The 288,358-nt window shown below is 41.5% G+C and overlaps 1 protein-coding gene across 5 annotated transcripts; it reads left to right on the top strand.

Annotated features, from left to right (window-relative positions):
* The first annotated feature begins 80,501 nt into the window (after window positions 1–80,501).
* OSBPL3 (oxysterol binding protein like 3) lies at window positions 80,502–258,866 on the top strand. 5 transcript variants are annotated; one of them, XM_019443627.2, is made up of 24 exons: window positions 80,502–80,814; window positions 127,009–127,130; window positions 167,786–168,024; window positions 190,008–190,124; window positions 190,306–190,359; window positions 191,336–191,449; window positions 194,746–194,913; window positions 195,469–195,592; window positions 197,445–197,548; window positions 197,737–197,829; window positions 198,875–199,031; window positions 209,082–209,212; window positions 212,501–212,608; window positions 219,966–220,100; window positions 221,012–221,105; window positions 224,703–224,953; window positions 227,873–228,010; window positions 238,731–238,794; window positions 242,954–243,032; window positions 244,447–244,591; window positions 247,481–247,625; window positions 249,315–249,441; window positions 251,047–251,169; window positions 255,090–258,866. In XM_019443627.2, the coding sequence occupies exons 3-24, from the start codon at window positions 167,932–167,934 to the stop codon at window positions 255,184–255,186; spliced, it is 2,661 nt and encodes an 886-aa protein (XP_019299172.2). In that variant the 5' UTR covers window positions 80,502–80,814; window positions 127,009–127,130; window positions 167,786–167,931; the 3' UTR covers window positions 255,187–258,866. The 5 variants fall into 5 exon arrangements, with proteins under 5 accessions (XP_019299172.2, XP_019299171.2, XP_019299173.2 ...); XM_019443626.2 differs by lacking the exon at window positions 127,009–127,130; XM_019443628.2 differs by lacking the exons at window positions 127,009–127,130; window positions 197,737–197,829.
* Window positions 258,867–288,358: the final 29,492 nt, after the last annotated feature.

Raw genomic sequence — 288,358 nt, 5'->3', positions numbered from 1 at the left:
TAATTGTCACTCAAATCAATACCTAATTTGCATTATCTTCCATCTGTACTGTTAGAGTAGTACAATGGTTCTCAGCTGGGGGTGAATTTGCCACCTTGGGCAGGGGAGGAAGACATTTTTGTCTCCAAAAATGGAGACATCTTTGATTGTTACTACTGTGTAGGGGTGCTGTTGGCTGGCATCTAGTGGGTGCAGGCCAACGATGCTACTGAACACCTACAATACACAGAACAGAAGCCAAGATTGAAAAAGCCTGCTGTAGTCTTAAAACTAGTCTCCCTGCTTCACATATTAAACCACTCCAGTCATGGTCATTATAATTTCCAATTCCCTAGGGAAATGTACAGGTGTATCTTATTGCACTTTGGAAATACTACATTTTTTTTTTACAAATTGAAGGTTTGTGGGGCGCCTGGGTGGCTCAGTCAGTTGAGCCATAGACTTCAGCTCAGGTCATCATCTCAGGGTCCATGAGTTTGAGCCCCATGTCGAGCTCTGTGCTGACAGCTCAGAGCCTGGAGCCTGCTTGGGATTCTGTGTCTCCCTCTCTCTCTGCCCCTCCCCCACTTGTGCTCTCTCTCCCTCCCTCCCTCCCTCTCTCTCTCTCAAAAATAAACATTAAAAAAAAGAATTGAAGGTTTGTGGCATCACAAGCGAGCCTATTGGCACAATCTTTGCAACAGCATTTGCTCACTTTGTGTCTCTGTATCACATTTTGGTATATCACGCAATATTGCAAATTCTTACTATATTATTACATTTGTTACAGTGATCTGTGATCAGTGATCTTTGATGTGTAATTGTTTTGGGGTCCCAGAAACCACACCCATATAAGAGAGAACTTAACTGATCCATGAGTGTATTCTGACTGCTCCACACGTTGTTCCCCTGCCTCTCTCCCTCTTCGGCCCCTTATTCCTTGATACAACAATATTGAAATTAGGCCAATTAATAACCCTACAATGGACTCTTAAGCTTTCAAGTGAAAGGAAGCAGCTTATGTCTCTCACTTTAAGTCAGAAGCTAGAAATGACTGAGCTTAGTGAGGAAGGCGAGTCTCAAGAACTGAGCTAGGCCGGAAGCTAGGTCTCGTACACCAAATAGCCAAGTTGTGAATGCAAAGGAAAAGACAAGGAGTTGGTTCTTAAGGATTAGCAAAGAAAGTAGTTACTTGAGATGGAATCTACTCCTGGTGAAGAAGCTGTGAAGATTGTTGAAATGACAACAAAGGGTTTAGAATGTTACATGAACTTAAGTTGATAAGCAGTGGGAGGTTTTGAGAGGATTGACTCCAATTTTGAAAGTTCTACAATTTTACAGTGGGTAAAATGCCATCAAGCAGCATCGAATGCTACAGAGAAATCATTCCTGAAAGGAAGAGTCTGTGCAGCAAACCTCACTGTTGTCTTATTTTAAGAAATTGACATAGTGGGGCACCTGGGTCGCTCAATTGGTTAAGCATCCGACTTTTGATTTTGGCTCAGGTCATGGTCTCACTGTTCCCGGATTCAAGCCCCACATCAGGCCCTGTGCTGACAGCGCAGCACCTGCTTTGGATTCTCTCCCTCTCTCTCTGCCCCTCCCCTGCTCATGCTCGCTCTCTCTTTCTCTCCCTCTCTCAAAATAAATTTTTTTTAAAAAATAAAAAGAAATTGCCACAGCCATCTGACCTTCAGCAACCACTACCCCATCAGACAGCAGCCATCAGCAGCAAAAGGATTATGACTCACTGAGAGCTCAGATGATGGTTAAGTGTTTTTTAGCAATAAACTATTTTTTAAGATTTTTTAAAATTTTGTAATGTTTATTTTTGAGAGAGAGAGACAGTGCAAGCAGGGAAGGGGCATAGAGAAAGGGAGACAGAATCCAAAGCAGGCTCCAGGCTCTGAGCTGTCAGCACAGTGCACAATGCAGGGCTCGAACACACGGACTGCGACATCATGACCTGAGCTGAAGTCAGACACTTAACCAACTGAGCCATCCAGGCACCCCAGCAATAAAGTATTTTTAATTAAAGAGTGCACATATTTTTTAGACCTACTGCTATTTCACACTTGATAGACTACAGTATAATGTAAACATAACTTTATATGTACTGGGAAACCAAAACACTCATTTGACTTGCTTTATTGTAAATTGCACTTTATTGGGATGTTCACTTTATATTTTCAAGTTATGCCTTTTTGTTGTTGTTAATTGTGAGACTTACAGAGTCCTTGACCAATAGTGTCAATATCTGGGTCACTTATAGATCTATTGTTTTTTTTCTCCTCTCAGTTTTCAATCCTTTTGACCTTTCTCTTGGCATGCCAAGTAATTTTTAATTGAATACTAACATGGAGTATTAAAAATTATAGTGGCTCTGGATAATATCTTCCTCCAGAAGAAGTTCACCTTTTCTTTGCAAGGAGGCTGATTATCTCAAGCCATTTAGAAACTGAGCTGATTCGAGGCTAGGTTGAAACTCTGGAAAGGCTTTATCTACATTTGGTTCAACCCTGCTGTTAAAGTGTAGCCTTTTAGGGTTCCAGGAGATCACATCTCAGCCTTTTGGCTAAGACTGAGAGTAGAGTTGGTTCCAGCAGAGCCTGGGGAGTTGACTGGGCTCATCCCAAGGTGAGTCTTGAACTGACACAAACTCCATCATGCTCTTTGTTGTCTGCTTGGCTTCTTAGCTTTGGTCAGCTTGAAAACTTGGAAGATGTCTTAAGGGCAGGATGTTGGGTACACATTTTGCCCCTTCTTGCTGAGATATTCACCCTTCTGTTCTCTACTTTTTATTTCTTCATCCCTGCAGAGTTTCTTTTCCTTTTAGTAGAGACCCTCTGCCCAAGCCCTTCCCCTGGATTCTTTCGCTTTTGACCCAAAATGAGTAAGTGCCCAGAAGGAAAATACAGCTACACCCTGTGGTTTTACCTCTGTCTCAAATTTTCCTTTCTCCCAGATTTTATCTTTCCAAGACCTGATTGCTTCTGCATTATCTTTAAACAGTAACTGCAATCTACTTAATTGCAGCTCTACCTGTGAGAGAGAGGTGACTCCCAGGCTTCCTCAGCTGCTTCCCCAGGCTCTATTCTGTGACCTGCCCCTGTAAAGAACTTGCCTGGCATCCAAGCCCTGCTTTAATGACAGAGGCTGACATTCTTTTTCTTTCCCAACAATCTAACGGTATCTCTCCCGGGTTTAGTTCCCTACCCCAAGCCCCAGGTGCTTCAAGCTGCATCCCAGGCCAGAGTGAATAACACTAGGGCTTTCGTTGTTTTTTTCTGAAAAGCAGGATTGCCTGCTTTCTAAATCCTCCTCTCTCCTTGTTGATAATTCTGGAGTAAGTGCATTGCCAGCTCCAAATCAGGCATGAAAGAAGGCTCACTTTGACATTCATAGATATGTTGCCTTCTGTTCTTCAAATTATTCCTGAAATAAAAACTTTAGTAATAGCCCTCTTGTAGGTTGTATTCTCTTCTATTAAGTTATAAATGAGTCAATATGTGACTATTTTGGTAAGCAAGGTCAGAGATATTTATTAAAAATAATAACTAGCTATTTTATAGTTCTGATATTTTGTTCTCAGGTTGCAAGGGTGTGGGTGTTTTCTATGCCTGGTCTCATTTAACACAACAATCCTATGCAGGGTGGGGGATTAGTGAGTACTCTTTATCAGGAAATGAAGCTGAGAGATGTTACATTGCTCATCAGTAAATGGTAGAACTAAGATTCAAAGTCAAGTCTCTCTGAGTCCAAAGCCCTTACTCTTTCCAATACATTCTGCTCCTGCCCCCTAATTCTCACTGTCTGATGCCACATGCAATTTGTAACCTCAACCCAGTCTAGTAATCATGATCACCCCCCCAGTGAGACTGTGGGTGACTCAGAACAGTCCATCACCTTGACTGAACAGTTAAAATGCAATGACACACAGAACACTTTTAGATACTGATAACAAAATTGAAGAATATTACGCCTAAGTACTAGTCAGTGGCTGAGAACACACAAAGAAGATAGAAAGCTTTTAAATACCTTGTTATATCTGAAAAAAAAAAAAATCCAGATTCTTGGCACAACCATTGGTGACTTGCCCCTCCCCATGCCGTTTGTGTGCTGGGTATCCCCTGCACACCGTCCCTTTCCTGCCAGAGTCTCAGCCTCTGGAGCAGAGGGTCTCTGTTCTACTTATCTTTTTTTCCCTAGCACTTAATATACTACTCGACAGGGGCACCTTGGTGGCTCAGTCAGTTAAGCGTCTGACTTCGGCTCAGGTCATGATCTCACTGTTTGTGGGTTGGCACCCCGGGTCCGGCTCTATCTGGCTCTGTGCTGACAGTTCAGAGCCCAGACCCCGCTTCGTATTCTGTGTCTCCCTCTCCTCTGCCCCTCCCTCACTCTCTCACTCTCTCTCTCTCACATTGAATAAACAACAACAATATATATATATATACACACCACTTGACAGTAGGAAACGAATGTTCCATGAATTAATATGCATGATCTTCCCAACTACAATTTAAGTTCTGTGACGGCAGAAACCATCTCCTCTAATTTTCATCCCCATGCTACTGTTAATTACTCTTATTTGATTGCATGAACCAGAGGTCTCACGCTATTTCAGGTAATGGGGGGTTATTGGAAACAAACTCACTGTGACAAGGGAGGCCGCGATCATACAGGCTTCTAAGAACAGCACCGTTCACAGTCTAAGGCAGCTCTAGGGGCCAGATTAACATGTTTTCTCCTCCAGCAGGAGTTGTTGTATTTTTAACCCAGCATGCTGCCATTAATATGACTCCTGTTTTCGACTGCTTCTCTTTTATGTCTTGTCTACACCTGTTATCAACCAGCTGACTCCCATTCAACTACCTGAGGGAGAAAATCCAATTACTTTATTAATTATCCCTGATAAGAAGAGCTTTTTAAACCAAGCCACTTAATAGGTTTCCAGGTGCCCACTTCTATCCTAATTGGTGGTCTTTTCTTAATCCAAAAACAGCCTAGCAAGGACCCCCTTTAGTTAGCTTGAGATTCTCGAGGTGGACGGGGCTAATGGGCCTGTCAGGCCCTGTGACTGGCTTGTCCGTTAAGGGCCTTACACAGGGTTCAAAATAAATGCTTTTTTAAGTTATCTGAAGGGAGAACCAGAAGAATTCCATGACTGTGTATAATTTAATCCTGTTTAGTGTATCCTGGATATTTTGGGGGGCCTTAACATTGAGCTACGGTATGAATGTCCATTGATTTGTAGCTGTCATTGCCATTTTGAGATTCTGGAAGAGTTGTGAATCTTTCCCATTCTTCACAGTTAGTTCCATGCCTTTGACTAAAAAGCCAGCTCATTTCTGAGGTTAAGTGCTTTTCCCATTGGAGCCTAGAGCTATGGCACTTAATTTTTAAATAATCACTTATCTCTTTGGTTCCATCTATCCATCTATACAACATAGTTTGATGCCCAATATAAGAAAATATTTCTTGGAAGCATGAAAAAAATATATAAATTTAGATGACTTAATAAGTTACAGGATCAGATATGATCTGGGAGCTCTGGAGGCTATAAAATGGGGGAAAGGAAAGTGTTGGAGAGAGAATAGGATGAACGAGAAAATAAAGGAGCTAAAGAATTTTACGTCCTCAGTTTTTCCTACAGCTGGCTCTGTGCACATATGCTTCTCAGGGCGACAGATCCTTTTCACAACCGATAGGGATGTCTGGGTGACTATCCAGCGTCCGTTCAGCGTCTGACTCTTGATCTCAGTCAAGTAGTGATCTCAGGGTTGTGAGTTCAAGCCCCGCATTAAAAAAAAAAAAATTTAAAAACCAACAAACAAAAAAACTGATAGCCAAATTCACACATTCCCCATGAACTTAAGAGATGCGGTTCAAAATATGATTGGCAAATCCTGGAGAGCCACTGTGCTTGGCTTCGTAGTGAACACAAGAGGGCGCTGAACTCCACAATGATGCACAGGCCACTAAGGTCCATATCATGGCATACGTACAACTAGTAATTTTCAAGTGATATTTCTTAGAGGTTATACCAAATGTTACACAGAGACTTACAGCTATGGCGACTTCTAGTTTAGTAGGTACCCATCTCAGTTAATTTTGTGATTTTTATATGCCTGAAAGATTTGTCTGCCACCAAACTGAAGACACCAGTATTTCTAAGGAAATCAAAAGAAGGTTGGTCAGGCATGGGGTATAGAAAGGATGCAGAAGCATCGGCAGAGATCCCCTAAGCTTTTTCAGTGAAGAGGGATGCTTAGCAAAGACTTCAAATGTTGTGATTCCATGATAAGACCCACATTACTCACACCATTGTAGCTGGACACCATTAACTCTTCAAACCATCCAATCCCTGTGCTCTAGTTCCCTGCTCACAAAGCAATCTCTGATGGTTATTTGGATTCTCATGGGGGGAGGGAGGAGGGTCTTTGTCCATAAACAGACACTCAAGGACAAAATAAACTTTAAAAATTCTTATTTCTTATGGCATAACAAAACAAAAGTGAAAATATTATAATTAGTTGGCGGTAGTTCTATTTCTAATTTTAGGAGGGTCGTAGGACAAGGAAGATTTTAAAATAGCACCCTGAGGTTGAATCTGAGTGCCAGAGAGAACCATTAGCAGAAATAGAAAAGAGATGGCAGGCAATGATAGTAAAGGTTTTGCCATGAATTTGAGGTGCCAGCTGTTTGTATAGGTGACTGCTATCAACAACAAGCAGTTGGAAATGAGGTCCTGTATTGGTACCAGGAGAGATGAGGTAGAGAAATACAGTTTTAGGACCCACTGGCTTGGGGGGGGTGGGGGCGGGGAGGGTGTAGGCAGAGATTGCTGTATGGATGAGATTACTAAGCACCAGTGTGGAGAAAGAAGAAATGAGGCCTGAGGACAGCCTTAGGGAGTTAGGAAGTAAGACCCAAAAAGAGCTTGGAACAAGATTCTGTGGTGATATCATAGGGGAGGATAGATGTCTTTTGGAAAGAAATGAATAGTGTCAAGTTCTGCAGAGAAGACACGAATGGTAAGGACTGGATTTTCCTATTGAAAACCCCTGATTACAGTCAAGGGAACACGATAAATTTAAATAGAAGTCAAATTCCAAGAGCTTACCAGTAGGTGGGCCAATGACATCTTGTCATACCAGAAAGCAAGAAAACTCAAGGATTTAGAAGCCAGTTTGAAAAGGATCACACTGGCCAAAGATGAATCAATATGAACATCAGTAAGGATGGTAACTGTACTAGTTCTCTATTGTCCCTATAACAATTTACCACAACTTAGTGGCTTAAAACAACATAAAGTTGCGGTTCCGTAGGTTAGAAGGCCAACATGGTCTCACTGAGCTAAAATCAAGGTGTCAGCAGGTCTGCACTCCTCTCTGGAAGCTTTGGGGGAAAATCTATTTCTTGCCTTTTCCAGCATGACTTCCCAAGGAATGCAAGGGGACTGACTGCAGGCAGTCCTTGACTCATGACCACCTTCCTCCATCTGCAAAACTAGCAACAGTCCTCACATCCCATGACCCTTAACCTCCTCTTTCTGCCTCCCTCTTCTGCTTTTAAGTACCCTTGTGAGTACATTGGGCCCACCCAAGTCATCCAGGATATCTCCCTATTTTGAGGTCAACTGGTTAGCGTCCTTGATTCTATTTGCTACTTTAACTTATCTTTGCCATGTAATGGAACATGTTCACAGGTTCCTGGGATAGGGACGTGGACATGGGACATGGCCTACCACGGTAACTACAACAGATTGAAAAACATCAAATATGTTTAAGTACATAAGCTCAAAGTAATATGCAGACAAAGCTCACTGTCAGGAAACTGACACTGGAAAGCTGGAGCCAGCTTCAGATCCTGTGTCCCCTTCCCTCTCTGCCCCTCCCCTGCTCTCTCTCAAAAATAAATAAACATTTAAAAAAAGAATTCAAATTAAATAAAATTTGAAATTAAAAAATAAATAAATAACATCAAAATAACATCAAATAAAATTAGGACTGGGAGTGGGAGGGGGAACAGAGCAAACAAGATTGGCCATAAGCCAATAACAGGAAAGAGAGAGAGAGCAAGCACATGAGCAGGGAGGGGCAGAGAGAGAATTTCAGGTATGGTCCACACAACCCCATAGCTCGAACCCATGAACTGTGAGATCATGACCTGCCTGAGCCAAAATCAAGAGTCAGACACTTAACCGACTGAGCCACCCAGGCTCTCTAGTAATTGTTTTTAAGATTTTATTTTTAAGTAACCTCCACACTCAACGTGGGGCTTGAACTCTCAAACCCCGAGATCAAGAATCATATGTTCTACAGACTGAGCCAGCCAGGCGCCCCTACCTAGTAATTATTGTTACAGGAAAAATATTAAAAGAAAATACACCAACATTTTAACCATATTTGTTTTAGCGTGGAGGGATTCTGTTTTCTTCTCTTTTTTCTATATATTTTGCACTTCTTGGTAATGTGGTTTGATCATTGAAGATTGTGGTAAATATACATATGTACACTTCAGCTACTTTTTATTCTCTCTCCATCTTTTTACTAAACTATTTTTAAAACGTGTATACATGTTGCCTCAACCTCTTTCTTTAATGGTCTTTCTTAAAAGCATAGACTATTGTCCAGTTTGGTCTGAGAAAGTGCTGCATTACATTCTTTGCCCAGCTGGTGGCAGTATCAACACTTGATCCTTCCTGCCACCTGTATCCTCATAAACATAGCCCGGATTAACATACGCTCCGATTTGTTACAATCTTAGAAATGTAGGCGGTAGTTATCTACTTTTTACAGACAGCATTCTATACTGCCAACATCAAAGACTCCAGCGCCAGATTACATCTGTGCCTGTGAATTTGCACCTTTCCTGGCTCTCTCCTCAGTTGTCTCCCCGGCCTCCCAGCCCTGTCACCCATGGAGTTGCCAGAGTCATCCTGGCGCCTGGAAAAGAGGGAAGCAGAAAGTATGGGCAAGGAAAGAGAGAAGCTGATTTTTCCTTTCTTTCTTCACCTAGGGTGGAGGAAAGTCTTTAACATTAAAATGAAATTTAGCATTATGGCTAATATATGAGATAAAATTTTTGGTTGTTTGTTTGGTCTTTGTTTTAATTAAGTAGGCCCCATGCCCAACGTGGGGCTTGGGCTTATGACCCGTAGATCAAGAGTCACATGCTCTACCAACTGAGCCAGCCAGGGACCCCTAATAAAATTTTAATCAGGGACTTGGCATTGGACATGACTAGTTGATTTTTTATTACTTAAGAATAAGGCTGAGTCCGAGCCAATCTACACCAGTAGGGCTGAACCAATCATCAAAATACGTAAGTAGTCCTATACCAGAAGGTAAATGTTCCAGCCTATTCTCCCTGATGTGTGTGCGCACGCACACACACACACACACACACACACACACAGAAAACATGACCCTTCTGGGACTTTCCATCAGCTGCAAGATGCAGAAATTAAAGAAGTCTCACCTGGCCCAACAGAGGGGCCTCCAGAAGCCTGCTCTGGCACTTGGACCAGCCTGAGTTTTGATAGATTTGGAGCCAAACCCAAACAACTGTTAAGGACTTTTCGTATTGAAGGGTTTTTAAAAACTGAAGACTGAGCTGAGAAATCATGAGACCTACCACAGATTTTGTCCAGAGGCAGAAAGAAAGAGTGATTTAACAGGTAGTGGGAGAAAGAATAAAGTCGTTTTCTGATTGTGCTTGTTTTCAGCTAATGTACCTGTTACACAACTATTTGTATACTTAAGCAAGTCAACAAACACAATGACAAAATGAAGGAAATGAAAATTAGTGAGAGTTGCAGAATATAAGAGAAAACCACGCAAGTCAATTGCATTGCTACATGAAGAAATGCAAATTATAAAATTTTTAAAAATTCCACTCATAACAGAGGGGAAAAAACCTTAATAACTGAAGACAGGAGATTTTGTCAAGGAAGTACTTTTAAAATTTTGGTAGTGATAGAAAAATAAAAGCAAGAGCCATCATTGTGAATAAGTTTATGTCCTGTTTAAGGAAACACAATACAGTAAGATGATAGTACGCACTAGGCTCTGGTTCTCAAAGTGTGTTCCGCGGACCAGCCACTCCACCAAGAACTTGAATATGGTATCACTTTCACTCCTCCGTAGCTGGGTAGCATCTCCCATATTTTCTAATGAGGAACAGAGGTTAGAGGGGTAAAGTGTTCCCCTCTGGAGGTCCCAGAGTTGCTGAGTAGGAGCCCCAGAGTTAAAATACAGCTGTGCTTTACTCAAAAACATGTCTTCCCCACCAAGCTGCCTGCAAATTAATAGGATGCTGGTAAAAATTATTTAACATATGTACGGCCAAAGCAAGCACACACACAAAGAACAACAACGTTGTAAATAGTGCAGAGCTACATAATAACAACCTGATGATGAAGTACGGTATGACTTGCTCCTCTGCTTCTGAATGCCAGGAAGTCCTAGAGACTCACATGTTCTATTAGCATAACCTTACATCACAGTATTTTTGGAGCAGGTAAATGGGCTGATTTGCCTGCATTTGAGCAGTAATGCAGAATGAATAGCTACCCCGTGGCCAGTTGGATGGCTCTCACTGGAGAAAGGGAGAAAACCAAGATGCATCCCTGGATGTCCGGGAGCTGAGGAGGAAGACAAGCCTAATAAGTAACTCAGAGGAGGCTTCTGTGTGAGTTCACATGCTGGCTCCATGCAGACAAGCCCTTTCACGCATAGCTCCTGCCACGGCCCTAACACAGGTATCTCCCGCTGTGTTAGGTACAGAAGTACAGGTTTTCGCTAACCGAAAGTAATCTCAAGAGGATTTTTGCTTTTAGGAAAAAAGGGTGAAAGTGAAAATAGTATTTGGCATTGGTTTTGCAGTGAGGCTTGTAGAGGCAGTGAGAGTGACCCCACCAAACTCCTTCCCTGGGAGCTACATTTCATCAGCAAGCCGCCTGGCTTTGAACTGTGTCCAGTGAGTATCTGTGCTTTATCATGATTTATGCTGTGCATCTGTTAGCAAGATGCATCCTAAGGTATTAGAGAAACCTAAGAGAGGTTCTGGTTTTGGTCTGGGGATGCTCAGTAAAGTTTCCATATAGATTAGTGGTAATTGCTTCAATTTATGCCATTCCCGCTTTCAGAAGTTTTCGTAAGAACACTCCAATTTCAGATAACTGGGGAAAACTACTCTTATTGGGTCTTCTCTGCCCCTGTGAAGCACAGAGGTAGTACAAGTTTCTCTGGTGGCTACACTTGGTGATAGTAAGCATTTAATCCCCTGGGGAAAATCCTGGAGACCAATGTGGCCAGTTCACTGACAACACTGAATACCTCACCCTTGAATTTTTCTCATTGATCAGGCATTAATCAGCATGATGTGGACCAGTGACATGTGGCTCTGGCAATTTCCAGAATAAAAGTTCATGCCTACCAATATATATATATGTATTTTAAGGGGAATTTTCTCTTACAACATTATAACATTTATTTTTAAAAATTACCTTAAGTAGAACCCTATGAGTTTAGCAACTAATGTATGACATTCTGTATTTCAACTCTCTAAATTCCTGTGTCTTTTGCAAAATTTATCAAGATTTGTCACAGGTAGGGCGCCTACATGGCTCAGTTGGTCAAGCGTCTGACTCGATCTCCGCTCAGGTTTACTCTTGATCTCAGCTCAGGTCTTGATCTCATGGTCGTGAGTTGAAGCCCCACATTGGGCTCCACGCTGGGTGTGAAGCCTATTTTTAAAAAAAGAAAAAAAGGTTTGCCACTCTTGCCTTTGTTCAGGACTGATATTCCCCAAAGCTCCTGTTTTCACTACCACTAATTATAAATGGGCTTTTCATGATTCTGCTCTTCCACATGGAGTGAAGACAGAAAGGGCTTCCAGGGAGAAAGCACATCTTCTCAGATTCTTCATCCTTTTATCCTTTGTCTTCTCTCTCAAATGTTTTTGCCTGACATCTCAAGAGTTGGAGACTGATAACCAGTAGTAAAAGTAACACCCACCACCAGACTAACCATTCAGAACCACCCACTGAGTGAATCATAGGATTCCTAGCAGTTTTGCTCAATAGGGTCTCACCTCTGGCTTTAGCTAATAGCTGGAAGGGAGTCCAGGAACAGAATGAAGAAAGGAAAGGAGGTCTTCCTTGCAAGGACTGTCAAGCAGGTTAAATGCATCCTTAAAATTACACGTTTAAAATGATTCATGTTGGAAGAGAAAAATGTCTGATTCTTCCCCTTCTTTACAATTCTGAAATTTTTAGTCTACGCTTTTTATTCTTTTCCATTTAGATCCACGAAAAACCACACATTTATCCAGAGAAGCCTGGGACACGGGTCAAAGGCTGATGGCCCGCTTTGGGGATACAAAATAGCAGCTCACGGTCAGATATGTCATCAGCAGGAGCAGCTTAAGCTTAAGTGACAGGCGCATCTTCCAAATCAGGACTTCCCTAGGGCCCGTAAGAAATCAAGGGTAAAGATAGTCCATGTCTCAGGGCCTCTTTCTGAGCACATTAGAAATGTTGAAAATGGGGACAGGCTCTGATTCTATTAGATTTAAGGCCCGGGTGCCATCTCTGGTCTCCAGGAGATCCTTAAAAATAGGCCATTAGCGGAGAGCACTTGCAAGGCTCCAGGGGAAAAGGCACTCCAAGTAAAAAGGATTATGATACTTAACAGGCACATTTTGCACATTCCAAGAGGCTGGGGGTGAGGAGGGAGCATTGCTGAGTGCATCGGTTGCGTATATTATAGCATATAAATGTCACTGTAGTCGGGTTTCAGCCAGCAAATCCTGAATTAGACCCACAAGCATTAGCCATTGGAAATGTCTGGAGTCTCTTCACAGAAAATAAAGTGCTGTCTGTGCATATGGATGTTGGAAATGGTGATGGGTGAAATCCATCAAAGCTAGGGAGTTGGTGGGTGCAAAGGGTCCTTGAACACTGTGGCAGGTACAGTTAGGCTACAGGGCCCACTTGGGAGGTTGTGTTATCTCACCCCATGAAAGGTAAGGGCTGACTATTGTATTTATAGTCAACTCTAGGATCTCTTCCCTTCCTATTGCTGCAATTTTCTGTACATGGTGTCTGGAGCTAGACTGCCTGTGTTTGAACGGAGATTTCATTATTACAGCTTTTCTATCTCTGATAATGGAACAATCTCGCTTCTTCGTGTTGGTTTTGATAGTGTGCTACTTGAACTTGTTCTGGACTCATTCAGAAGCTTGCTTGCTGTCCTCTAGAAGCACACCGAAATGCAACATTCACCTTAATAGCTTTGCCAAAGACTTGATCAAAAAGACGCAATGCTCTGTGAACTTGGCAAGTCTTCCGGCCTGTATAAGAACCGTATTCATAATACTGTGGTTATTGTGAGAATACAACACGACTGTATTTTTTTAAGCTAGAAAAAAAATGTCTTCTAAAAGTTCCTGGAAGTCTACTGTCTAGAAGGAGAAGAGCCATCAATTCACCTTTGGAGGAGATTCCCTTTGTTTGGAGAAAAACACCAGAATGGACAACTTGAGTAATAAAAGGTAAGTATCCGGTATAAATGCATATAAACATTACATATACCAATGCATTTAATCTTCCTAACATTTGGAATGTAAGTTCTATTCAACAAATATTTATATGGTACTTACTATGTACCAGGTATTGATCTACGTGCTTTGCAAATATTAACCCATTTCAAACTGTAACAACTCAGGACAGGCGTACACTAAAATTACTCGCTCAAAGTCATGCAGCTAATAAAGAGTAGAGCAAGGATTCATAGTCAGGTAGTCTGGCATCACAGTCTGTGCACTTAATCCCTACGCCAGGCCCCAGACCCTGAGTGTGGCATCTGCACCATAGCCTAGCATCTAGGAAAGTGCCTGGACCACAGCAGGCACTCAGATATACCAAAAGGATGGATGGATATGATCCTGACTGCCTGCACCATTCTAAAACGCTATGCATCATTACAAACTCAATCCTCTCAACAACTCGGTGATATATAGGTACTATTATTATAGTGAGCATATAATTTACTCCCAACACCAGGACATTGTTACTAATTATAACCAAATAACAAACATAAGGGAACTGTCCCAGACAAACCAGGACATGCACTGACCTGAATTATTATTATTATTGTTATTATTATTGCACAGATGGTGAAAATGAAGCACAGGGAAGGTTAATTAATTTGCCCAAGATCACACATGAGTAAGTGATGACCTCAGGACTGGAAGCCCAATATTCACACTCGAGTTCCATAGTGACTCTGCTATAGGGAAGCGAGACAGAGGTAGAGTGTTTTTCCTGATGTCACACAATTAGCCCCAGACGCCATGCTATTTCTATTAATATACTCCCTCTTCTAACGTGTTTGTACCAGAGATTAGTCCTGAATCTTATTTGTCCTCTAAACCACCTTTGAAGAAAGAAGTTCTCTCCAGGGAACAAACACTCTCATACATGGGGATTTGCTTTGCTAAAACCTTGGGAAAATATTCAGCCGATATTTATTAAATTTTAATTTATAGATATTTGGACTCCCAGACATCTTTCTGTTATTGATTTCTAGTTTAATTCCATTTTGCTCAGAGACCACACTTTGTATGATTTCAGCTGTTTTAAAAGTTTATTTATTTATTTATTTATTTTGAGAGGGCAGGGAGGGACAGAGAGAGGGAAAGAGAGAATCCTAAGCAGGCTCCACACATCAGTGCAGATGCCAACACTGGGCTTGATGTCACAAACTGTGAGATCACGACCTGAGCTGAAATCAAGAGTTGGAAGCTTAACCTACTGAGCCACCCAGGTGCCCCCACAGTTTTTTCAGAGTAGGGCTGCTAGAGACAAATTCCATTCCTTCTCCTCTTTCAAGAATGTCTTTTATTTCATCTTCATTCTGGAAGGTAATTTTGTCAGGCTATGCAATTCTAGGTTGACAATTCTTTTCTGTTATCACTTTAAATATGTTCCTCTATTATTGTCTGTGGTTTCTGATGAGAAAAACTTTGTGGTTTCTGATGAGAATTCCATAGTGATCCCCAAACCACACCGCCCCCCCATCCCCATAAATAATGTATACTTTTTCTCTAGCTGCTCTTAAGATTTTTTTTTTCTTTTTTTGTGGCAATTTGACTATGAAGTATCTAGGAATGGTCCTGTTTGGGGATGGCTGAACTTGTTGAACTTCTAAATTTATGTCTTTCACCAATTCTGAGAAGTTTTCAGCCATGTTTTTACTTAAAATTTTTGTCTAATCCAAATTTTTTACCTCTTCTTCTGGGACTTCAATGAAATATATTGTTCAAACTTTTGACAGGTTTCTGAACCTGTTTTATTTTTCCCCATCTTTTTTTTCTTTGCTCTTTAGAGTAGATAATTTCTATTGATGTACTTTCAAGTTCACTGGTTCTTTTCTCCATCCTGACATGAAACATATCCAGTAAATTTTTCATTTCAGATACTATATTTTTTTAGTTCTAAAGTTTATATAGCTTATATATCTTTGCTGAGGACTTTTACCATTCCATTCATTTCAAATGTGTTTACCTTTACCTCATGTTTATGCTTATGGAGCATAGTTATAATAGCTGTGTTAGCCCAGTCAGATTGATACATAAAATTAACCATCACAGATATATAAACCTTTGTCTCATTTAAGTTTCTGTACTTTGTGATTCGTTTGATATAATAAGTAAACTTATATGCAAATATAACCGTTGACCTGGAGAGATATATATGAAATATTATTATTAAGTAAAAAAACAAATTGCTGAACAACATGTACACTATAATCCAATATTTGTAAATATCAAACCATGAAGTCACCTATACTTGTTTGTGGGTATTTATAAGGCTATACATAAGCTATTAACTTCAGTTACCTCAGATATGAAGAATGGAGAAAAGTTGGAGAGGATTTATATGTGTTTTTATACATTTGGCTTGTGCACTTTTTTTTAAAGCTATTTTTTAAATTTTATTTTTAAAAATTTTTTAATTTAATTTTTTTTAAATTTACATCCAAATTAGTTAGCATATAGTGCAACAATGATTTCAGGAGTAGATTCCTTAGTGCCCCTTACCCATTTAGCCCATTCCCCCTTCCCACAACCCCTCCTGTAACCCTCAGTTTGTTCTCCATATTTATGAGTCTATTCTGTTTTGTCCCCCTCCCTTTTTTATATTATTTGTTTCCCTTCCTTTATGTTCATCTGTTTTGTCTCTTAAATTCCTTATATGAGTTGAAGTCATATGATTTTTGTCTTTCTCTGACTCATTTCACTTAGCATAATACCCTCCAGTTCCATCTACGTAGTTGCAAATGGCAAGATTTCATTCTTTTTGATTGACAAGTAATATTCCATTATATCTATCTATCTATATCTATCTATATCTATATCTATATATATAGATATTCCATTATATCTATCTATCTATATCTATATATAGATAGATATAGATAGATAGATAGATATAGATATATATATATATACCACCTCTTCTTTATCCATTCATCTATCTATATATAGATATATATCTATCTAGATATAGATATATAGATATATATCTATCTAGATATAGATATATAGATATAGATATATCTATATCTATCTAGATATAGATATAGATAGATAGATATAGATAGATATATAGATAGATATATATATATACCACCTCTTCTTTATCCATTCATCCATCGATGGACATTTGGGCTCTTTCCATACTTTGGCTATTGTTGATAATGCTGCTACAAACATGGGGGTGCATGTATGCCTTCAAAACAGCATACTGTATCCCTTGGATAAATACCTAGTAGTGTAATTGCTGGGTCATAGGGTAGTTGTATTTTTAGTTTTTTGAGGAACCTCCATATTGTTTTCCAGAGTGGCTACACCAGTTTGCATTCCCACCAACAATGCCAAAGAGATCCTCTTTCTTCATATCCTCACCAACATCTCTTGTTGCCTGAGTTCTTAATGTTAGCGATTCTGACAGGTGTCAGGTGGTATCTCATTGTGGTTTTGATTTCCCTGATGAGGAGTGAGGTTGAGCATTTTTTCATGTGTCAGTTGGTCATCTGGATGTCTTCTTTGGAGAAGTGTCTATTCATGTCTTTTGCCCACTTCTTCACTGGATTATTTGTTTTTTGGATGTTGAGTTTGGTAAGTTCTTTATAGATTTTGGATACTTACCCTTTACCTGATATGTCATTTGCAAATGTCTTCTCCCATTCTGTAAGTTGCCTTTTAGTCTCATTGATTATTTACTTCTCTGTGCAGAAGCTTTTTATTCTGATGAAGGTCCCAGTAGTTCACTTTTACTTTTGTTTCCCTTGCTTCCGGAGACATGTTGAGTAAGGAGTTGCTATGGCCAAGATCAAAGAGGTTTTTGCCTGCTTTCTCATTGAGGATTTTGATGGCTTCCTGTCTTACATTTAGGTCTTTCATCCATTTTGACTTTATTTTTGTATATGGTGTAAGAAAGTGGGTAAGGGTCATTCTTCTGCATGTCGCTGTCCAGTTTTCCCAGCACCACTTGCTGAAGAGACTATCTTTATTCAATTGGAATAAATCTTTGTCAAAGATGAGTTGCCCATACGTTTGTGCGTCCATTTCTGGGTTCTCTATTCTGTTGCATTGATCTGAGTGTCTGTTCTTGTGCCAGTACCATACTGTCCTGATGATTACAGCTTTGTAGTATAGCTTGAAGACCAGGACTGTGATGCCTCCTGCTTTGATTTTCTTTTTCAAGATTGCTTTGGCTATTCGGGGTCTTTTCTGGTTCCATAAAAATTTTAGGATTATTTGTTCTAGCTCTGTGAAGAATGCTGGTGTTATGTTGATAGGGATTGCACTGAATATGTAGATTGCTTTGGGTAGTATCAACATTTTCACAACATTTGTTCTTCCTATCCAGAAGCATGGAATCTTTTTCTATTTTTTTTTGTGTGTGTGTCTTCTTCAATTTATGTCATTAGCTTTCTATAGTTTTCAGTGGATAGATTTTTCACCTTTTTGGTTAGATTTATTCCTAGGTATTTTATGGTTTTTGGTGCAATTGTAAATGGGGTTGATTCCTTGATTTTTCTTTCTGTCGCTTCATTGTTGGTGTGTAGGAACGCAACTGATTTCTGTGCATTGATTTTATATCCTGCCACTTTGCTGAATTCATGAATCAGTTCTAGCAGTTTTTTGGTGGAATCTTTAGGGTTTTCCATATAGAGTATTATGTCATCTGTGAAGAGTGAAAATTTGACCTCCTTCTGGCCGATTTGAGTGCCTTTTATTTCTTTGTGTTGTCTGATTGCAAAGGCTAAGACTTCCAATACCATGTTGCATAACAGTGGCAAGAGTAGACATCCTGTCTTGTTCCTGACCTTAGGGGGGAAGGTCTCAGTTTTTCCCCATTGAGGATTATATTAACATTGGGTCATTCACATATGGCTTTTATGATCTTGAGGTATGATCCTTCTATCCCTACTTTCTTGAGGGTTTTTATCAAGAAAGGATGCTGTCTTTTGTCAAATGCTTTCTCTGCATCTATTGAGAGGATCATATGGTTCTTATCCTTTTATTGATATGATGAATCATGTTAATTGTTTTGCATATATTGAACCAGCCCTGCATCCCAGGTATAAATCTCACTTGGTCGTGGTGAATAATTTTTTTTATGTATTGTTGGAGCCAGTTGGCTAATATCTTGTTGAGAATTTTCGCATCCATGTTCAGCAGGGAAATTGGTCCATAGTTCTCCTTTTTAGTGGGGTCTCTGTCTGGTTTTGGAATCAAGGTAATGCTGGGTTCATAGAGTGAGTTTGGAAGTTTTCCTTCCATTTCTATTTTTTGGTTCAGCTTCAAGAGAATAGGTGTTAACTCTTCCTTGAATGTTTGGTAGAATTCCCCTGGAAAGCCATCCAGCCTTGGAATCTTGTTTTTTTGGGAGATTTTTGATTACTAATTCGATTTCCTTACTGGTTATGGGTGTGTTCAAATTTTCTATTTCTTCCTGTTTCAGTTTTGGTAGTGTATATGTTTCTAGGAATTTGTCCATTTCTTCCAGACCACCCATTTTATTGACATATAATTGTTCATAATATTCTCTTATTATTATTTTTATTTCTGCTGTGTTGGTTGTCATCTCTCCTCTTTCATTCTTGATTTTATTTATTTGGGTCCTTTCCTTTTTCTTTTTGATCAAACTGGCTAGTGGTTTATCAATTTTGTTAATTCTTTCAAAGAACCAGCTTCTGGTTTCATTGATCTGTTCTACTGGTTTTTTTGTTTGTTTCTTTGTTTGTTTTTTGTTTTGGTTTTGATAGCATTAATTTCTGCTCTAATCTTTATTATTTCCTGTCTTCTGCTGGTTTGGGGTTTTATTTGATGTTCTTTTTCCAGCTCCTTAAGGCGTAAGGTTAGGTTGTGTATCTGAGATCTTTCTTCCTTCTTTAGGAAGGCCTGGATTGCTATATATTTTCCTCTTATGACCGCCTTTGCTGCATCCCAAAGGTTTTGGGTTGTGGTGTTATCATTTTCATTGGCTCCCATATACTTTTTCATTTCCTCTTTAACTTCTTGGTTAGCCCATTCATTCTTTAGTAGGATGTTCTTCAGTCTCTAAGTATTTGTTACCTTTCCAAATTTCTTCTTGTGGTTGATTTCAAGTTTCATAGCATTGTGGTCTGAAAATATGCACGGTATGATCTCGATCTTTTTGTACTTGCTAGGGGTTGATTTGTGTCCCAGTGTGTGGTCTATTCTGGAGAACGTTCCCTGTGTACTAGAGAAGAATGTACATTCTGCTGCTTTAGAATGAAATGTTCTGAATGTATCTGTTAAGTCCATCCGGTCCAGCGTGTCATTTAAAGCCACTGTTTCCTTGTTGATTTTTTGATTAGATGATCTGTCCATTGCTGTGAGTGGGGTGTTGAAGTCTCCTACTATTATGGTATTACTATCGATGAGTTTCTTCATGTTTGTGATTAATTGATTTATATATTTGGGTGCTTCCACATTTGGCACATAAATGTTTACAATTGTTAGGTCTTCTTGGTGGATAGACCCCTTGATTATGATATAATGCCCTTCTGCATCTCTTGATACAGTCTTTATTTTAAAGTCTAGATTGTCTGATATAAGTATGGCTACTCTGGCTTTCTTTTTTTGGCCATTAGCATGATAGATAGTTTTCCATCCCCTTACTTTCAATCTGAAGGTGTCTTTAGGTCTAAAGTGGGTCTCTTGTAAATAGCATATAGATGGATTTGGGTTTCTTATCCATTCTGTTACCCTATGTCTTTTGACTGGAGCACTGAGTCCATTGACGTTTAGAGTGAGTACTGAAAGATATGAATTTATTGCCATTATGTTGCTTGTAGAGTTGGAGTTTCTTGTGGTGTTCTTTGGTCCCTTCTAATCTTTGTTGCTTTTTGTCCTTATTTATTTGTTTATTTATTTATATTTTCATCTTTTCTCCCCTCAGAGAGTCCCCCTTAAAATTTCTTGCAGGGCTGGTTTAGTGGTCACAAACTCCTTTAATTTTTGTTTGTCTGGGAAACTTTTTATCTCTCCTTCTATTTTGTTTTTTTTTTTTAAAGAGGATTTTTTTTTAAATGTTTATTTATTTTTGAAGGAGAGAGAGACCGAGTGTGAGTAAGGGAGGGGCAGAGAGAGAGGGAGACACAGAATCCAAAGTAGGCTCCAGGCTCTGAGATGTCAGCACAGAGCCTGATGCAGGGCTCGAACCCACGAGCTGTGAGATCACGACCTGAGCCAAAGTCAGACGCTTAACCAACTGTGCCACTCAGGCGCCCCTCTCTCCTTCTATTTTGAATGACAGACTTGTGGGATAAAGAATTCTTGGCTGCATATTTTTCTGATTCAGCACATCGGCTATATCCTGCCACTCCTTTCTGGCCTGCCAAGGTTCTGTGGATAGGTCTGCTGCAAACCTCATCTGTCTTCCCTTGTAGGTTAAGGACTTTTTTCCCCTTGCTGCTTTCATGATTCTCTCCTGAGTATTTTGTGAATTTGACTATGATATACCTTGTTGAAGGTCAGTTTTTGTGGAATCTAATGGGGTCCTCTGTGCTTCCTGGATTTTGATGTCTGTGTCTTTCCCTAGGTTAGGAAGATTGTCCGCTATGATTTGCTCACAAAACCCTTCTACCCTTATTTCTCTCTCTTCCTCTTCTGGGACCCCTATGATTCTGATGTTCTTCTTTTTTAATGAGTCACTGATTTCTCTAATTCTTAAATCATGCTCTTTTGCTTTAATCTCCCTCTTTTTTTCTGCCTCATTATTCTCCATAAGTTTGTCCTCTATGTCACTGATTCTCTGTTCTCTTCATCTATTCTTGCCACTGCGGCATCCATTCGTGATTGCAGCTCAGTTATAGCATTTTTTTATTTCATCTTGACTAGTTTTTACTTCTTTTATCTCCACAGAAAGGGATTCTAATCTATTTTCGACTCCAGCTAGTATTCTTATTATTGTGATTCTAAATTCTGGTTCAGACATCTTGCTTGTATCTGTGTTGGTTAAATCCCTGGCTGTCATTTCTTCCTGCTCTTTCTTTTGGGGTGAATTCCTCCATTTCGTCGTTTTGAAGGGAGAAAAGGAATTAATGAGGTAGAAAAAATTAAAATTAAAAAATATTAAAATTAAAAAATTATTAAAATTAAAAAATTAAACACACACACACACACAAATCGAATAAGTGATGCTAGATCCTAGGTGTGTTTGGTCTGGGTTGTGAAAGTGGCTTGATAGAATAGAGAAAAAAGGGCGGGGGGAAGAGAATAGTTTGAAAATTTGAAGACATGAATACACTTAAGGAGACTATAATGAAATGATGGAAGTAAAATAGAATTTGTTAAAGTGTACACAAAAGTAAAGAATATAGTAAAAAAATTTAAAGAAAAATATTTTTAATAAAAATGGAAAATAAAAATTAATTTTTTCTTTCTATATTCAAGAAAAAGAAAACAAATGAACAAGAGAAAGAAGGACAAAAAGGAAATCGTTTGAAAATTTGAAAAAGTGAATACACTGAAGTAGACTAAAATAAGATGATGGAAGTAAAATAGAATTTGAAAAAATTTACTTTTTTTTAATGTTTATTTATGCCATACAGAGAGACAGAGCATGAGTGGGGGAGGGGCAGAGAGAGAGGGATACACAGAATCAGAAGTGGGCTCCAGGATCTGAGCTGTCAGCACAGAGCCTGATGCGGGGCTTGAACTCACAAACCATGAGATCATGACCTGAGCCGATGTCGGTCGCTCAACCGACTGAGCCACCCAGGCACTCCTGAAAAAATTTACTTTTACAAAAGTAAAAAATACGGTAAAAAAAATTAAATAAAAATATTTTTAATAAAAATTGAAAATAAAAATGACTTTTTTTCTTTCTGTATTCAAGAAAAAGAAAAGAAATGAAAAAGAGAAAAAAAGAAAATTGAATAGATGGACCTGCTAACAGCCTGTAATATGACTGAAATTACTTCGTTTTCCCCTAGAAGTCAGAATATGAAGCACTTTATAGTCCATAAACTAACCAGGTGGTGAGACTTCTGTTCTTGAAGAGCAAGGTTGGCCCAGTTGGGTGGGGCTCAGTGTAACAGCGCTGTTCTCCACTAGATGGTGCTGCTAACCTACTGGGGTGGAGTGTTGCCCTCGTAGGTGGGTATGTGCATGCGCGGGAGCAGTGAAAATGGCGTCACCCAGCTACCCAGTCTCTGGTATCGGAACTCTGTTCTCCCCGATCAGCAATTGCACATTTGTCCTCTGTCTTCAGCTTTCATCCATTCCCTGCTTGTTCATTGTCCGCAACCAGGCCCCAGGCAGTACCTCTCTCCCTAGTTTTGTCTCTGATATGGCTGTTTTCCCCAACCCCTTACTTCTGAGGGACTGAGGCTTTGACCCGATCCGCCCCTCTGCAGAGGCTCTCATCGAGCAATGGCTGGGTGCTGCACCCAGGAAAGTTCATGGGACTGTGCTGTAGCCGGTGCCCTGAGACTGTGGCCAGGTGCCAGCCCACCCCAGATAAAGTTCACGAGACAGTGTAGCAGCAGCGTTTCAGGGATTATGGAAAATCACAACACATGTGGCACCAGGCTTCACCCTTAATGACCTTGTTCCAGCACCAGTGAATGTCGCCATTCTCTTGGATCTGCTGGGCCCAGGTTGCCTCACAGCCTCTTACAAATGTCTTTCCAGCAGTGGACCCGCCTCTCCCTGTGTGACCTGAAGAACCCCGGACTCCACTCTGCTCCTGGAAATTTGCCCTTCCCACCAGAGCACCACCAGGTATCAAGCTGTGGAGTTGCAGACTCTGCACTCCCCCTATTTACAGTCTTAATGGAATTTAAACTGTCTCCTTTCTCCTTTCTCCCTTTTTTAGTTTAGTCCCTGTGGCTGTTTCCAATTTTCCACTTTCTCTCCAGCTGATTTTGGGGGGGAGGGGTGCTTTTCCTGAAACCTACCCCCCCACCCTGTCTCCATCCTCTCTGCATGTAAAAGTGACTCCCTGCCCTCCGCGTCTTCTCTCTCCCCAAGTTCATCTCTCTGCGCCGTGTACCTGCTGAATTCTGTGGTTCAGGTTGTGCAGATTGTTGTGTTAATCCTCGGATTAGTTTTCTAGGTGTGCAGGATGGTTTAGTGTTGGTCTGGCTGTATTTCACGGACGCAAGACACACAAAAAACTTCCATGCTGTTCCGCCATCTTGGCTCCCTCTCGGCTTGTGCACTTTTAATGAGCAAATATTAGTTTTTGTAACTAAATTACACTTTGCTATTTTGTATTCAATTACAAATTAGTAATTAGCAATGATTCTTTATTATTTATTACTACTTAGTAATTTTTTAATAATTAAAACATATTAAAAATTCTTTTTTTTAAGTCTTGATATGCTCTAGAAGTGAGGCCCTCAGTGGAGAAGGTCATGGATAGTAAAGAGATAATGAGTAGATTCTCTAAAGGGCCTGGTAGCATGAGAAAGGCTGTAGCAGTTCTTGGAGTCACTAGTTCAGGTCCTCAAGCCCCGCCCCAAAGAGGTCAGCAGGAAATGCTAGTCACACTCTTCTCAGTCTGTATTTTCCCAGTGTCAGAACCATCCTGGGCACTGAGTCCACCTTAGTGATATGGGGAATCATCCTTAGTAGAAAGCAATAAAGCTGGATAATGGAAAGCCACATGCTAGTACTTTGGAAGAAGAGAGGAGAGGATATGTTATATTATTTTTCAAAATACGGTATGTTTTAAAAATAATTTTAATCATACTCCATTTATAATTGTATATCCTTTTCACTTGTTTTATCATAAGCATTTCTATGACATTATATATACTTGTAAAATTTTCTAATAAGATTTTAGTATTTTCTTGGATAGGCAAATGCTACTTTTTATTTAGGCTACATTAATTCTTCTTTCATTAATACAGATGGTGACAGAGAGATCACCTTAGTGCATACACTTTCTCATTTTTTAAAATTATTTCTTTGGGATAGAATTCTTATCCTACAGTGATAAAACTGAGCCACTAAAAAATATCATATTGGCCATGTTACAGAGCCTGCTCAGCTCGGCCCCTATTTCAAGAAAGGAAACCCAAAATCACAAATAATGCTTTATAGAAGTGATTTATGTACGAAAAATGAAAGTATACAAATACATTATGTACATATTATTTTATAATAGGTCAAATGAGAAGTGTCTTCAGTATTACCTATTTTTCTCAAGGGAAGTATAGTCAACATCTGTGTGTACCTTCCCAAAACACAGAGTATGACTTTGTTCTTCAGAAGGGTATTTGTGATGTTTGCAATTTTCCTATGAAGAACATCTCTATAAAAATATTATGCTGGTTATTTAAAAAATATTTCCATTAAGGGAAAAATTTTTCATCCATCATTGTCTCTGAGAGTTATGACTGAGTGTCTCTTCTAGTTCACATTTTATGTCCCAAAGAAAGAAATGAAAGCCTTCAGGACACCTCTTTTTGGAACAGTCTCCTGCTCACCTTGGCAGAGATTCAATGGCCTGGGGTGGGGACAGCCACAGCCCTGCATGACCCACCCCATTTTCCGGGGTCCTGGTGCTCTGGACTATTTGGATAATTAAGACATGCTCCTTCAGGCAGAGGTGCAATAACAGTGCAGGTGAGCTCAGGGTAATAACGTCTGGTCTCGTATTTCATCAAGGACAAGAGGGATAGTAGCATCCTTTTGTCCATCCTGTGTCTTCAGTTTCTTCATCAATAATAATGCCAATGATGACAACAATGATGAAAGTTCTGTCCCAGGCAATGAAAGCACCTTCAGTTTTGACAGATCATAAAATGGAGTCTTTTCTAAAACCACTAAGACATTTTTTTCTGTCTTGAGCTATACAGATGATTAAAAACCCTGGCCAATTGCAAACTAGTCCTTCCCTCATTTTTTCCAACTTCCTGAAGCAAAACCAACAGTCAGCATATATCACAAGTGTCCTGAATGAAGTTGAGTACTCTGATTGCTTTTTCCCTGCCTAACTATTGTCACAGGTAGCGTGGTCATTACAAGAAACTTCATAGCTGAACTTTGTCTTCAAAAACTTATTTAAATCAAGCATTTGTGGTTTCCAACAGTGACAGTAGGAAGTGGGGTAACCCACACTCTGTCTACCCAACCACAAACATGTTATTAATGCCCTTTGTTCTAAATCATGAAAATGGACTGGTGGAGCACCCCAATGGCAGATTGGGGGGGGTGTCAAATTTTGAACTTGGGACATGGCTAAGACATCGCTGTTTCCTGGATTAATTGTATATTCTCAGGGAACTCTCATACCCTCCTTTTTTTTTTAAAGCATATGACTTAAGGGGTGCCTGAGTGGATTGGTTGGTTAAGCAGCTGACTCTTAGTTTCCAAGCAGGTCATGATCTCATGATCTTGAGATCAAACCCTGCCCCAGGCTCTGCACTATGCTTGGAGTCTGCTTAAGATTCTCTCTCCTCTCCCTCTGCCCCTCCCCAGCGCTCGCTGGCTCTCTCTCTCAAAAGCATATGGCTTAAAAGATGATTAAAATGGTAAATTGTATGTTATACATATATTTTACCACAACAAAAGAAAAGTTGTATCAGAAAAAAAAGGTTTACTCTGAACTTCCTGTTCCCAGATGAATGGACTATCAAAGAAGGAACTTTAGAGATCACCTAAACATTTTGATTGTCAAGTGCTTACTCTTTATTCATTTATGCCCCAACTTATTTCAGAAAGGATTTAAGGCAACTTAAAAACTATATAAAATATAGCAAGGCAATAGAAAATCAAAGTAACATAAGATTTTTTTAGAAAAAGATGGAAACAATGACAATTTTCAAAAATATTGTTTTCAAAATAATTTCATAACTTCAAAAGTGATCATTTCAAAATATAATTTTCAAAATAAGGCAGAACCATGACATAAAATATAGATATACAGTGAAAATGTGTTAAAAGATTTTTTTCATGAGACTGGTAAAGGTCTTACAATGAGTTTAAGGAAGAAGTTAAAAAAATTAAATATTTAGGAATGTCTTGATGGCTCAGTCAGTTAAGTGTTGGACTTTGGCTTGGGTCATGATCTCACAGTTTGTGAGTTTGAGACCCATGTCAGGCTCTGCTTCAGATTCTGTGTCTCCCTCTCTCTCTGCCCCTCCCCTGTTCATGCTCTATCTCTGTCTCTCTCTGAAAAATAAATAAACATTAAAAAGATTTTTTTAATGAAATATTTAAAGAGCAGGAATATTGAATGTACAAATAGAGGCAAAACTGACCCCTTTCACTGTAGGAGTAGGAAGTCCATTGAGCCTCTCCTAGACAGGACAGGATTTGCATGTCTATTCACAAGAATTACTCTGCATCCCTCCTGCATTATTACTATCAATAATCTACAGTTTGCAAAGTTACAAAATGGCTTCCATGTCATCAGAATCCTGTAACAGCCAGAGGGGTATCCTCTAGAGTATAAACAGCATACAATTTCCAACGAAACACAAATTTTTCCCTACATATTAAAAGTGCCAAGAATGAAGCTAATATAAAAATACACACCAGGCTGGAATAGAATGGCAAGCAACCTGTTTTCACAAAGTACTTGAAAACCAAACTACTGCAAATCTAGAGAGTTACCAGCACTTTGCCTTGTGTTTTTCTTTTGCCTCAGAATCCAAATGAGAAGTTGATTTCCAAGCTCATCCGGTGAATTTTATTCATCTCCTAATCCCTGTAATACTCCCATATGTGTCATGATCTTTTATGGTATTATTATGGTAAATACTTCAGGGTAGAAACATTTTTTCAGCTGTGTGAGTTTCTTCCTTTATCATTTTGGATGTTTTCATTTATTTGCACAATTTATTCGTTTCATTATTTAAAATAAAGACTCAGAATATGATGTGCCTGTGACACTAATAAAATTGCAGGAGCTCTCGCATCTGGGGAATCGTAGACTGTTGAGGACATTCTGCAGCGTCAAGCGAATGGCAAAAAAGACGAAATTTAACCCTGCCTTTAAAATTGACTGTGGTGCTCCTCTTGTTCTTGAGAGAAGCTGTAAATGAAGAGCCAACCAAAATTCATCGGAAACGAACACCTGCTATGCCCCTACTCCATAGTTCGAAGTCGTAAATTGAGACTTTCTGTAGACCAGTCTATTCCAACCCTCCGCTCAGTTTATTTAGCATACAAATTGTAGGTAACAGCCCAAATTATTTCTCAGAAAATTCAGGTCAGGGGAGAACCTAACCCCCAAAATTACTCAAAGAGCATTTAAGCTCAGAAGAATTTTTTCCTATTACTCAAATTAAATTATGACTCTCAACCGCACCCCCTCCCCCCCCCCCCCCCCCCACCGCACCCCCGCCCCGGTCCTATCCACCAAGTAAGTGGCTTTTTCCCTTCTCTGGGGACTTCCCTCCTCAGACGACTTCAAGAAACTTTATGGATGTTTATTCAATACAAAGGGTCGGTCTCAGTTACTATTACCTGAGGAAGAAAAAAAATGGAAAATTGGCTCAGTCAGGAATTCAATTCTTTTCAGCTAGAGCTACTTACTGCCACTAGGTGTCGCTATTGAAACCTGAGTTATCCGCCCTACAAGGGTCCAATTAACTCTTTTTCTTGTTTTAAGAGATTTTTTTTTTTTAAAGGAACAGATTGAAGAATGTAAACATAAATGTATAATCTTGTTATTAAATGTCAAGATATAATAAGATTATAATTTACAAGAGAAATTTGAACATTTGAGTGCATGTGTTACCTATGATTACCATCTACCTGCTCTAGATCTGGGACCCTTACCAATTTATACTCTTGATGTTAGTGAAGCAGGTGGGGAAGGAAGGGAGCATACATCCTGGGATCCAAAAGCTTTGAGTAACTGGGTTATTTGTTTTGGGATTCATTTGGACTCTTGCATCATCACATTTTTTCTGTTCTACTGAATCATTCCAATCAGCAAACAAACATGCTACAATATCTCCCATTTTAAAAAAAGTCCTCCCTTGGCCCCACACCACCTCCAGTTCCTGTCTGATTTCTCTGCTCCGATTCAGAGGAAAATTCAAGAGTTTATTACACTCAGGGTGTCTACTTCCTCTTCTCCCATTTTCTTCCCCCATCAGGTTTTATGCCCACTATGTACCTTGAAAACCCCTCTTTTCTCTCTGTTGCCCAATCCAATGGTCAGTTGACTCATAGTCCTCATCGATCGTGATTGTAATTGTCAGGGTTGATCACACTTCAGTTCCTACTGAAACCCTCTCATCTCCAGGTTGCACTCTCCTGACTTGCCTATGACTTCCCTGGCTTCTCCTTCTTAGTCTTGGCTAACTCCCCCTCACCTTCATGATCCCTCACTGAGGAGTGCTGGGCCATGGACATCTTCTCTAGCTGTGCCTCTCCCTAGGTGATCTCATCCAGCCCAGCGACTTTGGATATCATCTATACTCTATAATTCCCAAATTAATATGTTATTCCTGACCTCTCCCTCTGCCCCAGCCTCCATATCTAGCTGCCTGTTTGACATCTCCACTTTGTCACTGAACAGGTGTTGCAAGCTTAGCCTATCAATAACTAACTCTTACCTTTCCCTTCAAAGCCTTTTCTTCCTCAAGTCTTACCCATTTCAGTGAAGAGCATCTCTATTTACCCAGGTGCTCAGGTCAAACGGCGGAGTCATCCTATGCTCTTTTCTCTCAGATTCCATCATCCAATCCAATCCAACCCAACAGAAACTCCTACTGGCTTCAGCTTCAAAACAGATCACTTCTCACCATCTCCGCCATCACACCTCCACAAGGCACGTCACCACTGTCTTACAACTAGGACTGGCCCAGCTGTCTGACCTTACCTACCACCTGCAAGCCAATTTTTGCATGGCAAACAGGGAACTTCTTCCCAAAAACTGATTTAACAAGGTAGATTCGATCAGGTCGCTCCCCTGATCAAAATGTCCCAGTGGCTTCCATTCCACTGAAGACAACATCCAAATGTCTTACCAGGGCCTGCCTAAGTCTACCTGACCTCACTCCTGGTTCTCTCTTCCACTGTAGCTCCTAGGGCTCTTTCATGTACTCACCTCCCTCATGTCACGGGAGTTTTCTGACAGCCTCAGGAGCCACTACGGGGCCTTTCACTGGCCACGTATGTTCAGAGTCCTCTTCCCCCTTCAGGACCTGGCTCCCAGGTGGCCTCATGAGGGAGGCCTCCCCTGATCATACTATCTAAGATGACATACCCCTCCCCACTGCCCTGCTTTATTTCTCGTCAGAGCACCCATCACCTCCTGACATTAGGCTATATGTTAACATATTTGTTTATTGTTTGTTTTCTTCTGCTACAAATGGAAGGTACATGAGGTCAGGACTTTGCTGAGTGCTCTCTCTCCAGCACCCAGACTAATAGCTGAGATAGAAAGGCCAATCAGTAGATATTTACTACAACAATGGATGGAAAGGAAGCCGGCTATAAGTGGGGGCAGTCTGCTGGAATTGGCTCTGCCAGGATATATTGATCTGGGGCGTTAACCAGAACATTACCTGGTGCTGACCTGTATTGTGCCTGGGCCTCAGGAGCCAGCCAGTCAAATTATGTATTCCCCACATACTGTCAGTGCCACACATAAATGCTTCCAACTATTTATTTGTTTGTTTGTTTTCAATGTTTGTTTTTTTTTTAAGTAATCTCTATACCCAACACGGAGCTCAAACTCACAATCCCTAAATCAAGAGTCACATGCTCTACTGACTGAGCCCGCCAGGCACCCCTAATGCTTCCAACATTTAAATCCTCTCACACGCTGACACTTCGAACAGCCAATCAGCCATCCACAGTTCTGACATCATCTTACCAAACATCCTCACAAAATCAATGAAATTTATTGCATTTAAATATTTAGTTATTGTTAATAGTCAATAGAAAACAATTGTAATTGATTTTCTTATAAATTCACAACCGTTTTTGGTATGATTTACAAACTCACTAATAATATCCCTAAACTGTCACTGCAAACATTTTCAAAGCGTCCTGTCCAGGGTAAAAATGATCCCTATAAATGAGCCAGCCGGGGATGCCTGGGTGGCTCAGCTGGGTAAGCGTCAACTTTGGCTCAGGTCATGATCTCACAGTTCATGAGTCCAAGCCCCACATCGGCCATCAGGCTCTGTGCTGACAGCTCAGAGCCTGGAGCCTGCTTCAGATTCTGTGTCTCCCTCTCTCTGCCCCTCTCCCACTCACGCTCTGTCTCTCTCTCTTCTCAAAAATAAATAAAGATTTAAAAAAGCAAAAAAAATAAACGGGGCCAGCCAGTCACCTGATACCCTCTTTCCAGTCACCGTATGATCATCTGTGGTGATTTAGGCAGATTTCACCACCGATAACTGTTGATAGTATAGTCTGATATGATCTCTGTTCACCCAAGTGAAGGCTTTGATGAGTTAGAACCACTGATGAGCTCATGATTGCTGGCCTACCATCATGCCTCTGAGTCCTGGGTCACTATGGGCACTTCAGGCCAACACTATAGCCCTTTAATGACATATCTCTTTAGGTGCAAACACACACATTTTTCCCCAGAGACATCCCATCAGCACCAAGGTGGCTGGGTCCACAGAAGGTTACCGACTGCAGCCCAAGAATGTCCTGGAGAATCCCCTCTACCCTGACCTGTGCATCTTGGGGTCCACAGTCGGGGGAATCCTTTCTCTCTTTTCATCCTCAAGCCTCAGACCATTTCATATATGTAACATTCCTGGGGGGTAAGGGAATTTGCCCATTATTATGTAATCATCAGTGGTTTTTAGGCAAATATCAAATAAGCCAAAAAAGCAGAATGACAAAAAGTACAAACTACCTTTACTTGTTTAAAGACAGGGGGTCACCATTAACCTGCAAATGTGTAACTTTGAAGTAAGGTAGTATTACCTCAGAGCCAGAAAGCAAGCAACAAAAATTAACTATTATACCTGGCTGGTTCTTTTGGAAAACAAGTAAATCAAAATGTAGGTGGTTCTTAACCTTTTAGATTATATGCTAATTACACCGTTGTTAAAAGGGTAATGGAAAAAAATATCTCCTGGGTAACGTTTCCTACCAGGGGGTGAGGGTCTGAGGTGGGGTGGGGGTGGGTCCCCCCAGGAGAAGCATGACTCTGTGTATTGGCTAAAAGGTCAAGAAAAAAAAAGTCATAAAATGACTTTGTGAAGGGGTTGGTGCAATTAAATGTTAATCTTGCACTCTGTTCCTGGCTAAGGAGCCTGTTTGAAGCCATTCTATCCACTTGCTTTGAAACCTTTGCTCTCCTCCTTTTGGTTTAGCACAGCAACATTTTTAAAAGACAGAAGGACAATTTAAAGGGGGGACTCCTGTTAACAGATTTTATGGTGGCTTATTTATGGTGAAAGCTCCTAACATGGCCTCAGGCTCTTTTGCCCTTCGGGATGAAATGCACTCGCCCAGAAAAGCACAATCTCCAGAACTGTAGCCTGACATTATGGCTTCAAATCAGAACATCTGAGTTCTTCAACCTTTTTTTTTTTTTTTTTTTTCAAAGTTGTTTCTTTGCTTTTCTAGATCCTGTGCAGTTTCATATAACTTTTGGAATCAATTTGTAGATTTTGCTTGGGATTCAATTGAAACTCTTGATTGATGCGTAGATAAATGGTATGTTCGGGTTGATGAGTATTCCAGGGCACAGATATGACATCTTCGTTTATGTAGCTTTTATCAGTTTATCTTAACAATATTATAATTTTCGGAGTATAAGTCTCGCACGTAATTTGTGAGATTTACACCTAAGCATTCCATGGTATTTTTTTAAATGTAAAAAGTATTGTTAAAAAAGAATACTACCAGGATGAAGGACAGATATTTAATTATTTACAAAGTACTTTGCAACACTTTTATTTACTTTTCTTCACAGCACCCTAATACTGATAGCTTCAGATGGGGTAATGCATAGGAAAGATTTTAAAGTAGAGTCAGATGATATTATTATATCGTTATTACTACTATTATACTTCATTATATCACTGTTAGAACTATTCATCTTTCCAGAAAGCAGTGGTTGGAAAGCGGCGGCTAGCTGAGACTTGCTCCATTTCAGAGAAGCAGCTCGGAAATGGAGAACACAGCTATCTTCCTAAAACTGCTCTCTGACCACAGTGTAGATGACATAAGGAGACTGAAGAATCCCCTCCCCACCAACCCTCACCTTCACTGAGCATGCTTATGCATGTGCATTGTGTGCACATGTGCCCCTTCATCCGCTCCTAATCTTTCCACTCCTAGTCTTGGGAAGAAAGGACAAAGAGGGTCTGGAAAGTTTTTCCATTGTAGAAATCTCTTTGCTGATGTTTGCTGACTTGCCACTCATGGCCAGTTCATCATTAATTTCACCCTTAACTTCATCACTATTTCTTTATCAGTCTCTAACCAGCTCATTCCCCACACAGACTGGGTCCTTCGCAGAAATCATCTTCCTCTGGTGTCACCTGTTCCACCAACCCACGCAAACCACTAATTGACATAATGGGCAACTGACAACTTGTTTTCTCTGTGGTGACAGTCTGCTTGGCCCTGGTCACCTAAGCCTCAGTGTCTGCGACTTCCTGCCACCCCATGCAGCGCAGCCCTGCTTCCTGGGGCAGTGACAGGCATTTAAACTATCAGAGTGCTCTGGGCTGAACTGTTTAATATTTCACGCCCTCTGCTCAGTGTGACTCATTCTATCCAAACAGACAGCCTGAGCTTTCTCACGCCTCTGGTTTCACTCTGAGCACATTCAAGACCACCTAAGGGACTCTTGAATGTCACTCTTTAAGACGTGTACAGGCACCCCCTCATTTGCAATGCCTTATGGAGTCACGGAGCAGGAAAGGAGAAACTTTTGCTACCCAGCAAAGGAAACCAAACCCCCCCCCCCCCCCCCCCCCCCCCCCCCCCCGCCCATTGCATCTGAGAGGTAGCACCTGCAGCAGTTGGGGGCAGGGCAGAAAGGGAGAGTACTAGGCTTCATCCTGCCTGCATTTCAGACAGGAGGCCTTCTTCTCCAGGGACAGAAAGGGGTTGAAGGTCCTTGGGGGGGCAGCACAGCAGGGGCACTCCTCTCCTTTAACCTGGGTGGGAGGGCATGCTGGGCACCTTCGTGCTTAGTGATGCTAGCACTTGCTCTCCCGATCCTTTGGGCTGATATCAGCAATTGAAAGCACAGATCCACAGGGCTGAATCTGCCTCACATGTTTCAGGAGGGGGATAGTAAGCTCTCGAGGCCCCTCTGTGTCAGGGACACTGCGGCTAGTCCTTCTGGTACCTTTTTGTGAAATAGAAAGGATGTCCCTAGTTGATGGTATTGTAATAGAGCTGTATGGTGATAGATGGTAGCTACACTCGTAAGCATAGTGTGATGTATAAAGTTGAGTCAGTACCGGGGCGCCTGGGTGGTTCAGTCGGTTAAGCGTCCGACTTCGACTCAGGTCATGATCTCACGGTCCGTGAGTTCGAGCCCCGCGTCGGGCTCTGTGCTGACAGCTCAGAGCCTGGAGCCTGCTTCGGATTCTGTGTCTCCCTCTCTCTCTGACCCTCCCCTGTTCGTGCTCTGTCTCTCTCTCTCTCAAAAATAAATAAACATTAAAAAAAAAATTTTTTAAGTTGAGTCAGTATGTTGTACCCCTGCAACTATACTCAAAAACAAAAAGCATCCCTTCCTGAAGGCTCCAGACTGCCATCTGTTGGAGTGTTTTTATAATTGACATGCATATGTACAGCCTCCGGGGTGTGAATGGTGCTGTAGAGATTTACGCTGTGTGGTCAGAGGAGTGGGTGAGGGGACGGTAATGAGGCCTGGCTTCGGGGACCTCATTGGACAGGCCTGGGTGGCACACAGTCCTGCAGAACTGGCATGTGGGTGGTAACAGCAACAGTGTAAACCCCTGTCATGGGGCCCCCACCAGGTAACAGGTGGAGACCTGGAGAAGGTAGGTGTTCATGGGTCCGGCTGTGACTTGGCTCAGGACATGGCCCTAATCTCACCAGTTTCGCTGAGGCTGCCGGAACATTAGCAGAGGATGGAGGGAGGTGCTGCGTACAAGGGAGCACAGGCAGGGTCACTGCTAGAGAGTAGTGGTTAGAAATGTAATCTGCAAGAGGGATAGCTTTTGCATTGCCCCACATCTCCATTGGGACTGAAAGGCTCTTGTGGGGATGGGAGCATAGTTTGGGAGGTCCTATAATTCTGCAGCCGGGGCTTCCCCAGAAAAACGCCCTTTGGTTGCTATTATGGTAGCCAGTTTTGCTCCCAGGACCCTGACCTGGGAAAACACGTGTTAAGCCATGAGTGAAAATGGAAAAGGCCACCAGCCAAGGAGTGTAGGCAGCCTCTAGAAGCTGGAAAAGGCAAGGAGACACAGGGGGATGGCAGCCGTGCTGCCATCTTGATTTTAACTCAGTGAGACCCACTCACGACTTCCGCCCTCCAGATACGTACATTTGTTTAAGCCACCACATTTGTGTAAGTTGTTAGAGCATCAGTAAAAAACTAATATGGTAGGTATTCTTGTCTCCATTTTACAGGTGAGAAAAACAAAACCTGGGTCAGGATCAAAATCTAGTTCTCTATGACTTCACAGGCCACACGTTCCCTATACTCCTCTGATGCCTTCTTAAATTTTTGTAACTAATTTCCTTACTGAAATCATCAAATATTTAATTGCTAGAACAACCACTTTAGAAAGAATCACTAATGGCATACCCCCTGAATATATCTGCTTGCTACAAATAATTTGTTCGACAGCAAAGAAACCGTCAGTTGAATCTTGCCTGGAGAGTTCATGCGAAGAAAACCAGAATATCCACATTTTCCTGCGGAAGCCCTTAAGTCTAAGGATACTAACAAAATTATCACTCTTTAGCTTGTTTGTTCATTTGGTTGGATTTATAAATTATTCTGTATATGCTTAATAGTACATTGGTCATAATAAGATGGATTTTATTAATCATCAGCTAAATATAAATTAAAACTGTAATAAGAGAGCACTATACAGTCGCTAGATTGGTTAAAATTTAGAATACCGAGCATACAAGTGTTGGTGAGGATGTGGAGAAGCTGGAGCTCTCCAAGTTATGTATCTACCCTATTACCCATTATTTGACTCCAAGATACAACTTTTAAGGTGATTTTATTTGTCAAGATTCATCAATCTATTTGCTTAAAACCTCTGTGTATAATTTATATCTCAAGATTCGAAAAAAGAACCAGGAATTGAAACAAGAACCCCACCCCCACCCCTCACACAGGGATTTTTCGAATTATCAGTGCGGCAAAATTAGGGCTTTTAAAAGGGAGACCGCTAAGTGGAGTGGTAGAAAGAGCACCAGGTAAGAACCAGAAGCTTCCTTCTGGTCTCAGTCCCTTCCCTGACTTAGATATATACATGACCTTGTGGGGTTCATTTTGCCTCTCTGGGTCTCAGGGTCCTTATCTGCAAAATAAATGAACTGCGTTAGATGACCTCACAGTTCCTTCTAACTCTAAAATTCTATTATTTGCCACTTTAAGCGGTAAATCAGATAGCTTTAGAAGTTTCTACTTGATATAAAACACTGCTTTTCCAACACACTCTGATTCTAATCTGTGATTCAGTTGATACTGGGTCATTGGCAACGTAATTCTCAGAGATTACATTTTTCTACGGGAAACTTGGATTGGCTTTATCAGATAGTTTCCAGGAATATATCTTTGAGCAAAGCAACCATGGACAACATACATTCAGATTATGGACATTTTCCATATTTAGATATAGCACATACGTGTATATTAATAGAGATATGGGGATTACTAAAGAACACGTTTTTTTTTTAAAGCTTTAAGCAAAAGGGTAATGTGACCACAGTAATGATAACACTGGACTGAAAGGCTCTGTGGCCTCAGACGAGACATTTTCATGTTCAGAGGACATGTCAATATCTGCACTGTCTGCTTCCCCAGGGTTGTTTAAAGATGAAGTGACGCTTTGTCAGATAGGTAAAGCACGTTTTAACTTGCAAAATGTTGTACAATTATAAAGTGATTTTTTCTTATAGAGAATGAGAGGACACTAACCTAAAAAGTGTCCAGGAGAGACCACTCTATTAACAAGCTGAGGTCTGGTCAGTACCAATCACTGCTCTGATGTGATGCAGGAGATAATGAGAGAGGTGAGCTTTTTAAATTTTCCTAATGTTTATTCATTGCTGAGAAGGGGGTGAGGGGCAGAGAGAGAGGGAGACAGAGGGTCCAAAGCAGGCTCTGCACTGACAACGGTGAGCCTGATGCAGGGCTCAAACTGACGAACAGTAAGATCATGACCTGAGCCGAAGTTGGCTCCTCAGCCGACTGAGCTACCCAGGCACCCAGAGAGAGGCGGACTTTTTAAGGACACAGAGATAAAGGTATTTTAGGTAGTTTAGGATTCCCTTGGTTTCATGAACTCATGGTGATTTCAGCTGCTTCCTGCAGTCTCTCAGTTCATCCCTCAGATTGTGTCTGAAGAAAACCCAGCCTCGCGTCATCTGCAAGATGACCAGTCTTTGGTTTGCCAGGCTAGATTGGGAAGACTCACGAGAGCCGAGTGACCATAGCTGGAGGTAGAGGAAGGAAAATAGAGCGTCTTGGGGAAACTGACTGCATAAGCCTGCTGAGGCTCTGCCCAGGGTGGAGTGAGGATGGAGGCGGACAGGTTGGATGGGAGGGTGGATTGGTGGAGGGATGACCCAAAGAAAGCTTTATGGCACAGTGGGGAGGTTGTAAGGAAGAGGGAAGAGAAGGGAGGGATGGCGAATAAGTCTCCCACAGAGCACAAACTCTCCCAACAAACTGTTGATATTTGATGGTGTTATTTCCCTCCTGCTGTAGTCCCAAGACCTAAAACAGTGTTAGCCATGCAGGAAGTGCTTAATAAATACCGGTTGAATGGGTTGAATGGATGCACAGTGAAAGAGGATCAGAAGGCAGCACTAGGCAGTGCCCCATCACCTCTCCTGTGCCTGGAGAATGACAGTCTTGGCTCATCTCTCTGGTCTTGGAGGCAGGCAAAAAGAAGAATTCAGAAGGATAATACGGCCAGATATCAAAACATGCACCATTAAAACCCTTTGTCTGACTATCCAAACCCAGGAGGCTTATTTGATTCTTTCCTTTCCTACACATCCAGTCAAGGAGCCCCATCAGCAGCACCCCCAAAATGTTTTTCGAATCTTCCGGTCTTCACTGTGGCTCTTTCCCAAACCCATCATCTCCCACTGGGACCGCTACAGTGGCCTCCTAACTGGTCTCCCTGCTTCTTCTCTGCCCTCTCATCTGTTGTCCACCCAGCTGCCCTACAGTCATTTATAAAGTTAGTCCTCTGCCTGAAGTCATCTAGTTGCTTCCAACGGCACAAAGAACAGTGCTCTAACTCCTCATCGTAGCCCTTGAAGCCCTGTGAGGACTGACCTCCACTTTCCTTCTCTCCTTGGTCACCCACCACTCTGCTCCTCGCTCACTTTCCTATAGCCACACTGGCCTTCCCTCTGTTCCTCAAATTTGCCAACTCTGTCTGCGTCAGGACCTTCGCACTTATTTCCCTGGCCCCAGCTCATGTGGCTGGCTTTTTCTTGTCATACTTTCCCAACTAACACGCCTTCCCCTCGTCACCCAGTACACCTTATCTCCTCGTCTTGTTTTATTTTCTTTATAGGACTTATCTCTATCTGGAGATAGTTTTAATTGTTGTTTACTTGTTTCTTGGCTCCTCATCCTTAGGAATGTGCCCCCTCCATGGGCAGGGATTTGTAAATATTGTTGCCGGTTGTAACCTCTGTTCCCAAAGGTTTCTGGTACCCCTAATAGGCACTAAGTAAATTTTTCAGAATGAATGCTTGCTCACCAAGTGACCTTCTGACTCCAGTATTGTTTTCCAAATAGACTGCTTATAGAGAATGTGCCAGCCAGAGGACACGGATATCTCCTGTTCCCTGCATTTTTCATATAAATAAATACAGGCATGCTTGTGTTTGTGTACTTTAGCTTCTGTGAGTTTAGTTAATGTGAGCCTGTTCCTAAAAGATGGATTCTCTTTTGAGGCACTAACAAATCAGGTATCTGAGCTTGTGGACCTGAGAACGGTGTTCCACAGTGAGAGAGGCGTTAACAGGAAAGGCACACTGCCTGAATGAGCCCTGACCTTCCACTCATGACCTTTATGGCCTTACCATGAGTGTTCCCTGGGCTTCTTTTTGGAACTCCTCTAGGAACAAGAGAAGAGCTCCTGATAGAGAAAAACCTCCAAAAAGGAAAGGAAGGCTGTATAGATATTCAACAGGTCTTCATGTCGAGCGTTTGTATTTGTGAAATCTTTCAACTCTATCCCACATGCCACTGCCACATGGTGCCCTCTCCTGTTTTCCATCAGCATAACTGAGACAAGCCTACGCATCTGAAGAACAAGAAAGAGGATAAACTAGTATTGAATGCTGTACTATGTATCAGGCACAAGGGTTTTACAAATATCTCACCTAAAGCGATATTTCTAAAAAAATAAGGGAAATAAAGAAATATAAACTATGTATAAGACTTGGATATTCAAGATAAGATAGCACAAAGGGTCAGATTGTCAAATCAGACTCACAGGAGATACGATCTTGCCCAGTAATAAGAGTTACTAATAATTTCAAGAGTAAAGGTAATTATGGGGTACAGGTGAATTCTGGAAACCCTGGGTCTGTGAAAACTGCCCTATGGGTCCTTTCTTGCTATGTTAGAATTTGCTCTGGCCCAGATTTAACATAGGAGATCTTCAAGTGATACATGTTGTCATTACTAAAGCAAAAAGAACGACATGGGTCATGAAATACCTCAGTGTTATACTCACATAGTTACATAGTTTCCATGCCATTTTCCAGAGAGCTCTGCCCCATAAATCCTTAGATTCCAGGCGTGTTTATCATAAGCCACCCTAGATTGACCAGGTACATCCTGCTAAAAAGTTTTCATAGATAAGGGCTCTCTCATTAATAAGTACCTATTAGTTTCCTTTCCAGGAGGCATATCGTTAGAATTTCACAAGGAGATTTGATAGAGTCAACTGCCTTTATTTTCCTTCTTTCCTTCGTTTCTTTCCCGTGGCTTCTCAAGGAAAAAGGGAATAGCCAGCTGCTAATCCTTTCCTTTCCCCAAAGAATAGATCTCTGATCCTAAGAATTCCGTTGAAAGCAGTGCAGTGATTATTTTCCTATGCCCCTAAAGCCTTTCACCCCAAATTAACTCTGCCCCCGTCTTCTTAACCAGCCTCTTGTCCTCTGTGGCTTCCAGACCTTTGCTGCTGCAGGGTTTCTATGTCTCATCACTAACTATATTTCTACCACTAAGTTCACATTTGGTTATTTTTCCACATAGTTATTAGTTTTTTGTTGTTTTTTGGTTTTGGGTTTTTTTGTTTTGTTTTGTTTTGTTTTTGAGTAAGGCTTCATCTCATGCAGAGCCAACAGCACGGCTTGGACTCATGACCCTGAGATCAAGACTTGAGCTGCAATCAAGAGTCAGACACTTCACTGACTGAGCCACCCAGGCGCCCCTGAAGAGCTCTTAATAGTAATGTTTTGTTTCTGTTGTTCCACTGATGGACATATACCACCACCAACCAGTAGGACCGGGGTGATGGAAGCAGTGTTAGCACGCTGAGTCCAAGTTCTAGTAAAATGTTACCGAAAGCTCACCACGTGCCTACTAGCGGATAAGAAAGACGCGATCCCTGTCTTCGGGAAACTAACAGTCCCCTGGGAAATGAAAATGCGTCTATCCCCAAAGCTTCCAATGTTATGGAGTCACCTTGCTTTTAATATCTAAGTAAAAATGGCTTGTGCCCTCAAAGAGGACACAAAGACAATTCTGTCCCCAATGGTATTCTGAAACCAATTTAAAGCGAACATTTGTTCTTAATACACCGATAAATAAATAGTAGCAATGGAGTGTGTTTGACAGGAGGAAGCAAATAGTAAATCCTAATTGGAGATGTAAAAGAAGGCTCAGAGAGGTGATGGTTCAGCTGGGGCGGATGAATGACTAGGAATTTATCAAGTGGGAGAAGAGCCTTCCAAGCAGCAGGCTTAACATATACACCAGACAGAGGTATGAAAAGGCGAAGAGTATTTGGGACCTTCCGAGGGTTTAGTAGGACGAAAGCATTCTGTAAAAGAGGAGACTGAAGAGTGGCAAGGTTGGTGTCATAGACAAAAGACAGCTTGCTGTCCTCAGCTAAACCTAAAAGCAAGTTGGCGATAGTATCTTAAACAATCCAGGAGTATCCCAGCCAGGGCCAGGGCTAGGGTAAGGCAGGTGAGGGCAAGGCAGAATTTAAGGGGGTGCCAAAGCCTCAGTCATCAAGATAATATTTTAACACAAAATTTTTAAAATAAAGATAGGATCAGAGTTACTGAGTTTTCCTTTTGCCTCAGGCTCTAATATGGCTCTGCAAGGCACTTCTTTATTTAAAACTTTGGCATTTGCTCATCATTTCGCACTGATTTTTATTTTTAAAAGATATTGCATTAGGAGCACCTGGGTGGCTCAGTCAGTTAAGTGTCTGACTTTGGCTCAGGTCAGGATCTCATGGTTCCTGGGTTCGGGTACCCGTCGTGTTCCCCGCATCGGGTTCTGTGCTGACAGCTCAGAGCCTGGAGCCTGCTTCAGATCCTGTGTCTCCCTCTCTCTCTCTCTGCCCCTCCCCCCCTCACACTCTGTCTCTCTCTCTCAAAAATAAGTAAACATTAAAAACAATAAAAGAATTGCTGAATCACTGTGTCGCATACCCGAAACTAACATAGCCATTATATGTCAACTATACTTCAGTAAAAAATTAAAAACAAAAACACCTTAGCACTCAGATGTCAGTTTCTGGATAATGATTTTCCAGTACAAGGAATCAAGGCTTCTTGGAGAAGTGGTTGATTCCAGAGTTTGGGTAGGAAAAATTCAAAATGAGCTTGGAACATTTTATGGTACCAAAAAATAAAGAAGTGCCTGAAAAAGTTTGGGGGCTTCTCAAAAAAACTATAAAACCAACTGAAAGTGGGCTCCCAGAGGGCAAAGATGGAACAATTTAACCAACAAAGTAAATGATGCCACATTGATTATAATCCATAAAATAAAATGAATCCGTGATTTTAATTAATTAACTTTTAAAAGGAAAAGCAGGGATGAGTCTTTCTTATAGAAAAATTCTCATTTAAAAATGTTGAACAAAGGAAGAAAAGAGCAAATCACCATTGCAGGAAAGATCAACCTGGATGTTAATATCAGTGGGTGAAAGCTTGAAAAAAACAGTACGTAAGCATAGTCTCAAAGCCTCTCCTCTAGGATATTGGGTAACTTTACAGTAAAAAAAAAAAAAAAAAAAAAAATTCCAGCAGACATCCCCTTAACCAAGCAATCAAAGGTTTAATATCACTAGTTGCGAGACATCTGGACATCATGTGCCCCCAATACTATGCACTCAGAAAGTCCCAACATCATTTCTGGGGGATTCCTCCCCCAAGTGTAGGATCTCAATCTATTAAACATCAGACAAACCCCAAATGAGGACCATTCCACAAAATCACTGACCAGTACTCTTCAAAAGTGTAAAGGTCATGAAAGTCTCTGGAATGATCACAGATCAGAGGAAAGTCAGGAAACATGACAACTAAATATGACGTGGATCATGGATTGGGTCCTGGGACAGAAAGAAGACATTAGGGAGGAAATGGGTGGAATTCAAACACTGTGCTAATTTAATTAACAGTACTATACTAATGATAATTTCCTGATTTTTATACAAGTACTAAGGTTATGTAAGATGGTAATGTTGGGGGAAGCAGTTTGAATGCTATACGTAAACTCTGTACTTTTGGGAGCATCTTTGTATTTTTTTTTCTTAATGTTTATTTCTGAGAGAGTGAGAGAGCGTGAGCAGGGAAGGGGCAGAGAGAGAGGGAGACACAGAATCTGAAACAGGCTCCAGGCCCTGAGCTGTCAGCACAGAGCCCAACATGGGGCTCAAACCCACAAACTGTGGGATCATGACCTGAGCCAAAGTCAGACCCTTAACCGACTGAGCCACCCAGGTGCCCCCTTGTTGAGCAACTTTGTGTGTTTAAAGTTATTCAAGAAAAAGTGTTTTTTCTTTTTTCTTTTTTTTTAAGTTTACTTATTTTGAAAGAGAGTGAGCAGGGAAGAGGGAGAGAGAGATAGGGAAACAGAATTCCAAGCAGACTCCACGCTGTCAGCACAGAGCCTGACATAGAACTCCAACTCACAAACCGTGAGATCACAGCCTAAGCCAAAACCAAGAGTCAGGGCCTTTAACTGACTGAGCCACCCAGGTCCTCCTCAAAAGAAAAAAAGTTTTTAAAATTCCTAATGGACATAACTTTATGAGGGAAACCTCCACAATACATTTCATTATTTTATGAATTAACTACAAATGCTCTTCTGATATTTTGCTAAAGACACGTTTCTCAATATATAGTTATAGGCAATGTTTACATACTGGTGTGGTTTTTTTTTCTCCTCTTAAATACATTTCACACATTCTTTAAATAATTTGACTAAACAGTGGTATTTTGTCACTATAAGTGGCCCTGTGCTAGGCACTGGGAACATAAGGATGCTCTTGGAAAATGTACAGAATAGTGGGGATGATAAACATGAAAAGAAGAGAACTAGGTATCATGTGTTAAGCTTTATAAAGGGTAGGTAAGCAACAGACCATGAGATATAGAGAAGCTACTGTCTTTCCCTTTTTAAAAAGAATTCAGAGTTGAGGCACCTGGCTGCCTCAGTTGGAAGAGCATGTGACTCTTAATCCCGAGGTCGTGAGTCTGAGCCCCATGCTGGGCGTAGAGATTACTTCAAAAATAAAATCTTTAAAAAAAAATTTCAGGGTCTAACATGTTGATAGCATCTGCATAATTATGCGTGAAGAACATATAATCGTCTGCAATGTAATATACTAACGTTGGCAGAGCTGTTCTTTCCTGGGAACAGAAGTGTTGGGGATCTGGTTCTCTTCCCACTGTTTGAAGAAAGAGAACATCACCGCAGGCCGTCCTTGGGATCAGAGGGTAGAGGAGGTAGAAAGACTGTCTTCTGCAGCGGGGAGAGCATTCCCCACCTCCCAGCTCTGTACCTATGGGCTGTGCCTATGCTATTGAGAGCCATCAACTGCAACCAAAATCAATTTTCCTAAAAGGAGACAAGAGATGGCCAGAGCTCCACTAAATGAAGGGAGAGGTCAAAGAGATTCTCATCAAGGAGCTCAGCTAATCTATCTCAGTTTTGAATTACAGCTTCCCCTGAGCTGCCTCTTGCAGGCACCAACTATCATGCCAATTTTTATAAGTGCAGGTAATTGAATAATTGGCACAATTCATTTCTGTGAGAAGACTTTCCCACCAATTCTGTCCCTAGGAGCCTGTAAGGACCTGAGGCATCACTGAGGATTGCTGCTCTCAGTCTCCCATCCAGCAGACGCCCCCGTGACTCCCCTCGCTCCTGTGTCTGCAGCATCCTCCTCTTTTCTGGTTCCTCTCCTCCTACTGGAAACATGCTGTCTCTATCTCCCTGCTTCCAGGCACCCATCTGAGTTTGCACTCTCCTTGGACAAAAGTCAGGTGGCTGGGAGCAGAAAGGAAATACAGGAAAACCTTGGTTAGCGAGCATAATTCATTCTGGAAACATGCTTGTAATCCAAAGCACTTGCATATCAAAGCCAATTTCCCCGTAAGAGATAATGGAAACCCAGATGATTCGTTCCACAATCAAAAAATATTCATATAGGGGCACCTGGGTGGCTCAGTCGGTTAAGCAGCCGACTTCGGCTCAGGTCACGATCTCGCACTCTGTGAGTTCGAGCCCCGCGTCAGGCTCTGTGCTGACAGCTCAGAGCCTGGAGCCTGTTTCAGATTCTGTGTCTCCCTCTCTCTCTGACCCTCCCCCGTTCATGCTCTGTCTCTCCCTGTCTCAAAAATAAATAAACGTTAAAAAAAATTTAAAAAAAAAAATATTCATATAAAAATGATGATAATACTGTAATATAATATGAAATAAAGAAAATACAAAATGCAAAGAAAAATAAATTAACCTGCACTTACCTTTGAAAACCTTCGTGGCTGGTGTGAGGGAGACAAGAGAGAGGAGAATTATTGTGTAGGATGATTTCACTATCACTAACGGAATCACTGCAATCTTTTAGCTCAATGGAATCTTTTTCTGGATGGGGGCCATTGGATATGCTCACACAGATGTTGACTACATACAGTATTCGTAAACTTTTGTCATTTACTGTATGTAATGTAACTGGCAATAAGGCAGCAGAGAAAAATGGTCTATATCTGCAGGCAGCCTGACCTAGAAGGAAGCAAAGCATTCCTAAGCTTACTCTTGTATGGAAAAACAAAGGACCGTCCATAGGTGCTTTGAAGTGACAAAAAATACACTAGTGCCAGCTGTGGGCACCTTCCAACGTTCTGAAACATCACTGATTTCTGCTAAACACCGTGGCCTGAGACCGAGCATCCGAGTGTGGGAGATGATCACCCACAATCCCACAGGGAGAGAGAAAGGAGAGAGACAGAGAAGAACCATTGGCTCAGTTGTGATCACATGACGTTTGGCATCACAAACTATGTGTATTGTAAGACATTGCTCGTTTATCAAGTTAGAATTTATTAGAAATGCTTGTTCATCTTGTGGGACACTCGCAGAACAAGTTACTTACAATCCATGGTTTTGCTGTATCTTGCTCCACTCGAGTAAATAAATAAAGGTAGCAAATAAATGTACAAATATAAAAATTCCTTCCTTGATCCTTTACCCATCTATAGCCACTCCCCTATCTCTTTCCCATCTCATAGGTAGCATTTGGTGCCTCTAAGTCGTTGGGTCAAACACTCAATCTGTGGTTTATCTCCACGTTGGCAAACAATCTCACCAAACTGCTCTGCCCTGGCTTCACCAGGCTTTTGGTTGCAGGACTCAATGCCTTTCTCTTCCTTGAGAACTATGCCCATGCGGGTCTTCTACCCAGAACGCTCACCCTGTCCCTGCTGCCCGCTGTGCCCCGTTGCCTCCTGCTTGCTCTTTGGGTTATAGCTTAAATCTTTGATCCTTCAGGGGATCTTTCCTGGCTCTTCAGGCTTTCAGTGCCCCCTGACTGCACTTCTGTGCCACATTGAACTCATCCGTGAGGATTTGTTCAATATCCGGCATCCCCTCTAAATAGTATGCTTCATGAGCATGGGGCCGTGACTGGCTGTTCACTGCTATCTCCCCACCACTTAGCCCAGTGCCTGGTTTGGGAAGGGATTAACAAATATTTGTTTAATACTTGTTTGTTAAAACCCACCTAAGGATTTTAAGTAGGTTTAAGAGAGATGATCTTATGTAGGTTTTAACAGAGGTTCTCAACGCTGATGTCCGAACATGTCTGGGGGCATTTCCTTTCTCACAGTGACTGAGGGGTGCCTCTGCTAACAGTGGTGCAAGGCCAGGCCTGCCAGACATCCTCGATGCTCAGGACAGCTCCCTGGAGAAACACTGTTTACAAAAATCACTCTACCTGTGCCGGGGAAACATGTCAAGTGTGGAGGGAGAGGAAGTGGAGGAAGTCAGAGCGACTGGTAGGAACACTATTGCAATCATCCCAAATCAGGAGCTGGCCAGGTGGCTGGGGAGGAAGCCTGAACTGACTTGAAAGAAGGCAGGTGGAGAGGTAACTGAAAAATAGAAGCAACAAACTCTGTCATCAGTGGGATGAATCAACCTTCAAGGAGTGAGAAGGGATGTAAACACAAAGGAAGGTAGACAGATAGATAGGAATTGTGTGACCTTGGGCAAATGACTTAATCTCTCTGTGTCTAATTTCCTCATCTGTAAAATGGAGATAAAAACAATGCATCACAGGGTCGCCTGGGTGGCTCAGTTGGCTAAGCAACCGACTCCTGATGTCGGCTCAGGTCATGATCTCATGGTTTGTGAGTTCAAGCCCCGCATCAGGCTCTGCACTGACAGCGCAAAGCCTGCTTAGAAATGTCTCTCTCTCTCTCTCTCTCTCTCTCTCTGCCCTTCCCCAACTCATTGTCTCTCAAAATAAGTAAATTTATAAAAAAACAATACATCACAGGGATGTGAAGATTACAGGAACTGAGTTCATTCACATAAAGTGCACTGCCTGACATAGGGGAAGCACTAGGTGAGGATTTGACATTTTATAGCTGTAGATACATGAATAAATAGATACACAGAAATATTAGCAGATAAGTGGTGAGAAGGATAGGTGGGTGGATAAATGAAGGGATGGAAGGATGGACAGTTGGACAGATGGATGGGTGGATGGATGGATGTTGAAGAGACTGATAAATGATTTTTGGATGTGGAGGATGAAGGGGAGAGTATAATCCCCACAATTTTTTCCAAAAGCAGCTTTGAGCACAGATCTGAGTGATTCTACCGACTGAGAGTCTCTCTCGTCTTCTTCCTTTATGTCCAGTGATCAGGATACCAAGGCGTCTTTGGTTTACAGAACAGCTGTGACGACTGACCTACATGGACCACTGGAAGCATACATTAGGCAAAGGGCTGATGGACAGGAATGTGCCACAGGAGTCTCCTGCTACACGGAAGAGCGAAGTCAGAGAGTTCTTGCCACTCTGGCTCAGGGTACTCACAGGGGCTCCTAAACAGCCTCGCCCTTCTCAGCTCTTTGAACATTTTGTCACTCACCCACTTTCTCTATTCTGTTGTTTATAACATTCACCACTGCACGATACATTTAGGAATCAACACATAATACCTAGAAGGACACTGACCTGGGAGTCAGAAGATCTGTGCTCTAGCATGGACATGGAAGCTAGTTTTTTGGTCTTGACCTGGTCAATGTCACCTCTCTGGCTTCAGTTTTTGGATATGTAAGATAAATGGATTGTGCGAGAACAGATCCAAACTTTCTTGTAGCTCTAACACACACACACCTGCAACCTGACCAGCCTCTTCTCTCGTTGTCCTTGCCCCTCAACTCAACTCTCTAACTCGACCCTCTCATCTGTATCTTTGCCATTTCCTTGGTGCGCAATGCCCTCCTTTTCTTGCGCTTCTGCTAACCTCCTCAGTGTTTCAGATTTCAGTGCTGCCTTCAGTGAATCATTCCTTTGCACCCTCAAGTTTAGATATTTGCTCTTCTTTGCGTCCAGGGTACTCTGTATGCACCTGAATTACAGCAACATCCTCAGGGACGTGTTCACATGCCTCTCTTCCCAAAAGGCTGCAATGCCTTTAACGCAGAAATTACATTTCTATCAGTCAGGGCTCAATTTCAGAGAACAGAATCCACTCCAACCAGTTCAAGCAGGAAAGGATTTACTGCGGATATATTACGTGGCTTATCAAGTCATTGGGAGGGGAAAAGTACGCTCAAGACTAGGCTTTCAGGAACCACTCACAAAGCCACACTGCAGATAGTAAGCCACTGAGAGAATTGCTACCTCTCCTGGCATCAGGAAATCTCCACCTTCACAACAGTACCACCACTAGAACAATCGGAAACTAAATTCTCTCCACATATACCTCATAGTCAAATTCTCAAAAAGAACGAGAGGCCGCGGAGCCATCGCCATCCGTTGTTTAGACAATGTTTCTTGCACCAGGGCCGACCCTGAACTTCTGACCAACTTGCACACTGATTACACAGGGGTCAAGTGATGCATGTGGTCCAAAGAACTGCAGCTAAAGGAAGTTATGTTCATCTGACACAAACATGGTGAAGGGGTCTGCAGGGGATGAGGGTGTGGCCGCTACGTTTCCTCTTTCCTTTGAGGAGAGCAATTTTCCTGCTGCCAATAGTGGTGATGGATGGCGAGTGAATCACCTGGCAAGATATCAATTAAATATAAATCTGCTCTTAACTCTAGGAATCTGTTCAGCTTGTGCCTTCTACAGAAAACAAGCTGTGTTAACAAAATAGGGCAGGATCATAGAATCTCGGGAATAGGAAGAGGTTCAGGGGTCATAAAATCCGGTAGTTACCAAACAGCTTTGTAGCAAAAGGAGAAAAATCAGACAACATAGTGTTATTTTATCTAAATGTATTCAATCTAAAGGCCTGGCCTTATTCTAAGATTTTTCTTATCTTACTATTTTTTAGTGATATACAGTATTTGTAGTTTTCATAGGTTGTTTGTTTGTTTGTTTGTTTAGGCTTTTCTTGGCCAAATAACAATTAGGTGATCACTGTTAGTCCTCCCTTTGAGTTGCCTGCCGATTTTTAATCATTCTGATCACATCCCTAGAGGTCTATACCCCAACTTCATCATGACCCCTTGTGTTACTGTCGCTTTGTCCATTTCATCCTTTATTTCTGATCATTTATCAGGATATAAAGTACAGAGTCTCCGGATACTGAACATGTGCCTGGACATGCAGTTAAGACTTCAAGATAGAGAATCATACCTTCTATGATTCTTTGTCACTGGCCCCACTCACGTCATAATGCAGGGAATTACTTTGACACTCTACTGTTATGAGTAAGGCCCAGCTCATTTGTGAGAAAGTAAACCGTAGTGTGTAGTTTGCCTTGGCTTGTTTTCTCTGTTTCGGCCAGGGTTATTCCCCTCTCTGTCTCTTATTACTTACAAATATGTATTCTACTTTCATCTATCTGAACTCTAGCTTTTATTCCACATATATTTGTTACATTTCCGGGACCTCTTATCCTGGAGTGCTTCTGATGATCTCGTTTCTCTTAAATCTAAACTCTTTGTAAGAAGGGACAGGCATCTATGACCTCACCTACCTATTTGCAAGCAATTTACTTATCAAAATACATATTGTTTCACTCTAGGTTGCTTTCCTGGGCCTGTGAGCCCTCAGAGCCACTTCTTGCCCTCCCTGAGGACTCTGTGTCCCTGGCAGTGGGAAGACCCTGCAGGCTGGCCTCCTCAGATTCCTGTGTCCATCCATTTCCAGGGGGACTTGTCCGGTGGGAGGTAAGAATGGGAGAGGGTGGAGGGGCCTTGGGCTCCTGCACTGAGTCTTTCTCTCCTCAGTAGTCCCACCACTGCCTGGCAAGTGCATTGAGGTCCTCGCTTCCATCAGGTGACTCTAGACCCTGGTCCTCTCACCTGCTTCCTCTCCGGCTAGGGAGCTGGAGAGGCTTCTTGATGGTGCTCTGCTCTGGACAGCCCTGCTGTAACCCCTCAGAGAGATTGCTCTTTTTCAGGTTAGACCCCCACTGATGGAAGGATAAATTCTCAGAAGTGGAATTGCTGGGTACAAGACTAGGATTTTTAGAGTGAAGTTTAGGGGGCCTGGGTGGTTCGGTCAGTTGATCATCTAACTCTTGATCTCTGTTCAGGTCATGATCCCAGGATTGTGGGATCGAGCCCCATATTGGGCTCTGCTCTGAGCACGAAGCCTGCTTAAGATCCTCTCTCCTTTCTCTTTCTCTCTAAACTAGAAAAAAAAAATTGAAAAAAATTGAAAAAAATAAAGGCAAAGTGTAAGGACATTTATTCCTGCTGTCTTTCTTTCGTGTAAGTCCTGTCTCCCACCTATAGATCTCCATATACAGTCAGGGCCCTTCTCCTTTTTCCATCCCAATCTGTTTACATGTCTCAGCCTCTGGGCACTGGAACTATCCGTCTGATCACATTACACTTTTAAAAAAATGATAAAACAAAGACGTAAGGGGGAAAACCACTTCCTGGTGGTAATTGATATCTATGCTTTTAGAACATGCTCAGGCAAGTGGAAAGAATAAGCAATTATCTGGATAGTTCAAACAAACATTGACTCCCCTTTGTCTGGCATGAGTGAGTGGTGGAAGGGAGGGAAAATTGGAATTAATTATTAACATCTTTAAAGTTGCTGGAATTAGGTAGAGAGTTACTGAATTCACCACTTTATTTTCTATGAGGAGTCTGGTAAAAGAAAGACATCTGCTCGGCCATTCCAACGCCAGGTTTTTAATTTTGGTAGGACTCAGTTAAGGAGCGAAGTGTCCTTTGCTATCTGTGGAACTGAACCAGTTGGTGACTTTGACTCCACGCTGCTAGTTAGGAAGTCTCCAGGCACTGCGTCCGGGGCAGTGGTGATGGGTGCTGTAAATCTTTTCATTGCATCAGTCTCGGCTCTCAGGAGAAATGAGTCTATCACCCAAACTTGGGGAAATGTCTGATTTAGTGTTGTAATTTACCAAATAAAAGCTACCAAGTGTCTTTTACAGGCTGCTGATTTATCTTTAGCTTTCCCTGAAGTTGTGGCCCTCAAAGACTCTGCATATTTAGCAACACAACATAGTTATGAAAAATAATTATTATAGCAAAACCATCCTTTGAATGTAAAGATAGAGAGTCAGGTGCAGTGGGAAGAGCCCTGATCTTGGAGCCTAGAGGTCTGAGTTTCAATTCTGGCCTTGCCACACTAACTAGCTGAAGAACCCAATCCAGCCATGTATTTCATCATGGTGAGTTTCTTACTTACTAGGTGCTGTGAAAGTGAAGACATTAGGGTCATTAAGAGTAATGTGCAGGCACGAACTAATCAATAGATGAAACAACACATGTGTTAGGGTAACAAGTTAGGAGCCATCATTAACATTGGTATATGCGTTAGGGGTGGGGGACAGGATCTACAAGCCATAACCAAAGTGACTCCCTGTTTGATAGTGCGGTTTCAGAATTACACAGTGAAAGAGCCTGGAGAGGCTCCGATGAGAGCATGGGCTATTTTGTCTGCCTCCTCCCTCAGCTTCCAAGTGAGTCTCCAGGAGGTTTCCTCCTGGAGGGACGGGGTACCCTCAGCAAGCCAGAACCTGCCTCAGGCTGACACGTGAGCTCAGGGACAGTGAGAATGACAAACGTGAGCATCCTTATGGAACGGACCCAGAAAATAATATTAACCCAAGAGCAAAGTAGACGTCGTTTGCAATTTAACGTGTGGCACCATGGGAACAAGAGTACTTTTACTGTCATTGGAGCTCTGTTTGCCCAGGCCAGGAAACTAACTAGGAGACAACAGCTAGAGATGAATTTACCAACTTTCAGTTCGGTTCATATAAATGCTGGGCCACAGCATGCTGCCTCAACTTCCCTCATGCCTTCAGTCCCTGTGAATAGCCAGCACTTCCCTTTGTGAAGATGAGCCAACTTTCCCCATGCCCTTCAGATATGAATTTCATCCTTAATCCAGTGGTTCTAGAATTGTATCATGCACTGTGAGACCATGAAAATAGCATGGAAGTCAGAAGCAGATCAGAGTTGTTGTTGTTTTTTTCAATGTTTATTTATTTATTTTTGAGAGAGAGAGTGGGGTGGGGGAGGGGCAGAGAGAGAGAGAGAGAGAGAGAGACAGAGAGACAGAGAATCCCAAGCAGGCTCCACACTGTCAGCGCAGAGCCCAACATGGGTCTTGATCCCATGAACCGTGAGGTCATGACCTTAGCTGAAATCAAGAGTTGGACACTTAACTGATACCCAGGTGCCCCAAACAGATTGGACTTTAATGAAGTGGTTAAACAAATATCTGTTGGGTGCCTTCTGTAAGTCAAATACTATTCCAGCCAGCATACTGAAAATATGACGATGAACAAGAGATGATCCCAGCCCCCAAGGAGCTTATATTCTGGTGGGAGCAGATAGAGAAATAACTATGTAACATAAATTCAGGTAGTGATAAGCGTTGGGGAAAAAAATCATAATAAAACAGAAAGAGGCTGGAGAGTGACTATTTTAGGTGAGGTTGTTAGGGTAGGTATCTCTGAGCGACAATTGAATTGAGACCTAAATGTGATGAAGGAATGGCCTTTAAGCCTGTTCTGGGCAGGGGGAAGGGACCCCACTAGGCTGGGCATTAGCTTGTGTTTGTGGGATAAACAGTCTGGCCAGTGTCACTCAGCAGAGCGTGAGGGGGAGAGTGCACCAGGGTCTGAACCCCATCTCCTACCACTAAGTAGCCACAGAACTTTTCTCAACCAATTTAATCTCTAGCAACCATAGATTCCTTGTAATTATGAAGATTTTCAGCCACAACCATACCCAACTTTGAGCTAGGCTGAACTAAAAAAGAGAATTTATAGTAAGTACACAGTATGTCATCCAGAAAGCAGGGGCAGGAAAGAACTTGAACCAAGACCTGGGAATAACAAAACACCACCCACAAAACAAGACTTTTACTCTGTTACTCACCTTTTCTTCTTTTTTCATGTCAGATTTCCTCACTCTCTGTTATCCAGCTTTACCCATTCCCTCTCCACATGGACCTTCCACAGCCCCTGAGTTTACCCACTCAGCCCAAATAATGCAGGTTGTCCCCATGTTCACTCCCTGTTCTTGTCCCACCCCTGACACCTGACTCAGCACCACTCTGGAAACAACCTGCTCTCTGGAGTCTCTCATGAGCAACTCAGCCACTTGTACTGTGGAGTTCAAGGGAAGGACAGAGAAGGGGTCACCCTGTACACTGCCCAGGGTATTTTCCAAATCTCTCCAGTGTTCCCAAAGTTTCCCAGCAACGCGCCAATCAAGGGCTCCTCTCTTTTGTCCCTACACATCATCAAGTTTGCCCCGGAGTTTCCCCTTCCCCACCCACTTCACCTCCACCAGACTTACCCATCTCTCACCCATTGTAAACAGGGGCATGAACTTCTCCCAGCTTCTAGAGTTGACTGAATTCTCAACACACAACCCGACCCACCATGGCAATCCTCCAACAATGATTCTCTAGACATGAGGACCCACTCTTGGAGAGGGTTAATTGTCTTACAAGTTCTGGTTCCCTCTCTGAATCGCAATTCCAAATTTCTGCGAGAGAATATCTGATTGGCCCACTTTGTGTCACATGCTTACACCAGTCAGAGCTGGCCAGAGAAGCCAGTCCCTTTGTGGACCAGGAATTTGACAGGACAATCCCTGGAGAACGCAGGGCTCTTTAGGAGATGGATGGACAGATACACCAAAGGTGTCTGTTACATTTCTCACATATAAAATGTTCTTCTCAGGGTTGTTGTGCCAGTTGAACAAAATCACATGTGAATGGGTCATTCCACAGTATCTTACACTCAATACATGTCACTTTCTTTCTCTTCTTAAGAAACAAACAGACCACAAAAAACCTCTCCCTTGATTTTCCAAAATAATCTGAGCTTCAATATGTTGCCCTGTTGTCGACTGTGCATATAAATTGTTCATCTGAAAAATATAGTCATGGTAGGTTTAGTTAACATGCACAAAAAATATATTAAGCAGAACTATCTAGATTTTGTCCCATCTCTCATGCCTTCTCCCCTCCTGCTAGGTTTATTTTGGTGTTGTCTGATGGGATTGTGCCCTTCCTTGTCTGCCCCCTACTCCAGGGTTCCAAAGAATGCATCGGGGACAATTCATTGGGAAGAACAGAGAAGTGAGGATGGGGATTGGCTTTGGAAAGGGAGACACTAGAGAGAGCTACAGGAAGAAAGGCATTTAGCCAGACTTTTGAGAAAGATAGGTAATGCAGATGACTAGGGAAAGAGCATTTGGAGAACTGTCACCATAGGCTATGATTTGGATCCACTTTAATGATATTTGAGAGATGCCAGTAAGATTGGAATTACTCCTAATTACTCTTGACTGCTGGAATCAGTCTGCAACTCCCTGTTGAGACAGAGCCAGGTGGGTGCCTGGGTTTTATTTTGTCTACATAGAGATTCAAGAATCCTTTTCTCCAAGAAATTACCATATTCGGGGGATTCAGGGCTTAAATATTTAAATGAAATGATTGGAATATATAATATAAGACAGTATGCAGAAATGTATGGAACTGAGTATAATCAAAGATTTAAGCTACATCTAGAATGACAGAGGCAATTGTGAATCACAAAATACTCAACCAACTGTTTTCTGGGCATGAGAAATATTTACAAAAATTATAGAGTCCTTTGACATTTAGACAAATAATCCATTCTGTGCAAAAAGCAAGTTTCCTCAAGGGAGTTTCTAAATAATAATTTGGCTTTTCCACTGTGCAAACAGGAGTCTTTCTTGATGTAGCATTCAGTATAAGAATGCCTTCCAGATCACTGATGCACCCTTTCACTAACCATCTTTGATGAAAAATTAAACAGGCACTAAAAGACTTCCTGCTTCATACCTAATGAGCTATGTGAGACAAGAACACATTCTGGAAACTTGAATCAAATTGAAAATTTGCATCTAAACTCCTTTAAAATAAAATATGTGCTTTCCAAAATCTTGATTATAAAAATAATGGGTACTATGGAATGCTAAGTGGAAAAGAATGAGGCAGATATACTGATATGCAAACATATTTATTATTTGGTGTTTTGTGGGGTTTTTTTGTGTTGTTTTTTTTTTTTTAATTTTACAAAGCAATATGTTAAAGAGATGAGGGTGACAAAGACAAAAACCTAGGTAGGTCAGGCACGTATTAAAACTGTGAAGGGCCAGGTACATGACAACAGGTGCCAAGCTGTTTATGTTGTAGAAGAGTACTATTTGTGTAGCTATGCAACCTTTTAAATCATTATGTCTGTCAAACAAAACACTATACTGGGAGTAGCCAGTTTCCTGAAGGCTGTTTGTAAGTAATAATTTAAAAAACACTAACTAAAGAGGTAAAAGATCTATACTCTGAAAACTGTAGAGCACTTACAAAAGAAATTGAAAAGCATTCCATGCTCCTGGATTGGAAGAACACATTTTGTTAAAACGTCCATACTGTCCAAAGCAATTTACACATTTTATGCAATCTCTATCAAAATAGCACCAGAATTTTTCACAGAGCTAGAACAAACAATCCTGAAATTTGTGTGGAACCACAAAAGACCCCAAAGAGCCAAAACAATCCTGAAAAAGAAAAACCAAACTGGAGGCATCACCATTCTGGATTTCAAGCTATATTACAAAGCTGTAATGATCAAGACAGCATGGTACTGTGCAAAAACAGACACAGAGATCGATGGAACAGAATAGAAAATCCAGAAATGGACCCACAACTATATGGTCAACCAATCTTCAACGAAGCAGGAGAGAATAGCCAACGAGAAAAAGACAGTCTTCAACAAATGGCGTTGGGAACACTGGACAGCAACATGCAGAAGAATGAAGCTGGACCACTTTCTTACACTACACAAAAATGAATTCAATATGAATGAAAGACCTAAACGTGAGACAGGAAACCACCAAAATCCTAGAGGAGAACACAGGCAGAAACCTCTTTGACCTTGGCTGCCTCAAGTTCTTACTAACCACGTTGCTGAAGGCAAGGGAAACAAAAGCAAAAATGAATTAATGGGACCTCATTAAGATAAAAAGCTTCTGCACAGGGAAGTAAATAATCAACAAGACTAAAAGGCAGCCTACAGACTGGGAGAAGATATTTGCAAATGACATATCTGATAAAGGGTTAGTATCCAAAATCTATAAAGGACTTCTCAAACTCAACACCCAAAAAACAAACAACCTGGTTAAGAAATGGGCAGAAGGCAGGAATAGACACCTTTCTAAAGAAGACATCCAGATGGCTAAAAGACACATGAAAAGATGCACAACATCACTCATCAGCAGGGAAATACAAATCAAAACCACGATGAGATACTACCTCACACCTGTCAGAATGGCTAAAATTAACAATTTGGGAAACAACACATGTTGGTGAGGATGCAGGGAAAGGGGAACCCTCTTGCACTGCTGGTGGGAATGCAGACTGGTACAGCCACTCTGGAAAACAATATGGAGGTTCCTCAAAAAACTAAAAATATAATTACCCTGTGATCCAGCAATTGCATGACTGGGTATTTATCCAAAGGATACAAAAATGCAGATTCGAAGGGGTACATGCACCCCGCTGTTTATAGCAGCATTATCAACAATAGCCAAACTATGGAGATAGCCCAAGTGTCCATTGACTGATGAATGGATAAAGATGTGGTATGTATACACACACACACACACACACACACACACACACACACACACACACACACACTTTGGAATATTACTTAGCCATCAAAAAGAATGAAATCTTGCTATTTGCAATAACACGGATGGAGCTAGAATGTATTATGCTAAGCGAAATAAATCAGGGAAAGACAATTACCATATGATTTCACTCATATGTGGAATTTAAGAGAACAAAATCGATGAATATATGCTAAGTAGAGGGAAAACAAGAAGAGAGGGCAACAAACCACAGAGACTCTTGACAGAGAACAAACTGAAAGTTGATGGAGGGAGGGAGGTGGGTGAGAGTTGGCTAGATGGCTGATGGGTATTAAGGAGGGCACTTGTGATGAGCACTGGGTGTTGTATGTGAGTGATTAATCACTGAATTCTACTCCTGTATGCTAACTAAAATTTAAATAAAAGTAAATAAATAAAATAAAAAACTCTGATATGCATATTTACTTATATATGTACGCATGTTTACAAATACAAAATAAAATACCTGGAAAGATACATATAAATTTTTCTTGGTCCTTATCTTTAAGAAACCAAACTTGGGGAAGGGGGATTGGTGAGAATATGTTAAAGGGGACTTATTATGTTTTACTTTATCTTTCTCTTGTTTGACTTGTGCAATGGGGTTTAGTCACTCATGTGTGAATGAATAATTATGCTTTATAGAAATAAAAACTTAGGGGCGCCTGGCTGGCTCAGTCAGTGGAGCATGTGACTCTTGATCTCAGGGTTCTGAGTTTGACCCCCACTTAAATGTATAGATTACTTAAATAAAGAAATGTATCTTAAAAAGAAATTAAAAAGTAATTCATAAAGATTGCAGACATTTTGAAAAAAATGAAAAGAATAGATAAAAAAAATATTCATAATCTCATAAACCCAAATCTGACTATTGATCACTGCCCTAATTTGCTCTGTTAATTTGGCTGTTATAACAAAATACCATAGACTGGGGTGGCTCCAAGAACAAATATTTATTTCTCACCGTTCTAGAAGCCAGGAGGTCCAAGATCAGGGTACCCACATGGTCTGGTTCTGGTGAGATCTCTCTTCTTGGCTTGTCGATGGCTGTTTTCTTACTGTATCCTCACATGATGGAGAGAGTGAGAGAGAGAGAGCGAGAGTGAGTGAGCGAGTGAGAGAGCAAATGAGCAAATGAGTGAACAAGCTCACACATCTCTTCTTAAAAGGGTACTCTTGGGGCACTTGGGTGGCTCAGTCAGTTAAGCATCTGACTTCAGCTCAGGTTATGATCTTATGGTTTGTGAGTTCAGGAGTTGCTTTGGGTCCTCTGTCCCCCTCTTTCTCTGCCCCTCCTTTGTTCATTCTCTCTCAAAACAAATAAACTTTAAAAAAAGGGGGGGGGTACTACTTTCATCATGAGAGCCTCACCCTCATGATCTCATCTTAACCTAAATACCTCCCAAAGGCCCCACCTCCAAATACCATGACATTGGGGATTAGGATTTGACACGTGAATGTGTGTGTGCAGGTGGGGGACACAAACATTCAACACATAACAATCATATTTGGGCATGGTTCCTTCCAGTGTTTTCTTTTTGTTCTAAATGTATTTAAAATAGTTGGGATTAAAAAAAAATAAAAAAAATAAAATAAAATAAAATAGTTGGGATTATATTGTGTGTACGTCGTTTTAGGCATAGTTTTACATCCTGTCAATCTTTTGAGTGGATAATCACCTTAAGATAGATTCATGTAGATGGAATTAATCGGTCAAAGAGCATAGACTTTAGAAAAATTTATGCATATTTTTAATGTGTTTTCCAGGAAGGTAGAATCAATTTGTAGTTCTGCCAACAGTATATGAAAGTACCCATTTTCTGTTCCCTTGCCAACCTTGAGAATTATCAATTTAGAAATAACAAAAAATGCGATTTGATTATTATTTTTAACCCTTTTATTGAAGCATAAAGATATATATAGAAAAGTGTCTGATTATCACAAGGCAAACACATCTAAGTAATCAGCATCCACAACACTCAACATCTTCAGAAGCCCCCTCATCCCCCAATCCTGTTATTACTGACAAAGGGATGACCGCCATTCCCATTTCTAACAACAGATTAGTCCCATTTGGTTTCTCATTCAGGTGTAGCATTCCATTTTATAACTACAATGTATCACAATGTACATAACTGTTCTGCTGTTAATGGACATCTGGGAGTTTTCAGTTTGGGATTAAGAACAATTCTGTACATTTCCTTTGGTGACTATATGTATGCATTTTTGATAGGCATGACCCGGGGAGTAGAATTCCTGGGCCATAGATTATGCCTATATTCTGTTTCAATACATACCACCAGAAAGCAATTTCCAGAATGGTTGTGTCAATTTATATTTCTACCAGGAGTATATAAGAGCTCTAGCTTCTCCAAATTTTGGTTAACACTTAATACTATTAATCTTGGGGCACCTGGGTGGCTCAGTGGGTTAAGCAACAGACTCTGGATTTTGGCTCAGGTCATGATCTCACAGTCATGAGATTGAGCCCCATGCAGGGTGAGAGTGGAGCCTGCTTGGGATCCTCTCTCTCTCTCTCTCTCTCTCTATCAAAATAAGTAAATAAATTTAAATAAAAGAAACAGTATCAGTTTCTGACTGCTGTATCTGACTGATAGAGCATCTGACTCTTGATCTTGGCTCATGGTCTTATGGTTCCTGGGTTTGAGCCCCATATCAGGCTCTGCGCTGACACTGGAGCCTGCTTGGGATTCTCTCTCTCTCTCTCTCTCTCTCTCTCTCTCTCTACCCCTCCCCTGCTTGCACACATTCTCTCTCTCTCAAAATAAACAAACATTTTAAAAGTAATATCAGTCTTTTTTCACTTTAGCTTCTTGGCTGGGCTATGTAGGGATTTATCATTGTGGCTTTAATTTGAATTTCTTGGTGATTTGTAAAGTTGAACTATTTTTCATGTGTTTAGTGACCATTTGGAAATACCCTCTTTTGTAAATAGTCTATTTGAGTATTTTGTCCTTTTAAAAAACATGTTTTTTTTTTAAGTAGCCTTCATGCCCAGTGTGGAGCTCAATGGCTCAACTCAGAACACTGAGATCAACACCTGAGTGAGATCTAGGGCCAGATGCTCAACTGGCTGAGCGACCCAGGTGCCACCCAGGAGCCCTTATCTTGCCCATTTTTAAATTAAATTGTCTCATCGACTTGTATAAGCAATTTTAATATTTTATTTATTTTAAATGTTCATTTATTTTTCAGAGAGAGAGAGAGAGAGAGCATGACCTGGGGAGGGGAAGAGAGAGGGGGAGACAGGATAAGCAATTTTAATATTTTATTTATTTTAAATGTTCATTTATTTTTCAGAGAGAGAGAGAGAATGACCTGGGGAGGGGAAGAGAGAGGGGGAGACAGGATCTGAAGCAGGCTCTGCACTGAGAGAGGAGAGCCTGATGTGGAGCTCGAACTCATGAACTGTGAGATCATGACCTGAGCAGAAGTCGAACACTTAACTGACTGAGCCACCCCACAATTTTAATATTTTAGATTAAAATCCTTTGTAAGGTATCAAGTATCTTCTACCTTTTGGGTTGCTGCCTTCTTCTTTAAGTGGTATTTTGATGAACAAAAGATACACTTTTTTTTCTTTTTTTTAATTAAAATTTTTTTTCCTTTTCTGCGATTGGGCAGCAGCATGTATTCAGTGTTGTTTTTTAATTCTCATATAGGTAACATATAACATAATTCTGGTGCACAAACAGTTCTATACATCATTACTTAGTGCCCATCATGGTAAGTGTACTCTTAATCCCCTCGATTTATTTTACCCTGTCCCTCACCCACCTCCCCTCTGTTCTCTACAGTTAAGAGTCTGGTTTTGGTTACTTTTTTTTTTTTTTCCTCTGTCAATTTTTTCTTTTTTTAATTGAAATATATTTGACATATGAAATTGTGTGAATTTAAGGTGTGCAATATATTGATTTGAAACATTTATATATTGTACTATGATTGCAATTGTAGTGATAATTAGCACCCCTATAGTGTCACATAATTATCCTTTCTATCCATATCTATCCTTAATGGTTGGAATAAGTACGGTCTAGTTTCTTAACATGTTTGATGATTACAATACAGTATTGTTATCTATATTCACTATACTTTGCATTAGCAAAAGATGCCCATTTCAATAGACTCGTTTATCCATGTTTTCCCTTTATAGTTAATACTTGTGTCTTTTTAAAGAAAATTTGTACACCTCAAGGTCCTGAACATATTCTCCTCTTATTAAATTTGCATCCTCTGATGCTCAATGAGACTGAACTTTTTTTTTTTAATTTTTAAAGAATGTTTGTTTATTTTTGACAGAGAGACAGAGCATGAGTGGGGAGGGGCAGAGAGAGAGGGAGACACAGAATCTGAAACAGCCTCCACGCTCTGAGCTGTCAGCACAGGGCCGATGCGGGCCTCGAACGCACGGACCATGAGATCATGACCTGAGCCGAAGTCGGAGGCTCAACCGACTGAGCCACCCAGGCGCCCCTGCCTTGTAATTATTTTTAAAAGATTTTAATATAATCATATCATTTCTTCTTTTGTGACTATTTTCCATTTACTTTAGGTTTAAAAAGTCTTAGGAGGGGCACCTGGGTGGCTCAGTTGGTTAGGCATCCGCCTTCGGCTCAGGTCATGATCTCACGGTCCGTGAGTTCAAGCCCCGCATTGGGCTCTGTGCTGACAGCTCGGAGCCTGGAGCCTGCTTCTGATTCTGTGTCTCCCTCTCTCTGTTTCTCCCCTGTTCTCACTCTGTCTCTCTCTCTCTCAAAAATAAATAAGGATTAAAAACAAAAATTAAAAAAATAAATAAATAAAAAGTCTTAGGACAAATATTTTTCCTCTAATTTTGTGGTGATTTTTTAATCTTATTTTTTTTTTTTATTTAGCTCTTAGACTCATGTAGGATTTATTTGGATGATATTGTGAGGTGAGAATCTAAATAGATTTATTTCCCACTAATACCTAAGTCAATTTCCCTTTTATTAATGGCATGATTCTTCTTTTTCTAATTGATTTATAAGGCTTCCTTTATAATAAATTGAGTCATTTTGTATACTTTGGTTTGCTTTTTAGCTATCTATCCTGATCCACTGGTTTGTATGCCAGTTCTAGTATATATAGATATAAATTAAAATTAAAATTAAAATTATGTATATAAATAATATATATTTAAATTTAAAAAAATGTGTGGGCTTTTTGTGGGCAGGGCTAGGTATGTTTTCCAATCATTTTCATCTTTTTCACACACGATTTTGACTATACTAGTCTGTTTACCCTTATGAATAAACTTTGGAATCTTCTTTCTCTTTTGAGTTCCAAAACAGTCTTTTGAGATTCTAGATTCTAATACTTTAAAATTATAAGTTAACTTGTGAAGAGCTGTTTCTTTTTTGAAACATACCTTTTTTGAAGCATACCTTCAACATTCAGTCTTCTAAATACATAATTTGAGAAGTTGGTAAAATTATTATTTAAAAAAATTTTAATGTTTATTTATTTGAGAGAGAGAGAGAGAGAGAGAGAGAGAGAGAACGCATGAGCAGAGGAGGGTAGAGAGAGAGAGGGAGACACAGAATCCAAAGCAGGCTCCAGACTCCCAGCTGATAGCACAGAGCCTGATGCGGAGCTCAAACTCAGGAACTGTGAGATCATGACCTGAGCCAAAGTTAGTCGCTTAACTAACTGAGCCACCCAGGCACCCTGAAGTTGGTAAAATTATTAAAGAGACTGCATCTACAAAATGTAATAAAGGGTCTGCAGGCAAAGTTAAGGTGCACAGAGATAGTGCATACCTCATGGCTGGAAACAGTGGTCATTTCCACCCCTACATGTAAGAAGAGAGGATCAGTTACCAGAACACAGAGGAAGCACATCTTGTAGAGGCCAACCCGACAGGAGCTACACCTTTTGTGGAGACTGATGGGACCGTACGGGTGAGCAGCTGGGGAAACAAGTAACCTATGCTCAGACACCTCCTCCCTCTCACCTGCCACACGTGCTTCCTGGTTGATGAACCTAACCTGAATCCAGAGGGCAAGAGGACCTTCTGATGAAGTCTAGTGGTTCGGGCACTTGAGCCAGCATCAGAATCACCTGCAGGTCTTGTTGAAAAACAAACTTTGATTCAATGGGGGCAGATGGGGGATGGATTTTACAGTTCTAACATGTTCCCAGGTGATGCTGATCCAGCTCATCAGGGAATCACACTTGGAGAACCATTGATGATGTCCGGGTGCAAAGGTGGAGAACGGTAAGGAGTGGCTCTGAAGGCATAGGCAGAATATGCCAGGCATAATTTTGCTAGTGTCGTTAGTGGATTAAGGAGGATGTGTGTTTAGAGTGCTTGTCATGCTGTAGGTGATCCATAAATATCCCCTTCCCCTGACTTTGCGCCCCAAAACTGGGTCCAGAATGCTCTTAGACTTCTCCTGACCCTTTTGTCTTCTACCAACTGCTTTGCTCAGATCTCCAAGAACTGAAATAGAGGTTCACCAGCAACCTGACTCTGAAGTTAGCCTCACCATCTAGTTTCTGCAACTTTCAAGCTCAGACCCCTCCTGTGCCTGCCTCAAGTTTGCTCAAATTCTGACCCTGGGACATGTTCTTCTCTGCAAGTATCACTCTGGGCCCAATGTGCCAACACTCTCGTTAGTGTCTGAGTTTGATGCTAACTCTCTTTGGTTGTGTGAAAATGAGTAGAGGAAACCTTGTTTAAAATAGAAATGGGAGGGGCGCCTGGGTAGCTCAGTTAGTTAAGCATCCGACTTTGACTCAGGACTGCAGTTGGTGAGTTCCAGTTGCTATTTTGCAACTCTTTGTAAATTGTAGGTAACCAGTATTATGTAAATTCCATCTTGTCAGGTAGTGATTGTAACTGACTTCCTCTCCTCTGTGGAAAAACTAGTTTGTCTTTATTTGCAATTGTTATGTGAGATAATAAGTGTTTCTTATTATGTAAAGTGGGTTTTCCATTACTTGCTGCTGAAGTTCTCCTGACAGGTGCCTCCTAAATTGGGGTCAGTAATACTTCCTGCCTGTCCCAAGAGATTGTTCTTTGAAAGCACTTTGAAAGGTGTTTGACGATACATGTTCTAAAGGATGATATACGGTAGGTGGGAGGTATGATATATAGACCCTGAGGGTTCTGGATGCTTAAATATCCACTTCTCTGCTTCGAAAGATTAGAAAAGAAATTTGTTCACACGCACTCCCTCTAGGCTTTAACATAGCTGCAGTGCTTGCTTTTGATAATAAACTACAAAACCAGATCCCACGTATTTGCAGTAAATTGGAAAGTGCCTGTTGGAATTCAAGGACAAATGGTCAAGTAGGAAGGCCACCATGAGAACCACAGTGATCAATATTCAAGATTTAATTAGCTGCCACTGCCTTTCATTACCAGTGTGTCATCTGTGTTTGATCATTTGTCTCAGTCCTGCAGGTGGTTGAGTTTCTAGCTCATTGTAGAACTGAGTGCTGGTTCCTAGCAAAATATGTAAGACCCTTCTGTCATCTCTCAAGGGTGTTAGTTTGGGCAAGTTTTAGCACATAAACAAGTGACTGTTTATGAAATCCCCTTCAATGGTTAGAGTTACTACAGAACTCCTCTCCACTGTTCCCTCCCTCCAAAATAGTTGCAAACACTTGGACATTAGAGTCTAAATTTTTTTTTTCTGTTTGGCTCAGCATGTTTGGAAAATTGGGTCAGAGTTAGGGTTTATGAACATTTGGTCTTCAGACTACAAATCCCTTCATCCCCAATGTCCTCAGTCTTCCAGCAGCATCCATTGAATGGACAGAGAGGAGGAGACACCATCAAGAACATTTTTTTTTTTTTCTACAGGGTTTGAAATCTTGTGGTCAAAGTCACAAAGTCTTGTGATTGTTAGAGTCAGTAGGGGCCAGGCTTAGGCTAGCTAATCTTTGCTATGGTTTAGAATTTAATATTAAATCATTTTAAAAAGCCATTTCAGACTCCTCATATCTTCTATTTCTAAGCACAAAACTCTGGCCAACCAACCCACATATCTGTGAATCTATTGTGTTGTGTTTTTTTAATGTCTGCTTTAAAAGGGTGTGTGTATATGTGTGCATTCACTAGTTTGTTCTGATTTTCAGATAATGTAGGTATGTTTGCTATTGATAAGAGGTTCTCATTTCCTCTTCCTCTTCCACTGTTGTGTATTTTAAAGCCAGTAGTGATTCTCAACCCTGACTGCACACCAGAGTCAGAAATATAATCAAAATATAATCAGTATAAAAATTATTCACGGCGTATTTTACTTTTTTTTTCCATACTAAGTCTTGGAAATCCAGTGTGTATTTTATACTCAAAGTGCATCTCAATTCAGACCAGCCACATTTTAATGCTCAATAGCCCCATGTGTCTAGGGTTACCATATGGGACAGCACACATCTAGACCTAAGAGTGTAAATGACTTTAAGAAAATAAAGAAGTAGATGGGGAGTAAAAGCATCCTAAGAGCCTTGTCTTATTAGGTAGGTAGTAAGATACAGATCCTGAACAAAAATATCAATTAGTCAACACGAATGCCATGTATAAGTTCCAAAACACTGGAGAAAAAAGTAGAACCAATCAAACAAAAAGCAGGATGTGAAAAGAAAATTCAAGAAAATAAACAAGAAATCATGGCTAATAGTTAAGAAATTATAGTCTGTCCAAACTTTGGAATACTGTGTTATAACTTAAAGGAATAAGGTAGGCAGTCTCTGGTGGCCCCCCAAAATCCCTGCCTACTAGCATTCATGTCCCTGTGTCATCCCTTCTTCCTGAGTGTGGCTGGACTTATTGATTCTCTCCTAATGAACAGAATAGGACAGACGTGATGAGATGTCACTTCCAAGATTAGGTTATAAACAGGATTTGGTTTCTGTCTTGAACACACTGTCTGTCACTCTCTTAGATCACTTACTCACCGTGGGGAAAGCCAGCTGCCATGTCCTGAGGCAACCTTGTAGAGAGGCCTGTGTGGCAAAGGACTGAGGTCTGCAAGCATACGCATGAGTCTGAGGCTCAAGAAAGTTTTGTGATGTAGTGTACCAGAGATCCCAGAGGAGCTTGAAAAGTATAGGATGTGCTGTGAATTATAGTATGTGCCCTGAAGTGCTTTAGGGCAACTTGAAGGCTTTTCATGAGGTGGGTACAAGGATTGGAAATGCTTCTTAATTAATATTTTGTGGATGAACTACATTTCTTTGAAATCAACACTATTCAGAGACTGAACTATGTGGAAAACAGACTCATCACATTGTCCAGCATCAACCCAAGGAGGTAATTTGGGCATTTGTAAAAAGGTTACTGAGGGGAGAAGAATTAAGGGACTTACTCAGAATCAAACAGTGACCTTTTCCCCTCCCTCTCTCCCTCTCTTCATTCCTACCTAGCAAATGTTTATTGAGCACTTACTATGTGCCAAGCTCTATACTAGGTTCAGGGAATAAAAAAGTTAAAAAAACCCTGGCCTTCAGGGGCACCTGGGTGGCTCAGTTAGTTTAGCGTCTGACTCTTGATTTTGGCTCGAGTCATGATCTCACGGTTTGTGGGTTCGAGTCTTGAATCAGGCTTCCCACGGGTGGTGCAGAGCCTGCTTGGGATTCTCTCTCTGTTTCTCTTTCTGCCCCTCCTGCATACTCTCTCTCTCTCAGGATAAATAAATAAACTTTTAAAACAAATCCAAAAAAACCAGGCCTTCAAATTTCTTGGAGCATGTAGGGGAGAAATTCCATATAATTACACAAATAAATATAAAATTATAATTTTGGTAAAGTTACAAAGGAAAACTATATCACTATGAGATTATGTCACATCATTAAGTGGGATTTAAGTCTAGTTCGACTCCAAATTCCCTACTTCTCCTACTAACCACCTTTGCCTTTTGCAAAGTAGACAAAATCCCATTCTAAAGACATATGACTAATCCTACTTGTGGAATTTCCATTTCTTCTTTGAGGCTGTCATGGTAGGTCACTGTGCTTGCATCATACTTGTCATTGCTGGGGTGTCCAGCATGATGTCAGGTTTCAGATTCAGAGAGCCCCAGTTTTAAATGCTGAGTTTGTCATTTCCTGTGACATGGGGCAAGCCATTGTCAGGAAACAGTCTCAGTTTCCTCAACTGTAAAATGGGAATAATAGTACATGTCAAGCACGTGGGATATGATATACATGCAATAATTGGCTGTTATTATTACTTACAACTGAGAATGTATTTTCTTTAAATCTGGACTTCTAAACCCAGGAAAATTGGGTAATATGTCCAGAGTTAGAGCCATATCTGATATCTACATTAGAATTTTGTAAGCTATGTTCACAAAATCTTTCTCAGGATAAAAAATAAATGTTGCAGGTTTGAAGACAGAAAAGCAGTGGAAATATATATCCACAAGAGGAAAAGAGAAGACCTTTATTACTTATGTTTATGGAGCCATCATTGTCTGTTAAAGAAACCCATTTGAGTAAGAAGCTTCTAGCTAAAGCACTTTAGCTGTTGGTTTGGCAGCAGTAAAGGGCATAGTGTTGGAAATTTTAAATACCCTAAGATTCTGAAAAGCTAGAGTCAGGGGTTTTTGTTCCTAAAAAAGTGACGTTAGATTGTTTGTCCATTTACATTCAGCAAGACTATTATTCACTGATTGCAATGCATCACCACCCTCTGGAGATACTCGGACGTCAGTTCTGTTCCATTCTTGGCTTCTGGCTACAACTTTTTGTTTTGTTTTGTTTTGACACCTCAGCTTTTCCAGATGAACAAATTGTTGCCAATGGACGTACAACATTGTGATTAGAGCTCAGGGAGGAGGCCAGCCGTGCAACTGGAGCTGGTCACCAACCTCTCTGAACGTCAGCTTCTATGACTTGGTTTCCTGTGCCTGGCCCATAGTAAGCTCTTCTTAAGAGTTTTAGGTATTACTCCTGTGCCATAGGTTTTATTTGCCCGATTTTTCATAGGGGAAGATGGAGTGAGGTTCAGCGGGGTTAAGCTCAAGGCCATGATAGTGTTTAAACCAGGGTTTCTCAACCTCAGTACTACTGACCAAATAATTTTGGACCAGATAATTCTCTGCTGTAGAAGTTGTCCTGTGCATTTTGGATATTGAAACAGCATTTCCAGAAGTCAATTTAAGGCTAATTGTGAAGTCAGAACGTCTTGTCCTAAATTCCCCCCTTTTGCTCTTTGGCCTTTTATCTATTAGTGTTCCGCCTTTGACTTCAGTCTACTCCCTCCTCAGGTGCCCACTGATTTCATGGTCTTCTTTTCTCCATCAGAATCGTCTTTCTACCTTCAGATGGCTTAAACCTTTAGCTATTAAAAGTTTGTTTGGGGGGGCGGGCGCCTGGGTGGCTCAGTTGGTAAAGCATCTGACTTTGGCTCAGGTCATGATCTTGTGACTCACAAGTTTGAGTGTTCGAGCCCCACGTGGGGCTCTGTGCTGACAGCTCAGAGCCTGGAGCTTGCTTCGGATTCTGTGTCTCCCTCTCTCTCTATGCCCCTCCCCCGCTCACACTCTGTCTCTCAAAAATAAATAAACATTAAAAAAAATTTTGGGGTTCCTGGGTGGCTTGGTCAGTTAAGCGTCCAACTTCGGCTCAGGTCATGATCTCACGGTCCGTGAGTTCAAGCCCCGCGTCAGGCTCTGTGCTGACAGCTCAGAGCCTGGAGCCTGTTTCAGATTCTGTGTCTCCGTCTCTCTCTGCCCCTCCCCTGTTCATGCTGTGTCTCTCTCTGTCTCAAAAATAAATAAACGTTAAAAAAAATATATTAAAAAAAATTTAAAAAACACAAAGTTTGTTTGGTTGTTGTTTAGATTTGCCTTTTGGTTTTTAATGTGGAGTCCAACATTTTGAATTAAAAGCATGGATGCCCCACTAGCAGTTCTCAGTAGAGGTTGTTCATTCAAATCACCTGGGGCATGTTTAGAGCTCATTCCCTAGACCACTGATGGGGGCTCTGCTTCAGGTGGACAGGAGAGGTTGGGAGTTTTAAAAGCTACTCAGTTGATTCTAAAGGGATAAGTGCAGGAAAGTTCTCCAAAGGTAGCAGAGTTCATTTCCTGCATTACTAGTGCCGGTCAAGGGGCTCCTGGCTGGCTCAGTCAGTGGAGCATGGGACTCTTGATCTTGGGGTTGTGGGTTTGAGCTCCATGTTGGGTGTTGAGACTATTATTTTTCTTAATCTTAAAAAAAAAAAAAAAAGACCTAGTGCCTGTCAATCAGAGGCACCAGGAGACTTTGTGTTGACAAACAAACAAAAAAAGATTTCTCAGGAGCAGGGATGAAGTAATTCAATAATTCTGGGATTGGGTCCCAAACTCTTTATCCTCTCAAGTGACTAGAATGATCCTGATGTGGCGGGCCACTGACCAAATGCGTTGAAACACTGTCCGGAGTTGAGTGTGTTGGAGCCATACTGGGTTCTGTCACATGAGAAATGTGTAACCTGGGATAAGAGGTGAAGCTTCTGAACCCCAGTTTCCTAGTCTGAGAAATGAGGATAAATTGAGAGCCATCTTGCAGAGTTTGTGTGAGATTAAATGAGATGTTACATAGGTGTAAAGCCTCAAGAAGGCTTTGTGGTCATCAATATTATTAATGGATTAGAACCTTAAGCAATCTTTTTTTTTAAATTTTTTTTTTTAAGGTTTATTTATTTTTGAGACAGAGAGAGACAGAGCATGAACAGGGGAGGGGCAGAGAGAGAGGGAGACACAGAATCGGAAGCAGGCTCCAGGCTCTGAGCCATCAGCCCAGAGCCCGACGCGGGGCTCGAACTCACTGACCGCGAGATCGTGACCTGAGCTGAAGTCGGACGCTTAACTGACTGAGCCACCCAGGCGCCCCAAGCAATCTTGATTAGTACTAAGTTTTTTTGTTTTTTGTTTTTTATTATTTAGTTAAACCTAACAGTATAAACTACTTATAGATACTTTTTGGGGAGAAAGGGATCCTCCTGAAAAACAGACAAAACAAAGCTGGGAGTTTGCAGGGGTGCCCGGCAGCCCGCAGTGTGTCCGCCTGGGTGTCTGTCTGTCTCTCCCCCTCCCCCTGCAGCATGCCACAGCGTGTTTTCACCCCCATGGCACCTAATTGTCTTCTCTGCCCTTTCTGGGCTCTGTTGACTTTTGTTGAATTGAATGACTCATCCTCTTAGTTTCCTAGAGCTGGTGTAACAAAGGACCACAAACACAGTGGCTTAAACAACAGAAACGTATCCTCTCGTGGTTCTGCAGACCGGAAGTCTGAGAGCAATTTGTCAGTAGGATTGGTCCTGCTGGGACTGGTGAAGAAGAACCTGCTTCACGTCTTTCTCCACCTTTTGGTAGTTTGCTGGCAATCTCTGCCATTCCTTGGTTTGTAGACATGCCATCCCAATCTCTGCCTCGCTTTCCACATTGTGTTCTCCCTGTGTGTGTATCTGTGTTTGGATTTCCCCTTTTTACGAGAACACTGGTAATGCTGAACCAGGACCAATCATAATTACCTCAATTTACTTTGGTAAAGATCCTATCTCCAAACAAGGCCACAGTCTGAGGTACTGGGGGTTAGGACTTAAACACACGAGTTTTCGGGGACATGATTCAATCCATAGCAGTGGTCCACTCAGTTGCAAATTAAAGGCACTACGAAAAGCCAAGATACCGATTTTTCACTGCAGAATGAAGAACATTCTATTCTTGCCACTCCCAACCAACAGCTTGAGCAACACAAATCCATCATCATACTTGGGAAAATAAATCAAACCTGCAACTACTTTGAAGGAAAGGCTCCATAGGATTGCTAGTGATCATCCTCTTCCTACACCAGGGGCAACACCTGCTGCACAGACTTGGCTACTATGTCCCTACCATGACACTGTGGGATGTCCCTGACATGTTGGCTGACATTATGAGGCCTTCGTTTCTCTATTATGAGCATCATTTGAAAATGTGACTTCCCTTCCATTAGCGAAGGCAACGATGGACTTATTTTCTTGCTCATTATTAAAATAAGGGCAAGTGCTTAGAAACAGATGACTACTTGGTTTGTATCTCATGATGACCAATGACACTGATGGCAGACAAGAGAACGGACAAGATGGACGTGAAGATTATATATGCCACTGAAGAGTAAGGCCCTTTAAAAAAATGAGAGTGAATACGTGTACTCATTATTTTCTCATGTGGCCAAGGCCTCACTGACATGTCTTGGCTGTTCTGTGAACAGCCCTAGAAGGGCTTCCACACTAGCTCCCGCAGTCTAACTTTACACATTTCCCAGGAAAACGTTGCTTCATTTCGCTGAAAGCAGTTGTGTGGGTCCTGCTGTGAACACACAGCCAAGACAGAAAAGAGGTCCTTGAAAATGCACCTGCTCCGCCCACTCTTGAGAAGCAAAGAAAGTTCATGATCTTAAGGAAGTTTGTGGGTAGGTAAGACACGCTTCAAGTGTAGAGAAGATGTGCGGAAAAGAGTTAATGACAGGCCTCACACTACTATCCTGTGAAAGGCTTGCTTGCGAGGTTGACTGTTGGCTGGCATCAGGAACTTAGATGTGGGGAAGTTCCCACAATTCCCTAACTGCAGAGTGGCTTGCTGTGCCTGAAGTATTGGTACAAACCATGCGGCTTATGCTCAATACCTGCTCTCCTTTTGGGCATCTGGAGTTGCGGCATATGCTAGGCAGGGGGTACCTACGGGACCAGCCCCCAGTAAAAACCCTGACACTTAGCTTTCCTTGTTGGTGGCCCTTCACTGGCTTGTCACAACACTCATTGCTGGAGAAATTAAGCATGTCCTGTCCTGTGTGACTCTATGGGGCGAGGATTCTTAGTTGTGCCTTGTGGCTGGTTTCCTCCAGACTTCACCCCATGTGCCTTTTCTTTTTGCTGGCTTTGCTTTGCATCCTTTTGCTGGAATAAATCATAGCCATGAGTATGGCTGGGTGCTGGGTCCTGTGCATCCTCATAACGAATCCTCCAACGTGGAGGTGGTCTCGGGGCTCCTTGACACAGAGAAGCAGTTGTTAGCAGAAATAAAAGACTCTTTAAGCCAAATGCTTACAAAACTGATTGCTTGACCTCATTGGAACTTTTACATCATTCAACTGATAGTACTCCCATTGAGGTAACTATAGAATATAGTCTACTATACAAAAAATAATTTTCTGGGTTACAAGCAGGAAAAGTCAATCAAACAAATGGGAGACTATTTTTACCTTTCGTGGAAAACACACTAAGAAAACCACGAGGGTGCTGGAAAACAGGGACTGGCCAGCTGACGTTAATTAAGCCAGTTTTGTTTTCTCCTTAACCGTTAAGTGGCACCCGATCTCAGGTCATAACTCATTTGGAAAATTCAATTTTTTTCGTAGAGTTAGGCCAAGCTTTGTTTTTACTAAAGTGATAGGTGCTGTAGAAATATATACAAACGCTACCCAAAGCTTGAAGAGAACAAAACTTCAGAGGCGTGACATTTTAGAGAATGACCTAAAGCTCTTTAAGAAAGGGAAACAAAAATGAATAATGAACAAGGAGTATACAGGAAGCTGAGGTTGACTGTCCTCAGGGAGTTATTGGCTGAAGCTTGGACTTCCATTATGTGCTTCTCAGAGATTTCTTTGAAGTGAGTCTCTCATCCAGACTAGGTGTTTCAGAAGCTGGAACTCTGTGCCACACCCTGGAATTTCTCAGTGCACTTTTTTACCAGTTGGATCATTCTCAGGGTGCTCAGGACAGATTCAGGAACCAAAAGATATGCTAATGAACAGTCCATGATTCACCCATTTCCCCTCATCTATGGTGGAGCCCACATGGCCCAGAACCTGGCAGCCCCAGGCATCGAGGGCAATTTTCTGCTGTCCAACTTTGGGAACGACAACTCCAGAATGCTTCTGACTTTTGTGTGACTCATTTGTTTTGACTAAGGAATGGGCAGAGAGGTGACTGCAGCTGTGTTAGCCAGGAGGGCAGATCCAGCTACAATAAACAGACATGCATTGCTGATAGCCTTTGGTATACATAGCATGGTCTGAGGAAGCAGGGAGCAGTAGAGGTAGAGAAACCATTCTTGGCCTTCAAACTGTGTACAATTGAAATGTATGTAGAATAAATGTAGCCAGAAGAGAGAAGGGTGTTTTGAAAGTGTTTTGAAGGATTGATTATCTAGTAATCCCAGCTTTCTGAAACCCAGAAAAAACTTAAAAATTAAAAACAAAGGTCCCTGTACAGTCCCTGTATGCTTCCCTCATGGCCTAGAGTACATTTATTTTTTATATGAATCATAAGTGAAATCATAAGTGAAAGTTTAACAGTGAAACTATGGTCAGTATATATTAAAATATTATATATATATATATATATATATATATATATATATATATATGTCTTTAACCTCTAAAACTGCTCTCAATAGACATCAAAGCCTTCCTTGGGAAAGTAACACTCCTTATTTTATGATTTGTTTCTCTAGGCAGCATTTTTTAAATGTTGACTCTTTCCCTGTCCCCTGACTTTTTAAAAATTACTTTATTGAGGTGAAATTCACATAACATAAAACTAGCCATTTTAAGGTGAGCAGTTCAGTGGCATTTAGAATATTCAGTGTTGTGCAACTACTACCTCTATGTACTAGTAAAACATTCCTATCAGTCCGAAGTCATACCTCATACTCATTAAACAGTTACTCCCCATTCTCCCCTCCCCCTAGTCCCTGACAACCACAAATCTGCATTCCATGGATTTCTATGGATTTCTGTATTCTGGGTATTCCATATTAATGGAATCTTACAATTCTTTTGGTGGTCTTTTGTAAAAAGCTCCATTCCCTCAGCATAAGTTTTCCTCAAATTTGAACCACACTAGACATCTTATCAGTACTCCACTCGATTTCATGGTTAAATAATATTCCATTGGATAGATATTCCAAATTTTGCTTGTCTATTCATCAGTGTAAAGATGTTTGGGTCGTCTTTACTTTTTGACTACTATGAATAATGCTGCTAGAAACATTCATGTGTTCCCTGACTTTTGCCACTCTCTACAATGGTGGTGAGAATAGTACCTATCTTTTGGGACCCTAATGATTAAATGAGAATTAACCATTTAGAATAGTGCCTGGAACATGGTCAGAGTTCAACAAATTCTTATTATTGTTTTATTATTATTTTTTAATATATAAGAACTCAAAAAGCACCAGGAATCAGTGTGCATCAGGGTGGATAACCTTATATATCCCAGTAATTCTTGAGGCCATCATTGTATCACTTCAACAATCAATGTAAGAAATAGAGACTCTGAATCATAAGTGAAAGTTTAACAGTGAAACTATGGTCAGTATTTTCTGGGTAAAAAGGCAGGGATGATTATGATACCACATTGATGCATTTCCATCAAAACTTAGTGTTAGGTATGGGAAACAAACATGGCTTTACAGAGACCTGCAACAGAATGTCTTTATTATTATCATTATTTTAAAGACAGAGAGTGAGTGTGTGAGTGGGGGAGAGGGGCAGAAGGAGAGAGAATCTTTTGTGTGTGTGTGTGTGTGTGAGAGAGAGAGAGAGAGAGAGAGAGCCAGCAAGCACGAGGTGGGGGGGCAGGACCTGGGGGGGGGGGGAGGGCGCAGAGGCGGGGAGGCAGAGAGACAGAATCTTAAGCAGGCTCCATGTTCAGCACAGAGCCCGGCATGGAGCTTGATCCCACGACCCTGGGACCATGACCTGAGCTGAAATCAAGAGTCGGATGCTCAACTGGTTGAGCCACCCAAGTGCCTTTGAGGGCTATTTCTTGAGAAGTAGAATTGTGTGTGGGGAGAAAACTGTAAATGAAGAAGAGCGTGCCAACATTTCTGAGCCCAGTGGATTTGAGTGTAAGCAGGAAGACCAGCATGGATACTTGTGCAGGAATTACGGAGTTATCCTTGACAGGTGGCTGGGCTTAGAAGCAGCAATGTGCCTGTGAGTCACCTTTATGACAAATTGACAGCAAATGGGAGGAGACTGGCAAGAGAAGGGAAAATTCAGAACAAGTGCCATGAACTCCGGTGAAGGGAAGGGCGGTGATGCCGTGACTGGTGACTGGAGAGTTGGGAAAGCACAACTAAGGCAGCTGCTGTGCGCAAGGGACTGCTTTGTGTCATGTCACTTCTATGTTCATACAGGTGATACTTTCTATTAGGAATGAAAGGAAACACAGCAACCTCTGGGTTGCATTTCAGTGTCTAGCTCCCACTTTTTCCTGCTATCACAGTAGGAAGGGGTTAAGATATGCTACAGTAACAATTCCAAAATTTCAACGACGTAACAACAAAAGTTTATTTCTCATTTGTGCTGAGAGAGCATTTCAGCTCACTTGGGTCCGACTCCTGCCGCTTTATCTTGCCAGGCAGATGGAGGCCCTCACTGGAATAGTGCTGGTGCCTATGGTAAGGGGACGTTTGCATAGCAAAGCAAGGACTGGCTCTTAAAGCTTCTACTGTCATTTTATTGGCCGAAGTAGGTCATGTGGCCAAGAGTGAGCCTTCTTCAGTGGGTGGTAGGGATGGGGTTGTGGGTGGGAGGAAGGGGATCATAATTCTGTTTTAGTGAAAGAGGATATTGGTGAAATGTGACACATTCTACAACATTTGCTGATTGAACTCCAGCTTTTTGTTTTGTTTCATTGTTCTGGTATGAGCCTGTGGTCTAAATCAATCATGGCTGACACTTGGCCAGTGACTGCTGTAAGTGTCAATGGGCGTGTGCCCCAATTCTGGCCAATGAAACATGAAGATCACCTGGCTGGGGGACTTGTAGCAGAGGCTTCTTATAGAATGTGACTCAAGGAAGGGATCTTCTTTCTGCCTCTGAACATGATGTTGGTAACTGCTGCATCTGCTTCACATCCAGCCTGAGGAAGAAGCCCTCAGGGCGAACCTGGCAGAGCAGAAAGACAGAAAGAACCTGGGTCTATTGCTGACATGTTTGAGCTACTGAATAAACCGACACTGAAGTCACTATGTGTACAGACTTCCTGTTATGGGAGGTAAAACATCTCCTTCTTGTTTAAGTGATTTTGAATTGGTTTTCTCTTGAAAAAAGAGAACTTTCTATTGAAGCCAAAGTGTTCTAGCAGACAAAAGGAATATAACTTTACTACCTTGCTCAGTGAATTTAGATTATAGTTTTGAGGAAAATAGGTCTATACAATTGTTCAATAAACAATTGTAACACATCTTTTGTGGGAGGAACACTGTGCTATGAGAAGGGAATACATCCTGGAAGAATAAAAAAAAAGGGTTTATAACCCAGAGGGGAATATAAGATGTGCACCCAATGAAATATAGGCAAGAAATGATGGTGGTTTGGACAACAGTGGTGTTGTTGGTGGAGACAGAGATGGATATTTAGGGGGATCGGTAAAGGAGTAGGCCTTCTGGGTTACTCTGTAACAACTGAAACACATCAAAGAAGGTATAACATGTAAATCTTTTTTCTGCTAACACTCTTGGAGTTTTGAAGGAAAAGGCATGGTGGATGCTGTGGTTTGGTTCACTCCAAGTCTTACCCAACTTCCTCCTGATGTGCCTTACTGCAGAGGCTGGAAAGCCAAAAATCACATTTGCCAGCCTTCCTTGCAGCTACTTTTGTGACTGGGATTTGGAGTGTACCAACCAGCTACCTTTAAGCAAGGCATGAACTGGGAAATGAGGTAACAAAGGAGAAGCAGGATTCGAGGCATGGGGTTTGTTGGTGTGGCTTGTAGTGGGAGGGGTATGGTTCCAACAGTTCTGCCGAGCCTTTCTGGTTTGACAGGCAGCCTCCTGGCGGTGGCAGGAGTGACAGTCATCTTAGCAGCTTAACTGCGGCAATGGCTGCTACATAAATGCTTAATACGTGTGGGCTGTTATTATACTTAGTATGTACCAAAAAAGAATACTTACTGTTGGATGTCTGTGTGCTGTGAAGATAGTACTTAATGGATAATGGAACGCTCAGCCTGACTTCTGAGGTAGTTCAGTCCTGAAGGAAATACTGGCTTAATGTATATGACGTTGATGTCCCTTCACTCCTTTTATGTTCCTTTTTACAAGTAGCCTATGCTCCCAAGGTATCAGGTGAAAAACTTGTTCTGTCAGATGCTTGGGAGAAAGCTAGACTGTTGTCATTAAAGATGAGCAGTCTTCCTCTAGAACATCCCAGAAATTTTAAACATCTGATGACAAATGCTATGAGAGTCAGAAGGAACTGTGCCTTTCAGCTGCACTGATAGTATCCACTTAAACTAAGCAGAAACTGTGTCTAAACCAGGAAGCCTAACAACATCGCAACTTCCTCTACGGGGGATAACTCGGCTGTGATACATAAGAATTTTTGGTCAAAAAGTTAAAAATGTCAACAAAGACATGCAGGAAGTGACTCTTTGCTCCCAATTCCCAAAATAATTTCTTCCTTCTCTAAACATATTTTTGGTACATTTTTCAGCCTGTATCAGAGCTATATATATCCATTTCTGATCTGTCCAATAGACAAAACTATAAAAACATGGAGGGCAGGTCACCCACTGATTCATCTTTGGATCTCTTAAAGTGCCTGCTAAGAATGGATCCTTTTACAAAGGAAGCTGTCAATCTATAGTTAATGGAGGAATTGGTGAATTCTTGTGCCTTAGTCATGAGGACTAACACCTTTGAAAGAATGCTTAGAATGTGTTGTAACTATTCCACTAAATACTTTGATTCATACTCCAGATTAAAGTGAAGGAGAAGAAAAAATGGGTACAGGATGGGGGGGGTTGCCATACTGCTTCGGACTAGTGTTTCTTCCACCTTCCATTGACGGGGACAGTAGTAAAAAGAGGACAGACACTTTAAGAGGGTAGGGACCCAACCTCTAACCACTCACGGGCTGTATGATTTTAGTCAAGATGCTGAAACTCTTCCTCTCCCTCATAAAAGGGATTGATGAGGTGATGGCCTATCATTCCTCTCATCACATTGGTCTCGTAGAGTCACCATTCTAGAAGATCGAAGCTCTCATCTTATGATGATTTAAGATCTTAATCTTAAAAAAACTTAAAGATCATACGACCCCAGCATGATAAATCTGCATCACCTACATGCTGACACTGATCTATCAGTCGTAGCTTCTGAAAGCACAGTGTTGAGAAGGATTCTGAGGCCCTTTTTGGACTCAGTGGGAAAGACAGCCTTGACTCCATAGTGATGTCTGGCTTGAGGCATGGACAGGAGTGGCAGCAAACAAGCCAAAATATGTCACCCCTGATCTAGTCCAATGCCTTTATTTCACAGGAGGAAAATGAGAAAATGAAGAAAGGTGCTCTCAGGGTCAGGAAGTGGCCATGCAGGACAGGAACCCAGGTCGTCTTGATTCGGTCTCTGGAGTTCCCCACCATGAGCCTCTATTATCACCAGCTTCCTTTACCATCAAAATATGTATGCTCAAGACATGTCTGCTTACCTATTATGAATTTCAGAAGCTTAGAACATTCAGCCAGCTCTGCAAAATTCCCACCGTGGTGGGTATGTCTCCAAAGATAACAAGTATTTGTTCAGCAGTTCAAAGGAGAAGGTCTTTAGAAGCTCTTACTATGGCACCATTGATCTCTACCAGAGTAGACATTCAGATCCTTGCTTTAAAATAAAACTCTGAGGAGAAAGCTAATTTAGGACATTAATGAGCTTTTTCAAGAATAATTAGCTCCGCGTGGTATTCAACTTCAATTTTTTTTTTTTTTCTTTTTGTGTTTTAGGAGCTGGTAAGCCTGGAAGCTTGTTTAGGAGAAGAGGAAATGAAACCATGAAAAGGCACAGTACTATTCCTTTTTTTTCTTGGAGGCAGGGGACAATATGAATATGAATAATTCTCTCATCCTGTCCAATTAACTGCCTCAAGTACGGATAGAAAAAAACAAATAGACACACTTGGTGAATTTGGAAGAAATTGAAGAAAAAGCCAAGAACAGTAAGCTAGTTTCAACAATGACGCCCTATGCAAATCACTTCCTTTAGGATTTAAGGCTTCTCTCCCGCAGGGAAAAAAACAATGCTAATGAAACAGGGCGAAGAGTGGGAGGTGGAGAGAGGAAATGAAAAAAGAAAAAAAAAAAGAAAAAAGAAAAAAGAAAAAGAGCTTGGAGGAGGAGGAAAGAGCGAGCTTCTCGGTCGAAGAGGAATCACCGAAAAATGGAGGAAGGACTGGGAAAACAAAGTCTGGGCTTCTCAGACATTCCGGGAGGGGCGTGGGCCTGGTGCCTCCTTGAATTCGGAATGAATGGTCCGGGTACCTGCCAGACAAGTTCATCCACCTGGCGTTCCTCGGGTGCCGGTGGGGGAGGGGGGTGACTTAAGAATTCCCGAGTCACTAAGATTTGAGATCTCCGCTAGGGTTCTCCGTGTGTCCGACGAGGGCAGCAGCACAGTCAGTTCGTTCTGCCGCGTGTCCGGCCTCCCAACCTCGCTCGCCGCCTGCCACATCGAAAACTGACAGTCCCAGACATTCCGCGACGGGGACGGTTCCAGAGAGCGGAAAAACCGCGAGCTACGAATGACATGTGAATAGTGGGGCTCCGGCAAGAGACTTAAAAATTTCAGTTTGGGGTAGTTGGGAGACTGGAAATACGTCGAGGGCCACAGGTCATGTGTGGCGCTGGAATTTAACATTTTGGAGCCTGTAGTCTGTGCCAAGCACGGAGCCTAGGGAGCCACACTCCTTGTTCAGCTCGGTCAGGTAGGTTAGTTACATGGGTCTTCAGGGAAGTTAAACAGCTTACGTTTTCCATTTCCTTTGCCTGGAACGCTCTTCCCGGAGACTGGGGTGTGGCACCTCTTACCCGGAAAAAAAAAAAAAAAAAGCCACCTCCTCCAAGAGGCCCTCAGGGCATTTCACAGCTCCCTGTCTCATACATCAACACTTTAGGAAAACTCTGCTTAGCAATTGCGTCAGTGTTCATAGTTCATCAGTACTTTCCCGTTTATATTTGTGTATGTTCTTGGTTTATGGTATGTCTCCCCACCAAGACGTAAGCTCCTTGAGAGCAGGAACCTGGTGTGCCGCTATCCCTGAAGCAAGGCCACATCTGCTTCAGGCGCACATAGTCAGGCACCCCGTAACTGGTCATTCCTTTTCCACCCCGCCACCTGCGGCACTCGCACATCTTGCAGGCTCCAAACTGACCCCAGGTGAGCAGTTGCTGCATTCACGCTAGGATCAAAGGAGGCCGAGGAGCGACTGGGCAGTTAAGTCGGGTGGACTTCCTTGTCTACCAAGGGGCTCTGGCATTTTAATTGTAACGATGATGCTCTCTCTTCCTTCCCCTTTGCACAGGAACAGCATAAAACAAAACAACTACACTCCCCTCAGGTCTTCTCTTGGGGCCCTGGCACCAAACTGCGCCACTGCCTCTGGATGTTAGGGTCACTGTCTTGGGCGGGGTCCCACACCGATTCTGCTCTTCGTCGTCCAATGCCTGCAAGCCTCCCTTCACCACGTTTTTTCTCCGTTCTCAATCCCTTTGCCTCTGACTTCCTCAAGAGATGGAGTCCTCTTTGCCTGTTCGCACGTGTATCCCCAGGAACATTCTCCTTAAGCCCCTCCCACACCGCCCTCTCTTCTCCCTCCTTCCCGGTCCTGGAAATGCCACTCGACCAACATTTATTGAGCTCCTACAGCACGCAGTTGCACGCTGAGCTGCCAGTAGCCCCTCTTTGACGCTGCTGCAGCTCTCCCCTCCTTCCGCCCTTCCCACCTGCGGAAAACCAGGGGTCCCAACTGCCCCGACTGCGTCATGGAAACCGCTCGCTTTTTACGAGACCATCGCCCCACCTCCTTCCTCGGGTCGACTCCCGATTGGTGGGAGTGTGGCCACTTTGCCACGCCTCCCGCGGCCCTCCTCTGTGTGGCTCCGCCCCCGAAGGCTCCTCCTCCTCGCTCCCGCCCCTGGCGGTGCTCCTCCCGCTAATCTACTGGCGGCGCGGAGAAGTTCTGGGCAAAGTACTGGGAACCGGCTGCGCGTCCGCAGCGCCAGCAATCGTGGCATCGCCGGGGACCCCAGCGCACGGCGGCCAGTACGCGGCGCGAACTCCGGCCCGGCTGTCCATCCGCTAGTGGCCGTCCCCGCCACCGCCTATTGCTGCTGGCACGGGAACTGTCAGCTGCGCGTTGCAGGGGGACCGGAGAAGCCGGCTTTGCCTCCTCCCGGGTCTGCGGGCGAAGCCGGGAGACGGGCACCGGAGAACTAGGCGGAGTCCCCGACGGCGGAGCGTGCAGGTAAGCGCCGGGAAGCTCGCCAGAAGGGTTCTGGGGTGGTGAGGGCCAGAGGCGGTGCTGGCTCGCAAGGACTCCGGTTTGACGGGCGCCAACAGTCTCGGTGGGACCAGAGTCTGCCTCCTGTCGCTCCTGGCTGGTGGGGCAGCCCCGAGCAGGAGAGATTGCTGTCGGGGCCGGCGCCAGCTTCCGGGGAGGTAGGGCCGGGGTGCTGCCCACCCTGGAGCTCCGTCCTGGGAGGGACGGTTTGGCCAGGATCGACGGCGAGAAGGCTCGGAGCGCCGGGGCCTGGGTCCGGGCGCCGGGGGGTTCGGCACGGAGAGGCTGTCCTGGGCAGCCGAGAGGCGCGGCGCCGGGGCGAGAGGCACAGGAAACCTGTTTAAGTGTGCCGAGCGCGCGGCCTTACCACATCCGCGGGATGGGGCGTGCTGGGGGGACGCGGGCGACGCTGGCCTTGCAGCGCCCGGCTCGCCTGGGTCCCCTGGCTCGGCCCGCCCCACTCCCGGTTTTCCCGGCTGAGGGCATCCGCCCCTTCGGGCCTTCCAGCGTCCTGGGAAGCGTTTGCAGCCTCTAGAGTCATCGGAGGGCATAATGGTAGATCGTTCAGATACTTCTTAACAGGGTTAATGAACTTGCCAGCCACCTTCTGCACACTTGTACTCTTCCAACCCCGTTTCACAAACTACCAGGCTCAGTCGGAACCCCTTAGCCGAGGGGTCTGTAAAGTTTGTGCATCTGAAGGGGTCTGTGCTGAAGTGCATCCGAAGCCTCCACCGCCTCCCCCTCCCCCGCTGATGTTGCACTGAGCCTCAGATTTTGAGAACTGGGTTGAGTCGTTTAGAAATATTTTAAGCTGCAGCTGCAAAAGAGATCCTCACACAGACAGGAAAAAATGTAGGTCTGACTTCTGATGTCCACATTCTACCCCTAAGCATCATACAAGATGAAGTTCCCCCTTCTGGCCAAAGGAGACCACTCACGCAGGCCTGGGCAGAAATGCACCTAGCTAAATGAAGATTCCCCCTCGCCAACCCCCCCCCCCCCCCCCCCCCCCCCGCAGCTTGCTAGCATCCACCCCCCTTCCCAGTTTGGTGTTCCTCTTAGCTCTGAAACGATCGCCTTGGGCTGTTTACTGTCTGGCTTCCCCTACCAGAATGGAAGTTCCAGGAAAGCAAAGACTTTGTCCTGTTCATCGCTGCATCCCCAAAGTCAACAACAGTGCCTGCAAGAAACGAATAAAAACTTCTCTGTAAAATATGAAGAATGGTGATTACATAGCTGGTTTTGATTTTCATCCTTTTTTATCCTTTTTTTTTTTTTTTTCTATTCAGAAAATTAACAAATACCAGTAACTACTATTGTTTGAGTACCTACTAAGAACTGGATATGTGCTGGGAACTTATATTGATTACCTCATTAAACATTACTGTAATGTTATTATTAGGTATTTCTAAGCAGATAGGACCTTAGGCTCTAGCAGGTTAACCAATTTCCCCAGGATTATCCTGGCAGAACTAGAATTCCATTCCGTTTTCTGTTGTGCTGGACCACTTCCAAGAAATTAAAATGTATTTTTCACCATTAAAACCAATAGATGTTTAGCTTTATTTGTTTTTTTAAATTTTTTTTATTAAATTTTTTTTTTACATTTATTTATTTTTGAGAGACAGAGTGAGACAAAGTGAGAGTGGGGGAGGGGCAGAGAGAGAGAGGGAGACACAGAATCCGAAGCAGGCTCCAGGGTCTGAGCTGTCAGCACAGAACCCGACCCCGGGGTTGAACCCACAAACCATGAGATCATGACCTGATCTGGAGTCAGACGCTCAACGGACTGAGCCACCCAGGTGCCTCTGTTTAACTTTATTTGTGACAAAACTGTATTGCTTAGCCAAAAGAATATTTGTTGCTTTATCATTGAGGTAACAGTTTCAATAATAGCTAATAGTTATGTTGTAGGACAGATACTACCAGGCTGCAGTAGGTTGTATTATCTCATTTAATTTTTACCATCTTATAGGCAATGTTGTGAGGTTGTCTCCGTTTTTTTCAGATCAAAAAACCACAGCCTAGGTTCAGGAACATGCCCAGGGTCAATAGTAAATTGCTGAGCTCGGTTTTGTCAATGGTTTTTCTGACTCTAAATCTTTAGATCGTTCTACTACATAGAAATCTCTCCTGTTCCCACTGTTTGATTAGTTGTTAACTTATGATAGGGTCCAATGATACAATATATTAAAACCATGTGAGGTTGGGCTATAAAGTTATCACTGACGATGTCAAGTGTCTAGTTGTACTATTTTCTGAATTGTTGAGACTCTTACTGCCATTGATTTTTGTGGTTGAGTTTATGGTTTTGTGGGCTTGGTAGATGGGGGACTTTTAATAATATAAAAGGGAAGGAAATTCTTCTTCCACATAAATCTAAATTGAAACTTTCACTTAAATCTGAAGAGAAATCTGATGGGTTTTATTCACTGTGGTAAATGAACTTTGAACGCAGTAATGCTTTATGCTTCTTAAGGAAAGTGCTGGAAAGACAGCTAGTTCCTCTGTTCCCATATGTAGAACAGAGGAGAGTCAGAAATCACTACTAATTCTAAAAGCTTCTGCAGCAACCTTTTAGTAAAATAACTACATTTCAGCTCTGTACTCTTGTAATAAAACCGAGGGCAAGAAGTTAGATAAGAGTTTTAAGGTTACCATGCCTAAAGGGCTAATGGCAGAATAGGGTGGAAAGGAATTTGCGATCATTTGTTTTTCTTCTTCCATTCCCATTTTAGGGGGTAATATAACATTTTTCCCTGCATGAGAGTCTGGATAATCCAGTTTTATAATGTGCCTCTTGGCAGTACTATATTTTCTTAATGGTTAATTCCATTTTAGGAGTACTCCAGCGAGGGTTGGGGAACCCTCCAACCCAGAATGTCCACAGAAGTGATGGGCGGGTGCACAGGAAGGAAGATAGAGCCTTCCAGGCATAATTGAGAGCTGTCTAGTTCTCTGTGAATTTCTTTTCTGTCTACATCTTGCTCATCCGCTTTTTAACCCCCTTCTTCTGGAAAATTCCCTCTTGACTTTCCAGTCACTACTGTTCAGGCCACGTTTAAGCTCACCCCAACTCTCGTCCCTCTCTTCCTCAGCATCTTTCACACGGATCCATTCCCATTCCCCCTGCACCATCTCAGTTCGGGGTCTTAGGGACTGCTGCACTGTCCTACCATTACTTACAGGCAGATTTTCCTCCTACAGTGTCTCCTTCATATCACATTCAGGTCAATGCTTTAAGTGCTGTCCTTATGTGGCTAAAACTTCCTGAGTGGCTTCTAGAGTTAATAGTAATAACATTAATAACAGCAGCAGTAGTTGCCAAACGTCTTGTGCCCTATTGTCATGCGTGCCGTATATGAGTTACTACCTTTAATCCTCAGAGCAACACCAGAGCAGGCACTGTTATTATAATTCCGGGTCAGGGTTGGAAAAGTTGTGCTCCAGATGAGGCTGCTTCACAGCTAGTACAGGTGGATCTGAGCCTGAAATGCCAAGTCCTTTCTCTTCCCATTTAAGTGTAGAGTCCCCAGCCTATAGTCAGGATTCTGCAGCCTGGGCTCAGGGCCGCCTTCCCCCTTCATTCCCCAACTCTGTGCACCGGCAGCAACTGAGCACTTTATTCAGCAACTGAGCATTTTGCCTTGGCCCATACACTCTCTCATTGCCTAGAAAGCTCTTTCATTGTCTCTAGCTGTGAAAAACCAACTCTTTAAAGGCTGAACTCATAAGCCACTTCTGCCACAATAATGTCTTTGAACTTAATCTCTCACAGCATTTAAAAAAAAAATGAGCCCTCAGTTTAGTTTCTGACCACTGAATATGTTGGCTTCTTTCTTTCCTTTAGTACTTTGTTCCTTTCCTACCTCCGCCCACCCAAGCAATCCCCCTACCCCTCTGCCTCCTGGCCTAGTTATTTATTCAAATGTATTGCTTCCCTTACTAGATTGTAAATGCCTTAAAAGCACAGCTAGTACACTTTCCTCATATTTCTGTTCCTCAGATCACTAAGTGTGGTATCCTGTCCACAGCAGGTGCTCAATTAAAAAGAGAATATGAAAGGATTGTATTTGGTTATATTCTGTTAGAATATTCTGTGAAAAATGTAATTGGAATGTGGCATTTTGTTTCCTACTTTTTGATCCACAATATTGTAATGCCTTCATCAACTTATGATGAAGTAAAAGAAATCCTAGTTATTTAAATCCCTGGGGAAGTACCTATTCTGATTGTTTTCACCTTGGAGATATTGTAAGGAGATCTCAGACCCATTCACAAATAAACATTGTAGAATAAATGCCTTTGATATGCACTATTTTTTCATATATATGGTGGTGTTATTAAAAATGAATTAAAACTTATGGAATTTGAACTATATTTTGGTCAATTTTTTATCGATAAATGAGCATTTCACATTTGTAACCTGATTTACCAGAACCTTTGTGAATCACCTCTGGCTCACAGTTCATCATTCATCACTTTGCTCTGTGGTTTCCAGTCACATTGAACTGAATGCAGCACCTTGCCTGTATCCCCAGGGCTATGCATAATGTGCTCTGGCCTCCCCGTTTTGCACAAACTCACGTCTTCTTTGTAATCTCTTCTTTCTCACCCATATTCACCTGGTTAATTCCCACTCGTCCATCACATTTCAGCGTGGATGTCACTTGCAAGAAGTCTTCCTCTCCCACCTCCAAGTTAAAGTTGGAGAACACTCTTGCCACTCTGCCTACCCATTTTATAGAGAGCCATTATCATACCGTTTTGTAACTGTTGATCACTTGACTGAATCTTCCTTGAAACCGCTGACTCTTGTTTGACTTACATTAGAATCCCTTAGGGATCTTTTAAAAAATTTTCCCTACCCAGGCCCCACTCCCTAAGCTTCTGGATCAGGTGGCTGGGGGTAAGGAGGGTTGGTCACTGGAATTATTTTGTTTTAAAGGACTTTTCTCATTCTGTATTATAGCTGGATAGTATTCCATTGTGTGTAACATGCTTTATCTAGTTACTTATTTTTAAATAACAGCTTTATGGAGATTTTCATATTTTATACAATTCACCCACTTAAAGTATACAAATCAATGATTTTTTAGTATATTCACAGGTGTGTAACTATCACCATAATTAATTTCAAAACATTTTGTCACCCCCCCAAAAAAATCCGCCCCTATCTGCAGTCTCTTCTTTCACCCTGAAACCACTAACCTACTTTATGTCTGTATGGATTCACCTATCCAGGACATTTCATGTAATTGGAATCATACTCTGTGGTCTTGTGTGTAGCTTCTATCAGCAAACATATTGTATTCAAAGTTCATCTCTGTTACAGCATGAATCAGTACTTGATTCGGTTTTATTGCCTAATAACGCCCCCATTGTATGTAATACCATGTTTTATTTATCCATTTGCCCATTGATGGAACTGTTATTGTTTATTAAAGCTTCCTTGAGTGGTCCTATTGTGCAGGCAGGAACTAAGCCACAAGTTCCTTTGAGTCTTGTTTGTGGTTGTGTCTTGGGACTAGACCAGTGTTTGACGCAAGATAGATGTGGAATAAACATCTGAATGAAGGAAGCATTTTACTAAAAGTACAACTCCTGTTATGTTGGTGTCATCAAAAATGTCATTAAAAAGAGATCCTCATAGTTGATTGTTTAGATTCCAATTTGAACAAATGTACAACTGTTAAAAAAAAAGATGAAGGAAATTTGAACATGGATGAAATGCTATGATTTTTAGCATTTGCTTCAAAATAATCTGAGGTTGGGGAGAGAGTTTAGAGGAAACAAGGCTGTCTATGAGTTAATGATTATGGAAGTTGGGTGATGAATTCATGGGATTTTTAAAAAAATATTAATTAATTAATTTATTAATTTACATCCTAGTTAGTTATCATATAGTGCAACAGTGATTTCAGGAGTAGATTCCAGTGATTTATCCTCTATGTATAACACCCAGTGCTCATCCCAACAAGTGTCTTCCTAATGCCCCTTACCCGTTTAGCCCACCCCCCTTCCCAAACTCCTCCAGTAACCCTCTGTTTGTTCTCTATATTTAAGAGTCTCTTATGTTTTGTCCCCCTCCTTGTTTTTATATTATTTTTGCTTCCCTTCCCTTATGTTCATCTATTTTGTATCTTAAATTCCTCGTATGAGTGAAGTCATATGATTGTCTTTCTCTGACTAATTTTTCTTAGCATAATACCCTCTAGTTCCATCCATGTAGTTGCAAATGGCAAGATTTCATTCTTTTTTGATTGCCGAGTAATACTCCATTGTATATGTATACCACATCTTCTTTATCCATTCATCCATCGATGGACGTTTGGGCTCTTTCCATACTTTGGCTATTGTCAATAGTGCTTCTATAAACATGGGGTTGCACGTGCCCCTTTCAAACAGCACACCTTTATCCCTTGGATAAATACCTAGTAGTGCAATTGCTGGGTCGTAGGATAGTTGTATTTTTAATTTTTTTGAGGAACCTCCATACTGTTTTCCAGAGTGGCTGCACCAGCTTGCATTCCCACCAACAATGCAAAAGAGATCCTCTTTCTCCACATCCTCGCCAACATCTCTTGTTGCCTGACTCGGTAATGTTAGCCATTCTGACTGGTGTGAGGTGGTATCTCATTGTGGTTTTAATTTGTATTTCCCTGATGATGAGTGATGTCGAGAATTTTTTCATGTGTCTGTTAGCTGTCTGGAGAATTCATGAGATTTTTAGCACTATTGTCTATATTAGCTGTTTACTAGGGCAGCCGTGGGCCACAAATGGCTATTGAGCGCTTGAAATGTGGCTAATCCTTATTGAGATATACAGTATGGGTAATATACAAAGAGTGCAAAAAAGAATAAGATTATCTCAATATTTTTTGTTTATATGTTCAAATGATAATATTTTGGATATATTATGATAATATATAATTAAAACAAATTTTACTTATTTTCTTTTACCTTTTTTAACTGGTTTCTTAAAAATTAGAATTCATATATGGGTCATATTACATTTCTTTTGAGACAGTGTTGCTGTATACTTTTGCATATGTTGGAGATTTTTCGTAAGTTAAAATCAAAGACATTTGAATTTTTTTAAAAGTCTGTAGTAGGGGCGCCTGGGTGGCTCAGTTGGTTAAGCGTCCGACTTTGGCTCAGGTCATGATCTCACGGTTCATGGGTTCGAGCCCCACGTCGGGCTCTGTGCTGACAGCCCAGAGCCCAGAGCCTGCTTCAGATTCTGTGTCTCCCTCTCTCTCTGCTCCTCCCCCACTCAGGTTCTGTTTCTCTGTCTCTCAAAACTAAATAAACATTAAAAAAAAAATTTAAAAAAAAGTCTGAAGTAAAATATTTTTCGGAAATGATTCCTCTTATGTGAAAAGATTGATAAATATGGATTTATTCAAAGATCATTCTTTGTAGAAGCTTACAATAGGCAGACTGTAGCCTTGTACAGCCCTTCCTGGGCTGCTTGTATGTGAAAATTTAAAAATTCTTTTATAATAGATGGAATAGCAGCATGAGGGAGTTGTTCCTTTAGTTATTTATCTGATTCTTTTGTTTTAAAGTTGATTAAATATTTCCTTCATCTTGGAGAAATACAGAAAATGCAATGGTAACTTCATTGTTCTTAGTCATAGTGTTTATAGCCTGAAGTTGAATTTTTCTGGACTTGATTTATAATCACTTTGCCTAAATTTGTTTGTGAGTCAGAATGTGATTGTTTCTAGGCTCCCCAAGACCCCTGAAATATGAGTGGAATATAATTCTTAAATAGCAATACATGTATTTACAGCTGAGAAACACATTGCCTTCATATAAAATTTTTTAGATGATTATCATGTTGCTCTCTGAATGTCTGTGTTTACTCCTAGAGAGTGGACCTGAATTGAAAAATAGCTTTACTGTAAGCAGAACAGAATTAAATCACCATGAACAGCCCAAGAGATCATCAAGGGATTTGTGACTGTCAGTATAAAATCAAGTTTATTATTTTGTTTACTCTCTACAGTTAACATATTAAAACCTGATTTTTCAAAAATGTGTGGGTCACTTTTCTCAATATAACATTTCTCCACATATGTATTAAAATATAGTGCCATTAAAGATTCCCACACTTATTTTCTTTCTTGGTATCAAATGTTATAATACAGGAAATGTAAAGTTACAGTGTAAGTCTAATAAAACAAATTTCTTTCCCCAAATCATTTGTGAGTGGGCAGTGATCTTACATGTTTCGAAGCAAGAGTTATTTTTTAAATCTCACTAAATAATATTATGTTTTTAGTCTCACAGACATTGTTAAACTTGAAGTAAATGCCTCCCTGGAATGAAAACATGGAATATGATTTCTGCTCAGACACGTAAGAACTATTTATTGAGGACACACGCTATGTCGGGTACCACATTGTGTACATAGGATATGGTGATGAACTGTCCAAACGTGGAACCTCCCCTTGAGGAGCTTACAGTTTCAAAGGGGACAGAGATATTAAACAATCACAGAGAATTTGTTTGTTACAGTGGGGATATGTGGCTCAAAGGGAATGAGTCTGGATTTTAATTGGGGCCCTGGGGAGGAAAGTTCTATTTTTCTGTAGGTCATGATTCAGGCTGCTGATTGTCTGAAGAAGGAGGAGGGGAGAGAATGGGGTTCGGGATCCTCCGAGGATGATGGTCCAAGCAAAATCTTACCCTTTTTGTGTCTTTGTACTGCTTGCCGGAGGCCAGGTGGAACTGACTAGAAGGAGGGGTTTAATCCCTGTCCTGAGCTTTTGAATTGCTTTCTTTGTTGCTACACAAGGTTTGTTTATTTGCTGCTGGGAATTGAATCCAAAGTTGAGTTTTTACCACCTTTGTAACTGAAACTGAATGAGATATAACAATCTGTTCTCTAGCATAGCCATGAAAGTAGCTTAAAGTCATTTGCTGGCTCAAATTCTAGAGTTGCTCCGTTGTCTAGCATCTGAGATGCAGTGAGTGTGGGGTATTTGAAAGCCTCAAAGAATATGGGGAAGACCCATGTGGGTTTTTTCCTCACAGGTTCAGGACTGCTTCAATAAGATTTCTGCTGTCTATAGAATTAACTGAGGTGTCCTTTGGAGTCATTGGGGAATTTGGAGCCATGCTGCCTTTAAAGGCATGTAATTACAAAGAATAATGAAAATAGCAATGGCACCTAGTAACTGTGAAGCACTTAACCGCGTGCCAGCCCAAGCGCTTTGCTTATACTATCTTGTTAGATTTTCAATAACTTGTAAGGTGGCTATCATCATCTTAGTTTACCAATGACTGAACAGAGGCTCAGGAGCGATTACTTGCTCTTTAGTTGTCCAACATCCACTTACCCTTCCTGATTTCCATTTGAGGAATCACTTCTTTGCCTATAGTTTGCTGAGTCCAGAACCAGGGCTCCATTCTCCTTGGCCATGGGTGGCCCTGTGAGCCAGGCCAGTCACATGCCTCTTGCTGGACTCTGGGTGAGTGCCAAGGGCCATGGAGATTCTGCTGCTGAGGGTGTGTCCTGACGGGTCCATTCCTGTCTGTACCACATTGTTGTGGCCTGGCTTCCATTCCCAGGAAGCTATGCCAGTGCTTGCCTCTCCAGCCTCCTCTTAAATTCCTTTAAGAGGTTGTAGAGAGCAAAATGGAGTCTCACATGTCAAGCAGGGGCCTTAGTCAAGCAATGACGCAAAGAGTTAAAGGTACTGCAGCTATGAGGTAACTCCGGGACCAGCATCAGCTGACACCCCAGAACTGATAACAAACAGAAACAGAGGAGGTCTGCAGGGGCCCATGACCGATTCAGTCCCTTTAAAAAGGGGAGGATTTTTGCAGCAAACTGTCAGATCCTTCAGTCCTAACCCCTTAAAAAAAGACAACTGCTGCTGAAAAGAACCGAGATCCTTCCTGCTTGAACATAATAAGCAGTTAGTGCCCAGAGCTGACCTGGGCCTGCCCAAGGCCTTATCTCAACTACATGCTCGCAGATTGACTTCACATTTGGTTCGTTAACTTCCTACACCCTTCTGTTGTCGGTTGTGTGGTTTGTCTTAGGTTCTGCTCTGTGTGCTGCGTAAGAAGGCAGGTTTAATCACATGGTGAAATGTCACTGAGTTTGGAATCCTGAACCTGCTTTATAATTATGATTAACTTTGCTTTAGGATTGAATAAAACCGACATGGTGGAAAGACACAACTTGTATGTGCGCCTGCATAGCGTGCTCATGACACTGGTAGTTTTCCAAGATACTGTGTTCGGTTTCATTTGCCAGGCTGGTTTCTTTTGCTTCCACTCAACCCCTGACCATCACAGGCCTAGAGTGGCTTAAGTAGTTTACTCACATTCCCTAAGGGAACAGTCTGGTCATTCTGCTTCTAATGCCAGGCCCTTGACCAGAGGGCCCCTCAATGCGGGGAGAGCACTGGACTGGGAGCCAGAGAATGGATCTAATTATAGCAGTGTCTCTACCTTGGTGGTCATGGGCCATTCACTACCTTTTTAGGATGAACTGGATGGACAAGAAAAAATCTACCCATATCTAAATGACACCCAGCCTGAGAAGATTTCCTTCTCCATGAGATTTTTGGACATACTGTGTCCTAGTTTCTAAAGGCTTTCAATTTGAGGTTTGTGATGTGGTTTGAGGCAGTGGTTTTCAAAGTGGGTTCTAGCAGTTGCTGTATCAGCATCACCCAGGAGCTTGTTAGAAATGTGGATTCTTGGGCCTCCCCCCCAACACCTCCTGAATCAGAAGTTCTGCAGGTGGGCCCAGCAATCTGTGTTTTTACAAGCCCCTCGGGTGATTCTGATATACACTAAAGGCATTTTCATTTCATTAAAAACAATTTCTTGTGCATGAGGTGCTACGTAGAAGCAGGGAGCATGAAAAAATTAATTGGTCACAGCCACTGCTCTTAAGGAACATTGTGAGAGACAAGGAGGGGTGGTCCTTGCTGTGAACAAGGTATTGCCATGCTAGAGAAGCGCAGAAAGAGCAATGTGAGGTGTTTTTGCAGAGAAGTGGGCATTTGAGCCAGGCTTCAAAGGACACATAGTATTGGGACAAAGGAAGGGAACAGAGGACTATGTAGAAAGCACAGCCTGCCGAGAATGCTGGATGAGTCAGGGTGTAGCGTTTTTAAGGAGTGAGGAACCCTCTAGTATGATGATAAGGACTGTTTTAAGGAAAAGTAGACTGTTTTTTATGGGAAAAGTGACAGGATATGAGAATGGAGAGGTAGGTTGGGGCCCAACTGGAGTGGATCCTGGTCTCATTCTGTAGACAGTGAACAAGGAGGTGACATGGTGGGAGCTATCTTTGAGGAAGTATTCTATAGCTGGTGGAGAACGTCAGAGGCTAGGAGTGCTGGCACGGTGAGCCCGAACTGGGCTGGTAATAATGGAGAAGAAACGAAAGATCACTCAGAAACGCTGGAAGGTTAGGATGACGGCCCCTTGGAACTCCAGGGATCTGAGGAACGGGGTTGAGGGAGAAGGCAAATAGGATCCAATGGGAGATCATAAGCAGAGTTGGTACAATCAGGTAAAAATGTTAGAGCCTTACCTCGTAACTTCCACTAAAATAAATTCCACATGGATGCAAACCTTAGCATTGAAATAACTCGGAAAAAAACCAAAATGTCATCTTAATAATAATGGCGTTAAAAAATTCTTTCAAGATATGACACAAAATCTAGACCTTATAAAACAAAAGATTGAATCATTTGACTACATATAATGTTTGCAGGGCCAGATTTTTTTTTTTTTTTAAACTATGTCAAGAGGTGCCTGGGTGGCTCAGTCGGCTTAGTGTCTGACTTTTGATTTTGGCTCAAGTCATGATCTCATGGTTTATGAGATTGAGCCCTGTGTCCAGGTCCACACTGGACAGCACGGAACCTGCTTGGGATTCTCTCTTCCTCTCTCTTTGCCCCTCCCCACCCCTTAAAATAAATAAAGTAAACTTAAAAAAAAAAAACAGAACAAACAACTACGTCCAAAGGCATACATGATACGCTATGTAGAAAACCTGAAAGACTCCACCAAAAAAATTACTAGAATTGATACACAAATTCAGCCAAGTTGGAGGTTATAAAATCAATGTACCGATATCGATTGCATTTCTGTTTAATTAATTAATTTATTTGGAGAGAGAGACACACACAGTGATGCAGTGGCAGAGGAAGAGGGAGAGAGAGAGAGAGAGAGAGAGAGAGGGAGAGAGAATCTTAAGTAGGCTCCATGCGCAGCGTGGAGCCAGCTGGGGGCTCAATCTGACGTCCCTGAGATGATCACTGGAGCTGAAATCAAGAGTTGGTCGCTTAACTGACTGAACCACCCAGGCACCCCAAGAAATCTATTACATTTCTACACACCAATAATGAAGCAGTAGAAAGAGAAATCAAGAAATCAGTCCCATTTACAATTGCACCAAAACCATAAGATACCTAGGAATAAACCCAACCAAAGAGGTAAAAGATATATACTCTGAAAACTATAGAACACTTAAGAAAGAAACCGAAGAAGACCCAAAGGAAAGGAAAAACATTCCATGCTCATGGATTGGAAGAACAAATATTGTTAAAAGGTCTATACTACCCTAAGCAATCTACACATTTAATGCAATCCCTATCAAAATACCACCAGCATTTTTCACAGAGCTAGAACAAACAATCCTAAAATTTGTATGAAACCACAAAAGACTCTGAATAGGCAAAGCAGTCTTGAAAAAGTAAAGCAAAGCTGGAGGCATCACAATTTTTGACTTCAAGCTGTATTGCAAAGTTGTAGTAATCAAGATAGTATGGTACTGGCACGAAAACAGACACTTAGATCAATGGAACAGAATAGAAAATCCAAAAATGGATCCACAATTATATGGTCAATTAATCTTTGACAAGGCATGAAAACAGACACTTTGATCAATGGAACAGAATAGAAAATCCAGAAATGGATCCACAACTATATGGTCAATTAATCTTTGACAAAGCAGGAAAGAATATCCAATGGAAAAAAGACCATCACTTCAACAAATGATGCTGGGAAAACTGGACAGCTACGTGCAGAAGAATGAAACTGGACCACTTTCTTACATCATACACAAAAATAAATTCAAAGTGAAAGACCTAAATGTGAAACAAGAAAGAATCAAAATCCTAGAGGCAAACACAGGCAGCAACCTCTTTGACCTCGGCTGCGGCAACTTCTTACTGGTCTCTGGCAGTAAAGAAAACAAAAGCAAAAATTAATTATTGGGACTTCATCAAGATAAAAAGCTTCTGCACATAGAAGGAAACAATCAACAAAACTAAAAGGCAGCCAACGGAATGGGAGAAGATATTTGCAAATGACATATCTGATAAAGGGTTACTATCCAAAACCTATAAAGAACTTCTCAAACTCAACACCCAAAAAACAAACAAGCTGGTTAAGAATGGATAGAAGGCATGAATGGACACTTTTCTAAAGAAGACATCCAGATGGCTAACAGACACATGAAAAGATGCTCAAAATCACTCTTCATCAAGGAAACACAAATCAAAACCACAATGAGATATCATCTCACACCAGTCAGAATGGCTAAAATTAACAACACAAGAAACAACAGGTGTTGGTGAGGATGTGAAGAAAGGGGAATCCTCTTGTGCTGCTGGTGAGAATACGGACACAGGGCTCAATCTCATAAACCATGAGATCAGATGCAGTGAGAATACCGTATTCTGAGAATACCAGAGTGCAGCCACTCTGGAGAAGAGTATGGAGGTTCCTCAAAAAACTAAAAATAGAGCTACCATACCATCCAGCAATTGCACTACTAGGTATTTACCCAAAAGATACAAAAATACACATTCAGAGCAGTACCTGCACCCGATGTTTATAACAGCATTTTCAACAATAGCTAAACTATGGAAAGAGCCCAAATGTCCATTGACTGATGAATGGATAAAGAAGATGTGATATTTATATACAATGGAATATTACTTCACCATCACAAAGAATGAAATCTTGCCATTTGCAATGACATGGGTGGAGCTAGAGTGTATTATGCCAAGTGAAATAAATCAGAGAAAGACAAATACCATATGATTTCACTTGTATGTGGAATTTAAGAAACAAAAGAGATGAACATAGGGGAAGGGGAAAAAAAGAGGGAAGCAAAGCATAAGAGACTCTTAACTATAAAGAACAAACTGAGAATTGATGGAGAGAGGTGGGCAGGGGATGGGCTAAATGGGTGATGTGTGTTCAGGAGGGCACTTGTGATTAGCACTGGGTCTTACATGTAGGTGATGAATCACTAACTTCTACACCTGAAGCCAGTTTTACCATATATGTTAACCTGAATTTAAATAAAATCTTGAAATGAAAAAAAGAAAACTATGTCAAAGGCAATCAATAAACTTAGAAATATAATTTCAATACATGTCACAAAGATGTAATTTCATCAGTATATAGAGAACTACAGGGGCATCTGGGTGGCTCAGTTTAAGTGTCCTGCTTGATCTTGGCTCGGGTCATGATCTCAAAGTTTGTGGGTTTGAGAGTTGTGTCGGACTCTGTGCTGATGGCGAGGAGCCTGCTTGGGATCCTGTCTCTCCCTCTCTTTGCCCTTCACTGGTGTGCACGCATGCACGCTTTCTCAAAGTAAGTAAATAAAAAAAAAATTTTTTTTAAGTATATAGAGAATTACAACAAATCAGTAAGAGAAAGAAGAGTTACTATAGAGACAAAGAATATGAACAGTTTACAAAAGAGCACACAATTACTCTTAAACATATGAGAACCTTAACCTCATAAATAAAAAGAGAAATGCCCATTAAAACTTTCATAAGATGCTGTTTCCCACCTATCAGATTGACAAATATAATGAGATGTGTTAACACTGTTGGCAGTAACCTATTTGAGGACTCACTATTTAGGGTGGATGGAAGTGAAAATGGCCCTGTGTAGCGCTGTTGGCAGGATCTATCAAAATTGCAAATGCATGCACCCTTTGAACCCGCCGTAACAATTCTATGAATTTTATCCTACAGATATGTGTATGTGCACAATGACCTATGTGGAAAGTTATTTATTGCAGCATTGTTCAAATAAATAAAACATTGCAAATAATCCAATTGTCCATCAGTAGGGACTGGTTAATAAATGATGGAGCAGTTAAAAAAGAGGCAGCTCTACAGTTGCTGATTAGGAACAATCTCTGAGAATATATTTTGTATCTATCTATACATAGACATGTACATATTTATGCTTTTGTACACACAGTCCTAAACTGGTGGGCTGAAGTCAGCTTTTACCAGCTTGTGAGAACCAATTGTGTGCATCTCTTTTTAATTCCTTGGTCAATGACTTTGCATTGGTTGTTTTGACATTGGCCATGGTGGGAGTCTTTAGACCATGGAAATCAGCAAAGGCAATAAATCAGGGCTTTTGTTTTTGTTTTTCCAGAGAACTGGTTGGTAAGCAGGTATTCTGATACACATACCCACGGTGTATCAGAAGTATAAATATCTTTTGAAGGATCAGCAAGAGGTTGGTAACATCAGATTCCCCAAGAAAGGGAGAATAGGTGGCAAAGGACAAGTGTGAGACTGAAATTGTATCTCTCAAATTTGGTTCCACATAAATGTATTATTCTGCAGTAAATATTAAAGCAAACAAAAAAAGTAACTCTAGAATTTCAGGCCTATATGACTATTTTATTTAAGGTGCTATGAACACTATAAGGGAAAATAGAAAGATGAATAGATTTTAGGGAAAAAGAATGCTTTTGGTTTTGAACAGACTAAGCTTGAAGTATATGGGTGACATCAGTGGAGATATCCAGCAGGTAACTCCGAAGAGAGGGTAAAGCTGGCGATCACCTCTGTGAGCCTGCGGTTTTAGTTGAAATTACGGCAGTTGAGGTTTCCAAGGGAGGCCCCAGCTGTACAACCTTTTGGGCAGGTGTCCGGAGAGAATGGGGGATGGATGCATGTGGTCCCTTGGGGAAAGCCAGCTAAGAGGTAGGTAGGTTGGGGAAGGGTAACTAGTCATAAGGTAGGAGGTATATAATGATAATAACAGTAGCTTTCTTTAATGGATTATCTACAAAAAGTGAGACACTATTCTCAGTACTTTTTGAAAAAATGTTACCTGATTTAATTCCTGGAACCAATCAATGGCGGGGGGAGGGGAGTGTTACTTCCATGATTGCCAGTGAAGGCAGGAGAGTAATTCAAAAGAGTAAACTTGGAGAGAGCTCCTGGGGGGGATGTTAATAGAGCAGGTGGTAAGATTTTAAAGGTCAAGACATTTCAGGCAGAGGGAGTATTGAGCAATGGCCGAAGGAGATGCTGTCTGATGTAGCTGGAGGATAGAGATGCAGGGAAGCTTGAGGGCAGTGCAAGGCTACCCGTTTTCTGCATTCGGAGAGCCACAGAGTGTTTCTGAGCTAGGGAATATGCTTTCACTAGTCTGGCTGGTATTCAAATGCTGTGTTACCAATGGAATACTACGTGGCAATGAGAAAAAATGAAATATGGCCTTTTGTAGCAACATGGATGGAACTGGAGAGTGTGATGCTAAGTGAAATAAGCCATACAGAGAAAGACAGATACCATTTGGTTTCACTCTTATGTGGATCCTGAGAAACATAACAGAAACCCATGGGGGAGGGGAAGGAGAAAAAAAAAAAAAAAAAAAGAGGTTAGAGTGGGAGAGAGCCAAAGCATTAGAGACTGTTAAAAACTGAGAACAAACTGAGGGTTGATGGGGGGGGGGGGGAGGGAGGGCAGGGTGGGAGGGAGGGCAGGGTGGGTGATGGGTATTGAGGAGGGCACCTTTTGGGATGAGCACTGGGTGTTGTATGGAAACCAATTTGACAGTAAATTTCATATATTAAAAAAAAAAAACACATTAATCAAAATAGGCAAGAAGTTAGATGTATCGGCAAATTGTTTGCAATAAAAAAGTTAGCAACATTTATAGAAAAAAAAAAAAAAACAAATGCTGTGTTACTGTGTGTTCATTGGTGGGGAGGAGGGATGGTGGGAAACAGGAGAAGCTAGCTCATGTAGATGGCCTATGAATACAGGTATTCCGAGTATCTGCAGGCAGGAGCTGTGATGGTTCAGTCGGGGTGAATTTACCTATGTGATAGGCATGTCATTTATCTTGTTTCTTTTCCTCTGTCAGTAAATTATGGGATACGGTCTATATTTTCCAGAAGACTGTCAATGAGGAATAAGGAAAGTGGAGGTGAATGAAGGAATGATTATTGGATGACATATATGTTTAAGCATATGTTTTCTTTGTCAGTTGTGCTGAGACATAATATTTCTGTCTCCAGACACAAGCAAGTCCTGTGTCTGTTCTTCTGAGAGACACTGTTCGTGCCTGCAGCTCTCCTATCTTGTAAAATATACCTGTGCACAAGCAGCGTGAAATTCACCCTAATTAGGTGTTTAACTCCATCTTTTTCTAGCCCAGTATTGTCTTACGTTTACTGTATGTGTATCCTTGGGAATAATATCAATAATGAGTTAACAAGGAAAAGGGTAATAGCTGTGGCCTAAACGTGGTTCCGGAAAGGACTGTATGGACTTCATGCAAACATGCTAACATGGGGCTCTCTTGACTGGTAATTCCTGTTTTTCTAGTAGTATTCTAGTTTGTTTATTACTTTTCATTCTGCATTTTTTGTGCCTTGCTTAAGGGCCTGGAAGTCTCTTTTGTTTTCTGGCATTTAAAGGTTTTGTTTTCATAGGTGCGTATAGATAGGGCGGATGGATGTTTATCTACCTTTTCTGATCCACAGATTAAGACACCTTGTTTGACAAATTTGCCTGGGACCAGAAGGACAGAATGTTGGAATTTGGGTGTTTGTAAACTGGTGTATGGTCCCGAGAGGTGCCCTGATTTTCCTTTATCGCTAAGAATTTCACAGATTACTTGGGAAAAATAACTATGTACTTGTGTCTTGCTCTAGCTAGTTAACTCACACGTTAGCATATCACGGACTTCCCTACATCCCTGTGGATAATACTGTTTCTCCTCCACTCTCTCAGGAGTTATGAGAATTAGCCAAGTGTTAGTAGATGTGAGGGAGTTTCTGGAGAGTCGCATGGTTGCTAGTTGGGCAGGAAGCCAGCTAGAGGAATGTGGCCCATGTGAATGGGCCTCACAGTTATCACGATTATCTGTCATTTTCTCTGGGGAGGTGGGTCCAAGCTTCAGCAGCTCCAAAATGACCTTCAGGGCCTGTCAAAACACAGGTTACTGGCCACCACCCCCAGAGTTTCTGATTCAGTGGATCTGTGGTAGAGCCCGAGATACTGTGTTTCCAAGTTCTCAGGTGATACTACTGCTGTTGGTCTGGAGACCCCTTTGAAAACCCAAATACTGGTTCAGTAGGCAGAAGACTGAGTTTCAGTAACCCTGAGTCTGCTCTGATTTGGGAAGGGACCAGAGAATTCTGGTTAACATCATGGTTAGGTTATCATAACCCCCATATCTTATATGGTATTTCCACATTTGTAACTCACATATATACTTTGCTTCTCACAACAAAACAACCCTGTGAGGTAGGCTGGACAGGTATGAAACCCTGTTGCATAGTTGGGGAAAATCAGACTGAGCACCTTGGTAAGTTGAGTGCGAATTGCAGAGCTGAGACTGCGTCTAGATTTTCTCACCGTAGCTTTAGAGTTCCTTCTAGTTTCACTAGCCTTTAAAGCCACTGAAAAGCTTAGAGATTAGCTGCTCTGATAATGCTCAGAGTTTGTTTTAGTCACCCTCCAACTCCAAAATAGCTTTTTATTTTAGAACAGTTTCAGATCTCCAGAAAAGTTGTGAGTTCCCTTATGCCTCACACTCAATTTCCTCTGTCAATTCTGTTGGACATTTTGAAGGTCCATTTGTCACAGTGAATGAACTAACACTAATACATTATTCTTTTTTTTTTTTTAATTTTTTTTTTAACGTTTATTTATTTTTGAGACAGAGAGAGACAGAGCATGAACGGGGGAGGGGCAGAGAGAGAGAGGGAGACACAGAATCGGAAGCAGGCTCCAGGCTCTGAGCCATCAGCCCAGAGCCCGATGCGGGGCTCGAACTCACGGACCGCAAGATCGTGACCTGAGCTGAAGTCGGACGCTTAACCGACTGAGCCACCCAGGCGCCCCACTAATACATTATTCTTAACCCAAGTCTCTACTTTGTCCAGATTTCCTTGGTTTTTACCTGCTATCCTATTTCTGTTCCAGGATTCCTTGTTTTTTATGCTCTTGACAGTTTTGAGGCATGCTGGCCAGGCATTTTATAGAAGGTCCCTCACTCGGGATTTGTCTCTTGGTTTTCTCATGATTAGATTAGTGTTAATGGGTTTCTGGGAGAAAGATTACAGAGGTGAGGTGCCATTCTTCCCTCATCATATTGAGGGTACATACTGTCAACATGATTTATCGCTGTTCGTGTTGACCTTGATCACCTGGTTGAGGTAGTGTTTGCCAGGTTTCTCTACTGTCCTGTCACTCTTTCCCCAACCCACTATGTGCAGTCCACATGGAAGGAGTGGGGGGTTATGTTCACCTCCTTGAAGGTGGAATATCTACATACATTGTTAGGTATTTTCTGCATGTGAGGTTTGTCTGTCTTCCATTTATTGATTTATTCAGTTAAGCAGTATTTATATCCGTGTGGATTCATGGATATTTATTTTACACTTTGGGCTATAATCCAATAGTGCTTTATTTATTTTGTCACTATAATTGTACCAGCTTTGACTAGTAGGTGCACTTTCAGTTGGCTCTTGTGTTGTTTTTTTTTTAACATTATTATTTTTTTAATTTTTAGAAAGTGAGAGAGTGGAGGAGGGGGCAGAGCAAGAGAGAGAGAGAGAAAAAGAGAGAGAATGAATCTTGAGCAAGCTCCAGGCTAAGCATGGAACTCGACACAAGTCTCAATCCCCAGACACTGGGATCATGACCTGGGTCGAAATCAAGAGTTAGATGCTCAACCGACTGAGCTACGCAGCCACCCTTCCTGTGTTCTTTGACATAAACCCATCGTTGTCGATTTTTTTTTTTAACATGTTCTTACTTTTTGGAACTACAAGATGCTCTAGACTCATCTTGTGTGATTCCTGCCTCAGCCCTAGAATAGTGTTTTTAATGTTGGTCTTGATCCACTAAATTGATTTCATCATCTGCTACCTGAGTCACCATCCGCAGTGAAAACACTGATCCATTTCTACCCATCACGTGTGAAAAGTAAGGAAATCAGCATCTTAAACAGTGAAATGGCTTATCCAGGGTCATGCATAGTTGGAAGCAAAGCTGGTGCCAGGACCAGGTCCAGGTCCTCTAGACTTCCAGTCCTGGGTCTTTTCTATCATTTTATGTTGGCAGATTTTCCACTCAGAACCTAGTTCAGCACAGTCCCACCTCACCCACATTGTGTGTAGATAGTCAGATGTGAACTCAACCGGATGTCCTGCTGTCTACTCACAATAGATATAAGAGAGTACTGGCCAGATTCTTTGTGGAATCTGCCATGGCAAGTGTGTGTTTTCCAATTAGAATGGGATTTTGTAATGGTGGACAACTTACAAACCAATAGTATGTTACTGCTGACATTAGCACTTAGCAACTGAGGTTCAACCACACGACTGGCTTCTGTTCTCTGGGGAAGTGGAGACAGAAGGGAGGTTCGTAGAATTCATGCACTCTTCAGTGGAGTTCTCCCCTTTCAATGGAGGGGGCAGAAAGAATTGAATTCAAGCAGCAAAAACCTTCAAATTTTACTTCATCCTGTGAACTCCTGGGATGCACAAAGACAGAGCTGAACAAAAAGGTTTTCAGTGTTCTAAAGGCCCAAACAACCTGTTATTAGGAGCTGGTGTGAATAATCAATTACCCTGAGAAGCTTATTTTCCTCTGTGGGAGGAAATAATCCAGTCACCAAAAGGTTCCTAAAATGTAGGGAATGATAAGGGACAAACTTATTTCATATCCATTTCTCAGAATGTTTCATTTCAAAAGGTGTTTTTAAAAAATTTAATAATTGAGGGGTGCCTGGGTGGCTCAGTCAGTTAAGTGTCCGATTCGGCTCAGGTCATGATCTTGTGATCTGTGAGTTCAAGCCCCACGTCGGGCTCTGTGCTGACAGCTCGGAGCCTGGAGCCTGTTTCGGATTCTGTGTCTCCCTCTCTCTGACCCTCCCTCGTTCATGCTCTGTCTCTCTCTGTCTCAAAAATAAATAAATGTTAAAAAAAATTAAAAAAAATTTAGTAATTGAGGGTGAGTTCTCTGGCTGAAACATTATTCCTACAAAGGGGTTTAAAGGACTAGGGTAGTAGTGATACATTAGGGCATTTTGTTTGTAAGTAATGAAACCCATTGAGCTTAAAGACAATTTAAAAGAAAATGTGCTGGCTTATGTTGCAAAAAGTCCAAGAGTAGGTCTACCTTCAGGCATGGCTGGATCTAGGGGCTCAAACCATGTCATCATGGCCCTGTTTCTTGCCAGCTTCCACCCTGTTCTTATCTGGCCTCATTCTCAGGCAGAATTTTTGCACCTGAGTAGCTCTTAACAGCTACTGGCTTATTTCCTACATGCCAAGCACCTGTATTCTGCAGATGTTTATCGCCCCCGATTGCCCCTGCCTTTCGTCATGCTCCTAGTTCTGAGCCAGTGACTGGAACCAGAGTTATCAGGGCTGTCATTGGCCAGGTGCGTGTCTGGTGTTTCCTGTGGAACAGGGAAGGGGAAGTTTAGGTGCTGGTACCAGACAGATGAATTGGCTGGACAAGCAAAAATAATGGATGTCCATTCTTCATAGTGTTTTTAACCCTAGAGTAAATGCTTGGTGGGTGAGTAAATGCTCAGCTCTCATGCTCTCTATACATTTGTTGATTTAGTCCCTTCTCAAGCTACTCATTTATTTTGTGGACTTGTGAGTTCTTTTAGGGAGACTGCCTAGTCATTCCTTGATTAATGTACTAACTTGACTGCCAGCCCTTGTTAGGCCTTCAGCAAATACTCTTCTTGCTGTTTTTGCTCATTTCAAGGCCAGTTTCAGTTGGTCTTGGCTAGATGATGGTGATCCTCTCTTTGAACCTATGTTAAAGCTAAACAATTTATGATTGGTTTTGGCAGAATAGTCAGCATAGATGCCTGTAATAAATCTGCTTTGCTATTGGGGGAAGCGAGGTAACTTCTGATCTTTTTTTCCTTACTGCTATTTCTAGCTCAGATCAATGTAGTTACTTCTAGTCCTTCTTTCTATAAAGGGAGACCAGTTTTTATTTTTTATCATTACATGAGCCAAGAATTATAATAAAAATTTTTTTTTAAATGTTTATTTACTTTTGAGAGAGAGAGAGAGAGACAGACAGACAGACCGAGCACGAGTGGGGGAGGGCAGAGAGAGAGGGAGACACAGAATCCTAAGCAGGCTCCAGGCTCCGAGCTGTCAGCACAGAGCCCCACGAACTGCTAGATCATGACCTGAGCTGAAGTCGGACGCTTAACTGACTGAGCCACCCAGGCGCCCCTCCATGAGCCAAGAATTATTAGTTCCAGGTTTAAGAAAAAACTTACCTGAAAGTTTGATTATGCAAATCTCTTGCTTGTTTTCCTTGTTGCTACCTGCCTTCTGCAAATTTCACTGCTTATTAGCACCTTTGCCTGAAGGTAGATAAGATCAAGGAATCTATGTAATTAAAACTTTGACAGCATCCCATCTTTTTTCTTTTCTTTTTTCCTGGAGGGCTACCTCCTTGGCGAAGTTTCTGTGCAAAACCAGTTTGTACGTTGACCAACATGAACTGTGATGGATTATGTGAATTCTACTTAATCATCTTTCTCATGTCTAGTTTTACAACAGGAGTTTGAATGTTGACTGCAAAGTCACCTCCCTCTACTAGTTGCCTGGACTTCAGCTCTTTCTCTTTGCTTTCTTGAGTCCTGTTGAGGTCAAGTTAAACATGAAGTAATGTCAAATTCAGAAGAGGATAAGGGTTTGTGTCTGTTCATCAGTCTTGGAGTGTGTGTTATTTTTATATTTCACAGCCAAATAGAAAAGATTTTTCTTTTAAATTTTATTTATTTTTGAGAGAGACAGAAACAGCGCAAGTTGGGGAGGGGCAGAGAGAGAGGGGGAAAGAAAGACTCCCCAGTAGGCTCCACGCTGCCAGCACAGAGCCCAATGCAGGACTCGAACTCATGAACTGTGAGATCATGACCTGAGTTGAAACCAAGAGTCAGATGCTTAATCGACTGAGCCACCCAGGCACCTCCAAATAAAAAAGATTTTTAAAAATCTGCCTTCATTAGCACAGACAATTGAGTTTACATTTATTTTGTCTATTTCTGTGTTTACTTGAAGCACTGCTTGACTGGCTCAGTGCCATTAATTTTTTAATTTCCATTTTGAATCTCTAAAGTATTTGTATCTGGGCTATGGTCGAGATTCACAAAAACCATTTTGATTAGGTTTCTCATTCATGTATATATACTACATATGCAGGGCATGCCTTTGTATTACGAGAATATTTTTAGAACACTAATGAAGTGGAAGGGTTTGTGTTTCATTTCCCTTGGTTTTCCTCTACTCAGACACCTGCATTTGCCATTAATTACTACTCCCATGGCACTCTCTCTTTCTTTGTCTGTTGTGCAGTGTTTTAAAATAATACTGGGACAGAAGCAGGGTTCTGAGGCACATATCTGCATTGGAATAAATAGTTGGTTTTTTCTTAGTAGCTCAACAGAAGTCTCATTTAGGAGTAATTGCTATTTTTGTGCATTTTAAGGAGCTTCTGTTTCTTTTCATCTTTTCTGCAATCTTTGCTCATTCCCTATAGCTGATCTCCTTTGGTCATCTCATTTTTTTTTTCCTTAATCAAACAATTCTGAATAGCATTTGCAGCTCCTGCCTTGTTTCAGAAATAGAAAATTGCTTTTTCTGGGTTCTCTTCTTAGCAGTAGGCTCTTGGGTCAAACCAATGCACATCATGTAGGTTTCCAAGTGGCTGGTAATCACCATGACATTAAAAAGAACCCATTTATTCATGAAAGATATTTTGGGAGAAATATATTCTCTTTTGGAGGGTTAGCCTATTGCTTGTATTTTAGGTAAACTTTTTACCGAGGTAGAATGAATACATGTGCAGAAAAGTATACAAAGCACCAATGTATAGTTTAATGAATTTTCATAAGGTAAACACATCTGTGTAACCAGCATCCAGATCTGGAAAACCAGAATATTATTTGCTCCTCAAAAGCTCCCTCATATATCTCCCAGTCCCTATGCCTACTCCAAAGGGCTTTCTTTCTTGATTTGTAGCACCACCAGATTAGCTTTGCCTATTTCTGTAATTTATATAAATAGGATCGTATAGACTCTTTGAGTGTGTGAGGTTCACTGATATTCTGGTGTGAAATTGTGGTTTGTTCATTTCCATTGCTGTTAGAATTCCATTGTATGAACGTACCGAAATTTCTCAATTCTGTTGATAGAATTTGGGTTTTTCCCATTTTAGACTGTTACGATGAATGCTGCTGTACAGCTTTTGGTGAGCAGCATGTGTGCTTTTGTGGAGTATATACCTAGAGTAGAATTTCTGGGTTACAGGGCTGGCATATATGTAGCTTAAATTGATTTCCCCCAACAGTTTTCTAAAATGGCTGTACTCATTTACATTTCCTCTAGTGGTATATGAGAGTTCTAGTTGATCTATATTCATACTCGACATTTTTTGTCTTTTTCATTCCAGCCATTCTGTTCGTTGTTTAATGGTATCTTGTGATTTTTAGTTTGCATTTCCTTGATTAATAAAGAAGTCAATTCCCTTTCCTTGAGCTTATTGGGAATTAATATATTGCTTTACAAAAATACTTTGATCTTACTTATGTTCTTTAGTCATTTAAGTCACAGCCAGGATTTTGGTGTTCAAACAAACATTAAACAAAAAACTTAGAAGAAGGCTTTACTAGCATTTATTAAGTTGTGATGTGATGTTCTAGGCCAAAGAACAAGTCTCTAGATCTTTATTTTATTATCCCCATCATTAGATTTACAATGTTGTTTTGGAAGGTTAAGGATACACATACAATTAGAAATTCATGGTTTCTATTTCTTTCTTTTTTTTTCTTTAAGTTTGTTTATTTAAGTGATCTCTGTACCCAACATGGAGCTTGAACTCATGACCCTGAGATCAAGAGTCGCATGCCCCTCGGCCCAAGCCAGTCAGGCACTCCCACAGTTTCTATTTCTAATTCAATCTTTCATCTCATATTAGTTGAGCAAATGTGTTGGACATCATAGGGGATGCTAAGGTGGAGAATTTGGTGTTAAACTTTAAGAAGCTCCTATATGTACATAGCAGAGTGAAATGATGCTATATAAAGTTCTAACACTGCGCCCTGGGCTCCTTAAGGAAGGAGGAATTAAGTCCTGTGGGAGGAATAACCAATGAAATGCCTTTAAACTTGACTGTCAAAACATTTTGTGAGTGGAACTGGAAGGAATGGGCATTTCCCAAAATGTGGCCCATTTAGGGGTAGCAAGCAGCACAGAGTGCCTGAGTCTTAGAATGTGCAGAGGGATATAGAGGAGGAAAGTTAAATAAATTTTCTTAATATTCATAGAGCGACTATCAATCAATAAAGGACCAAAACAACTCATTAGAAAAAGCAAATTAAAACACACAGAGATACCATTGTTTACTCTCCTATTGGCTGAGACTTAACAACAGTATTTGACAAGAGATTGTATTGACAAGTATGTGGAGAAATTGTTTCCATTTATGGCTGGAAGGAGAATAAATTGCTATGAGCTCTTATGGAAGGCAGTCTGGCAGTCTTTTTCAAAGTTGAAAATGTGTATACATTTTGACCCAGCAATTCCCTTTTGGAAATGTATCTTACAAATATGTTTATATATGAGCAAAAGGCTATAACAGTAAAAGATTGGAAATAACCTAAATGTGGGAGACGGGGAAATAAGTCATGGTTCCTCCACTCAATGGCTTGTTGTGCAGCCAGTGAAAAGAATGGCTGTCTCTCTCTCTCAATGGATATATGGAAACGAAACAATTCCCAAGATGTATTGTTAAGTTGGAAGAAAGGTGTGAAATGGTGAATAGTACAATAGCCTTTATTTAAAAATTGGAGGAAAATGCCCATATATCTGAAAAAATAAATAAGAAGTTGATTACATTAGTTGCTCCCTGACAAGAGAATTAGGTGGGAGACTTTTTGCTATACACCCTTTGGCAACTTTTAAATTTTGAACCGAGCGAATGTATTACTCATTCAAAATAAGAAAAATTATCCCCTGCCCCCCCCAATAGGAAATGAGATCACAGAGTACTTTGAAGTGTAGTCTCAAAACTATGCTTATGTGTATTCTGTTAGGGTTTATAAACTTCTTTCTCATGTGTTCCCTCTTTTAATCTTTACAATAGCCAAGTGAAGAAGCAGAATTTATTTTTGTTTTACAAATGAGCAACCTGAGACTTAGATCTTTAAGCGATTTGCACAAAATCTTTCAGTGGCTGATATTAGATTTGAGGCCATCAAGTATATTATTTAAGAAATGACTTCTTTTACTAGAATTTTAATAAAAGGGCAAAAGGTGAAATGTGAAGGTAGTTTTAGGCAGAAAGAATATGTTCTGAATAATAGTAGTTGAAGCTGTGATTTGAGAAGTTTTTTTAGCAATTTTTATCTGCATCCACTGTTAGTGCTGTGATCAGATCTCAGCTGTTCAATTTGGATTAGAGCTGGGTTTCAAACTATCTCTGGGTGAAAAAGTTGAAATTCATTAAGAAGGAGGTGGTTGAAGGCTTGATAACACTTTGCTTAATGCAACCTGTGGATTTGTTTGTTTTGGGGGTCTGGAAGTATAGTATTGTTGTATCGATGGGAAGCATTTGTTTCTCACAAATCTTAGTTGATGAGGGTGAATTGTGTGTGTGTGTGTGTGTGTGTGTGTGTGTTCTGCCATGATCTCAACAAAGACCACATGAGTGAATTATGTTGCTTCAGTAGGATTGGACCCCTTCCTTTCAGAGTATTAAATTACTCTTTTGTCAGAAGCAAAGGGCCTATTCAAGTATAAAGACAAACTTTCTAGAATGGTTTGAGAAACCATTCCTATCCAGTTGGTCTTATTTGACCAAGTACCAGGTGCCAGGTGAGACAGATAGGACATGATTTATTCCAGTTACACTGATATGCAGTTAGAACATTCTGTTGAGTATTTAACATTGGAGCTTTGGATTGGGGGAGGCATTGATGAGGAGGAAAAAAAAATGTGAAAGGACATGCCCAAGATCTCACTACTTCAATTGGTTGAGCCAGCTAGAAATTCAGTAGAGCAGAGGGAATCTATCGTAAAAAGAAATTTCAATACCAGAGGAACTCCATGAGAAGAGAGTAATAGCTGAGAGTAAAAGAGTTTTTAAAAAGTAGAGGAACAAAACAGTATGTACTCACTGAAAAATAAAATTTGATTATTAAAATGAAATTACGCAGGTAGCCTAAAAACAGTTGGGAAAACCAAAAAATTTAGCAAAAGGGCCAGATTCACAAGGAGGAATACACAAAATCCAGAAGTTTTAAGTAGAACAATAAGACCAGCTTTATAAACAAAAACACCTTCTGTGAGAAAGACACGCATCCTGTGCACAAGACGAAGACCAAAGAAGATGCTGATTTGGTAGTTAAGAGAAGGAAGACAGGAAGAAGGCAACAGGTATTCTAGTCTTTGCTCTTCAGTTCTTCATAACAAGTACATGGAATAGGCAGGTGGGCAATAAAGCCAGAGTAGAGAAAAGCTCCCAGCACATTGCAGGTGCTCAGTGTATCTCTGTTGCAGGGATAAATGAATCCCTGAATGACCTGGCGGCACCCAGTCTTACGGGAAAGGTTTAAGTGTTTTTTGCCTTATTATTGGGGAGCTAATTGGTAAATTCATGTGCTGTTGTCTTTAAGCAAATTCATGAGTACCTGCACTGTAACAATTCAGAAGTAGTTTTTTTGGGGAGCCTCTTATGGGCCCGACACTGTTCAAGTGCTGGCATTATGTATAGCAGTAAACAAAATAAAATCCCTATTCTCATGAAACTTCTGGTGATCAGAGGATATCATATATTGAAGTCCTGATTATGGAGGGCATAATAACATTTTCCTTATTTGCCCAATTGCTTTATCCTTGACTCCATCCCCTTTAGTACCATTGGCAAGAACCCTTGGCCAGAGTGACCACTTACCAGACTCAGTATGATATTTCTTATGCTTAAAAAAAAAATCCTTTTGATGTGTCTTCTACCCTTACTATTTCTAGGTAACATGGTCTGGCCACCATAGTCCTGCCAAAAATTTTTCTAGGTTTGAATGCAAAGAGAATGTGTCAATGCAGAATGATTTTTTGTTTTGTTTTATTTTTGTTTTTGTTTAGGGGTGAAGTTTTAAATTCTTTTTACTATGCTATTTGGACAGAACCTAAGTTTATCTACAGGAGGTGGGGTGAGAAGGATTGTAGGACTTCCCTTTTTGCAAATCCCCTCCTCTCCTTTTCCTGATCTGTATGAGAAAATTATCCAGGCAGCACTGAATGATATGGTTGGAATGGTGAGAGTGCTGTTTGTCTAAATACTGTCTTCGGAGTGGAAATGCTCAGGTTAAATGGGTCTCCAGGGAATGTGTTTATATGAATTCAAGTGGTGTAACATGATTCTTGGCATAAGAGTAGCTGTAACAACATTTATAATTGTATGGGACTTTTTTTTTTAATTATATGGGACTTTTAAAGCCATTTTGGTTTGAGGCTTTACCTTGAGGCTGAAAGATTTTGACATCCATATGGAGAAAGGATTAAAAAATAACGGTCTGTCTTGGTACAGACAATAAATAATAAATTCATAAAAATAGAACAACCCAAAATGTTTGACTCGAAAGACTTTTTGTAACTTAATAAAGCAGCTAGTTTATTCCTGGGATTCAGGACAGTATTTTGGGTTGAGTGACTGTATATTTGGACCTCATAGCTCCTTTGCTTGCCTACATGAAAAGTGTAATTTTTGGGGAAGGTAGTAGAGCGGAATACAATGAAAGAGGAAGAATGGTCTTGAGTGGAAAAAAGCATCATGTGATTTAGTTGGGGCTGCTCTCCCTGGTGTTACCCAGACCCTTTCTCTGAGTGTGTTTCTAAAGCCTGTCCCAACAATGGAGGATGTGTTTCCGACTATCACTGTTGCCACGTTGATTAGCATGAAGATTATTTTCTTTGTGAACTGTTGTATCTAACAGTTTAGCAAGGGGTATCCTGGGCTACATGCAGCATCCTTCTAGTTCATGCCATTGAGCATGTAATGCAGTGCCAGATGGCGTTGACCGTCTATAAAATGGAGCCTTGGCTGTGACTTGGTGTGAAGTGATGTGGGGTTTTATCTTCATTCATTCATGCAGCATTTACTGAGGATCTGTTGTGCCAGGTCCTGAAATGGGAAGTGGATATAAATCTGCAGCTTCTGTGTAAAGCAAGCTTCTGGCCATGGCCACAAAGTACTTAATCAGTGATACCATCTGACTGTTTTTTAATTCACTAAATCCTTTTTCTGTTAATCTATTTGGCTGTCATACTGAGAATAATAACAGGTGCTCAGTTAATAAACTCCTATTTAAGGTGATGATTGAAAATTTGGTCGTAAATCAGCAGGCAGGCTATACTTCAATAAGGGGCATTAAAACTCAAGCTCTGAGCAACCTTTCCTTCAGGGATGGGAAATTAGAACTTGCTGGTGTAATTCTCCCTGAAAAAAACAAAAACAAACAAACAAAAAAAAACCCAGGGAAGAGTTGCCTGCTTTGGAGAGATACGGACTGATTCCCTGGCAAAGCTGACAAATGGTTGGGTATTGGGAATCGAGCTGTCAATGGGTCACCAGAACAGTTAGATTGATGAAGCCACACTACTCAAGTGAGTTAAGGTTTTCACCTTTTAGGGTGGTATTGCGTTTGAAAAAGCGCAGAGTTATTTTGGGTGAGATGGAGGAGGGGAAAGGGAATTTGTTGGGGGGATGTTTAGATCTGGGAACTCTGACAGTAATCTTAATGGTACTCTTATTTATAGATGTAGATGGTGGTTTGCAGATTGTTAGGGTGGGGGAATCCTGGAAATTACCTAAGCATAATCTCTTTAGGGTTGAATTAAGAATAGAATTAAGAACATAGAAGTAAGAATGTTGTAAAATTTTGTCTATAAATATATGTCTGCCTGGCATGAATTACGTTGAACTAGGTGAAAAATTTTAACACCTAGTCGCTTGAGATGGCTCAGGGAGGCTTTCCTTAATTAGTAGAATGACACCAAAAATGTCACCCAATTGTATGTACTGTTTAAGGATGTTAAAAATAGGGGCACCTGTCTGGCTCAGTTGGTAGAACATGCGACTCTTGTTCTCAAGGTTGTGAGTTCAAGTCCCACTTTGGGCCTAGAACTTGCTTAAAACAAACAAACAAACAAACAAACAAAAACAGCAACAAAAACCAAAAAACAAAAACCACACACAAAGTGAAAGGATGTTAAAAATAATTTTTCAGACAGGGAACATTAGAGCTTATCTTCTGAGGTTTCTATCTGCTATAGTGCATTATACTGACTGTCAAAGCAGTCACAAGATAGACCTAGATAAACAGCTATATGGCTGCTGTCACATCTATGGGCCTCAGTTTCCCTGCCCCTAAGATAAAAGGCGGACCTACTTATGTTTTAATTAGCTTCTTAAATTCTTTTCCTTAATTTTGTTTAGATTATTGATCCTAACCCAATCAAATACTAGCCTTATTCATAGAATTTTGTGTGTCATTTTGGTATCTGGGTAGTTCAAGTGCCTCTTGATTGTTGCATTCTAAAGCTATCCATGCCTGAGCTCTGTTTTCAAAGCATTCAAAGAATGGCTGGGAGGAGGCCCCTCCACATTCACTAATGTTCTTCCTTTTAGTTATTCGGAGATATAATCCAGTTAATAGTATCTCCAAGAATTGCTGCTATCAACAATATAAAAGCTCTCTACAGTCCCATTCATGCTTAACTAACATGACTCCCTTTTATGTTTTAAGAAAATGAAAACATTTGAGGTCTTGCTAGAAGTGTTTATTCATTCAAGCTGAAAGATGTACTGTGGCTGTTATGTCTGATTTCTGAGAGCTTTTGCAGCAGGTAGTGTCTAGAGTGTTTTGTCTCTGTTTACTCGTCTTTGTTTAGACAGAAATTAATAAAGAGCTTTTCTTGCAAACCATGAGGATGATTAATACAGGTTTCTCCCCTGTGGTGTTTTTTGTCAGCCCTTACATGGGAGAAGAAAGTGAAAGAATATTGTTTCTTTAAGCTCAACTCTTATGTCTTTACCAGTAAACTAGGGAACTTGGGGGAAAAGAAAAAAAAAAACAAAAACAGAACATGTACAATAATAAGATTTAGGTCATAAGCACTAATAATCTTCTGGCTTTTGTAATCAAATTTTTTTTCCTGCCTCTGGGAGTGTTTTTTGTTTTGGTATCCACATTTTTAGCCATGGGCTGTATATATATATAGTTAATATCTCTTTGTGATGGTTTTGGTTTGCATTTACCTTTCATTTTTCTCTTCTTTTGACTGGAAGGGATATGAAATTAAATACAAATCCTCTGTGCACAATTGAAAAAATAATTATGGTTTACTTTTTACTTGATCAAGGAGTTGTTTTCCTTTAAAAGCATTTTTATTTTTAAGAAACTTGAAAAAAGATCACCTAAGGATCCACTTATGTTAGGGCATTAAAAAAGATTTTTACATAAGATTATGAGTAATTTATTTGACAATTTCCATAATCCCAGATTTCTTCATTTTTCTCCTATCCACTTTCTATTCCCTGATGCCCCAGTTATCAGTTAATTGGTGTTAGGAAAGTCAGTCTCCCTCCCTCCTCCTCTTCCTTCCTAGAACTTTCAAGGTTTACTCTCAGCAACTCTTAAATATGCAATACAGTATTATGAACTGTAGTCACCATGCTGTATGTTACATCCCCAGGACTTATTTATTTTATAACTGGAGGATTTTATCTTTTGATCACCTTTACTCATTTTGCCCACCCTCCAATCCCCACCTCTGACAACCACCTATCTGTTCTCTGTACCTATGAGTTCATTGTTTTTCTTTCTTCCTTCCTTCCTTCCTTCCTTCCTTCCTTCCTTCCTCCCTCCCTCCCTCCCTCCCTCCCTCCTTCCCTTCCTTCCTTCCTTCCTTCCTTCCTTCCTTCCTTCCTTCCTTCCTTTCTTCTTTTTAGATTTCACCTGTAAGTGAGATCATATAGTGTTTGTCTTTCTTTGTCTGACTTACTTCACTCAGGTCCATCTATGTTGTCATCACAAATGGCAAGATTTCCTTCTTTTATGGCTGAATGATATTCCATTGTATACAAATACCACAACTTTTTTTATCCATTCATCCAACAATGGACACTTGGGTTGTTTCCATATCTTGGCTATTGTAAATAATGCAGCAATCACCATGCAGGTAAAGATAGCGTTTTGAGGTTGTGTTTTCATTTTCAGATAAATCCCAGAAGTGGAATTGCTGGATCATGTGGTAGTTCTATTTGTAATTTTTTGAGGAGCCTCCACACTACTATCCACAGTGGCACCAATTGACATTCCCACCACCAGTGCACAAGGTTCCCTTTTTTCCATATCCGTGCTAGTATTTGTTTCTTGTCGTTTTGATGATAGCCATTCTTACAGGGATGAGGTGCTATCTCATAGTGGTTTTGATTTGCATTTCCCTGATGAATAGTGACATTGAGTATCTTTTCATGTACCTGTTGGCCATCTGTATGTTTTCTTTGGAAAAATGTCTATTCAGATCCTCTGCCCATTTTTAATCAGATTGGTGTTTTTGCTGTTGAGTTGCATGAGTTCTTACTATATTTTGGATATTGACTCCTTGTGAGATATGTGATTTGCAAGTATCAGGAGAGTCTTTTTATGAGGGTGGGTGGTGGTGGTTGGTGGTTGATTTAAATGTTAAGTGAACAAATATTATTTGTATGGTTTTTATAGAATTTCATATAGATGCAATTTTGATCTATTAATTAAGATTTAAGGCTTAACCTTATATAAATATGAAACTGTTTTTTTTTTTTTAAACTCAGATTTGGTCTCTTGTGATTTTTGTAACTTGGTTTTCAGCTGTTGGGCATTGACTTTAAACAGTCCTTTGTGGTGATCTGAGTTCCATATTATATAACCACTTTAATTCTGAGCACACTTGTTCTGAATGGCCCTTTTTCTTTCCTTTTACTCTTATCTTTGGCCAAGAAGTTTTACATGTTTTATTGAACTTAATTGTCTCTGTTTTCACCTTTGAGAGCTCTGGTGAGAGTAAGGTTTTTTTCTTGATTTACCTTCACTTCAACACCAATTATAAGGACTTAAATGAACGTGGTATAGGCACTTTGATTCTTGAGAAATCATCTTTCACCAGAATGTGTGTTTGTAGTCTTTGTGTTGGGGTGGGGTGAATATTTGTTCTGGGAGTCTTGGTTGCATAACTAAATACTTTCTGCGGTTAAGAAATGAAGCGTGGTAAAACTATGTGTTTCCTTAGGAACTTTTTTGCTGGTGCTTTTGCAGAATAAATACTTTCAATGGCTTGGCTTGGGAGCCTAATCATTTATAGCATTTCTGAGGGAAAAGTAAATTGCAAATGCTGAGCAGTTGATTTACAAACATACTTTTGAAACATAAAACGTTGGAAAATTGGAGGCTGTTTAAGTAGTCAGTAAGGTCGGCTTTCCTGTTAGGCTTATATTTCTCTGTGTTAATGATTTGTCGAGTGAGTTCGTTAATGGGATTATCACCATTTTGAAGCAGATCACTCATCAACTATGGCATCTAAGAGTGGTTCATGCTTCCTCTTTGTCCTACTTCAAAGGCCTGGTCCTATATTTACCAAAAAGTTTCATGATTAAGTTTCGGAATATCAGAGCTTATTGGTGTGATGACGGGTTACCAAGCTTCAGAAGAAAGTAAGAAGCAGTTTGCTCCTCTAGGTTGAAGAGGTCACCCTCATTATGATATAAAGAAGGAGATCCCTTAGAGTCTAAGAATGTGAGAGTTGGAAGGGATTTTAGTACCATTTTCTCATTTTATAGATAAAGAAACAGACCTAGAGATAACCGAAATGACTTAGAGATAACTGAAATGACTTAGCTGCCTTAGTTTTGATTTCCCCCAAAACACTGCCTAAGGAAGAAGTTGTGTGCGTGGTAGTTTATTTGGGAGACAATCTCAAGAAGCAGTATTGAGGGAACAGGGGAAGGGGTAGGGTGGCAGGAAAAGCCAAAATTAGAATGTGTAATGATGCTGATACTATAGGCAATTGGGGCTTGATCCTACCCCCCGATTCCTCCTTTGGAAAGGAAGGAGGCTAGTGCATTTACACAGCTTCTCTGCAGCCTCCTGGTTGAGGTTGTAATCTAGGCTATGAATGCCTTCATACTTCTGTCGTCAGACTTAGTTGGTGTTTAGCTTCAGAGATGGCCCTGGAAAACAAAGGAGGTCCTTGTATTGCCTGTGGTGGGAGTCGTCAGCCTGTATCTTCCCCACTTGGAATTCCCTACCGTGGCTATGGCCAAAATCAGAACTAGGCTGGGGGAATGTGATAAGGGGCATCAAGAGTATCTGTTGTCAACACCAACACCAAAAGTAGATTGGTTATGTAAAGTACGTGTGAAGTACAGCTGACTATATCATTGAATCAAAGGCTGTTAATAGTAAGATCCACCATTAATTTATGTGTCACTAAGAAAGAAAATGTACCACTAAAGAAGAAAAATATGCTGCCAAGTAAACTATGGTGGCCATTAAATGTGAGGCACACCTAATATCAGAGATGTTAAAATGTAGGAAAAAGCATTTCCTAAAATTGGTGAAACACAGTATATAATGAATACTATGAAGCTGTGCTTTGGTCTGTATGTATCATGGAAGGATACCCAGAATGTGTTGTTAAATGAAATCTGCAGTATACATTACATACAACAATATGTAAAACATGATTCCATTAATGTAAATAAATAGATCCGTAAATTCTAGGTGGATTCCCACCGAGCTGCTAACATTAATTCTTCCCGGTGTGAGATTGCCTAATGATATTTCACAGTGAGAATGTATATGGTGCCAAGAAATTGACAAGGAAGAAATGGAGCCCCAGAGAAATCATGACTGTGGTGTCTTTCGGTAACTCAATGGCAGATCATGACAGTCACGTCTAAAACTTTCTCCTGAATATTGTTCAGTTAATTACTGCTCTGTTGACTAAGTGGCGATACCGCCACTAAGAACAACTGGTTTCCTTTGCTGAATCATATGCAACCGTATACTCTCCATACACATCTTAGAAAAGCTGTTTTCCAGAGAGTTCCCCCCATGCCCTCCCAACTAAGATGCTTTATTCAGAGTTTCCTAGCCATCTTTTTCTCTATTTTTAATACATTTTTGGAAGGATAGTGAAGTTAATTTGTAACACATTTATCGGAATTCAATTTTGCTTTTATTTTATAAATCCTATATTATGGAGTTATGGAGCTCTTGCTCAGAAAGGCCCTTGAGAGTCTTTGAGTCCAATCTCCCTGTGGTGTTTTACTCCTCTTTACACACCTTGACTTGACCATTGTCAGCAATGGGCAACTCCCCATCTTTGCTTTAGACAGCTCTAAGCCTCTCTAGAACTCAGTAGTCCAGCCTCTGTCATCCAGATTGTCTTCTTTGTTTCAGTTATTTAAAGGTATGAATGGGGCAAGAATAATGAACACTAAGACTTTGAACACAGGTGAAAAAGCAGACCTTTTTTGGGTGGCTGCTAGATGCTGTGGGATAGAAAGAATTCAGATAGTTCTTATCCTTACAAAACTAATCACAAAGATGGAGTCTCTTCTCTGTCTCTCTCTCACTGCCTCTGCTCCCACCTGCTTCTGTAGCTCATCAATTCCAAGTACATGATGAGAAGTGAAGGGAGCAGAGAAGAGGAGGGAGAAATCATTGCTACTTGGAGCTGGTAAGGTGGGCCTGGAGCCTGTCCTTAAGAAGTCCTTACGAGCAGGACTTCCGTGCTCTTGTGGCCTTTTGTTGCTTAGGAGTACCAAAGTTTGAAAGCTGTTCTGTGACTCTCTTGTTAGCAAATCAATTGGGTAAGCTTAACTCATTTAACAAAAGAAGACATTTGGACTGAGCAAAGTAACAGATAATATTTCCCTCATAATGACTCATATCTAGAATGCAGTATTTTACCTAGCCACATTTTATTTTATTTTATTTTATTTTATTTTATTTTATTTTATTATTTTTTTTAATTTTTTTTAACGTTTATTTATTTTTGAGACAGAGAGAGACACAGCATGAACGGGGGAGGGGCAGAGAGAGAGGGAAACACAGAATCGGAAGCAGGCTCCAGGCTCTGAGCCATCAGCCGAGAGCCCAACGCGGAGCTCGAACTCGCGGACCGCGAGATTGTGACCTGAGCCGAAGTCGGATGCTTAACCGACTGAGCCACCCAGGCGCCCCCCTAGCCACATTTTAAAAATAATTGAAACTTATCCCTTAAGAACCGTGGCAGTTTTTAAAAAGTGGCCAGGATTCTCCTGACATTGATAGGTGGGGCCTGTGTACCCTTCTTCTTAAATATGAGTTGGCTTGTGGCTGCTTCAACCAATAGAATATGGCAGAAATGACACTATTTGACTTATAATACTAGGTCATAAAAGGCCATCAAACTTCTGCCTGCTTCTATTGGGATATTAGTTCTGGGGAAGCTAAGTGTGGTATAGAAATAGGACTACTCTGAGGTTTCCATGCTGGAAAAGCGATGTGAAGGAGCTCCCAGCCAACAGCCACCATTAGTTCCCAGCCTTGTGAGGGAGCCATCTTGACATCCACCCAATTGGGCCTTCAGATGACATCTGCCCCATCTAGCATCTGAGACCCTGAACTAGAACTGTCCAGCCAAGCCTTTCCTAAGTTCTTGATCCTTCTGAATTATGAGCCATATAAAATAGTTGTTCAAAGTTGCTAATGTAAATAGCAATAGTAATTGGAACAAGTACAAAGAAATAAAATTTTTCAAATCATCTGTGTCTTGCAACTCTCTAAAATGTATTATCTGCACTTTTGAACAGAGTGCAGACATAATTTAAACCTCTTATGAACCATGAACATCTTATATCTTACACTGTGACTAACGTAGTTATGTCCTTGAGCTATACAGTGAGTTGCAAAGAAAGTCTAGACAGGTAAGCTTTTCAAAGTCTTGTACCTACTACTAGTTTTTTCTTTTCCCTAGCTGTCAGTAATCATGTCACTATAACACATATAAAAGTATGCCACTTTTAATACAAACTTTATATTTGGAATCATCGTGTTCAAATGCAGGTACTACATTTCATGAGAGATATTTAAAAAAAAATTTTTTTAACGTTTATTTATTTTTGAGACAGAGAGAGACAGAGCATGAATGGGGGAGGGACAGAGAGAGGGAGACAGAATCTGAAACAGGCTCTAGGCTCTGAGCTGTCAGCACAGAGCCCGATGCGGGGCTTGAACTCATGGACCGCGAGATCATGACCTGAGCCAAAGTCGGACGCTTAACCGACTGAGCCACCCAGGCGCCCCTCATGAGAGATATTTTTAAAAATAATTAGTGAGTGCTTACTTTGTGTCAAGCATTGTTCTAGGTGCTCCATGAGATGCTAAGCTTGGAGAGGGCAGTGACTTTGCCAGGGGTGTATCCCCCATTCCTAGAGTAACACTTGATGCTCACTAAGCGTTTGTTGAGTGAGTAGATACAGGACACTATGTCAGGTGGTCAGAACATGTACTCACAACAGACTCTGTCCTTAGGGGAGTGGCAGGGATGGAGAAGAGACAGGAAACTGTTGTGGGAAATGAGTGAATGAAATGGAGATGCTCAGCCTGGAAAAAGAAGACTTGCTTGAAGGGAGGAAAGCTTGTCATGTGGAAGAGAAATGGTGCTTGATTTGAAATAAAGTAGATTTTCTTTTGTCTCTTTATTATCAAACAGTGCCTTCAGTGGAATTTATCAAGTAACTTGGCGGTGGCTGTTTTGGCTTATGGATGTTGCTTGCTCAAATATAAGAAATAAGCTAACCATGGAATACTTCGGGGAAAAAAATTAGATGTTGACTCACTGGGCCAGAGTTATTGCTGGTTATTTGTGGTTTCTAAAGTATTTTTGATGACAGTGTAGATGTAGGTTGCTCATTAATTATAAGAAAATAAGAATGGCCTCACAGAGGAGTTACATACCTTGCCCAGATGAGAAAAATACAAATACCATTTTGTGGTACAAACCTTTGGATAAAATAGAGCCTACAGAAGAGTCCTTGGCATTCCTTGTCTTTTGGGAGGGAGTGAGGGGTCAGGTTTATTGACACTTTTAATTCTTTTTTTTTTATATTAAAAAGATGTTTATTTATTTTGAGAGAGAGAGCATGCGAAAGAATGCCTGTGTGCAAGTGGGAGAGGGGCAGAGAGAGAAGGAGAGAGAGAATCCCAATCTCATGAACCCTGAGATCATGACCTGAGCCAAAATCAAGACTCAGATGCTCAACCGACTGAGCCAACCAGGTGCCTTGAGATTTTTGATTCTTAAAGACATTGTTAACACATGAAATTTCTTTTTCTTAGCATCACTGTTGTAATCTAAGTAACTGAGTCAGGTAAGTTTAATGCAAATAAGAAAATAAAAGCTCTTGCTCAAAGTTTCGTCATAAGTGTAAGTAAGATGTTACAGCCACATTTGTAACCAGAAAGTGGTATTTTAGAATATAAAGAATGTGATCACCCCATTATCCCTCCAAGTCAAATAGCTTTTTAATCTTTGGTTTCTCCCCAATAAAATTATTTTTATTTATTTATTTATTTATTTATTTATTTATTTATAACGTTTATTCATTTTTGAGACAGAGAGAGACAGAGCATGAATGGGGGAAGGTCAGAGAGAGAGGGAGACACAGAATCCGAAACAGGCTCCAGGCTCTGGGCTGTCAGCACAGAGCCCGACGCGGGGCTTGAACTCACGGACCGCAAGATCATGACCTGAGCCGAAGTCGGACGCCCAACCGACTGAGCCACCTAGGCACCCCAAAATTATTTTCTTGAATTATTCTTGACTTCAGATTGACAAACTTTAATTTCTTCCTTTTTTTTTTTTTTTTTTTTTTTTTTTTTTTGCATTTTAAAGGAAATTATTGACTACTTATAGTTTCGTATTCGTGTGGGGAAGACTGGTTGAGTAAAGGATTCTTAATTTGACTGTTATTGCCTCTTCTAGTTTGTGCTTAACCTGAAACACAAGGTAAACATCAGACACAGATTACCCCAGAGTACAATGATGAGTGTCAAGGAAGATTCAGAATGGACCAGCCGAAGTCATATCTGTTTATAATACTGACTCTGGTTAGTGACATTTTCAGTAGTTCATCCCAATTTAGTTGTGTCATAGTGAGGATACAGTCAGCATCAGGGAACATGAAAGCTCTTCTTAGAGTCACATTTCCATTTTATTAAATTCTACTTGCCTGGTTTCTTTCAAAATTGAATCTGTTTCTTAGCATGGCTCTAATATTAGATGGGTTTCCTTGGAGATATGCATAGATATAGATTTATGGTGTTAACCCTGATCTTCTTTAATGGCCCTCTTAGAAAAGTATGTTCTTATTTAGGTCATTAAAATGTCTAGAAAAGCAAATATAGAAGCTATGAAGATGAGATTTGAGGTGCTACATTTCTCATTGTGAGTTTGGTATTTTGTTGTAGGGGTGATTTTGAAGGTGGAGATATGGATGGGGGGAAATAATGGCATTTTTAGGTGTCACTACAAATAGGTCTTCCAAAAGGAGCAGATAATGTGGATCCATGTATCTGGCAAATCCCAAGCCCCATCCCAGCAACTTATGCAATTCATTGGACTATTGAAAGAGAGTGAGCATTTCCTATTTATTGATATGAGAAAAAGGATTCTCCTTTCTCAGTTGTAAGCTTTGAAGACTTTAGAGAAATATAGAGAATATAGAGAAATATAGGTTTTGGTTTTGGTTTTAATATTGGGCTATGTTTCCTCCAATCTATGTCAAATACAGGTGTGCCTTTATGCCAAAACCTAATCTGTGGAAATGCAAACTGACATCACACATAAATAATGAGACAAATTGACATAAACACTTTTATTTACATCCCTGGGTATGCATGTGCCCATTTTTTTCTGGCTCATTTTTGTTTATTTCCTGTTTAAACTTTATGCTGATGAACTTGCTGATTACTAAATACCAGGAAGCTGGGTCCTAGAAAGTTGTAAATGGGCGTGTCCTCATGCTCAATAATCTTTGGTGGAGAGGGGCCAGTTGAGAAGCTGGAGTCCTTTTTTGTGATTTTTGTTTTGGAATGAAATGACTGAATGAATGAACAGACTGACTTATTTCCTCTCTGTTCCTTGAACTTGTAGGAGTAACAAGCAGATATGTAAAGCTGCCTCTGTGACATAAGCATTCTTGCGTGGCTCACTGTGTCATGACTTGCTATGATCTGAACCAGAGCACTGTGGAATGAGTCAGATTCTTGGGTGTGAATATTGCCATACAGCACTGTGCCTAGTGCAATTATGAAAGTGGCATAAATCGGTTAAATCCTAACACCCTGCACTGCCACAGTCAGGATACATATTAGTGATATATGGCGCTTAAAATAACTACTAAATTGAGGAAATTTGTAAGTTATGGGGGAGCCCTCTGAGCATCCATCTGACCTGGAAATTTCTTGTGGTCCCTGAATCCGAGTTCTCTTCTGAGCCACAGAGGATGGCCTTTCCAGGCAGGCATTGCCATAACAGCCTGCTGACTTTGCAGAAGGGACAATAGCAATGGTCACCTCCTTAAGCTCAGCATTGCACAGTTATAGCTCGGTCTCTTCCCACAATTGTGAATCTGAATAGCAACAGGTTTTGATTTTGTTTTATTTTGTTTTGTTTTGTTTTGTTTTGTTTTATAGCTCATTTGATGGCCAAGTCTGGCCTGAAGCTATTTATGTATGGTCTTTGTTCGAGTTAATAGGAGCGTTCACACATTTTGCTATAAAAATATTAATGTGTTGGACCATGAGATGCCATTCCAGGTCCTGCTGGAGCTGTTCTTATATGACATACATGCCATATTACCTTTCTAAAATTAAAAACAAAACTAATTCTATATATTTCTGGCCTCAAAGATTTCAGCAAAGGGACTGAAGACTTGCACCCAACAGGAAGAAGAATGGCCACGATCCTAGAAGCACAGAAACATTTGTATTTCGCATTTGTCCTAATTTCCCATTTCGGGACTTTGAATTTTCTCTCGCTTAGTAAATGAGACCTGCTACCAGGACGTTCCTATTCCGATGACCAGCAGCATGGCATATGTGGATTGTCATGTGGCAGAGTAGAGGCCTGTGAAGGATCTAAATCCAGGGAACAAAGCAGCAAAGTGTCTGGATAGGAGCTGGACGGTCATGAGTTTAGTCACCCACGGCTTCTAGTGAACTTAATGCTGTGTAAGGAGGGGCGGCTCTTCTCTTTATTTTGATCTCTGCACTCATTATTATCGTGGTATATGGGAACGTCTATACTTACCAGGACTATTTAATAAATTTGGCATAGAGTATTCCATACTCTGCAAGTTCTGTTATTTTCAGGTAATCCATTATTTTCTTTCTAAAGTTTCATAAAATAAATTCCTGAGATTTTTAAGGTAAGGTTACTTGAGTCAGGTGGACTCAACATTCATTTATGGTTGTGGCCAAAGTATGTGAAGCAGATAAGCAGCGGGCCTGCAGAGCAAAGCTTTTTCCTTCCTGTTGTGTTATATGTGACATAGATAAGTGTGAGCAATACGCAGCTTGTGTCCTTAGGGAGATCAGTGTGGATATAAATAACTAGGAAGCCGGTCCAGCTTGCTTCGCATTTTAGGGTAAGTGGACTAAAGTGTGAGAGATAAGATTGGAAAGGGAGGTTGGTTGGGTCAGAACTGGGGAGGGCCTCAAATACCACCTGTACATAGATAGACTTTATTTTGTGTATCATTTGTTTGCAAGATTTGCACACAGAAGAATTCTATGAAATGATGTACTCATGCTTCAAGTAACTAAATCCATTACGTTACGTTAGGTATCTCTTCTATTAGATGGTAATGCGGACAAGAGGGAGTTGGTGAAAAAGAGAGAACCTTAAAATGGAAGAAAAGTATCTGTTACATCTATTATTTTTTTTCTTCTTTCAGTTTGAGAAAAGATTGCCTCATTTGATTTCCATGGTGGGAGCACGTGGAACCCTCTCCGGGAATGTAGTGGCTGTAAGAGCTCAACCTTGAAAGCCAGTGCCCTGGGCCATGATGAGTCACTGCAGATATTTGCAGGGAGGAGAGATGTGATCACAGAACTACTCTAAGAGGACTGGTTTGGTTTGAGCGAGGAGCGCCCAGCGGTTGGCAAGCTAGGCAGGAGCTTATTATAGTCATCTAGGCAAGGAGCAGTAATTTGTACCTGAGCCTGTCAGGTGGCAGTGGGAAAAGAAAAAAGGGAAATGCTGGAAGCAGAAACTTTAAGAAACATCTTAAATGCAGTTTTCCCACTTCATTCCTCAAGGGCATTTTAAATTGGTAGGAAGGAAGACCCAATTAGGAGGACTTATCTGGTAATACACTGGGTTTTCTAGGATTTACCTAGGGTTCATGGTCACATTTTGTATACATCTGTAAAAAGCTACCTGCCTGAAACCGTTGCCTAGGCTAGAAGAGTTCTCCTTCTTAAAAGAATCTTTGGATTTCGTAAGTGTCCAGAAATGAGAAGAAACATGAGAAGAATTGTTTGGGGCGGGTATCAGCTCTCAGTTTGTAACTGTCTCCTGATTTGCTTTGGGCTCCTGGCCTGGGCTGCACTGTTTTGGGGACTAATCTGATATCCTCATTCACTGTGCCCCATCTCCTTGGTGTCAGTGCCCTTCCTCTCCACACCACCTTGACAACCCACTCAGTGGCCTAGGACTCTCGCTTCTGAGATACCTTTCCCTCCATCAGAGCCTCTACCTTTCCTGTCTGCGTTCTCTCACTAAACCTGTTCTTCAGACTGTCTGTGTATTTATTCCCTTGATCCCCACCCTGTTTTCTGTGTTTGGCCTTTACTTTCCCCACTCCTTCACTTTTTCCCTGGTGTACCTGGACGGCATAGTCAATAGTTTTGATTATCTGTCACTGGCAGATGACTGTCACTGTCAATAGCAGTTTCTTCACAATTGGCCTTCTACAGAAGTACTCACTTCTCTTTCCATCTCTGAATTGAAACCACAGACTCTTCTAACTCTGAACTCTCTATAACTGGCCGCTGGCTTCCTTACCCCAGTGTATGATTTTAAGGTTAACAGAAGTTAAGAGATTACTTGGAAATCTTTTAGCTGGTCCAAAGTTGCACCCCTTCCCATTTTCTGTAGCAGCTGTTCTAAACCTTTATTATTTTCTTTAAGGATGCAACTTTTGGGACGCCTGGGTGGCTCAGTCAGTTAAGGGGCCCACTTCAGCTCAGGTCATGATGTCACTGTTCCTGGGTTTGAGCCCTGCCTCAGGCCCCACGTAGGGCTCTGCACTCACAGAGCCTGCTTGGGATTCTGTCTCTCTCTCTTTCTCTCTCTGTCCCTCTCCCACTTGCATGCATTCTCTCTCTCTCTCTCTCTCTCAAAATAAATAGACTTAAAAAAAAAAAAAAGATGCAACTTTCTTCCACCTCGTTCTCAGCATTTGAACTTACCCTCATTTTATCTAGAAATAGGTCACTAAGGAGCAATTTTCCCAACTTTATATGCAGCCCCCAGAGTTATTGATACTTTCCCCCCTCAGTGACAGAACTGTGTTATTCCATTCTAAATCCCATGTCCCAGGGCCTCCCAATGACATCTTGCCCGTCTGTAAGTTTGATACTGTTGACTATTCCATCATTTGGAGTGATTTTGGCCTAAATTACAGGAAACCCAAACACAAGAGGCATAAATTAGAGGCTACATAAAAGAAATCTAGAAGTAGGGCAGTTTCAGATTAGCTTATTGTAATGGTTTGACAGCATCATTAGGATCTCATTTCTTTAGTCTTTCCTCCTTGCCATTCATATAGCATGGTAGATGTATTTCCTCTTCAAACTGGCCCTGGGCTCCCATTGACCAGGATTGTATCACGTGCCCTTGCCTAAGCCAGTCGATGGAAGGGGAATGGGACTCACGAACTGCGAGATCATGATCTGAGCCAAAGTCGGAGGCTTAATCGACTGAGCCACCCAGGCGCCCATCCCATGACTTTATTCTTGCTGGTGGTATAGAACTTGGCTTATTGAATTGCAATTTTGACCTTGTTAAGAGCAGGATATTTGTCTTCTGCATTTTGAGGTCCGTGGAACCCTTTTGTGTAAGTTAGCCCATGGTCTGTGGTCATTGAAGTTTGTATCTAAAGAATGTAGTGGTTTTGTTTTGTATTTGTAAATTGTGAGAGGAAAAGTTAGCCCTAAATACAGTCTGTATTTAGTGTGTCAGGTTCCTTTGAAAAATCACGACATATTCTAACACACTGAGCTTCAGGAAGAAGGCCTTTTCAAGTTCATCTTTTACTAGAACTGATAGCCTGAGGCCCATTCATTGTAAAGTTGACTTACATTGCATTTTAGAGGAGTGATAAAGGATTGTATTGGAGGTATAAAAGTTAACTTTTCAACCAGGAGAAACCTAAGAATGAATTAGGTGGTGATAAAAAAAAAAAAGATTCCCTCCTTGAAAATATATGCATTTGGGGGGGGGCGGGTCTTTCCCTCTGTTTTATTAAAGTAATTCTTATACATTACAAAATAAATATTCAGAAACATAAAACATAATTTTTAGAAGATAATTAAATTTTAGCATTTTGGGATTTCTTTTTCTGGGTACATAGAGACATATAATTATATGAAAACGGGATCCTCTCATAAAGACTGTTTTATAACTTGTTTTAACCTAATCTGAAATATTTGTCCATGTCAATCAATAAAGCTTTATCATCATTCTTAAAAAAATTTTTTTTAGTGTTTATTTTTGAGAGTGACAGAGAAAGCATGAGCAGGGGAAGGGGTAGAGAGAGAGGGAGACAGAATCTGAAGCAGGCTCTAGGCTCTGAGCTGTCAGCACAGAGCCCGATGCAGGACTTGAACCCACAAACTGTTGAGATCGTGACCTGAGCCGAAGTCAGGCGCTTAACCAACTGAGCCACCCAGGCACCCATCATCATTCTTTTTAAATTCAGGCATAACTTACATTCTAAAACACATAAATGTTAAATCACCCATATCACCAGATGGTGTTAACCATCACCCAGATCAAGACATGTTAACACTTAGTGGTACTTCCAAAGGCTCTCTGTTTTAGTTCCTTTGTGGTGATGGAACAATTCTGTAGGTTAGTTGTGATGGGTACATGAATACACACGTGATAAAATTTTATAGAAAACCGTGTACATGCGTACAAAATAAATGCATGTAAAAACTGGTGAAATCAGAGTAGGCTCTAGTCTAGCTAATTGTGTTGTACCAATGTTAATTTCCTGATTTTGACTAGTTATACATAACTAGTCCCATTGGTGGGAGCTGGGTGAAGGGTACACTGAACACTCTGCATTGTTTTGGCAACTTCTTGTGATCCTATAATACTTTTTTTTTAAGTTAAAGAAATCTTCCTCATTCTTGTTTTACTATTTTAATGGGTGTCTTACAGGTTACTGTATGGATATACAATAGTTTATATAACCAATTCTCCATTCATTTTCTGGAGGTTTTATTTGTACAAATAACTTTGTGATGAGCGAACTTGTACGTATTTTTCGAAAGGGATCTTATCTCAAAAAAGAAAAAGCTACTACTATGTTCTTAAAAATCACTTTTCAATGACTACATACACTTTTCAAGATCATGCATTACATAAAGTGAGTCAGCCCTGTGTGGTGGGGATGCTTAACTCTCTCAGGAAGAAGGCATTTCAGCAAAATTGTAACTTCTGTTTTTTCCATCTGCCCAAAGCCCAGGGATATTGAACTCTGCACCAAGGAATAGAAGATATAAATGAAAGTACATCCTGTCTAAAACATAGGTCATTACATTGCTTCTCCAGGGTGAAATTTTTCTAGAAGATTCATTCAAAGGTGAGTTGCATGGCAAACTCAGTTTTATAGTCTTTAAAGGATAAAACCATCTGAGTAGTTATACTAAGTTTTTCTGGTGGTGTTCATCCTGATTTATTTATTTTATTTTTTATTTTTTATTAAATAAAATTTTTTTTTAATGTTTATTTATTTTTGAGACAGAGAGAGACAGAGCGCAAGTGGGGGAGGGGCAGAGAGAGAGGGAGACACAGAATCTGAAACAGGCTCCAGGCTCTGAGCTGTCAGCACAGAGTCCGATGCGGGGCTCGAACCCACGAACCGTGAGATCATGACCTGAGCCGAAGTCGGACGCTTAACCGACTGAGCCACCCAGGCGCCCCCATCCTGATTTTTTTAAAAGTAAGCTCTACCTACCCCATCGTGAGGCTTGAACTCATGACCCCAAGATCAAGAGTGGCATACTGTACCAACTGAGCCAACCAGGCACCTCTGTTCATCCTGATTTTTAATCTGATTTTAAGAAGACCAGCCTGGACACAGGTTTCTGAAAACATAATGTACTTCTTACTCCTCAGTGCTTAGGGAAAACAAAGATATATTTTTTGGCAAAGTACCTGTTAAATGAGGGTTGTTTTCCATTTTGGCTCAGCAGGTACCTTATACTCTAATATTTGCTGTAGGTATTTTTTTCTTGTTGTTGTCTTTTGACAGTTGTTTTCATTTTACTTCTATTACTGGGCAATTTTGTCTTTGATCTCAGGAACTCAGTCATTTGTCATTAAAGCTTCTAACTCAGACACAGGAGAGGAATATAATGAAAAGATTATTGCTTCTCACATGTCCAACAAAGAAGACTTCTACTTGTCCATGAGATCAGTGTTGAGCATGCTGTGGTTATCTGTTAGCATTTGAATAAAAATGTGTTGAGGTCATGGATGTTGGTGTTTTATACCGGAGGCAGGCAGAAAAACTCATTGAAGTGGTGAGATTTACCTTTTCACATGTAAAAAACTGCTCTCACATGACCTTTTTCCTCCATCACTTCCAGACTCTTTACTTTTGACTCCAGCTGAGAAAATTGACTTTCTCTCAGAGTCCCATTTTAGAGCAATTACACATATGGCCTGCTTTTTCTCATCCGCTTCATCACATTCTGTCTCTTCCTTCTTTTAAACTTTGCTTTTCTCGTCTTATCCATGCTGCTATTTCTAGATTAAACCACTGTAATGCCAATGAATTTTAGTGTTTATTCTTTTACCCTTTCCATTTGTGCTGTATGTAACTCTTATATGTTATCTTTGCATAGGTATGTTTGACTCTCTTTGGCTGAAGTACCAAATTCGGATAGCAAAAGCAGATAGTGATTAATTTTGTGAATTACCCATCTGTGTACTTGTCTAATAGCTAATTATGTAAACATTGACTTCAGATCAGAACTGGAAGCATGTGCAAATACTTGCCTCAACTGGAATTTAAGATAGATTAATTATCGAAAAGCCAATTTTCTTTCTTTCTTTCTTTCTTTCTTTTTTTTTTCTTTTTTTTCTTTTCTTTTCTTTCTTTCTTTTTTTTTTTTTTTTCGCATAGCATGCTTAAACTTTTGCTCAACTGTTAGTTTTCTTTGGGAACAGAAATATAATCAGAAATATCATTAATGACCTAAGTGTTCTGTATTGGGACATTATTCAAGTTTGGTTTTTAGACTGGCCTATTATTGTTGGTATCTTTATGATATTCTGAGTAGTTTTGTTCTCCTTTACATCTTCTGTTTCTTTTCAACTATTCATAAACAGAAGATAAATTTTGAGACTAAATCAGAGAGCCTTTGAGAGAGAAGACATGCTAAAGGCTTTTGTTTGCATGGTTGCTTTTGACCTTTATGAGTCTATTGCTTTTAGAATCTAGGACAGCATTGGGGCACCTGGGTGGCTCAGTTGGTTAAGCATCTGACTTCAGCTCAGGTGATGATCTCACGGTTTGTGAGTTCAAGCCCCGCGTTGGACTCTGTGCTGAAAGCGTGGAGCCTGGAGCCTGCTTCGGATTCTGTGTCTCCCTCTCTCTCTGCCCTTCTCATGCTCTCTCTCTCTCTCTCTCTCTCTCTCAAAACAAACAAACAAAGCCATTAAACTCTAGGACGGCATTAATAAATTGTCAAGGTGAATTACCTCATATTTGATTTCCTTTTTGGGATTTTGCAGGTGGTACTAATGATCTTTCCCTCCTTGAACATGTGTAATGAATGTCCTCTTTGTTCTCTGTTGTAACCTTGAGCCATGAACCCCCCTCTCAGCTGGGCCCCAGTTCTGCAGGCATCTGCCTGCTTGGCCTGTTATTACTCCATGAATCATTGCTGGCCTTATTAAACTATTTTGGGCAGCAGCCTTTCCATTCTCCTCCTGTGAACCGTGAAGACTGGAGTGGCTGCAGCAGTGTAGGCCCAGTGTGGAATTTGAATGTGAAGGAAAGACGTTTCACTGGCTTGTGACATAGCATTTTACTCTATAGAACAGTTGGGTGTCTGCCCTCTGAGGCCACCTTGTGTCTTGAAAGGTTTCTTTTGTTTTAAAAAGTCATCCCAGAAAGTTCATTCTTGAATGTCTGGCATTTAAAATGCTTGGATAGGGGCGCCTGGGTGGCTCAGTCGGTTAAGCGTCTGAGTTCAGCTCAGGTCACGATCTTGCGGTCCGTGAGTTCGAGCCCCGCATCGGGCTCTGGGCTGATGGCTCAGAGCCTGGAGCCTGCTTCCGATTCTGTGTCTCCCTCTCTCTCTGCCCCTCCCCCGTTCATGCTCTGTCTGTCTCTGTCTCAAAATTAAAATAAACGTTAAAAAAATAAATAAATAAATAAAAATAAAATGCTTGGATATGAGGCAGTTTAGTCTTCCCACTGCCCTACAATGTTCTCCAGCATAACCATGCTCCTGGTTTGTGTTGGTGGCCATCAAAGACAGCACAAAACAATGAATAAGAAGGTGGCCTCCAGTCAGATAGACCTATATCCAAATCCCAAAGATGATGAGGAAATGACATCACTTCTTTCAGGTGAGAACAGGAAATGTGTGGCCAGCCTCACAGGGTGGTAAAAGGATTCAGAAAAGACATGTAAGAAGTAGGTAATGCGAAAACTTGCCACTGGTTAGAACTAATCAGTAGAGAAAGTCCTCTGGCCTTTGTTAAGGAGACGTTAGAATTCGTGTAGTCTGTGTTTCATTTTAAAAGTCAGTCACTGGGGCGCCTGGGTGGCTCAGTCGGTTAAGTGTCCGACTTCAGCTCAGGTCACGATCTCGCGGTCCGCGAGTTCGAGCCCCGCGTCGGGCTCTGGGCTGATGGCTCAGAGCCTGGAGCCTGCTTCTGATAATGTGTCTCCCTCTCTCTCTGCCCCTCCCCCGTTCATGCTGTGTCTTTCTCTGTCTCAAAAATAAACAAACGTTAAAAAAAAAAAAAATTAAAAAAAAAAAAAAAAGTCAATCACTGAGACCCAGAGTTTGTGCTTGCCTGATGACACATAGCTGTACTTAGAGCGAGGATGAGAATCCATATTTTCTAACTCCTAGTTCAGTGTCTTTCACATAACTTTCTCATGTGTTGCTAGCTCAGAGCCACATCTGAACTATTCTTAGCCTTGTCAATGGAGGTATTTGTTGTTCATCAGAAAATACTTTTTTCATATGCAGTTTCATACTTCCCTTTGCTTCCTTACCATCTAAAAAAAAAGATGGAAAATGTATTAGTTTCCTATTGCTGCTATAACAGAACTAAATTGTTTAGTTTCGTGGCTTCCAACAATACACATTTGTTCCCTTACAGTTCTGGAGGTCAGAAGTCTAAAATCAGTTTGTCAGCAGGGCTGTGTTCTTCTGGAGGCTTTTGTGGAAAATGTACTTCTTTGCTTTCTCCAACTTTTATAGACTACCTGCGTTCTTTGGCTCGTGGCCCCACATCAATCACATCTCATTTTCCATCCTCGCATCTCAATACATTGCTGTCTACTAACTGATCTCTTGCCTTTCTCTTGTAAGGACCCTGTGCTTGCATGGGCCCTGCATGGATAATCTTGAATAATCTCCCCGTCTCCAGGGCCTTACTTTAATCACATCTCTAAAGTCCATTTTGCCATATAAAGTAACATTCACTGGTACCAGAGATTAGACTGTGGATATATTTGGGGGTTGTTATTCCACTTACCACAGACACTTGCCTTATGAGCCAGAATTCTCAAATTATCTTTTTTTTCACCCAGATTTCTGAATGTCTCAACATTAAATCATATCAGTTTGTTCACATACATTTTTCTAGCCATTTACTCTCCTTCCTCTGTGCCCCATAATGAATTCCTCCTTTTAGAATAAACCTATTCTAGAAACAGAAGGCACTGACATCACCCACTCAAATGACTATGCATACTTGTTGGCTTACTCTGATGTTGGAGGGGCCATGATTGGGGAATGGATGTCCAGGAGCATCCCCAATACTCACTTTCTACCTCTGAACATATACTTCTTGAGAGAATATTCAATACTTTTTGGAATTAACAAAAAAATCTTCAGCTTATACCATGTATATATTGGGGATTTGGGTTAGGAGAGGTTTGTTGCCTTCTTTTTGGATATATAGGCTATGTTTGAATTATTGTCAGCAGAAATCACACTGACGAATTTATTTAATCGTGCCCTTCTTCTAAGCCCGGGGTCCTTGAGCCTTTAAGGCTCCACAGAAGGCCTTCATGGTGCTGAACCTCTTGGGGCTATGCAAAGCCATAGGATTGTTTTTCTGGAATGTCTAATTTTCATTAGACTTTTAAAGATGTTAGTGACCCAGGAAAGGCTAATGATCAACTGAATTGATGGCAGGTGGGTTATTTTCCTTTTCCCCTTGATAGATAAAAGGCTTTGGAAGTACACTGCATACACACACACACACACACACACACACACACACACACACACACTCTCACACACACACACACACACACACACACACGAGCGAGCAGGGGAGGGGCAGAGAGAGAGGGAGACACAGAATCCGAACCAGGCTCCAGGCTCTGAGCAGTCAGCACAGAGCCCGACGCGGGGCTCGAACTCACGGACTGAGAGATCATGACCTGAGCTGCAGTCTGACGCTCAACCGACTGAGCCACCCAGGCGCCCTGATACAAATTCTCTTTGATAACTATGGGACATTATGTAAAAATAATGCATAACTATTTTGAAAGGAATTTGTTGCTTTTGATAAAACTCACTTATGTTCATTTTTATTTAGAGCAAGAATTTAAGACTCATTTGGGCTGACTTAACCGTTTTATGGAGAGGGGGAAAAATGAGGTCAGGATGGATGGGTTTTACAGCATTATGCAACTGTTTAGGGACAAAGTTGGTGATAAAATTCAAGACTCCAGAAACTGACCCAGTGATCTTTTATTATACCATATTGCCATGTAAGGTAACATTCAGTTCCAGGACTGAATGCTGAAGGAAACAGGATTCATACCTTGTAAATCAAACCACAATGAGGTACACCTATATCCACCAGCATGGCTAAAATGTAAAAGACTGACAATATCAAGTGTTGACTAGGATATAGAGCAACTGGAGAGGTCAGGAGGCATGGCTGGTAGGAGTAGAGAAAGACACAGCTACTTTGGAAGGCAGTTTGGCAGTTTCTAATGTTAAACACACTTTCCCTGTGGCCTAACAGCTCTGCTCCTATGCATTTACCCAAGAGAAAGGCCCATATACGAATATTCAATGCAGCTTTATTATAACAACTAAAAGCTGGAAACAGTTCATATGTTCATCAGCTGGTGAACAGATAACTTGCGGTATATATTTATACAATGGAATACTAGTTCGGCAAAGAAGGGGAAGGGATTGCTGATATACCGTAGCTGGAACCCAAAACCATGTGGAAAAAAGCAGACACAAGAAGCAAATTCTGCATGATTCCATTTATATGAAGCTCTAGAACAGACAAAACTAACTGAAAGTGACAGAAATCCGAGGGGTGAGTGAGTGTGGGAGTTGATTGCATAAGGGCACTTTTTGGTGAGGGAGGTGTTCTGTAGTTGGCATAGGTGTATACCTGTGTCCAAATCATCAAATTATACACTTAACAGGGGTGGATTTTGTTGTATATAAATCATACCTCAATGTAGTTGAATTTTTTACAAAATAAGAAATAGGATCATGAGAAGCCAGGGTGTCAAACAGCAAAGCACACTTGGTATAAAGCATACAATATTTTGACTATGCCATTGAATTTTCTGTGGTCCCATTTTCTCTCTCAAAATATCTGTGGTCCTTGTGTGATGGTCCCTGTGGCACTCGTCTGAGAACACAGATGTAACTACAAGCAAGCCTACCATGGTGAAAAAAACTGAACAATCCACCCATGTACATTTCCATGAGCAAGTTTCTTCTGTGCTTGAGGATATTTTGCCAACTTAAGCAGTAATCATGGGAATCATTTAGAGCTTCAGTTATTAATTCTTCTTTAGTTACCAAAATTTTACCAGCATAACTACATATGCAAATAAAATAATACCCGGAGAAATGCCAAGTGCTTTTCTGTTCTCTAGGAGGAAGTTTAGAGGATTTGTAGACTGAGTAGATTGAATTTATAGCCATATTCTCTGCTAAAAAGTCTAAAAATAGAAATGTTGGCATCACAGTCGATGTTCTGAGTCCTATTTTAAATTCTGTAAGCCTGTAGCTTAGCAAAATGCTATTCAGAAAAGTCTCTACTGCATATACAATATATCTTTGTCTTGCCAATTCTCCTGCAAGCTTCTTTCAGAGACTTCTTTCAGCAATATCTGAGACTAGAAATGAAGTCATAGGAGTCCCCTTGAAATGAGTTCTAGACATAAGATGAAAGCCGCATTGCTTCTAGCAGAGTCTGAGATTCCCAAGAGCTTTCCCTTTAGTGTGCTTGAGGATATTTAAGTAACTTTTAGAACCCAAGGCACCTGATGGAGAATCTAATTGAATAAAAATGTGATTTTTATTTATTGAAGTTTTCTTTTCCTCAACTGAAACAAAAGAATGCCAACAGGATCCTTTGTTACACTTTTGGTTATGTTACTTTCACAGGGGTGCGTTTATTAGTTCATTCACCAAAAATTGATTGAGTACCTATCATATGACAGGTATTTTTCCTGACAGCAGGATATAAAGAAGAAAAAGAGTAATGTGGGTTCTCCAGGAGCTCACAGTTCAGTAAGGAGGCATGCAAATAAATACTGCATCGTGACAAATGTGATTGCTAGCATAAGTTATGTGCACGGGCGGGCTGTCTGGTTGGTGTATGCCAGCCTGGGGATGTTAAGTCCATCTAGTCTAACTTGTCATTTAAGGCCAATGTTTTCTTACTGATTTTCTGTCTGCATGATCTATTCATTGACAGAAGTGGGGCATTAAAACCCCCTGCCATTGTTGTATTGCTACCTATTTCTTCTTTTAGATCTGTTAACCTTTGCTCTATGCATCTAGGTGCTCCTATGCTGGGTGCATAATAAATATTTACACACATTACACCTTTTGTTGGATTGACCTCTTTATCATTATATAATGACCTTCCTTGTCTCTAATTATAGTCTTTGCCTGAAAGTCTATTTTGTCTGGTAGAAGTATAGCTATCCAAGTTTTCATTTCTATTTGCATGGAATATCTTTTTCTAATTCCTTCACTTTCAGTCGATGTGTCTTTACTTCTGTCATTTTTTTTTTTACCCGTTCAGACACTCCATCTTTGATTGGAGAATTTAGTTCATTTACATCTAAGGTGATTTTTGATAGGTATGTACTTATTGCCATTTTTGTTAATGATTTTCTGGCTCTTTTGTAATTCCCTTGTTCCTCTATTCTTTTCTCGTTCTCTTCCTTTGTGATCTGATGATTTCTGTAGTGGTATGTTTACATTCCTTTGTATCTATTGTGTATCTGAAAATGTTAGGGAGGGATGGTCAGAAAGCCTCATTTGAGCTGCAACCTGGATGGTGGCTAATCTTTCATACTCACAATGGGGGCAGGGGTGGCTCCTGCAAAGGCTCAGGGACAGTTTGTGCAGAACTGCACATGGTTTGGTGTCCTTGGAAGGTGAAGTTGGAGGTGGCTAATTATGGGAATTGAGGCTTGTGTGTAGCACATAAGGCTTGAGACCTCTTTCAGTAAACCGGTAGCCCTCGATCCAGTGTGTTTTAATCATCTGGAAAACTTGTTTTTAAAATGTTCACAGGGGCGCCTGGGTGGCTCAGTCGGTTGAGCGGCCGACTTCGGCTCAGGTCATGATCTCACGGTCCGTGAGTTCGAGCCCTGCGTCGGGCTCTGTGCTGACAGCTCAGAGCCTGGAGCCTGTTTCGGATTCTGTGTCTCCCTCTCTCTGACCCTCCCCCGTTCATGCCCTGTCTCTCTCTCAAAAATAAATAAACGTTAAAAAATTAAAAAATAAATAAATAAATAAATAAAATGTTCATACCTAGATCCCAAGACTGTTGAATTAGCATCTTCAGGAAGAGGACTTGAGCATGTTTGGTTTTCTTAAATGTGCACAGATGATTCTGATTTACAGCCAGATTGTCAGTTATTTGTAGGTCATGAGTATCCACTGAAGACGTTTGAACAGGGGCATGACACGTCCTGACATGTTCAAACCAAGTACCGCAGAGCTTTATATGAAGGGTGTCCATCTTGTAAACACTGTTTCCATAGCTGCGAATAGTTACTATCATTTCCCTCAACTCAGAACCCTCAGAGGGTCATTGTTCTAGTCGTAAAGATTTAACAGTTTCCAGTGGCCACTCGTCCCAAATGAGAGGGGTCCACCTAGCAATCTTGTCTGCCTCTTCACCACACGGGTGCGACCCTGAAGGCTGACAAGGTTTTACTCTAGAGCTATTTAAGGATCATTTTAATGTACCAGAGTAAGTTTTATATCTTAAAACTCTGTCTTAAAAGTGATCCACGGAAGCCGAAACAGCTGTTCCACTCAACCTTTTTCGTGTCACAGATACGGGGAAGATCATGGCTGCGGGCTTGTCCATGTCAAACCAGCCAGCTCTCTGGCCTCTAGCCACACTGAAGCGTAAAGGAGAAAACCTGACTTCAACACACTGTTAGTAGAACCTGCTCTCTTCCTGTTTTCTCCTCTTCTGTGCAAACCAGCAATACTGTTTGCCACAGTTGACAGAGAAGGGCAGTGGAACATTCCCATGGGAGTAGGAACTGCCGAACGCATTTGTAGAACGCATTTGTAGCCCCGAGAAGTTAGCGATTGCTCCTGCGGTGAAGTTTTCCATCCTCAGGAATTGAATCTGAAAGAAAAGCCGTCCTTGTAGAAATCATCTGATACCTTTCGGTACTACTCGCTTCAAGCAGGCCTGCCTCCTGGCCGCTTGGAAGGAAGAAAGTTTTTGTTATTAATTGAGAGGCCCAGCAAGGAGAGGTGTAGGAAATGCCTTGGGCCTTGGAGTATTTATTTGGGCCGGAATTAGGATATTACTTACAGTCTTGAAAAGGCATCCGGCCACGTTATGACAATAGGTAGGCATCCTTTCTAGGGTTCCAAGGCCTGGATGACAAGAAAGTCAGGTAAATACACCGACCTTACTACCTTCCATCTACCCATGCTTCTGGGCTGCATGTTAAAAGGGGTGACCTACCAGGGTGATATGTTTCATCTGTTGGCTCCTTTTACTCAGACCCCATGCTCACCTATGTGGGATTTGAAATCTTGAATTCTGTGGCACTTAGTAATCTTTATTTACTTACTTGTTTTTTGCCATTTAGTAATCGTTAATAACACTTTTGAATGTCTATTATATGTATAGGTCTCCTGTGCTCTTACGTTGTAAAGACCCGAAGGCATATGTAAAAACAGTAAATTACTATATGCCTCCTCCCTTGTCCCCTTTGCATGTAGGCACGTATGTACGTAAAAAAGAAATGAAAAAGGGGACACGAGTGACAACTGTATGTAGCTACTTTGAATTATCCCTAAAGAAGGGAAAATCAACGACCAGCCTGAGCCAGGACAAGTCTGATTCCCTGGGCAGAACTTTGAGCAGCACAGCTATAAGTCTCAGTATCTGGGGGGAGAGGGGACCTTGTGGGACACGGGATAGTCTCCTGACTTCCGGGAGGTTGACAGGCCTCTCCCATAAACCTCGGGAATGCAGATTAAGCTGGACATCATTGACATCATCAAAACATTTAAAAGTGGAATGGCTGCCTTGGAAGGTAAGAAGTCGCCCCATCAGTGTATCTGCACCAGTTAAACTCAGTTTCATACAAGGTGGGCAGGCATGTGTAGTAAATAAATGTCCACGTAACAGTATTGGCAAGAAGGTTAACTGGGCGACCCCGGTTCTTGGAGTAGCGGTTCTTTGCACGAATCCATACCGAGACCGTAGTAATAGGGGTGAGTCACAGCCTGAGAAAATCAAGTGCAAAAGTGGAAGGGAATAGATTCTCACTATTTCCTCCGCCTCATTTTAAGTGATCAGATATATCATCCTGAATATATTCTTTTATTTTTTTAATTTTTTTTTAACGTTTATTTATTTTTGAGACAGAGAGAGACAGAGCATGAATGGGGGAGGGGCAGAGAGAGTGGGAGACACAGAATCTGAAACAGGCTCCAGGCTCTGAGCAGTCAGCACAGAGCCCGACGCGAGGCTCGAACTCACGGACCACGAGATCATGACCTGAGCCGAAGTCGACCGCCCAACCGACTGAGCCACCCAGGCACCCCCTGAATATATTCTTATTAAAATGTTGAAAGTACATTAATAAGAAGGAGAAAGGGAAAAACCCCTTCAGTTTGCCATCCAAGTGTAGTCTCCCATTATCTCTTTGAATGTTAAGTGTATGATCTTTATAACTTATATTTTTAGTTTTCTGCACTTTTATATTTAGCATGTTTCTTTTAACATGAACGATTTACAGATTACATTCCTCACAGATGATTTTAGAGGCAGTATTACTCCTGACATGAAATAATATATTCTAGTGTTAATTTGCTTAACTTTCCCCCTACTGTTGGGCCTTAAGATTGTATCTACTTTTTTCCCTATTATAAATATTGAGTGAGAATATTTTATAACATTTTGATAAACAATTGCTCAATAGGTTTCCCAAATATTTTTACTTATTTATACTGCTATCAGTAATAGGTGTCAAAATTTTCCAGTCCTTCCCATCATTGGGTATTGACATTTTAAATTACTTTTCTAATTTTCCATGTGGAAATAGAACATACAACTGGGTCAGGTAAGGAGGGTTTTGTTGCATGACTGGGGGGGTGGCGGGTCATGCCCAGGGCAGGCCATAGGAAGCACAGCTGGAACTTGGCAGCAATCCACCAAAGTCTGCATTCTCCCGCCAGGTCTCCCACCCCGCTCGGCCTCTCCATCTAATTTGTCTCTTCTGTTCTCTTACTTTGCCCCTGGCTGCGTCTTGTTGCCTGTGTGTGTTGTCTGTCTGTCTTTCTGTGAGCCTCGTTCTGCATTCCTCTGTGTTTCTGGTCGGCCTGTCTCTCTTCGTCTTTCAGTCCCTCTCTGTCTGCCTACCCTGCCCTGCGATTCTCTCATGTTTGCTTGGTGCCTATCGTAAGACTGTGTATAGTCATCTCTCTCTCTCTCTCTCTCTTTTTAATGTTTATTTATTTTTGAGAGAGCGAAAAAGAGAGAGAGAGAGAGAGCGAGCACAAGCAGGGGAGGGACACAGAGAAAGGGAGACACAGAATCCTAAGTAGGCTTCAGGCTCTGAGCTGTCAGCACAGAGCCCGACACGGGGCTTGAATTCACAAACCGAAAGATCGTAACCTGAGCCGGTCAGACACTTAACCGACTGAGCCACAGTCACCCCAGACTCTGTATAGTCCTGACACCACCTTCCCCCATTACCCCCGTTGTGATGAGCTCCTCTCTGCAAAGACAACTCAAAAACGTGTCTTGTGTTCTTTGTGGGCCTATCCAAGAAAGATTACTGCACACCCTCTCTTGAAAGGTAATCTATGACAGTTGATGGAAACTATCTCTTAGGATGAGATTTGCTGTCCCTGAAGTGGAGAAGAATTTGCTCGGCTGGCCCATCTTTGACCCCATGTGTGCAGGATGGGCAGATGGGGTATACTGCAGAGTATCTCTGATGGTCCTACTTAAACAGGTTTGCTTTTCTCTTTTTCTTTTTTTTCTGCTCCTAGAAGTGTTAACTCATCCCTGCCATTTCTTTTTTCTTTCCTTTTTTTTTTCCTCTTTCTGTATTGACCCTAAGGTAATAAGCTCACTTTGTATTCAGAATCGACCCTGTGGCTTTCTATAAGGAGGGCAATTTGTCACTTTTACCCAAGAAGCTCCAGGTTAGTGCACGCATGGCAGGTTGTGGTTAGTGTGGCGGAGACAAAGATCCTTGACCTGAAAACCTGAAGCGGGGCTGGGGGATTAGCCAGGAGGGTGAACGGCAAGGCTGTGAGTCAGAACCAGGTGGTCAGACTAGAATGAGGTCAGACTAAACTGGGGGCTGAGCCGGCAGCTCAGGGTACATCAGAGGAGAGCCAGGAGGTGGTGAGAGAAGGGCTTCGGACAGGTGGCCTCAGCTGTTCCACACTTCCCAGTTCTCATGTGGGGTTGTTGTAACGGTCAGTCTCCTGATGCATCCTGTTTCTTCAGTTGTTCAATGAGTGGTTCAAATTTGTGAAACCACATTCTGAAGTCACCAAGGGTATCCACTGAAAATTTAATTTCCCTCCCACCTTGGCCACTCAGCCACACAATTCCCTGAGTGAGACTAGTTCTGTGGTTGAGGAACTTGGGGCACAAAGAGGGAGCTCTTTCAAAGTCATGCCATGGTGAGGTCAAGCCTGCCTTTCTACCACCCAAGTTTGTGCTTCCCCCAGTGTATCTCACTGCTTCCTGTTGGAATTCTTTTTTTTTTTTTTTTTTTTAAATTTTGAGAGAGAGAGAAAATGTGCATGAGTGAGCAGGGGGAGGGGCAGAGAGAGAGAGGGAGAGAGAGAATCCCTAGCAGACTCCATGCTGTCCATGCAGAGCTCGACATGGAGCTCAGTCTCACAACTGCAAGATCATGACCGAGCCAAAATCAAGAGTCGGACACTTAACTGACTGAGCCACCTAGGCACCCCTGGAATTCTTTGTGACACAGCCCAGACACTATAGCATTTGTGGCCAGTTATTATTTTTTAATCATTATTTTCTATTTTTCACCGAAGTGATATCTCTTCTAGGGCAGGCCAATCCTGTTAGTCCCTGTCACAGTGTACAAACACTAGGGTATTTTAAAAGTAAATGACATGTACAATACTGATGATGTTAATAGTACAGATTCCACGGGTGTCCTTGCGGTGTTTGCTATATGCAGCCTCTCTACTAGGTACAGGATACAGGAGTGATGAAAAGCGGAATCTACAGTGACCGTGGAAACATTGGAGAAGTTGCTGAAATCCATCACTTTTCATGTATCTTCTCTAAAACATGTATTTTTATTTTTATTATTTTTATTTATTCTTAAAAAATTTTTTAACGTTTATTTATTTTTGAGACAGAGAGAGACAGAGCATGAACGGGGGAGGGTCAGAGAGAGGGAGACACAGAATCCGGAACAGGCTCCAGGCTCTGAGCTGTCAGCACAGAGCCCGACGCGGGGCTCGAACTCATGGGCCGTGAGATCATGACCTGAGCCGAAGTCGGACGCTCAACCGACAACCAACCACCCAGGTGCCCCTAAAACGTGTATTTTTTTTTTTTAATTTTTTTTTTTCAACGTTTTTTATTTATTTTTGGGACAGAGAGAGACACAGCATGAGCGGGGGAGGGGCAGAGAGAGAGGGAGACACAGAATCGGAAACAGGCTCCAGGCTCCGAGCCATCAGCCCAGAGCCTGACGCGGGGCTCGAACTCACGGACTCACGGACCGCAAGATCGTGACCTGGCTGAAGTCGGACGCTTAACCGACTGCGCCACCCAGGCGCCCCCCTAAAACGTGTATTTTTAAAAATTCAGCAATATGACTTGCTATATGAATGTTGAAGTTCAACAAAGGTTGAAAAAAACCTTGCACTGTGAATTCTTTGGTTTGCTTTCGTTTCCGGATAAGCAGACATTTACTGAAATTAGAACTTTGGGAGAGGAGCAAAGAACCACATACTCACCCAGCCTTAGAGGTCCTTGTGAAGGACTCTTGTGTCTGCATGGGAGTAAGAAGGGGTCCCACTGTGGACTGTGTCTTGTATTTGTCCACCAGTTTGGAACATCTGGGGAGTGATGGGACCAGAGCATTCCCATCCTATTTCTGGATGCTGCGGTTGGGGTGCTGCTGCTGAGCTGCATTCTGGAGTTGAACTTGGAAGGCATTTCCCTCCCTGTAAGAAGTGCCATCGTCTCTACTATAAGTGCATTGCATAGGTCTCTCTGGGCTAGCCTGAGTATATGATCACAAGCTAACAGCTTTCTAGGGAAAAATGTTTTGAGTTTCAAACAGCTGAGTTATAACTGCCTTTCAGAACATAACCTCTCAAAAGTTGGAATTCCTTGTGCTTGCTCAATTTTATCCTGCTCTTTTACTGTAGACAATGGGATTCAGGCTTTTCATTAGCTCGGCGTTCTTTTGACTGGTGATGGGTTGGCTCATGTGACTATGTGTGTACACGTTATCTATTTTAACCTACATGGCGGTATTTCTGAGAATTAAAGTCATAGTAAACTTTTTTCTTTCTTTTTTTTTTTTTTTTTGTGACGTGGGTCTGAATCATTGCTAAATGTAAAGCAGGTGTACAGATCAAAGATCAACCGTTTCAGAGCTTGAAAGTCATTGTAATACCATATCCAGATTTGGCTTTTAATCATTCGGTGAGGGTTTTCGTTAGACCCCTGATTGCTTGTAAATAGGCCCTTGGTGGGAGAGGCTGGTACTGCCTTCCAGAGAAGAACGGCTTCGAGATCTTGGAGGGAAGACCCTGTGTTTCACTTCTGGGTATGCTTGTCACCAGCCTCTCACTTGAGGAGGCGTGTCCGTGATCTGTTCATGATTTGTAGGATGACTAATGAGGCATGCAGGGTGGGCCACTCTTGTCATTTGTAATGGTGTCTCCATGTGTTGGAGTTGACTTTGACCTTTGACTTAGCTCTTTCATTCTCTCCTTTCTAGTGCATTCACTAGAGCATCTAGATTCAGAGGCCTCATGTAGACTGATCTGAAGTGATAGGCTCCCATGTTGATATTAACATTGCTCATGTGTTTGTAATTGAATATCCTGCGTTACAGCAGTCACGGCAGGGGGTTCGTAAAACTTCCCACCGAAGTGTCGTCTCTTTCAGAATACAGAATAGTTCTTTTTTGGGTCTTAGGACTAGATCCCAGTGTCACATATCTGACTCAGCAAAAGTGGATTTACCTCGTGCCAGTGGTTGTTGTGGAGAGATGGATAACTGAGTGTCTGGTTCTGTTTTATTCAAAGGTTATTTTTAGGAGGGGGGATTATTTTATCGATATACAATTCATATACCAAAAAATTTACCCCTCTAAAGTGTATAAGTCAGTGTTTTTTTTTGTTTGTTTGTTTTTTTTTTTTTTAGTAAATTCACAAAATTGTGTGACCATCACCATCATCTAATTCTGGTACATTTTTGTCACCCAAAAGAAATTCTGTCCTTCCCCATTTGCCCACCTTCAGACCACTGATCTACTTTCTGTCTCTGTAGATTTGCTTATTCTGACATTTCATGTAAATGGAATCCTATGATATGTGGCCTTTTTTTTTTTTAATCTCTCTTCCTTCACTTAGCATGTTTTCAAAGCTCATCCATGTTGTACATGCCTCAATGTTTTATTCCTTTTTATAGCTGAATAATATTCCATTATATGGTATCTTAGTCAGTTTGGGCTCCTCTAACAAATGACTGTAGACTGGTTGGCTTCAATAGCAAGTAGGCATTGCTTTCTTACAGTTTTGGAGTCTGGGAAATCCAAGGTCAAGGTACTGGCAGATCCAGTGTCTGATGAGAGCCCCCTTCCTGGTTTGTAGATGGTTATGGTCTTCCTATAGTTTTACGTGGCTGACAGCAGAGAGAAGCAAGGTTTCTTTCTTTTTTTTTTTTTATAAGGGCACTAATCTCGTTCATGAAGGCTCCGCCCTCATGGTCTAATTAGCTTACAATGGCCTCACCTCCAAATAACCATCACATTGGGGATTAGGCTTCAATTTATGAATTTTGGGATGACAACACTTTCAACACATAACATATAGATATTCCACTTTTTGTTTATCCATTCAGTAGTTGATAAGACATAGGATTTTCCGCTTTTTTAAAAGTTTTTTTTTAATTTAAAACCATTTTTTTAATGTTTATTTATTTTTGAAAGAGAGAGAAACAGCACAAACGGGGAAGGGACAGAGAGAAAGGAAGACAGAATCTGAAGCAGGCTCCAGTCTCTGAGCTGTCAGCACAGAGCCCATCGTGGGGCCTGAACTGACGAACTGTGAGATCATGACCTGAGCTGAAGTCAGACGTTTAACCGACTGAGCCACCCAGGCACCCCGTGGATTTTCTACTTTTTAATGTTTATGAATTAGGCTGCTGTGAACATTCTTGTATAAGTTTTTCTGTGGACATATGTTTTCAAGTCCCTTGGGTATATACCTGGGCGTGGAATTGCTGCCTCATATGGTAACTGTGTTTAACATTTTGAGGAACCCTCAGACGGTTTCCCAATGTATACATCCCCACCAATTTCTCTACATCCTTGCTGACATGCCTGTGGGCTTGTTGGTTTCTTTGTTTATTATCGTAGCCATCCTAAAGGGTGTGAAGTGGTATTTTTTTGTAGCTTTTATTTGCATTTCTCTCATGATTAATGAGGTTGAGTGTTTTTTTCATGTGCTTATTGACCATTTGTGTTGTTTTCTTTGGAGAAGTATCTCTTCAGGTCCTTTGCCTGTTTAAAAAATCTGGGTTGCTTTTTCACTGTTGAGTTGTAACAACTCTATGTTTTCTGGATACTAGACCTGTCTCAGGTATATGATTTGCAAATATTTTTCCCATTCTTGGATTGTTTCTTCATTCTGTTGATGTTATCCTTTGAAGCATAAAGGTTTTTAATTTTTATAAAGTCCAACTTACTACTTTTTTCTTTTATTGCTTTTGCTTTAGGTGTCATAGCTAATAGAGCATGACCTAATTTAAGGTCAGGAAAGTTTATCCCTGTGTTTTCTTTAAAAGATTTTAGAGTTTGAGCTTTTACATTTAGGTCTTTAGTTTATTTTGAGTACATTTTTTTATATGGTATGACATTGTGAATATCCACTTTTACATGAGAATATCCACTTTTTTTCCAGCACCATTTGTAGATAAGACTGTTCTTTGCCCATTAAGTTGTCTTGTCACCTTTGTTCCAAATGAATTGACCACGTTGTGGGTTTAATTTCTGCATTCTCAATCCTGTTCCCTGCATCTGTATGCCTCCCTTTAAGTCACTGAATACTGGCTTGATTCCTGTAGCTTTGTAGTAAGTTTTAAAATTGGAAACTGTGATTCCTACAGATTTGTGAAGATTATTTCTTGATACGATGTTGATGTCCACTCTTTTACATCACACGTTTTGATACATCTTTTCTCTGCCATCTTAAAGTGCTAGGAGAAATGTTGCTTTGAGGCAGCCTTGAATTCTGTTTCTGGTTGAGTCTCACTATCCACGTATGAAATGTATGGATTTGGAATCGGGCATGTTGCAAAAGTTTGACCACTAGCTTTGTCTCGGTTTCTTAACCGTAAGGATGAAGCTTAAAGCCTAAGTCAAGGCAGCATTCTGAGAATTAAATATCCTAACATATGTAAAAGCATCTAGCATGGTGTCTGGGAAATAAAAGGTCCAAAATAAGTATGTATTGCCTTTCCTGTCCCCTTTTCATGGATGCCAGAAAATTTTCTTTGTGCCTTATGAGATGGTTTTAAGGTCTTCCTTAAAATCAGCCTTCTTTAGTTTAGAAACTGTTTTCCCCAAGGTTATCATATGGTTAAGTTTCCTAGTCTGGTCTGTAGGATTGTTTGTAGTACACTGTTTCAGGCTTTGTTTACTGTTTGATCCCAATAGTAAGTGCTCAGTAAACATTTGTTAAGTAAATACTAAGTGTTGATCCCATTTTCTTCTTTATTTGGGTAAATACAGTGCAGATTACTGGAGATGTGTTTTTAAGTGAGCCTGCATAACAGTGGCATAAGTGCTTACTTTCTGAGATAATTTCCACAAGATTTCTTTTAGCAATTTGTCCAGTCAATTTACAGTACCTTTCTCTGGAATGCTACTTCTTTTCTCCAAATGATGCCATACTTCCCATTCAGATGTCCACTCTTCGGGGCAGTTTCAGACTGAAGTTGAAAGGACTGAGTCCCGAGTATAAATTTGAGAAAGCAATAGGGGAACGGGAGTTGGGAAGTTGGGTTTGGGGGAAGGTATGTGATAATGAGAGACAAGGGAAGGGCTTTTAGGGGAAAATTGGGTCAAATAGGGAACTGTGTTCTCAGTTCTGAGACTTGCTTTTGTTTTTTATATGATTGTCATGGTTTCTTGTGGTTTCTCTAGACCAAATCTAGACATGAAATTATAAGCAAAGAATATCTAAATGTTATTTACTGGCTGTTGTGAGCCTGAATTGTAACCAAGAAATGGTGTCTGTGCATGTTAAGCTATTATCTGCATGATGGATAGACCAACCTTTAAAGGTAAAGGTTCAAATCATTTCATGCACTCAGAGGATAACTGAGTTTTAAAGCTAGACAGGATTGCCAGGCTGAGGGAATATCTTAAGTGTCACCTCAAAGAAGACATTCCATGGTCAAATAGGTTTGGAATAGGTTCAACAAAATTGTTTAACAGATTTGGTATTTGTTTTTAACTGCAGGACTTCTCAGAGCCTTTAATGTGCCCACATATATTACACTGTGTCTTCAAGAGGGAAGGTAGGAGCAGCAGTTCCCAAGGTGACTGGTGTGGGGGGACTTATTTTTCTCTTCACAGAGAATCCTGTGGGTCTGGTATTTAGCAGAGCACATTTTGAATAATTATGATCCAGGGTAACACCTTAATTTTTTAAACATGAACTCTGATTTTATACTCTTTTTGAGTTGCTGTTTCTAGGGAGTCATGACTTTGGTATACGTAGAAGCTGATTGTGTCTGTTGTGTTACTAAGAGGCCTGTCCAAAAAAGTCAGCCTTTAAACTAGGAGCTCTAATCAAACTCCTGAAACCCATATATATGTACATAAAGTTTATAAAATACCTTATCTTCCAGGATCTAAATATTTATTTATTTTTAATCTGTTACATGCATAGCTTGGTTTAGCTAATGCCTATTAATCCCTGATCTGATGAATTTGTCAAATTTAATTTCTGCAGCTTTTTTGCTCTGATACATACCCCTTAAGGTAAAGGACAGGAAGATGCAGGGGAAAGAGGACCCTTAGAGAACAAGGCCACTGACTTCTATGGCATAAACAAAGCATGGACAGCCACCTTGTTCTGGGTTGTCAGGCCCAGCTTGTTACGACTGGATGCCTTCCCGGAGTTCTGGGGTAGAGCAGACTGTATCCAGTCACCAATGTGGATGCAGGAGACTCGGATCCTCCCCTTCTACCTTCCCTCCCTGCACCCAAACACCCACCCTTCCTTCTTGCTTCCAAGTCTGATGGGGGCTTATTTATTTAACTGTCTTTAAAAGAGAGGGGGTGAAGGGGTGGGGAAGAGCGGAGCGAGAGAGGGAGAAAGAGAAAGAGATAGAGGTTAGAAGAAGACTTAGTGGTATAGCTACCTTCACTTCTGGTAAATCCCGTGGGTTGGTATGTCACCCTTGTGGTGGCACAGCAGCCCAGATGAGATTTCCAGTGTCAACGGTTTCCAGTCAGACCTCTAGTTAAAAGACCCAAGCACCGCTGTTTTTTCTCATCTACGTTCTTGGGCGTTTCTGCATTGCCCTCCTTGATGACGGTGGAGGCAGGGTATGACACAGGCAAGTTCCCTGTCCAGGAGCAGAATGTTTTTCAAACAAACAGGGACATAACCAGAAAGAAAGAAGGATCAGAGATGAAGGACTGCTGAGGGTATTCGAGTCCAAATCTGAGGTTGGTGAGTATTGGGGAAATAAGAGAAGCATGGATCTGGTGACCGTTTGGGGAAAATGGACCATGCAAATAAGAAAAGTAATTGTTGTTTCATTTTTGTATCCCCGATACGTGTTCGTTATTTTTAAAAATCAAGCAAAACAAAACAAAACAAATTCGAAGGAGAACGTGTTCGTTATTTTTAAAAATCAAGCAAAACAAAACAAAAAAAATTCGAAGGAGAAATTAAAACATTACCCAAAAAATCTCAACCAGAAAATAACCAGTGTTGACGTTGATTTCAGGCTTGCCTCTATGCATAGAGTGAGAGAGATGGACAGAGGGGGATGGATAGATCAACAGTGGGCAGAAATAATTGTATAAGCCTGAGGTCCAACTAAACAGTTATACAGGAAAACTATTCTAGTTGATCTTGCTTACATTTAACAAAAGGAAAATAAATTGCCAATCTTCTGAAAAGTTATCCTTTATCCGAAGAGGTTAGTTCTGTTAGTTCAGAAGAAAGACGAACACCTCCAACAGCTTGGGAGTCCAATGAGTTGCACACACTATGGCAATATAATAAACAATCTGACACTTTTGCCTGGTGTCCCTCCCTGATTTCAGGTGTCTGTCACTTGTTTTATTTTTAATCTTGTTAGGATTTATACTTTTTAAAATATTTTCTTTAATGTTTATTTATTTTTGAGAGAGAGAGAGAGAGAGAGAGAGAGAGCGAGCATGAGTGGGGGAGGGGCAGAGAGAGAGGGAGACACAGAATCCGAAGCAGGCTCCAGGCTCTGAGCCATCAGCACAGAGCCCGATGTGGGACTCGAACTCACGAACCGTGAGATCATGACCTGAGCCGAAGTCGGACACTTAACTGCCTGAGCTACCCAGGTGCCCCAGGATTTATACTTTTAACACTCACTAGCTTTAATTCCCCTGGTTGTTCCCCTGCTTCTTTAATCCTAATCAGTGCACTGTTAACCATTGGTCTTTTCTCCGTGACTTTGTCGTTCTTGGTAATTTAACGTTTGGTGGGCTTCATTGTCATTAAGGTTTTTCTTTTTGGGGGGCGGGGGAAGGGCCTGTGGATGCCATATTTTCTGAGTTGTTTTTGGAAACTGTTGCCTATTGCCTTTATTTTTGAAGGACAACCTTGCTGTGGCCACATTGTCTTCTGAAGAGGTAGTGCTGATTTACAGTCTCCTTGCAGTTTGTGAGAATATGCCTGTCATGAATTGGGAACTTTTAGGAATGTCTGCTTGCCTGAAATGGTCGTGATTATTATACTGGGCAGTGGCTGAGAAGTTTAAGTTGGTAAATTAGACATCAGAGTATAAAAGCCCTTGACTGTTGGGAGACTGGCTGTTTTCTTGGTGAATTTCCTATTTGGTTGCCACATTTACAGCTTTCCTGCGGGCCAGATGGTAACTACTGGACAGCTTTGTGGAACTGTTTCTAGGACCTCGTCACTTGTGCAGGACCACTCTTAAAAGGCTTCTCACATTCACTCCCCACTCTGTGAAAAGGCACCTGGCTGGTGGAGAGTGGATTTTGATGCCTTCTGAAGATAGTGGCAAGTGGAAAATATTTTTATCTACCAAAAAAATTGGTGTCTGATAGTTGTGTGAACTAACTTTTTTGTTGTTGTTGTTCCGAAATATGATTTTTTCCTATCACCGACTATTGCCTTAAAACTAAGCAGCCGTTATAAGCCATTCCTTAAATGACATGTGAACTTTTTACAACTTTTTGTAACATTCCTAATGGTTTTCAACTGAAGCTTTATGAGTTGGAAGATCTGATGTTTTTAATGTTTGTTTATTTTTGAAAGAGAGAGAGAGAGAGAGACAGAGTATGAGTGGGTGAGGGGCAGAGAGATGTCCAGGCTCTGAGATGTCAGCACAGAGCCCGACGCGGGGCTCGAACTCATGAACCGCGAGATCATGACCTGAGCCAAAGTCAGATGCTTAACCCACTGAGCCACCCAGGCGCCCTGAGGATCTGATCTTTTTAAAGAAGCTCATCTCTGTACTGGCATAGTTTGAAGTACCTGTTAAAGTTGGGCTTCTTACTAAAATTCCCCGCTGATCTTATGTAGAAAACTAATAGCCCATCTCACCTTTTAATTCATTCTCTCCAAACGATGGAGAGGATGGGAAGGAAAATTTCCCAGATGAGTTACAACATTTAAATTTTGGCCATCATCCTTTATGGTGACTCAGCTGTATACCAGCCATTGACTTTTTCTAGTTGGTATGGGTGAGCACACATCTGGAGGATTTCAGGAGCCAGACGTCCCGAGGTGTTCTCTCGTCCTGTGCCAAAGCAAAGCGCAGAGAAAAATCAGCCGCTCAGAATGGTGTGGTAAAGCTGTGTTTCTGACATGGCAGCTACCAGCCACATGGGACTATGTGAGTTTAAGTTATTTAAAGTTAAATAAAATTTAAAACTCAGTGTCTTAGTTGCACTGGCCACATTTTCAGTGCTCAACCGCCACATGAGGGGAAGAGACTGTGGTATCAGACAGCACCTAAAGTTCTATTGGATAGCTTCGGTTTATATGCTGATCATGATTTCATGATCATCCGGGGCTCATTATAGCCCTTATGAGTTGGTCTTCTGTTTTTTTTTCCTCCCTCCCTCTGCTTTCAGTCATTCATATGCTCCAGCTCAGATGGTGAGGCGGTGTTCTTACTGCCTCGCTGGTGCCCTCTGGGAACCCTGTGTGTGGCCCAGATTAGATCGTTGCTCCGAAGGGTCAGCTGGACAACTCTCTGGCCAAGGCCCAAGAGTTCTTAGTTGTAGTCAGTGTTCTTACCAAAGGATTCAATGGTTCTTGGGATTTTGACTCTCTAACAATAAAACCGCTCTTTAGAAATATTTAAACGTATCTGCTTAGGACTTTTACTTCACTTTCCTCTTAGTCTCTGGATGTTTGCTCCTGATGGAGAGTACAGCCCTGGGTTCTGTCCTAATATGCCCATGCTGACCCTATGACCTCAGTAAGAATTTCTGTGTGGCTCATTTGCAAGCTGAGAGTTTACTCCCAGCCACTCACTGCTTAAGCAGTTGATAAATGCCCAATGGTATGTGAGAAATTTTAAGGTTTGTGCTAAAAGGTATATTTAGGGGGTTTTTAAGGGTTGGTTTGTCTTCTCATCTTTGCGCCTAGCTTTAGATCCCAGTGTCCCATTTATTGTCTCTCACTATCAGGCACATACCCACCTTGATCAGCTAATTGACCCATACGCTATACTATGTACTTTGTATAAGTGACTTTCTAGGGGACGTCTGGGTTTGTTGACCAAGGAGCCCTCTTTTAAGTCTGACCTACACGACAGGAGCAGGATGCTCTGGTAGGAGGAGCCTGCTGGCCTGAGGGTCAGAAGAAGGAGACATAACCACTGAGTGAACTGTCTTTTGACCCCATGTTCTCATGCTTCCCACCTGGAGGGGAGTCTGCCAGGGGTTCCCACCTAGTGTTACAGTCATCTGATGCCATGTGACAAACGACCCCAAGACTTGGTGGGTTAAAACATTGACATTTAGCCCTCAAACCTGCAATATGAACAGGATTTGCGAGGGCGGGAGGGGGGGAGGTTGGATCCCACTCCACTCATTGTCGGTTGGGATGGTGAGAAGGCAGGGGATAGGAACCTCTGAAGACTCACTCACATGCCTCAGAGTTAGTGGTGGCTGTTAGCTGCTGTGGGAGTGTGGCCTCACTTCTTTTCAAAATGGACCTCTCCAAGCGTTAGTCTGGGCTTCCTTATGTCATGATGGCTAAGTTGTAGAGTGAGCATCCCAAGAGAGACACAACATCAAATGGAAGCTGTGTTAACCTTTCTTTCTTTCTTTCTTTCTTTCTTTCTTTCTTTCTTTCTTTCTTTCTTTTATTTGAGAGAGAGCAAGCAAGTGAGCATGTGCGAGCAGGCAGAGAGGGGCACAGGGAGAGAGAGACAGAGAGAGAGGGAGAGAATCTTTTTTTTTTTTAACATTTATTCATTTTTGAGAGACAGAGACAGAGCATGAGTAGGGGAGGGGAAGAGAGAGAGGGAAGGCACAGAATCCGAAGTGAGATCCAGGCTCTGAGCTGTCAACACAGAGCCCAATGAGGGGCTCAAACCCATGAACTGTGAAATCATGACCTGAGCTAAAGTTGGGCACTTAACTGACTGAGCCTTCCAGGCGCCCAAGAGGGAGAGAATCTTAAGGCTCTATGCTCCTCACAGAGCCTGACATGGGGCTTAATCCCACAACCCTGGGATCATGACCTGGACTGAAATCAAGTGTGAGATGTTGAACCAACTGAGCCACCCAGGCACCCCATGTGTTACTATTTCTAATGTAACCTTGGAAGTCACATAGTGTCACTTCAGCCATAATGACAAGCCCACTGAGGTTCAAGGGAAGGGAACATAGACCCCAGAAATCAATGGAATGGTGTCAGTGTTACTTTGTAAGGAATCTTTGGAGATGAAATGTATGTTTGTGTTGTCATCTTTGAAAAATATGTCTTCCACACCCGGTAATGATGAATCAGAATTGGCATGAGCTCTCTCTAAGCCATAAATAAGGCTTGAGATCTGACCTGTGTCTAGAAACTGGGGGCACTTCTCCTTTTCAGGAGATGATTGTCATTGCTGGGTGCTGGAGCTGCCCTGCCTTTGGTGGGGGATTGCTATTTGCATAGCAGTGGGACTTCTTTGATGAGAGATGCTATCCGAATACAAAGTAGGGTATTGAAATACCTTCAGTGTGCTAACCTCCCTGCACAACACAAGGGAATTCAGGATGAAGAGCGGGATCCTGGCTGCTGACAATCATTTCTAACATTAATTTAATGGAATCCAGCTAGAGTTTCGATACATTATTTACACCTCACATTCTGACTTAGGTTTTCTTCTAATTTCTATTACGTACTACTCTTTCATAGTGCCTTCATAAGATACAAGCTTCTAAACAGGATCCATTCAGCCTTACATGTGTACGTTATTTTTAAAATTTTTATTAAAAAAGGTTTTTAAAAAATTTTTTTTTAATTTGTTTTTGAGAGAGAAAGAGAGAGACAGACAGAGAGGGAGACACAGAATCCAAAGCAGGCTGCAGACTCTCAGCTATCGGCACAGAGCCCAACACAGGGCTGAAACCCATGAACCGTGAGATCATGATCTTAACTGAAGTCAGACGCTTAACCAACTGAGCCACCCAGGCACCCCACATTCTTACATTTGATAAATGGGGATATTTGTATCTTTTTCCAGTATTGAGATTAGAATAAATTTCAGTAAAAACCTCCTAGTGGCTAATGTAATGGGGGAGGGGACACACAGGCCATCAATTTGATAAATAACCTGCCACGTGCCAGGTTCTGTCCAGTTGTAGGCAATTTAGAAGATAAAACCAAAAAAGAATAAGACACTGCCTTCAAATAGCTTCTGGTCTGTGCACTACTGGAGAGAAAAAACAACCGCGGCCTTGTCAGCATTAGTTACAGAGGTGCTTTTACGTTTTTCTTCCCTTTTTAGCTCTAGTCTCCTGATATCCACCCCAGTTTTTAAAAATCTGTTCTCTCTGCCTTTTCCATCCAGTTCTCCTTGTAATTTTGTTCAGCTTGCACAATTTAAATGTGTTGCACATTCATTTTCTTGCAACAGTCCTTCCCCTAGGAGTGTGTAAAAATTTCCTATGTCCCTTTTTCTCCCTGCCTGCATTCACTAATTTAGTGATTTCTTGCTTTCTTTCGAGCCTCTTACAAGGCATTGTTTATTTTATTGCAGTTCTGGAAGGACACCCCCAAACTGTATATCGAGAAATTCGTTTCATAGAATTTTTTTTAAAGCTTAGATTCTCCATCCTAGGGTTATTTTTAGTCGGGCCGACAAAGGGACATCAAATGTGCACATCTGATACACCAGCCACTAGGTATTTAGTTTCTTGTCATTTGAGTCGGTTCGGCTAGTGCTTCTGGAGCATTATTCGTGTTTACGTTTAGCTTCATGTTTACATTTCTGAAAAGACAATTAGTAGATTTTTAAAGGAGATAGAGAAGTTTTTAAAATGTGTATTCACATTTCACAGTGACTCAGTTGATCGTCTTTTTAGATAAATACTGAAACGCAGCCTGTGGTTGCCAATTGTTAAAACTCTACCCCGCTTCCCCCGGCAGTTGTCAGTTAAGGATGGATAACAACACCCACTGATAAAATTCAAACCACCAAGATGTTATTTTAAGTTCTTGGGTGGCGCTCTCTCTTCTTACCCTTCAAACTGCTAAGTCACATCCTGTTTTGCATTTTAATTTGCTATAAATTAGATGCAGTAGACGTAGGTCTGGCGTTAGATACTAAAATGAAATTTAGTGCCAAAATGAAGGAAGGCAGTTCTGTGGAGTAAATCTTTCTATCATTTCTGGATGCAAGATTTAGGGCAGTGGTTCTCCACCCTCACCGTGCATCAGAATCACCTCGGGAGCTTTTTAGACGCCTTCGTCTGGGCCGAGACCTCATCCCAGAGAGCCTGCATGAATTGGTTTGAGTGGGGTGACACTGGTATTTTGTAGAAACTCCCCAGGGTGATTCCATCATGCAGCCGGGCTTGAGCACTATTGCATGAGGTGTCCTCTCCGCCTCCACCTTCCCCTCTACCTGGTCGGGTCCTATTCCCATTTTGCTCCCTGCAGTCCATCTCTTTCAAGCTTTTGCTCACAACTCCAACCCCACTGAGCTGTTCACCAGTGACTGCCCACAACACCGACTTGATATCCCGCCCTGAACTGGGTTCTCATTTGTTTCATCTACGCACATCTTATCTCTTTGATCAGAGTGGTTTCCTCCTTGCATTCAGCTTCAGTCACTCAGTTTCCATCATTTCGGGGTTAGCACAGCTGTGGACGTTCAGTATGTACTTTATAGACATGTACTGAGTTGGATTTTCATCAGTGTAGCCATTCTCCTTTGGCTTCTTGCATTTTCACTGTAACTTTATTAGCCCACATGCATCCATAAGTGTTTCTTCTCTTTGAGATGTGGCATGCCAAGTAAGAGTGGCCACACTGTAGGAGGAGGGAGCACAGCCCATTTCTGATTGCGCCATTCAGGCATGGAGGGGTTGACCTGTGGACTCCACCTTCTCCACACAGAACATCTTGTTCTAGAGCGGCTCTCGGGACCTCGTGGGTGAGTGGCACATACAACGTGAAGCGGGGTGTCCGGCTGGAGAAAGAAAAAACGCTTGGGGGAGTGGATCTCTGCCCGAAAGCCCAAGAATATGGGGTTGTTCCAGGAGAAGATACCCCTAGAACTGGAAAACAGTAGCTTTCTTTACTTTGTCAAACTGTGAGGATTCTCACTGCCGGTGTTTCAGGGGCCCCTGTTTCTGGCCCAGGAAGCTGACCAGGGAATGGCTGGCTGGTACCTTTCTGTTGATGGGTACAGAGGTGACCAAGATTCCTAATTTTTAGGTATGCTACATCATTGCCATAATGATGGCATACGTTATTGGCACTAAACCACCGTAACCGAGAGATCCCCGAATTCAGTGGTTTTTGACAAGATGGAAGTTTATTTCTCTCATGTAACCGTCCAGATATGGTTATTCCTGAGCTGGCACAGTGACACTACCATCCTCCACCAATGACTTTCATTTTCTGTGTCTAGTTGTCACCGTGTCTCAGCCCTCAGAAATGGAGAAAGGGCAGAGAGCGTGTGCACATCTCTTGTTAGCACAGCTTCCACGGTACCTCATTGGAAGAACTTAGTCATAAGCCCTCACCAAGCTGCAAGGACGGCCAGAAGTGTAGCTTCTATTCAGATGACCTTGTGGCCAAGTACAACTTGAGAGTTCTCTTAGTAAACAAAGAGAGAATGGATACCAGTGAGCAGTAACCCAAGTGATGCATAATAACCTGCCCAAATAGTAGATGTACCAACTATCACCCCTGTTCACTGGTTTGGTTAAAAATACACTAAACTGTCAAAAATTCAAATGAATGTCTAGTGCTGTAATGTCATGGTAGGAAACTGAAGGTCTCGAGGGGGCCATGTGGTGTTTCTACCTTTCAGAGGAAGGTAGCCCGTGAGTTGGAAGAGGATATAGAAAGTGGACAAATAACCATAGCACAGGTGGTGTTGACAGACAGATTTGGTTTATGGGGAAGCCTCATGGCATCTTTGAGAATGAGCGTGTTTGGCAAGAGATTTGCCATCCTGATCAATAGAGTTCAACTGAAATTTAATGGCATGGAAAAAACATTAAAACTTGATTGGACGGAGAACAATAGGCATAGCAAAGGGGGAGTGCGGTAACAGAGGAGAACTTTAGCAGTTCATAAACACACCTGGGAAGCAGGGTGGTTGTGTATTATCGGCCTCTGTGCAGCCTATGAGGACTAAGCAAAATAAACGGGAAACATTAAAATTTGGACATAGATAAGATGGTCTGATTCATCTCATCAAGAAGGTGAGGGTGGTTCTCATGGCTAACCTATGATTCTAGAAGGGAATATTTTGCTTTAAAGAAGTAGACGAATGAAAATCCAGACCTTAAAGGTGAATTTCTGGGTTAGAGAGAAAAAAGCCACAGAAATGTTGTTGTAGTAGGACCGATATTATGGATTACTAGACCGATGATGCTTTCTCCCCAGAGACTGTAAGTCTAGAGGGGCTGCCACATGTGCTGATAAAAGCACTGGAAGTTTCATTCCGCTAATTTCTGATAAACTTTTGACTTGTTTTGATGATTGTTTAATTTTTAAGACTGAGAAAATAATGCAAGGGTTGAGGTATTTGGATTTCTGGGAACTCAGCCCAGGTATCAGCATGAAGGATGGATGAGTTTGCTCTCGAAGTAAGCAGTAGGCTTCGTGTTCCAGTGACAAATCCAGGGGCCATCCACCAGGCTGTGGTCTGGAGGAGGGTGAAGGTAGCAGGGTGGGTAGACAGCTGCCTTGCTAAAGTCAGGGGCATGGGTGAGATGATTAAGAACTAAAGCTCACAGAAGGAAGTGGAGGAAGGACCAAACTTGAGTCAATGCCTATGTGCCTGGAGAGAAAAACAGGAGCTAAGGAGCCACACTTGAAAGCTAAGAGGAACGAACTAAGAGTGTTACATGAGCATGCTAGAATAAGGTCTGCAGAACTAACGTCAGGAAATAGCTGAGGCTTTCAAAAAGTGGCTAAAAGCTACAAAACGTATATCCAGAGCCAGATGAACAAATAAAAGTGAGCTTCTGAGCGTGGAAACTCGCTCTTTGCAGAACATCATGAGTGAAAAGAATTGTTCCAATTCTACTTTTTTCCCCCTACCTCTATTTTCAAAAGGAGAAGTACTATGAAAAGAACTGAATACACATAGAGAAGAGGGAATTGAAAACCAAGACAGGTGAAGGAATAGGAAATAGGTACCTAGCCCTGTGAAACAGGTTCTGGATGCCAGTTCAGACTAAAACCAAAACTGAATTACTTCGGTCTTCTCGAACCTCTGAGAGTAAGTAGTGTCAGATGAAAAGGATTGCGATAGGTATCAGAAGCCTAAAAATGGGTAGATGTTGTCAAGATCATTAGAAAGAGAGGAAATTTCTGGAAACTCCAGAGCAGTGGTCCTCAATCCTGGCTGCACATTGGAATCTCCTGGGGAACTCTTACCAAACCACTGCTGCCCATGTCCTACCCCTACATTTATGATTAAAGCATGCTAAGGACATGATACCACCCTGTAGGATCTTCCCACAAGCACCCAGGGGTCAGAATCCCAACTGCATACAGATGAGTTCTGTCCATCCATGGCAGAATTCTTTAATGTAGTATTCCTAATCAGGTGAACGTTTTACGTTTAGAAAAGGAGTCAGTGTGGGTTTACTTAAGACAAGTCATCCTGAATTATTCCAGTTTCCCCTTGTGGTTTGGTTACTGGATCATAAAAATGAATCAAAAATTAAAAACCTCACAGATATGATAGATCTTCTTTCTGCCAGTTGATATGTGAGGATTGGGGGAGGGTCATTCTGAGCTCAGGAACTTGTTCTGGGAGGGTTGGGACGGACTAATACATGTGATCCACCACCTCGGGACCACCTGGGAGGCAAAATAGTGAGAATGTGGTAGCTGGGGAGGAGGACACAGCCTCATGAAATCATGCCAGCAGAAAAAGCCACTATCCTGATCCCTGTGAATCAGGCAGAAAACTAAGGTCTGAGTCCAAAGCTCCTCTTTTGGGAGGGGATTCATCTAGGTGTAGGGATGGGATTCAACTAGGTTGTAGGACGTGGACTTTTCATAATAATCATTTGACAGGTACCTTTACGTCCTTCCCCATATCTGTGTGCAAGTGCTCTGTCCTAGAAGCCCTGCCAGCTTTGAGTCGTCCATCTGTACACTTTGGAAAGGCTAGCGTGAGCAGCCGTGGCCACCAGGATCTCCCCCAATTGTCCTCTTCCCTTTCTTCACCACCGGGTACCTTTGATACGCTCCTTTCCAATCCTGTGAGCTGGGGGTTATTGTGTCTTTCCCTCCCTCCCCACTCACTTGTTCCAAGCATCTCGAGGCAATTGGACTGTCAGGCTGAGGCCTGCAGTTCCCCCGAAAGACAACACGGAGGCATCCTAGAGAGCTGAGTAGAAAACTGCCCACTATCAGGACATCTTGCCAACAGCAGCTTGTGTAACTTTCTAGCTTAAAATAAAAATTAAATATAAATATTGTCTTATTTCATAAAGTACTTGAAGTGGTTCCCAAGAATACACACACTACCCAGGCAAATAGTGGGAGGTTGAGAGAATTAGAACACAGTGGCAATAAGGTAAGCCAGGCACAGAAATGCCCTTCTTGGCCACCGTCGTTCAGCAGCAGCATGCCATTAGCCTGACTCTGTCCGTCCTGCTACCCCAGAAAAAGAGGGGTATGTTCTCGTACATAAGTTCCCAGGGTCCAAAAGCGGAGAACACGCCTGTCATTTTAGAAGTGGCACCAAGACCTGGAAATTTTCTTGTGAAGGTCCTCTCTCTTTTAGAAAATTACACCACGGCCTCACAAGGGGTGGACCCCGCAGCACTGTTTCTAAGAGCAAAGAGACAACCCGAAGGAAGAGTAAGTTCAACAAGGAGACTCATACCATGAAACTGTGTTACAGGAATGAACTAGAGTGTGTGCAGGTGTAATGACTGTAAGTGAAAATAAGCCAGCTGGAGAAAGAAATGTATGCTATGATATTATTAGATAAGTTTTTTAAAAGCCAGGAAAATGGTAGATATAAAAATAAAATACTGTATAAATAAGGATGGAGACCTATTAACGTTGGGGGGATAGGAATGTGGATATTTATAAATTTTTAAAAAATGCTTTATTTTTTGAGAGACAGAGACAGAATGTGAGTGGGGGAGGGGCAGAGAGAGAGGGAGACACAGAATCCGAAGCAGGTTCCAGGCTCTGAGCTGTCAGCACGGAGCCGGACGCGGGGCTAGAACCCACGAACTGTGAGATCATGACCTGAACTGATGTTGAATGTTCAACCGACTGAGCCACCCAGGTGCCCCACAGAATATGGATATTTATAAATATCCTTTTTATTTTTCTGATGCTAAGAGAAAAGCAGCCGCTGTGATGTTGTGCACAAGAGTAACAACAACTTCGTTCATATACTGGCTGTCACCTTTCATGTGTTGCTGTGCACTTAGCTCCTCTAATCACCTCAACAGCCCCTTTGGGGCGACCCTTTCATTATTTCCATTTGTCACATGGAACACTGATGACATAGAGAGGCTCAAAATTTGCTGAAAACCACTTAATACGGATGGTTGGGGACCCAGGCAGTTTGAATCCAGAGCTTGTGGCGTTAATTATCACACTATTCCATAAAGCTTCCCAAGATCAGAGGGTGGGTTGTTCGTTTTTGTATATTTGACCTCTCTCATTGTAGGCCAAGGGCATAGCCCAGAGGGCACTGCTGGCAAAGAAGTTCTTCCGAGATGAGGCAGTGCCGTTTGACCAACTCCTCTATGTGATGATCTAGCATGAGCTATGTGCACACACTGTGTTAGCTTTTTGGATCAGAACTCATGCCTCTCAACTCTGGATCTGCATCAGAGACACCTGTGGAGGTTTTAGGACTTTTAAAGTCTAGCCTCACCATGCTAGATCATGGATAGGGCCTGGTCATTAGCATTTTTAAAAGCTCCCCGTATAATTCTAATGTGTAGTCAGAGTTGAGATCCACGGCTCTATAGAGTCTGGACAATACAGCATTCGAGGTTATGATATCTGGCAAGAGCCTCGAGCGTAGATATTTTGTGTTGAGGATCAAGGACAGATGAGTATATGGTGACTTTTGTGATCAGACGGCAGTTAGTGTCTCATGAAATGAAGGCTCCTAATCGGGAGAAAAGAATGCAGGGACCTCCACGTACCCCATCATGCCCATGTGGGCCTCAGCAGGATAGGATCTATCTGGCCTATTCTCTCCTTTAAGTTTTTTGAAGGGTTGTTTAAGAAAATTTGCCATGGTGAGTAAGCATGGGAATGGGGACTGGAAGCACATGTATCTGGCATTTGCCATCTCTGGTTTAAAGGAATAGTTAAGCAACAGGACAGAATCTTCCTCAGAGGAGAGCTCAGGGTCCATTCCAGTCTCCTGACAAATAGATACCAGAGGCCTCAAGGATCTATGCCATGGGTAGCATATTAACCTAGGGCAGTGGTTCTTAAACTTGTGTATCAAAATCACATAGAAAACTTAGTACGAATGGGTTACTTGGTCCCACCCTTAGCTCCTGACCCTGCAGGTCTTTGATAGGGTGTGAGAATTTGCATTTCTGAGAAGCCCATGTGATGGTGCTGATCTGAGGACCACTTTTTGAAAACCACAGGTCTAAAATAATAAAAGGGATTTTGGGCTTCCTATCCACTCTGCTTATCACAGACACACAAATAGAAAGATTGGCTCAGTAAAATAAGAAGGGTTAAAGACTACTGGCTGTGTCATGCACAGAATCCCACGAGGAATGTGTTACTTGTATAGGTTAGCAGGCCCATCCCCAGATATTCTGATTTGATCCATCCAAAATAGAGCTTCCAAAGTCTGCATTTTAAACGAAAATCCAGGAGACTTAGAAGAAGATGGATCTGGACACTTTGAGAAATTGGATGTGACCATACCATTAGAGGGTTAGAGTGGGTTGGCACATTTGAACCCAGAAGTGTGAATTAAGGGATAAATTAACATCAAGCTATGGAGAGGATTTCAATGCCCTTCATGCTCTTCTTAGTAAGTCTTCCGGTATAATTTATTAGATGGAAGACAGAATTCACATGCCTACGCAGTCTGTGAATGCTTCCACAGAGGAAAAGCCGGCCAAATACACTGAATGGCGACTGGTCCCAGAAATGTCTTGACAGACTGGAATCATGGGTCAAAACTAATATAAGGATAGACTATAATAAAAAAGAATAGTCAAGTCCTGAATTTCAGCTAAAGGAAGGAGTCTTGTTCAGAAAGAAAAGCCCAGCTTCTCCACAGTCCCTATCACTTCAGAGTCCTGGAGAGCACTGTCCAGACAGCAAGTGCCAGGAAGAGGTATAGGTATCCCCAAAGCTAAAACAAACTTAGGCATTGGTTCACAGTTGCTGTGTGCACATGGCAAGGGAGGCGAGTGTTCCCCTCTCTCCTACTCTGAGCCAGACCACACCTGGAGCTTGTTGTGAGATCTGAGCACCATTTTTGGGGAAGCACAGACAAACTGAAGTCTAATCAGAATTGGATGTCTGATCATAATGATCTGACATACAAAATGGCAGATGAAAATGTGACTGTGTGCTCTGGAGAGGAAAAGGTTTGCTGGATAGGATAGGGATGGTGCTGGTTCCAATGCAGGTGTTGATGAAAAAGAAATTATTCATCTCGTCCTCTGTCATGGCAGAGGGCAGGTCTAGGAACAATGTGTCCTACTGAGACAGATTTCAACTCTACATGAAAAACCCTCTAGGACAGACTTCTTTGGAGATGAGGTTGTCTCGTGAGCCTCAGTACTCATCCCTCCCCCAGGGATAGTCAGCAGCATCCCAGCATCAGGCCAGCCGTCCAGGTAGTCAGATTGGCCGGCATTAAACACAGAGGTCTGGGATCAGCTATTTGAGGGCATTGTGGTTAGAACCCACTTCCAGAAACCTCTGATCAATTTTTGGATTTTAGAGCCAAATAACCAAAGCCCTACTGTTGATCATGTAACATCTTGAAAATCAAGGTGTTTCAGTGGGCATCATTTCTAAGGATTTGAATAATTTGGATTTGAACACCTAGGATTTGAATAATTTTCTTTTACCAAAGAAGACCAGAAGATCAGAAATGGATATTCCAGTATGTATTTTTCTGGTGTTAATTCCGGAGATAATTTTTCGATATATTTTACCGGGAAATTTTAAGTTAACTAGAACTATATGCCCTCTGGTCTTCATGCAAGTTGTTTTCAAGGATGGAAGCAAAACCTGGTTCTCAGCCAAACATGACCAAGTGTGTGAGTGCAGACCCCAGGCCTAATAGCATAAAAAATAGCTGTGTTATACGCCACTGTTTCAAACCCACTAGTTAATATTAAGTTGGTTTCTTGGAAAGCCAATGATGAATAATGTGGCTTTCTTTCTTTTTTTTTTTTAATAATGTGGCTTTTATCTTTTTGCATTTATGTCTTGTTCAAAGTAAGCATGCTGCTTTGTTGATTGCAAAATCTGTTCACACTTGTGTTACTGATTTGGGGAAATGTTAATAATGTTTTAAAATTTCATAGAGTCCTTATTTGTTTGTACTTATTTATTTGGTTGCAAGGAAAGTATAGGATCTAATTTGGTATTGTATATGCCACTTTCAGGGAGCCAGGAGAGGAGGAAACGGAGCTAAAATCGGTGGAGTATCTATTCTGTCCACACCAGACACCTCGTCCTTATTTTTCATTTAATCCTCACGATGCCCCATTTCCTCCATAAAAACCCTAAAGATCAGAGAGGTTACTACATCTGTCAGGGTGCACAGTTTATAATAAGGGAGCACCGATTCAAACCTAGGTCTGGCTGCTTCCAAGGCACCTACATCTTGCTGTGTACATCTCCTTTGCATTTTTTCCTAAACCATGTATTCTTTTTTACGGGAAAATGGCCAAAATAAATCTTAAAATCAGCCTTGTTTCCAAAAGGCATGGCAGTGCCATGATCATTTATTCTTCCCCATTCTTGGTGGAAATCAGAATTCTGTTTTCCCTAATGGAAGCCCCATGCTTGTGTGTCTCATGCCCATTGGACTTTTAGTTGGAACCCATTTTCACCTGGGCCTGACCTCTCTGCTCCTAAGGTGAGGAGCAATGGTGAGAGAGGACCTAGCTCATCTCAGAAGCACACGAAGGACATTTTAATTTTTAAAAAAAAAATTTTTTTAACGTTTATTTATTTTTGAGACAGAGAGAGACACAGCATGAACGGGGGAGGGGCAGAGAGAGAGGGAGACACAGAATCGGAAGCAGGCTCCAGGCTCTGAGCCATCAGCCCAGAGCCCGACGCGGGGCTCGAACTTGCGGACCGCGAGATCGTGACCTGAGCTGAAGTCAGATGGAAGGACATTTTTAAAATTGACCTAAGCACATTGAGCTTTTCACACCTGTTGGATTTGGCAACAAGTGGTTTGTTGAAATGAAAGCAGGTCCCAAACTAAAATCTGTAATGCATCACAGTTGTATGAGCAGTCATATAAGCTGTTACTGTAAGTTCAGGAAGTCCCAGCAGTCTCTCCCTGGGGATTAGATAGAAGCCCCAGCTGCCCATCCCTGGGGCACAGACAGGTACTTGCCAGAGAGGGCAGGTACAAAGCATTCAGCAGGAGGATAGCCCCCCCTCCCCCAACTTGTCAGATCAATGCCCAAACGATGGAGGAAACTTCTGAGGAGGCTGCAGACATTCTTTTTTTTTTTTTAAGTTTATTTATTTTGAAAGAGAATGAGTGCAAGTGGGAGAGCGAGAGCGAGAGCGAGAGCGAGAGAGAGAGAGAGAGAGAGAATCCCAAGCGGGCTCTGCACTGTCAGTATGGAACCCGATGCGGGGACTGGAACTCATGAACCTGGAGATTGTGACCTGAGCTGAAGTTGGACTGAGCCACCCAGGCGCCTCTGCACACGTCCTATTTCTTGATCTGGGTGGTGATTATTTCAGTATTTGCAAATGTAAAATTTCATAGAGCTGTCTGCGTGGTTAAGATTTGTTCACTTTCCTATGTGTAAGTTATGCCTCAGTAAAAAAAAATAAGGGAGGAAATAAATTATTATCCTTCACAGCATGTTCACAGCGTGTGAGCAGGGAAACTATTATATTTTATACAGACCCCTTCAGGTAGAGGTTTTCCACGGAAGGGTCATGGAGAGATGGAAGCACCAAAGCTCTTTTCATCCATACACCGCCTCATCATCCATACACCCCTGAATCAGCAGCCCCTGGCCTATATCTGTCGCCCCTAAAGGCTTTGTCCTCCCCATTTTACTAGGTCAGCAGCGTGAAGGCAGCTAGTTGGAGTAGAAGACACCAACCTTCAGTGTGACCCCTCTTTGTTAAGGTCCTCTGTATTGGGACTCCCATCAAGGTTTTCCCTCCGATGACCCGGGCCAGCCCTTGGGGTCCCCTAGGGGGACACAATAACGACCTCATTCCCCATGACCACTTTGCTCCTAGGGCACCTTAGTCTCAGGCCTCTGTTGCCCTCACACTTTGACCTGCCATGTTTTAAGTATGTCCTTTCCCCAGAATTTGACCTCTTTTGTCCTTTGAGCCCATAAGTGAACTGAATTTTAACTAGTGATTTTAACTGAATTTCTGATGACGCGAGGCAGGAAGGTTCTGGCTGATGAAACAAGACATATTTCCCCAGGTGATAATCCCAGGCTCACTCCGGATGGATGTGGGAGGGGCTGGAGTCCCACCCTCTTATTTCTCTGAAGGAGAAAAGGAGGCACCACGAAGGGTTTCTGTACTTGAGGAGAAGCCTTACTTCTAAGTACCGACTTAAATGAGTATGGTGGTTGGCCTGCTCACAGCCCTGGCCTTGGTAGCTCTCTCCTCCAAGGGGAAATGCAGCAGAGCTGAGAGATAAAGATGACCCTATATATCAGTTGACTCTGGGACAGGGTTATTGTGTTTCTAATTTGGCAGTTTCAGGATTCCTGTGACTCTTTTTTCCCTGAGGATTCCTTTCTGTTCTTGCTGCACCTGTTATACAAGAACCCTCATCCTGCACTCTCCCTGTCAGAACCTCAGCTTTTTAAAACACAAAAAGAATACTGTCACACACAAACAGAAACCCTTGGTTGGTATTCCCAATCCACTGTGGAATCAGTTGTCATGGCAATGGCTGCACCCCCACCCCCTACCCCCAACACACAGAGTTCATCGTTTGGGGTTCCCGTCATGGTTCTTTTCCTCTTCTCTTTCTTAAACAGCAACAGCCAACATGCTATTAAACAAACTATTAATATATCTGTAATGACTTTCTTTGCAGTTTTGAACTCGACTGCACTGGCTTCTGACTTCAATTAGTCGTGCCCCACAAGTAAAGCTAACTTTATGAAGAAGCTGGGGTTGGTTTGGTTTTAGTTTTAGTTACTGTTGGATCTAACAAATAATGAATACAGAGATTTGGGGGGGTTTCTATGAAAGCAACATGGGAATTGAGTTCTACAGCTACAAGTACCTTTATTTTCTGAGATGTTGATATTTCTCATTGTGTTGGTTGTAGTTGATGGCTTTAGTATAGTCATTTAAAAAATTTTTTTAAATGTTTATTTATTTTTGAGAGAGCGACAGAGTGTGAGCCGGGGAGGGGCAGAGAGAGAGGGAGACACAGTATCCCAAGCAGGCTCCAGGCTCTGGGCTGTCAGCCCAGAGCCCGATGATGTGGGGCTCAGACCCGCGAACTGTGAGATCACAACCTGAGCCGAATTCAGATGCTTAACCGACTGAGCCACCCAGGCACCTGAACATATTCACTTTTTTAAGCTTTTATTTAAATTCCAGTTAGTTAACAGACAGTGTAATATTGGTTTCAGGTATAGAATTTAGTGATTCATCACTTCCGTACAACACCAGGTGCTTATTAGTATACTCAGTTGTAAAGAACTTGGTGTTAATGAAAGGCACAGGAGATTATGTACTTAATAATTAACCAAACGTTTGATATAATATCTAGCTGATAGACAATTATGTAACATCCTTCTTCTAAAATTAGACTACGTGGGGGTGCCTGGGTGGCTCAGTCGGTTGAGCGTCCGACTTCAGCTCAGGTCATAGTCTCGCAGTTCATAAATTAGAGCCCCACGTCGGGCTCTGTGCGAACAAACAGCTCAGAGTCTGGAGCCTGCTTCGGATTCTGTCTCTCCCCGTCCCCTGCTCATGCTCTGCCCTCTGTCTCTCAAAAATAAATAAATGTTAAAAAATTTGTTTTTGGATTGGATGTAATTTTTTTTTTTTATTGTTGTTAACATGCCTGGGAAAATTGTACAGTTTATTTGAACTTAATGCGTCACATAAAAGGCTGGCCTGCTGAAGGCAAAACCAAACATGTCCGTCACCCTTAACTCAGGGCTGTGGATGAAGGTTCACCCCTGAAGAGCGGCAGGTGGCAGGTGCAACCCAGCTAGCTACTTGTAAGGGTGTCCCTGTGTCTGCCCTGGTCTGTCCCCTTCTCCACCGAAGACACGCTGCCATCTTAGAGATTGGTACTGTGCTGGGGGAAGGGATGGGGCAGTACCTCTGCAAAGCTGGCTTATGACATGCTTCCTCCAGAGTCTTTCCGGTCAGCTCCTCAGTTCTGTAGGTCGCAGAGTTGGGCAGTAGCGCGTATCGCCAGACCTGACTATTAAAGCACGCTCACTTCTGACAGCAAGGTTAAAGCCCTGGGGTCTAGCCTGAATTCAGTCTCTTGGCAGCTGCATGACTGCGCAAGTTATGTAACTTCTCAGAGACTCAGTTTCTTTTCTGATAGATGTCTGTGTGCTTAAGATTTGTTCACTTTACTGTGAAAAGTGAGATAATCCCCTCCCATCAAACGGTTGATTAAATGAGATCATGTTTATGGGAAACTCTTACTCTAGGATGTGGCCGTTAAGTAGTGTGGACACCACAGATGATTATCGTTTCAATTACTAGTATACTAATAGATGATACGGGAAATTCTGTTTGCCGTTACAGTTGTGTCACACAATGAAATAGTGTTTTGAGAAGATGTCTCCGAAACCTTTGGCAGAACAAATCCTCCACCCCATCCCCTCAAAAAACAAGAGATTTTTTTTAATTGTAGTAAAATGCACATAAAATCAATTTTTAACCATTTTTAAGTGTACAGTTTAGTGACATTTAGTAATTCGCAGTGTTGTGCAACTATCACCATTATCTAGTTCTAGTTAATCACCCTTAAAGGAAACCCCATAGTCATACGCTGTTTCCCGATTCCCCCAGCCCTCGGCAACCACTACTTGGCCTTCTGCCTCTAAGGATTTGCCCACGGTGGGTATTTCGTATAAGCAGAAACATATGTATATGGCCTTTTGTGTCTGGCTTCTTTCACTTAGCATAATGTTTTCAAGGTTCATCCATGTTATATCACGTATCACTACCTCATTCCTTTTAATTCCTGAGTAATATTCTGTTGTATGGATATATAGCCTTAGTCCATTCGGGCTGCTGTAACAAAATACTACAGACAGCAACAGAAATTTATTCCCCACAGTTCTGGAAGCTGGGAGCCCAAAACCTCTTCAGGTTGCAGACTTATTGTATCTGCTCGGGAGCTCTGTGTGGTCTCTTTGATAAGGGCATTGATTCCACCCATAAGAGCGGTGTCCTCAGGCCCTAGCTGCCCACCAACCACCTCCTAATGGCATCACATTGGGCTTAGGATTTTTAACATAGGAATTTGGTGGTGGGGTGGGGGTGGGGGGGACACAAAATTCAGACCATAGTGTATACCATAGGTAGTTTATTCATTCGTCACTTGATGGACGTTGTGTTGTTTCTGCCTTTGGCTATTGCCAATAGCATTGCTATGGACATTTTTGTACAAGTTTTTGTTTGAATACTTGTTTTCAGTTCTTTGGGGTATGTGCCTAGGAGTAGAACTGATGGATCAGATGATTGTGTTTAACTTAAAAAAAAAACTGCCAAACTGCTTCCAGCCGTGCTGTTGTGCCTCTTTATATTCCTACCAACAATGCCCGAGGGTTCCAATTTCCTCCAGCACTTGTTATTTTCCAGTTAAAAAATGATGCTTAGGTATCTCACAGTGGTTTGGGATGGTTTGTATATACTGATTTTGTGTGGGTCTGGACCCATGTTTTTCTTACTAGTGTTCGTAATTCTGTCATACCGCAAAGCTACATGATGAACCACCTATACATAATTGCCAATAAAAGATGGGTGTAAAACATCTTTTCCTTCACAGCTCCTGACATGGCTAAGCATGGCTCTGTAATCTGTAGTGTAGACAAACCACTTGTAGAGAATCAGTGGCTAATCATAGATGGTGTCTGATTCCTCTGACCTTTCTGTAATCCTTTTCTTTTGCTTTTAGAGATTTCCTCTGGGTCATCCAAAATGCTGTTAAAACATATTGGATAAGAACTGAGCCACCTGCCTGTGTGGGACTTCCATACTCTCCTGTATTGTCTTCGGATGGCATTTTGATTTTCATCGAGGCCAAGTGACCTGCTGTTCAGGATGAGTGATGAGAAGAACCTTGGGGTGTCTCAAAAACTGGTCTCACCTTCAAGGAGCACCAGTAGCTGCTCCTCCAAGCAGGGAAGTCGACAGGTAAAGTTTAACCAATGCAAATTTTAAGATGCAAATATATACCAAGAAATTTGCAGATTAAGATGTGTACATTTACTTGGGAACCTCTACTATTCAGTGTAATAGCATTTGCTTTCAGTCATACCTTAATTATATGAGAAGAGTAAATTTTAGGTAATTTTTAAAAATATTTGAGAGAGAGAGAGAGCGCTTGCATGCATAAGCAGGGGAGGAGCTGAGGGGGGGTGGTGGGAGAGAGATAATCCCAAGCAGGTTCCATACTGTAGGCTCAGAGCCTGATGCAGGGCTCAATCTCATGAACCATGGAATCGTGACCTGAGCCGAAATCAAGAGTCAGATGCTTAATCGACTGAGCCACCCAGGCGCCCCAAACTTCAGGTAATTTTAATAATGCAGCTCGAGTGCTCACCAGATGGGAAGGAACTGTATTTGGCTTTTTGCATTATTTCATCCAATCCTTGGAACTGCCCTCTGACACAGATATTAATATCTCTTTTTTTTCCATGAGGAAGCTGAGTCAGACCAACTGAGTTATTTGCCCAAGGATACACAGCTAGTAAATAGCAGAATAAGAAACCACAGCTCAGTCTGACTCCAGAGTCCACACTTTCCTTTGTACCCTACTAACCCAAACAAAAAAACCCCACAATCACTTTTCCAGTAAGCTTAATATCCTCTTGCCCTCTTCTTCCTTCCCTTTATAAGTCATTTACGACCGCTTCCAAGTGCAGATTGCCCTGCTGGTGACTTTGAGTCTCACCTGCTTTATTTCTCCATGGATGAGGGAATCGAATCCACAGAGCAGTGGTCAAAAGGTATTAAGTAGGAAGAAGCAAGAAGTGAAGCAAAGAACTGAATCATTAACTCCTAAATAACTGTCAGCTGTAATTCTATGTCGTTTCTTGGTTTTCTTTCTAATAAATCTGTTGGCAGAACTCGCGGGTTTTAGGTCAGGGGCGGTAAATGCAGATGAATCATTATAATTCTACCACCATAAGTTCAGTAGAGAGAGAAGTTGTGTCAAGATTGTGGCTTCACAATCAAAATGGTCTCTGAGCCTTTTCAGCATCTGCTGGCTGTGTTGGCATTATCTTTCCCTCATGGGAAGTGCTGGCCTAGGAATTGTCCCAGCGAGTTCTTGGTTCCAGATTTGGAAGCACCGATCAGGCGACCTCCCACGGCAGGCACGTCCGCACATTTATGACACATCATCACGGGTCTCTCCGTTGGAACGCTGCCTGGGCCATGGAGCTTGCCACCTCATGGTGCTGCTTCATGTCATCAGAATCTGTGATTGTAGACACATTAGATTTTGCCTGAGGCTGGACACTCACGGAGCCCTCCAAGATCTCCTGTGAGGGGTTTAGGAAGAAAAATTTTTTCAGCACAGTAATCACTTCTGTCTCTGATTAAAAAAAAAAAAAAAGACTAAAATTAGTCCTTGGCTAATGCATCATGACTCCTTTTGGAGTTCTAGTTTCGTAAGGGTGGCTGTATGCTCGCCCTCCTTGCCAGCTTTCCATGGGGGTGGAGGGGTAGGGGGGTGGTTCTCTCCCTGGCCAAAATTCTGATTGGGATTAGAGGTTGAATATGTGATCTTTCCCTCACCCTTTGCACCTAGTAGCATCTGTTGATATCTCCCTCTTGGATAAAAGGAGAAAGAACATGATTCATTTATTTATTTATTTTTAAAGCTCATTTATTTATTGAGAGAGAGAGAGAGAAGGAGCAGGGAGGGGCCGAGAGGGAGAGAGGAGAGAGAGAATCCCAAGCAGGCTCCATGCTGTCAGTGCAGAGCCCGACGCAGGGCTCAATCCCATGAATGTGAGATCATGACCTGAGCCAAAATCAAGAGTCTGATGCTTAACCGACTGAGCCACCCAGGTGCTCCAAGAACATGATTCATTTCAATGACCAGTGCTTATAACACCAGAGGAATTGGAACAGTGCAGTGACATCCTATGATTGAATACCACAGAAACTTCTTTTACTGTGTTATTTGAATTGATTAATTTTGGTTTTCAAAGGACTCTTTTGAGCTTATGCCATAAAGACTAAGAGGAGGGGCTCTCTCTCTCTCTCTCTCTCTCTCTCTCTCTCTCTCAAAATAAACAACAAAAAAGAAATTTAATGTGAGCAATGTTGAAATCTGATAATCTGTGCAACAACCTACTTGTTTTTATTTTTTTTATTTTTCCATTTTTTAATTTTTTAAATGTTTATTTATTTTTGAGAGAGAGAAACAGAGACACAGAGCATTAGCGGAGGAGGGGCAGAGAGAGAGAGGGAGACACAGAATCTGAAGCAGGCTCCAGGATCTGAAGCTGTCAGCACAGAGCTCAACATGGGGCTTGAACTCATGAACCATGAGATCATGACCTGAGCAGAGATCAGATGCTTAACTGACTGAGCCATCTAGGTGCCCCCAACCTACTTGTTTTTAAAGCCCCAGTTTAAAGTCAATATTAGCTAGTTCTGTTCTTTTCACTTCATGGGGGAGTGGTGCAGAAGTCTGATGTTGACTGTACTTGACCCTCTAAAAGGCTGGTTTTTGTCATGTGCTTTGGAATTATGGTTTAGAGTGTCATCTTGAGTTTGTCTCTCCATGTTCTTTCTCTGCTACTCACCCTGCCATATCTAGGGATCTGCTATTTCCTGCTTCTTACCTCTGGGGACCCCGGTTCAGAGCCAAGTGTTGTATTTGCAGTTTGGGGTTTCTGTTCCACGTTGATGATCGAATATCCAAGATCCACCAGCAGCCAGCACACATGGGCCAAGTCTGGTGGTGGTCTGCCTCCTGCCACCTCCCAGGATAAGGAGTTTTCAAGCCCCCTTTCATTGTGGTGTGGAGCTCTGCCTCCTTATTTGCTTATTTCCAGCAGTGAGGCTAGCTCAGATCCCAGCCTTTTCCTGTGGACATTTTTAGCCTCATTCACCCACAGAAAGAGGGCTCCTGGACACGTCTGTCTACAGTATCCTTTGCCTTTCTATTTTGTGTTTGAGCGACTGAGATGTTTAATCTTGTGTTGTTGTTTTTTTAAATCACACACACACACACACACACACACACACACACACACACACCCTACATGCTTGTAACTTTGTATATTTTTGCTGTTTGGAGCTAGGGTGGTAATCGGAGAGGGCCACTAACTGCAAACTTACAATACAGACCTGGCTGAAAAACTTGGTTGTCTTAAATTCTCCTTCGTCATCACCAGGTGACATGGAGAGTCTCTATACTCCAGCCACACTGGCTTTCTTTCGGTTCCTTGCATTGGCTTTACCCTTGTCCTTGTTTCTTGAAGTGAATTTGAACTTGTCCTTCCTGTCCCAGAGCCTCCTCATGTAAGATCTCAAGGAGCTAGTCCTTTATGTGTCTTTTATCTAAATGTCTGTTAGAAGAGCTTGCTTCCTTGAAGGACAGAATGATCGAGACCTGGGCGTTAATTGTGATTGGTGTCTTTGCTTTTACATGTGACCTAAGACAGAGTTTACAGCTTGGAACCATGAAAACCCAAGGAGAAGGGTTCTATCATCTTTTAACTTAAATACTAGGGCTTTTGATATTTTAAATGCGGTATGCCTCATTTTGTCAGTATGGAAACAACCTGCAAATACAATCTTACCCAGATAATTTGGGGAGGAAGGTATGTGCGGTGATTAGAACCTGAACTCCCAAGTCTGGGTTCCACCCATTCATTGGTTCTCTGACCTTAAACACTGAAACTTAAGCCTCCGTTTTCTCTTCAGTAAAATTGGAATAATAAGAGTTCTTTTTGCATAGGATTATTGTGAAGATTGAAACTAAAGCGTTTAGGGGCACCCAGGTGGCTCAGTCAGTTGAGCATCTGACTTTGGCTCAGGTCATGATCTCGTGATTCGTGGGTTCAAGCCCTGCGTCAGGCTCTGTGCTCATAGCTCAGAAACTAGAGTCTACTTTGGATTCTGTGTCTCCCTCTCTCTCTCTGCCTCTCTCTCCCCTGCTTGCCCTCTGTCTCTCAAAAATAAATAAACATTAAAAAATAAAAAACTAAAAAAAACTAAGGCATTTAATCCAGGGTCAGACTCAAACTAGGTGCTGAGTTAATATTAACGCTTATTTTTGTTATTATAGTTAACATTAACTTGAACTTCATTCTTATTTATAAAAAGATAAGTGCTCATAGCAAATAGATCTGCTTTTTGCCCCAGAAACTTGTACAGGTGTCATACGTGTGCCTACCCATGCCTCTTGAGTATACAAAAGCCCACAGAAGTATACGATGTACATATGAATATATATGCTTAAAATAAAAAGTGCCTTCCTTTATACACATTAACAAAATGCTTCTAGAGAAGAATGTAATAGAATATTTAACACAGGGGTGCATTTGATATCGTCAATACCTGGCATAATCCATACCTAAAACAAGTGAAAAGAGTTGGTGAATTCTTAACGCTATTATTCCATTCTACTGAGGCTTGTCCTTTCTGGGTGTAAATGCTTTTTGTCTCTTCCCATGCCAGCAACTGTCCATTGGTCATAGCTGCTTAGAGCATTGTGTTGAGAAGGATTCTACAGTTGAGTCTGAGTTCAGTGGGAGAGAGTGCCTTGCTTTTAGCTCTGGCTCCCATAGGCAGGGTGAACGGCAGCACAGGTGCCACATTGGTCACCCCCTAGTGACATTGGAGCATTGAAATCAAGTCATCTCTGCTATAGTCTCTGGATTCTGCTACTTGCAGGAACTTTAGGCAAGTGCAGTTTGCCTCCGTTCTTGTTGCATAAAATGGAGACAAAGCTCTCCTCCTGCTTCCTATGCAGGGTTGTTGTGAGAGAAAACAGAGTGTTTTTACTGACCAAAAAACTGTTGAAACTCTTGGGAGAAAGATCCTCTATAAATTTAAGCCACTCTTACAATCACAGATCATCTCCCTTTGAACCCAGGCCAGCTCCAGAGCCAGAATGGAAATGGTCTTGTTTCCAGAACCCTGATAGTCTGTGGAAGAAGTGGATGTCTTTGAAGAAGAGCAGAGCATCCTTCAGATATAGTGCCTTTCTTTACCTATATGCTAGGAACCTGTTCTCCTTGAGGAAGTCCCCGGCTGACTGTCGCACTCATACCCTATTTATACAGTGTTCTACGTCAGTCTTTGCTTTGGCATTCCTTCCCTGTCTCGGGCTTTGGTTCAGCTACCCCTTTAGCTAGACTGATCCATGGGAAACTGTTCTGTCCTTTTGAATTTTGTGATTTTTTTCTGGAAAAGAATCTTCATTTATTGCTGTAACACTTTAAAAATAACTTTTAGGGGCGCCTGGGTGGCTCAGTCGGTTAAGCGTCCGACTTCAGCTCAGGTCACGATCTCGCAGTCCGTGAGTTCGAGCCCCGCGTCAGGCTCTGGGCTGATGGCTCAGAGCCTGGAGCCTGCTTCCGATTCTGTGTCTCCCTCTCTCTCTGCCCCTCCCCCGTTCATGCTCTGTCTCTCTCTGTCTCAAAAATAAATAAATGTTAAAAAAAAAAAATTAAAAAAAAATAAAATAAAATAAAAATAACTTTTATAAAAATAATATATGCTCACTCTAGATCACTGCTGAGGCACATGCAATCTATGTTAAAGTGCAGTACTTTAATTCATTTACTTTTATTTATTAAAAAAATTTTTTTTAATGTTTAGTTATTTTCGAGAGAGAGAAAGACAGAGTGCAAGCAGGGGAGGGGGCAGAGAGAGAGGGAGACAAAGAATCTGAAGCAGGCTCCAGGCTTTGAGCTGTCAGCACAGAGCCTGACGTGGGGCTCAAACTCGTAGACTATGAGGTCATGACCTGTGCCCAAGTTGGACGCTTAACTGAGTGAGCCACCCAGGCGCCCCTAATTCATTTACTTTTAAATGGCTGCTGATAGATCACATAAACTGAAGCCTGAGAATGACTGTTGGTTGTGGAGGTCATTGGTGGCATTGTCTAGTGGGTGAGGTAGGTGTGAAAGGCGGATTAGAGCTCATTCATGACAGAAGAGGAACAGAGAAAGAGGGCACCCCAACTTTACCGGGCCTCCAGACGGGATTTGAGAGAGGCCTTCACACATGTTCTGTGTGGGAACCTTGAGCCTGACGAATGCCAGGCTACCTACCCACTGCCCTTTTCTCTCCCCACGTGGATAACCCTCTTTTGATTAATTCATTGGTTGAAAGAGTGTATAGTTTTCAGAGTCCTGGGTTTCTATTTACACATCTTTTTAGTTCTCACAGCACCCAGCACAAGGCTTTGCACATGGCAGATGCAAATTACTGAATGCCAGCAGCAAATATCCAACTGGGTAGCTTAGAATATATGGCCAGGTATACATGGGGAATGGGAGCAAAGGCCCACAAATTCCTGAGCTCCCCTCCTCCAGTGACATATTGTGAGGATCTTCAAAAATGAACAAAGGCTTCGGCATTGAGTTTCTTCTGCCAAACGATGAAATCCTTAAATGCTTTTTATACCCGTGGTCTCTGCACAAGCACTCTATTGGAAGGTATGGAACAGAAGCAAAGATTGTCTTTGTCGAAACTGACCTGTATTCCCACTCACTGGCTCTGCTTTTTGCTAGCTGGGTGACCTTGCCATGTTATATAAAACCTCTGAGTCTCCGTTCTTCAGCTGTGAAATTAGGATCACTGTGCTTACTTTGGAGAACTACATGAAATAATAAATATGAAATACCTAGGCTGGCACATGGTAGACATTAGGTAAGTGTGGATTAATGAATTGAATAAGCATGCAGTTGCTAGGTTGAAAGATGACTGTTTGCAAAGCTCTGTGGATATATTAAGTAGGTTAAGGGATACCTAAGTGGGAGAGAGAATTGCTATTTCCAAACTTGTAAAATATGAGTAATTTCCTCTTGTCTTTTTCCCACTGCCCCCTTACATTTCCTTCCTAGAACTTTCAAAATAACACATTTCAGGAGCCAGACTGAGCTAGATAAAGATGAATGAGTAAGTTTTGTCTTTATCGAAAGAGGTCCTACATGCCCAAGTTTTATTTCTTCGGCCAATATGTATTGAGAAGCTATTATTAAAAGACCCTGGGCAGGGATTTGTGAAGCTACAAAGGACAGGACAGCTGAATAGACCACTATAATTAAGAAATTGCGGGGCGCCTGGGTGGCTCAGTCGGTTAAGCGTCCGACTTCAGCTCAGGTCATGATCTTGCAGTTTGTGAGTTCGAGCCCCGCACCGGGCTCTGTGCTGACAGCTCGGAGCCTGGAGCCTGCTTCGGATTCTGTGTCTCCCTCTCTCTCTGCTCCTCCCCAACTTGTGCTCTGTCTCTCCCTCCATCAAAAATAAATTAAAAATGTAAAAAAAAAAAATTAAAAAGAAAAAAAAGAAATTGCCTCTGTTGGGAAGACTGCTTTGTAAAGAGAGCATGCTTCCTTTCTTCTTTATGTGTTGTTAGTATTTGCTGTATAATAAGCTGGAAATCAGAAAGTGAATCCTTTTAAAATACGTGGCAAGGGCTTCACTCATGATTCAAGGGGATTTGAAATGGAGAGAGCCATTACTAGGTAAGTCTCCATACAATTATGCAGTTTGCTCTTGCCACAGTCCTGCCCCTGGGCCAATCTGGGGTGGTGGTGTAGTTCTCCCAGGGTCACCCGGTGAGAGTTTATTTAGGCAGGCTATTAGATTATGTTGTACTTCAGGGAGCCCAGGCTGTCTGTGTTTGGTGCCAGAACCCATAAGACAGGGGACCGAATGGGAGAGGATATGCCAAGGGGTGAAAAGTGAGTTGAAGCTACAATGCTCAGGTGTTTATATTTTCAGCTGTCTGGGCATTGAAAATGCTTGGTCCTACTTCTTCCTTTTAAATAATCATGTCTTTAGAGACGCTGCAATTTGACAGCCGCCTTTTGTAAGTCTCAGCTGTATGAACACCACCAGGAGGGCCAGTCAAGGAGGAGGCATGTGACGATGTCATGATTGTGTCAGTTGTTCTGGGATGGTCACAAAAGGTGACAGGCAACAAGCATGAACTTGCTTGGGAGCTGGATGGCCTGAGTTTAAATCTTGGGCTGTCTATAAACAGTTTGACCTTGGACAAGTTACTTAATCCCTCTGTGCCTTGGTGTCTTATAAGACTGTGCAAACTGCTTCGTTAGAAGAAAAGCCTGCATTCAGTAGGTGGTGTGAGTGTCGGATACATTAACCATTCACCTTCCTTCCATAAGCAGGAGGCCCTGGAGCCCTCCAGCAATACCACATGGCGACTGCTTCCCTGCTTCCTCCTTTCAGCTATAAGGTGCAGTCAAATGGCTTGGCTGCTTCTGTCTGGGCTGCTCTGAGAGGAAGAGTATTAGCAAGGGACGTTAGAAATGACCAGTTATCTGTTAGCATTTTTACAGTTTGTACTATCCTTTCACACTATCCCTTGGAGTCTCAAAACAACCCAGCGAGATCCATATTATTTTCTACACTTTGGGAAAAAAAATATGGCTCAGAGACATTAACCGACTTGTTCATCACACCTCTCCTAAGTGGTAGGGGAGCAGGTAACCATGTATTTGGAGAAAACTGGATTTCTTTAGGTACTAGAAGCTTATAGCTTCTTTATAAGTTCATTCAAGTTCCAGGTGCCTTATGTACAAATGATTGCTGTTGAAACAAACCTCCATGAGCTAACATCTCTGTGAATGCAGGGATAAGAATAACATCCATGAGGGGCGCCTGGGTGGCGCAGTCGGTTAAGCGTCCGACTTCAGCCAGGTCACGATCTTGCGGTCTGTGAGTTCGAGCCCCGCGGCAGGCTCTGGGCTGATGGCTCGGAGCCTGGAGCCTGTTTCCGATTCTGTGTCTCCCTCTCTCTCTGCCCCTCCCCCGTTCATGCTCTGTCTCTCTCTGTCCCAAAAATAAATAAAAAAAGTTGAAAAAAAAATTAAAAAAAAAAAAAAAAAAGAATAACATCCATGAGGGAAGGGGCCTTAGGATCCCTGAGGTGTCTGTCTAGAGCTGTTTCTTTGTTTTTTGTGTTTCTGGTGGGCCCAACAGAGAAAAATAATTAGCTATATGTTTCTGTCTTAGTTTTCCAGGTTTTTGTTTTCTGGGCCTTTTATGTCTTACTGCCTACCTTTCGGTCATACCTAAACAAGTCACACTGGATGTGACACACTGAAAGTAGGGAGGGCAAAGATACAAGGCTCAATTCTCATTACATTTCCACTTGAAGTCTTGGAAGGAAAAAGCAAACAAACATTTGATTGAAGAAGAGAGAGGGGAAGACGTCAGCTAAAATGACATATTTGAGTTGTTGGGACCTCTTTGTTACTCTCCATGTCTGCAAACAGTAGATCGTCAGCTACATGCCACACTGAAGAGCAGGAGAAATTGAACTCTTGAAACCCTTCTGGAAGTTGCTGACCTGTTTGTGCTGTTATGCAATCCCAGGATGACAAGCTCAGCAAATATCTGCTGGCGGGTTTGAGAACCACTACTTTAGTAGAAACTACATGGGGTGCCTTAAGAAAGTCCATGTATTTATTTATGGTTGGCATCAGCCATAGTGCAGGATACATGGAAGCTGAGTTGAGAACGCAGCTTACTGCTATAGCTTCTAGGAGCTATACATGCAGATATGAACTGAACGGACTCAACAGCCCTTTCCTAGGAAGGAGAGAGTCTAAATCTACCTCAGTGATATGATGATATTAATATGCTAAAGGCCCAGAAATGACAGTATAAGAAGTAGGACAGAGGCAAAACAGAAGACTTCTCTAGATAATCTGACGTCCTCCTGAAGTCCTCCATATGCTGACTCCACGATCAAATGCAGTTGTGTCTTCCCTTTGCATCTGTACACAATCCCACAGCGCAACTAAAACCTCCTTCTCTCTGTTCCACGCCAGAGGAAGCACATCCCTGGCACAACTCTGGCTTAGCAGTTCCTACTGCCGGGTAGTGGGCTGAATGTTGTCCCCATCTCCTGAATGGTACGTCCAGCCTGTTTCTTGGAACTTGTGAATGTTGCCTTATTTGGCAAGAGAGTCTTGGCAGGTGTAATTAATTTAAGGATCTTGAGATGAGGAGATCATCCTGGATTATCCAGGTTGGCCCTAAATTCAATGACCAGTGTCCTTATATGAAGTACACAGAGGGAAAATACAGACACGGAGGAAATGGCGATGTGAACACAGAGTCAGAGATTGGAGTGATGTGGCTACAGGCCAGGGAATGCCAAAAGCCATGAGAAACTGGAAGAGGCAGGTCATGCTATTATGGGGTGCATGTTTGTGTCTCCCTGCTGGCCCATGCATATGTTGAAGCCTTGACCCTCAACATGATGCTATTGAGGGGTGGGCCTTCAGGAGGTAGTTAGGTGTAGACGAGGTCATGACGGTAGTGCCTTCCTGAAGGGATTAGTGCCCTTAAAGGAGAGGAAAGACACCAGAGCTCACTCTCACACACGACCACGCAAGCACACAGCCAGAGGGCAGTTGTCTACAAGCCAGAGAAAAGATTCTCACCAGGAATCAAATCTACCAGCACCTTGATCTTGGACTACCCAGCCTCTACTGAATCTGTGGTATTTTATCATACCAACCTTAGCTAATACAAATGCAATCTCCCCTGGGGCTCTAGAATCTCTGCTGATACCTCAATTTTGGACTTCTGGCTCTGGAACTGTGAGAGACTAAATTGCTTTTGTGCTAAGCCACCCGGTTGTTAAGGCAGCCTCAGAAACCCTGCTCCTCACTCTGTGTCCATTTTCCTTTGATTGCCAGCTCAAGCTCTCCGCCTAAGGTGGGTCTGGCTCGTGTGATTGTGCTCAAGAACTCCTACGGCGTATTTCTTGGAATCTCCCATTCAGCATTTTCAGGTTTTCAGCTTCGTGGTATCTTTTTATTTTTAATATATGCTAACTTCTTAAGGGCCAGCACTGGTTTTACATCTTTTAATCTCCAGTACCTGGTGCTAAGCTTCAGACCTTTGAGTAGAAGACTGCCCTATTAAATAGAAGGTCAGCGATAAACCAGAATATAACTCACTTAACAGCAAAATCTTTCCTTCCTTGAGTCATAAGGCTCTCCAGGATCTTATCCTGTCGCTAGGTTCTCGTTATGAGAACAGTTATTCTTCTACAGACTGAGGGAAAAAAATCACTGATGATTTGGATCAGAACAGGAAGAGTTTATTCTGGCGCCTACTCCTATGATTCTAAATTATATGTGCATTAGTTAGCCAAAATGTGTCTCTACTTTGATTGCAAATTTCAATTAGCTCTGAAAAAACAGTTTTGAGCACACTTGTCAGAGAAAACACTGTTATCAGCTAGCGCCACCCAGCAACGAGGTGGGTTTTCTTCAGGAGTTGTGTGCCCTGTAATTGAGGTGCAAAATGTTATGTCTGAATACAGTCTGTGATTCTCTTCAGACTCAGACACTCTACGATATGCCAAAGACACTATGATTTTTTTTAATGAAAAGGTATAAAATATAAAGTATTAAAATGATGCTGGAAGGTATTCAACTCCCCTCCTTTGTGCCTCTGGCCAAGTTCCATTCACCTAGCAATCTGTATGGGAGATTCTCCTGGTCGTCAGTCACGTGCACCTGCTCCTGTGTGATGAGTGAGCCCTGGGGCTCTTCCATGAGGCTGTCTGCCACAGAGGCAGGGAGGCAATTCTTAGAAAGGGGCGGTGGGCAGAGCACTAGGTTGGAGTTGGAAGACTGGTCCTGGTCCTCAGAAGTCCTTCACTCATTTTTGTGGCCCTATGCAAACCATTTATCTTAGATTCCTCGTCTCTAAAATGAAAGAGCTGGGTGGGTGACTTCCACATTCTCTTTCCAACTTGGAGGTTTAGAAGAACTGTTCCATGACTCTATGAGGGAACACAAATCGTTACTTCTGCACCCTGAAAAAAAAAAAAGCAAAAGAGACTCTTGAATCCCTTGAGTAGACAGAGTCTTTCTGTCCTCACTGGCTAACATGCGTGCCTATTCAGTGCAGGAACGTCCTGCCAGAGATAGACCGATTCTGCCAGAGGTAGCAGCGCTGGGTGTGAGGGGCCGGACTGGCAGGGCAGTAGGTGGCCTTGGATGGACTCTAATGTACTGTAGGTGATCTTATCCAGGGTGGACGTTGAACAGAGAGGTTCTGCGTGTGGTCTGCAGCCCACAAATGGGGTCTATCACTTAATAGTTTGTAATGTTGGGTAGACTGCTTTGGAGCTTCATTTTCTTAAAAAAAATTTTTTTTTAAAATATTTATTTATTTTTGAGATAGAAAGAGTGTGAATGGGGGAGGGCAGAGAGAGAGGGAGACCCAGAATCCAAAGAAGACTCCAGGCTTTGAGCTGTCCGCACAGAGCCCGATGTGGGACTTGAACTCACGAACCACAAGATCATGACCTGAGCCGAAGTCAGGTGCTTAACTGACTGAACCACCCAGGCGCCCCTTCATTTTCCTTATTTGTAAAATAAGAGTCATAATACCTCCATTATAAAGTCGTTGGGGGCACATAGAAGATTCTCAACAAGTAGTAGTTGTTATTTGTATTACTATCATCACTACTACAGTGACGATGAATCGCCTCACTCTTTTGGTGGGCTGCATGGCCAGAGCACAGTGACATTTATGGGTTGGGTGTCTCCATCTTTAATGGTCGCTGTAGCTCTCAAGAGGCCCTCATTGACAGAGCAGAGCATTACAGAGAAAAGAGTGCATAGAAGATGCTGGCCAGAGTCTTGAATGGCTTACATACAATTAGGGGGATATTTAACAGATATTAATAACCCACAAATCTACTTGAAGATCCTAAAAAACTACCAGTGTAATTGCAGCCATAACTGCTGAGTGCTCAACAGGGTAGAAATAATATTTATATATACATTAAAGGTTTTTATTAATACTATTTTAATTATAAATCCATCTGTGGTTAGCACAGGTGGATTTTTTCTCTTATTTGGACCTCAGGTGGAGTCAGCAACAGAGCTGACAGCTCACATGTTTTTTTTCTCCGCCTTGTCCATGTCATCTGCTGCCAGTGACCTTCCTTTTCTTTCCCTTACCTCCTGTGCTATCTCAAAAGTTCACCCCCAAGACTGAGTGCATATGCTCCATTATCTAAGAAATCAAGGCATCAGTGTTTTGTTCTGTGACTACCCAAGTAATTAAGACTTAACACATTTGGGAGACTGAAGTCATCTGGGTGTTCCTCACCTGCCCAGGTGTGGGTTGGTGAGGTGTGTGTCTGGGGGTGAAAGGAGAGGAAAGACATGGCCATTGGCAGGTCATGACTCTATTCCCCGCGTAGCCTTCTGAGTCTGAGTGGGCTCTTCCCTGCTCAGCCTTCCCTTTTTCTTCAGCCTTCTCACTTAGATCCTAAGATCAGGGATTATACCTGAGGTTACTAGTTAGAAGCGAATGCTACTGGTTTTTTATTTGCTTTTAGTAGGCTTTATCAGTCAATATTTTTATTTTATTTCATTTCTATTATATATTTATTATGGTAAGAACACTTAACAAGAGATCTACTATCTTAATAAGTTTTTACACGCACAAGACAATATTGTTAACTGTTGGCATAGTGTTGTACAGCCGATTTTCAGAACTTTCATTCTGAATAACTGAGGCTTCATACCCATTTTATATGACATGAGTTTGCAATACAAGATTTAGAAGGGATTTTATGGCTCATTTATTCTGACCTCCTTCCTGGTCTAGGAATCCTTCTGTAGTCCCTCTGCCAGCCTCTGATGGAGGTCTCCAGTGATTAGGGAACTGGATCTTTCATAGAGCCGCCCGTGTCACTTTTGTTATTGTTCATAGTGCTAATTATTAGATATTGGATGATCTGTCCTTGATGCAGAGGTGGGATCTGGGGCCTTATAGTTCTCACCCCATTAGTTCTGGTTTGGCCCTCATAGCCTATCAAGTGAAACCCCAATTCTTCAAGACAGCCTGGGCTCCTAGAGCGAGGCTACTCTAAGTGGCCTGTGGTCCAGCCGCAGGGGCCTCCACCTGTGCTGGTGTAGAAGCTCAGAACTCGCCCCAGACCTACTGACGTGACATCTGCATTTTGACAAGATCTTCAGTGATTGGTATGCACGTTACACTTTGAGAAGCACTGCATTAGATCATCCCACCCCCACTAATTCTTTAAAAAAAATTTTTTTTTAAATGTTTATTTATTTTTGAGAGCGAGCGAGAGAGAGAGAGAGAGCGAGCAAGCGAGAGCATGAGCAAGGAAAGGGCAGAGAGAGGGAGACACAGAATCCGAAGCAGGCTCCAGGCTCCAAGCTGTTAGCACAGAGCCCGTGCGGGGCTCGAACTCACAAACCGCAAGATCATGACCTGAGCTGAAGTCGGACACTTAACCGAATGAAGTTGGACCCTTAACCCAGGCACCCCTAATTTGTTCTTTTAATTGCTATTGTTACCAGGCTTGCTGGTGCTCAAAAAAAAATTTTTTTTTTAAATTTTTGTTTTTACATTTATTTATTTTTGAGAAACAGAGTGAGACAAAGTGTGAGTGGGGGAGGGGCAGAGAGAGGACACACAGAATCTGAAGTTGCTCAAAAAGTTTTAGTTGAGGAAGAAACAGTTGGACAAGAAGTAACAACCCCAACTCACAGCGATTGAAATATAAGTACAGAATTGATCTGGCATCAGTTAAAGCTGTCATTATATTAACTGGAAATCTATTGACAGGTATTTCCATACGTTCACAGTACAATCCTAAAAGATGATATTGATGATCCCAAGTCTTCACAAAATCAGAAATGCCCTTAGAGTCCTTAAAGACATGTGAAATTATGCTCCATATGATTTAATGCTGGGTACTGCTTTGTGAATTTTAAAAACCGGATAAGCAGATTAAATAAATAATCAGAACAGCCTACTTCCCAGTCATGCCAGATAGAGAGAGGCAGCCACCAAACTTCCTTCCGCAGCAGTCTTCAGCTGCAGGAAGAATGGAACTTTTAAGGCATTTTCTATTTCTGACATCACTACAAGGACAACGCAGAGAATCTAGCCCTTGAAAGTTTCAGAGGAGACGTACACTGTGGAGACAGCTGTGCTGTGGGGAGGGGTGGCGGGGGAGGGGGAGCGCTTTCAACTCACGCAGTCAGCAATATGGAAATGAACTGTGCCAGCGCGTGAGCATGGATGAATGCTTAGCTGCCTTTCCAGCCACAAAGCAGCTTTCTATATTTGGCACTTTTTTGACATTCAGTAAAAGAGACTGAATTTAATGCCGGACGACAGTGCCAGACTGTCTTCAGTTAAACTGAAGCAAAAACCTTAAGAAGCCGCTTCCCCCTCCCCCCCCCAGACCCTGTCACATTTCTCTACCTTGTATTCTTGGTGAGCTTTTAGCCTGACACCCCCAGGGCGGGAGATCGGCTCAGCTGTGTTGGGCTAAGTCAGCAGGACCTTGATCTTCGGGGGCCCAAGTCCACCCTGTGCTGCATTCAGCTCAAGGTACATATCCTACTCCTGGTCACCAGGTGTGCGGAGCACAAACAGCCACTTCAGGACACCTGGTCCCTTTAGTCCAGAGAAGCCGGCATCTTGGCTTTTTTTCTGCCCTGAGTACCCGCTCACCCCATTCCAGCACACATGATTAAAATCCCTCGCCCTGAGGGCTCTGTTGGCCCCTTTTCATACCCGCCTTGTTCTTCAGACTCATTCAATCAATGACTCATTTATTCAGGACCCCTATGTCCCCGGTAGTGAGATCTCTACAAAGAGGACCCTGTCCCTGTCCTCACAGAACCCACATTCTTCTGGCTCAAAGAGAGACTCATTTGAGATTTGCGTAAGTGCTGAGGAGGGAGAGAATTTGTGCCCTAAGGAGAAGGTTTGGGGCAAGTGAGAATTCGCAGGCTAAGAAGTAGACGGCGAAGACGTTCGAAATATAAAATATGCAAAGAATTGGCTGAGTTAAAATGTACAGGCTGATTTCCTGCCCCAGTTTGGTGGGACTGTAGGATAGGAAACGTGGTCGCTCTGAGCAGTACCCCAGAACTTGCTTGTCTTCTATCCATAGGGCAAAGCTTCCTAACCTCTTCAAGTTGCTTCAGGATCTTGGCCACTGCTTGGCATTTACTCTGGTACATCATCAGAATTTATATATTTAAATTATAGCAGAATATGCAATATATTATAAAACATAGCAGAATGGTTAAAAATGTAGGTTCTGAAATCAGGTGGCTTTACTACTTGGTAGCTTTATAGCATTGGGGAAGTTATCTGATGCTCTCTTCCTCATTCCAAAAATTTCCAAAAGTTTCCACGTTCCAAAAATAAGGATACTAATCCAATCTCACAGGCTCGTTCAAGGATTAAGTGCAATAATGTAAGTGTATTACCTGGCAGATAGTACATGCTTAATATATTTAGTTATCGTGTTTCATTTATTTGTTCAACATATTGATTCATATCTACTGTGCCCTATTAGTAGTGAACAAGATAGAAAAGGTTCTTGCTTTCATGGAGCTAGAAAGTGTTCTCCAGTTATTTTATGTTATTATTGTTTATATTGTTGCATTTATGTGTTAGTAGACCCGTTTGATAGTATTTCCTGGGGCACTACCCTTTTGTGTTTTAAATGGCAGGCTATAGGGGCGCCTGGTGGCTCAGTCGGCTGAGCATCTGACTTCAGCTCAGGTCATGATCTCCCGGTCTGTGAGTTCGAGCCCCGCATCAGGCTCTGTGCTGACGGCTCAGAGCCTGGAGCCTGCTTCGGATTCTGTGTCTCCCTCTCTCTCTGCCCCTCCCCGACTCATGCTCTGTCTCTCTCTGTGTCAAAAATAAACGATAAAAAAAATTTTAATGGCAGGCTATATTAAAGTGTGGATACAACTTAATTCTTCCTTGTTAACCAACTACCTAGTACTGTTTACTTGGCTTGAGAACTTAATCCATTTCCTGGTTTGAAACCCCAACAATTAATAAGCCCAGGAGAATTCTTTTATTTATGCATATTTAGTTCATTGCTGGGGTTTTAAAGAGCAAGTTGAAAAGATGGTCAGGGAGAAACCATTTCAGAAACTTTTATCCTTGGGGATAAAAGTGAAAAAAAATGATGAATTAATTAAACCCTGAGTTATTTGGTAGCAGACAGTAATATTGCTACTGTATTTACAGGAGTATACGATTGATGGGTTTTGGATAATGTAGGAAAATTTCAGAAACTGAACTAAAATTTTGAAGCGTTTGCATAGGTGGAAAAGATCAAGAGAAGATTCTGGGAGGCTGGAACAATATAAATGTACCACAGAAGTGGAAACGAAGACAAGCGTTACATTATATTCATTTTTATATTGGATGGAGGGTAGGGCATAATGGAGCCCCATAAATGATTATAGAAGTGGAGAGCCTTGGGAAACCACGTTGGATGAGGGCCTGGGTCAGGGTGGTGCCTAGGGAACAGAAGGGACACAGAAGAGACACAGAAGATAAACATTCTGAGGATAAAACCAATTGTACTTATTTATGAGAAATTAACTAAGCCCTCCCATTTGCAAAGCAATTTCACTATGCCATGTCCTGGCCTGGCGTTTCTTCTCATAGAATTTGTGTCAGGTTTAGCAGTGGTTCTTAATTCCACCAAAACAATGTCCCCTTATTATGACCATTATTTTAATAACCCCTTTACTCCCCTCAAATGAAATTTATTATTAAATTATGTTATTAATTTATTAACATCTGCACACATAATTTTGAAAATATTAATATAATGCTTTATTATAATATAAAGGAAAGCTCAAAGTGGTTCATACTAAAATATTTATTTTAAGGTATGGAAACCCCCATGTGATTATACCAGAAGATATAATGATGTGGTCAGATATACATGTATATAAAATGTGGCAGCTACTGATGCAGACCCATACAGGTGTGTTGTGCTAATAGCTTAAATACCACAAGTGACATCGCCTTCAGTGACACAATTCTCCAAAATGGCGTGTGATGCTTGTTAAAGTCTCAAACAGAAGGAGATATAGTCTTCCCTCAGTTATCTGGTAGTTGCATCACCAAGAATTCTAAGTGTATAAAAACTATGCAGAAATACTTTGGTATGGATGTGAGACAGAGTCAAGTTCTGTGCTCAAGTAATCATAAACTGGTTTCACCAACAAAAATGTCCACTGGCACTTTGGAAAGTCTTGAGTGGGACAGCTTTTTCATTGTCTAAAAGACTGAGACATTGTGGGACATTTACCATTCCTGGATCTCGGCCATTAGACCAGAGATACCATGATAACTAAAAATGCCCCCATGATTCCAGCAGCCGCAGAGGGGAGAGTATTGTCCCCCCCCACCCCCGCCCGCTGAGAAGGCTGGCTGCATGTTGGCTCTCAGGTTTCAGCATGACTCAAGGACAGTGACAGACAGGGAAGTTGGGAGGGGAGGAGTTGGATGGCAAGCCCAGAAAAGGAGTTGGCTACAGAGCTTTCTTCCTCAGTCAAGAAGAGTCTTCACTTTCTTAAATACTTTAAATCTGGCTTTTCCAACCTGGTAAGAGTTTTAAGTTCTGAGCCCAGGTAGAAATAAAGTGAGGAAAAAGATGATACTTGGTTTAGAATAAATGCAAACCCTTTCTGGCTTATTTACTTTAAATGCCAACAAGTGTAGTATAATTCCCTGCCCTCCACGTTGGCTCATTGGCAGGAATGTATTATGTCTGAAGAATTTAGGAGAGATCTAGTTCTAACATGAATCCTTGAAACATTTTTGAAATTTAATTCTTGTTTTTCTTTCAACTACAGATATGATCTCATTCCATTTTTTTTTTTTCAGTTTTGTAAAGTATGCAATAAACGTCTAATCCCTCTCGGCATTTGCATTCTGCACAACTGAATGTGTTGAGCAGATGCGTGTGATTGTCTAGTATTATCACTGCATGTTGCCTTCTGCTTGGGTATCTTAAAACAAATCGAAAGGACCTAGTACCCCTTAGAGTACTTTCCAAAAGGTTTTGAGCCATAGATTTTCATTTCACAATGATAACGCACACGTACACCCTCTTTCACAAATATGAATGTGCTGTATTTAATTTGTAAATAGTCATTTGGCCCAAAGATACTGGGCACATTTCAAATGCATACCAATATTTGATATTCCAAGAACATAAATCTGTGTGCAGTGTTACTCCAAGACTAAGTTTACTTATTTGCCGATCAGAAGCATATTATTCACAGGACAGCAGGTCAGGCATTGTGAAGAAATCAGAAGTGAACCAGACATTTGACACACTTTAGGAGTCTGTTGTCTAGTAGGGATGATAAAATTTCACATATACTATCATAAGTAAGCACTGAACCATTTGAAAAGTAAGATGGAATGCTGATGAAGTTTCTGGGATGAAATACTACTTTCCTTTGAAGAAGGCTTCCTAAAGGAGGTAGAATTTTTAACTTAACCTTAAAAATTCATTAACATTTTTAAATTTTGAGGAATGGCTTTTTAAGCTGAAATACATGTGAACAGAAGTTGTGTGTGTGTGTGTGTGTGTGTGTGTGCACCTGCACGTGTGTGCATGTGGCTTCTCAAAACTTAATAATATGAATTCTCCATTTGTTGTCTGGATATAACTGACCTTGAATAATTGGTAATGCTATAAAGAAATCTCATTTGACATCACTACCTTTCTGAAAAAGTCCTCTAATTTAAGAACTAAAGATAAGCTTTGCTTTTTTCCATTGAAGAATTCCCTTTTACAACTCCAGATCTTGGGATGCCACTACCACATTTCAAAAGTCTGGAATGTACCTTTAACTGTACCTTTTAACTGTAAAGTGCAATCAGATATAAGGCAGATCCGCCAGGATTGTTATATAAAGAGTTCACTGGCTAAAATAGAGGAGTGTTCCTGTTATCAGGTGTTTCCCACGTGTTGAACTTGACAATACAGAAAATGAGCCAGAGCACCCAGGACCCCCTGTGGTTCCCGTGCCCTCCCATTAGACCGTTCCCTGAGACTTGAATCATAATACTTCTGCTGCCTGGTTCCGGTCCAGACTTACTGTCGCATCCCCTGATTCCTCTGGCCTCTACCTGTAATCCTTGCCTACAGTCTGGAGATTTGATGAAGAGCAAGTTAGTCAACATGAAATCTTGGCCAAAAGAACAGGTTTGTTTTTTGAAGAGAGATATTTGCACCCCACGTTCATTACAGCTTTATTCACAGTAGCCAAAACAAGGAAACAACCTAAGTGTCCATCAGTGGATGAATGGATTAAAAAAAAATGAGTTACACAAACAAGAGGGGAATATCATTCAGCCGTTAAAACAAAGGAAATCCTGCCCTTTGCAAAAATATGGGTGGACATTGAGGGCATAATGCTAAGTGAAATAAGTCAGAGAAAGACAAATACTGTGTGTTGCCACTTATATACAGAATCTAAGAAAGCTGAACTCTTTTTTTTTTTAATTTTTTTTAATGTTTATTTATTTTTGAGACAGAGAGAGACAGAGCATGAACGGGGGAGGGTCAGAGAGAGGGAGACACAGAATCAGAAACAGGCTCCAGGCTCCGAGCCGTCAGCACAGAGCCCGACGCGGGGCTCGAACCCACGGACCGCGAGATCATGACCTGAGCCGAAGTCGGCTGCCCAACCGACTGAGCCACCTAGGCGCCCCTAAGAAAGCTGAACTCTTGGAAAGAGAGAGTAGAATGGTCTCTCACGGGGGTGGGAAGGGGTGGGACAGGGAAAATGCTAGCCAAATGGTACAGACTCCTGGCCCTAAGACGAATAAATCCTGGGGGATCTAATGTACAGTATGGTGGCTGTAATGAATGATGCCATATTATATACTTGAAAGTTAAGAAAGTAGATCTGGAATGTTATCACCGCTCCCCCCCCAAATGTGGTAGTGATGGGGAGGATGGAGGTGTATCAATTCATCACATCGTATACTTTCAACTTACGTGTGTTATAGGCCAGTAATATCTGAGAAAAGCTGGAGGGTTTGGGGAAGGACATGTTCGTCCAAACTTATTTATCCTGTGTTGGAAATGTTTCTGTCTGATCTGGATGGTAGTTACTGATGGTAGAGGTGTTGAAGGTCATCAGGCTGTACTCTTAATATCTGTACATTTCATGTATGCTAATCCATTAGTAAAATAAAAATCCATTATCTCAGCCTCTAAAGTATTGTCAATTTTGGCCTATCTTGGTAGCTTTGCAATAGTTTGTGCATTTTTAAGCATTTAAAAATAAATTTTCAGAATCTTTAGTGTTTTTCTTTAGTGTTTCCCTTTTAAATCCTTTTTCAGTCAATTAGTCGACACAACCTAGATAGCCAACAACAGAAGATTGGTTGTAATAACTGTCCCTCTTCAAAATTACAAACAGCTCAGTAGAGCAAAAATTGCCCTCCCCCCAAAAGTTTTTGAAACAAAAGAAGGGTGTGGAGGACATTTCTGGGAATAAAGGGTAAAAATACTTGTTTCAAAAACACCTTTTTGATGCTTTACAATTTCCAATATTTAAATATCTGGAATTTGAAGAGATTAGCTTGCAACTGAATCATCATTTCGACCAAAGTGTTGTGTTTACCAACTTGCATTCCATCTCATACTTTTCAGCCAGTTCTTAAGCCAGTTTCCTCATATTCCCACCTGACTTTTATGTAGCTTTTGGTTAAAATTCAGACTGAAGTCTCGTGGCGAGTAAACAGTAAATGTGTGATGATGTCAAAGGTAACCAAAATAGAATTTAGAGGAAAAGCTTTACCATTAGCTGTGTTCAAGCACCAAAAGAGAGAGAAACATTCCCTTCTAGGCAATGTTTTTTTTTTGAAAAAAAAAAAATCAAATTTGATGCCATTAAATTACAGTGTTAAATCCATGAAGTCTAGGACCTGTATGAAAATTAAATTTTAACTTATTCTCCCCAACAAACCCAGCCAAGCTCACCGTCTTGGATGGATTTCCCACTAGGACACAGTGCTTCTGAACATGGTTATTATTTTTAAAGGTAGCCATTTAAACACGAGCCGTTTTATTGGAACAGGACAGCTGGGAGGTGGTGGAAGGGCTGAGAGGAGAGATGAGTTACACCCAGGAGCCGCCCATGCAGAAAGGATTCTTGCTGAAAAAGAGGAAATGGCCCTTGAAAGGCTGGCACAAGGTAAGACATTGGCCTTGACATTAACCTTTATTTGCTCCCACATTGCCCTCATCAGTACTTAGGTGCTGTACTTAGTCGATTCTCAGGCACTTGCCTTTAATTTGAAGTTGAAAATTGGGACCCAGGGAAGGATGGATCTTTAAATGGAACATCTTAGTGAATTTTACTTTCTTCCCCACAGAGATTTTTCTATCTGGACAAAGGAATCTTGAAATATGCCAAGAGCCAAACCGATGTAAGTCTTCTTATTAATCAAATTTGTTATAAAAGTACTCTGCAGGGCTAATTGTTGTCACCCCATGGATGAAATCATACACATTTGGGGATGGCCTTTTTCTGAACTGGAAACCATAGGGAGGAATAGTTCTTTCACATGGACCAGAGGTGTGTGCTCCACGGTGTCCCGGCCCTGGGTTTTGGGTGGGCTCAGCTTGCCCACCAAGTGAAGGGTGAAGGTCTCCTTTCCACACCTAACTGCACATCCAGGGGTCTTTTCTGGTCTTAGGTTTGGGCTGAGGGGTTGTCTGGGTGGGAAAACATGTTTTCCTCCTGAGATAACCGGAGCAAAACATACAACAAGTATCACTCCCACTCTTACAGTGGCCAAGGGGGTTTGGTGGAGAAGGCCCTTGATGAAGGTGATGTGAATTTCCCTGTTGTGTGAACACTAGGCAGATAGCCCCCGACGGCTGGAATGACTGTTGGTCCTGCCCCTTGTGCGGGTCCTTCTCTCACCCAGCACTTCTCTCTTCTTTCTCACTTCCCTTAACTCCTCGAGTTCTTGTCTTGTAGGATTGCTTGTAGAAAATTTGTAGAAAATGCCTCACCCACAGTGGCCTGTCTTAGCTTTCTGCCTTTACTCCTCTTTTTAAATCACTTCCAAATGAATTTAGATACTAGAAACTAATTCTGTGGAAGGCAGTACAGCTAACCGGTGAATCCATTGCTGTGGGAGTCAGTCACTTACTTTCTCGCTTTCTCACTCACTGGCTGTGCAAGCCACTTGTTACCAAACCCCTCAGACACTAAAACGGATCATGCATGTGCAGCACTTAATTCAGTACTGGTTCACACCAGATGCTTGATAAGTCATAGTTATTATACTTATATTAGTGGATGTTGAAAGTGAGGCTAGAGGAAAGGAACATCAGGGATGTTACTACTGTTTTTAACACCACGAACCTCAAGTGGCCCTCTCTGCGTCTTGGCAGATAGAGAGAGAGAAGCTTCATGGCTGCATTGACGTTGGGCTCTCAGTGATGTCTGTGAAGAAGTCATCAAAATGCATAGATCTGGATACCGAAGAGCACATCTACCATCTGAAGGTGAGATTGCTTCCCAGATGCTACCTCCTACTGCACAGTTTCTTTGTGTTGCAAAGGGATGTCAGTTATAGTACTGTTGGTGATGGCTTTTGAATATTTCAAATGATCCAACCAACGTGTAGAAGATCTTCACTGTGAGAGTATTTTTAACAGATGCTATTGATCTTAAATGGGACGGTTCTTCATTGTGCAGGACTGTCTCTCACACTGCCAAAGGTTTAGCATCTTTGTCCCCTATCCCCTAGGTATCCCCCCCACATACATACCATGATTGTGACAACAATCAATAATAAAAAAAATCCTCATGTTTCCAAATAACCCCTCCTTCCCCCAGATTGTACCTACTTTAGTGAAGAACCATTTACCAAAGGTTAACGTATGTTTCCTGAAATACCATATTGAATATTTAGTCTTACCACTTCAGCTAATTAAAATTCTCATTCTACAGCGGATGTCAGGAACTTTTCTCCTTAAGTATGGGCTTCTAAGTAGGACCTCTGAGAGCTGCTTAACTACCATCTTCTGCCCTGTCCCCTACAGCTGGTGTAGGTGGTTCTAAGCATGATATAAGAGCTTCTGAACCAGATCTGGACCTGGCTACTTGCTAGATGTTGGCCTTTGGCACATTTTATAATCCCTGAAAGTCTCCGTTTCCTCACCACCCTTCCCCAGAATGGGAATTATTATAGTGCCCATGTAGAAAAGGCTGCATGTAGGAAACTTGGCATAATGCCCAGCCTTCAGTAAGCTCAATAGGTTTAGTTTTTGTGTATAATTATTAGGTGGTACCCGAATGTTAGGAATTAATTGAGAAGATGTTAAGACTCTTTTCTTACCTGTGCAAATTACTTGGAATATTGGGAATTAGAGCTGGGGGGTGGAAAAATGAAAGCATGAGATGATGAGTTCCACGTCTTAAGATGCCTCATACTCTCCCCATAGCATATATGTGGTGCTTATGCCGACATATGCATAAGACAGGTGCTTGATTGACTGCACAGGATGGTCAAATCTATACTTTTTCCTAGCCTTAGCCCCTAGTTACTTGTGTAAAGGAGGGTTTCTCACCCTTGACACTACTGACATCATGGGCTGGAGAAGGTTTTGCTGTGGGGCCTGTCCTGTGTATTATAGGATGTTGAGGGGCATCCTTGGCCTCTACCCACTAGATATTGGTAACAAGCCCCATTCAGTTATAACAGCCAGAAAAAGTCTCCCATTGCCAAATGCTCCTTGGTTGAAAATGACTGGAAAAAAAAAAAATTAAGAAAGAATATCCCACCCACCCCCTGTTCCAAAGATCATTCTCCTCTAGAATAGTTACAGTTTCTCCACGTACTTCCAGTGACTCTTACTACTGTTATGACATGGTCAGGAATTAAGAGGTTCTTGTTCATCCACTTATTCTAGTTAACAGAATAAAAGTAATGATTAATTCCTAATTTTTAAAGAACCAGAGTGCCTTAAAATAACATTGAATACTGATATCATGATAAATACAGTTTAATATTTCTCTGTGTTGATTCACTTTAAGTTCTGTATTTCTTGTTCATTTGTTTGACCATCAGCTGTGTTAGTGTGGATATGTGTGGTCATCTGAGGGTCCTCCTTAATAGCCTCAGAGTCTGGCAGTTTTTTTTTTTTTTTTTTAAACGTTTATTTATTTTTGAGACAGAGAGAGACAGAGCATGAACAGGGGAGGGGCAGAGAGAGAGGGAGACACAGAATCTGAAACAGGCTCCAGGCTCTGAGCAGTCAGCACAGAGCCCGACGCGGGGCTCGAACCCACGGACCGCGAGATCGTGACCTGAGCCGGAGTCAGACGTTCAGCCGACCGAGCCACCCAGCTGCCCCGAGTCTGGCAGTTTTTAAATGGTGGCCATCCAGTCCCATTCTGTTATTTTTATAGATGAAGAGTCTGGGCGGCTGAGAGGTTAAGTGGGTGTCTCCCTACAGTCCTATAACTACTTGTGAGTTTGGAACAGAACCCTGAACAGTTATTTAATAAAGTACTTTTATTCTGCCTCATTTAACCAATAAAAAATGAGTCAAGATGAATACTTTGGGTGCCGATTTTTTAAGCACCTCTAAGAGCAGATCAGTGCAAAGGATGACAGAAGATTCCTGTAAAATTCCTGCTGTAACCACATCTGGGAAATGAAATACATTTTGAGAACATAATTTAGGGGGAGACAAAAAGATCTAAGTCTGTTTTGCTTTTTCTTATAAATGATCTATTCAATAAGCACCTGGAGGGGTTTTAAGTCTTGTATGTACTTCTAATCAATGCAATAAACCTGAGAGCCGACGTAACATTTCCTAAATGAGTGATGGCTGCTGACATTTATTTCCACATCCTTGCTCTCAGCAGTAGCATTAGTGACGATTTTAACAGATTGACCTGGATTTTTCTTTTTGGAAGTTAACCTACCATGCATCCTTTTGGGTGATTTTTAAGTTGCCACTTCATGAGTCTCTGTTCTAATATATAGATATTTATCATTTTTCATTTTGAAAATATTAATATACCCTTATACACACAAAGCATTAACTACTAAGAAATATCTACTGTATAGGTTCTTGTTACATTCTGTTTAGTGCTTTTATGAAATACTTTATAATAAAAGTTGCTAGTTATAAACATTATTCTTCGTGGAAAGTAAACTTTGATAGATACTCATTTATGGAGAAATGGCTAAATGTTTGTGTAGGTGTGTTTGAAAAATCTCGGAAATCACCAATAATACTTTTCCAGATTTTTTTTTCTATTTCCAAGGACAGAAGAAATGTGTTTCAAAATAACCTTCACATTCCTGAGCAATGTATTCTTTGTCAGAGAAGGTTAACAAGTTAAATATTTTAGGAGGAATCTACAAATTTGCTCCAGTTCAGAGAAGATTGATTTGAAAAGTCTGAATTATAAAAGTGCTGGTGTCTTCAGTAAGAATACGAGGAATGGGGACATGTGAACTTGGAAATGCTTTAAGAGACAGATAAATATGAATTCTAGTTGATTTGTTTAATATAAGTAGTAATGTTTTGCTTTTGTAATAATAGCGTAACAATTGGGCCCTTTCATTGAAAGCCTAAGTGAAGGTTTTGATCATTTTTATTCTCCATTTCCTCCTCAAACTTGCTCCTATAAATCACGTAAATATAAACTAAATCAACAAACTGATATTTCTACATTTCTACATGTGCCAACATGAAAACAGAGGGTGTCTCAATTTGATGAATAATTGCTTCTTTGAGTGAGTGACGCTCTTGTTTCCCTCTTTCAATTTAATATCATTTAGGTAAAGTCAGAAGAAATCTTTGATGAGTGGGTATCTAAACTCCGCCACCACAGAATGTATCGTCAGAATGAAATCGCCATGTTTCCACATGACGTTAATCACTATTTCCAAGGATCCACGGTCACAGATTCTGCGTCTGGTGTCTTAGACTCCATTTCAAGTAGGAAGGTAATTTAAAGGAAGGGAGTGGCTTTGCGTGGGGGTGTCCCAAATGGGGGGCTCTGACTAAAGGAAGAACAGCTTGTGGGGAGAAATCTGTTTGTCCAGTTGGTCAGACTCAGGGTCCGAGGAGTATCCGTTATCTCTGGGACAGTAACTGAAGAATAGCACATAAGGAGGGATTTAATAGTCCTGATTCTTCCAGATTTCCCTTGACCATTTTGACTTTGGTTTTCTTATCTGCTTGTAAAATGCAGTAAGTATGTTTGTAGCCGTACAGGATTACAAAATTTCCCAACATTTATGCTATTATTTTGTCATGATTATCATTTGACAGAAGAAGAAATTAAGGACCACAGTCCAAGGCACGATAGCATGGTTTGGCCAGGCTGAGGTGACAGCCAGAGCTTAAAGTCTCTAGTGGAGCGCTTTGTGGAAGCTTCTTCCCCATTACAGGCAGATGGCTTCCATTAGCAACTAGCTTACTTTGTTGTCCTTTACCCTAAAGTGTTCTCACTGGGCTCTGTTTTCATTTATAATGTGCTTTTGTCATCTGTGCAACAGCGTAGCAGTATATCAAAGCAGAATTCAATTCAAACTGGAAGCAATTTATCATTTTCTTGTGGTGGTGAGACCCGTGTTCCATTATGGTTACAGTCTTCAGAGGACATGGAAAAGTGCTCGAAAGGTAAAGTGACTTGAAAACTCTGCTTCTTTCAGTCGTGGCTTGTAGATTGGACTCGGTTAGTATTTACACCTTGGATGAGTCTCCCTATCAGTGGTCTACATTTGAACTTGACATCCGTGCCTGGGTGTGTGTGCACACAGGTTGCTTTTCATATTCTTTAAGCACTCAGGTCTGATTTCCATTTGGACCTACTAGATCACAGTCTTCAAGGGTGCTATTTCTTTTAAGTGCCAAAAATGACAGGGTGCACATCTAAGATTGGGAGTCACTTCTAAAGGTGAGTGGGTGAACCAAATGGAGATCCCCACAAAATAGGAGTTCTCTACCCTGGTTGTACTCTAGAATCACCAAGAGAGCTTTTTTTTAAGTTCATTTATTTATTTTGAGAGAGACTGGGGGAGGTGGCAGCGGGGAGGGCAGAGAGAGAGAGGGAGAGAGGGAGAATCCCAAGCAGGCTCCACATGGTCAGCACAGAGCCTGATGCGGGGCTTGAACTCATGATCCATGAGATCATGACCTGAGCCAAAACTAAGAGTCAGACGCTTAACTGAGCCACCCAGGTGCCCCAAGAGAGCTTTTAAAATGCAAGAGTACCCACTGTTCACAAGAGTGTCTTTAAATTGGCCTGGACTGGGGTCTTGGTATGACTGATTTTTTAAAGTTTCCCAAATGACTCTGATAAAGAGTCAGGATAAAGAACTCTTCCATAAGGAAGCTCAATGGTCTCATCCCTAATTAGCTCAGAACCACCCAGGGAACCAAAAAAAACCAAAACAAGTCACCAGTGGGATTGGGGACACTCTGAATTAATTATCTGAGATGGAACTTGCACATAGATAATTTAAAAAATTTCCCCCATTGATTTTAAAGCAGAGCCATGATTGAGAGCCACTCTACCAGGTGGTGGCCTTGAAAATTGCATTTTCTCCTGTTGAATGCAGATACTGTCACACCTGGAGCCATATAGGTTTGGCCCTCACAGTCAAGAGCTTCACGGACTGACATTTTGGCACAGGTAGTCCTTAAAGTGCCCTCTAGGCTGGCAGCATTGGCCTGGCCTGCAGACTTATTTGAAATGCAGATTCTCAGGCTCAACCCAGATAGACCAAATCAGAAACCGGAGCGGGGTGGGGGGGGGGGGGGGGCGCGGTGGTTCTTAATGATCTGTGGTTTAACAAGTTCTCCAGTTGATTCTGGTAATGCCAAAGTTTGAAAGCCACTCTCTTAAGGCATCATCCAGTGAGCGGCAAATTAAGGACTATCTTTGGAGTTAGTGACGGAGGAATTGGTATGAAAATTTAGGTTAGTTCCTCTGAGGTCAACCTGCAAAGGATCATCAAAGTCTCATATGGGTCCCTGATCCACAGTTTTCCTTAGGGACCAATATAACCTTCATTTTGTTTTATTCATTTAGCCTGTCTGGAGTCCTTATAAGCAGATGATGTAATACTTGAAATAGTGGTAATAATGATGATAGCTGATTTATTTAGTGTTCACAGTATGCCAGCACTCTACAAGCATGCTGCATATGTCAACCATTCAACATATGAAAGCAGGTATATAATTATCTCCCTTTCCCAGATGAGGGAACTGAGGCACAGAGAGGTTACGGAATTCACCCAAGATTCACAGTTCACGAAGTGTTCAAACTGAGGCAGCCTGGTGCTCCAAATCTGTGCGCTTAACCGTGACAGTGTACTGCCTCTTCTGTAAAAAAGGAAATAAAATTTCTTCCCCGTACAGATGAAAATCAAATAGTATAGACGAGTACAGAAAGTAGTTGGCACTAGCATAGCGAAACCTGGATGCCAAGATAAGAACTATGAAGGTTCCTTTTGCTCCTGTCCCCCAGACCTGGCACACTGTCATGCCTACCTGGTGGAAATGAGCCAGCTCCTACAAAGTATGGACGTCCTGCATCGGACCTATTCGGCGCCAGCTATCAACGCCATCCAGGTCAGCCAGATCCCTCTTCTGTGTGCATTCTGGTGTTTTCCTGCTTTCCTCTCTCCTCCCCAGCCTCGTACTAACAGTAGGACATTATCTGGCCGGTTGCTTCAGCCAAATTTAAGGGGATGGAGGTGGGCACTTTGCTTGCAGTTTTCCCTTACTTTCTGTGCTCTCTTTCCTGTTTTGAAACAAAGGGTGGAGCTTTTGAAAGTCCTAAAAAGGAAAAAAGATCACACAGGAGGTGGCGGTCCAGAGCTATTGGCAAAGATGCTAAAGGAACACTGCAGGTAACCATCGCTTCCCTGCTCTCCATGCCGCATGCTGGGGGCTGCTTGGATTCAAATAGAATAGACAAGTGGATTTTCTATAGTTGTTCTCATAAATACCCTGGGCAGAGGGAAATTTAATCACTTAGATTTTCTGGATACTAGGATAAGCATGTAGTAGAATTGGGTAAGGGGAAAATGGTATGAGGTTGGAGGGGCTGCAGCCATTTCTAGGACTTTGGTTTCCCCTTTATATATGCTTGGCCTGCCTGCCCTCTTCCCTCCTTGTGTGTGTGTGCTCTGACCCACCTGTTCTCCTGCCGGTCCATGGATAACTCATCCCTTTGAGCCCACTGACTGAGTTCTCTGGAAATGGGACATTGTGCAGACTCTCTCTTGTCTCTTGTCTCCAACCTCCCAAACCCCCATCAGAGTTTCACTGTGTTACACTGGCCACCTACTTTCCCAGTGCACAGCCGAGCCAGAGGCCAAGATTTGCAGCTTAGCCATTGCATATTAAATTGGGACATTGTTAGGGTCAAATAAATCAGGAGCGTAATGGATAAGTCATCTGCTATACTCTTATACACTCTTTGTTCAAAGCACCTTAGGGGTGGAGATTAAGAACTTTTGAAGCAAAGAGTGATTTGTGTACAAGCATGTGAGAAGTTGCTTTTGTAGAAGCACCAGATGCAAATTAAAGAAACATTTTTAAACCTATGCACTGTTAACAACATAGATACTGGGTGATTATTGCCAGGAGGAAGGAATTGAGTATCAACGGGAAAGAGCCTGGCAGCTTTAGCTGTCATTTCAACCTAGAGCTTTAATGCTTCTATCATCTCCAAAAGAACATGTGATTTCTCACCCATTTTTCTTTTGCAAGAAGCCAGAGCAAGTTGCTGGAGAAAGTGCTTTCCTGGGTTTTCATTTATTTTTAAGTTATCTCAACAGAAAGATGTACCTAGAAAATGTTCTTCTTGCACTACTTTCTAATCTTAGAAACAGTAAATATTCTAAGCCATTTGCATCTGAAAAGAAATGTCTCCCTTTGGTGTCACTTTAGGTCCCTAAACCTTTTCCTGGCCCAGTAAGACTACATTCCTCCAACCCTAATTTGTCAACATTAGATTTTGGAGAAGAGAAAAATTATTCTGATGGCTCTGAAACCTCCTCAGAGTTTTCTAAAATGCAAGAAGAACTGTGTCATATTGCTCATAAAGGTAAATGAGTTTTCTTTCTTCCTAATGTGTTTGATGAAAATGTTAGATGCATGTCTGGATGTGGGTTGTCCTTGGAGAGGGAATCTTGATTGGTTCATTTTCTACTCTGTTAGGATTTGGGGCAATCTAATTTTTACTTTATTTCTTGGGTACTAGGGAATGTATTGACAAGAAGTTTCTTTTTAAGCCCTTAGGGGAAATAGTGAGAGTGTTAGGTATTCTTTAAAAGCTGAGTGGTTCACATGCTGCTGATGGGGGCTATCAATTGGTACTCTTCCAGAGAGCAGTATGACATTATGTTTCAAGTTAAAAAAAAAAAAAAATCTATCCAGCAATTCCACTTTGAAGAATTCACTCGTAGGAATTAATTTAAAATTCACCCAAATAGAGATACCCATTGTAGCACTGCTTATATCAAAAATTAGAAATAGATGTTCAACATCATTAGCCATTAGGGAAATGCAAATTACAGCCAGGATGAGATTACCACACCCCGATTATAGCTCCAAAACAAGACAGTACCGAATGCTGGTGAGAACACGGAGAAACTAGATCTCTCATATATTGCTGGTGGCAATGAGAGATGGGGCAGCCACTCTGGACAATGGTTTGGCAGCTTTATATAAAACTAAACATGCACTTACCATATAACTCAACATTCACATTCCTGGGCATTTATCCCAGAGAAATGTAAACTTAAGTCTACACAAAACCCTACACACAAATGTTCCGAGCGGGTTTATTTGTATTAGCTATTAGCCAAAGATTGGAACGACCCAAATGTCCTTCAACAGGCACATGATTAAACAAACTATGGGACGTCCACACAGTGGGATACAGCTCAACAATACAAACGAACAGATACTGATATGCATAGTTCCTTGGATGGATCTCAAGGACATTATGATGAGTGAAAGTAGCCAGGTTCAAATGGTGACATAGTGTACGCTTCCACCTATTAATACTTTTGAAGGGATAAAATGGTGTTGCTGGAGAAGAGATTAGTGGTTGCCAGGGCTTAGGGAGAGGGAGGAGGGAAAGGGGAAAAGTATGGGTGTGATTATGAAGGGTTATCAGGAGGGATCTTGGTGGTAATGCAAAGTTCTGATCCTAATTGTGGTGATGGTTCCATGAACCCATGCATGTGATAAAATTTGCCTTGACCTATATTTTACACACATAAGAGCATGTAAAACTGGTGATGGCTGAATAAGATGTCAGTTCTCCTGGGCTGGATATTGTAGCATAGTTATGTAAGATGTTACCCTCGTGGGAACTGGATACAGGGTACCCCAGACTTCCCTATACTACTTTTGCCACTTCCTGTAAATCTATGATGATTTCAAAATAGAAAGTTTTTTTTTAAATTAGAAATAACCTAAATGCCAAACAATAGGGAAATTGCATTTTTTAATGTAGTATAATTACACGGTAGAAGACTCAACAGCCACAATAATAAAAATAGCAACCTCATATTGAGCACATAGCTATTATGTCAGGTATTTGTTAAGCACTTTCCATGCACTGTTTCATTTAATTCTAGAAGCAACCTATGGAGCAGATGTTATTGTAATTTTTGTTGCACAGATAAGAAAGCTGAACCTTCAAGAAGCTGAAGAGCTTCCTGTGTAAGACAGTGGTAGAAAGTGGACAACCTGAGACTTGTATCCTATCCTCCTTGGCCCACAGTCTATGCTCCTTACCTGTGTCTCACCACCCTGAGGGATAGGGTGACCAGGGCTACTTTTATAGACACAGGAAGAAGTTCACAACATACCACTGTGTAAAAATACAGGTCTCAAAACGATATAGGTGTGATTCTATTTTTTTAGAAAAAAACCCCAACTTTATAAATCTGGCATATATAGGCATACTAAAAAGTCTGGAAGGATCTACACCAGCATTTTAGTGATGGAGGCTAGAGTTATAAGTACTTATTATGTTCTTACTGCTTTTTTTTTTTAAGTTTATTTATTTATTTTGAGAGAGAGAGCGTGTGTGCGAGAGCTGGAGAGGGTCAGAGGGAGAAAATCCCAAGCAGACTCCATCCTGTCAGCACAGAGCCCGACACATGGCTCAGTCTCAAGAACCGTGAGATCATGATCTGAGCCGGAATCAGCAGTCAGACTGCTTAACAAACTGAGCCAGCCAGGTGCCCCGGTGTGTTATTTTTTAAAGGAGAAAATGGGTTTAAAAGTTTTAAATGGGGGCGGGGGGACAGTGTTTGAAGTGAGAGAAAAGAAGGTACTAGATCTGCTGCCTTCTTCTCCCAGCCCCATGTTTTTCTCCCATGACCTTATTGATTCTTTCAGCTTTTTTTCCCTTACCCCACAAACATGAAGCATGTGGCTATGAGGAAACCACTTCATGTCCTTTAAAAATTCCCACCTCAAACCCTTGTTCTAGTTGCCATTAGAACTCTGTCACTGTTCGCAATACCGTTGTACGACCTGTGAAATGGGAAGAATTGCTTCCCCCGACCCCTTCAAAGCTCTTCACACAGGCTCTTGCATGTTCTCTAGTATTAAAGGGTCGAGTGCAATTACGGCATTGCATTTTAGACTTTGTGAGAGGGAATTCCTGCAAAAGAGCACTACTTTTTAACAACCCAAACTGTCTTTTTACTGAGAAGATAATGCCTCCTCAGAGAAGGGATATCCTGAATTTTATACGTTGAAGAAGCTGCTTCCTCAGCAGAACAGAGAGAGGTTGCCGTATTGAGTCAATCCGCTGCCCTTGCAGAAAGTCTACACTGGGCTCCAGCCAGCTGTTTTGTCTTTCAGGCTTTGTTCAAAACAGCTGGCTGCAGGGCTGCCCCATACCTAGACTAGGTCAAGGTTTGTGCTCTGAGAAAAGACCAGGTGCATTTATTGAACAACAGCCTTTGCCCCATGGGCTTACAGACTTGAATTCCACAGGGAGCCTAACAAGCTGTGTTTCATTGCTGTGGTTCTAAAGTACACTTGCACACACTGAAAAGATCTCTGGGAGTCCCTTTTACACAGGCTGGGACTCAGAGGCCTCGTGGAATAGAGATACTTCTCAGGTTTGTCCTCAGTCCTGTGACCTTGCATGCTTTCTCACTTCCATGCATTCAAGCTCACAGCATCTTGACCTGTCTGCCTTGTGTGAGCCTGATTTTGTCACTGATGGTTTTTATTGCAGTTTCTTGACTGTATGACTAATCTATTGATTACTTGTGATTCGGAGCAAGTAAACTAAACGTAAGAATTCCACGGATGTTGTAACATAGTCTCTGTAACCTACTTTTCCTTTAATTTGTTAAATGCATCTGAAGCCTGTTTTGTAGAAGATTAGATCAAAGGGTAGACAGCTAATGTATACCCATCATCGTTGAAAAAGTCCTTCTTACATATTATAAACTAAGTTTGACTTTTAACGGCGTATCGTTGAAATAGTTTTCATTGGTTCATGTGTCTGGCTTTGCATGCAGAATTGACACACATGTAAGCAAATAGAGAACAAAAAGTACTAAAACTTAAAAGTCCTTAAGGAATTTACATTGCATATATTAACTTTTACATCTCTCCAAATATATTTCGTGGAACACTTTGCCCATAAAATGCTTTTAAAAACAAAAGAATTCCATGATTAAAAATGTTGGGAAAACACTGCTGACTATGGTTCCCTGTGAATTTACACAAGAATAGTAAATATTAAAGGCGCTGAGAAGTCCTGCAGCAAAGAGGTCTGTTAGTTTTGTTCAAGTCAGTGATTTTCCCCCCACTTCCTAGTAGCTGTTGGCACTCAGGAACTAAAGTTCTTGAGAAACATAATGCAGGAAACATGGTAAATAATAAACCTTTTTGGAGCTAATCCTCTGTATTGTCTGAGTCAGAAGACAGGCATTCATTCTAGGCCAGTCTGTTATGATCAGCTGTGGAATTTTGATCTCACCAGTTAATATCTCTGGGCCTTGGTTGCCTCATCCATTAAATGTCCTACAGCAGTTCTACTGACTTTTGGGTCTCAGATTCTGTAACTCTTTTCTCTGATTGGTTATTTTGTCCTGAATAGAAAGAATTCATGTTGTCGCTTATTGATACAAGAAGGTTTTATGAGACAGGGTTCTATTAGTAGCCAAAACAGGAATGACTGAATATGGTGAACAGTTTTAGGGTGGGAAAGCAAGGGATAGGATAAGAACAGGGTCCAGGGTATGGAAGTGGCCATTTCTTTCTTTTTTCTTTTTTTTAATTTTTTTTTTTTTAACATTTATTTATCTTTGAGACAGAGAGAGACAGAGCATGAACAGGGGAGGGTCAGAGAGAGAGGGAAACACAGAATCTGAAACAGGCTCCAGGCTCTGAGCTGTCAGCACAGAGCCCGACGCGGGGCTCGAACTCACGGACCGTGAGATCATGACCTGAGCCGAAGTCGGACGCTTAACCGACCAAGCCACCCAGGCGCCCCTGGAAGTGGCCATTTCTGTTCTACTGTGGATGAAAAAGGTTAGGTTTAATGATACTTCTGCAGTTAGGTTTTTTTTAAATTTTTTTTTTTTAATGTTTATTTATTTTTGAGACAGAGAGAGACAGAGCATGAACGGGGGAGGGTCAGAGAGAGAGGGAGACACAGAATCTGAAGCAGGCTCCAGGCTCTGAGCTGTCATCACAGAGCCTGACGTGGGGCTCGAACTCACGGACCATGAGATCATGACCTGAGCCGAAGTCGGACGCTTAACCGACTGAGCCACCCAGGCGCCCCTGCAGTTAGGTTTAATGATACTTCCTGAGGGCATTTTCAGTGAGGGAAATCCTCATTTACAAATGAAAAGGTTAAAAGTAGAATAAAATTAAACTGTATTTTATTATTTAGTATTCTTTTGTTCCTGATTCTTTTGCTGTGCTGAGTTTTTAACTGTTGAAGGATCATCTTCTGAACTGTTTTGAGTTTATGGAAGCATTGGATAAAAAGCCAAGCATGTCACAGATTAAAAGTCAGAAGATATACAGAACTTAAAGAAAAGCCAGATCATTTATCAAACATAATTTAGGATTCAGCATAAAAATCTGCTGAGCAATTGTATTTATGTAAATTATCAGAAAGTAAGTAGGACCATTCAGTCAAATTACCTACTGTATCTAAATGAAAGGACCATTTGGATAGAATATCAGTTAGATAGCCTGTGAGGTTTGAACCATGGATATCCTATGAGGTTTGAAAATTAGAGCAAGCAGATTTCAGAAGATCAAGTCTGATCTTTTAGATGTGTTATCATTTTAAAGAAAATTCATACGCGTGCTTTTCATTAAAAAGGGAATGAAAAATTGGGTTGGGTGCTATATGATAGCATATTTTCTCACTGATTCCTTAAAGCACTCTTGAGATGTGGGCATTAGAAACATGTACAGATGTGAAAACCAAGGATTTGTCCAAAATCTAAATGGCAACAAATAGGTAGGGGTAGGATTTCAGTTCACATTTGCCTTATTACAAAATGTCTTTCCTTTGGACCACACTGCCTCCATAGAAGTGGTGTCCATGGTATTCCTAACTGTCTTCCCCAAGACCTATTTTTTTGTGATGCTGAGAAACTCCTGGAGAAGGAACACATTAAACAATAGAGTTCAGGTAAATTAAGACGACAGCTGTCCTTAAGTACCACCTTTCACCATCCAAATGTGCTAACCGTACTCTCACCGTGTAACTCAATAAAAGAATACCATGGAAGCCTGTAGAAGCGGGAAAGGTAGTGGTCACCAAGTGTCAATAGTCTGAGGCTTATGGCGTTCCATTCTGTCAAAACTCAACCTGCGTCCCACTCTTTTAGTACAGTGAGGAGGTCTGAGAAATGGCTAAAGACAGTCTGGGAAAGACGTGTAAATAGAGATGTCAGAATTGCCTTTCGATATTTGAACACCACTTGAATGAAGAGGTAGTTCGGTTTGCCAATGAGGAGGCCCTGAGAAAATTTCGACTTGGGAACAGGAGGGCTTCGTTCCCCACATCAGAGTCTGGGAGCAGAACAGACTGCTGTAGGAGACAGCAAATGCTCTGGCAAACATGGCCCAAAACCACTGACAAGAAAGTTTGGAGACGGAGAGGAGTTGGTCATCCTATATGGCACGTGGCCTTAGTGATCTTTGGGGTTCTCTGTGGCTCTGAGCATTGAAGACTTTCTGTGTGGTTTTGCTCATTGTCAGATATCCATAAATGTGATATATGTATTTGGATTTTCTCTCTTTGTAAATTTTTTTATTTTTCTCTAGCATCATGTTAGAAATTAGTAAGAAAACATTCTGTCACAGAGAATATTCCTCACTTCTGGGATCATGTGTCTTTAATGATTAATATACATATCGTCTCCCGTGATCAGCCCCTAGCAGTCCCTCTGTTTATGCTGGATCCTTATGCTGTGAATGACCTCTGAGTGGGCCTAAACAGTCATTTAAGAAATTCAGTGCATGGCGGTCTGATCTTCTAAGCTCCTTTGTCAGGTGGTTTAGAAAGCCCTTCACACCTTAAAACCTAGTATAGTGACTATCTGAGTTTCTTTCTGCTTATTTTATGCCCACTGCACTCTTATCAGCTATCCATTTTGAGCCAAGTGGTGTATATTCTGCCAACTTTAAATGGAATGTTCTCATCAGGTTGAAAGCCTTGCTTTACGGCAGGCCATCTGAAAGCCAGAGGAATTGATCTGCTAAAGTGCCAGCCAGCTGAGTGCCACATTTACTTCATTTAAAGCACTACACGTGACGTAGGGGAAAAAATGTTTCCTCTGTAACTATGTGAAGTGACAGATGTTAACTGGACTTATTGTGGTGATCATTTTGCAGTGGATACAGATACCGAATCATGGTATACACCAAAACTAATATAATGTTGATGTTAGTTATACCCCAATTTAAAGAGAACAACTTAATTGTCATAATAAATTAAGGAAACTTAGGCCAAAGACAAAAAAACAGGGGCACCTGGGTGGTTCCCTTGGTTAAGTATCCAACTCTTGGTTTCAGCTCAGGTCATGATCTCGTGGTTCATGATTTCGAGCCCTGTGTCAGGCTCTGCACTGTGCTGCGTGGAGCCTGCTTCAGATTCTCTTTCTCTCCTTCTCTGCCCCTGCTTTCTATCAATCAATCAATCAATCAATCTTAAAAAAAGACCAAAACACAACAATGAAACCATGACAGTGAAGAGGTATTCCCCCGGGGCCCTCTCAGATGGGCGTGGGTGTCTTCTGGAGCGTGTGTGTTGGGGGGCTTGTCTATCTACTAGGACGTAAAATGCTGAGTTACTTGTGGGGTTTGTTGCCCGCCAGCTGAGAATGTTCTTCTGCCGAACAGACGCTGGTCATTCCCTCATTCATAGACCCTGCACCCTGTGTGCAGTTATTTACCAGAGTTGCCCCGGCAAGAGACCCAAGGACTCCCTTAAAACTGCTGCCATATTTCAAGAGAATGCAGTCACCACTGCTCGCCTCCATGTTGCTTTTATCGCCATCACTATTATTATTGCAGCAACATTGATTATTTATTCTGTGCTATCCATTGGGTCATTTGCTTTTGCTGCATTACCTTATTTAATCCCCGTAATCATCTTACAAAGTAAACACTATTATGACCCTTATTCACAAATGAGGAAACTGGGGTTCAGGAATGGCATATATTTGTCCAGAGTCATGCAGTGAATAAGTGATAGAGCTGGGAAGAATCCAGGGCTGGTTCAGAGCCCACACTGTTGCTTACTTGCTTGTACTGCCCATTATTTTCCTCAGCGAAATTGGTTAAATCAGAGTTGAGTGTGTTTCGTAGACATTGTTAGAAAACTTGATGCCTATTGGCCTTTAGTACCTATTTACCCTGTCTTCTGTTGACAAAAGAGAAGGCATGAATTGTACTAATAACCTAGGAAACTGTGTGTGTGTTTAAACAAATTGCTTATTTGTACCGTGACTTTATGAAGATGGTCTAAATCCATCCCTGAACACCACAGCCTCAGACAAGTTCAGCAACAACCTATAGGGAGGTGCAGTTGTCCTTGTGGCTGTGAAATGAGGGAAGTAAGTCAATAATACGTATTTAGTTTCTGTGATACTAAATAGGCCACTCTTGAATGACAATGCCTCTGAAAATGCAACCCTGTGGAATTCAATAATATGCCAGGCCATCTGAGAAGAAGTATGTCTCTGTCTCTTCCTTGCTACCTTTCTAAAACAAAATATAGTAAAGGAGACTGGAAAGATAATATCCAAATAGGGTATCCATGATCAATAATTTAGATGGTGGTTCCCCATCCCTAGGAGATAACTCAATGTGGTCAAAATTTGACGAATTTTTTGTCATATGTGTTAGTGGTTTTTAAAAACTTTAGTTCAGGCCTCTGAGCTCCTAGAGGTGCTAAGCTCTCACTAAAGTGAACAGAGTGGCTGGATGCCAGCCTTAGAGCTGGAGGATTCTGGGTCAAGCAGTTGGAAGACTGATAAGAAAGAGGGTAGGAAACACCCTAAAATAATTTCAAATTTACAGACAAGTTGCAAGAAGAATACAAAGAAGTCCCATGAATCCTTTACCAAAATTTATCATTTGTTAATATTTTGCCACATATATTTTATCTCTCTCTTTACACACACACACACATACACACACACACACACACACACACACACACACACACACACACCCATATGTGCACATGCGTGCATGTGTTTATTTTTCTGAACCGTGTGAGAGTAGGAATCCTACATGATATCTTTCTGTATGCCTTTATACCGTAGTGTATATTTCCTAAGAATAGGGATAGTCTGTTACTTAACCACAGTTTAGTTGTGAAATTTTATGTTGAAACAATACTTTCGTCTATTCTATTTTCCATGTCCAGATGCTGTCCGTGGTCCCGATAATGTCCTTTAATGGTACTTTTCCCCTTCCGTACGGGATCTGGTCCATGATCATGTACTGCATTAATTGTCATGTCTCTTCAATGTCTTGCAACTGGGAACAGTTCCTCAACCTTTTTTTCTTTTTCTTTTTTTTTTTTGGTGAAATTGATACTTTTGGAGAATCAGGTCAATTTTTAAAAATAAGGTGTTCCTCGTTTTGGAGTTGTCTGTCCCTGGTTGCTGTACAACAAAAACGAAGGTATATCTTTTTCAAGATATTACACCTGGAGTCCAGCTGAGCCTCACGGGGGATTAATTTTGGTCACCTGGTTAAGGTGCTGTCTACTTTCTTGGCTGGATTGTCACCATTTCCCCCAACAAGCAATGAGCTTTATTTTCAAATATTTGCAGTCTTGAGGGATACAAACAAAACTAAATGTTGATAATTGAGAATCCAGAAGTGTCCTTTCAAGTCTCAAAATAGCTTGATAAGTCATAAATTCTTGGGATTTTATAGTGGATTAGGGGGGCTGGAATTGACAAATGTGTATGATTTTAAATTTTTTAATAGACTTTATTTTTGAGAGCAGTTTTAGATTCATAGCAAAATTGAGCAGAAAGTACAAAGTTCCCATATACCCCCCACCCCCACCACCCCCCACACAACCTCCTCCACTGTCAACATTCCACCAGCATGGTCCATTTGCTACAACAGGTGAACCTACAGTGAAACATCATTAGCACCCAGAGTCCATAGTTTAAGTTAGAGTTCCCACTTGGTGTTGTGCCTTCCAGATGTGTTTCTTAAAAGTCAATTAGTGTGCATTTGCTGCATAATTCAGTTCATTATTCAGGGCTGTTACTTTTCTAAGTTCTTTTGTAAGAAATACATCTCTTGGGGCGCCTCGGTGACTCAGTCGGTTAAGCGTCCAACTTTGGCTCAGGTCATGATCTCACTGTTTGTGAGTTCGAGCCCCGCATCGGGCTCTGTGCTGACAGCTCAGAGCTTGGAGCCTGGAGCTTGCTTCGGATTCTGTGTCTCCTATCTCTGCCCCTCCACGACTTGTGCTCTGTCTCTCTCTGTCTCTCAAAAATAAATAAATGTAAAAAAAAAAATTAAAAAAAAAAGAAATACATCTCTCTTTATCTTGTTTTTAATTAAGCCTCTTCCTTTATTCCTTTTTATAATGATTATATCTTTATAGTTTACTTCACTTTAAGGTCAGCTTTTAATACCATATCAACGGAGAGAGAAAAACTCAAGCAGCTGATGGAACAGGACGTCTCCTCCTCCCCCTCGGCCCAGGTCATTGGTCTGAAGCACGCCCTGTCATCTGTAAGTTGCATGTCATGTGGCCAGGCTTATGATTTTATTTATTTATTTGTATTTTCCAACTCCATGGTTGTGTTGAAAATTCATGAGAAAACCGAACAAATTATCCAAATGATATTTTAACCTTTCATCAGATTTGCTAATTCTGAATACCAAAACTGAGTCTACTCAAATCTTAATAGCTAGTATTTCATTGAGCATTAGATACTTTAAGTTTGGTTTCCTTCTATTTATCTTAATTTTTTTTCTGTTTCTGTAAAGCTTTTGTTGTGTGTTTGCGTGACTCTTACAGACAGTTGTCTGTTGATATAAAATCCGACAGTTTGGAGATTTCTGTACCTAAGATTTCTTTTTTATTTTTTTAATTGTTTTAAATCTTTATTTATTTTTGAGAGAGAGAGAGAGAGAGCGAGCAGGGGAGGGACAGAGAGAGAGGGAGACACAGAATCGGAAGCAGGCTCCAGGCTCTGAGCTGTTAGCACAGAGCCCAAAGCGGGGCTCGAACCCACAGACAGTGAGATCATGATCTGAGCTGAAGTCAGAGGCTTAACTGACTGAGCCACCCAGGTGCCCAATGTACCTAAGATTTCTTATGCTTAGATTGGCTTTGCAAATGACAGATAGCAGAAGGACAATTTCGAATTCACTTTTATGTTTTCTGCTGCACAGCACTCATCCTGTTTACCACCCTTTCAAAGTTATTTGGAAGTTATTTTATTTGATTTGGGTAATATAAAACATTTAGCTTCTTTTTCCTGTACAGGCACAAAGAGATGAGTCATATGGAATGTCAGATAACCATTGTGTTTTCATAACAACGAAAATCACTGCCAAGCTTCAGATGTTTTTCACTAAGCCCTTCTGTTATTCACTCTCTCTACTTTTCCCCTTGATTCCAGTTGGGTTCCATTCAAGCACGGTATCCTAGGATTTTACTTTGAATAGTGGATGTTGTCTGGTTGCTCACTCTGTATCTATTGAAAAGCTGGAGAAATTTTAAAATTACATACTTATTTGCTCCTGATCTTTGCTGTCCTTTAGAATTCCTATTGTAAAGAGAAAGCATGTGCACTTTTGAAGTGAAAATTACTAGATGAAGCAATACTGAACTTTTTATTTAGGGTCAGGTTGGGCAGATGGACTTTAGGATCCTGTTTTCAGAGGCTAATTCAGGCTTTGAGAGAACTAGAAAATATCCATTCATCTTGTTACTGAGAAAAGTAAAGTAATGATTTTGGTGTGACGTTAATAGGAAATACATTAGCAGTAGTACATATTCTTGAAATATACTTGAGGAATATTTAGCCGGTGGAAGTTCCAAGTATATTACCCTTGAAAGAAATAAAAAAAAATAATGTGGGCTTAGTCTATGTAGAGAGTCTCAATGTCATCCACCCTGAGGAACTCTGGGTTTTCTAAGGTCAGAAATAGAAACACCCCCTTTTGGATTGTAGTGGACAGCCATACTGGGTGCTACTCTGGTTTGGGAAAAGTAAAGTGAGTTCTCTTTTGAGTTTACTTTTTAGTGCTAAAAAGCTTTTTTTGCTGTTCCCGGTAGGTTGACTTTTCATGCATTTAAAAGGTTCCTCTGATGGGCTCCCCAGAATTCCTTTCACTGTGGTCTTCCTCTCTCCTGCCCTCCTCCCTTGGAGGTCTAGCCTCGTCTTGTTAGTCTGCTTGTCTGGTAGTGGGCAGGCTATCCTAGGCCAAAGTTGTTACCTTTGATAAGGAATTCTCCCCCATGTCCAGCATTTTGGAAACTTAAGATATAACAGAATGATCCTTTCTTTCCTCTTTTCGGCTTGGATCCTGGATTAGATTCCAGACTTTTTTTTTTTTTTAAGTTTATTGATTTATTTTGAGAGAGAGAGAATTCCAAGCAGGCTCTGCATTGTCATCAGGGAGCCTGACACAGGGCTCAAACTTACAAACCATGAGATCATGACCTGTGCCAACACCAAGAGTTGCTTGGTGACCAAGAGATGCTTAACCAACTAAGCCACCCAGGTGCCCCAAGACTTGTTTTTTAAAAATAAAATTTTTAGTGCCATCTCAAGGCTATCAGAATGGATATGTTTGGGCTGTATATGCAGTCTTAGTATTCTCCTTCTGCCCGTGGCTTATGAAGGTAAGAGAAGCTGCTAAAGTAACACATTTTTTTTCAGGCCATACTAAGATTCTAGCCACTGGTATAGATTCTAGCCACTTACACTTAGATACCAGCAACATGTTGGTCAGAAAAAAGGGACTACCCATAGAGATTGTTACATGTACTTGGGTGAATTAAGAACATTTACTCAGTATTTCCAAATAGCCCATTCTATTCCTGGGTATTAAAAAATAAAACCAACCTCCTGTTTGAGACCCAGGCAGTAGGCCAGACAGTGCCATATCCTTCTGTGGTCTCAGCAGGTAGACCCTGTGGGCACTAATGGATGGGAAAGGATCTGAGATTCTTGGAATAGAGCCTTGGAAGGCAGACAGACAGGACCGATTTTTGTGCAAGCACCCAAGGAGCTGATTGTGGGAGTGTCTGGGGGTCACAATCAGGCACATTTGTTCCTTTCCAAAGACAGATCATTTGGAAACATCTCCCTCTACCTTCAAGCCAGTTGCTTCCCACTGGGAGGTTAGGACAGGGAATCAGACCTGCCCAGGGGTGGATTTGTGTGTGCTCACATCCCTCCCCCCATTCCCAGGACCCTGGTTCCTAGCCTTTATCCAGGTAAGTGAAAGTACATTGTTATTGTTTTCAATAAAATGTCTTAGTCATGAAGAATGAAGAAAACCATCATCATCTGTATTGGAAAATAATAAAATTAACCTTCCTCAGAATACTTTTAGTATTCTGTGTGCTTTTAAGCACACTTCCCAAGATCCAGTAAAACTGGTGTGAAAATTAGATAGCATTTAAAGACATCCAATCAAAAGGGGTGGGAGCAGCGTCAGAAGCGTGGGATCATAGGGAGAGATCTGGGGAGGATGAGGGCCCACGAAACCCCTGGCCTCAGTAAGAGCTGAAGGTGTTGGTGATTTCCTTCTCCACCAAAAGGAAAGCTTCGTCAACCCTTTCTTCCATCCCCAGAAGTGAGACTAGAGAAGGGACACCACTTCCAAAGTTTAGTATCTTTGATCCCCCTCGCATCTCCGAACCAGTATCCTGTGGGATAGCATTCAAGGAGAAAATCCAGGAAGTGCCCCACTCAAGGCTCCATCCCACTGGGCCCACTGCTGTGCTTTTCTGATACATCCGTTTATTAACAGAGCCCCACTATTTTTAACATGTTCCAGGCCCTAGCACAAAACACAGACCTTAAAGAACGCTTATGCAGAATCCATGCTGAGTCTCTGCTCCTCGATTCCCCTGCTGCTGCCAAGTCGGGTGACAGTCTGGCAGAGGTGGGTGAGGCTTCTCGTCTGGGAATGTTTCCACGACCGCCACCCCCTCACCTGACATCCTCTGTCATGTCGCCCCTGTTTCCCTCTCGGGAGCGGTGCTCACATCTCTGCCCACCTCCGGCAGCTGCTGCAGGGTCTGGGAGCCCCTGAAGGCTTTCTGGAATATGTGCCTCCTGCATTGTTAAACTGCTTCCTCCCCTCCCTACCCCAAGAAGTCTTCTTCCTTTTGTATTTCTTTACCCCATTTTCCTCCTAAGTATCACCTTTTACTAGATTTTTGCTGGAATGGGGAAAGACAAACATTTTCTCCTGCTACTTCTGAAGAGACCTAATTTTCTCTGCCCTACGGTATCTTAATTCCCTGCCAGTATCCCTTGCTCCCTCTGTGAGAACCCCCTCCCCTTTCTTTGTGGCTTTCCCTTCTCCCTCTCCTGTGATTTTTTTTTGTCTTTCAAAAAGCACAGCTGTATTTTCTGAGGGAGAAAATACTGTATTACAGTTGAAGTGTCTTGGTCCACTAATAGTATGTTAAAAATGTCTTTTTTCAAGACAGGATGTTTATCTAAAATGTTCTTTGAAGGTTTAAAATGAGAAACTGCAGAAAAATATAAATGGATTATTCAGAAAATAAGTAAAAAAGGGATAATAAGGCTTAAAACTGCTTTTAGCTATCATATTTATATGCCTGTCTCAGAATTGCTAAATTTTTTATTAACAAATCTATTGGACTGAGCACATTTGAAATAAAAGGGGAGGAAGGTAATATACAAGGGGTGTATGTCTGTGTGTGTGTGTGTGTACGTGAGTGTTGTCTGTAAATTAATAAAAGGAGTTTCCAACGTTGAAGCTTAATCCCTCTTCCTCCTTTTCCTGTCCTCAAAGAAAACAAAACCCCCACATAGTTCTTTACTCTGTGGGAAGCCATGTGTACAGGCAATGAGAAGACTAGGGGTTGAAATTGGTCAGCACCGAGGGCGAGGCTGGGGCATCCGCAGTCATGTGGCTGCATGCCAAGGGGACCCTTTTCTCTGACAAGGGACCTACCCTCTCTCTGCAGAGGCTCCCAGGCCTGCTGCTACTTCTGAGATGTGTGTCAGTGGTGGACCACGACATTCCTCTACATACTCCCTCCCCACCAAGAGATCTTCTCAGCCATTTAAACCCATACCTGAACTGAATGGTCTTTAAAGTTGAACGCCCGAACATGACCTGTGGTGACATTCATTTTAGGCCTGGGCAAAGAAATGTGCTCCCCAGTTGGGCTTTCTTTTGAATCTGCACAGTAGCTGAAGCAGGGCTCAGTCTCCACGACTGGCCATCATGGGTGTTCTTTGCCACCAAACACTGGCATTCTGTGGGGTTTCTATGTCTATTGGGAGGCAATGCCTACCTTTTATTTTTATTTAAAAAAAGTTTTTTACACATTTACTTATTTTTGAGAGATGGAGCTTGAGCAGGGGAGGGGCAGAGACAGAGGGAGACATAGAATCTGAAGCAGGCTCCGGGCTCTGGGCTGTCAACACAGAGCCCGACGTGGGGCTGGAAACCACGAACCATGAGATCATGACTGAGCTGAAGTTGGACGCTTAACCGACTGAGCCACCCAGGTGCCCCAGTGCTTACCTTTTAAATAGCATTTCCACCAACTACATTTATTTAAGCAAGTTGACACTTCATTTATGGTTCTATGTACTTATGCTCAGTGTGCATACTTGGGGCTATTTGTGTTTTGGAAAGGAAACCAGAATCAGTCTTTTAAAAATGCATGTTTTGGGGCGCCTGGGTGGCTCAGTCGGTTAAGCACCCGACTTCGGCTCAGGTCATGATCTCGCGGTCCGTGAGTTCGATCCCCGCGTCGGGCTCTGTGCTGACAGCTCAGAGCCTGGAGCCTGTTTCAGATTCTGTGTCTCCCTCTCTCTGACCCTCCCCCGTTCATGCTCTGTCTCTCTCGGTCTCAAAAATAAATAAACGTTAAAAAAAAATTTTTTTTGAATGCATGTTTTTAAACTGATCTCACAAGGAATGTACCTGAAGGCTTAAATGCTGTAAACTGTCCTGGAAGAGGAGCAGTAGTGTCCCCCAAATTCACACTTTCCACACCAGACTGAAGTCTTGAATTGATGGCATGTCGTCCTTGCTGTTTCCTCTTTCTGTAATTTTATATTCTCCATGTTTTATCCTGCTTTTCACTGAGTGACTCAGGCTCACTTTCCCAGAAATGGAAAGGCCATTCTTGTCTTCAGGAAACCAGAGAGTGACTGGAAGTGGCCGCCCCAAGAGCTTAAAAATTCTATTCCTGTTTATTTTTCTTAGGTAGCTCACAGACACCCCAAGCAATCTGTTAAGGAATGGCAGTCCCCACAGTGAGGTCAACCTAGGACCCTCTGTTTTCTGTACTTCCCTTCCCTTACCTTCCATTCGAGTTGCTCAGATTACCCATCTCCCATCGAAATGACTCCCACATTCTAGTAAGTTCTCATACTTTATCTTTTTGAATGTGAATATTTAATACTTTCAGCTTATTAGTTCTTATATTATTTTAGGTTCCAAATGAAAGGCTAGGTGACTTTGGGTGGTAATACTCTATTTAATCTACAGTCCATTTCAGAGACTTAAGTAGGCAAGAACTTTGAAGATACATCTGAAAGAGAAGCAGGGAATTTAATTCTTTCAATTGACTATCTGTTTGCTCTATTCCATGTGCATTTGAATGCGTTAACTCACGAAAACCTAACCACAATTCTATGAGGTAGGTGATGGTAGTTTTCATTTTAGAGACAAGGAAACCAGAGAGGTTAAATAACTTCCCCCAGGGCACACTGCTAATAAGAGACCTGGCCGGGATGTCAGTCCACATCTGGTGAGCCCAAAGCACAGTGTTTTCTCAATAACATCACACCTGCTATATAGTGAGGAAATGTGCCAGGCCAGTAGTGGAAATATGCTGGGGATGGTGTGAGAATGGACTGAAAAACTATCTCAGACGTAAACACCATTTCACATAAAAGAAACAAACACATGATAAAAGCAACGAAAAAAGCAACGGGCAGGAGATGGATTATTCAACAAATTCGTTTGGCACAGCTCAAAGGCGATCTTTTGACTGAGCACTTTAAATCTTCACATTGCACACTAAAATGAATTGTAAGTGAATTGGAGTTAAATATAAAAACTCAAACTGAAATCCATTGACGTAAATATTTATCAAATGGCTAGAGTAGGGAGGACTTTCTAAATTTGGGAGCAATAGAAAAATTGCAAAAGACACATTAACGAGATCTGACCTTTGTTTTAGGAAAGAAATGGTGTATATGGAAAAATGAGAGACAAATAATAAACTAGGAAAAATATTTTCAGTGAAAATGACAGACTTAGATAATGCTAACTAGGTGATAATGTCTTTAATATGTAAATAATTAATAAGTAATAAGCAACTTAAGACCCCAATAAACAAATGAAGAAAGGGACCCAATTCACCAAAAAACCCAAATACATACAGTTCTTTTGAAACTTTTGACTTTGTGATACTTATAAATTCACAACAAAGTGCAAAGAAATGCAGAGGGAGGTCCCATCCACCCTGATGTACCCTCCCCTAATGTCAACATCTCTATAGGTTTTTTATTTTTTTAAGAAAAAAATGTTAGACCTAATTCTTAACAAAGAAATGCAAATTACAACAATTTGTTTAACATACAGCTTTTCTAAATTATAGTATTCTATGCCCTTAAAGATATAGAGAAAACAGAGGTTCTTGTGTTAATGTGATTAAATCATATATGTATTACCTCTAACATTTTTAGTAATTCTGCTTCTGAGGACTGATTCTAAGAAATAGTGAGATACAAGTATTATCTCATTGTTTACAAGAGACATTTGCAAACATGCTCATGATCTTTACAAATTTGGAAATGCCCTTAATTTCTAATACATAAAAGTGTCACTTTGTGACACATATATAACAAAGTATTATCTATGAACTAAAGTTAATGTCTCAAGAAGCTAACATCCTGGGGAAAAGTTCGTAATATAATGTTAAATGAATATAGCAGACTATATAAAGACTACAGTGTGATCTAGTTTTTCAAACTTAAACCTGTATCTTTATATAATATATATACACGCATACACATATATGTACACACACACACACACACACACACACACACACACACACACACGTTTTAATAAAAAATACACCAACAGGTTAATAGGGGCCACATCTGGGCAATGAGGCTTTAAGTGATAGGTATTTTATTTACATTTTTCTTTATTTTCCATTTTAAACATGTTACTCTTATCCTCAAGATAAATGTTAATTTTGAAAAAATGACTATGGTACAGTGTTGTTTAGGGAAAGTTTATAAATATATATTATATATAAATCAATGGACTGGGGAACATGTTCACTACTCAGTTCCATTTGCCCCAGTTTTATATATTTATATAAGTTTATACACACACACACACACACACACACACACAATTATTTTAAAGCAAAGCTATATGTATAAAAAGGATGGGAGAGAAATGTATCAAAATGCTTATAGTGGTTTTAGCCACAATGAGATACCATCTTACACCTGTCAGAATGGCTAACATTAACAACTCAGGCAACAACAGATGTTGGCGAGGATGCAGAGAAAGAGGATCTCTTTTGCATTGTTGGTGGGGATGCAAACTGGTGTAGCCACTCTGGAAAACAGTATGGAGGTTCCTCAAAACACTAAAAATAGAACTACCCTACGACCCAGCAGTTGCACTACTAGGTATTTATCCAAGGGATACAGGTGTGCTGTTTCGAAGGGACACATGCACCCCAATGTTTCTAGCAGCACTATCAATAATAGCCAAAGGATGGAAAGAGCCCAAATGTCCATCGATGGATGAATGGATAAAGAAGAGGTGGTATATATATACAATGGAGTATTACTCGGCAATCAAAAAGAATGAAATCTTGCCATTTGCAACTATGTGGATGGAACTGGAGGGTATTATGCTAAGTGAAACTGGTCAGTCAGAGAAAGACAAATAATCATATGACTTCACTCATATGAGGACTTTAAAACACAGAACAGATGAACATAGGGAAGGGAAGCAAAAATAATATAAAAACAGGGAGGGAGGCAAAACCTAAGAGACTCATAAATATGGAGAACAAACTGAGGGTCGCTGGAGGGGGTGTAGGGGGGGGATGGGCTAAATGGGCAAGGGGCGTTAAGGAATCTACTCCTGAAATCATTGTTGCACTATATGCTAACTAATTTGGATGTAAATTTAAAAATTAAAATTTAAAAAATTTAAAAAATAACAAGTTTATATTTCCTTAAAAAATGCTTATAGTAGTTTTAGTGTGATAGGATTATGAGTGTTCCCTTCCTTCCCTTTTTTTCTGTTTATCTTTTCTTGATTTAAAAAAAATGATAGACAACCATGGAGGCCTTCCAACCTCGTGGGGAAATTGTTGAAGTGAACCGAGCAGGTTGATATGTAACAAGTGCGGTCCTGTGTGTGTAAGGTAGTATGCTGAGGCTTGGGGCTGCTGCAGTCCCACTGAGTTTTTTTTTTTCAGTGGGTATTGATAGGACGTTTCTGGAGGTAGAACGTCAGAAGGGGCTAGCGTTAGGTATATTGTTTTCATTGTTGATGAGCCAAGAAATCCTTCTGATCCATCCAACTAGGAGAAGGAAGATAGAGAGCAGGAGCGACTAGTAATGAATTAATGAACAGAACAAGTAAATAAATCATTAGAGTCTTATGTGGCAGCGACACACCAAAAGACACAGGAAGATTCTGCTGTTTCAGTGAGCATTAAAGGAGCTCAGTCATTCACTATGGTGTCTCCTGTTTTGAGGAGACATTCCTTTCCCTTGAAGGTGACAGCTATGGCACTTGTTTATAGAGCCTAATGCGGTCTCTTTGTCAGGGCAGAAAAGAAGCCTGCTTTTCGCAAGGCTTTATGGGTATTAAAATGGGTAAGACCTTTGAATGACCAGGTGTCTTACATAGGAAGAATCCAAGAGGAAGGGATACCCATTTAAATGTGTTCCTGAAGTAAACATTTCATAAAGGGACCACTTGTCCTTTACTAATTATAAAAATCTGCTATGGTCCTTCTGTTATCGCACCCCCATCTTGGATATAATTTGTTTATGAGACTGAAGAGCATATCCTGAACTCATAAAACTTCTGGAAAAGACATAATCTGCTGTAACTTTTGCTCTCCAAATATTCTGAGACTCCTTTATGACATACGTATGATGCAGAAGCTGTTCCTTTATCAGCCCCATGAGAATTGTGAACTGTAGGGAAGTTCAGGACAACAATCTTCTCTGAATTGAAGGAATTTAGACTGGGGAACATTCCTCAAGGTGTCACCTCTCCCTCCAAACCAAAGCCCGAAATAGAATCAGCCTCACCTTCCTCTTCCCTTCTGTAGTTCCCTCTCTTCTACAGTCTTGGTCTCATGTGTTGAGTGCATTCTTTGCGCCACTCTTTCAGGCCAGTGCATCCTTACATCTCTCCAAAGCCAGCATAAAGCAGTTGCTCAATTTGTTGAGTTGTATTAAATTTTCACTTGCAAATTGAATAGAATGCACATTTCCAAACAAAGTATTTAGGACTTTCCCCGCGGGGAAGTTTAGACCCAGTGAAGTAGGGAAGGGAGGGCCATGCAAGATGGAAAAATCATGATACCCCATTATGTTGTTTGTAGAGAGGTTTATAAAGGGGATTGGGAGTTTCCATCCCTCTCAGAGTCATTTGTGGTTGGAGAGAGACAAAGAGAATTTATCTCATTCATCCATGAATAATGAATGATCTGCCACCAGGGGCACTTCTGGACCAAAACACGCTGTGTATTTGTCAAGGGACGCCTCAAGAACAGCATATTGGCTTCTGGGAAAGTGTGGAGGCAGAAAAAGGCATTGTGGCTGCAAATCAGCCACGCAAGGACATACATTGAGTACAATTCAGAGGAAATTTTAGGATGAAAAGAAACATCCTGCAGTGGTAGAGAATAAGAGGATATGATTCAGAGAGTGTTAGAATTTTCCCCCTCTTAACTGGAACCGAGACTGACCTTGGACAGTTTCTTTTTGCTTTGAGATTTGTTGCAGGTGCCTAAGCAGTGATAGTGCCTATAAAGTGAGGTGTCCGTGTGGGGGACACTTTTGTTTTTCATTTTGTTTTGTGTGACGCTTGCTTCTCCTTGACTTTGGGGCTGACCTCTGCTTTGAGCTGCTTGTTTGCATGTACCTGTGACCTTGTGTATCATGCAGCGAAATCACTTGTTTATTTTTGCTTCTCTTGAGACTGTTTCTAATTATATGCATTTTTGTGTTTGTGTTTCAAATAGGAAAACTCCAGAGATGACAACCGAGCTCTGGTCCATCAGCTTTCCAATGAAAGTAGACTCTCCATCACTGACTCCCTTTCAGAGTTTTTTGATGCACAGGAAGTTCTGTTATCTCCAAGCTCTTCAGAAAATGAGGTTTGAGCACTGTTTTCAGTTAGGTGCCTCAAAATCTCTTTTGTTGCTTTACTCATTTGTTTAGAAACACTAAACTCAGTGGGCTCTTTCTGCCGTTGCATTCTGAGGATCTTCTTGTAACTCCCACCCCCCCAGAGAACATGAAAAGATAACAAGACCTCAGGGAAAAGGTTGCAAAAGTAGAAGGTGTTGGGTACTTCCTCACTTCTGTTTCTTGATTTGTTATACCTCTTTTCAATTAGTGGTTAATGATTTTGACTATTAGCTATTTCATAATGTAATATTTCTACTACAGGTTTGGAAATTAGTATCTTATTTTTTTAATCACTGAATTTGACCAATATTAATTTATAACATGCAATTATTTTACTATAATTATTTTAATATGGCTATTATAATAATTAATTTATAATATATAATAATACGGTTTTATATTGATGCATAAAAATCATACTTTCCTAAATATGCAAGTATCATAGTTAGCATTGCTTTGTGAAAATGTGAATTGATAATTTTACACCTTTCATATAGAAGTACTAATCTTATTTAATTTCCATGGAAGATCCTTTTTTTCCCCCACAAATAGTTGAAAGACAAATTATAATTATTCTGTGCAAACACTAGCAAATTCTGAAAGTGCAGTCTGAAATAATAAGAATTTTTTGTAATAACTAAGATCTTGAGTGTTTTCTTTGTGATAACTGCTCGAGAAAGTATAAAAATTTTAATAACAGGTGTTTGCCATGAACGGCTTTCAGGCAGACTGGCGTTTGGACCTCTATGAAAGTAATCCAAAATTATTTCTGTAGGTTTTTAACATGGGATTCAAAATGTTTGATGATTTGGAGTAAAGGTTTAATGAAAATCTGGTTTGTTTATTCTTACTCAAATGTATTTTTCTTTTCCCATAGATTTCTGAGGATGACTCCTATGTCAGTGACATAAGTGATAATCTTTCCTTAGACAATCTCAGTAATGATTTAGATAATGAGAGACAGACCTTGGGTAAGATTTAAATTATTTGATCTCTGAAAGATTGCATCTTCAGTGAATACTAATAAGCATTAATAGAGTATCTTCTGCAGGTATAGAACTGTAACATGTTTTATATAAGAAAATTAAGACATGGTCCCCATCCTTGAGGTTTATATAATCTAGGTGGGGAATCAGCACTGACATGTGAAATATATATTCATTCAAATAAATTTGTCTGCCCATGAAAAATTTGATTTTATAAAGTAAGGGTATACCAGTTATCATATAAATACCAAAAATTAGTGCAATAGATACCCCTAATATGGTCAAACATTCTCTCAGCAAACACATTACAATATAGCTTTTTGCCTTTAGATATCTAGTGGTTTTCATGCTTTAGGAATTCTGTAAGGGTTATGTAATAAGAACACCTGATCTAAGTGGTAATTCAACCTCAGATTCTTTAAGATAACACATTTAAAAGTAACAAATGGCTACCTCCTAGAAGGGGGGGATGGGCCGTCAGGGTATCTAAGACATCCCTTTATTACTGTTTGATCCCAAGAGCAAAACGATGCCGAGGAAATGTTAGTTTGCATTGTGGGGTACCTAGAGTGTCTGCCTATCCCCAAACAGCTCTGATTTAGGAGTTCAGTAAGCATACTGAAGTCTGTTTCAGAAAATGTGCTTAAGAAGAATTGGCCCATTGGACAGTTTTCTGCATGGGTCCTGTAGCATCAGACATTCCCAGTCTTGGTACTCAGTGTGCCTCGGGGTCTCCAGGTTGGCCTGTGCCACATACTGGGTACCCAGAACACCACCTATTTTCATATCTACCCAGAGGATAGGGACCATGTCGGGGCTTTTTGTATTTTAGTGCTTCCCAGTTCAGAAAGTATGTGTGAAATATGATGATGAATTTTTATATGAATGCCAAAGAGCCTACACTACAAAAAAGGCAGGTCATTTTACCATTTTCTGGAAGTACATCCTTTTAGCATCATATCTGTTAGAAGTCTGATGCTCATTTTGCTCTATCTTGCTTGAAATGTTTCCAGAGAGATGAACTTTGGTGGAAAAGTCCAATGGTTCAAAGGAGAAGACCAATAATGTAGGAGCTCCTTGTTTTTCTAGAAAAACAAGTAGGTGAATTGAAAGAGAAATCAAGAAACATCACACCCCTTTGACAAACAGCACACACACTAAAATGGCACTCCCACTATGGATGAGGAAGATGGACAAATGCTGAAGTCTTTTTCTCTTTGAGGCCTGAGGGAGGGGCCAAGGGGAGCACAGGAATAGAGGGTTCAGAGGTCAAGGTTAGAAACAGAAGACTTGCCCTAAGACTCCAGCTGTGCTGAGGTGACATCAGCCAGGAAAAGCATAGAAGTCAAAGCTCATTCTATCTTATTCCACAGCCATTTGGCTGGAATGGTGATCAGTGCATTGCCTTGGCTTCAACAAACACTGGGCCAAACCCAGCTTTCTTCGTCAGCAGAATTTGGAGGCAAAATAGGTGTCCTTCAGTTTAACTGTCTCTGTGGAAGATTAGATTTCTAAACATCAGTACTCTACTGAAAAGATTGGATGTAGACCTAACCTTAGCATCATACGACACAGCTTTGCCTACAAAAGGAAATAGGGATTGGATCAAGTTCTTGATAATTTATGATGTTAGAGTTTCTCTGAACCTATAGTAAATGCTAGATATTTAGAGTGATTCCTGTTAATTTCTTCCTCCCCAAATCAGGAGGCAAATATTGGGATCTATCACCATGATGGGTGCTGTGGGAGGTTCAGGGGTTAGGAATATAGATTCATGACTGGACTTCCTTGGTTAACCTCAGCTCTGCACTCACTGGTTATGTGTACTTAAGAGATAATGTATGTAAAGTATATGTAAAAATAGATAATATATGTAAAATGCTTGAAGACTTGCTAGATAGGTATTATTCATTCATTGGTAGTAGTCACTCATCTAGTGTTGTTTCAAAATCTGGATTAGGAGAATCAAAGAAACTATTTTGAGATTACATGGAAAACTGTTTTTAAAAACTACCATCATTTGCAGCTGTTTACTTGGGTAAATCAGACTTTTGCTTACACCAATTCAACAATTAATTGGATGCTTAGATTAACATGAGACTATAAAGTGTGACCCCAGTTTCATACTTTCCTGTTCCTCAAAGCAGCCTCTTTATTCAGAGTGATTGGCTTTATAATGAGTAAATGTTAAACATTTTAAATAAATAAAATGCCTGTTTCTCATGTGTTGGTGTAATGCAAAAGATTTTATTTGAAAATAGGCTCAGCTGGGATGGGAAAAGAATTTCAGAGCCTGAGTCAATGGAAGTTGTTACAGAGGAAAAGATTGATAGATGTAAATACCTAAAGTGTAAGTGTTTTATGTGTCAGCTAACCACATGGACCAAGTTTAAAGATCAGTGTCAAATGGGGATTTGATTGTAAAACAAATATAAAAACAAAAAATGTATGCCTTAATATGTAAATAGGAAAACAGATGATGCAGAAAAGAAGAAATATTCATGAAAGAATTACTAGGAATTTTTTAATACAAGTTAAAGCAAGGAAATAACACCGTCCACCCAACAATTTGCCAAAAATTCAACATGAATGATGACAAGCCTGAAAAGGCCTCAGGAGATAGATACACATATGCTGTTGATAAATGGGAAATCAATGTATCTTTTTTGAGGAGCCATCTGATCATCTGAATCAGATGTCTAAAAATGTTTATAGTCTTTGACATAGTAATTCCATGTCTATATATCCTAAGCAAATACTCAGAGATATAATCAAATATCAAGAATATAAATATTGAATACTTTTTTTTTTTTTTTGCATCATAGCAAAACACTGAAACAAATCTAAAAGTCCAACAGTAGATGAATGATTCAGTCGATTATGGCATATCTATAGCATGGAATTTTTTTTTTTACAGTCATTACAAATGGTATTTTGGAAGAATTTTGAATAGCATGGAGAAATAGTTACGTTAATAAGCAGAACATAAAACTAGACGTGCTATATGAGCTATATGGATGGAGAAAATGCTACATGAAAACACTCCAAAACATAAACAGCCATTATGTGCAGGTAGTGGGATAATGGACGACTGTTAGTTCCCTTATCATTTTTCTGTAGTAAGCACAATTGTTTTTTATCAGAATTGGACGTGATTTTTTTAAAAAGAGCTTAAAAGCGTTGTTAAGCAGGGTTTCAAGTGCTTTTTAAAAATTTAAAGAGTTTAAAGGTATAAATAGTAAACTGCTGTGAGCATAGAAATCTAGTTTCCAGTTTTATCATAAGTGTATATAAGCGGTGAGTCACTAGCGTCTGAGCAGGAACTTGAAGACTTCCCTTGCGAATAAACTCCGTGAGTTTTAGTGCGTGTAATTTTGGGTACTTCATTTAGCCGTGCAGAATTCTTTTTATTTTCTGACGTTTGGTCATATTCCAGATAACTGAGATTAATAGTAAACTTGAGTACTTGTCGGGTCAGGTTTTATTCACGGTTTTGTTTTGTTGTTTGTTAGTTTGTTTGATTTTACCTAAATAATAAAATGAAAAGTCTTCTAGAGACAGTGAGGCTGATGTCCCTTTCAGGGCCTGTGCTTGAAAGCGGTGGGGACGCAAAGTCCAAAAGAAGAAGTTGCTTGCCAGCTCCGTGTCCCAACGCCAGTAACATCAGCCTGTGGAACATCCTGAGGAACAACATAGGGAAGGACCTGTCCAAGGTGGCCATGCCGGTGGAGCTGAACGAGCCGCTGAACACCCTGCAGCGGCTCTGCGAGGAGCTGGAGTACAGCGAGCTTCTGGACAAGGCCGCACAAGTCCCCAGCGCCTTGGAAAGGATGGTGAGGAGTCACTCTTCCGTCTGTGCTGTCTGGCCCCTGCTCCGGAGTCACCCGGCCCCTCGTGGGGGGCCCGGCAAAGCTAAGACGGGCAGGGTCAGAGCTCCCTGGCTCCTCTGGTTTTCTTTTGGATTATCCTTGAAATGGGTTCATTTCTCACCAACATCTAGTTCCCCTGTGCCTGGTTATTTTCAGTCACCTCGATAAGATTTGCCATGTGGGGGAGCTTCTCTGTGACAGTTGGTGCCTGTGGGTAGTTCTGCTCTGTGGTTTTACGCTTCCTTTTTCTCCAGAACCTTCCAAGTGATGGTTCTGTTATGCCTGGCTGTAAAACATTGTCTTGAGGGCTGTCTGCGTGTTTATTTTTACTATCCCGGGTGGACAGAATTTAATTTCTTGTGCTGTTTTTCTTTTCCAGGATAAATTTCCCTTGAGAATGTTTTTATTTTGGGAGTTGTCCCACTAGCAACTAGATTTTTGAAAAATAACATTCGGGGTTTTTACGTAAGAAACATTATTGTTCCACCCCCACTCGTATTCTGTAGAGTAAGTTTTTGTTTTTTTTTCAAAAGCTCTACTTAGAGCCTAGAAACAGTGGTGTTTCTCATCCTTCTCCTGTCTTATGGGGTGGAGATAAGGGGACCATGGTTATAAGATGATGGCCAAATCAGCCCTTTCTGTGACGAGCTGAATTTGTTCTTTGAAAATGAGTATTCTTTCCTCTTTTTGCTCCCTTGTATGTTACCTGTTCCACAGTAAGGTCATTGTTTGGATGGGAGGCTGGGACTTCAGTGTCTTCCCCCAAATGCAGAGTCTCTGTCCTGGGTGTTTACTGATGGGCCATATCGGAGTCGGCACACCCCCTGGGCTTCATGGACCTAACCCTAAGTCATCCTCGCACTGATGGAGGACACCATTCTTTTCTAAATTCTAAGCAGTCCCTAGTTTTGACCCTCATTAAAACTTCATTATTTTAGTGATTTGAAGATGAAGGGGAAATCTAACTATGGATGAAAGAGACATCCTGCTGTAGGTCCACAGTCTCCAGGGACTTCTCCATCAAAGAGACTTTCTTGATCCTAATGATAATAAGAGGAGAGAAAAAAACAAGCTGCGTGTGTGTGTGTGTGTGTGTGTGTGTTTTATCTTCTTTGTTACCCTTTCCCAGAGAATTTCTGCTGAACAAAGGGAGGCAAGTAGCTTCTAAAGCAAGTGTGAAAAGTCAACATTCGTGGACAGCTCTTTTCTTTAAAGAAAAGATTGGCTTTGAAGATGAAAATATTCTTCAAGGTGTTTCATTCTTGTGGCGATTGAGAGCCCCTTAGGATGTCAGCTGATTGATTGGTGGAATTGACCTTGAGAAGGAGTTTGAGGGAAGGCTTTGCATTCAAGTACAATGCATCTGGAAGGGAAAGTGCAGGAAGGCATTGTGCAGCAACCCCGTCCCTGGGTGGTTTACTGCCCTGCAGGTCAGCTCATGCCCCTGAATAGATTCTCTCTCATGTTGCCTCAAAGGAGGATGCTTCATTGTGCCTGTTCCCTCCCTAACTTCTCCCCCCCACCCAGCATTATGGATGACACCAGGTTCTGTCATAAATGTTGTTACATTTTATTTTATTTTAAATTTTTTTTAATGTTTATTTATTTTTGAGACAGAGAGAGACAGAGCATGAGTGGGGGAGGGGCAGAGAGAGAAGGAGACACAGAATCAGAAGCAGGCTCCAGGCTCTGAGCCATCAGCCCAGAGCCTGACGCGGGGCTCGAACTCACGAACCGTGAGATTGTGACCTGAGCTGAAGTCGGACGCTCAACCGACTGAGCCACCCAGGCGCCCCACTGTTGTTACATTTTAAATTGTGAAGGTGATTCAGGGTCGATCCAACATTCCAGAGAGACAGTGTGAACTTTCTTCAGCCAGTAGAACACATATGGGGAAGCAAAGAGAAGAGCAGATACCTGGACTTTGAGAACAAAGACAGAATTGAGCTTCCTGAACTGAGTTTTTATAAGCTAACCAGATGCTCTGCAGTATTCTATACTGTGAGTGGTTAAGGTGGGTCCTATTGCAGAAGGCTTAAGAAAAGTTATATGACTAGTGAAAGACACTCAGCTTCCCTCCCCCCCAGCCCCCCCCCCCCCCACACACACACAATATAAGAAACCTCATGAAATGTGCTGGGAAGGGGAGACATTGGGATTGTTAACTAGGTTCAATGTTCTGCACCCCACCCTTTGCCAAAAAAGGCAAAAAGAATAACGCGTCTCCTTGGTGCCCCAAAAGGAGAACTTGATGGTGACAGCCTCACAGTGAGTGCTTATTTCATGTTTACCTATAGTTTTTTCCTTCCTTTATCTTTTGATTTTTCATTTTTCCTCCCAGAAAGCAAGACACTTTTAAAGGCACTGTGCCCTGTCCTGGGACTTGTTACCCAGACAGGGAATTACTATCACAGATTTTCTTTTGTCAAAATGAGTTTGTAGGTTTCTACAGTATCAAATTAGGAAGGGTTGCTTGTTCCTGGATTGGGGGAAGTTTGGCTTTTTTTATGCTCTTCTTCTTTCTCCTTCCTGAAAATCAGGATTCTCAGATTTCATCAGGTTTAGAGGTACTGAACTTAACAGCTCAAAAACAGGGTAGATCCCTTGGTAAATATCATGCTCTTGAAAGCCTCTTTTTAGGCATCAGAACAGATGGACAGTTTGAAAATGTTTGGTTCACTGGTCTCTAGGCTAAGATGGACATTATTTAAACCTGCAACTTTAAGCCAAAGTTAGTTTGGTGGTCTCTAAACCAGAGACAAATTGTTGGCTTTCCAAAACAAACCATAAAGAGAGAAATAAAGGTTTTATTTTGTTCGTGTGTTTGTAAAACGATTTCTTGGAGACCAAGAAATAATAAAGTTCTTTCTTCCTTCTCCTCAGGTGTACGTGGCAGCCTTTGCTGTATCAGCATATGCATCTAGCTATTTCCGAGCTGGGAGCAAGCCCTTCAATCCTGTTCTTGGAGAAACCTATGAGTGTATCCGCGAGGACAAAGGCTTCCGGTTTTTCTCAGAGCAGGTGGATATGTACCCTTTCTGTTTGTTATGTACACCCTTTTCGTCCACTGGTGCTAGAGGAGTTGCTTACGCCTTCTATTACATCTGCTTTTGAAATATTTATTGTCCACTTTTCACTGGCTTTAAGCAACTTAGATAATTACAGTGCCTTTACACATAAAGAGAAGGAACGATTTCCCTTCACCTGAAACCTAGTTGCCCCCAGGCACATGACGGTACTAGCAGAGCTGAGCGAGCCTTTGACCATAGGCATCAACAGCACCCTTTGTGTAAAGTCATAGTGAGGCAACTTTTCAAACTGTGATTTAAGGTTTAAAGTAAGATGCCCCCTTACTCATTGACATTGTCCTTCTAGAGGATGAATGCCCCCATCAGAATGGATAGCATCAAATAACGGCATTATTCTTGATTCCATTTAAGAGGAACCATTCATTCATGTATTTATTTAATCACTGAATCTTTCCCGAGCATGTCACACATATCCAGCCTTGTTCCAGGTGTGGGGAGACTGCAGTGGGCTGGGGGCTGGGGTCAGTGTCGGTCTTCCTCTAATAGATGAACATACTTTATACTTATGTAGCCTGAGTTCCTTGAGGTTCCATGAGACTTGCCCACCTAAGCATTAGCAGGTAATAATATTTAGGAACAAAGACCAGGGTCTCTGGTGCTGGCCTAGGTTCAAATCTCAGCTCTAGCTCTCAACAGGTTTGTTTGTAACCCAGCGCAAATTACTTAGCTTCAGTTTCCTCCTTAAAGTGGAAATAGTAACAGTGGTACAGACCTCACACTGCTTTGTGACAGTTAAATGAGATGCTCTCTACAATGCACTCGGAACGGTGTCTGATACATGGAGTATAAAGCCTTAGATGAGTGTCTGCTGTCATTATTATGACAGTGTAGTTGGTAATAGCGGAATATTGGGAACCTCTCAAGGATCTGTCAATATGGAATTATTTCGCTAAGATAGGATGCATTGATACAGAAAATAAAAAATAATCCTCTCACCCCTGCTTATGACAGTGACTGGACACGTCCGCCCTCTGTATGTCCCTAAATGTTAGCCCAGGAACATGAAACACAGTTGCTTCGCTACGTTTCTCTCCTCCCAATTCTTAGAAAACTGAGGAAAAGTGGGTGGGTTGCTAGAATATTGCTTTCCTTCCTGTTGTCTTGCTGCCCCCTTTATCAGTGGATTTCATTTGGGGGATAGGAAAGGAAAGCTGGTATAGCTGACAGACTTAAGAGTATGGTGCTTGTCTCAACTAGAAATTACAAGCAGTGTTCTCTGAAACCCAAAGGAGAATGAATATACAATAATCCCAAAGCACATTTTTAGTAGATTGCCAATTAGAAGCTAAAACAGGAAATTAAACACTGATATTGGGGATGTGGGGGGTTAAATCAGTAGTTAAAAGGATAAGATAATTAGATTCAGATTCAACTGGGTTATTTAAATACTAATGCTAAAATGGAATGAGAATAAATGAAAATATAATTTGGTTACCATGGCATTATATGCGTTCATGCGAAAAAATAAAGGCCAAAAATAGCCCGGACTACAGCAGACAATCAGGACAGGATGAGTGGTATAAGGAAAGAGTTAGTAACGTGAGCTGGTGTAAAGCTGAGCTTCAATCCCATGAGCCCCTGACAAGGCAGGGCCAAATTCTGGATCTGCTTGTGTACCTCCAGGGGTGCCATGGAGAGAGAAAGCAGAGCTCCTGGGCACATGGGCACAAAGACAGAAAGAGCATTACATAACTTCGTCTTTGGTTCCGTGAAATGGATCCCAAAGAAATAAGCAAGAAAGAGATCTAGTCATTGTTAGTAGCAGAAGGTGTGCTCGATGTAACGTAGACCTGCTTTCCAACCCTAACCCCACCACATGCTCTGTGTGTGGCCTTGTACGAGCTACTTAAACTTTCTGAGCCTCAGTAGTGTCTTTATAAAATAGGAATGATTGTGCTTAGCTGCGATTCATAGGTCGCAGTAAGGCTCTAGTGAAATAATACACTGAGATATAAAATACTTGCACTGAAGATGGTAAACGTTCAGCACGTGGTTATTGCTCTCATATTTAGAGGCAACTTTTAAAGTGCTTTCTAATATGCAGCGTCAAGAATAGTAAATAAGATATACTGTATCTATTCCACTAATTCAAGTGGTTTGAAGAGGGCATCCTGTCACTGGCGAGTCTCTGACAGAAAGTCAGCCACGAGGCGGCCGGGAGTCCTCACAGCTGACGTCCCTATGGTAGCACCAGCAGTCCTGCTCACGATGGAGCCACTTCACCCGTCTGGAATTTAGCCTATGGCCTCAGATACCCAAGAATGGATGAGTCTTTCAGGCACAGACTCACTCTAGCTAATCCTTTAGGAAACTGATATATAAACAAGAGTGCTGTTCTGTGCATTTACTATAAAAAAATAGACCTCTTACGGGGACTAGAGGGCCTTGGTCGCATGACCCAGCATACTTTCGCCATAAACAGATCACTTGGGAACCCGGAATTTAATCACCAGGTATGTGTACAATAAGAAGGGGAGGTGGCTGTGGAATTTGGTGTGCTCCGCTGCCCGTTGCCCCAGGAGTGGAAAGGGTTTTGTCCAGGGCTCCTTTTCCGGGCCACCAGGAGACTCTTCATTTCAGCCTCCTGCACTCCCCCTCTCACCCTTATTTATGATGACCAGCTGACCCGTTGTGCAAGAAGACCTAATTTAACACATCTAAAGAGCGTGCCAGGGTGTTTGTTGTGTCTCATGCCGGCACCTGCCAGGATGGCCCTTTCTGCTTCCGGCCTAGGAGACAGTCTCCCTTTATGGAGACAGCGTGACTCTACCGTCGTGCATTATATACATGTGATAATACATCAGCTTTCAGAGTTTGGGGCCTTCTTTGCTTTATTACACCTCTCCACAGTGAGTAGAGTTTACCGAATGATTAATAAACTGGGTAGGACCTCCAAATGGGTATTTTAGGGTGGAAGTTTATTCTAACAAGGACCTTGATAGAAACCATGTATCCAAGTGAAAGGACCTGGAAGGAAACTAGGGTAATTCAGCTCTTCCACTGAGTTTTCTAGATTTGAAAAGCAGTGTCTGTCCTTTTCCGGAAGCCTTTGAATGTTGTTGCTTTGTGGTTTGGTTGGGGGTGTGGATGTTCGACCCAGTCAGTGGCCAAAAAATTTGAAGTAATTGCTACTTCGCAGAGTTTGGCTGCATCACAGCTTGCTCCTCTGTATTGTTTCTCACCTAAGTAACCCCCAAATGCAATATGAAAATGACTCATGGGGTCAGAAACCAGAGAAAGCATTTGCTGTTCACATTTTCCTCAGAAAAATGAACTGTTAGGTTTGCGGAGTGCTTTATGCTTTTCGGACTTGTGCAGGATCTTATGTGATCTTCAAAGTACCCGCTGTGTGGCAGATGAGGTGAGGATCAGTTCTAGGCAAATGCTTTTCGGACTTGTGCAGGATCTTATGTGATCTTCAAAGTACCCTCTGTGTGGCAGATGAGGTGAGGATCAATTCTAGGCAAGAAGACAGAGGCCTGGAACATTAGCATCTCCCAGTGCCCTGCACCAGAAATGTTGGAATGTTTCCATTCCGGTGGCCTCCCTGCCTCACCTTTCTTGGAGTCTCTTGTAAGTGTAATTACTCAGAGCTGCCAAGGCCATTGGCTACCAATGGGAATAGAGCATTATGTGCGCCGATCAGACTCTGGGACTTTGCCTGCCATTGTCACTTACACCTTTCATCCTCCAAACCCACATAGGACTTTGTTCCCAGCTCCCACTGTGGTCTGGGGAGTGGCCTTTGTGAATGAGCAACATTCAGGAGTAAGTCATAAACATTCCTGTCCTGTGTTCTAACCCCTGGCAGTTCTACCTTCTCTGGGGAGGAGTTTGCTTTGTGCCAAGAAATGTGATTCAGCCTCGGTTGTCTAAATAAGCTCAGAAAAAGGGGAATTCAAAAATGACTTCCTTTTTCTGAAGTCCTTTCTGAATTCCCCCTTTTTCTCCTCAGGGACTAAGCATCCTGCTGGCAGGTTCTTCCTTACTCAGTTCCCCTGCTGCCTGGCAAAGGGCTAGCAAGCTGGCTCAGGGCTTCATCAGGGACTGGACAGGTCAGAAAACTTGTTTCAGTTAACTTTGCTTCTCTTTTTATACCTTTGGGAGAGGTTTGGTATCTAAAGCATATGCAGTTAAGCTATTACCTAAAAGTGGCTATCCCTGATTATCTGGAACGTCAGCTGTCTGATCACTGTTCGAGTCATTTTTACCATTTATCCCACCCCCCGGACCCTCCTCCTCCAGCCATGTACTGTTGAGAGTTCGTGACAGAAAAGCTGAATGGAGTTACTGAAGGTTACTAAAATGTAAGAGATTCAAATGAAGTCTTTTTTCCTTTGATCTCCAGCCTCAGCCCTTCTTGCTTTTCGGTTACTCATCAAGAGAACCCTGAACATACATTCTTGGACAGACTTATAAATACCACTCCTATCACTTCTCTCCCTGCCCGTCACCCCTCAGTGGTTCTTTGATCTACTAGTAGGCAGAGTTAGTTACTACTGATTAAAGTGGCATCTTATTTAAAGACGTTATCAGAAAGGAAATTCAGGCTGTTCAAATAAAACTAGCAATAAATGGAATACAAGGCAAGTAAACCAGTGCTTTTCACGTCTGGGTCAAGTCCTCGCTTCACGTGTTTTTGTTTCTGTTTTGGCAAGAAGCCACGTGCTTGTCAAACCAGGTGATTAACTCTGAACATGGGGGAATAGAAAATAATTGGCAGTTGCATTCTCCCAAAGATCAGGCCAGCAGCCTTGGCGTCATCCTTAGTAGCTTTTTCTTAGGATCCATATCCTATTTATCAGCAAATCCTGGGGTCTTCCTTCAGAAGCCTTCCTTCCAAAGCCAGCCATTTTCACTGCCTCCCCCACTGGGGCTAGCCTCCAAGCCCAAGCAAAGGCAATCAGTGACTGGGATTGTTGTGATAGACTCGTTCACTGGTCTCTTGTTTCCATAGCCAATTCCTCACCCAACAGCCAGAGCGATTGCTTCAAAATGCAAGTAACACCTGCTCTAAAACCTCCAGTGATTTCCCTTGTCACTTGGAATAAAATCCAAACTCCTGGCCATGGCCCCACAAAGCCCCACCAAGATGCTAGCTCCAGAGAGCATGCCTGTCCCACCTCTGCTCATTCAGCTCCAGGCACTTGTTGCCCCTCTTCCAACATACGGAGTGTTTGCCAGCCCTGAGTAGTGCCCGTGCTGTCTGGGATGCACTTATCCCAGTTTCCCACGTGCTTAACTTCCTTATTTCTCTTAGCCCCAGACCCTTCCACTGTAGAGTCCTGCCCCTACCACCATGTCTGGAATAGCACTCCCGCTTACCATCCCCCCATCCTCACACCTTGCTTTCTTCTTAACGCATGGCACAACTGAAAAATTATGTACTCATTTCTTTATTATCTATCTTGCAATCATGAAGGTTTTTGTTTCTTTTATTTCTCATTGTATCCCCAGTGACTAGGACAGTGCCTGACATATCATATGCTTTTTCTTTTTTTTTTTCTTTCTTTCTACTGATTAGTAAATGACGAATGCTGTGGGAGGAATGGCCACTTGGTCCCTCTTTGCATGATTTCTTACCTAGCACTTGTCCTCTTTTCCACAAGCTGACCTTCAAGATAGGAGGCGAGTCAGGAGCTAGGAAGACTGAAAAATTAGGTCTCTGGACAGCTGCAGAAGTGATGTAGCTAAGGGATATTTTTCTAAATTTAAAAAAGATATACTTACAAAATACACAAATATTGAAATATACTCTTTCCCCATCTGCCTCTCCCCATACCACTTGCCTCTTCTATAAAGTACATTCAAAGCATAAATCAAAAATGATTAGGTTCTAATCAGAAATTATTAATGATTAGGTAAGTCTTGAGATATACAGATAAATTATAAGAATTTTCAACCACTAGGGGAACTCACTGTTTTGGGGCTTGTGGAAAGAAAGATGCATATAAATACCTGCACAATAAAAACCATATATACTAATTTCCTGAATGTTTGAGAATTTTTACCAATTAGAAAGTGCTCTTATTTGATTGGGATGGTGGAGAGGGATGATAAGAACCCCTTTAAATTGGATTTATCCAGTAGCCTGACAGACAGGACAGTGTCTGCTTCAGGACTGGGTCAGTTCAGACTCAAACTCAAAATCCAATGCCTTTCTGGGTTACATCTGGGTTAAGATATAACAGGAATAGAAACTCAATCAAATCCCATACTAAGGTTAGATTGTGCCCATCATTCTCTACTCCAGTAGATTTTAGAAAGATTGCCATCAACAAAGATTAAATTACGAACCTTGAGTTACCCCCTTTCAATGGGCCCTTTGAGTTAGTCTATGCCTTGGTGTAATCTTTTTCCATTTGGCTGACATCCACTGATGCTGGGATTTGAAGAAGACATTGGGAATAGATGTTAGATTTAGAGCATTTTGAAGTCAGTGGGATCCTCAGACCTCATTTTACAAAGAAATAAATGAGACTCAGAGTAGAAGGTCAGACTCCAAAGATTCTTTGTCTAAATATTCTCGAGATGGGAACTTAATGGTGTGCGGAGGCTTTGGGAAGTGACCAGAGCTCAGCCTTGAGAACAGCCATAGAGAGGCAGCTAGGACATAAAGCAAAGAGCATTGGATTTGGAATCAGAAGACCTTGGTGTAAAGCACCACCCCTTGTCATTTAGTAACTGTGTAGCATTGGACAGGTCCTTTGTTTCCTAATTTATAAAATAAGGCGAATGAAGACACAAGGTTACCATGATAACTAAGTGGAAATACTATTCATGAAAAATGGCTAAAATTTAGTCTCCGCCCACTTCATACCGGTGGATGATCCTGACATGTTAATTGTGTCTTCTTTTTGTTTGCAAAGTCACTGGCATTAGTCCTATTTTGCAGATGAGGTAAGTCAGGCCCAAGATGTTTAAAAACTTGCTCAAGGCCATTCGGCCAGTAGATGATGTTGCCTGGTTAGGACCTATATCTATGGAACCCCAAAAGTGCTCCCTTGTTCCCTGACACTTAGTGTAGCACATGGCAGATGTTCCAGAAATGTTTCATGAATAAATACCTGTTGTGAGGAAATATATCGAAGAAGACGAAGACACCAATTTCATTTTCCTGAGAAGCTTTGTAAACTTCTTAAAAGAAATGTGCACCAAATAAATCACTCCCAAAGGCCTTTTTAAGCCAGAAAAAAAACAAATAAGCAAAATCATTGATACTGTGAATGTTGAGATTTACTCATTCAGGAAACATCCTTTGAACCCATGTAAAGTCATTCTGCGAAGCACTGATTCATGTATCTGACATAATAGTTTTAAAAGGTCGAGGTTGCCTATAATTTTATGGGACATATATATGCTTTATGGACTGATAGGGCTTCTTTTGTAATTCATGTGGACAGTATATTTATCCCTGTTTTCTGGGATTTAAAATTATTACAGAAGAGGTTTATAGTTTGTATATACTGTATTTTGCTTTAATGTTTACATTTGGCCCCACCTACAAAATGCCAAATTCTTGATCAAAACTGTGAATCCTGCATTTTTTACTACATTGTTTCTGCAGGAATAAATACGATCGCCTTTTAATAATTTACTTTAACATATGCCTATGTTATGGGGGAGGGGGAACATTCCATAGCTCCTCACCTGCTACAGGGGGAAGGGAGGGGAGAAGTAGGGTGTGGGTGTTGTCTTGCCTCATTTAGTTTTATATGATCCCAAGGTTTAAAAATTAACTCCACTGCTTTCATTGATAGTCCGGAGTGGGTGTGGGGTCGGCAGGGGTGCGGAGGCAGTGGGGAGAAAAGAGGGATGGGTTTGCAACATTTTGTGAGAAAAAGTATCTCCAAAGGAGTTCAATTAAAAAAGAAGACAATGGGGCACCTGGGTGGCTCAGTTAGTTAAGCATCTAACTTTGGCTCAGGTCGTAATCTCAAGGCTTGTGGGTTCAAGCCCAGAGTCGGGCTCTACACTTATAGCTCAGAGTCTGGAGCCTGCTTCGGATTCTGTGTCTCCCTCTCTCTCTGCCCCTCCCCTGCTCATGCTCTCTCTCTCTCTCTCTCTCTCTCTCAAAAATAAGTAAACATTAAAAAAATAATTATATTAAAAAATAAAAAGGAAGACAATGAAGGCCAGCAGAGAGTTGCATTTTAGGAGTTAGGCTTCTAAAGCATGCTGGAAGTAAAAATTGACCTGAAAAATCCCATAGGCACAGAGTGGGGCTACATTTTTTTTATTCATTACTTACATATAAAACCCAGTGGTCATCCCAACAAGTGCCCTCCTTAGTACCCATTACCCATTTAACCCACCCCCCACATCCTCATCCCCATCAACTTTGTTTGTTCTCTGTATTTAAGAGTCTCTTATGGTTTGCCTCCATCTCCATTTTCATCTTATTTTTCCTTCCCTTCCCCTATGATCATCTGTTAAGTCTCTCAAATTCCACAAACGAGTAAAATCATGGGATAGCTTTCTCTGACTTATTTCATTTAGCATAATACCCTCCAGTTCTATCATTGTTGCAAATGGCAAGATTTCATTCATTTTCATACCGAGTTGTACTCCATTATATATATATATATATATATATATATATATATATAAAACCACATCTTTATCCATTCATCCATTGAGGGACATTTGCGCTCTTTCCATACTTTGGCTATTATTGAGAGCACTGCTATAAACATTGGGGTGCGTGTGCCCCTTCAAACCAGCATTTTTGTATCCTTTGGATAAATTCCTAGTAGTGCAATTGCTGGGTCGTAGGGTAGCTCTGTTTTTAATTTTTTGAGGAACCTCCACTCTCTTTTCCGGAGCAGCTGTACCAGTTTGCATTCCCACCAGCAGTGCAAGAAGGTTCCCCTTTCTCCACATCCTCGCCAACATCTGTTGTTTCCTGAGTTATTGATTTTAGCTACTCTGACCAGTATGAGATGGTATCTCATTGTGGTTTTGATTTGTATTTCCCTGATGATGAGTGTTGTTGAGCGTCTTTTCTTGTGTCTGTTTGGAGAAGGGCTACATTCTTAAGAGGTCTGTGGTAACTAAAACCATCCAAGGGACAGCAAATTTGCATCTCCCACCTTGTATCAGAACTAGGATTTATGGTCACTGAGACCTGAAAGATACCTGCCCTGTTGAAATCGGGTCAAGCTGGCACAGTTGAAATGCCATCAGTTAAATGTGTATGTGGCACGGCTCTCTCCCTGAGTTCCTCACCCAGCAGAGTGGCACCTATGAGTGGTTTTCGTATCATGTTCCTTGTTACAGCTGAGGGTCCAGAGCAAGGTAAGAGGAGTCACCTCCTCCCTGGAAACCACTGATACGCACCAAAACTGCTGCCTTTCACCTCTCTCTCTTCCCTCTCAATGTGTTTGGGAAATGTTACTTAGTTTCTCTGGGTTTGGTCTCCTCATGGGTGACGTGAAGGTATTAGGCTAGATGCTCTAAGTATAAGATACTTCACTGAGAACCAGCTAAGTCACAGAAATTTTGAAACATTGTTGTCGGCATAACTCTGGTTTCACTGGTACTGAATCCTAGTAACGGTACATTCGCCACTCACATGCCTGGAGTTACTAAGATAACAAGGAAATCTAACTCAGGAGCCATTTTTCCTTTAGCTTCTTCATTAGTGAATAAAACAGAAATAATGACCCCAGTGACAGAACACAGGGGGATGTGCCATAGTCTCCATTCCAGGGGATTCTCTTTCCTAGAACAAAATTACATTATTTAATGAAGATATTTTTATCTTGACAGAAAATGAATAAAATGTGTATCTTAGCAGTTGGCTAACATTTCTTCAATGACTGTTTGGCTCTTTAAAAAAAATTTTTTTTTTAACATTTTGTTTTATTTTTTGAGAGACAGAGTCAGAGCAGGGGACAGGCAGAGAGAGAAGGAGACACAGAATCTGAAGCAGGCCCCAGGCTCTGAGTTGTCAGCGCAGAGCCTGATGCAGGCCTCGAACTCACGAACTCACGAACTGCGAGTTCATGACCTGGGCCAAAGTCAGATGCCTAACCGACTGAGCCACCCAGGTGCCCTGGCTCTTTTTTTTTTATAGAAACATTATTCTTTTAAAAAATTATCTTGGATCAATCAGTCTTTTAGGTGATTTGGAAAGAGGCTGGGCTTTGTGATACAGAGCTTTCAAAGGAGCAAAATCTGAGCCAGACATTTTAGTGTGGCTCAGAAGTAGCATTCTAAAATATCTATTATCTGACATCTTAATTAAGACATTTGCAGGTACTTTCACAACAGCTAATAGAGATTTTGACATTGGTAGCCAGTGTCAGATTATATGGTTTATGAACAGGCGCCCTTGCATGCCCTTGCTTTTGCTTCACACTTTCCAAAACATCTCTTTATCCTCAACATTTGCCTCTTTGGCTGTTTTTCCCAGAGCTTCCAGACGCTTCCATCACCTGATTTCTTCTTAGGCCTGGGGAATTTGAGCAAATCAGGGCTGAGTGTATCAGGAGCGCCCTCTTGAGGACAGACTTGTTGAAGGAAAACTAAACTTCTCATTCGCTTTGACACTGCACACTGTTACATCTCAAGGCCAAGGGTGAAGGAATGGATTTTATGAGACACGAAAGTCAATTAATTTTTTGTTTTCTGGATTTTACTTCCATTAGGTCAGCCACCATCCACCTATCTCTGCATGTCACGCTGAGTCTGGAAATTTTGTTTTCTGGCAAGGTAATGTGCTAATATATTTGGCCTCCATCATTTTTTGTAATGTTATAGATTTGTTTTAATCAGGAACTATGGCAAGTGCTTGTTAAGATCAAAAGTATGCCCTGGACTTGGGCTTTGTCAGATGGATTTATACCACTTGGTGTTCATGCCTTCATCTCTGAACAGTTACTGATATTTGTCTACTTCATAATTAAGGATTTAGGAGGATAATTTAAGTTGTTCCCTTAAAAAAATTTTTTTCCATCTATGTCTAGGCCACCACCATTTTATTCCTGTAACTTTTTTCTCTAATTCCACAGCCACTTGAAATGCCTTGTGTATTTCAAGAGACACTAAATACTTACAGGCATTTATGAGTCTAGACAACAGGGTTCTTTTTGCTTTTGAAAAATTTAATTTTTTTTCTAAACATCACATTTTATTATTAAAAATTTTTTTTAATGTTTTTATTTATTTTTGAGACAGAGAGAGACAGAGCATGAGCAGGGGAGAAACAGGGAGAGAGGGAGACACAGAATCGGAAGCAGGCTCCAGGCTCTGAACTGTCACCACAGAGCCTAACACGGGGCTCAAACTCACAGACTGTGAGATCACGACCTGAGCTAACGTCGGACGCTTAACCGACTGAGCCACCCAGGCACCCCTAAACATCACATTTTATATTGCTGACTTTTTTTTAGTTGGGGAGTTGTTGTCCCTATATTCAGTTTATATTTTGGATTTGGGAGGAGGGTGGGTTGTTCTGAAGAATAAATAAGACTGAAAATATTTCCTAAATGGATTAATTAATTTTGTTAAGTTATATATGTATTCAAAAGGCAGAGTGTACTTTAGGAGGAGAATTTGAACATCCTGGGTTTTCAAACAATGATTTTCAAACAATGAGCACACATCAGTTTTTAAAGCATTTTTCTCTGCTCACAGTGATAACACCTGAGTTACCACATTGCCTTTTCAAAAAAACTCTGTAAAAGTTAAAAGATATAAAAGAATATTTTGCAAAAAATAATAATAATAATAATCCCCTCCCTCCACCCCAACCCCCAGCCACTCAGTTCCTCTCTCTGGAGACAATATCGCTTTAGGTTGCAAGTACCGTAGTTCCCTTTCGGAATCTTTGCCAGTAAAGTTTAGAATTGAAGCTTGATTAGAAACTTCTCTAACTTTCACTGAAACCCTCTGGGAAGAATTCTTATAAGATCTCTAACTTTCTAATTGCTAAGAGTCACTGACCACGGAAGCATATTATGATGATGATGATGTGATGTATTATGTGATGGGAAGGATTTTCTCCCAAGTAGTTTCTGTGTGCCCCTTACCTTACACAACAGTATTCTCTTCAGCCTCCATTCTCCTTTCTCATCAGCCTTTTCCTGGGCAATCCCACCTATTCCCATAGGCTCATGACTCCCAAATCTTGCTTTTTTTTTTTTTTTTTTTTTTTTTAGTTTATTTATTTATTTTGAGAGAGAGAGAGCAGGGGAAGGGCAGAGAGAGAGAGAGAGAGAGAGAGGGAGAGAGAATCCCCTAAGTAGCCTCCATGCTATCAACACAGAGCCCAATGTGGGGCTTGACCTCACAAACCTGTGAGATCATGACCTGACCCCAGATCAAGTGTCAGACGTTGAACCAACTGAGCCACCCACGTGCCCCTCTTGCTTTTTAATCCAATCTGACATTTCTCTGCCTTTTAATCAGGTTGTTTAAACCAGTTACACTTATTATGATTATTGATGTAGTTGGGCTTAAATGTGGCCTCTTATTATCTGTTTTCTGTTTGTTGCATCTGTTCTTTGTTCACCTTGTTTTCTTTCTCTGCCTTCTTTGGGACTGAGTACTTTCTATGATTCCATCATACCTCCTTTGTTGGCTTATTAGCTAAAACCTCTGTTTCATTGTTTTAGTTGTTACTTTAGGGTTTATATTATGTATCTTTAATAGTCTATCTTCAAGTAATATGCCACTTCACATATAGTGTAATAAACTTACAAAAGTATACCTCCATTTCCCTTCTCCTAACCTGTGACCTCTGTGCTACTGTGAACATAACATTTTATTTACGTACATTTTAAACCCCACAATACAACATTACTGTTTTTGCTTTAAACAGCCAATTATCTTTTTATGGTAACAACTTTATTGAGATAAAATTTGTATGTCATACAATTCCCTATTAAAAAGTATAATTCACTGAGTTTTAGTATATTCACAAAGTTGTCCAGTTACCATCACAATCAATTTTAGAACATTTTTTAATATTTATTGTCCAATTGGCTTCCATACAACACCCAGTACTCATCCTAACAAGTGCCCTCCTTAATACCTATCACCCGCTTTCCCCTCTCCCCCACCCTCATCAACCCTCAGTTTGTTCTCTGTATTTAAGAGTCTCTTATGGTTTGCCTCCCTCTCTCTCTATTTGTAACTTTATCCACCTTTCCCTTCCCCCATGGTCTTCTGTTAAGTTTCTCGGGATCCACATATGAGTGAAAGCATATGGTATCTGTTTTTCTCTGACTGACTTATTTCACTTAGCATAATCCCTCCAGTTCCATTCGTGTTGCTGCAAATGGCAGGATTTCATTCTTTCTCATTGCCAAGTAGTATTCCATTGTATGTATCCATCCATAGTTGATGGACATTTAGGCTCTTTCTATAATTGAGCTATTGTTGAAAGTGCTGCTATAAACATTGGGGCTCATGTGCCCCTATGCATCAGCACTCCTGTATACCTTGGGTAAATTCCTAGTAGTGCTATTGCTGGGTCGTAGGGTAGTTCTATTTTTAATTTTTTGAGGAACCTCCACACTGTTTTCCAGAGCAGCTGCACCAGTTTGCATTCCCACCGACAGAACAGTTTCATCACTCCAAAAGAAACCACCCCCACCTACCTACCAGTACCTACCCCACCCCAGCTTCTAATTTCCATCAACCTCTTCCATCCTTAGGCAATCCCTTACCTACTTTCTATCTCTATGGATTTGCCTATTAGGAATATTTTATAGACGTGAAATCATGTGGCCAAGGGCTGCCTGCTCCCAGCCCTATCACTCCCCTGCATCATGACCATGGCCCCCTACCAGCCTCCCTCCTTTCACCTTGCTCCCCTATGGTCTGTGTATTGTCATGCAGCAGTCAGAGGGATCACCCTCTCTGCCATTGTTTTTCTATTCCTTTTTTTAAAAATTCTGTTATTACTCTATTCTTTTTCCATTTGTGTCTTCCAGTTGGTGCCACCATTTATGCAAATGAGAAAACTATGAGACCATCTACAAATTCTCCCTGTCTGTCACAATCGGCATCTAATTTGTCAATTTGTCAGCTAGTTCTATTCCTACTTCTTTCCTGGTTTTGGGATCATTCCCTTCTACTCTGTCTGCTATGGCCTTAGGTCACTTCACCCTCACTTATCCTTGGAGCAATTACAGCAACCTTGTAACCTGTCACCTTGCTTCTCATCTTTTGTGCTCCTGGTCCATTTTCTGTATTGGTCCCAATTGCCTCTGCAAAGTCTGTATCTAATCGCATGAGTTTTCTGTCTAACCAAACATCTTATTTTCCCCCAGCATATACACACCAGATGTCTTAGCCTGGCTTCTAGAGCCCATTGTTTTTGTACTCAGTCTGTCTTTCAGCTTGTCTTGCTGAACAATCCAAGACCTGTGGGACAGAACCACACCATGTTCTCTTATACCTCTCTCCCTTTGAACAAGCTGTCTTCTGCCTTCTTTTGCTTTTTTTCCTGCCTAGTGAACTCCTGCTTATTCTTCGGAGCCCAGTCTAAGTGCCCCCTTCAGACAGGCCTCTTCTGATGCTTTCCCCCAAGCATGTTGGTCATTCCTACTTCTATGGTTCCATTTCTTAAATATACTCAGTTACAGCCTGTGCCTCTCTTTGTGGGCATTACTTGTTTTCACTTTTGTCTCCCTTTCATACTGTGAGTTCTCCTAAGGGAAGGAACTTACCTTATAATTTCAGTTCCCCGATTCTCTTCCAGATACTCAATTGGTACATATATTGAATGAAAACTTATCCTGTATAATAATGAATTTTATTATGAAGAGGTTCTATATAGTGGTTGATCATTCATGCAGCCTAAGAATTCTCTGATCTGTATGGCTCTCCTTTTAAATATGTACTAATTGGTATTTCATTTCAGATGTGAGATGGAAAAACAAATTCTGGGGCAAATCCATGGAAATTGTCCCCATTGGCACCACCCACGTGACTCTGCCAGCGTAAGTTCTTCTGTGCTTAGGAACTTTATAGAATTTAGGGCCAAGATACAGCTTTAGGAATGGGACTCCCATTGTCCCCCATGGTGTTGAGTATATGTTTTTCCCTTTTCATTGGTTTGACAGTAAGTTCAAATGTACCTCATTTTGACAAGCTCACATTTTCTCTCCTTCAAACAGAAATGCCACCTGGAAACCAAAGTTCATTGAACAAAAGCTCTTTTAAAACTCGTTTCCACTTTCTAACAAAATTAAGAATGGTGGTTTGCCTTAACATTGTTGTCCTACCTAACTGTCAGAATTCCTTTAAAGAAAGATATGGACTTGATCCTACAGAGATTATTGGTACTCATTTATAAAGCCAAATGGCTGTGAGTGTGGCCTCTGGGACTGGGCTAATAGGACTCATGTACTCACCCTGCCACTTACTAATTGCAAAGCCTTGGGCAGGTTACTTAATCATTCTGATCACTAGTTCCCTCATCTATAAAACACGAGAAATAAACCACCTACTTTGCAGGGTTTATGAAGATTAAAGGAATAATGTACATAAAGCACTTTAAAGAGTACTTGGCAAATAGTATATGCCATGTAAGTGTTTGGTCTTATTATCATTATCCTCGTAAATTATATGACTCTGTAAGTCTGAATACTTTCTCATTGTAAAAAGATTTAAGATACGTGTAAGATTTATATATAAAATAGGGGCGCCTGGGTGGCTTAGTTGGTTAAGCATCTGACTTTCGCTCATGTCATGGTCTTGTGGTTTGTGAGTTCAAACCCTGCAACCAGGCTCTGGGCTGACAGCTCAGAGCCTGGAGCCTGCTTCAGATTCTGTCTCCCTCTCTCTCTGCCCCTCCCCTGCTTGTGCTCTGTCTCTCTCTCAAAAATAAATAAACATTAAAAATTTTTAAAGAAAGATTTATCTATAACATAGATATGTGTCTTTGCATATACATATATACATATTTATGTGTGTGCACATATATACACATATGTGTGTATGCATGTGCATATGTGTGTAGAGAGCAGATTGTAGAAGATGCCCCCACCTTCCCCATTGCCTCTTCCGTTTTCTAGTTTGGTGACTTTCGGCAAGTCACCTCTGGCTCTCAGTTTTCTCCTCTGTCAAAGGAGAGAGTGGGTTGTTCGAGGACATCACCAGCTTCCAGTGAAGGCCCTGTCAGCTTCCAGAGTGGCCGTCTCTGACTGCTGCTCCCCTCTGTGACACGGATGACTCCTGGGGGAGTGGAAGTCAGAATGCCCAACATGGCTTAGGCACCCAGTTGGTTCTGGAAATGAAGGAAGGAGTAATTCATTATGTGACTTTTTTTTTTTTTTTTAAATAGCAATATCTGTTTGCATTTGCTGCTGGCTCTTCTGGGAATTGTTAATGTCACCATTTCCTCCTTTTTAGCTTTGGAGATCATTTTGAGTGGAACAAAGTGACCTCTTGCATCCATAACATCTTAAGTGGGCAGAGATGGATTGAGCACTATGGGGAGATTGTCATCAAGAACCTGAATGATGACTCCTGCCACTGCAAAGTGAATTTCATAAAGGTAACCGCCAGAAAGGCCTTGGCAGAGCAGGGCCTCCGGGCACAGGACATCCCAGGGAACTTTTCACCTTCACCCTTGTGCCATCAGGCAAGCAATGCCGGGGGATCCCTGGTGTTCCCCCCTCCCAACCCCTCTCACCTGGACCAGGGTTGTGGCCCCTTCGAGCCTCCCTCCTTCCACTCTTACTCCCCTGTGGTCTGTCCTCAACTGCAGCAGCCAGAGGGACTCTTATACAATGTAATTCATCATGCTACCTTATGGAGGAAGCTTGAAGACATTATGCTAAGTGTAATAAGCCAGACACAGGACAGGTATTGTGTGACTCCACTTCTGAGGTACCTAGAGCAGTCAGATTCATAGAGACAAAAAGTAGAATGGTGATGCCCGGGGCTGGTGGGTTGGGGAATGGCAGTTAGTGTTTCATGGATACACGGTTTCAGTTTGGGAAGATGAAAAAGCTCTAGAAATATAAAATGATGATGGTTACACAACATAGTGAATGTGCTTAGCGTCACTGAATTGTACACTTACAAATGATCACAATGGTACATTTTGTTATTTATGTTTTACTAGAATGAAAAAAACAAAAGTCACGCTGTATTTTCCTAGAGTAAAAGCCTGCCTCCTGACAATGGCCCACAAGGCCCTGTGCACTATGCACTGCCCACCCCCACCATGTTCACACATGCACACAAACACGCACACTGGCACATACACACACATGCGAACACAAGTGCATGCACACACACCTGCACACACACAGCTGGCCGCACATATATGAACACGCACATGCACACATACCTGCCTCTATATGGATATGTGTGCGCGCGCACACACACACACACACACAAACACACTCATTCCTCTCCGATTTCAGCTTCCACCAACCCTTCCTCCCCTTCTGACCACACTGGCCTTTCTCTCTCTCCATTTCCTCCTGCTTGGAGCCCTTCTCCACAGATCCTTCATCATCAGCCCTGTCTACTTAGTCAGTCTCTATCATATCCCATTTTCTTCAAAGTTTTTATTCCCATCTATAGTTAGCTTGCTCACTGTTGGTTTACTTGTGTGTTTTCATCTTCTGTTCCCCACACCCGCCTCACCATCCGTGACTCTGGAGAAGCAAAAGCCTGGTCTAATCTTGCTCACTGCTGTAGGCTGATGTCTGGAAAGGCTCATGAACATTCATAGGGTAAATGAACAGATTGGCCAAAGGCAAAAGTGTGGAATAGTCTGCTTACCTTTCCAAATGCCTCAATTCCCTTAGATTCCTCTTCCCCTTAAAATTATCATGTACTTAACATGGTCTTAAAGGAACATTTGCATTTAATTACGGTCAAAATCAGAAGCCAAGAGATTAGGCTCTAATTGTGGCATTTCATGCAGGACCTCTCTACACCACCTGTAGCCTGTAGGGGATATTATGGAGAGATAGATGGAGGTCTGTATTATATCCTATAAATCAGACTAGTAATGTTTGAGGTAATATAAAAATGACTCTGCCTTGAAAACTTCATGTAGCTCAGCACCCTGAGCCAGGTGAAGGCCACCTGGTTCTCAGCACTTTCCCCAAGGAAATGTGCTTGAATCCCATTTCTACCATCTACTTAGTACTCACACACTTAGGGCCAGAGAATAGATTTCTGTGGCTACAAGAAATGAGGGGATTGGCACACTGGACGTACCTCTGGTGTTGAAAGAGAATCTGAAAGATGTGGCCCTTCCCAATGGAGCACAGCCCTTCCTCTGTGGCATCCCCTTGTATTGCCAGCATTGGATTTGTCAGCAAATGTCTATAATAGAAAACCAGACTTCTGCTTCAGAATACACTTAAGAGCCTGGACGGTATCTGTTGCCACTTTCCTCCATTATTACCTGAGTAGAGACCTCAGGTTTACATTTCTGATTCAGCTGTGTGATGCTGCTGTACTCTGTCCTTCCTTCCATCTTCCTCGTAGACACAGAAGGGGGAAACCAAACCACCAGAATATGGCCCCAAAATGCCACTCAACTTTATTGGTTTCCAAATATGGATTCTGTTTTGGCTGAAAATAGCACTGGGAGTTTTGATTTATGAAGTAATGCCTTCCGTTCTTTTTTAGAGATTTTTTTTGGGGGCAGCCAGGTAATGGGGAGATTAAAAAAAAAAAAAAAAAACCCACACAACTCTAGGGAGTTAGACCACCCTCTGCTGGCCACCTTGTGGTACTGTATAAAACCCACAAGGCTGAGCTGAGCTGAGCTGCTCTCTCAGCCCAGGACCATTCCACAGTGTAAATAAGGGTTGCCTAACGTTCCAATGGATTCGATGAACAAATCTAGTTTGGGGGAGAAATAATCGGAGAAACTGAAAATTGGTTGCTTTATTATGACCAATGTTAACGAGCCTCCTTCTTGGTTTACAAAAAGCTATCTAGTTACCATCTAGAAAAATAAAAAAATACAAGTTATTTCTCTCTTAAATTGCAGTAGTCAGAGCCACAGGGACATCCAGGGAATGGCTATTCCAGAGGAGGGGCTTAGAGGCCAACCACATTATTTGGCCGAAGTGTGAGACCTGAGACTTTCCTTCTGACGTTGCATGTAGCAGAAGTAGGGAGAAAACCCGTATCTTTCACAAATGTTGCTTGTTCAGTTGCACACTGTAAATAAAGAGTTAGCTGTTAATTTCTATGAAGTAATTAAAAGTATGATTTGTTTAAAAAGCCAGAACCCAGAACCAGCACACTATATACAATGCAGAATCATTCTTTTTTTTTATTTTATTATTTTTTTTTAATGCAGAATCATTCTTGTGGTTTTTTTCTCTTTCCTTTGCTTTTCCTCTTAATATCTGTAATAAGTTGACCCCAAAGTACTAAAAACAGATAACTTATATTTGAATCCTAGGCAAAATACTGGAGCACTAATGCCCGTGAGATTGAAGGTACGGTATTTGACAAGAATGGAAAAGCCGTGCATCGGCTCTTCGGGAAATGGCACGAAAGCATCTACTGTGGGGGCTCCTCCTCGTCCACCTGTGTCTGGAGAGCAAGTTAGTATTCGGGTTAATCAGTTCTGGGCCAGGGGTGGGGGACATGGCCAGAGGAACCGCAGGCGGGCTGGCAGCAGTGTCTATCTCGTACCTCTAGCCTCTACCTGCTTTGAACTCCATTCGAGCGGCCAGCCCTTCTTTCATTCAGTAATCATTATCTCAGCCTCATCCTTATGCTTCTCAACAACACCTCAGTTGGCCTGCTAGGTCCTGGGTTCTTAATCCTGGAACAAAGCCATTGGTCACTTAATCCGTGGTCACTCTCTCTGAGGAAATCTTCCAGGCCACACACATCACTCCTGTGCCTATCTTGGGCACTAAGGAGTGTTAGTGAAGCACAGGAAGTCATTCTAGAGTAAGAATGAATAAAGAGGAAACTGTCAGTAGACAAGAAGAATGACCTGGGGCTTCTACAAAAGTCAGGGGTCTCCCGGATTCACCCAATACCATTAGCCACTCTGATGTCTCTTGTAATTCTAGAAAAATAGCCCTTGAGCAGCTGTGGGGAGAAAGGGCTAGGGAAGCCAAACCTTCATAATATGTCCCCAAAACCTTTTAAGACGTTTGTCCATCTTTTAAGTGTTGGTCATATTATAAAACCATCATTTTGAGATACCACCACGAGAATGCTTTGGGCTGATCAAAACAAAACAAAGTAAAACAAAACCATTCTAATAGTGACTTAAATCATTAGGATGTGTGCTATTACTTAACAAGGAAGGGGTAGGATGGGCCTGTGTTTGTTATACAGGCAACTTACCTGTGTCAAGAGCACAGACCATTGAGGACACATTCTGTCACTCCCAATGTAGCAGTGATACATTGCAGGGGCCCAAGGCTCTGGGTGGTGGCAGCCTGGCAGCTTGAAACTGTGGCAGTGGCCCCATCCTTTGAAGGGTAGAGGCATCCTTCCCCCACTGGGCCTTGTCGTCTGGGCCTGTGGTGGCAGTGGTAACCCTGATGATCTCTGAATCACCTTCCCACTCATTCTTCCCTTTGCTTGAGGGTTAACACATGTTTGCAGCTGGGTAACTTGATGGAAGCATCCTGTAAAATGCCAGTGGTCCAACAGCCTTACTTCATTCGGTCCCCTTGACATCCAGCTGGCGGTATTTCTGCCGGTATAATCCCACGTCTATTCCCGGCTTCCACTGAGTTAGTTTTAAATATAAATGTGTAAGATATGGAGGGACAAGACTTGGTAAAAGGAAGGGCAGGAATGGAAAAAAGAATAACATTGACCACTTGCTATGGGTTCAACACTATTTTAGGTACTAGACAGAGTTCCAGGAGGATTTGACATTTCTTAAATGAAAAATGGATTCTCCAGAGTGAGAGTGTTGTTAGTCAGGAAAACATGGACCCAGAGTTCTTTTTCACATGTTTATTTTTGTAACAAATTATTTTTATAACTTGCACAGTATAAAAACTTCACAGCATTACATAAATTCCCTATCTGACCACACAAAAGAGGTCTTATCCTTGTAGGTAGAAGAAAACTTACAGAGAAAAAGATTTATGGAGGAACATTCAACACCTATTTGTTAGCCAGAATATTTTAATAGAAATGGAAGAATTTAGAGCTGAGAGAGAAAAAATAATAGCTGGTTTGAGTTGAAAAAGGTGAAGGAATTAAAATGTAATGTAAATGAAAGGAAGTTGGAAATGAATGATTTCTTTTTCTTTTAGATCCCATGCCAAAAGGCTATGAGCAATATTATGGCTTCACACAGTTTGCCCTAGAATTAAATGAAATGGATCCATTGTCAAAGTCTTTATTACCACCTACTGATACTCGATTTAGACCAGACCAAAGGTAAGGACTTTTTAAAGATCTTTATCTCCAGAGATGTAAAACTCTTTATAAAGAGTCTTACTAACAACTCCCAGGCCATCAGAGGAGCTCGAGAGAGACAATGTCGTTAGGAGTAGAGGTCTAGGAGGACTGAAAACAATCATGTCATGGAAGGTATGGAGCCCAGCTTAATTCTATGTGTGGCCTGGCCTTTATTCATCAGTAAAGCCTTATTTCTATTGAAATATCCCCCCAAAGTGTTTATTTTTAAGAGTTTTACTGTCTATAATAATATAGAACTTATAACTGTATTTGAAAGAGTGAAAAGCACCCAATTCCTTTACACTTCAGATTTAAATTATTTTGGTGCACAAAACCTAACTTCTCATTCTAGGTTTGCTGGCCACAAGCAGTGTCAACTTTCTTAGTCTCAGTTTCCTATTCTGTATAATAGAAATAATTATCTCTGCTCTGGGGCCTAATTAAGACTCAAAACCCAGAAAGGAAAAAGGAAAATTATATATTTGACTTTATTTAAAAAAAACAAACAAACTTCTTCATGGCAAAGTAAAAAAATATTTTTATACCCAGAGTCAAAAAGACAAACGACAAACTGGGAAATCTATATTTCAACTCATTTCATGAATTGGTTTCAAAAATCAAGACTAACTCACTAAAAAAAAAAAAAAAAAAAAAAAGACATAGGAAAATGAACTGTTCACAAAGTAGGAAATGCAGATATCCCTTAAACATATGAAAAGATGCTTAGTCCCACTGAAAGAAATGCCTATTTTCAAAATTTTTTTTAAAAGTTTATTTTGGGGGGGGGGAGAAATAGAGAGCAAGCAGGGGAGGGGCAGAGAGATAGAGAAGAAAAAAAAAAAGGAAAAAAAAAACCCAAGCAAGCTCTGCGCTGTCAGCATGGAGCCCGATGCAGGGCTCAAACTCACGAACTGTGAGATCATGACCTGAACTGAAATCAAGAGTTGGATGCTTAACCGACTGAGCCACCTACGTGCCCCAAGAAATGCATATTTTTAAAAAATATATAGACATACTAATTCTTAATGTATCAGGTAGCAAGATTCAAAAGTTTGATGTACTCTGAGGCTACAGGCAAAAGGTATGGTGAGGAAACAGGTGGGATGAGAGATGGGGATGAAAGGGACAAATTCCTTTTTATAGATCTGATTTTTTGAGCCATGTCTATGTCACCAGTTCAAAAAATAATATCTTGGGGCACCTGGGTGGCTCAGTCAGTTGAGCGTCCGACTTTGGCTCAGGTCATGATCTCGCAGTTCATGAGTTTGAGCCACACATCAGGCTCTGTGCTGTCAGTGCGGAACCCACTTTGGATCCACTGTCCTTCTTTCTCTCTGCCCCTCCCCTGCTCACTCTCTGTCCCTCTCTCAAAAATAAATAAACATTTAAAATAATAATAATAATAATAATATGATGATGATGATGTCTTCCCTAACTACCCCAAAATACTGTTTTAAAGGTTGAAGGGGGGTTCTTACCTATAGGGAAGCATTTTGAATATCCAGTCTTAGATACAGAATTCTAGAAGTAATGATTACAGTATTTTCTCGGAATTTGTGTTGCTTTTTTTCCCTAATGCCTCAGGTTCCTAGAAGAAGGGAACTTGGAAGAAGCTGAAATACAAAAGCAGAGGATTGAACAGCTACAGAGAGAAAGGCGACGGGTCTTAGAAGAAAATAATGTGGAACACCAGCCGCGGTTTTTCAGGTGTGTGCGCGTATTGTGTGGGTCATTGGTGGATAGGTACTGGTGACACCTGATGCTTCCAGTATGAAGAGAGTAAATGGGCTGTCCCCTCCCCAAAGGAGAGCCTTCTTGGTGTTTTTCTTGCTTCAGAGTGCAGAAACTTCTCCCCTGGAAAATGGAAATTCTGAGTGGTCTAATTCTTTCTTTTTTTTTAATTTTTTTTTTTTTTTTTTTTGAGAGAGAGAGAGAGAGCACAAGTTGGGCAGAGGGGCAGAGAGAGGAGAGAATCTTAAGCAGGCTCCACACTTAGCACAGAGACCGATATGGGGCTCGATCTCATGACCGTGGGATCATGACCTGAGCTGAAATCAAGAGTCAGGTACTCAATGGACTGAGCCACCCAGGTGCCCTGCAAGTGGTCTAATTCTTGAATTGCAGAAGTTACAAAACACTTCAGTTTGGATTTGGAACATTTACTGTTAGTTTTAAAATAACTTGCCATTAAAGTCCTGTTAAAAATAGACTTAAAGATCTAGAAGGGGCATCAGAGATCATCAGCCCTTTACCCCCTCTTTTATATTAACTGGGCAGAAGCAAAGGCCCAGGGAACATAGGAGGCCCCAGTGAAATGTCCTGGACTGGCACCTGGCTCTCCTGGCTACTGGCCAGGGCTTTGTATGGTTTTAGGGGCTTTTTTATTGGTTTAATAAAAAAAAAAAAAAATCAACATTAAAACAGGCACACACAGAAAAGCCACAGGCTTCTGCCCTACCCCTTCCACCCCAGTCTTGCTTTCAGGGAAGCCAGGGTTTTTTTGTTTGGGGTTTGTTGGTTGGTTTTTCGTTTTTTTGTTTTCTGTTTCTGTTTTGTTTTGGTTGCCATTGTGTTTTAATGGATAACATGAACACTTCTAGGAGGAATTAGCTACTGATCTGTCAGCAGCAGAAATAAAGTCTGTATTCCAAAATAGCAAAAAGTACTATTCATCCCCAAAATATAATGCTTTTTCCCCCTGGAGTCAATGTGGGTTTTGCCAGATCCCTTCTGATCATTTCCCCAGACTCAGGAGATAAGCAAATGAAGATCAACCAGAGTTTCATCCCAGAATATTCATAACTTTGTTTAAAAATTTTAAAAACAAGACATCTTTAACTATTTTTTAAAGGCAAGAGATAGATAAATGGATAGATTAACAGACTGATCAGTTGATTTACTGATCAATTGATAGATATACACATATACCTTTAAGTAGGCTAATTTTTTTTTTTTCTTTCATAAATCATCTAGGGTCTTGTGTCTGGTTTTTTTTTGTTTTCTTTTTTTTTAAGTAGGCTTCATGGCCAGCATGGAGCCCAACATGGGGCTTGAACTCACAACCCTGAGATCAAGACCTGAGCTGAGATCAAGAGTCAGACACTTCACTGAGCAAACCAGGTGCACCTCATGTCATTTTTAAACAAGGGAAATTACATTTATAAAGATGTTCATTGCAGTATATTCAGGATCATTAAAAACTGTAGGTAACTAAACTGTCTCAAGAACTAGGTAGGGAGATTCATCAATTTTACCTAATGTGAAAGTCCACAAAGTCTGTGGAGCTCTATGGGAAATAAATTAACATTTAAATGCAAAATATAAACCATTATCTAGGCTGTTGTTGAAACCATCTAGAATTATGTCTGGAATGGAAAAGGACAGAACATGGATGCAGCCAGGTGGCTCTTTTTCCTCTTGATTGTCTGTTAAATTATCACGCTATTAGATGTGGCAAATAAAGAGCTGGAGAAAAGGCAAGAATTCTTCAGCAGTAGTGGTCCTGGCAAAGAGGTGACAGAGGAATGTAGGAACAAGGGAAGTGTCCACAGAAATTCCAAGTGGCAACTACAGTTCCTACAGAACTGGGCTCCTCTGTTTCATAGTCAAGTACTGGGTATGCAGACTGGCTTATTTTAGACACATCCCTTTATTAGAATAGGGAAACAAGTGTGGTAAGAATCCCTGTTCCTGGGAGGTTGAGAAACAGGCACTCTCCACTTATGCTTTTGAAGCATATGAAATATCAGTCAAAATTATAAATGTACACCCTCTTTGACATAGTTCTACTTACTGGAATTTTTTTTTTTTTTTTCAACGTTTTTTTTTTATTTATTTTTGGGACAGAGAGAGACAGAGCACGAACGGGGGAGGGGCAGAGAGAGAGGGAGACACAGAATCGGAAACAGGCTCCAGGCTCCGAGCCATCAGCCCAGAGCCTGACGCGGGGCTCGAACTCACGGACCGCGAGATCGTGACCTGGCTGAAGTCGGACGCTTAACCGACTGCGCCACCCAGGCGCCCTACTTACTGGAATTTTTAATGTGACTATACTCACATATGTATAAAATTACATATTGTTATATGTTTATCATATTATTATTAACATATGTCTGTGATAGCTAGAGATTAAAAACAACCTCCTAAAGGCTCACCAGTAAGATACCTGTTAAATTGTGGTCCATTTCTACAATGGAATATCATGCGACTGTTTAAAAAGAAATCAGGGTCACCTGGGTGGCTCAGTCAGTTAAGCATCTGACTCCTGATTTTGGCTCAGAGCATGATCTCACAGTTTGTGAGTTCAAGCCCCAGGTCGGGCTCTGTGCTGACAGTGCTGAGCCTGCTTGGGATTCTCTCTCTTCTTTGCTCTCTGCCCCTCCCCTTCCTCAAGAATAAACAAATAAACAAATAAACTTAAAAAAAAAATCAGGATTCCCTATTGCCACAGAGTCCCCAAACTTTTGGGGACTATAAAATACAAATGGTAAATATTGTTAGCTTTGCAGGCCATAAGGTCTTAGTTGTAATTATTCCATCCCACTGAGCGGCATAAAAGCACCAATAGACAACCGTTAAACAAATGGGCATGGTGGTGTTCCAATAAAAAGGGATTAAGATTAAAGGGTATCTACTTATAAAATAAATACGTCACAGAGATGAGAAACACGGCATAGGGAATATAGTTGATAATATTGTAATAATGTATGGTAACAGATAGTGACTACGCTTATTATGGTGACCACTGATGTAGTGCTGTGTACAGAATTGTTGAATCAATATATTGTACACCTAAAACAAATATAACAATTTATGTTAATTATACTTCAACTTAAAAAAAAAAAAAACAGCATTACAAAGATAGGCAGAAGCCTGGATTTGGCCCTTGGGCTGTAGTTTGCTGAACTTACTGTGACAACAGAAAATGATCTCCAATATGTATTGTTATGTCAAAAACTCAAAAGGTAGGACACCATAGAGTGCTGTCATTGTGGAAGAAATGGGAGAGGAGTGGAGTATGTATGTGTATGCATGCGTGCTCACACATGCATGAAATTTCTCTGAAAGAATGAAGCTTATAAGATCATCATTGCCTCTGAAGAAAAGGACTGGAAATCTGGGAGATAGGAATAAGAAGAAAACTTTTAGCTATCTACCCTTTTGTACCTTTTGAATTTTCATCTATTTAATATATTATCTATTCAAAGGATAGTGAACCAAGGCTATTCTCTCCTGACTCTTATGTCTTCCATTTCCTTTTGTTTTTAATGTTAACTTATCACTTCATTGAACAATCTAGTTGATTTGTAGCTTTTCCATAGTCACACCCAAGGTGTGGCTGTCATCCCAGCCATGTTTTATATATGACAAACTGTTCCCTTATCCATGCTTCTCTCAAGCACCATTTTTTCACAGCCTCTAAGTTTGAGAAGTCAAAGTCAGAAGTGACAAAATGGCCTCCAGGCTTCCTGTTCCCTCATAGTTCCCATATGAGATTATCAGGGACATTGTATGTCTGTAAGAATGATAGCCTGGCCCAGGGTTGGGAGGAAGAAAGGAGGGAAAGGGAAGGAGAGAATATGACAGTGTTTTCAGTAGCCTTCAAGAAATTCTTTTATCCTTCACAGGAAATCCAATGATGACTGTTGGGTGAGCAACGGCACCTATTTGGAACTTAGAAAAGATCTTGGTTTTTCCAAACTGGACCATCCTGTCTTGTGGTGAAAAAGGAAAGAAGAATGATACACCTGTACTTCTCTTGTGTTTGCTTTCTGAAGCCACAAACCTGTGTCTATATATTTAAAAGAAATTATCTAGAATGATTACCTGTGCTTAGCATTGTATTTAAGTATGTATTTTCTTCAATAGTTTCCTTTATAATTTCAAATGTTACCACAATTGTTTATATGAATGTAGAACACCTTGATATTTCATTTTATATATAAGCTATTTAATAAAAATGAAAGACTGAATGTTAATGTGTGGGTTAAAAAAGAAGCTTTAACACTAATTTTCCAAAGGTTAGGAAAATTCAAATTAAATTCATGCCTTATGAAATTATGTTGGAGAAAAAAAATTTATCTCTCCCAGGTGCATTAAGAACTAAGAATACCCAGGGTTACTCACTCATGCGTAAGCTACCCAAGTTTAATTTGGTAGCTCAGATATCTTTTTGCCTCCGACAGCTCTTGAATTGCTCATCCAGAACAATTCTGCTGGTGCTGGAGTCCGAAGAATACTTCCATTTTGGTGGTTGGGAGGCTGGTAGGAGATTAGTAGGATGTACGTTTTTATATGACATAGATACGGCACCTTCCTGAAGAGGAAAAGCATTTGAGCTCATCCCTCCCTAGAGTTCTTATTGCCTTATGTGCAAAACTGTACCCTGTTACTCAGAGAAATTGTCAATCTGAGAAATGCCCATTAGTTAAACACTATAATGGCATCCCAGAGACATAGTAGGAAATCTCTCCTTAGTGAGAACCAAATTCTTGACAAGAAACTGTTTTCTGCTTCCCTCCAGCCCCACCCCTAGATTCCCCACTCCCTACTTTTCTGTTGAGTATGGAATGTTCCAGTTTAGCATAAAACATATGGTGCATTCCACACAGCAGTTTGACTTTCTAAAAGTTTAGCAAAATAACTGATTGTTTTCAAGAACTCAACAGTTTTTTCTTAAATACTGTTTTGGTATTTTCTACCTCTTAATAACACCATATTTTAGATCTTGTATAAGAAGTTTGACCATCTGCCTTATAGACAAATGTAGAGAATTGATGTTCTTCCTTTGTGTTGTGTTCTGATGAAGCTTTGTCTTATCTCTTTCCTACACTTTCTTCTTACTCATTTCCCTCTTTTGTGAGTCTTGCAGCAGTCTTGAATAATACAGATTATAACTCCTGAAAGGGGAAACTTTGTCTTTTTAAATATGTTATTTTAAAGTACGATAATAGAATCTGTGCAGTAGTTGAAGTGTGTTATCAAAGTAGTTCCAACTTCTGCCCAGATTACATTAAAACCAAAGCGTAATTTTTAAGTCTTTGACTCTATTGTCCATAACAGTCCTATGGAATATCACGTATAATGGTGTGTTAAACAGTTTTCGCCAGAAAACACTTACAGATATTTAAATAATTTCAGAGCATGTAGAATTCCAGGAATGAAAAGGAGAATAAGTATCGGGAAAAAAAGAACACATGATTTTTTTCAGTTTACACCAAATAATCAACTAGTTGGACAGTATTGCTCTTTCAAAATGTAGAGTTACTGAAAGTGAGTCATGGCCTTTTGGAATTTGCAGATGATTAGCATTTTAAAACAACAAATGATTCCTTAAATATTTCATTCATTCATTCCATTTTATCAAGAAGTCAAGATGAACACAATGTGAATGTCATTTCCATTTCTAAGCAGTTAAAGGACACAATCAGATTCTTTGGTACGTGCTTTGTTCTTTTCTTTTCAAGCATATATCCAAAGTCTGCTCACAGAGAGGAAGAAGCAGGCTGTAGATGTAAGGATACTCTAGGGGAAAACAAACCTAGTTTTCACAATGTGAAGGAAAATGTGGACTTTTAGCCATATCGACTATGAAATAGGCCTCCTCCAGAGGCTGGCTCAAAAAAGAAACAACAACAACAAAACCAAGATGGGCAGCCTGAATGGGTGTAGCATTGTTATATAGTATTTGGAAATTTTTTCATTGTCCCCGTGCTGTTATTTCAATTGATTTTATGCTTTATATTGGAGTCACAAAGATAAATGGACCAAATATCACCTTTGTAGTCCTCTTATTTGAGATGGAAACAGAGGTGAATTAGAATATAGTACAGAACTATATGCAAATTTAAAAAGCTATTAGTACCAGCATCTGTAAAGGGCTTTTCTAAAATTTAAACAGTTTAGTGAGTCATACTGTTATAATCTTAAAAGTACCTTGAGGGGGAAATGGCTTCTTTTTTCCTTTAGTCCCTATTCTCAAAAGCACCTTCCCATGTCATCTGTAGCTCAAGGGTATTTCATATTTTTAAGATAAAGAAAACAAACGTGGCATTCTTTGGGAAGAATTGAAGTAGAATCTGACTTTCTGAACTTTGAAAATCCCAATTAAACAATTGCAGTCACTGCACCATCTAAGATATGCTGTAACCAACCTCCATTTTATTCCTGATGATTCTATCCCAAATCCATGGGGAATTACACAGATACTCTTGGGAATGGGACTTTGCACCATCAACCACATTGTACTTCAGAAGTTCCTATGGCCACTATCGATTACCCCAAGTTGCAGGTGATTCATTCAGGAAGAAACCAGCACTCTCCAGTGTATCCAGACAGCACATGGCTTCCCTCTGCTGACCCCAAAGCACAGTCTGGTATTTCCCGAGTCAAATGTAATAATCAGAATCACAGGGCGGCTCTCCATGCCATTTGCCTCCCAAAAGTCAGGCCAGTTCTGGTACTAATTTAACCAGAGTTCACTTTAGGACAACAGTCCAGTTATCTATCAAGGAAAGTACCCCAATAGCCCACAATCTTTGCTTCCTGTGGGGCTCTCTGGAAGAGAAAAACAAACCTCAAAAATACTTGATTGTTTATTTCATTTGAGCTGCTGCCTTTCTCACATTCTGCTTATAATTACCATCAGTAAATCATTTACTTGAACTTCAAGTATTGTCCCTCATCCGTATTTTCCAGATTTATGATGAGTGGTCTTGTTCGACCATTAACAGTGTCAACCCTAAAAGAAAAACCATAAAGTTTTTATTTCGCTGTTGAATTTTGTTGTAGGCTTACTAACATATTCCAGAAGTTCTATCATGCCCTCAAACTATCGTATAATTTTCTCAGACCTTTTTTTTAAAGTTATGAGTAGGAGCAATAAAGTTGTTCTTGTGATGTTAGGAATAATAGTTCCAATGTATTGGCATAATTTATTTGAATCTTTAATTTTGATATTAACATCAGCATAAATCTATTTTTGCTACCAGATGATAGCTATTTTCATGTGCTCAACTTCCCTCTGCATATATGAATCTGTTATTCGGTGTTAGTCTTTATTTCCCTGTGTTGGAAATATGTATCACATAAGTATCTGTAAATCATGACAGAAAATGCAAACCACTTCCTGAGACTTCTGTTTGGGTTATGCAATGATAAAAAGTTGCTAATTTATTTTACTCATGATGGTTTTATCTTCCTCTGTTACCCTCAGAGGATACTTAAAAAAAAAAAAAAAAAAAAGGATGTCTGTAAATCTTCTATCTAGCTGTGTATAAGATTATTTTCTGTTTAAATCCCACCCTTCCACCCATACCTCATTATCTCCACAAAGCTCCTACTAATTTGTTTATCCCCCTCATGTAGCTAGTTGACTGGGAATAAACAACATGGAAAAAGGCCAACTTTGTCTTTGTTTTTCCAGATTAATGGGTATTAGTGGCTGCTGAAAGGGACAGAGTAAGACTTTAAACTAGGTTCTTTGGAGGAAGAAACACACCAGGTTACCTAAAATGATAGAGATTTGAAATAAGAATACCCTGAGACATAAACTGGGAACCCAAAAAGTTGCCGCACATTTTCAGGATGTACTACAAATGTAGGTCCCCCAGCCCTCAGGACAAGGGAGCCCTGTGTTTACCCCAGCACACTATGGAAATAAGATTTTCTGCGGGCCCTAACATGAAAAAGGAAAGTGCTGACTGCTTACACCAATTTAACGGCCCTTATGAGTGACTGGCTCCTCTCCTCCTCCCATATCCAAGTTGTGTCCTTTGCAATGCTAGGAACATTCTTCGTCTTCACTAAAGGCCCACCTGGTTCACTGACAAGATAAATACATCATGTTCCACAAGGCACTGGATCGCAGTTATGTGCATAAACTCACATCTCTGTATCCCTAAAAATACTTAGACAACCAAAGGCAATTTATGAAACTTGGTTGGATCCTGGCTTAAAAGAAAAATAAGCTATAAAAGACATTTTGAGGATAATTAGTGAAAATTGGATAGAAGCCTAATGAAATTATTGCTAATTTTCAAATATGTGTTGTTGATATTGCCTGTTGATCTGAATCAAATCTGCCATCAAAGGAGGACTATTTACCAACCTTATTCAAAATAATGGGTTATGAACACTAACGGAAATCTTAAAAAGCAACCTGAGACTATTTTAACATGTTGGCCATTTAACATGTTGGCCATTGCTGAAATAGGTCTTAAAGCATCTAGAAGTGTCGACTTCAAGGAGGCAATAAAATTTGAATCTACGAGTTCCAGGCCATTGGTTTACAAACTTAGTCCTATTATTTTCTAGCTGTACCAATAGAATACCAGCATTAACGTGATGAATGGACACCAGTGCCCTGCACCTCAGGACATCACTGTCCTTTGCACACTCAGGTAAGGGTTTCTTATTATGGACTTATTACTAAGGGTCCCTGCAGAAAACCAAATCTAATTCCAGTACTTAAAGAGACGAAAATGAAGGGGTTACTTGAGGGGCTTCTCACAGGTTAAAGGCATGTTAGCAACAGCAGGAAGTTGTTACTGCCGCCCTGAAGGAGCCGAAGCTTCAGAGGAGGGAGGGGCCATCGGGCTATGGGGAGCTGTGGTGGAGGGACGGCTCTGCTAGAAGATCCAGCCCAGAGGAAGGAAGAACTGTCCCAACCTCAGTCTCCAATGGCCTCCATCCTACCTGGTGGCTGAACCCAAGCAAGCAGGCAACCCCAGTTCTTAGAGTTCAGCTGCTGGGGCAGGGGGAGGGCAGTGGCGAACAGAAATACAAGCACCTGCAGGGGGCCCTTAAAGGGCTCAGTCAGCTGAGCTTCTGACCCCTGATTTCAGCTCAGGTCATGAGCTCCGGCTCTGTGCTGACAGCGAGGAGCCTGCTTGGGATTCTTTCTCCCTCTCTCTCCGCCTCTCCCCAGTGCCCCCTCTCAAAATAAATACACATTTTAAAAAAAGAAAAGAAATACAAGCACCTGGACCTTATATTCACTGGAGGAGTTCACATCTGGGCTTTCAGAGGAATTTTCAGTAAGTAAATAGCTTAAGAGCCAATTTTTCTTTTTTGAGAGGATAGAATTTATTAAATCATTTTGACTCTGAGTTATTTTACCAAGGATGAATTATGGTTAGTTATGCTTTGTAACAACTCTGGTTCTCTGTGATATTTTTTGTTGTTGTCACATTTTTTTTAAGTTTACTTATTCATTTTGAGAGAGAGAGCATGAGCAGGGGAGGGGCAGAGAGAGAGAGAGAGAGAGAGGGAGAGAGAGAACCCAAGCAGGCCTGCACTGTCAGTGCAGAGCCCGATGCAGGGTTCAAACTCACAAACCATGAGATCATGATCTGAGCCAAAATCGAGTTGAACACTTAACCAACTGAGCCACCCAGGTGGCCCACAGCTGCGTGTTTCTTTTCACGAAATGTTGTATATTGCTTTTATACCTTCTTCAAAATGTAAAGGTAAGGGCCTTGCCACTTCTTTCTCCTGTGACACCTGATGGGTGCTTTAAAAAGGGCTTGCACAGAGGCAGCAGCCAGCAGCTGCCGTGAGAGATTCTTTGAAAAACATTTGCTGAGCCAGGAATGGTTGCAGACACTGGGAATATACAGTCCTCCCTCTACCTTGGAGCTTCCAGTCTGGTGGGAAGCCAGTGGGTCGGTCAACAACCAGTGTGGTTAAGAAGGCTCAGTACAGAGGATGCCCAAGTGACTAGGGGAGCGGCAGGTGTGCCCTGAGAGGAGGGACAGACCTCAGACAGCGAAGAAAACAAGAGGACTTGGCAACGGTGGAGGCTGGGGGGTGGGGAAAATGCCACATGTGACTCACGGTTCCTCTCCATGCCAGTTAAGCCACAACTCAGCTTCCCAACTAACACCACAGTGAAAGTTTTGATGTGTAGCAATATCTGGGGTTTCCTCAGCCAGGAGCTATGAGACAAAGGGTGGTGAGCCCTGGCAGGCAGCCTCCAGGGACCCCTGGGGATTGAAGAAGGCCAAGGAAGTCATATGCCAGGACCTCACTCTTCCTCCTCTGCTGCAAAATCACATAAGTTGCCATCTCCAGTGTTTCCCCGCACCCACTCACCCACTTACATAACCAAACACAGTTTTAGTGAGGGAAAGCAAGCCTAAGCCTGAGGAATCTGAGGGGTTGATCATCTTTCCAAGAGTGATTAAGCATTACCAGAGTAGAGCATGTGAATTATCTGAATAGATAAAGGTTTTTTGTTTTTTTTTTGAAAGAGAGAGAGAGAGAGGTCATGTGTGAGCAGGGGAGGGGCAGAGGGGGGAGGGGCAGAGGGAGAAGGAGAGAGAGAACCCCAAGCAGGCTCTGTGCTGTCAGAATGGAGCCTGACTCAGGGCTCTATCCCATGACTGTGAGATCATGACCCTAGCTGAAATCAACAGTCGGATGCTTAACCCACTGAGCACCAGGCGCCTCTATTTTAATTTTTTATTGTGGAAAATATACATAAAAATTACCATTGTAACCATTTTTAAGTGTATAGTTCAGTGGCATTGAGGGCATTCATGTTGTCAGACCATCACCACTCCCCATCTCCAGAACCTTTTCATTGTCTCATCCTGGAATTTGTACCCATTTAAACTAAGCTTTACACAAAATTGGATCTTGACTTAATTTTTTTCTTGCCAATCAATCACTGAAGGGCTCATGAGGAAAACCAGATCAGTTACTGACAAGATGAAAGCCTTGTGTTTTCCTCACTTGTAAGTGGAAGTGTGGGTTACAGTTTTGCAGCCGCACTGCAGAAGCTTCACGGCAGCCCCATTTAGGTAATCCCTGCATAACAGAATGGTTCGCTGAGGACCAGAAGTTAAGCGACTTGACCAAACTCTCACACAAGTAGTTAATAGCGGGATGGGGACATAAGCAAGCTCTGGTCTGAATCCAGCTCCTTCTGCTACAGAATGAGAGGCAAACAATGGGACCCCAACACCCCTGTCCCTTCCAAGAATGAGAACTTGTTCTCCAAAGCTTTCCTCAGGTCTCTGAGGCTGACACAGGCAATTCAAGGATGGGAAAGAAGCGTGGGATGGGACTTGGGAAACCTAATTCTGGTTAGTGGTGAGACCTTGGGTAGGTCACTTACCCTATACAAGTCTCTTTCAACCCCAACGTAAATGGAAAGATTATTCTTAAGTTTCTCTCTATGCTGCCACTGTGTGGTCTCAAGAACAGGGGGAAATGTTCTTTGGTCAATCAACAAATATCCATGAGCACCAAATAGGTGCCAGACACAGTCCCTGTCCTCATAGAGCTTACCTACAAATTGCAGAATCTGTTTTAAAGTATTCTTTTTGGGGGCGCCTGGGTAGCTCAGTCTGTTAAGCATCTGACTTCGGCTCAGGTCACGATCTCATGGCTCGTGAGTTCGAGTCCCCACATCAGGCTCTGTGCTGTCAACGCAGGGCGCACTTTGTATCTTTTGTCTTCCCCTCACTCTGCTCCTCCCCCACTCATGCTCTCTCCCTCTCTCTCAAAAATAAATAAACATTAAAAAAATATTCTTTTCTATTTTATCCTGAAAGTGGGAATTATTTGGCTGTATGGAACAATGATGATCACATATTTAGCAAAAGCTGCCAGCTTCTGAATCATCATGCTTTTGTAGAATCAAAATTATCCAAGAGTGAGCAGTTGTCACAAACCTATCGAGATGGTCCTTTGCCTCTACATGTTCATCCAGCCAACAATACAGGGAATGCAGCAGAGAGAGAAAAAATTAAGTTTCTGTTCTCCTGGAGCTTAGAGTCTAGTGCGCAGAGGGTGGGGGTGGCACGTAAACGGACAAGTGTGTGATACGGCAGACAAGAAAGTGTTGCAGAGCTAGATTCTCCAGGATGTGGAGAGGCAAGCCTGGAGGGTGTTACTACTGTATGTTACAGGGAGTGGTGAGAGAGGGTTTCACTAGTCCAGGACTTGAAGGGACTTGAAGTGAATGCAGAGGAAAAGCAGAAGAAAGTTCTGGGAACAGCAAATATAAGACTGAAGCGAGGCGCTGTGGCTGATGCTATTGGAGAAGTGGCAAGGGAGGCCAGTGCAGGTGGAGCCATGAGTGGAGGGGGCAGGATGGTAAGTCAAAATGAGGGCTGGGAGATATTGGGGATCAGAGGGCTTGGGTTTTTCCTCTGAGTGAAATTAAAAGTCAGTGAAGGGTTTTGAGCAGAGGAACATGATTTAACTTATGATCTGGCTGCCTGGTGGAGACTAGCAGGCACAGGCAAAACCAAGAGCCCAATCCAGAGAGAGACAGTGGTGGTTAGGACCAGGGCAGAAGTGGTGAAGGTAGAGGGAAGCAGTAAGAAACTGGCGATCCTTTGAGGATAGAATCAGTAAGACTGGCTGAGGAGTTGGATTTGGGAGGTGTGAGGAGAGAGGTCAAGGGCAACTCCAAGTTCTGTGTTGTGATCTACTAGAAGGATGGAGTTGCCATGAGCTGAGATAAGGAATGCTAGGGACAGAGTCGATCTGGGTGCTCTGGTAAAAAAAGTTAGGCGGTGATTTTTTCCAAGAGGTACTCTTAAGTAAGCAACTGGATATAGGTGTGTGGTAAAGGGTAATGCAGCAGGCTTGGCTTGTTTAAACCCTGCACGTGTGAACAAAGACTGGCCCTTGCCCATCTCCTGGGAGATGCCCTCCAAGCCTTTGGAATATCCCTCCTGATAAGAGTGGTTTGTATACCTGGGACCTTGGCCCTGCTAAATGCTCAAAATGTTATATAGTGGGGACTTTGGTTACGCTGTATCAGTTTGACCTCTGGGCAAGTCAGAGACTAAGTAACCACGGTCAGCTACATGGGTGTTCCATGCCTTTGGGACTGAGCCTGGACACCAAGTTCCCTGGTTGACAATACTCTGAATATGTTGACACACAGTTGCTGGGATGTGTTCCCTGAGAAACTGGAAGAGATTTTAGACTCCACCGTCTCCCTCATTCCCACACATTGAGACTGAGTCCTGCCCAGCCTACCTGTGAATTTCGTCCTCAGCCCCACTGCCCCTGCCTCAGGTCAGGCTCTTGTCAGTTCCGGTCTGGCAAACAGAGCCCCTGTCTGCAGTCCCAACTCCTTCCCATCCATCCTCCAAGCCGCAAAGAGAGTGATTTTTCTAAAGTCTGATCATATCATTAATCTCTTTATAATCCTTCTCTGCTCAGAACACCTCAGCATGGGGTGTGTGTAACGCAGTGGTCATAAGACCAGACATTGGGGTCAGAGAGACTAGGGTTTGAGCCCGGGACTCTGCTGTTCTGAGTGTCAGCTTCCTCAGTTCTAAACTGGAGTCAACCCCCAGGGCAGCTATGAGGATTCCAGATTGCTGCCGTCTGCTGAGCACTTACTCTGTGCCAATCACTAGTTCAACTCTCCTTTGGCATTCCTGCTTTACCTAAGAGAAAATTGGGACTTAGGTTAGGTAACTAGAGTATAGGCACAACTTCATACTCGATAAAGCCAGGATTCAGGTGCTCTTAGCTTCTAAGCCAGCGGTTCTCAGAAAGTGGTCTGGGCCCCCCTGCGGACCCTCAAGACCCGTCCAGGGGAAGTGCGAGATCTTATGTTTTCATCATAATATTAAGACACCATTTGCCTTTTTCACTCTCATTGTCTCATGAGTGTACGGTGGACTTTTCCAGAAGCTACAAGACATGAGAATGCAGCAGGCCGATGCTATGTCCAGCTGTCTGCCATTAAGCCAGACATTTAGTGATATTTGCAAAAATGTAAAGCAATGCTATTCTTCCCTGTATTTGTTTGTTTGTTTGCTTTGGCAGTGGTAGTTCTATTTCATTGAAAGTATGTTTGTAGGTCAACATATGGTATGTTTATTGTTGATATTTTAAATTAATTCATATTTCTAAATATCTCAGTTCTAAATTTCTAAATTTCTCTATTGCCAGTGAATGTCAATAGGTATAACCCACATAAATATAAGTTTTCTAGATTTCTCTATAATTTTCAAGAGTATAAAGTTTCTCTGGAGAACATATCGGTTTTAAGAGCATATTTGGTCTTGAGACCAAATTTGGTGTTGAGAAACACAGCACTAAGCTGTACAGAATATATGTCATTGCTTACCCCAGTGTCTAATGGAGAACGAGGGCTCAGTAAATGATCACATTTACTATTTTATAAGACTCTGTAAATGAATAACAGATTTGCCGACTTATGACTTCCCTGAGTCGTCTCATCACTGCCCTGCATGCACTATTCTCTCCTGAGCTATGTGCAACCTTGGGTCCCCATGCCTTTGGATACTCTGCCATATCTACCAAACTCACACCTTCTCTCTTTGAGGCCTCAGCTCAACCAGCTACACCTTTTAGATGACTGTCTTGAGTTAGACACTCCTGCTCTAATTCCTTGTCCAGTGGTCTTTCCCCTGAACCACACTGACTTGAGCAGAAACTTGGAGATTTTGTTAATTTCCTTGGGAAGGTTTTACAGAGAAAGATTTGTGACTGCCCGTTCAGTACACTTGAGAAAAAGGCCTCCTTCCGGGTGAACAGCGATTTCTCCATCACTAGAACAATATATGCAAGGAAGATCATCAGCCAAGCCTGTGTTTCCCAAAATGTGGCCTAGACTCTGGCTACCAGATCACTGAGGTACATGTTAATATGCAGATTCCTGCCCCCATCCATGATGTACTGAGTCATACTCTGGGAATAGGACCTAAGAATATGATTTAAATTTTTTTAATGTTTATTTATTTATTTTGAAAGAGAGACAGAGCATGAGAAGGGGAGGGAGAGAATAAGAAACCCAAGCAGGCTCAGTGTTGGCCTGATACAGGGCTCGATCTCATGAATTGTGAGATCGTGACCTGAGCTGAAATCAAGAGCTGGACGCTTAACCTACTGAGCCACCCAGGTGCCCCTGAGTATGATTTCTTTTTACTTTGGCAAATTTTATTGAATGGAAATTACATCTCAATAAAGCTGTGTAGAAAAATATGAATGTATTTAGTACTACATTCTATAAATATGTTCTTTGAACTGCCACCAATCATTAATACAATAGGTACGGTTTGTATGCCAGCTGTAGGTTGTTTCCCCTAATTTGTTGGACTAGAAATAAGCTTAGATGTCAAAGACAGCCAGTTTTATTTTATTTTATAGTGTATAGTGGATATTCTAGCCAAGGATATGATTTTTAAAAAGAAAGTCCTGTGTTGATTTTGTGATTCTTATACACACGAAAGTCTGAGAACCGCTCTTCTAGATACTTCTAGGTTCCAGAAGAGCCACTCACTCTGCCATCGGACAAAGATGACTACGAATTATACTACACTGGGAGAGGAAATGGTCTAGAAGGAATATTGGCCACATATGGAAGCTTAACAAAGGGAGTTTGGATCTATTGGGAAGGGGATTGGGGAGGATTTCACAGAAGATGTGATGTTGGAGTTGATTTGAATGGGCATTTTTATGCAGGGAAAGACAATAAGGGTGTTCTAGGCAAGAAAAATAATGTGTGCAATGGAAAAGAAACATGGAAGCATGTCGCACAGATATAGAAGGACACAGACCATCCTGCATCCTTTGCTTTGATGTTATGCTCAACCAAGAAACTTTCTGGATATTAATTGGGCTATATTTAGCTACTCTGTCTTGGATAGTAAACATGAGTTTTTCAGCCATTGGAGAGACATTTTGTGCATTCTGCATTACAAATAAGTTAACTGATATCCCAAGTTTTATACTGGCCTTTGATGTGTCAATTACTCTAGACAGTATCAGGTGACAAAATTACATTCATTTCCTGCAACACTAAGGAATTCAATGTGATTTCACAAGACATGTGAAGGGGGAAGGTTAGCTTTCCCCCATGAGGCTAGCCAAAAGAGCCAGCTGACCTTCAGACCCGTAGCACACACTATGAATGGTTTCCCAAAGTCACGTGTTCATCCTCCTTCTTACTTACTAACAGAACTTGGGTTCTATTTCGATATGGGCAGCCTTGTGTTTGAAAGGAAGCCAAGCCCCATCCCTGGCCCCAGTGTCTTGATGAGGTGAAGTCTATATGGCAATTCTTCCTCCAGTGACTGTCTTGGGAATGGACATGGAATGCAGTTCTGGGCAGCGAGATGAGGCAGGGACGGGATTTGCTGGCAGCTTTGGAAATGTTTTCCTTAGTTTGACAAAGGGAGTAAAGTAAGGACCCTTCCAGCCTTGGCCCATCACTTGTGTGGATTGTTTCTGCAGTCATCCTGGAGCCAGGAAAAGGTGAGCCTGAGGATGATACCAGGGGGGCGGAGATTGGCAGTGAGAAATGGCAGACAGAGCTTAGGCTGCTGATGATGTTGTCGAGTCTCTGAATCAGCCCTCCTGGAGCTGCCCTATCTCTGTACATCTTGATATGTGAAATGACAGATGTCCTTATACATTAGGCCAGTTTTTGTTGTTTGTTTTTTCCAGCTGAATGCACACGAACGACACCCCACCCACGCAGACACACAAACACAACATACCATGTTGTCACTTCCCCAACCTGGGAACTGAAATTAAGGTGTCACAGGGAATGTAGGAGCAGGCTTACTCCTGGGGCTCTAGACACTGGAACCTATTTATGGAACTGGAAGATTATACAGCATCCCACCTACTTTCATCAATAAGATTATTTGGGGCACCTGGGCGGCTCAGTCAGTTAAGCGTCCGACTGCAGGTCATGATCTCACAGTTCGTGGGTTCGAGCCCCGCATCGGGCTCTGTGCTGACAGCTCAGAGCCTGGAGCCTGCTTCGGATTCTGTGTCTCCCTCTCTCTCTGACCCTCCCCTGTTCGTGCTCTGTCTCTCTCTCTCAAAAGTAAATAAATGTTTAAAAAAAATAAGATCATCTCTTCTTCTTCAAGGACAAGTGAATCCCTCCTGAGCGCTTCTCTGCCTCTACACCTGCCATTCTAACATTACCAACAACCTCTTACCTGACTATCTTTTCTCTCTCTCATGGCGTCTGCTTGTTCAGTTTGTACAGCCTAAATTCTCTCTATATATCTTTCAACTTCTGCAACTAAATATATCCAGAATTCAATTTTTCTAGAAAAGTTCACATCCTGGTGGGTAAGACTGTCACCTCAGGCCATCTCATCAACTACTGACGACACTATAACTGACCATACTTGGGTCATAGGCCCAGCCCTCCTCTACTCAGAGAGAGCCTGGGCAGAGGGTCACGTGGTACCAGTATGACAACTTATGCAGAAAACCACTTAGAAGAGGGGTGTGGACTATAACAGGCATTATGAAGTATTATCTGCTCAGTACTATGGCAGTTTGCTAGATGTCCTACCTATATTTATTCTCCCCTTAATCCAAAAAGTGGAAGTTTTTGTTGGGTACATGGTTACCAGCTAATGACATTTCCCAGAGTCCTGCTAGGTACGGCCATGTGACTATATCCCGACTATAAAGTTGTGAGCAGAGGCGATATATCTGGGATGTGTCTTTATTGTTTTTTTTAATGTTAATTTTTTCTGAGAAAGACAGAGCATGAGCAGGGGAGGAGCAGAGAGAGAGGGAGACACAGGAACTGAAGCAGGCTCCAGGCTTGAGCTGTCAGCACAGAGCCTGATGCAGGGCTCAAACCCACGAACCACAAGATCATGACCTGAGCTGAAGTCAGATGCTTAACTGACTGAGCCACCCAGGCACCCCTGGGATGTGTCTTTAAGAGGGAATGTGCCCTCTGCCTCCCTGCTGGCTGCACATAGACATAATGATGACAACTAGAGCAGCTATTCTACCTTTCAAGGTGGAAACTGCATGTTGGCAAACCAGCAAGGTCAATGCTGATACCCAGGATCACCAACTTATCTTGATTTGCCCAAAACTTTCCCAATTTTAGCACTGAAAGTCCTGCAAACCAGGAATCTCTAGAGTCCTGGACAACCTGGACAGCTGATCACCCTACTCCGTCGAGCTGCTACACCAACTCTGGAGCACCTACTCGAACTCTTGTTTGAGAGAGAACAAAACACAAACAAAAAGCAAAATCCTTCCATCTTGATTAAACCACTGTACTGGGGGTAAAGGGGGGGAGTTCTTTGCATCACCCTCTCCTGTCTCCTAATAAATACAGACACATTTGATTTAAAGATCCTTGTTGACCACTTTTTCATTGCTGCTCAACCTGAGGTCTGATGCTCCTTGGCTGGGCTCCCACACCCTGTTGTCTGGTCTGCCCATGTCTGGGTTCCAGTCTCTCATTACTGAGCCTCCTGGGGAGGCTGAGGCCTGATCATCTTCTGGCTCTAATCTTGTCCCTCTCTTTACCTTTCTTAGCGGGAAGTGACTTTTTGAAACCTATCGATTAGTCCAGGCCAACTCCCCTACATAAACACACACACGTATACACACACAATCACATGAATTTACACACACATCCACATATACATTTTCTCTCTTTCTCTCTCTTCCTCTTCTCTTACTCTCATCCCCTTACCCTTTTATGATACTCAGACTTTCAGAGGGAGCCTTTGTGGGGAACAGATGGGAAGCTGAAGTGGATTCAAGGGCAAAATAAATTTGTTTTCTTTTTTAAATCACATCATACATGTTCTTTGTAGAAAAATTAGAAGATGGAGTTTGGTTCCATAAACTTTTTTTAAAGACAAAATAAATGCAAACAATAAATACAGCTCATTAGGATTTAATCTCCTTTGCTACCACTCTCCTATCAAAGGTACTTGAGCTGCTCTGGTTATTTGGGAGTGAGAGTGGGAGTTATGCTTCTTGGCAGTAGAGGCCTTCAGGCTCACAGACAAGTATGACATTGTTTTTCTAGAAGCTATCTGCAGGGATGGCCCCACAGAAGTCAGTGACCCTCCTCTGTATCTCTGGGATTTCCAGGAGAGCCCTAGCTTCAAGAATCCTATCCTCTGTCCCTAAGGGCCATCTAAAGACCCCCAAACTCTCAATGGTGGGATTCCTCCAACGTCCAACGTCCAACTACATTTCCTCCACCACTTCCTGCTCCCTACAGTAACCCTAGGGGCCTCTGTCAGGCCACGGCTATGGTTTTAGTTCAGATAACATGCAGAGCCACATTTTGATCTCTCCATGAGCACAGCACAGAACTGCAGAAAACTGCCAGGGTGTCCACATTTTGTCGATGGATTAAAATATTTTTTCCATTTTTCATGTATTCTGAAGCGTTCAACCTGTGGAGGGAGCCCAATATATTTCTTTTCCATAAAAGCTTCTTTGGGATTTATATTCTTCAGGGTGGACATTTTTGTTCATTTCTCTAATCCTAAAAACAATTCTAGAAATAGAAAAAAATTTAAATGATTATAAGCTAACAGGCAAGAATAAACTGGAAATTTCCTGAGTTTATACTACTCTGAGACAATGCTGTTAATGTTTTGGCATATAACTTTTCACTTTTTAGCACTACTTCTATTATACACATTTCTGTATCACACAAATAAATAAATCTGTGGTCTTTTAAGAAATAAAAGGACACAATTTGCATCAGATTGGTTTGGGAAGTAAATCATCATCTTTGGGGCAGAAGGTGAGAAAAGTGACCTAAGAAACAGTAAAGAGAGGCTAGCACTAAGCTGACAAGGCATGTTTCTAGTGTCTACCTCATGGGTTCTTTTGTGTAATAGCAGTTTAAGTTTATTTATTTATTTTGAGATAGGGAGAGAGAATTCTAAGCAGGCTCTGCACTGTCAGCACAGAGCCCAACATGGGGCTCGAACTCATAAACTGTGAGATCATGACTTAAGCCAAAATTAAGGTCAGATGCTTAACCAACTGAGCCACCCAGGCGCCCCAAGGCTTTGCTTTTAGTTGAAATTTTTAATGACCTAAAAGCAAATCTTGGTGAGGTGGTGAAGACCTGGTTATCAAATGAAACCAAGGGTTTGCTTTAAAATAAAATGGAGGTGGCGGGGTGGGAGCGGGGGTGGATATAGATGAAACAAAATTGTCCGTAAGTTGGTAATCATTGAAGCTGGTTGATGGATATGGGAGTTTATTATACTATTCTATCTTTTTTTATTTTTTTATTTTTTTTATTTATTTTTTTGAAAAAATTTTTTTAACGTTTTTATTTATTTTTGAGACAGAGAGAGACAGAGCATGAAGGGGGGAGGGGCAGAGAGAGAAGGAGACACAGAATCGGAAGCAGGCTCCAGGCCCTGAGCCATCAGCCCAGAGCCCAACACGGGGCTCGAATTCACAGACTACGAGATGGTGACCTGAGCTGAAGTCAGACGCCTAACCGACTGCGCCACCCAGGCGCCCCATATTCTATCTTTTTTTAATAGAAGTTTGACTTCTTTCTTTCTTTCTTTCTTTCTTCTTTCTTTCTTTCTTTCTTTTCTTTCAAGTAGGCTCTACACCCAACTTACCCAAAGATCAAGAGCTGCGTGCTCTACTGACTGGGCCAGCCAGGCACCCCAAGGTTTGATATTTTTCATAATAAAAAGTTAAAACAAGCAACAGTTAAACTCAGGAACTGCTTACAGTGAGAGACAAAATCTGACTCAAACCCTGCCATCTTCCCATTTTGGAGACTTCTCTTTTCTCAGAAACACCACTACCATGACTATTGTATTAGTCACATAAGATTAATCACCACGACCAACATGGCCAGCACCCAGGAGCTCTTTCTTGCCACGAGGCATCCTTAGCAAAGATTCCAAGAGGGAGGTTGGGGTCAGTGAAGGGAGGGCAAAGCAACCTTGAGCAACCCTTTGCAAGCTTGAAGAATCACGGATTTCTAGGTGTTTCGCAAAATGTATCGATTTTGCATTCTAAACAATGTTATTTTTAGGCGAATTATTTAATCTCTGAGCCTTGGTTGTGAAGTCAGTGCAATGAAGATAAGAAGTAAACAAAACAATTTATGAAAAATTCTCAAGCAGGATGTCTGACACGCAGTGGGTGGCCATTATTCATGCCCTTCCCTTTTCCTGAGTTATTAAGAAAACTGAAAGAAGGTCTTTACCTTTCTAGACTTAAAACAGAGGCAAGAAGATAATGTGTCCATATAATATTGTGTAACAGGATGAGAGAACAATTACCATAAAACCTGGTATTGGAATTCTACTGAGGCTAATTGTCTTCATTGGGAAAATTAATTTGAAAAAATACTGTGACACAGCAAAAGTATGGCTTGGCAGAAGACACACCACAAAGATAGCAAAATGCCAGGGTCACTATTGCATAATTTATAGTTGCTTGTTTTGTTTTCTTGTAAGCTCTTCTAATTTCCCTAAGTCTTTAGTAGCATCTTCCGCACACATATGCCTTGCGGGGTGGTATTTGTGTAAATGAAAGACACGGACTAACTTCCGTAACTGGATCACCTCCAAAGACAGCTAAGCATAAGCAAGTTTGCAGACCCAGGATCTCAGAAGCAGATGTGAGAATGAGATCGAAATCCTGGGAAATGCGTGAAATCTTTGGAAGGTCTTGCTTCTTTCTGGCTTGAGGGTTCCAGGTGAAATATGACTCATTTAAAAAGTCAAGCAAGTGACCATGATATTGTTTGTGTCAAGTGGCAAATGAGTGATGCGGCCAGGAAATGACTTGCAGAGAGCATCCCTGAAGAAGTCATGGTGGAGCTATGGGGGAGACAGAGGATGGACAGTGCCCGGAAGCCCCTCACTACTCAGACTGCTACAAGACAAGAGTCTTTCAGAAAGACAGAGTATTCGCCTCCTAAAGAAAGCAGGATGGGGATGTCTGGGTGGCTCAGTTGGCTAAGCAACTGGCTCTTGATTTTTGCTCAGGTCATGATCTCACGGTTTGTGAGTTCAAGCCCCATGTCAGACTCTGCACTCACAGTGTGGAGCCTGCTTAGGATTCTCTCTCTCTGCCCCTCCCCTGTGCATGCTCTCTCTCAAAAATAAATAAATAAACATTAAAAAGAAAGAAAGAAAAGAAAGCAGGATGATTTGTTTATAACCTAGATCCCACACACTTTCCCAAGAGGTTTGTGCAACTGAGACACACATCTATGTAAACACAAAAAAATTAAAAGATAAAAAGGGGAGGCACCTGGGTGGCTCAATGGGTTAAGTGCCAACTCTCAATTTCAGCTCAGGTCATGGTCTCACCATTTGTGGGCTTGAGCCCTACGCTCTCAGCACGGAATCTGCTTGGGATTCTCTCCCTCTCTCTCTGCGCCTCCCCTGCTTGTGCTTGTGCTCTCTCTCTCTCTCTCTCTCTCAAAAATAGACAAAATAAATAAACTAAAAAAAGATAAAAAGAGATCAGAACCATGAAGAAAAAGCAAGGGGATGGTTGCACTGGGAACAAGAAATGTGGCTATGGCATTCGAATCTTCTGGAAACCCCAGGAAGTAGGAGTCACAGAGCTTTCCACAGCCGACAAAGGGAGTTATGCCAACTCAGAAGGAATGTACTGGATTCCAGAAACTGTTCCTTCCAAGAGATGTTTTTGTCTTTATATACGCAAGCTCCCTGGCTCTGCAAAACCCAAGGGCCCATGACATCACTATTTCAGAAGGAACAGAAAAGCTGCTAAAGCTTTTAACTTTTAAAGGTGGTGGAGAGAGGGAGCTATACTGACAAATTACAATATGACTATGATAGTCTTAAAAATTTTTTAGATCTGCATAATATATCTGAAGCTGAGAGTCTCCATAAACTATACGAAAACAAGAACCAATTACAAATCAGTAAATGGCAGAACAATGTGAATTGCCATCAAAGATGAACACGATTAAAATGAATTAGTCATAAACTACATTAAAATGAAGGCCATGGATATATGGATTTATGATTTGCACTAAAATATGAAGGAATAATAATAGCACTTTATCTTAAGCTATCAAATTTAATTTTTTTCAATGTGCTTCAATACTGGCTATATAACTTGAGATGTCTAAATCATAAAACAGAATTGTAGCTCAAATGATTCCAAAGTGATGTGAAACTAAACATCGAGTTCATTTATACCCAAGAACTTATAAGTGCCTGAAAGGAATTGAGTTCGTGAAGAAAATAAGATGAAAAAGATTGTTTAAAATGTTTATTTATTTTGAGAGAGAGGCAGAGAGCGTGCATGCACTCCCTTGAGCAGGTGGGGGAGGAGCAGAGAGAAAGAATTCCAAGCAAGGATGTCAGCTTAGAGACGGACACAGGGCTCAAACTCACAAACAATCAGATCATAACCTGAGTTGAGATCAAGAGTCAGAGGCTTAATTGACTGAGCCACCCAGATGCCCCGAAAAATGTTTTTATTATCGCTAATGGGTTTCCAGGGGGCTCAAGACAAGCCCTTCAGAAATGGGGGTGAGGAAAGAAAAGCTTATTCTGTTGCTGAATGCTGTCTTGCACTGGTGCTGACTGTAGCCTCCCGGACCGCAAAGGCAGTTCAGGGTTCAAGAGCATGGTATCCTATAACAGTTAAATCCTGTGACCTAACCTGCACCTACTGTCTGTCTCTATCTCATCCCCACAGGTTCTTGAACATTATTGGGTGTTTTATTGTTTGAAATAACCCAAGTTCCTGGCTATTGGAGTCTTCATCTTCTAAGATTAAGTTTCTTCTCATGTTTTTTTTTTTTTTTTTAATAAGAGACATTAGCATACAGAAGGAGAGGCAACAAACCAGAAAAGAACACCTCTCTAAATTCTAGTGACCTGGATTTCTGAAAAATTACTGAACTATATGGAAACCCAGTCCTAAAATCCCAACAGCTTTTGCAAAGACATAAAACCAAGCTAGTCGTAGGAACTACTAGCATCTGTTGAGAAATACACCCATGAACTCAACAGCTATCATTTATCAGACGCCAAATATATGCCAATTGCTTAACTGTGTCATTTGCTTACCCTAGAGTTATCTCTAAGCAACAGGTACTTGGTTGTTCATTCATTTATGCATTCAGAAACTATTTGTGGAGTGCCTGCTCTGTGCTAGACATTGTTAGAGGTTCTGGGAATGTAGCAGTGAGCAGAGGTAGGCATGGCTCTCCCTGTTACAGAGCTTACATTCTAGCAGGAAAAACAGACATGAGATAGTTACACACCAATTAATTAATTGCAATTAAGGAAATCACTAGGAAGAAAGATGTGAGAATAATTAAGAGAGACCTCATTAAAGCTGTGGGTCAGGGAATGCTGCCAAAAGAAAGTGAAGTTTAAGCTGAGACCCGAAGATAAGCAAGGGGCAGCCACACAAGGAGCTGGGGACACAGTGGTCCTTGCAGATGTAGGTCCTGTAGAAAGGAGCTCAGCTGTAGATGTGGACTGGAGGCCCAGAAAGTCAGGTAACTTGCCCAAGATCACACAGTCTGTAAGAACCAGGACATCAGTCTATTTATACTCCTCCAATTGCACCAAGGGGACTGTTAGAGACTCCAAATAAACCAAAGCATTATTATTTGTTTTTATTTTTATTTATTTCTTTTAGAGAGATTGAGAGCATGCAAGTGGAAGGAGGAGGGCAGAGGGAGAGAGAGAGAATCTTAAGCAGGCTCCATGTTCAGCACAGAGCCTGACGTGGAGCTCAATCCCATGACCCAGGAATCATGAGTCTGAAATCAAGAGTCTGATGCTCAACTGACTAAGCCACCCAGGCGCCCCTAAACCAAAGCATTATTATTGTGTCCATGAATTCAAAAGCTCACAGTTAATTTGACTAAAAGGTCTCCATTGCAGGGAGGCCTTCCTGACCATTCTATGGAAAATCGCAAACCTTTCTCCCTCCTCAACATATAATTCCTTAGTCCTTTCTTTATGTTTTTCTCCTTTAGCATTTGCTACTACCTAACATGCTTTATGTTTTCTTCTTCCAAGATTGTTTTCTTTTTCTGGTTTTCTGCAGTTTGAGTATGCTGTGCTCAAATGTAGTTTTATTCTTTGTGTGGTTTGGGTTTTTTGTTTTGTTTTGTTTTCTTTTTTTGTTTATTTTTGTTGGTTTTTTTTTTAAGGTTTTTTTCTTTTTCTTTTTTGGCATTTGTTCTGCTTGATGTTCTCTGGGCTTCCTGGATCTGTGGTTTGGTATCTGACATTAATTTAGGGAAATTCTTGGTCATTATTCCTTCAAATATTTCTTCTGATCCTCTCTCTTGTCCCTTTGGTATTCTCACATATATTATACTTTTGTCATTGTCCTATGGTTCCTAAACATTCAGTTCCTTTTTTTTTTCAGTCTTTTTCCTCTGTGCTTTTTTAGTCTTAGAACCTTCTGTTGACATATCTTCAAGTTCAGGGATTCTTTCCTCAGCTATGTCCATCTAATTAGCCTATCAAAGGCATTCTTCATCTCAGTCACAATGTTTTTGGTATCTAGTATTTTTAATTCTTTCTCAGAGCTTCCATCTCTTTGCTTATGTTACTCTCAGGTTCTTTATGGATTATTTTCTAACACCAACCAGTTCACCAGTTCTTCAACACCAAGTTGGGTGTCCCACAATTCAATTCAATTTTGACACCAACTCCCAAAGGTAGCACAGACCCCACAGGTTAAGGGCTCAGTCCCACAAGATTGCCCCCCACCTCAGACACTAGTTACAAGTATCGCATTACCAGGTTACCCATACCTTTGTTTGACTTGGCCATAAATTTGCGAATCCACACAACTCCTTCCTCAGTTTTGATAATTCACTAGAACAGCTCACAGAAGTCAGGAAAGCACCTTAGTTACTATCACCAGTTTGTTATAAAGGATACCACTCAGGAACAAAGGGAAGAGATGCACAGGACAAGGTATAGGGTAAGGAGCCCTAAGCCTCCATCCTGGCCAATGCACCACTCTCCTAGCACCTCACTGTGTTCACCAGCCTGGAAGCTCTTCAAACCCTGTTGCTTATGGGGTTTTATGGAAGTTCCATTACATAGGCATAATTAAACCATTGTGGTGACTGAATGGTCACCAATTATCAACCATTGGTGACTGAAATGATCTCTAGTCCCTCTCTCAATCCCAGAGATCATGAGTGGGGTTGAATTTTCCATCCCTTTAACCACATGGTATGGTTTTTCTGGTGACCAGCTCTTATCCTAAAGCTTTCTAGGAGCTCCTCAACCAAGAATCATTTCATTAACACACCAGAGATACTCATTGCTCAGGAGACTCCAAGAGTTTTAGGAGTTCTCTACCAGCAACCAGCAACAAAGACCAAATATTTCTTCCTAAATTACAATTGTTCATCTGTTATTGAACATTTTCTACTTTTTTTTCCACTGGAACCCTCAGCATAGTTGTTTCATTTTTTTTTTTAGTGTTTATTTATTTTTGAGAGAGAGACAGAGAGAGAGAGGAGGGGGGTTAGAGAGAGAGGGAGAGAGAGAATCCAAATCAGGCTCTGTGCTGTCAGCGCCAAGACCAACATGGGGCTTGAATCCATGACATGCGATCATAATTTGAGCCAAAGTCATGCACTCAACCAGCTGAGCCACCCAGGTGCCCTGCATAGTTATTTTAAATTCCTGGTCTCATAGCAAACACCCCTGACATATTCATGTCTGATTCTGATGCTTGCACTGTCTCCAGACTGTGGGTTTTTTGGGTTTTTTTGTTTTTGTTTTTGATTTTTTTGCCTTTTAGTATGTCTTGTGTTTTTGTGTTTAAAGCTGGTCATTATGTATGTACTGGGTACAGAAACTGTGGTCAATAGGTCTTTAGTAATGTGATGGTAAAGTGTGGGTGAGGGCAAGTGTTGGATACTTCTGATTAGATCTCAGTCTTTTAGTGGGCCTGTGCACATGGGCTGTGAAATTCACAAGAGCTTCCCAGTTCCTTACCCCCTAAGGTGGGGCAGGATGGCTAGAGGGGCTGAAATTGGGTGTTTCTCCTCTACACAGGTCAATTAGGCTCTGATAAAGCCTCAACAGATTAGGCTTTGGGGAAAGAGTTTCTCTTGAAGACAGTTAAGATGTTAAGAAGAATGGGATGCCCTGGTGTATTTTTAGATGGTTACTTTTATCCTTTCCCTGCTGGAAGCAGTAGAACATTTTTCTAATTACCCCCAAAGGCCCCATTGGCCCCACCTCCAAATACCATTACACTGGAAATTAAGTTTCAGTAGATTAATTTTGGGGAGAGATACAAATACTCAGTCTATGACACAGTTTAATATATTGTACAATTGTATAATTGCTTGTATAGCGATACAAGCAATAATGCAATTTAATATAAATGCTGTTTATGCTTGAACTGCTGATGAAAAACATTTACTGAGCAAATTAATTTGGTGAACCTGGTTAACTCAGGGTAGTGCTCCCAGTCTAGGCCATACCATGGCACACACAGAAAACCAAGTATGTAATAACCAGCCAGTGACTCATCTCAAGGGCTGAAGGTCTTGATTTCTAGGTCCACTCATCACCCACATGCTGTGCCATTTGGAAAATGCTGTTTTAAGGGTAGTATTCAACCCACTAAAGAGACCAACCTGTTTGGCTAGATAGACCTATTTGAATGGTTTCCAGGGACTAAAGAGAGCCAAGGTCAAGAAAGGGGAAAATGGTGGTAAAGATCCAACTGACAATTCTTCTTATCAGCCCTCCCCCAATCTGCTCTCTGCCTATCTTTCCAGTCTCGGTTCCCCACTCCTGCCCCAAACCTTACATAATGCTACACGTGCTTGCTTCTACTCTTCCCTCTCCCTACCCATCCGAATTTGTTAGGTCCCAGGCCACAGCCAGGAAGTGTTTACCAGGCTCCCCTACCCCCCCCCCCCCCCCCACCGCTGCCTCCACCCCAGCAGTATCCCCTCTCCTGTGTTCCTGGGTTTTTGGTCCACAGCACTGCATTTTACTTCTTTAAATTTTGAAGTAATCTCAGAGACTGAGTCCAACCTTCAATTTTTAGTTGAAACGCATGGAGCCCAGAGAGGTAGAGGGATGGTGCTGTCCACGGTCTGGGGGCAGCCTAGGGATGGGTGTGTCCTGTCTCCTGTTCTTTCCATTACCCGGTTTAATCTCTCTTTTGCTAATCCTGACACTTGATAATTTATTCATGGGTGAGAACCTACTCATTGGAGAGCCTATATGATCTGTAGCAACTGCCAGATGGTCCTTAATAAAACATCAATAAAGCAAAAGCAGATGGCATTTACTAAAATGTATAAATAATAAGTATTATACAAACATGCCTGAGAGTCATCAAAAACAATTTTTTTCGGGACTCCCTAATAATAGATAATTATCAGACAAGACATAAAAGAGGAAAAATCAGCCTCTATATTGTGATCTGAAAGAATGTTTCAGGTTCTTGTAGATATTATGGATAATAAAGATTTTAAACTTAGTTTTATCCCAGAATTCTTAGCCCTACATTGACTATTATATGGCAATTTTAGAAGCAATGACAAAAGCTTTAAAATAAACAAAAGGGAGGTCCTACAACTTCTTCCCTTAAAACTTCAGCCAAAGCCAGGTGACCCAGTTTGCCCACTTCCTAGAAAAAGAGATTTCTAGAAAACATAAAAAATTCTACATTTTACTATCAGGGCAATCAAAATCACTAGGCTGGCCTGCAGGGTTGTCTTAGGAGTCAGTATTCCAGAGAACTTTTAGGAACAGAAGTAATAAGCTGTTTTGATTATTAATTTACCTGAAGGCGAACTTTCAGTATTTTGTTTAAATGTTTGACTTCTTCCCCAAGTTCACTTATTAGGCAGCAGTCAAAAATTAGGGCTTAGACTCAGACCTGAGGTTAAATCCTAATATCAACTGTGCCAGACTTACAGGCTGCCTCCCTAGGATTCAGGTTTTTTCATCGATAAAATAGGGATAATAATACTCTATGGAGTTGTACAAAGACTTACTGAAATAATGTACGTAAAAGACCATGCTGGACACAAAGTAAGCCTTCAAAGGATGTAGCAATTATGCATATCTAATCTGGTGCCCACCATTCTAACTAAGCTAAAAGTAGCCAAGTTGTGAAATAACTAGTGGTTTCCTTTTCCTAACCCTTCCATGTATCTTTAAACTTCTTGCTCAAACCCTGCTATTCAGAAAGACTCCGTTATCAATATTTATGTCTTATGTGATTGTTGCAGAGTGAATTCCCTTGGGGATATTTGCATTGAGGCCTATTTCTAATTCTAGAATGTGAGGCTAATCATTGTTGGAGGGAATGTTTGGCACTACCCTTGCACAGGCAAGGGTTCTGGTGTGGAGGGAGATAGAAGAAATACAGGAGCTTGTGAGCATGCTTGTTTGAATTCTCTGGATCCTTTTCTGCAAGGTTCTGGTCCAAAATACATTTCCACATGACTTCACCTCCCAAATCAGAATTAGTGGGTTCTTTTAAAAGCTTTTTTCAGCAAGTCAATGCTCTAATAGTTGTGAGCTTCTGAAGCCTCTTGATTGGCTGTCCAAACTGACAGTGGGATATGCTTATTTGGTTGGGTTTTAGTGTGTGTATTACAGTTCTCCCGAGAAACCAAACCAATAGGATACAGTTGACCCTTGAACAGCTCGGGGGTGGCAGGGGAGGGCTAGGGATACTCACCCCTCACCCCAGTCAAATATCTGCAAATAACTCTTGACTCCCCAAAAACTAGTAGCCTACTATTGACTGGAAGCCTCACCAATAACATAAACCATTGGTTAATGCACATTTTATATATGTGTTATGTACTGTATTCTTATAAGAAAGTAAGCTACAGGAAATGTTATTAAGAAAATCATAAGAAAGAGAAAATATATTTATAGTACCATATGTATATTTATTGAAAAAAATCTGTGTATCAGTGGACTCGCCCAGTTCAAACCCGTGTTCAAGGGTCAACTGTATATCTACATAAATATGCATAGATATATATTTGTATAGACATATAAAATTTGGGGGGGGGAATTTTTCTGTATAACTCTATAGAACTACAGATGTATATAGTTCTGCCTTATTGGTTCTGTTTTATTCTATATATAGACATCTGGATTATATCTATATATGAGGAGATTTATTTTAGGAATTGATTCACATGATTACTGAGGCTGAGGGTCCCACAATCTGCTGTCTATGAGCTAGAGAACCAGGGAAGCCAGTGGTGTAATTCAGTCAGAGTCTAATGGTTAAAGAATCAGGAAAGCCAGTGTCTGAGGGCTGAAGATGGATGTCCCAACTCAAACAGAGAGAGCAAATTCACCCTTCCTCCCACTTCGTGTTCTGTTCAGGGCCCGAAGGGATTAGTGGATGCCCACCTACACCGATGAAGGCATCGACTTTCTTCAATCCACAGATTCAAATTCTAATCTCTTCCAGAAATACCCTCACAGACACATCCAGAAATAATGTCTCTCTCTAGACATTCCTTAGCCCAGTCAAGTTGACACATAAAATTAACCATCAATGTTGATGTTTTTTGTTTGTTAAAAATGTTTGTTTATTTTGAGAGAGTGTGAAGGGGGGAGGGGCAGAGAGAGAGAGAGAGACACGGAATCTGAAGCAGGCTCTAGGCTCTGAGCTGTCAGCGCAGAGCCTGACTCGGGGCTCAAACTCACGAACCGCAAGATGGTGACCTGAGCTGAAGTCGGATGCTCAACCGACTGAGCCACCCAGGTGCCCCTGATGTTTTCATTGTTTTTAATATGAGAATGTTAGTAGAGGAAGATAGATTTACTTTCAGAAAGTGGGCCCTACTTGAGCTATGAAGTACCCATGTAGCTGTGTCCTACTGGCCATCTAATTCCTCAGAGAAAACTAGCCTTGCAGGAAGGTGACAGGTACAGTTCTTCTGGGGGAAAAGTGAAGCTTGAAGATTTCAAAGTAGACTGTTAGAAAAAAAAACCTGTAGAAACTTTGTTTCAACAGTTTCAAACAAAGTAAAAATCTTTCATGGTGTCAAAGGTGCACAGATTTGGCAGGGGCTGAACTTCTGAAGCTATTTTCTCTTCTATTGTTCAGACTAACAAATTTATTGTACTCAGTCAAGATTGAGTCAGATGCCAAGATAATTTTTTTCTTGCCAAATTGCTTTTTCCATTGTAATTAGCCTTTTTAAGAACCTTACCAAACAAAAAAGTGTGTATACAATTCCCATTCTCCCCCTTCAATTAAAACTCTGCAAAGAAGTTTTATCAGTAATAACTGTTGAAGATGAAAATCCCCCCTCACCCACTTTATCATCAGTTTCTCCCTGTTTTCTTAGATATCCTTTAAACCAGATGTAGATTAAGAAAGGTTTGACTTTTTTCATAGTATGTGTTGTATAATCTGAAAATAAATTATCTAAACTAAAACTGGTTTATTAGCTGTCTGGGTTGGCCTTACTAGGATTCTTTCTAGGAACTGGGAACATGGCCAACACCGGTTTGTCCTCTAAAAGCACTTAGAAGCAGAGTCTGCTCCTGCTCTTGGAAACCAACTGCCTTCTTTTTTTTCTTTTTTTTTTTTTTCTGGGCACAAAAACTACGTTTTCCAGCCTTCCCTGTGGTTAGAGGGACCTATGACTAATTTCTGGCCAAAAGAACGTATGCAAAAGTGCCAGGCCCATGAAATACCTCCCATGAGAGAGTCTCCAGGTTCCTTCCTTCTCTGCCTGCTGGAGATGTCCGTGCCCAGGCAATGTGGGGACCATTGGGCTGAAAATGGCAGCACCTTCCTGAAGGAACAGAGACTACCCTCCTCTATCACCACCTCCCAGACTCTGAAACTGTCTTTAATTGTTCATTGACAAAAAAATAAATAAATAAATAAAAACAAACAAACAAACAAAAGAAAAACCCAAAAAACAAAACTAAGCTACTATCATTTTGAGCCATTATCAATTGGGGGGTTGTTTGTTCAGCTTATCCTACTTGACTTTACTTGATCCTTTCTCCCTCCACCATGTTAGATGTTCTCGCCAAGCCCTCCATGGTACCTGATTGTTGAACTTCTCATCTTTTATCCTTATTGCTTATCTGTCTGCCTTCCCAGATATATTCCCAAGCTCTAATAGGGCATGAACTACATTTCCCTCTTACCATTATATCCCCAGTATCTAATATAGGGCTTGGCATATAGTACATCCTTAACAAATATTTGTTACAGTAACAAAATGTTGGATGCATGGACTTTGCCTTTCTCTGTCCTGGGTATAGCTGACTTAGATGCTGGACAATCTTTAGGAACAATGATAATGGGGTGAGAAAAGCTTGTACAGCTGAATTGCACCATTCTTGAATGTTTCTATAAACCTGACACTTGGTGGATGACTCCTGGTCTTCACTGCAAATCTCTAATGTTGACAAGGATATATGAAAAATAGACAACAATATAGGAGTGTTTACTAACTTTGTTTATTTAATGCCATTCTCTTTCTTTTTAAAAAATATTTTTGGGTGGTGCCTGGGTGGCTCAGTCGGTTAAGCGTCCAACTTCAGCTCAAGTCATGATCTCACAGTTCATGGGTTCGAGCCTCATATTGGGCTCTGTGCTGACAGCTCAGAGCCTGCAGCTCAGAGCCTGGAGCCTGTTTTGGATTCTGTGACCCCCTCTCTCTCTCTGCCTCTCCCCTGCTCATGCTCTGTCTCTCTCAAAAAATAAACTTAGAAAAAAATTTTTTAAATGAAAAAAAGATTTTTTTACATTTATTGATTTTTGAGAGACAGAGAGAGAGCACGAGTGGGAGAGGGACAGAGAGAGAATGAGACACAGAATCTGAAGCAGGCTCCAGGCTCTGAGCTGTCAGCACAGAGCCTGACGCAGGGCTTCAACTCACAAACCATGAGATCATGACCTGTGCTGAATTCGGACACCCAAACAACTGAGCCACCCTGGAGCCCCAATGCCATTCTCTTTCATAAATACAAGTGTGATATATTGAAGGTGTCTGGAATTTCTTCGCTGTTTCTCCCATTGAAAGGTAAGGTATAATTGCCCTCTCTATGAATCTGGTCTTGCTTCAACAGTAGAATGTTGTGGAAGTTGCATTCCAGGTCTTCAGAGGCTAAGTCATAAAACATAGCTTCTGTCTTGTTTCTTGCAACACTCACTTTTGGAGCCCCAAGCCTCCATATAAGAAGTCTAATTTCCCAGAGACCACCATGATAAAGAGGCCACATGTAGGGAGATATGCTTGATAATCCCAGCTGAGTGCTGCCTTCCAGCCATCTTTGCCAAGGCATTAGACATGTGGGTAAAACCATCCTGGACCCTCCAGAGTAGGTCATTCACTAGCTAAATTCTTCTGCATGATCCTCGTCAGTGCCACATGGACTGAAGAATCATTCAGCTGAGCTCTACCCAACATTCTGACCTGCAAAATCCTGAGATGTGATAAAATGGTGGTTGTTTCAAGTCATTAAGTTTTATGGTAGTTTGTCATACAGTAAATTATAATTTGAACAAGTTATTTCATTTATTTGTCCAATAATATTTGCATTGAGACTTCAAATTTTGATAATTTTGATTGGTTACTTGCTGGCCACCAAGTAAGTTTCACTTTTCTCCTGTCTGTATCTATACCTTGCAATTGAACAAGAGATGGTTGAGACCCTAAAAGAAACAGGCTGTTAATTCTGGGACATATTCAACCTTCCATAAAGCTTTTTATTTTAAAGCAGTAATTGGTAATATGCATTTGCATTACAGTTTCCAGTGAAAACACTTTTGGGATTCAGGGAGAAAATTGGTTTAAAAATACATGTCAATGTATGCCAAGTTTTTTTGTTAATTTATGTTAGTAACTATGCTTTCCTCTGGGAAGCAGTCAATATGGTAAAAGACAAAATTATACATAGGTGAAAAATTTTAGACTCAATTTAAAAGTGGCGTTAACTAGAAAGTAATCAATAAAGAAAAGGAAACTAACTTTTATTGATGGATTCCTATGTGCTGAGTGCTTTTTACAGATTTTCTCTTTTAATCTCATGACAATACTGTAAATAATTTTTTAAACAGGAAGTTGAAAATTTGCCTAAGGTCACTCAGTTGGTAAGTAGTAGGCTAGGTTTCACCCAGATCTGTCTGATCCAAAGCCTGTGTGTGTTCTTTCTCTTCCATAGTGGCTATTGATCTAAGAGAGTCCAGGTTTTTCCAAAAGTGGCTCCCAAAGAACTAGAAATAGTTATGGCAGCCATGCAGACCTAGCTCATTAATATGTTTGTTTATTTATTTATTTATTTATTTATTTTAATGTAATTTATTGACAAAATGGTTTCCATACAACAGCCAGTGCTCATCCCAACAGGTGCCCTCCTCAATGCCCATCACCCACTTTCCCCTCTCCCCCACTCCCCATCAATCCTCAGTTTGTACTCAGTATCCAAGAGTCTCTTATGGTTTGCTTCCCTCCCTCTCTGTAACTTTTTTTTTCCTTCCCCTTCTCCTCCCTCATGGTCTTCTTTCAAATTTCTCAAGATCACATGTGGTTTTTATATACAATGGAATACTACTTGGCAATGAGAAACAATGAAATCTGGCCATTTGTAGCAACGTGGATGGAACTGGAAGGTATTGCGCTAAGTGAAATAAGTCAGTCAGAGGAAGACAGATACCATATGTTTTCATTAATATGTTCATGTATACAATACACCCCATTAATGAGTTTTATCAATGTAAAAGTATATCAAATCAACATATTGTATACCTTAAATAGACACAATGTTATATGTCAGGTATATCTGAATTACAAAAAGAAACTCAGATGGTATTAAATGATCTGGACGTAAATCTTGGCTCTGTTTCTTCTCAGCTAGGTGAGGTTCCTGGCTAGTGCCTCAGTGATCTCATTTGTAACTTGAACTCCCAACCAATTGCTGTGAGGATTAGATGAGTCAGTCAATGCATGCAATGAACTAAGAACCAAGCTTTGTGATAGTAACTAGAGAGCTCCATATAAATGTTTTTTAAATTTTTTTTAATGTTCATTTCTGAGAGAGAGACACACACAGAGAGAGAGAGAGAGAGAGAGAGAGAGAGAGAGAGAGTGCAAGGAGGGGAGGGGCAGGGAGAAAGAGAAGGAGACACAGAATCCGAAGCAAGTCGCAGGCTCTGAGCTGTCAGCACAGAGCCCGACACGGGACTCGAACTCAAAAACCATGAGATCATGGCCTGAGCAGAAGTCAGCTGCTTAACTGACTGAGCCACCCAGGTGCCCCTAGAGAGCATCATGTAAATGTTAGCAGCTAATATTATTACAGGCCTCAGGCATTATAACTGAAAGGCAATGAACAGGAGTGAAATAATTTGAAGCCCCTAAGAAACTGATGCAACAGAAAGCTCATGCACTCTCAGTTATAAGTGGTAACCTATCTAGAAGGGGCTGGCGCTCTGTGGGGACTTCATGAACATGCTGTTTATAAGGATATTCTTAAGGTGAAGGGCCTAGGTGTGATAACAAGCCAGAGTCACCACCATATAATGTTATGAACACAGAGAAGCAATAACATGGATGACAAGTCTGTCAGCAGGGCCCCCACAGTGATTCTTTTTTTTCTTCCCATACCTATTAGTTTGGCAAGACAGGATCATTTGTCTGAACCATTTCTATTCACTCATTCATTCAACCATCATTAATGGGGCACCTACCTTGTGCCAGGCACTGCACGGATGGGTAGGACCCCATAGTCTAGTTGGAAAAACAAACAAAAGGATGTGTTAATTAATTTAACAAGTACTGACTATCTACTATGCATCAGATGTGTGCTAGGTACAGGGTATAGTGAACAAAACAGACAAAAGTCTGTAGCCTCAGAGAACTGACATTCTAAGGAAGAGAAAGATAGTACATGAAATAAGTAGGATGTATATTGCCTATCAGATGGTGATCAGTGCAAAGGAGAAAGATAAAGCAGATGGGGCGCCTAGGTGGCTCAGTTGGTGAAGCCTCTGACTTCAGCTCAGGCCCTGTCCCGCTCTGTGGTGACAGCTCAGAGCTTGGAGCCTGTGTCTCCCTCTCTCTCTGCCCCTCCCCCACTTGTTCTCTCGCTCTCTCTCTCATAAATAAATAAACTTTAAAAGATTAAAAAAAAATAAAGTGGGGCGCCTGGGTGGCTCAATCGGTTAAGCATCCGACTTCAGCTCAGGTCACGATCTCGCAGTCCGTGAGTTCGAGCCCCGCGTCGGGCTCTGGGCTGATGGCTCAGAGCCTGGAGCCTGCTTCCGATTCTGTGTCTCCCTCTCTCTCTGCCCCTCCCCCGTTCATGCTCTGTCTCTCTCTGTCTCAAAAAAATAAATAAACGTTAAAAAAATAAAAAAAATAAAAAATAAAGCAGAGATAAATAAAAAATAAAGAGAAAGAGACACAGAATCCAAAGCAAGTCGCAGGCTCTGAGCTGTCAGCACAGAGCCCAACATGAGACTCGAACTCACAAACCATGAGATCATGGCCTGTGCAGAAGTCAGGGCTTAACTGACTGAGCCACCCAGGCGCTCCTAGAGAGCATCATGTAAATGTTAGCAGCTAGCAAGGAACTAGGAGTGTCCCTCTAAACTGATAAACTGCCCGTACTTTTGATTTGAAGAGTCAGGAGGGCTTTTTTGAAATAAGTACAAGGAGGTGGGGTAACTGCAGTCTAGGGATATGCTTAGAACATATGGGGGCCCAAGGGAAAACCCTGCCTCTTTCCCAGGCCTGTGGAAGGCAGTAACAAAAAACTCAACATTCCCGAATGCAAGTTCTCCGAGTACAGAAATTTTGTTCTCATTCATTGTTCTCAGCCTGGCAGAGTACTGCTCAGAAAAGATGATCTGTAAATACTGACTGAAGGGATATAATGTTTAAGTCAGACAGTCCGCAAACAATTTTTGAGCACCAACTATGTTCAGCTTCCCTTGGTCACTGAGCACCTAGGGAGGGATGCTGGGCTTCGCCCTCAAGGAGACTTGAACCTAGTTGCATGAATTCCTAGTAACGTCAGGACCCAGCGTGGGCACGGTCACACCACACAAAGCAGGACACTCCCAGGCGCGGACACCAGGGGCTCCCCACAGGGTACAGCAG

This window comes from Panthera pardus, unplaced genomic scaffold (genome assembly GCF_024362965.1).
Source record: "Panthera pardus isolate Hobbes unplaced genomic scaffold, ASM2436296v1 HiC_scaffold_8, whole genome shotgun sequence".
Lineage (NCBI taxonomy): Eukaryota > Metazoa > Chordata > Mammalia > Carnivora > Felidae > Panthera > Panthera pardus.
This window is presented reverse-complemented; position numbering and strand designations above follow the sequence as displayed.

Excerpts from the sequence above, each read along its gene's own strand:
- OSBPL3 (XM_019443626.2), top strand. The coding sequence starts at position 167,932 with ATGAGTGATGAGAAGAACCTTGGGGTGTCTCAAAAACTGGTCTCACCT. Across the intron at positions 194,914-195,468 it reads ACTCCATTTCAAGTAGGAAG|CGTAGCAGTATATCAAAGCA; the intron begins GTAATTTAAAGG and ends TCTGTGCAACAG. Across the intron at positions 212,609-219,965 it reads CGGGTGACAGTCTGGCAGAG|GAAAACTCCAGAGATGACAA; the intron begins GTGGGTGAGGCT and ends TGTTTCAAATAG.